Here is a 288358-nt window from a genome sequence, read left to right as displayed (position 1 = left end):
AGAGGGGTCACAAAGACAGAAAACCCAATAATAATGGGGGATTTTAACTATCCCCATATTGACTGGGCACACGTCACCTCAGGATGGGATGCAGAGATAAACTTTAGAGACATCACTAATGACTGTTTGGAGAAGCTAGTCCTGGGACCCACACACGGAGAGGCAATTCTTAATTTAGTCCTAAGTGGCAACACAGGGTTTGGTCTGAGAGATGAATATAGCTGAACCACTCGGTAAAAGCGATGACCGTAATTAATTAAATTTAACATCCTGGAGAGAGGTAGGGTGGGGGGAGGGGGGAGGAATACCAAAAAATACTAAAGAAAGCCACCACAGTAGCGTTTAACTTCAAAAAGGTGAACTACACAAAAAGGAAGAGGCTAATTAAATGGAAATTAAAAGGAACAGTCTCAAGAGGGAAATGCCTGCAAGCTGCATGGAAACTAGTTTAAACCAGCATAAAAGAGGTTCAAACTATATGCATATCCCAAACAAAACAAAAAAAGCAAAAGGACCAATAAAATGTCACCGTGGATAAAAAACAGAGGAAAAGGTATGGTTAGAGACAAAAAGACATCTTTTAAAAATCAGAAGTAAAATCCTACTGAGAACACAAGAACGGCCATACAGGGTCAGAGCAAAGGTCCATCTAGCCCAGTATCCTTTCTTCTGGCAGTGGCCAATGCCAAGTGCCCCAGAGGGAATGAACAGAACAGGTAATCATCAAAGTGATCCATCCCCTGTATCCCATTCCCAGCTTCTGGCAAACAGAGGCTAGGGACACCATCGCTGCTTATCCTGGCTAATAGCCATTGATGGACCTATGCTCCACGAATTTATCTAGTTCTTTTTTGAACCCTGTTATAGTCTTGGCCTTCACAACATCTTTTGGCAAGGAGTACCACAGGATGACTGTGCGTTCTGTGAAAAAATACTTCCTTTTGTTTGTTTTAAACCTGCTGCCTATTAATTATTCATTTGGTGGCCCCTAGCTCTTGTGTTATGAGAAGTAAATAACACTTCCTTATTTACTTTCTCCACACCAGTCATGATTTTATAGACCTCTATCATATCCCCCCCTTAGTCATCTCTTTTCCAAACTGAAAAGTCCCAGTCTTATTAATCTCTCCTCATACAGCAGCTATTCCATACCCCTAATCATTTTTGTTGCCCTTTTCTGAACCCTTTTCCAGTTCCAATACATCTTTTTTGAGATGGGGCAACCACATCTGCATGCAGTATTCAAGATGTGGGCATACCATGGATGTATATAGTGGCAATATATGATATTTTCTGTCTTAGCTATCCTTTTCTTAATGATTCCCTACATTCTGTTCACTTTTTTGACTGCCGCTGCATATTGAGTGGATGTTTTCAGAGAACTATCTACCATGACTCCAATATCTCTTTCTTGAGTGGTAACAGCTAATTTAGACCCCATCATTTTATATGTATAGTTGGGATTATGTTTTCCAATGTGCATCACTTTGCATTTATCAGCATTGCGTTTCATCTGCCATTTTGTTGCCCAATCACCCAGTTTTGAGATCCTTTTGTAGCTCTTCACAGTCTGCCTGGAACTTAACTATCTTGAGTAGTTTTGTATCATCTGCAAATTTTGCCACCTCAATGTTTATCCCTTTTTCCAGATCATTTATGATTATGTTAAATAGGACTGGTCCCAGTACAGACACCTGGGGGACACCACTATTTACCTCTCTCAGTTCTGAAAACTGACCATTTATTCCTACCCTTTGGTTCCTGTGGTTTCAACCGGTTTGACTGGTACTGAAGTTAGGCTTACTGGGCTGTACCACTTAAAAAAGAGATATAGGCGTCATTGTGGATAGTTCTCAGTGTGCAGCAGCTGTCAAAAAACAAACAACAACGCTAGGAAACATGGTGCGCCTACATGTTGAATACTTTGTCCAGGATATACTGGTACTGGAGAAAGTTCTGAGAAAGATAACAAAGATGATCAAGGGTATGGAATGGCTTCCAAATGAGGAAAGACTAAAAATATCAAGGCGGTTCAGCTTAGAAAAGAGATGACTAAGGGGGATATGATAGAGGTCTATAAAACCATGAAAGGTGTGGAGAAAGTGAATAAGGAAGTGTTATGTATCCCTTCACTTAACACAAGAACCCATGAATATCAATTAAATTAATAGGCCACAGGTTTAAAACAAACAAAAGAACATGCATTGTGAAGATGTACTATCAACCTATGGACTGCCAGGAAATGTGAAGGCTAAAAGCATAAGTGGGTTCAAAAAAGAATGAGGTAAATTCATGAAGGATAGGTCCATCAATGGCTATTAGCCAAGATGGTCAGGAATGCAATCCTATGTTCTGGGTGTCCCTAAACCTCTGATTGCCAGAAGCTGGGACTGGATGATAGAGGATGGATCACTTGATAAACGACTCTGTTTTGTTCATTCTCTCTGAAGCATCTCGCAACGGCCTCTGCAGAAGGCAGGATACTGGACTAGACGGATCATTGGTCTGACCCAGCATGGTCCTTCTTATGTTAATTTCTGTTGGTGCAATAAATGTACCTACTGTAGTTGCAGGGCTGCCGGGGGGGGGGGGGGCAAGTGGGGCAATTTTCCCCAGGGGCCCCCACTAGAGTTTTTCAGGGCCCCTGGAGCGGGCTCCTTCACTCGCTCCAGGGGCCCCGGAAAAATCTTGAGGGGCCCGGGCCCCCGGAGCTTCTTCCACTCCAGTTCTTCAGCGGCAATTCGGTGGCGGGGGATCCTTCCGCTCCAGGACCTGCCACCGAAGTGCTGGGTCTTCGGTGGCAATTCAGCGGCGGGGGCCCTGAATCCTCTGGGTGGCCCTGTGTAGTTGCAAACAACGAAGGTGCTTGTAACACTAATGAGCAGTGACACAAAGCACCACTTTACAAATCAAAAGGATAAGGGTCTCTGGCTCTGACACTTTAGAACCATAGATCTTTGCAATCCAATGTTAATTTCTTTGCATTTTATTTCTGGAAAGTACTGTATATTTACACTATTTATATATAAAAATTAAAAGGGCCAATATCTGAACACTCACTGTAATGAATCCTTGTGCTGTAGGCAAGAGATACAACAACAGGAACCTAATACACACCTTATCCAAGACTAGAAACCCGGTCCTTAAGCTCCAAAAATAAAGGTCTGTATCTGTGCTAAAAGAAGAATTTTCCACAGCTAGCAGGGGCAACAGCTGTGAGGCAACCTCACATACAAATCCAGTACATTTTGATGACTCCACAATCAATATCATGGGCCATGTGCAAAGTAATAACAGAAATACCCAGTGCTGTCCCTAGGATTGCTCAAAATGTTGCTGGCACCTTTCATCAAGGTTTGGAATGATAAGAAGCTACCACAATATAAAACTTCGCTTTTTAAATATACCTTAGAATATTGATAGACTTTCTCCATTTTCTTTGGGCTTCTCCAACCCTTCCCTTTCTTAAATCAAAGAAAAACAAAAAAACCCTCCAAACCTGTTGAGGTTTATAATCCATCAGTTAGTGTTATTAATAGCAGACAGACCATCCCAGGGGTTCCATCACAGACTGGTTTGAGGAATTTGCCCCTGCTGAGACTAGAACTAAAAACTCTCAAATCCAAAAGCATCCATGCTACAAAGTCATCTAGAGGAGGATTAGAATGCAGCAGTATATGTTTTCATCCTCTTTCAAGGCATCTGCTCCAGTCACTAGGAGGTGATACAACTAAAAACTGCACTAAAACTCACATATGTTAAACAATAAGGACTAGTGCAGGGAGGTTGTGATCTTAAATTAAGTTATTTTGCAAATTACTAAATGTTACTCCCAAGGGCATTCTGCACCAAAAAATTTAAAATTGTGCAGCAAAGTCTTAAAAAATTTCTACAAGTTTTATTTGTCAAATAAATGTGGAGGCTCTAGCATGGCAATGGGGAGCACATGCCACTGACTGCACAGAGGTGTTCCGATCACTGTGCAGTCCCCTTCCCCCCTGCTCCCGACACAGACTCAGCAACAAGGCAGCACCCAACCTCAACACAGCGCAAGGACCCTGCCTGTTCCAGGAACACCCCAGGGCCCTGCTCCTCTGTGTGGGCAGGTGTGGATAGCAAGGCAGTGTGATGTTGCACTCCATATATGGTTTTATGGAAATATGCTAATGAGTGTGAATATGTAACTGGAATATGCTTTATGCAAAAGGTCTCTTGTAAGGTATCACTACAAAGCTTATAATCTACTGAGTGTGTTCATCCTATTTATACGAATGTATCATTCTTGCATCTAAAACTAGAAATATGAAGTATTCCTCTGGGGTCCTATTGTAATTATGCAAAGTGTGAGTCATTAATGGTGGCTTAGGATGTTGATGGCTCCCATTAACTAGAACAATTGGTTGTAAATGGCTCAGGCAAGAAAGAATGGAGGCATGGGGTCTCACAGGACATGTGACCATATCACCTGGTACTGGAATCCATCTTAAACCTGGTGCTTTTCCATTTAGAAGGAAGGGTGGGAACCCAGAGAGAGACAGGAGTCCCGTCTTGTGCCAAAGATATAAAATGGGGTGGAACAGAACAAAGGGGGCTGCCAGTCATGAGAAATCCCCTAGTTACCACCTGAGATGGAACTAACAAGAACTGTACCAGAGGAAAGGATTGGGTCCCGACTAGGAAGGAGTCTAGTCTGTGAAAGAAGCTTATTGGAACATCTCTGAGGGTGAGATTTACTTTTACTCAGTTTCTGAAGTGTATTAGGCTTAGACTTGCGTGTTTTGTTTTATTTTACTTGGTAACTTACTTTGTTCTGTCTGTTATTACTTAAAACCACTTAAATCCTACTTTTTATACTTGATAAAATCACTTTTGTTTATTAATTAACCCAGACTAAGTGATTCATACCTGGGGGAGCAAACAGCTGTGCATATATCTCTATCTGTTATAGAAGCCGGACAATTTATGAGTTTACCCTGTATAAGCTTTATACAAAGTAAAATGGATTTATTTGGTGTTTGAATCCCATTGGGAGTGCTGGAGATAGGTTACTTGCTGAGCAGTTTTTGGTTAAAGTCTGCAGTTTTGGGGGTGTGGACCAGACCTGGGTCTGTGTTGCAGCAGGCTAGCATGATTGGCTCAACAAGACAGGTTCTGGAATCCCAACCTGGCAGTGGAAAACAGGCTCAGAGGTAATTCCAGCATGTCAGGTAACAGTCCCAAGGGGGTCTCTGTGACTGAACCTGTCACAGGCAGGATCCAAGCGTGGAAGAGTTTAACATGGGGGGATCCAGGTGTGGGTTGAGAGCGTTCTGTATGGGGCAATCTGGGTACGGGCAGCTCAGTGTGTGTCCGGGTGCAGGGGGATCTGGATGCACAGGGGCTTGTTGGAGGTACTGGGTGCAACAGTAATGGGACTCTTCAAGGGAGTCCAGATGATGGTGGTTGGGGCTCAGCAGGAGAGGAGTCATCTAGATGCTGTGGGCATGGGATGGAGATCTAGGTGCAACTGGTTGGGGCTCGGTGGGGTAGTCCAGGGTGCAGGGGAAGTGGGGCTCATGGGAGGAGGGTTCTGCATGTTTGTGAGGGAGTGAGGCTGGGCAGGAGGGTCTGAGAATGAGGGGGTCTGGATGCATGGGGTTTGGGTGGATGGGGGCGCGGCTCCCTGTACAGCAATCCCGCCCCCTGCAGCTGAAGAGTGATGGGTGCAGGAAGGGAGTGGGGGAGAGTTTGCAGAGCTTCCTGCAGCTGGGGGAGAAATCTTGGCATGGATCTGAACATCCCCGGGGATGCCACGCGGGGGAAGAGGAAGTCCCATCCTTTCCAGCCCAGCTGTGAATAGCAGCGGAGCCAGGCAGATGGTAGGAGCCAGGTCTTCTCTTCCCCAGTCCCGCTCCTTGCCCCACAGTGATTTACCTCTCTGCCGGCTGCCCATGGCACCTGAAACATACTTCTGGGAAGAGTCACGTGACCACCCTTGTGGCTTCCCTTTGCTTCTCCGTCAGAAAGTCATTTTTTTTGCAGAGAAGCAAAAAAATTTGTAGAGGGACATAAATTCTGCACATGTGCCGAGTTGCAGAATTCCCCCAGGAGTAATTAAATGTGCATGACTGTTGTGCTAATTAAGTCCACCAGCTATTGGTTAGACAGCCATCATACCAATTCCAATAACAGAATGAAAAACAAACAGTCATGATATGCAGCATGTCATTAAAAAAAAAAATCTCACTTGAAAATCTAAATGTAGACGTAAGACCTCTCTTGGACATTACACTCTTCTACTTGCAGCTTTCCTTTGTAATGGGCCTGCTGAGACCCTGGATCCCCAAACTTTGGCAATTTCAGATTCTAACTTTATAGTTCTAAGTTATTTTTAACAAACATCTTATTCTGCTAAAAGTAAACGGATGACTAGCTGTGTGGGATGGCCAAAGTGAACAACTGGATTATAAGTCTGTACAAAAGCAGGTTGTGTGCATCTAGCCAACCATTTTAACTCACTTTCGGGCCCGCTCTCTTAACATGACACATTAAGTCAGAGACAGGCAGACAGAGAGCTAGCTGCGGTTAATCATTTCCTGCATGATTAATTTCCAAACTAAGAAAGAGGAAGGAACAAACAACAAACTGTTGAAAATAATATGGCACTTAAGGGGGAAAAAAACTAAAGTCGACAGTCAAAACCGTTGATTGTCTCTCTCAAGGCTTTCCTTATTCTGTGAAAAGGAGCCTAACTTCCAAAGTAGCACTGATTTGGGATTGTTAAAATCCCCAACTGCTTTTGCTAATGACAGAGAAAAGAAAATAAAAAGTGCTGCATTAGAGGAAACTGGGTAAGATGAGCCACAACTTTGGTAACATAGCTACCTTCAGGCAGAGCAAGCCTAAGAGTTACAACATCACAGTTAAAAAATAACTCAGAACTAGAATTGATCTGAAAATGGGCTTTCCTCACCCATGGACAATGTCAATGTACATAGAAAAAAAAATCATTTTCATCTCAAATTTCCATGGAAAATTTTGATTTTTTCAGCAAAAATTCAAATACAGAATAGTTGCCAAAGCACCTAGTGAATGCTGTGGTTCAGGTGCTTCATGTCCCCATTCTCCTCTGTCGACCAGAGACTCTGGTCAATCTACATTTCCCACACAATGCATCGGTGGTCCTTCATGGTGAGACAGTTGCATCATAAAAGTGCATCCTAGAAGATGCAATCTGGCCAGGGAGCCTGGCACACAAAGACTTAATTTTAACAAATAGGGAGGAACTCGTTGAGAATTTGAAAGTAGAAGGAAGCTTGGGTGAAAGTGATCATGAAATCATAGAGTTTGCAATTCTAAGGAAGGGTAGAAGGGAGTACAGCAAAATAGAGACAATGGATTTCAGGAAGGCAAGCTGGTAAGCTCAGAGAGCTGATAGGTAAGGTCCCATGGGAATCAAGACTGAGGGGAAAAACAACTGAGAGTTGGCAGTTTTTCAAAGGGACGCTATTAAGGGCCAAAAAGCAAGCTATTCCGATGGGTAGGAAAGATAGAAAATGTGGCAAAAGACCACGTTGGCTTAAGCACGAGATCTTGCATGACCTACAAAATAAAAAGGAGTCATATAAAAAATGGAAACTAGGTCAGATTACAAAGGATGAATATAGGCAAACAACACAGGAATGCAGGGTTAGAAAGGCAAAGGCACAAAATGAGCTCAAACTAGCTATGGAAATAAAGGGAAACAAGAAGACTTTTTATCAATACATTAGAAGCAAGAGGAAGACCAAGGACAGGGTAGGCCCACTGCTCAGTGAGGAGGGAGAAACAGTAACAGGAAACTTGGAAATGGCAGAGATGCTTAATGACTTCTTTGTTCGGTCTTCACTGAGAAGTCTGAAGGAATGTCTAACATAGTGAATGCTTATGGGAAGGGGGTAGGTTTAGAAGATAAAATAAAAAAAGCAAGTTAAAAATCACTTAGAGAAGTTAGATGCCTGCAAGTCACCAGGGCCTGATGAAATGCATCCTAGAATACTCAAGGAGTTAATAGAGGAGATATCTGAGTCTCTAGCTATTATCTTTGGAAAGTCATGGGAGATGGGAGAGATTCCAGAAGACTGGAAAAGGGCAATATAGTGCCCATCTATAAAAAGGGAAATAAAAACAACCCAGGAAACTACAGACCAGTTAGTTTAACTTCTGTGCCAGGGAAGATAATGGAGAAAGTAATTAAAGAAATCATCTGCAAACACTTGGAAGGCGGTAAGGTGATAGGGAATAGCCAGCATGGATTTGTTAAGAACAAATTGTGTCAAACCAATCTGATAGCTTTCTTTGATAGGATAACGAGTCTTGTGGATAAGGGAGAAGCGGTGGATGTGGTATACCTAGACTTTAGTAAGGCATTTGATACTGTCTCGCATGATATCCTTATCGATAAACTAGGCAAATACAATTTAGATGGGGCTACTATAAGGTGGGTGCATAACTGGCTGGATAACCATACTCAGAGAGTAGTTATTAATGGCTCCCAGTCCTGCTGGAAAGGTATAACAAGTGGGGTTCCACAGGGGTCTGTTTTGGGACCGGCTCTGTTCATCAACAACTTAGATGTTGGCATAGAAAGTACGCTTATTAAGTTTGCAGATGACACCAAACTGGGAGGGACTGCAACTGCTTTGGAGGACAGGGTCAAAATTCAAAATGATCTGGATAAATTGGAGAAATGGTCTGAGGTAAACCGGATGAAGTTCAATAAAGACAAATGCAAAGTGCTCCACTTAGGAAGGAACAATCAGTTTCACACATACAGAATGGGAAGAGACTGTCTAGGAAGGAGTATGGCAGAAAGAAATCTAGGGGTCATAGTGGACCACAAGCTAAATATGAGTCAACAGTGTGATACTGTTGCAAAAAAAGCAAATGTGATTCTGGGATGCATTAACAGGTGTGTTGTAAACAAGACACGAGAAGTCATTCTTCCGCTCTACTCTGCGCTGGTTAGGCCTCAACTGGAGTATTGTGTCCAGTTCTGGGCACCGCATTTCAAGAAAGATGTGGAGAAATTGGAGAGGGTCCAGAGAAGAGCAACAAGAATGATTAAAGGTCTTGAGAACATGACCTATGAAGGAAGGCTGAAAGAATTGGGTTTATTTAGTTTGGAAAAGAGAAGACTAGGAGGGGACATGATAGCAGTTTTCAGGTATCTAAAAGGGTGTCATCAGGAGGAGGGAGAAAACTTGTTCACCTTAGCCTCTAATGATAGAACAAGAAGCAATGGGCTTAAACTGCAGCAAGGGAGATTTAGGTTGGACATTAGTAAAAAGTTCCTAACTGTCAGGGTTGTTAAACACTGGAATAAATTGCCTAGGGAGGTTGTGGAATCTCCATCTCTGGAGAGATTTAAGAGTAGTTCAGATAAATGTCTATCAGGGATGGTATAGACTGTTTTTGGTCCTGCCATGAGGGCAGGGGACTGGACTCGATGACCTCTCGAGGTCCCTTCCAGTCCTAGAGTCTATGAGTCTATGAGAATGGGGACACAGCTCCCATGAGGCAGGAGGGCAGCATATCCAAATTGAAATATTTCAGTCTTCAGGAAAAAAAACTATTGGTTTGGGGGCAAAATATAAAATAATCTTCCATGGAAATCATGTAGCTCAGTAAAGGGAAAGTGACAGTTTACCCTCAATAACTTTGTGCCTATTAACAAAGTTTATATGCCTTTAAAAGGAAGCCTGTGGTCTAGCATTACTCTGTCCCACTCCTGCTACAAGGCATACTGGACTCATAATCCAGAAGAACACTGGAGCATTAAAGGCTGTCACAGCAAAATATGCTGGAAAAGAGAGCAGAGTTAAAAAATACTACTATCCTGCACTATGGGGAATGCTGGGGAAGGAACAGGAGATGTCAACATTTTGTCTTTAAAAAGGCCTTGTAAAGAACTGGATAGCTACAGAAAGGGAAATTACCATGGACACAAGAGACATAGGGAAATTCTGGGGAGAAGACAATTCCAAGTGGGGAAGTTCATTTATTTTGGGACTTTTGGGCTTTATTTGATAGCAGAGGCAGTTCCCAAAGAGGGGTGGTATTGGCTGGCTGGAGACCTGATCCCAAACACGCCACCGCCTGTATAAAAACCCAGTATCACTGAAAGGCTAAGGAAGCAGCCTGAGCCAACCAAGTAAGAGAGGGATTTACACTCATACTGAGCATCTGCTTCCATTTCTGGGACGCAGCTCAGAGCTCCCCTTCTCTCACCCCTGTGCAGAGAACCAAACAAGGCCTATACACAAAAGGAGGGCTTAATGCGATTTAAATGGCACAGGGGTCTTGTGTAGCCCTTTTACACGGGAGTGAACTTCACCCTTACAAAACAGAACAATTCAGTACTGACCAGGGTAGACTGTTTCAGACAACACTGGAGCTTTTACAGCCGTCCAAAAGAAGGGAATAGGAAAGAAGGCTACTAGAGATCTTTAACAGCAGTGTGTGGGGAAGTCTTCGGAAATATGCGAATGCAAAACCAATGTCAGAGTAAGTGTTTTTCCAGACCCAGTCAGACTGCAGAGAGAAACGTTTCATTTCTGTCAGAGTCACAGCTTAAATTTTGAACAACATGACATTTTAATTATGTTTTAATCCTTTTCCTCTTGCAAACAGCAACATGAGCTGAGACACACAGAATTTATAGGTAGATGGTTCACGGACAAGCATAAAAAAAACACAATAGAAAATAAAACTCAAAACTTTTGTTCTTGAAAAAAAATGCAAGAAGGGGTAGGATGTGTCTACATTCTTATGTATAGGGCAAGGTAGATTAGCAGTATGGCTACACTTGAAATTTCAAAGCGCTGCCGCGGCAGCGCTGCGGGAGTGCTGCCGCGGCAGCGCTTTGAAGTGTGAGTGTAGTCGGAGTGCCAGCGCTGGGAGAGAGCTCACCCAGCGCTGCACGTAAACCACATCCCTTACGGGTGTAGCTTGCAGCGCTGGGAGCCACGCTCCCAGCGCTGCAGCACTGATTACACTGAGGCTTTACAGCGCTGTATCTTGCAGCGCTCGGGGGGGGGGGGTTCACACCTCTGAGCACGAAAGTTGCAGCGCTGTAAAGTGCCAGTGTAGCCATGGCCTAGATATCCGTTCAAATAATCTAGGCATGCTACAGAGTCAAAACTCACCCTTCCTGGATGTTTATCCTCCAATTCAGGGATCGGCAACCTTTGACTCGTGGCTTGCCAGGGTAAGCCCTCTGGCGGGCTGGGCCAGTTTGTTTACTTGCCATGTGTGCAGGTTCGGCCGATCGCAGCTCTCACTGGTGCTCCCAATGGGGATGGCGGGAAGTGGCAGCCACCACATCCCTCGGCCCACACCGCTTCCTGCCACTCCCATTGGCCTGGGATGGCAAACTGCGGCCAGTGGGAGCCATGATATGCCGAATCTGCGGACACCGCAGGTAAACAAACCGGCCCAGCCCACTAGGGCTTACCTTGGCGAGCAGCATGCCAAAGGTTGCCGATCCCTGCTCTAATTAAAAAAGCCCCAACAATAAGATAAAGTTCAGCTCATACCTGCCCCCGGCTCCTCTCAGATCTTCTCCTAGGGAATTAGACCCATTTCCTTTATAACTGTTGAGCCAGCAGAACCCAGTGAACTCTTTCTGGTAACACTAACCCTAATTATCCTGCTGAAAAATTCCTTACTCTCTCCAAATCTCTCAAAAATTTCAATGTATTTAGTAACAAGTCACGCACAGGACTCCAGAACAGATCCAATGAAACAAAGTACATTAGTTCAGAAGAAAGTAAAGGCTAAACAAAACTGCATGCAAAGAACCAACACGAAAGTGGATATGTGCAAAGAGTGATAGCTGTCACCAGCACAGTAACATTTTATTGGTCCATAACAGTTGTTCCCCACTAGCCTGAGGCAACCAAGAATTCCATTGTGGAAATCCGGCAGAATTGTGTATGTGGAAAATTCCAGCTAAGTAAGATTGGCATGGTGCAGAATATTATAATCCAAGTACTTTACAAATCTGTGATATGGAAGTCCATATCAGTCAATTTTCTGGAGTATGAGGAGACAATGAATTGATATGTAGATAGCTAAAATTACATTTCATATTCTAAATTACAGAGATATATAGAGGACCTGATCCTGCAAAGTGGTTAGCACCCATAACTCCCTGAAATCAGTGATGTAGGGCCTAATCCAACTCTCAGAGGCAATGGATAGACTCCCATTGACTTTAGTGGCAGTTTGCTCAGGCTCATGGCATGTTTAGGATCTTGAAGCTGGGGCTCAAAACGTTTGGGATCAGGTGTGCAAAGATAAGTGTGTTGTGTCACTCAATTGTGATTGTGCACACAGATTGATAAGGCATCGAGTTATACATCTGCATGCACAAACACCACACTAACCTAAGGGAATGTACTAACCAGCAGCCACTGCTACTCCTTATTAGTAAAGGTACGTCTTGTGCCCCCTCAGCACAGATTGTCTTGCTGGTGAGGAAAGGTAATGGCTGGAGGCCACACCCACAATCCGCTCAAATTAGGGTAACCAGATGTCCTGATTTTATAGGGACAGTCCCGATTTTTGCGTCTTTTTCTTAGATAGGCTCCTATTACACCCCACCGCCAGTCCCGATTTTTCACACTTGCTGTCTGGTCAGCCTAGCTCAAATATAACCTCTGTGGCATTCAGCACAGCTGGCACCTCGCCGCTTGGGGTTGGGGAGAGCAACCTGCAACATGTGCTGCCAGTTGCGTGGAAGGGCTGGGGTCAGGTGAAGAACTCCCTGTGACTTTCCCTCTGTGCTCCTGCATACCAGCAGTGATGATTTGGGCTTGTGAACTGATCTCATACTAAGTGAAGACATGTGTTGGGCGTATACCTGCATCCCTCAGGCTCCCAGATAGCCACAGACTTCAAAAGGCAAAATCTACTAAATATAGATAACTGATAGAAACCAAATACAAGTTTATAAACAAAGCAAAATTTCAGTTAAAAATAAACCTTTACCTATTGAAGTGCAAATTAGTCCAAATTACACCATTAATGTTTGCATGCTGAAAGCTTTGTTTTTTAGGGTTTTTTTTTTAAATAGCATTTTATCAAGTACCATCCTCCCAAAAGAGCCTCTAAAAATAAAGTATGCCCTTGGCTAATTCTTTGGCCACATTTATTTTTGTAGAAGGAGTCAGAGGTCTGTATGCCACAGACGCTTGTGCAAATGTGCATGTAGATTGAATAACTGTATGTGCATAGAGACAGGAGACAATGTATCCCTGTGCATGAGCAGTTAAAGTAACTGTGCTTACACATTTTTGCCTACATGAATTAAGTTTCTGCCCTTTAAAGTTTAAATGTAAAATCCAAAAGAGGCTAATTTTACAGCACATTTTAAAATGTGAAGATGCTGCTATAGTTTCAGTAAATATTTTAGAACGTCCTACAATTTCAACAAATTTCCAGAAGTGGTTTTAAACCTAAAATTAAAGGGGGAAGGGCGGGGGAGAAGAGGAAGTTCCCACATAAAAGGCATCTAAAATAAACTGAGGATCTGCTTTAATCTACTAAAGCAGAATTAAGGCTCAGACTGTCCACTGCTGACCCTGCAGTTCTTAGTTACTGTGGTTGGAGAGTCATCGCACATACAGTGTGAACTGCAATACTCAACCAAAAAACAAACAAACAAAAAACCCCAACCCTCACAGGGTGACTCAAGTGCAAGGGTTAAATCTCAACTCTAAATATCTTGACCTAGATTTTTTGTTTGGAAGGGGTTGCTTTTAAAAACTGGACTCTGAACTTTACTAAAAATTAGTTCTCTTCATCACCTAATTCCCTAGCAATATCAGCAAATGAGATATAAATTTTAAGCTGGGGAGGTGGGGGGGAAGGGAGAATCAAGAGTTTACCAGCTATGTTCCTTCACCATCAACTGGCCTCCCTGAAATTTGTCCAGCAGGAACTTCTCCTGCAAGCTTTTCAGAGAAATGGGTGAAGGAAGTAATACGCTGATGCTATTTAAAAAGTCCATCAAACAAAAATACAATTCAAAAATATCTGTAGGTGGTTTAAGCAAAACAAATGGCTCAGCTAACTCCAATTTAAATAGGTCTAGAGTAACAGTTGGTGTTTTTTAAATATTGGTCAAAAATACATATTACATACATCTGATTTATTTTGAAAAGGTCCAAATAGCTTTTCACTATTAAAATGTAGCTTTTATCCCATGTATTACCTGTATTATCTCATAGTCTTAATAAACATCTAGCAAAAAGCTTAATTTAAAAAGGTTTTGATGTCTATAAGAATAAAAATAGAAGACCAGATCCTCAGCTGATTTGACTTGGCATAGCTCCATCGAAGTCAATGGACTTACACAGATTTACGCTACCTGAGGATCTGGTCCAAAGTCTGCATTTACAGAAGCTACAATAAAATTACAAGGACTATCAGTTTAAGCTTCAGGGAGCAAGTAGATTATTAGCTGGAGTCAGGAGAAATTCTCGCTCAATGGTATAACACTGAACAGCTGAATACCTTATAGGTTTTAATGTCTTGTTCTGAATATCTGGCACTTGCCTTGGTCAGAGGTAGGGTTCTGGAGGAGAAAGACTATTCCAGAGTGGCAATAGTTTATAAGGAGTAATTATATAGGGTGCAATCCACAAACATACTTAGGTGCCCAAGCCCTGTTTTTAGGCACCGCTGTGATCCACAAAATTCCAATCTAACCCCGTAGGTGCCTAAAGGTGCTTGGTGCCTACATATTTACACTGACACCTCTTTGGTGCCTATATTTCTGCCCCGAGCATGTGCACCCTGTGTCCCTCTATAACTGAATGCCTGTCTCCTTCCTAATCCCCACAATGATTCATAAACCAGGGAAGATAAGTGTTTGGTCACTGTGGTTGCATGTGGGGGTGTGTCACGGGGTACAACTCCTCTCCCGCTTTCTTCCCCGCAGAAACTGTATGGACTCCAGGAGTTGTGCCTTCACCCTATCTTTTTTATTTTAAGTTCCCTCCACCATGTCCACAACAATCCCTGTCCAATAGTCTATTTACACCACCAACGGCACTTTTTAGCCCTCTCCCCAGGACCTGAGGGAAACAGAGTTCTCCCTCCCTTGAAGCCTCCATGTTACTGAGCTCAACTAGTCCTGTTCCCCTCTCACTCCTCTCTTGGCACTTTCCTCCTGCCTGTTTTTCAGCCTGGGGCTGATGAAATAATTGGCTCCTTAGAGCATCCATCCTGATTGTCTAATTACCCATGTCAGTTTTCTCAAGGGGAACTGATTAACGTCCAAGTGATCAGAGTGCAGGGAGCGAACCAGTGAGCCTGCACTCTGTCACAGGGTCCAATCTGGCATGTGTGCTCAGAGGCTGCCTACGGTATTGGGCCCCCTCAAGTAAATTCACACAAAAATGGCCAGAGGAGGCAGATAAGCTGCTTTAACCTAGAGGATAAGGTGGTCAGCTAGGACATGGGAGACCATTGGTTCAACTCCCCCATCTGAGGGGCAGAAGAGATTTGAATAGGGCTTTGCCATGTCTCAGGTGAGTGCCCTGACCACTGGGCTATTCTAGTGTATCCCCCAGTCTCTCCTTCATTTAGGTAATTAAATATTATTTGGGACAGAGAGAGTTAGAATGACTCTGTAGCCTAGTGCATGAACATCTAGCTTTCCACAGTTCATGGACTGCAAGCAGAGATAGGCATCTTCCTGCAGCCCCCATTTAGGCATCTATCTCTGAGTGGGAGCAGGACTCAGCTCATGCCACCTCTCCCATTGATTAACTTAGGTGGCTCCCCACCTAGCATGCTGGCTTTGTGGCTAGCAGTCTAAAGTGCCTCTCTCCCCCTATTCATTGTATAGGAGCCTAAGCACCTAACTCCAGCTTTGTCAATCACAGTGTTGTTCCATGATTTTCTAGGCACCTGAAAGTTAGGCTCTATAATGCTCAGCATCACAGTGGCTAAGTCCCTTTGTGGATCTAGGCCCCAGTCCATAAGCCCGGGAAGCATGGGTGTGCCCTCCATGTCTACATTTTGTTCTGTGGGCAATGCACTTCAGGTAAAATGAACAGCTTTGTGGAGGGCCTGCAGCAGCCCCAGTGGTAGCCCTGTAAAAGCATGCAGTAGTGCAGGTGGAATGGCTGAATGGGGGTTCCTCCAGACTCTGTGCACTGTGAAGGTTGTGCCACACCAGCCACAAGCCAATGGAACAGATTAGGGATGGGACCACTGGATTTGTGATTACATAGATCCAGTGGCTCTACCCAGAAACTCCTATACAGGACACTCAAAAGGGTAAGTGGAAACCCATGAATTCACCTCTAGTGCACTGAATAGAGGACACTATAGCCCAGGGGTTCTCAACCATTTTCATATAAAAACTCTACAGCCCAGCTATGCCATAAAAACTGGTTTTCTGCATATACAGCCAGGGCTGGCGTTATGGGGTAGCAAACAGGCCAACTGCCTGGGGCCCCACGCCACAGGGCCCCCAACAAAGCTACATTGCTTAGGCTTTGGCTTCAGCCCTGGGTGGCAGGGCTCAAGGCCCTGGACTTCAGCCCTGGGCCCCAGTGTGTCCAATGCTGCCCTTGCTTGGCGGCCTCCCTGAAACCTGTTTGTGGCCCCCCAGGGGACCCTGAACCCCTGGTTGAGAACTACTGCTTTAGCCTTCAGCACTTGCATTTGATATTTTATCCTCATGCAGGCAGTTCAGCCATCAATGCTCATTTGCTGTTCCTATCACCCAATATTTCCTTTCAGGCCATTCTGGAAAAAAAACCCTGAGTAATACAAGACTGAATGTTTTCTATGTAGTATTTCCAGTGCCGCTCTTTGGAAAAAAAGAAGTATCACATCATAAGGCATTTGGAAAAGCAAGGTCAACTTTTTAAACACATTTTTCAGATGTTTTATAAATTGATTCCTACAGTAAAGTCTCATTAACACAAATATACTTTGTTCTTCACTGGCCTAATTTCCACTTAGCTTTTAATGGTGTAAATATGATCAAAATATATTTTATTTCACTCACGGAAGTTCAGGTTCAACAAAACTTCAACTTGGCAAGCCCACAATTATGTATTTTCTGGGTCTTGCTCAAACATTTAAGTGGGCGGAGCACTGTATTTACTAAATCTGGACCCAAGAGAGATGAGAAAAGATTAAAATACAGAGCCCAGTTTTTAAATGTGGGCACCTTAATGGGATGGCTGAACCTGGCATTTGGACAATGAAATTCACATATAGCTACAGAAATGCTCACTTTAAGTTGACAATTACTGTGCATGCATCAACGCCCAAAATTTGGACATCCTATTAAGTCGCCTGCATTTAATCTAACAATTTTACTGTCCTGTTAAAAGTCCCATAATTGAAGTAGGTTTCTAAACACTCCATTTCTGAAATAAAAAGACACCCCAGAAATATGTTCCTTCCCTTATTGCAGCAGCAGATAACCAAGTAGAGTCTCTGTTTTCCATCAGTTTTATGAGTTAATTTTTAATTTTTCATTAAACAAGTAATTCCTCTTCAGTTCATAGCAGTGCTAACATTAGATGGAAGTTAAGTCACACTGTCAACTCGATTTGCCAAATTAAAGCCCTATTCTATGTATGCGGAGGAATCGTATTCTATTCCTGCTGTGTCTGTCTGAAATCTATAGAATTCCATCATTTTCTTCCAGAAACATTTAGCACATTCACCTATAGATCCACACCAAAGTTTTTTTAAAACTTGGGCACCTAACGCCCCCCGAACTCATAGTTTTAAGGCACCACTTTCAAAGGTTTGTCTTTATGGAGGGAGCTTCAGTACAGTTCTCTTCTGTCACATAATACAGCATTGCTGGCACAGTAGGGAGATTTATTACAGAACCCAGAACACTTGCAACATTAGCCAGGCTGACTATCTGAACATTCTGATAGTGGATATAAGGTGGTCGACCAGTTTTTAATTAGATGAGTTGGGTGTCATTGACATATACATAGGCAAGCAGGGGGCCCACATGTCGGGGCATCAAATGTACTACTTAAGGCACAGCAAGAATGTCAAGAGAGACTTTCCCATGCTGAGGTTACAGAAGCGCACACTTACAGCTCCAGTTCATATCACAGTTCATTTCAGAAATGTTTTATGCAGCTGCAGAAAACAAAGTATTTGACTAGTGAATGAAGATTTTTGGAAGCTGCAGAGAATGATGAATTATAGACCTCCATGAATTGGTAGCCCTACAACATGCTGGGAGGGGATGCTCAACACACAGGTTCTGCCAGACCAAAGGAGGAAACAAGATCCAGCATCAAGGAATATGTGAAGATTAAATTATAATGCTCCTATAGCACCACTAATTTTTGCATGGTTGAGGAGGCACTTTCATTACAAATTCACTCTGTAATTTTGCACACTCTGAAGGACACAGATCCCCAGCACACATGAATTCACATGTTCTCAGGCATTCAGAATAGCTGAAGGAAGTCCTCCTTTGAGCTAAAGTATCTCATGCTTGTTCTCTGAGCCCAAAGGGAAACTCAGTAAAACTTCCAGCTGAGAAATTGTGTTTAAAAATAATTGCTAAACATCAGTGAAATTCATAGCAGTGGCTGTACAATGGAGAGGGAGCTCCATCTACTACACAAGTACAATACGCTCTACCCCTAACAACAAGCCAGTTAAAGGTTGATATTAACTTGATTCTTGCACATGGTTGGACTTCTCCTTTTACTTCCTGTCATGAGGTGCACCACTCACCCCCGGACTGGCGCCTCCTCCTGGTACTCTTGGGATTAGCTCGAGGCCAACATCCCCATTCCCTGGTCCATGGTTTGCACACTGTCACTCTGTCCATCTGCAGCTCCTTCTGCAGCCTCAGGAACCACAGCATCCTCTTAATGACACAGCTGGAGGGCCAAGCCATGGTCTGTGTTCCCCCCCCCCCGAGGGAGTTTAGCTCCTCAATAGTCCTACGCAGTCCTCTTCTCCGGGTTCCAGCCCAGGAACCCTCAGCTAAGCAGTGTGGGCCTTCTCTCTCTGGCCTCACTGCTCTATCACTGGGCTTCTTTCTACCACTAGGTCCCTTTTTTTGTTCCCGGGCCTGCCTGTTCCCAAAGCTGCCTCCTTCAGAGTGACTTCACTCTGTAGTCTCCACTCACTGCTCCCTTTCTCCTGGAAGGGTCTGCCTTTTCCCAGCAGCCCCTTCTGCTTTCAGTTCCTGGACTTTATCAGCCCCACCTATTCCTGCCCAGCTGAGCCTCCTTAATCAGCTGCCTAATGGGTTAATTGGCTCATATGGCCTGCATTAAACAGGGCCACCCGGGGGGGGGGGGCAAGAGGGGCAATTTGCTCCAGGCCCCGGGCTCTGCAGGGGCCCCCACGAGAGTTTTTCGGGGGCCCCAGAAAACTCTTGCGGGGCCGGGCCCTGGAGCTTCTTCCGCTCCCGGTCTTCGCTGGCGGGGGAGTCCTTCTGCTCCGGGGCAGAAGGACCCCCCGCCATCGCATTACCGCCGAAGCGGGACCTGCCGCCGAAGTGCAACCCAGTCTTCGGCAGTAATTCGGCATCGGGGGGGCCTTCCGTTCAGGGACCCGCCGCCGAAGTGCCCCAAAGACCTGCGGGCGGGGACCCCCGCCACCGAATTACCGCCGAAGAGCGGGCTGCACTTTGGCAGCGGGTCCTGCTTCAGCGGTAATTCGCCGGCGGGGGGCCCCCGCCGCGGGTCTTCAGGGCACTTCAGCGGCGGTTCCCAGAACAGAAGGGCCCCCCACCGCCGAACAGGGCCGGCTCTAGATATTTCACCGCACGGGGGGCCCTCTGCCGCTTGCTGGTCCCACGGCTCCGGTGGACCTCCCACAGGCATGGCTGCGGAGGGTCCGCTGGTCCTGCGGCTCCGGTGGACCTCCCTCAGGCGTTCCTACGGCTGCTCCACCAGAGCCGCGGGACCAGTGGACCCTCTGCAGGCACGCCTGCGGGAGGTCCACCGGAGCTGCCTGCCGCCGATGGCCCCAGGACCCCAGAATCCTCTGGGCGGCCCTGGCAATAAACGCTGCAGGGTGAGTATGGGATAGTCACCCCATCATATTTCCCCACTTATTTACTCTTTTGGAAGAGGTAACCTCGATTTGTGTGCACTCTGGGGCCTAGAAGGCACTGCCCATGTAAAGAGATTGTGAAATTTGAAACAGACAGCTGAAAGTCACCACTTTCAAAGGTTTGTCTTCACGGAGGGAGCTTCAGTACAGTTCTCTTCCAAATTCATTTACGGTCTCTGACACTTTCGGTGGCATTTCCGGCCACCAGGCACACTGAGGCCGTCTCATGGGGCCACTTTCAACCATCCAATTTATAATTTTGCACACTCTGAAGGACACATGAATTCACATGCAAACACTCACCTATATATACTGTAGTACATGATATTCTCTTAAATGCACATTTTAATACCTGTGCAAAGTACTTACTGTGACATTGCACTCTATATGATTTTCTGAAATGATGCTGATGAGTTTAAATATAATGTAACTGGAATATGCTTCATTCAAAAGGTCTCTTGTAAGGTATCATTACAAAGCTTATAATCTACTGAGTGTGGTCATCCTATTTGTATAAATGTATCACTCTTGTATCTGAAACTAGAAATATGAAATATAACTCATTATAACTCATTAACCAGGACAATTGTCTGCAGATGGCTCTGTTTTACTTGTAAATCTCCCTGTGTGCTGACAAGTGGGTAATGAAGTCTTACAGTGACATGTGATCATGTCACCTGAACTGGAATCCATCTTTAACATGGTGCTTTTCCATTGAGGAGGGGGTGGGAACCAAGAGAGGGACAAAGGATTCCCGCCTTATGCAAAAGATATATGAAGGGGTGGAACAGAACAAAAGGAGCAGCCATCATGAGGAATCCCCTAGCTACCACCTGAGTTGGAACAAGGGCTGTATCAGGGGAAAGGATTGTTCCCAGACTAGGAAGGCATCCAGTCTGTGAAAGAAACATGTCTCAGGGTGAGATTTTATCTGTACTCAGTTGCATTACTGTATTAGGCTTAGATTTGCATGTTTTATTTTATTTCACTTAGTAATTCACTTTGTTTTGTCTGCTACTACTTGGAACCACTTAAATCCTACTTTCTGTATTTAATAAAATCACTTTTTAATTGTTAATTAACTCAGAGTACGTATTAATACCTGGGGGTGCCAACAACTGTCCATACCTCTGTCAGTGTTATAGAGGGTGAACAATTTATGAGTTTACCCTGTATAAGCTTTATACGGGGTAAGACGGATTTATTTGGGGTTTAGATCCCATTGGGACTTGGGCATCTGAGCATTAAAGACAGGAACATTTCTGTAAGCTGCTTTCAGGTTAAATCTGCAGCTTTGGGGCACGTGGTTCAGACCCTGGATCTGTGTTGGAACAGACTGGCATGTCTGGCTCAGCAGAACAGGTGCTGGGGTCCTGAGCTGGCAGGGAAAGCAAGGGCAGTAGTAGTCTTGGCACATCAGTTGGCAGTTCCCAAAGGGGTTTCTGTGATCTAACCCATCACACTTACTATGCTCAAGGAAGAGGTGTTACAAGTAGTGAGGGAAACAATTGCATTTCCTGACCAGTGTTTAACATCTCAATCATGACTAACATATTGAAATTCAACAGCATAAAGAAATATCCCCTCGCAACAAAAGAGACTGAGTTACAGATTGACAGTGGCATGCTTTCTGTTGTAGGCTCTAAACTGCAGGAACTCAAGGAATGGCAACTAGTTTCCCCTTCAATTTCCTCTTTATAAAGGGAATTGCAAGCAGGTGTTGGGTCCCAGATTTGCTTAGCACATTTAAAATATATAGTTTAAAGCCTGTGCAGATTAACTTTGGTTAAACCCTGTTTGGCTGGACAGCATAGACAAAGATAAATTGGTTTTACCGTATATACTTGTTCATTAACCCGTTCGTTTATAAGCCGACCCTCAAAAAAGGTTAGGTAAAAACAGCAAAAAAGTATGACCCTTTCATAAGCGGACCCTATATTTCAGGAGTTAGCAAACTTTGGCTTCTGGCCCGTTAGGGGGCTTGGACGTTTTGTTTACCTGGAGCGTCTGCAGGCATGGAGCCCCTCAGCTCTCTGTGGCCACAATCTGCCATTCCCAGCCAACAGGCGCATCACTTCCCGCAGTTGCCATTGGCTGGGAACGGCAAACTGTGGCCACAGGGAGCTGAGGGGCTCCGTGCCTGCAGATGCTCCAGGCAAACAAAACGACAATGTATTAGATAGTCAATGATTCCATAGAGTTTAAAATCATCAAGTTTTGGTCTAGACTCATTTATAAGCCGACCCTCGCTCTTTGATGCGTCACTTTTTTACCAAAAATATCTGGTTTATGAACGAGTACATACGGTAATTTAAATGGGTTTGGACATGGAGTTTAAAATATGTGGACTGAAGCCCGGTTCTTCAAATCTCTGAATTAGATACAGGTATAGAAAAGAAGAACCACATCAAATCTGAACCCCAAAGTCTTCAAGAGGGACGGAGGACCCCCAGACACCCAAACCCATCTCTAGCTTTGTGTCTAGGTCAACTCCATAGCTAGAAGGGGGCTTGTTTTGTGGTCCTGTGTTCAGTCATGACCCAAGAAAGGATTATTCTCATGAGAGCAAATGTTACCCTAACACTGCAGGCCAGGATGGAGATCTTGCAAGAGACAGTGAGACCTTGCAAGATTTGGACTTCACGGTTATTGAATGTCAAGGTTCTTTTAATTAACCTGAAGCTGTGACTACATTAGCTTTTCTTTCCCCTTCAGATTTCCTGCTATTGCTACCACTAGTGGAGCTTCATTAGTGTAATGTAGGCAAGGTGCTGTTCATCTAATCCTGCTTAGAGCAGCAATAGTAGCAATAGTGAGAAATTATAGAGGGAAAAGGACGACTATGGACATAGCCAGTGGAAGATGAAAAAGATCCCATCCACTTACACCACAGCACTTCATGCCACCTGTGTTCCTCATTAACTCGTTATTCTTCAGGAAGCTCTATTTACAACAAAACAAACTGTTTTTAGACAGCCAGAAATTCAGTGTAGATCTTAATTCTTAGTGTCTGGGTCCTGGCTCAGAGCCTAGAAGTAACTGCTGCCTCTGGCTCCCTAATATCTACACCTGTGAAATTGCTTGCTTTCCTTCTGTGGAAACAGAGTGGCTTGCAATTTCTAGGCCTGCCTTGTTACCTTCCTATGAACATCTGTGTATTGCAGAGACCTACAGTTAACCTTTTGGGTGCTGGATAGTACCTCCATACTCTGTCACAGTGCATAATGTGATGACTTCAAACTAGGAGAGTCAAATCTTCAGGAGGAACCTAGCAATAACATGTCAGTTACACTTCCTGAAATATTTTACCATGGAATATACTATTGTACCATACATTGGAAAGTTCTCATTGCCCTTCTAGTAATATAAACTTTGCTGTTTCTCCACACTTTAAAAATAAATCATCAGCTTCCATTAGTAGCTGGAGAAATGTCAAAGTAAGCTGTCAATACAGAGACTCTGAGATTAGCCATGTACTGTGAAGTTGGAATAGGATCAGTGTTACTCCTCCCTCAATATTGCATTAACTTTCTGTTACAGCACACTGCCACTAATTCGGGAGAAATGCAAGTGTTTGAAAAACATTCAGTGTCCTGAATGCATGAGTTTGGACATACTGACAGTATTAAGCTGGTATTTCACAATAAACAGCTGCAGCCATACAAACTTACAGATGTGCTCTCTTTTCTAGCTCTTTCCAAGAACTTGTTCATCATCTCTGCCCTTGAGACAGTGACTTTCCTGCCAAGGTAAAGCAAAAAGTCTGCTAAAGGCCTGTGTTTGGTGGGTCTTATAAACACAGGCATGCAACATGACCATGGAGAATAAAAATCCCAATCACTGACAAAATCTTAAATCTTTGCCATTGGATGTTTTTCTAAAAGATCTGCTCTAGGAATTATTTTGGGGATGTTCTCTGGCCTATGGTACACAGGAGGTCAGACTTGGTGATCACAATGGTCCCTTCTGGCCTTGGAAACGATGAAGGCATCCCAAATCAAGGAAAAGATGCAGCACTAGAATGCGGCATTGTACTCTTTTGACAGCAGATTGGCTCAACAGGGAATCATACTAAATCCCTGCCACTTTTTCAGCAAAAGGGTGAATTCTGCCACTGACACAAAAGGAGGAAATACATAAAATGTCACATTTGCATGTATTTGTGGATCCCTGGAATAATGCCAAGTAGAGTGACAAGCTGTCCTGATATTTAGCCAATTAGTCCTGATATTTCGCGGTACTCCTTTTTTCCCCCCCTTTTCTCTGCCAGCAGCACTCGGCTATTTTTTTTTTTTTTAACTCCCCCACCCACCATGTGTTCCAATATTTTCTTCCTCTCATCTAATGCCAAGCTCCCACTAACACATACTCAAAATGAAGTTGAAAACAGACACTTACTGATTCTTGTATTTATTGGTACAGACCCATGGAAAGAATGCATCACCTTTACACCAAGCTAAGCTAGCCCACCAGCTGTGAATCTGTATAGAGTTTATAGACACAAGGCACAATTAGATCATCTAGTCGTCTGACCTCCTGCATATCACAGTCCATTAAACTTCACCTCCATCAAGCCTTCTGCCGTGGAAGCAGTAAGCTGGAGAAGGTGGTTTTTCTTTGTTAAATAAAAAGGCCAGTCCAGTCTTAAGATTTAGCTTCACAGTACAGCTATAGTTATGGATCCAAATACGCAAACTCGCAAAATAATTCTTTATACAAATCCAGGAGTTAGGACAAGTAGAAATTCATGATGCTTGGTCAAAGCAAACCCTTCTGTGAGCTCCTGATCTGCTGATACAATCTTACAGCTCTAAGATGCAGTTAACTTTGGAAAAACATACTGTGCATGCCAATTTGCTTGTGGGTCTGGCTCAGGCTCTGATACACTTAACCTAGGAACAGCCAGAATTTAAATCATCCCTGTGGCACCAGGAAAGAAAACTGCCACATCAGAAGGATTTCACACAATCCGCCAACATCATCATTAATTCTTCCCCAGGAAAATCCTTCCAATTTTTGGGGGGAGGCACAATAAGGAACCTTCTAAAAATTAATTACTAGTAAGTCACAAACACTTTGTTGTTTCTGTATCTGAACTCAGTCCATACGCCAGGGTCACCTTCCACCCCTCTACTCTGCCCAGCAAGCTCCCTCTGTGCCACCCTACCACACCCCTCTATTTTTCCAAGGACTCGCTCCAACTCCCCACACTGCCTCAGGCTCTATGTACCCCCATGTCACAGTTCCCTAGCCTCCCACACTTACCAGGGGCTCTGTATGCACCACCATTCATCCTTTTCCCCCATATCAGGGTCTCCTATCCCCCTCATGCCAGAGGTGTATGCATCCCCATTCACCCCTTCTCCTTGTATCAAGGGCCTCCAACTCTCCCTCCCCCCACCAAGGGCTCTATATGCCCCCCCTTCCCTCACCATTCAAACAAACAGAAAAATGCCATCAAGTTGAGTGTAAGGCCCCCCAAGCTCAGCTAAAAATACGTTTACTGAAGTTAAATAGAATGTTGACATTTCCGAAGTTCAGTGCTTTAACAGGACAAAAGCATGGAATTGGGTATCTACAGAGGGTCAAATTATCAGAAGCCCCTGAACTTGTACACACATCTATTTGTGCCACACGGGGGGGGGGGGGGGGGGAATGCCATTTGCTCATGGGAGTGAGAATTTGTACAGGAAAATCTGGCAGTTGTGCCAAGGAGCTGCTGCCCCTTTTCCTTGGGCAAACTGGTGGAGGCACAAAGATGCTATGTGTGCACCCAGTGCCCAGAGGCAATACTGGATTAATAGAGAAAGCTTGATTTTAGTCCCACGTGAATGCAAGTCTGCGGACTTACACCAGTGTAAAAACCAACATAAGCGAAAGCAGAATCAGACCAACAAGAATGCGCAGGTGGGTATGTTCTCAGGACACTGAATGGTGCATCTGCAGTTGCCCCCCCCCCCCCAAGGAACCAAGACTCTAAATAGCTTCATAATAAACAGGCTTTTTTGAAGTTTAATACTATAGAAAAATGCCTGAGAAAGCTGAAACCAACCCCTACACCCTCCAGCCACACTGAAGAGCTGCTTAAACAGAAATGATTTGCAGAACTTGAATTCAAATGGGGGGAAGGGGCCAAGGCATGTGAGGGAAGTACTGCAAATACCACAACAGGCAAAAGATACTGTTGGCCAACTCAGCAGATGGGGCACATTACTATGGGCAATGAAATGGCTTTTTAAAAAGACCTGAAAATAGTCTTTCTAAAAATCCAGTGATTCTGGAATAGTGTAGTGAATGCCCTTCCAGGTAGGATAAGGGGATCATTCAGCAAGTGAACAACTTAGAAAAAATTTACCTATATTTTTTGGTCAAACATCCAGACTGACTCCTGCGCCATATGATGCCCCTGGGTAAACTATACTAATCAAGTGAAATGCACAGTGGAAGCTTGCTCTAGTTTCTGACTCTAGCCTATTGGGTTCAGATACATATTAGTTACAGTGCTATGCATTTTTGTTCACTCATCTGAACCTGTAGGATGGGACAGCTTCATGCCATAGCAATTTATTCTGTGATAGGTGTGAAGTCACCAGCACAATGCAAGCTGGATTCACACACAGCAGGAGCTGGCAAGTGAATAAATGTGCTGAACACTTCTGTTACTCCGTTTTGTGGGGGGAATTCAGCACATTTCTAAATCTGTACTTCTTTTGTACTTCTTCCAATTGTTCTGGTCATGGCCCTCACTCTTGGTGGCAGAATGAAACTTAGGCCTTGACTATATGAGAAAGTTGCAGCCGCTTAACAAAATTTGTATTTAAATCAGTTTAAAAAACTGTTGCAAATTCCAGTGTGGACACACTTATTTTGATTTAAGAGTAGCATATTTTGATTTAGTTTACATTAATTCCTAACTGATTTATGCTAACCCAGAATTAAGCTGAAATAACATCCACCCAGGGGTTTGCCCTGTTTTAACTAAATCATTTTAGAGTCACACCTTTAGTTAAACTGGTGCAGCTCTCCCCCATGTAGACAAAACCTAAACCTCACACTGAGCACAAAAGGAGCAGGCAGTAGGCGGAGTGGGGGGAGAACATTGTGCTGGGAAGAACTCATGATTTAATCACTCTTATATCATATTTAACAAAAAAGCTGCCAGCCACTGATGTGCCCACTATCAAGAATTGCACAGAAATAATGGAGTCAAGCCAATGATCTCTGACTAACAGAACACACAGCATGGAAATGTCACTGTTCCTATGGACTGACAGTTTTATTTTAACATTTTCTAGTACTGCCAAGTCCATGCATTCAAAAATCAAGAAACTGACTTATACACCAGCTTTCTGGGTCTTATTTGCCTCTTGATTTCAAGCCTTTAGCTTCTATCTATTCTCTGTGACAATGATGGGTAGAACCTTACTCTTTTTTCCCCTTCTTCCACTGAAAGCTGAAATTCTCAGTATATATTATGATTCCAGGAGCTGGGATTTTAGCTAAAACAACAGTCTGAAGATGGAAAATTGGATGGCGTCCCTAGCCTCTGTTTGCTAGAAGCTGGGAATGGGCGGCTGGGGATGGTTCACTTTATAATTACATGTTCTGTTCATTCCCTCTGGGGCACCTGGCACTGGCCACTGTCAGAATACTGGGCTAGATGGACCTTTGGTCTGACCCAGTATGGCCAGTGCTTTACTTTTGTTTATTATTTCCCTTCACAATGTAATATCAGAACAATTAAGAATAGGGCAATCCCATGAAACTCATTCATTAGCTATCAAGGAGAGATGGTAACTTCTTTATAGTTTATATTGTGACTAAGTTTCCATTATATGTCCAATTTTTACCTATCCTCTTGCTACACCAATCTGCCATCAATGTCTCTTGTTTAGTCCCATGTCGGAAGTGGTGATTTTTGAAAGTCTAGTCAGTAACACGACAAGGCACTTGAAAAATAACCAAAAATTTGTATTTTTTAAAAGAGAGGTTTCCTATCTTTTTGGGGTATGTTATAATTCAAACAAATGTCATAATTCAGATTATTCTACTGTTCTCAGTGAGGAGTGGTGCCTTTATTTATTTTTGCAAGAGTAGGGGTGCTTATTTTATCGGTGAACCTCTGAGAAGTACCTGGGTTTTAGAAAGTCTACAGAGTCCTGGCAAAGACTACATACTTCATTGGAGCGGAGATTCTCAATGAGTTTGGGAACTTGCAAAACTTGAGTTCTGCAGGATAAGGGAAACTCAGCTAGGGCTAAGTGCCTTTTTAACAAAGCTTAAAAACTCCTCAGACCTGAATCGAATAGCTTTTGCTTGCAGCCTCCTGGGTTTATAAACTCTGCAGAACTTGAGAGTTACCCAAGTAAGGATTGACAGAAGTTGGACTGCAGGAGCTTCTGCCTTGCAGAGTTTCAAAGCTCCATGTGGGACCTATGCAAGGAGCTTCCATGTGCTGCGAGGATGAGGAGGAGCAGCACAGGAACAGCCATTGTGGGAGGACCTTGTGTTGCTATCCAGGGGCAAGTGGGAGGAACAGCCTTGCGTGGCCAGGCAAGGGACAGTGTGGTCCCTGACATGCTGCTCAATGATTTTAACACCTACCTTAGGACTGAGGCGAGGGATAGGGCACACAGCTCATATGGAAATATGATTTTTTTTTTTAAAGGAATGAACAAAAATAGTTTTTTCAATAAAATCACTGCTGAAAAGTGCTGGGGAGAAACAAGTCTTAGAAACACTCAGTTAAAGTTCCAACCTTTACTCTCACACTTCCCCTTCAGCCTCCAACCATCATACCCCACGTCTAATACAAACTCCCATTATCGCGCCCGCCAGGGAAGGATGGAAGACAGACCTTCCATTAGCTTTCCTGAACAGGGCATGGGCTACAACTTCTCCACACAGTCCTGGAGACAGAGCTAGTTTCACTGCACATCAGAAGAGACCACACTTTTGAAATTCATACATGAAGAAGACGACACATTTATTTCATGGCTCATTACCAGAATTGTCCCATTACCAAGTGGAGGATAAATGAGGGTAAGAATGCAGTTACTCAGTTAAGGATATGTCACTATCTTGATTTCCAGGATCTCTGCTTAGATTTTTAGAACATGCTATTTCCTGCCTTTCAGAGGTTTATTTTATTTGTAACTTCTGTGCTGAGTTTTCTGACTTCCAAATTTTTTAGTTTTTTAAACTACAACACTCCAGTAATGTTTAAATTTTTACATGTCTTTTGACCCCTTAAAAGAAAAATTTAGTCTGGAAATTTAAAATGAAGATCTCATTCTGTCTACTTATTTCCCTGTGTATTCCAGGTGGAACATGAAAGACATTGGTTCAGTTTCATTTCAGACAGACACTTACAAATTTCCAGGCATGGGAAACTCAAAGTAGAGGAAAGATTAAGACAGAATCTCCACAGAGTATCTAGCATGGGTGTCGGAAAAGAGCAGAATGGAGAGAAGGGAAAGTAAGAATCCTGTACTAAGTGAATAAACAAGAATTTATGTATGTTAAAAGAAAAGGAATTGTAGATTTTCTTCACTTAATATCAAAATTTCTTACACTAGCTGACAACTTCTACCTATCTTTCAAAAAGCACTTTACTGTATTTATTAGCACCTGAACTTTAGTTTTATAAAACGGATTCCTTTGTTCAATATAAAGAATCTAAAAAGACCCCTCCACAACAACAACAAAACAAAAGCCAGACAGTAGTAGTGTTTCCACAGTGTAAATCTGATTTAATAAATTCATATTTTTAAACAATTCAAGTCTACACCATCCCAATGCAGCACGCCATGCTAAATGCTACTTTTTCATGCTCAGAATAATGCCTCCATATTTGTTCTGTAATAGCTCACGCTTACAAACAGCTACCAACATAAGCGTTCTGCTAAAGCCCTCCTAGTCAACTGTTAAAAGGGATCTTTAAGAATGCATGTAACACATCTTTAGAGAGGTTAGAAATAGCCATTTCAGAAAGACTAACCTGTGTTGTTTAATCCGTTGGAAATCACCAAATACTGAAGTTCCCCTAAATATCTTCTAGCTTGTTTCCTGTAAGAGCTGCATGTGACATCACACTTCCTCACCGCACCTTGTTAAACTTGCCTCACTTACTGGGCAGAAGCATATGAAAAACTACAAACATACTTAACTGCAATGTCAGGATGAACAATTCACACATTTCTGCATAGCCAGAAAGACACCCAGTACATTTGTTTTGGGAGCTGTTCCCAAGGGACTGAATGGATCACTGTATGCTGCTCATTTACGTTAATGCTGCATTTTGATATTGTGATGCTGTTACAATATCATTAGCTGGCTTTTTTTCTTAAAGGGAGCATGAATGGCCTCATCAGGCAGTAATTAGGTAGATTTGCACTGATGCAATAGCACATGGTTATGGGAAATTTCCATCTGAATATATTTGCTCATAGGCTTGTAAGAGTGGTAGTATTTAGGCTTGAAGTATTCATTTTGCACAGAGGCAGTAGGTAGTAGAAATTTGTTTTTTGGGGAAAATAATTGTCTTCAGTACAGATGAAGACATACACATCATTTCATCACCATAATTTACTTATTTCACAGGGCTGCTGTAGGAGTAATTATTTAATGCTTAAAAAGTGCTTTGAAAATATAGGGCCAAACTTTCCTCTCATTTACAGCAGTGTACATCCAAAGTAACTCCAGCTAATGATGGACTTGACAAACAAGCTGGGATAGAACTAGGGTGACCAGATGTCCTGATTTGTTAGGGACAGTCCCGATACATGGGGCTTTGTCTTATATAGGTGCCTATTACCCCCTCCCCCATCCCGATTTTTCACACTTGCTGTCTGGTCACCCTAGAACGAACATACACCGGGTAGGAGAGGGATGGTGTAAGTTCTGGATATGATTACATGGTTACTCAGTAGTTAGTGTTTTTGAAGTGTGTTTTCAGCAGTGATTTGAAGTCAAGAATGGAGACCTGAGAAGTAGATTTTGGAAGAGCATTTCAGTCCTAAGTGGCACCATGGACGGAGACACAGATGTTTTTGAGAGAGAGTATCAAAAGCTGCCATCGCAAATGGAGCAGAGAAGGCATGGAAAGAGGAGAAACAAAATATTGTTATGCTGCAAGGTGTTAAGGGTGGCCATCAATCACAGACCTGGTAAGAACAGAAGGGTGTCCTAAGCATCCTTCATTTAAGCTAACTGAAGGAATAATTAAATGCCTCTTTGTTTTGTGATAACTGAAACAATAGAAGCCACCACTGAAGGCAAGTGCCACCATGGCAAAGCCTGAGTAGAAGCTAAGCCATATGGACTGAGAGGTTTCCCTAGAGCCTCACTGCAAATGCAGGGGCCAGGGCATTGCATGTATCTATGTATGTGAAAAAAAAACAGAAAGAAGGAGAAAAAGTGTGCAAACAGAGAGAGAAGCAATGGGAGCGTGGCCTGGGAGGAAGCCCGGAGAGTGAGCTTTGGGCACAGTACTTGCCGAGATGGAAGACTTGGATTTCTGGATGAAGAAACTGCTTCCTGTTTGTTTCTACCATGTTCAAGAAAACCAGACTTTTGCAAAAAAAAAAAATTAGGGCGTAAATTAACAAGGATGCATCAAGGAAATAGCTGAATCATTGCATTAAATTTCTCCTAACAGAAACAATCTGACAAGGCCCCAAATATTGGCTAACTGCTCAGGCTAAAAGATGCAACAGTGTAGAGTGATTTCTTAATAGATATATTCTGTCTGCCCAAAGTTCTCTGAAATGTGGAAGGAATCATTCATCTAAAAGAGATGATAGACTCCTCCCCCCTTCCTGGAAAAGCCATTTTTACTTCCTGTTTGTATTGTCTATCCTCATGAAGCGGGTGCTGTGTCCACATACTTACATAATAAGCCTTTCATCTGAAGACTTCAAAACATTTTACCTCAAATAGAGAAGTACTAAACCCATTTTACAGATGGAAAAAAATAAAGTACAGAAAACCTGCCTCATGTCGTAAAGTGAGTGACTAGCAAACAGATCTGCCTCCTAGCCCTGTGCTCTTATCACTAGGAAAATTGCCCCAAACTGGTATAAATTGTTGTGGTGTAAAAGGAGTTCAGAAAGAAACAGATCCATTCCAACCGGGAAAGCAACGCCAATTCAAAACTTAAGAAAAATTTGGCTCCTGGATGTTATCTAAACAATCCTTCATGAAAGCACGGAGAATAATATTTTTCCAGGAGAAAGGCACAACTACACCCACAAAAACGTGTGTACTAGTGTCACTGGAAAATAGGCACCTGCCTTCTAAATGAGTACTTGTGCATGAAATTCCCATTTTGGGTCCACAAGTACCTGTTTGTGCATGCACCTGCAAGTTCCTGTGGTTGCACTGTATGCATGCATCCGCAACCCTATGTTTGCAGATACCCTTGCTGCACCCACCATGGAAAATCTGGGCCCAAATGACCAAATAAAGGGCCTAGTATTACTTATATTGGAAGATGATTTAGAGCACTGTGAAATGCCTTCAGTAAGAATAATCTTTCTCTGTGAGCATGCTGAGACATTCTGCTCTGTATGCCTCAGCACTAGAGGAGTAAGGGGAAATTGAAGAGTTCATGAACTTGCTATTTGTTTGTTCACAAAACACTGCTCCATTGTACTCATCTTCAGCTGAAACTGATCCTTTAGAAGTTTTTCAAGAGTAACAGTCACTGCTGACAAGTGGTGATTTTTTTTTTATTACATGAAAAAGGGCTACATTTATAATGGCACATTTAACACGGGAACTGCTAGTTATAGATAGAAAGCTAGATCCTCAGTTGTGCCAGATCTTAGCTTGGTGCAGCTCTGGGGTGGGGGGGCGTTGGGGGGGGCATATGTAGCTCTTTACCCTCAGAGCGGCTTTAAAATTATGCCTGACCACAGTTGTTCCCAAGGAGCCATGCCACAGCCAGAGATCAGAATGCAGCAGCACTCCACATCACTCTCCCTATTCTGAGGTGGAGCTCTAGCTATACCACTCCTGTGCCATCAGGGGAATTTACTATACCTCCCACATAGCTGGATCTGCTGGTTTCTGGGTGCTTTGAGCCACCACTGTAGCCTAAGGATCTAGCCTGTTGTCTGTCAGGTCTGCCCTCACATCTTCAAAATACGGAAGGAAACATGAATCTGAAGGCCATTATGCCCATCTCCCACAGACAAGCTATTTGTTTCTCCTCTCTCATCATACAGATCATCCACATCAGCAATGTGGAAGCTCTACTCCAGCAGATCTGGGAGTACTTCTGTCCCTTGCAGGGGATTCCCTATGGTAACCCAACACATTATGAGGTGAGCCAACCATTTGCAACTAATGTGGTGTGTCCTATACACTGTGAAACAAAGTCATCCCTTCCTCTTTTGAGGGCAGGATATATTTAAGTTTCTCCTGATGTGCACCCATATAACCAATGAAGGGGTGGCATATGCAGTAACACGACAGTAAATTACAGATTTTACAATTGGTCCTGATAATCCCCTCATTGATACTACAAGATGCAACAGTAACTTACAATTGAAAACGAGACCACCCATATTAGGAGTGAATCGTGGATGTAGCAAAGAGGATGGCAATACACACCACTGAGAACTGTTGTTGCAATGTCATATTATGATACTTTGCCACACCAGCACACTTAACAGGCTGATTGAACCTTTGGGCCAAAGGTCACTGTGCAGCTTATTAGCATGTGTACCAGTACTGTGTACCATCCATTATTAACACAAGCAGATATGCTATTGTAAGATGCTAGTACCCGTGACATTTATACCAGTGTTTGTTGTCCCAGATGGGTTGAGAGTGTAGAATGAAAATCATAGGATGTTTGAGGTTTCTGACTTGAAAACAAGTGCACAACTAGTTCAGGAAAATACTTGTGGGTATACTGGATAATGCAATATGCACAAATGGGGAATACTTAGTCCCAGAGTTTACTTGTGGTAAATACGCCAGATCTAGTGCCTGCCTCAGAGAGCTGGACCATGCATAGCTGTTGTGTAGAAATTCACATATACTTAACTAATATGACAGTCTGCATACACACTGATTAGTAAAATATTATGAAAAATATTTTCTATTTCTAATGTTCCCATCACAGTCATAACTGGTCCTGAAAAAGCAAGACATACATGAATACAGGAACACTACAGAATGTGAAACTGCTAACAATTAATAAAGAACCATATAGAGATACCTGACTGGATATTTCTGAGGAACTTCAAAATATAGTAAGTAGTGTTATATCTTATTTCCACATGCTTCATCTCATCCTCTTGTCTGAAGCAATTTGGGATTGACGTCTGAATCACTGACAGAATGTTGTTTAAATGCTTGCAAAGCTATATATATATATCTTAAAAGCTATTTCATTTATAAAAAGACAGCATTTTAACATATAAAAATATTTACAATGACCCTGTGATGAGTTTCTTAAAAGGACAGCATTTTCATATTAAGGGCTAAATAACCTCCTACTTCCATTCTTAATTAAATAGCAACCATAATTACTTAACATACTGCTTTACTTTAACACTCAAAGGCCAACATATACACAGATATTTTAAGGACAGGTTCTCTTAATGTTGAATATTAAAAAACAAAACCAATGATCTTCCAATATCACACAAATTGGGACACTAACAGAGTGGTGTTCAAACTTCAAAGCAGGCGTATGGTAGGCAATATATTCTGAGAGTTATGTTCAGGCATGGAAATTGAGACTACTCAATAGTTTATAATCCCTGCTGTTTCCATTTCCTCTTGTTCATTATCAGCACAGATGGGGGCTGCAGATTAGTAAACAGTGGGAGTCTGGTATTGGGGTGAACTAAAGCATGTGTGATATAGGGCTAGGTCTCCTGTTGGCATCACTGGTTTGTACTGAGATTTGAATATTTAATGGATGCCCAAGAGGCTCCTTCACAAATATCAAATATAAGCACATTTTCCCATTCCTTACATGGTAGAATGATGAGCAAACTGAGTCAAAAAGGACTTGAACTGAACCTATGAGGGCCAAACATTTTCAGGTCACTTCCTTTAGAAAGAAAAGTTTTCATTCATCTCTGCTGACATCATTTGGAAGAACTGAAATACCATAAAAACAAAACACATGGTTCTCGTGCCATTTCTGACTTGTGTGAAACCAGGAGTCTTGCATCAAAACCTAATGTGGAGAGCTCATAAAAGGTTCAGATAAGCGAATTTTGAATGCTTTTCCAATGTACACTTCAAGCTCTTTAGAGGTTTGCACCTAAAGTTATAACAACTAAGAGGTGTATGCAAAAGGGAGACTACATTTTCTAGTTTCCGCCCACTGTTTTAGCTACAGGATGCCCAGTCATATACCTAAATCTTTGCTTGGTACCACAAAGAGATTGAGAAACTTATAAGCTTTCCCACATACTTTAAGTGAGTAATAGTTGCCAAACTGACAAATACTGCTCTGGAAATGCTACTTGTTTGGCTCGGGGAAAAAAAGGAAATAACATGAATATTAGTAAACTCTCAAAGAAGTTCTGTAAATTTTTTTGGTATTATGATCCAGTAATTGCATTAACTACCGCTGCCAAAAGATCTAGATAGCTGTGGAAATTCTATGTTGGATTAGAGGACTCAGAATTTTAGTCTAATCTCAAGAATCAAACAAAGGACTTCTGTTACGATGAACTGAATTGGTGGCTGTTCATATCCACATAGTATTTGATTTCTAAGTCCGCAGCATTTCTAAATATAGTACTCTCCACTTGAGTAGAGAGTAAGATATGATCCATTTTCTCCCTACCCCCCCCCCCCGAAAAATTGGCCATGTTTACTACAGAGAAATATAGAGCCTCACACTTCTCTCATTTATTCCAATGCAAATCAGGGGTCTACCTACATTGACTTCATTGTAGTTACTAGTATAAAACTCTTGGAAGTGAAATCAGAATTTGTCCCATACTCACCTTCCAGGAAGCATTAGAGTGGAATCTCTCCAACATTTTTCTAGAATATTGGGTTGCTAGTGACATGTCTGCTAGCTACTTATCCTTTTGACTACATTGCCTTTAGATTGTGGTGAAGGTGGTGGTAAAAGGAAGAAGTTCAGTGCAGCAGCAGCAATTCCTTATTAGCAGCCATTATGAGTTCTAAAGATTGTTCATACCAGAAATATGATGTGATCTCAAGAGTTTCTGTAGCTTACATATTTGGATACAGCATTCCTTACAAAAATCAGAACTCACATTGACCTCAGATGAGACCCAGCACTCAGCTAGAACAGATTAACATAGTTCTCTTTTCCAAATTCTTGAATCACAAAATATTTTATATTCACTTTAGGCCAGTTTTTTTATTTTAAAAATATGTATTAACAAAGTTACATACATTCTCCCCCATACATGCCCTTAGAATTTGTGAGCTACTGTAACTTTCACAGCGGCAGAGCTTTTAAGGCCAGAAGGGATATTACTGATCATCTAGCACAGTGTTTCCCAAGAAAAAGATTGTGACCCACTGGTGGGGCACAGTAAGGTTCTAGGTGGGTCTCAGGCCTGGGGTGAAGGGAGCAGTAGAGAGCAAGCTTACCCCACGGCAGCAGCTTCTCTGCCACTGGGATGGGCCTAGCTGCCCACTATGGGTGTTGTGACCTGGTTCATGGGTTGCAGTGCCCCTCAAGAGAAGTGAGGAGGTGGCAAGTGGTTGAGGAAGAGAAAGACATTGGCCTATGAGTTTGCTTCCATCTGAACCCTGCCTGAATTTGGACCCTCTCTCACACGCACAAAAATTCCTACCAGTGCTATCACCAGTGGGAACAAGAGAGGACGTTTACACTGTAGACACACCTACACTAGCATGGCTAAAAATTGCAGAGTAGATGCAGCAGTGCAGGCTTCAACAAAATGTGAATAGGCACTCAGCATCCCTGGTATACTTGTACAGCCTGAGCTAAAACCCACACCACCTCTCTCTCCTAATATCTGCAGCTGTGTATATGTCTACCTGAGCTGCAAATCACACCTCAGATTGCAGTGTGTATGTCTCAGTGTGACAGTCTGCTAATAAAATAGTGACTTGCACCTCTGAGGACTTATGGATAGCATCCTCTGCTCCTTTCTTAGGTAAAATTGCCAGCAATTTCACACAAATAGGAGCTTTAACTCAGTGAGGAATGCAAGATCACAGTCTGTTTCCATTAGTTTTTAAAAAAATATTCCTATTAATTAGCCTTGGAGACTGATGTGCTCCATTTTATTCAGAGAGGGCACATACAGAGTGCAGGCTCAAGGCCTATGCATCACTGAAATCCCACTTCAGTCCTAGGCAGGGAGCACAGGCGGCCTGCATGCAAGTTTCCTCAGATCACCATGTCCAGCATGTACCCTGTTCTGAAATGGATGCTTGCTTGGGCTGAGGGAGCAGTTTAGGCTTATGCTGATTCAGTCCTTGACCATCTCATGCCTTTCAACATGAAAGCAAGCTAGCTAGCACCTCTTCTGACGCAGACACCCGTCCCACTAGAAATAGATGTGAGACAACTCATTCTCTCACCAAACAGAAGCTGGTCCAATAAGAGATATGAGCTCACCCACTTTGTGTCTCATTTCATGCAGACCATCCAAAAGCCATTATATGGCAATGATGTTCAGTTAGACCAACCCGGCTGACATTCAAACTGCTAATCTAGATGAGAAAGGCTCTTTGCCTATCATCAGTGCCTGGCTCCAGATCCCCTCTTTCAACCAATGTTTAGTGAATTAAACCTGAAAAATTTTAGGGAACCACCTCTCTATCTTAACAGAAAAGTATGTGGAATTTTATCCATTCTATAAATAGAAGGAAACAGTTCATTGGAAGGAAAACTGTTACCCACAATAGACAGGGGCTGTGGTGGGTTGGATAGACTGGACTCCATACTGAATTTGGCAAGCAGGAGGAGCCCTTGAAAATGCAGCCTAAGAATGAAAGATAAGGCAGCCATCTGGTGTTCTGGCTTCAAGCAATCTGGCACCAGTGTCAAGTCATCAGGACTTCTGTGGAAGAATCCAGCCAAGTGTAAAAGGCAGTGAGCATCTGATTATTCAAAGATGAAAAAATAAACAGTAGAAAGTTAGGTCCTCAGTGGAGATGGGAAATATTGAATTTGTGCTTGAGCAGATGGATATATGCATTAACAATGTTATCTTGGGACAGTGAGGACCCTTATCACTGTAGATTTTGAAGACAGGCTGTCTGAAGAGTTCTGTTAGGTTATTACTTATAGAGTAAAAATATACTACAATCCCATTTCCAAAACTCAGCTTAACTAAGTTAGATTACTTCCCTCAGGGCTGTACTATACGTGTAAACCCAGAGCACAAAGAATAGACTAGCAGCCAAGGGATAGTGCTAAACCTCCCCTCTCCTTTACCAGTTAGGGTGCCCTAGGAGTGGGAAGGGCACTGAGGTGCAAGACTCTCAGTAGTTTTTATAGAGATTCTTCCTGTGCCAACCCTCTCTCCCCCATTGTTTGAGTTTTCTATGGGTCAGAGTCCTTAAGGCATAAGAGGCATGGGTATGGTGTTCTTTGGCCTGACTGGCAGGTACGCTATAGGTAATGTGGGCATGCCTCCAAGCATTACCACATACTACAGGAGATTACAATGTCACTTTATCCATTTCCCTGTTATTACCAGCAGCAGACTGAGCTAAACCAGCTGTTAGACAGTATGTTTATAGCTACAAGGTTACATGTAGGCTTGGGATATTCAATTTAAGTCAGTAGTCGTTGGTCAATGTCATATGAAAACAATATCCATTCACAGCAGTCCTTGAGTGTAGCCCACACCCACAGGGATATAGTATACCAATTCTGGGGCCACGCAGGGAGCCTTTTGCAGCCCTGCTCCCACGGCCTCACTCACTCACAATCTGTCACCTGGCAGGAACTATTCAGCAGCAGAATGACCTCCCCCATGTCCAGGAGTTTGTCCTCCTCCCAGTCCTGGCCAGGGGTCTCTGCTCTGCCCCACCAGGACCACAGTCTCCCCCATACTTTAGTGCCAGGGAAATTAGATCCTTGCAGGCCCAGAGAGTAGTAGGCAGCCCTGACTGGAAAACTGAACAAAAAAAAAATATTAAAATTGTTAAAAATCATCAATATTAACTGCTGAATTCACAAAAAAGAAATAAAACTGAATTCTGCCAAGCTTACTTCTGATATGTTAATAACTTAGATTTATGTTAACTCTTCGATGTGTTTAGTAATTGTCCAAAGTTATTCTCTCAGTTAAGCAAAAGTCACACGTAGAAGCTTTTTAAACTTGGATTCCCATTGTGAATACTAGTTTTGAAGATTCTTGACTGCCTATTTGTGTCTGATGCTCCCAAATCAAATATTACTCCCCGTAAAACTATGCTTTCAACAACAAAAGTCCTCTGATTGTATAGCTGGCATTATGCCATACAGAATCCCTTAGCAACACAAACTTCTGGGAATCAGCACTGATGTGTTTTATATCTAAGGCTACTGTGGCACAAAGGGTCAAGTACCATTTAAGAAATGAAGGATGCAGGACCTGACCCTTCAATCTTTGTGTGCAGGGAGGTCAGAGGGAATTCCATGGGGATTTTACATGCAAAAGGACTAGAGGATTGAGAGCACAGGGGCTACTGCATCATCCAAGGAAAATCAGCTTATCCACCTCACCAGAACAGAACAGCCTTGTCAGAACCACATTCCAAACACTCCACAATAAAGGATGCTTGGTGCACATGAGCTTTAGGGGAAAAAACAAAAAAACTCAAACACTCATCCTGCCCATCTCTTCAGGGAGTGAGTTTTTTAAAAACAAAAACGATTACAAGCTTTTATTCCTTAAGAATTTTCTAGAGGCAGATGGGACCAGATCAGAACCGCTAATGGCAAGGCATACAGGACAGGATTTACTGTGCTTGCCCCATGCATGAAGATGGTCAGGGTAAAGCACAAAGCCTCTTCCCCTTTCACACTGTGCAGCAGCTGCATATAGTCCCTGTCCCTGCATTACCAGGTTCCCCGAAGCGGGTCGGGCCATGGTCCCCCAATACATCAGCCAGCAGTCGGCCAGGCACACAGGGAGTAATATGCTCTTTCCACTGAAGGGGTATAGTAGGCAGGCGCCCCAGATCCCCCGTGGAAGGATGTGTGTGTTGTAGAACAGCCCAAAGGAAAGAGTCTCCAAACCCAAAGGATCTGCAGGGGCAGGGACAGCCTTGCTTGAGCCTACCCTGCTGCCGTTGTCTCTCTGCAGCACCTTTTCCATACTGCCTCTCCATGGGTCGGGGACAGAGTGGAACAGGAGTTAGTGCCACACCTACCAGTGTTCACTCCAGCTGGTGTTGCCATAGGTGCATCTGTCTGTTTCAGAGGAGATTATGCTGCAGTGAATGGCTTCTCCTTGGCCCTGCCAAGCCAGACAGCCAGCACCACCTACAACTGGCATTTGGGGGCATCCACAAATTGTATGCGTGTCTGTGTCGTGGTGGTGGAGAAAACACACCAGGGAAGTGTTTTTTGCTCCCCTCTCCCCATTTTACTTATATTTGCCTCCCTTCATGCCTTACGGTGGAGGGTCTTAAATGGATGCAAAACCAATAAGTTAGTTTTTGTGTAGCACTTTGAAGTTGCAAGGTGCTACATTACAGAAGTATAGAGTATCATTACCATAATTTGTGGTCTCTAATGGCCACGCTCTTGACACTGAAGGGAGTTCTTAAACTGAACCAACTTGGTTTTTTGCTAAGAATAGAGTTGTCTTGCACCACTCCTCCTGTAAGCAATTCAAATCACTATGGTTTTTCCCCAGAGAAAAATTTGTTATCAAGATATTGTGAATTGGCCTACAATATTCTAGTCTGGGCTTCACACTGACATGCAACAGCAGCTTTTTACCCTGCAATGCACTTGGTAAAACATCTGCGTTCTCACATTCAATGCAATTTCTCATTTTAGATTAATAAAAAAGGAACTTTTCCAGTCATCTTGTGCTGTTTGTCAGTCATGGAACACTTCACATTCTAGTTCCCCATAACCGGGGGGTAGTTTGTCTTCCTCTTCACTTTAGTCAGAATACACAGACACTCACATGCAGGACACGCTAATGAAAGAGAGGCAATGTTAAATCTCAGAGGGCCTGATTATGCAGGGTTCTGATTGGGAGTGGTAGGTGGGCTCTACCTATTAACCAGGACACTTCTAGTTATTGCTCTGACCCCATTTTATCTACTTTAGGTGTCTCCAGAGGTACAAAGAAGCATGTGGTCTTATATTCTTCACTTTGAAATGCAGCATGGTGGGGAATTTGAAAGAGAGACAACATTAAAAAACTTACATTCCCTGTTTCAATCAATTTACCTCTTTTAGGGGTTCCTCCAAACCCTTCTTGAAACCTCAAAGACTCCCTTCATTTTCTTCCCTTGAGTTACTTCCATCATATCAGTCCCACTTTTAGCAAAGGACTGAATCAGCTCTCTTCAGAGCCCATCCACGCTGCTTCTGGAGAGCTGACATGCTCTTCCAAATGAAAGTGACTCAGAACTTGGCTCTCCACAAGAGGATATGTTGTGATGCCACTAGAATGCCAGCCCAGCCCATCCAAAAGAACTTCTAAAATAAATTTTGCTATGAAACAAAAATAACTCCTCTGTTTTCCACCCAGAATCACCTGTTTAGAACAAACACAGAGCTTTGATTTGAGAACACAGAAGCAGGGTACTTGGGAGGGCCACTGCAATGTGATTTGTTGCTTCTTCTTAGAGTGGTTTGTTTTCTTTTGAAGCTTTATGGTGTTATGTACAATTTCAACGTTTGGCACAGCTGCATGTTTGTTTTAGCAAATATATTAACATTCTGAGGCCAAACAATAAGGGTCTCAGGTGTTCTGAGCACAGTACTAGAAGCTAGGAGCTACAGAGTGCTAGACCAGGTTCTGATGTGCACTCTCTCTGAGGCCTTGGAGTGCGTCACCTCACCTCTCCCCCTTGATTTCACTATCTGTAAGATCAGAAGAGGAATACTTTTATACCTACCTCACCAGGGTAGTACTATTTGAATTACCATAGCTCCCAATTAGGATCAGAGCAGGGCGCGATGACCAGGGGGCCCACTTTACCCTTGCCTTAAGGGTGTGCAACCGGGGGGGAGTGGGGCAGAGAGAAGCGAGCAGAGTCTTGGGGGCACAGGTGGAACAGGATGGTGATGAGTGCAGGTGGGGCCTCGGGGGGAAGGGGAAGAGCGGGGTGCAGGACCACAGTCCAGGCAGTGGTGGGCCCCCCTGCTTTTATGGAGATTCTTGATCAGAGCCCTATTATACAAACACAGCCTGTCCCACAGACGTCGTATCTTGTCTTAAATTAGATTGTAACAAGTGAGTGTAAGAAACAGAGAGGGAGCATAACGGCAATAAGAACATGGAGTTATAGACTAGCTATTTGCCCGGCTCTGTGGTTCTGGGTCATTTAAAATGTTTTTCAATAAGTAGTACAGGTAATGATGCCCATGGTTAAGGTTGCCTGACACTTCCCATTGTAAGACCCTGTTTTCAGTTGCTTATACCTTGGCCAAACTATTATTTGGGTTGAAATTTTCCATGCTGGGTGAGTGCCTCAGGACAATATTTTTTAAAGAAATAGTTCATCCAAAGTGGTTCAGCCATTTTCTTGACCTAGTTCTGAGAAAAAGACATTGTTTAGCCCATGTTAAAATATTCTTACCCTCATTTCACTGAAAGATTCTAGCGCTTCCATGCTTTGGAACAATGGCTTGAAATTTGGCAGGGAGAAACCACCCTAATGTCAGGGATGTGCTTTTGCTATTCCTGTGCAAATCAGCCCAAATTTGGCCAAATTATGCTCAGGAGAGACTTGATAGAGTTTGGTAGCTGAAGATTTAGTCTGCACTGAACATGCTCCAGCCCAGGACTGCAGGGACTGAGACACACTTTCCCCTGCAATTGCTAGGGGTCACTATGGTGCCAGGCACAGGGACTGAGAGCAGGAAGACTCTTTCCCATGCCTCATAGTTCCCCCTGCTGGTGCCCAAGCAGTGTGGAACAGGAGGAGGCAGCTGGAATACAGAAGGGTGAGAAGGTGGACTGGGAGAAAGGGGGACATGGACCGGAGTCGGGGAGGGTTAGGGGGGACAATAGGGTCTGTGACCACTAGATACACTTCCCTCTCGGAAGCATGAATTGAACCCAGGATTCTTGAGTCCCATCAGACGTCTGCTGTCAGCAACTATCTGTGAAACCCACTGAGAAAAAAAAGTAGCCTGTATCATCTCCCTCTAGTGGCTACCCACTGTTAGGATATAGATATTCAGGCCTGTCTGCAAAGGCCTATACTTTTAAGAATTTAGGTGTATTCTTATCACTTAGCTAGTTATAGAGGTATAAAAGAAAGAATCAAAATCACTGTCTGTAATGGTCTTCTCTTACTGTGACAGGCTAAGGCCTTCAGCTAAGATGTAGTTAGGCAGCCATAAGCTGGGAAGTGTATGGTCAGATCCTCACATTCCAAACTAGTCACATTGAAATAAGGTGCTATTGGGCTATTAGGAATACAGTCCTGCCCTGATATTCCTATCACCTCCAGAGAAACGGAAGAGCCTAGAAGATAGCATCCTGTCTGGCAAGAACTCACTTATCAATAGACACAGCTGGAAAACCCTTATGTCTGTATAGATGTAGTTGTGAAATCCTCACTTCTGTATTGTTTTGTATGTTTATTTGCATGGTCTCTGTCCGGTTCTGTAATTGTTTCTGTCTGCTGTATAATTAATTTTGTTGGGTGTAAACCAATGAAGGTGGTGGAATATAATTGGTTAAATAACCATGTTACAATATGTTAGGATTGGTTAGTTAAATTTCAGTAAAATGATTGGTTAAGGTAAAGCTAAGCAAAACTCAGGTTTTGCTATATAGTCTGCAGTCAATCAGGAAGAGGGGGGAAATGGGAACAGGGACTGGGGATGGGGAAATTAAAATCATGTCTTGCTAAAGGGGAAAATGGGAACAGGGGATGGGAACAGGAACAGGGACACAGGCAAGGCTCTGTGGTGTCAGAGCTGGGAAGGGGGACACTAAGGAAGGAAACTGGAATCATGCTTGCTGGAAGTTCACCCCAATAAACATCGAATTGTTAGTGCCTTTGGGTATTGTTGCTCTTTGTTCATGCGAGAAGGACCAGGGAAGTGAGAGGGTGAAGGAATAAGCCCCCTAACATCTTGATGCTGACCCACAATGAGGATGATAGATAACCTACTAAATCAATTACTCCGTTCACGCAAGTGGCAGAAGTTGGTGGATCTAAAGATAAAGCATGTGAGAATCAATATGTTCCACACAACCTTTTTCCAGGTTTTTGGCTTTTCTTAAGGCAAAAACTGCAGGAAATTAGATCCAAACAAGTATATTAGAAGAACATTCAGGTCATAAAGTCAAGCACTCAGAAAAGTAAGGAAATACCAGCATTAATGATGCTTGTGCAATGTGGCTGTCAGGATGCCAAAATGATAGTGATCACAATGCTCAAGTTGGGAGGATTAGTAAACGTTTGTAAAGTGATTTGAAAATGACAAGAGCTAAATATTTAATTGTTGACCTTGTCCACAGAGTCAAATACTGGTCAGTCCAGTAAATTTGATCAGAAAATACATTTTCACAACAGACTTCTACTGGCCTTTCTAAGCATCTCAGCAGGGGGTTGAGTCTTTTTTAGCAAAAGGAGGAAGAAGAGAGGGTCATTTTCTTTTCCCACCTCTCTCAAGTACACCTCTACCCTGCTATAATGCGACCCGATATAACATGGATTCACATATAGCGTGCTAGCAGCTGGGTTTGGGTGGCGCTTTAAAGGGTCTGGGGCTCCGGTGAGCCCCCCTGCCACAGCCCCAGGGTAGCGGCAACAGGGCTCCAGCGGTGATTTAAAGGGTCTGGGGCTCCCCGCAGCAGCCGGAGTCCCAGACCCTTTAAAACGCCGCCTAAGCCCCGCTGCCGCAGCCCCGCAGGGCTCAAGCAGTGATTTAAAGAGCTTCGGGCTCCAGCCACTGCGGGGAGCCCGGGCCCTTTAAGTCACTGCTGCCCTGCAGCCACTACCTCCATGTAATGGAGTTTCAGCTATAATGCGGTAGGGATTTTTGGCTCCCCACAACCATATTATAGCGTGGTAGAGGTGTATTAAAAAAATCAGATACCAGATATGAAACCTGCTAGATTTCAGGTTGGGTTACCCACAAAAAGGAAGGACCTTCCGGCATGCATGGGAAGTTCTCATTAGAAGCCACACATTTATGGCTTTGAATGAACTGTTCTCTGCTCTAATGGGAGCTGAAAAAGCATCATCTTGAATTCAGCTGATACCAGGTTATAGATGCCAAGGCCCTGGCTCAGATCTTTAGCTCACGCACATTTCACTTGGTACAAGACCAGAAGGGGCAAAAAGCTGTTGTAATTTACATTCAGCTTCCACGGCTCTAAAAGGCCATTCTAGGAGCTGGGGATTGCCAGGGTCTAGGAATGTCCCAGGCATGTCTCCTTGCAGCACACCCTTCATCAGTGAATAGAGGGCAGCAGTGTAGGAGCTGCTAGAAAGGCTCTATGCTACCCAGGGGATTCTCCTAGGCAGGGAAAATCTCAGGTGGCTGGATCTGCTAGCTTTATAGGAATTAACAGGACTAAGGTGATCTGAGGGTATGTCTACATCTACAATTTTGCAGCGCTGGTTGTTACAGCTGTATTAGTACAGCTGTATAGGGCCAGCGCTGCAGAGTGGCCACACTTACAGCAACCAGCGCTGCAAGTGGTGTTAGATGTGGCCACACTGCAGCGCTGTTGGGCGGCTTCAAGGGGGGTTCGGGGAACGCGAGAGCAAACCGGGGAAGGAGACCAGCTTCCCCGCGGTTTGCTCTCGCGTTCCCCGAACCCCCCTGCAAACCGCAGGGAAGGAGACCTGCTTGCACGGGGGTTCGGGGAACGCGAGAGCAAACCGCAGGGAAGGAGACCTGCTTGCACGGGGGTTCGGGGAACGCGAGAGCAAACCGCAGGGAAGGAGACTTGCTTGCACGGGGGTTCGGGGAACGCGAGAGCAAACCGGGGAAGGAGACCGCTTCCCCGCGGTTTGCTCTCGCGTTCCCCGAACCCCCCTGCAAACCGCAGGGAAGAAGACCTGCTTGCTCGGGGAACGCGAGAGCAAACCGGGGAAGGAGACGTGCTTGATTACCAGAGAGGCTTCCTCAGGTATGCTGGGATACCTGCTTATTCCACGGAGGTCAAGAAAAGCGCTGGTAAGTGTCTACACTTGATTACCAGCGCTGGATCACCAGCTCTGGATCCTCTACACCCGAGACAAAACGGGAGTACGGCCAGCGCTGCAAACAGGGAGTTGCAGCACTGGTGATGCCCTGCAGATGTGTACACCTCCTAAGATGCAGCGCTGTAACCCCCTCACCAGGGCTGCAACTTTGTGATGTAGACAAGCCCTAAGTGTGAAGCCAGAGCACAGTTCTAAGCTATTGAGGCAGGACCTCTGGTTTGAAAAGGGACACCTAACTGAAGCCACATTTCTTTGAAAACCTTTCCCCTTCAATTGTTACAATTAACACCTAAGAGGACTGTTACAAAAAACAAAATATTTTTCAGGTTGTTTTGTACGTTTGACTGCACTTTGTATGCAGCCATTTCCATGGTCTCTGTCTGTGTGGGGTTATCCAGCAAAAGGGAAAACCACCACAAAGCTGGAAAATGTGATTGTATGACAAGTCAGCAGGGAGACTGAGAGGACATGATCTACAACTAAATTTTCACTCTTTAGATTTCAAGTTAACTGTGTTCCCTTAGGTATCAGTAATTAGTGGCGGATGTTGGTAAACAGAAGTCTCAGACATATTGAACATTATAAACATTGGGACTTTAAGTTAACTTGGGTCAGTGAGCCCTGGACGATTTCTCACATGGAGGGATATTTCTCTAGTCAACTGTTTCTAGTGTACACGTGTCCCATTTGAGGACTCATTTTCTAAAAGACTGAATATTTCAGCTTGCTCTATCAATGAGTGTGTCTAATCTGTGATACATTTCAGAGCACAAGCCCTTCAGTTTATCACTACCATTGCAGTCTGGTTTATGGGCAAATCAGCTTTATTTATTTGGCAGACTCAGCTGCTACAGAGTAACTCTTGACACACAACTCTGTTTACCACGTAGCACCACAATACATTGTCTGAGCTTTGTAACACTTGTATTTACAATGAAATGACACATTATTATGTCTATTTCTGTGACTTAAAGGATTTCACAGCTTTCAGCTCATACTTCTGCCCTCTTACGATTTTGCTGTCCATTGCAAGTTAGTCACAAAGCCAAGCTCTCATTATGGTGTATAAAATGGACAAATCTGAACAAAGCAAGGTTTTACTGACTTTTTAGCTATGCTTATATAACCTAGAAGAGTTTCACAGATGCTAGCAATTAGCAGATGACCTGCACAAGTTACGTTCTAGACAAATAATTTTGCCAATAAAACAGGAAAGAAAGTAGAATCCTGCTTCATCACTCACAAAGAGCTACTGAAACAAAAGCAATAGATATAAAAATTAAGTTGAAGCTTCTCTCTATGATTCACTTTTTCTCTTCTTGATACAATTCAGCATAACATAACCAAGAGCTGAATGGACCCTTGTTCACAGCATTTGGAATTCGAAACAGAGACACAGTTAACTCTGCAGGCTTAATTCCCAAATGGTGCCCTTGAATATGCTGCTCTGTTTACTTCTAAACAATTTTTAGATTAAAAAAGATTTGAGTTTTTTTAAAATGCAAGTTTTAAACTCTGATTCTGTGGATGATTTTTAAAAACATTAAAAAAAATAGAGCATGACAGATGATTAACCAAAATAAGTTCAATAAAGTAGAATGAGAGGCTATCCTCCTCTCTCCCGATAACCCCTGTTGTTCACTGATTTATAATAGTTGAGCAGTGGGAGGCGATACCCTTATGTTGAGAAGCAGTGTAGTTTAGTGAATAATGCACTAGCCTGGGAGTCTAGAAATCTAGGTTGCATTCCCAGCTTTGTCACAAAACCTACTGTATTACCTTAGGAAAAATCAACTCACCTCTCTGCGTTTCTGTTTCCTCTCCCCCCTCCCCAATAAACAAACAAACAAACAAACAAACAAACAAACAAACAAACAAACAAACAAACAAACAAACAAACAAACAAACAAACAAACAAACAAACAAACAAACATCTCTTTGGAAGTCTTCTCTATTTAGCAGTCTAAACTATTTGGAGGTAGGGATTGTCTTTCTATGAGTCTGTACAGTGTCTGCCATCAGTCCAGTTCCTAGTGGCCATCCTTCCACATGGCAGCCTCAGCAAACAGAGGCCAAATACTGAATGGGCACATAAGTTTTACTCCCCTGTCAAGACTAGAAGTGCTCCCCTCCAGGTCAAGGCTGAAGTATATTAGTGGAAAAGTCTCCTCTGCTGCTCCCACCTTGTACCTATACTGCTGCCAGAGTACTTCGCATTCCAGGGTGATCTCAATCTCACACCTTTAATCACCATTATGTTCACCACAAGTATTTGAAAGGAGAGAGACCCCCAACTCTTCCAGAAAGCATAAGTAGAGTTGCCTGTGCAACAAGACATTAGAAGCCAGAAGAAAAAATGCTAAGAAAGGCACCTAGGTCTAGTATGCAATTGGCTATTTATTTAGCCTCTTTTCTTTTCCACTGTACAGAGAATATCCTGTACTTTCTTTACGGCTAGATGTATGTTAAAGTTGGCACTAAATGAAAATAAAAATATGTAATAAGTGCGTGGGGGTGGGCAGTCTTCAAAGGATACAAGCCCTAAGAGGAGGAGGATAGTGTACACATGCTACAGAAAGATTCAAGAAGGCAAGTATTGTATAAACGGCTTAAATAAACCAAAGGAATCTGCGTTTTTATATCAGGAGGGTAAATTAGCTACAAAATTAGGAGTTTTAAATCTAAATTTTAGTTATCTGTAATTAGAACCAAATGCTGAAATAGATCCTAGGCAGGCACTATAACTTGACAGTGTTAACAATCCACTTTACAAAACAGGCAGGTCAAGCTATTGGATGTGTTTCCAATTTATCTCCTAGTAGGGCTGGGCAAACTTTCCACTCTCAACTTCATTACTCTCTCAGATTTGGTTTAACCTGCTCCCACAGTATCAGCCTCCTCTTACCAGATACAATCTGACACACTCCAAGTCAGTGGCAGGCAGCCTGCAGTGGGAGTTGGATTGGACCCTGAGAGAGCAGCTCTTTCAGGCCTTTGGGTGTCATTCTGTTATAGCCACAGGCCTTTAGTCGACTCATCTTGCAAAACCCCCATGTCGAATGCTCTATAGCATCCTTTAAGGTTCAAATCTTAAGACTCAATGGCAGTTGGTTTTTATTCTCTTAGCTTTAAATGCTGCTGAGACCATCTCTATTATTTAATTATCCAACTCCTAACACTGAAGTACTGTGGTCTGGACACTGATTTCATTGTATGTTTTCTTGGAAAAAAGTATCTAGATGTATAAAACATGCAAGTAGATGTATAAAACATGCAAGAACTACTCATCACTTCCCTAATAATTCCACACACACAAAAATATATTTACTGCTACTTTCTTGCAATAGCTCTGCAAATTTCACATGCTGCATGCTAGTGGCCAAACTGTATCTCATGTTCAGCCTTTATCTATAGTGTCAGTGTTACAGCTCAGAGCATCAAACTGATATTGCAAGAAGAATGGCGGCTGGAAAAATCCATCAATATTTCATTATTTTTGTTCAACAATATGTGCAGTACAAAGCAGCATTCTAGACAACTTCGTTAAATTAGATTTTTTTTATAATGCATTTCCCTGGGCTATTTGGTAACTGGTACAAGTTAGTGACTTGCATGGTTAATTAACTGACAAATGATTCATGATCATATAGAAGACTGTGAACACTTTGCTATGCACTTGATGCAATACATCATATATCTCCAAGTCTTATTATTTAAAGCCATTTTAGTATTTTCCCTTTAATATTGCCAAGTATAAAAACTATCCTGCCCAAAATAGGTGACTTGTTTGCAACGTATAACAGCAATGCTTATTTGAAATTTCTTTCAAATGCACGGAGACTTACTGAGCAGTTGTGAACCAAGACACAATCACACTCCCACCTTACAATACATATTACACCAGATCCAATCCTTAAAAAATTAAAACTACACCACATGCAGGAATGAAGTCACAAAGTAGAAAGTGTCTAAATTAGTCCTGAGGTGTAACGTTATCAAGAAGAATAAGAGAAATCAGTGGGGAGAACACCCACTTTTAATGAGAATGGAAGTTTTACACCATTTCACAGCAGCTCATTGTTAGGCTTTGGATACGTGTGTTACTCATTTCACAAGCTCTTTAGACAGGTTTCCAACCTCCTGCCCTTTTTTCCCCCCAATATCTTTTCTTTGTTTCCAAACAGTAACTCCAAGGTCCACATATGCAAGTTAGTCAAGACTGAAGTGAATTTTTAGTTGAAATGCAATGGCACCACTATGATATATTTGGAGACAGTGTATGCTCCTCTAGGGAAGAGCTCTGTTCCTTGGGGAGATGTCTGGATTATTGTTTCTGGGCTGCTACTATACTAACAGCCAAAGGTACAGCCTTTTCTGCTTCTAAGAAAGCATAGCAATTTTTACAAGCAGAGTAACAACGTGGTAGCTGTAAGAACTTCAGTGAGATATTGGCAAGGGACAATAAAGGAGGGATGTTGCAGTCTTAGTGTCTCCTTCACAAAGAGGCTAGGATAGCTCCCACCTGTCATTGGCCCCTCTAGTATCTTATATCTGGGGTCTTATTCTTGTCTTAGGTGAGGCTGTGGGGAAGGGAAGAGCACACATCTGCCAAAGGTAAAGGCTTGCTTCCAATACAGTTCAGATTTACTTTGCGTCTCCGCTAAGCAAAGAAGCAATTGTGTAAGTAAGAGGGCTAGAGTCCAGATGCAGTTATGGGACCGCGGTGTGCATACTTCAGGGGTGAAAAAGAGAGAATAGTCCCTTGGAGTTTTATTCCTATAGGAGACATAAGGAGATCTGCTGCCATTCAATGAGTTGTGTATTACTGTATAAAGTTACAAGTTACATTTCAGTAGAGGACACTGATCTTGTTGCACTCCAATATAAGTGCTTGTAATTCCCATTTCAAGGCAGATGGGATGGTAAATATTGAAATATTAAGCTGTATCCAGAGCATTAGGAAAAGATTTGCAAAACAAAACAAAAATCTGAAGAACTGTTGCTTCTTGCCACCTTTAGTTTCAAGTTAGCTATACAGAGTGTGTGCATCTGAAAAGGAATAACTGAGGTATGACAATTTATTATGGTAGTGGCTAGTTGCCAACTGAATCCAAGAGTGAGGCCCTCCTCTGCTAGACATTGTATGAAACATAGAATAGAGACCGGTTTCAGAGTAGCAGCCGTGTTAGTCTGTATCCGCAAAAAGAACAGGAGTACTTGTGGCACCTTAGAGACTAACAAATTTATTTCAGCATGAGCTTTCGTGAGCTACAGCTCACTTCTTTGGATGCATAGAATAGAGACCGCAGTCCCTGCCCCAGAGAGCTTCCATTCTGAAGAGAAGACAGCCAAAAGGGTTTCTTTAATGTGTCACATAATATTCCTAGTACATTTGTTTTCACTGATTGTGGATGAGAGATTGGGCAACATAGTGATTTAAGTGGTAACTCAAGGGCCTATGCAAGTGACAGACACACATTAAGGGCCAACATCCCAATCAACTCCATGGGAAGAAGATAACATGGGCAGAAAAGCAGCAGAAGAGAGAATTGGGGAAGAGACAAAAGCCTGGTTTACATCTAAAATGTAGGCCAGGGGTAGGCAACCTGCAGCACGCAAGTTGATTTTCAGTGGCACTCACACTGCCCGGGTCCTGGCCACCAAGCTGGGGGGGGCTCTGCATTTTAATTTGTTTAAGAAGGTTCATTTAAAATTTTTAAAAACCTTATTTACTTTACATACAACAATAGTTTAGTTATATATTATAGACTTCTAGAAAGAGACCTTCTAAAAATGTTAAAATGTATTACTGGCACACGAAACCTAAAATTAGAGTGAATAAATGACGACTCGGCACATCACTTCTGAAAGGTTGCTGACCCCTGATGTAGGCTGATCTGTCCACATGCTGAGGGATGTGAAAAATTCACACCCCTGAGAGATGTAGTTAAGCTAACCTAAGTGCCAGTTTAGGCACTTCAAGGTCGATGGAACAATTCTCTTGTCAACCTAGCTACTGCCTCTCCAGGGGGTGGATTTACTACAGCGACAAACCAACTCCTTCCCTTGCAAGTGTCTACACTACAGGACTATAGCAGCATAGCTGCACCGGTGCTACTGTAGCACTTGTAGTGTAGATATACCTAAAGTACTGTCAGGATAAAAAACAGCAGCAGCTGGAGACAGAAAGAATGGAAGAAGAATAACCACAGAGACTGTCAAAAATAGCCAACCATCCTATAAGGGTACTATGCTACCATCCTACCATGCTTCTGCTGGAGGGTTTTCTGTAAAAAAAGGTTATTTTTCCTATGTAGCTTTCCTCTGACCCTCTCAGTCTTTCTGTTCTTGTTCTCTTCTCATGTGTTCCCACTGGCCAGACATGAGGGAGCACATAAGAACAGCCATGTTTCTCCCACTTTTCAGACTCCTTCCCTATGTGTGTTAAGAGCACAGAGAATCCGCTTTTCTACTATATTCTTTCTACTATAAGCCATGGTATATGCTATGCTTAACAAGGCTGTGGGCTGGGGCAGACCTGCAGGCTGTTGTTTGCCTCAGCTCAGCGATAACCTTCCATTTTCAGAGAAGATGAATCAAAAAAACCTATCTAGGCAACACCTGAAAGGAGTCTGATGGTCACCTTGGCTCCCTGGTCTTATCTCCAAAACCTTCAGACTCTGCGGAGGAGAGGTATGGAAAAGGGGTGGAGGGAAAGAGGTCAGGAGAGAGGCACATTAGCAGAATATCATGGGAGAATCTTGCACATCACTCCTATATGCCTGGCTCTAGCCAGATGTATTTCCCCTTGTCAAGCAATGTTTAAAAATAAAAAAGTGATAACAAGAAGTTCCATGTTTTGGAATTCTGAACAAGTATGTCTCACCTAAAGTCACAGGGCCAAATTCTGCTCCAATATTGGCTCAATTGGTCGTACACAAACAAATGGGTTGCAGAAACAAAAGACAAAAAACACTTCAGATTCTGAAGTGAATGTAGACCGATTTAGTGATTTCTGCTTGAGTCTACAAAAACAAATAAATAAAGCAAGCAAGCCTGAAACAATAGCTCGGAGAGATGTGAACTGCTCCATTCATCTCCATGGGGTGTTAACTCTGAAGCCTAATTACACAATTTAAAATATCAGCATATACCATTTAACTGCTGATCAAAGCACTTCATAAAATGGGCATCCCTCTTTTTTCTTACAAACTGCACAATCTACAGAGGCAACATCTTAGTTTGGTGTCACAAGCAGAAGGAAGGAGCTTAATTTGTCCTGGCCTGACCCCATTCCTCCAGTCTGATCTGGCTGCATGGGATTTACAGGGGCAGAAACAGGCATTCTGATGTTAGCTGGGACACATCTGCTTAGGGTAGGGCAGAATTATGGCTTTTAAGGAAGGGCAGCATTTGGCCCCACATTTTACTAATGGAATGGACAATCCAACCACCATTCATCCAGCCGCCCCTCCAAAAATACCCCAACAACAGAAGTCCAGAAGGCAGAGCACAAGGAAAGGAAAGGAAAATCAGAAAAGGGTGGTAACAAGAGGGCGCACAGTCTATGGAGACGGCTGGGAAGAGCGGGAGCTGCTTCAGAATGCAGGGAGCTTATCCAAGGGTTAGACAGACAGGTCTGGAAAACAGAAAGAGGCAAGAATTCAGCTTCAGTGTCATGGCACAAACACAGGCGCGGTGCCTCTCGCTCGCTCCCTTCCTTCCCAAGGAAGTCCCCGACTCGCAGCCTGGCCAGGCCAGCCCGCTGCTCCGCCAGACCCGGCTCGGCGGCGTGGTGCGGTGACAGGCAGGCGGGGACCTTTCCCCCACTCGCAAACTTTGGACGAGCTGCGCAGGGTGCCCGCCCTGGCCGGCCCGGGAGCGAGGGGCGCTCCGGGTCCCCGGTGCCTGCGGGCGGGGAGGCAGCTCCCGGCCCGGGGAAGGGAGCCGGGGCAAGCGGCGCGAGGCTCTGCCCACCACGCCCGCGCTGGGGGCGGCGGGGGATTGATTGACAGCGATTAGCGCGGCTCTGAGCACCACCAAGCCCCGGCCCCTGCTCCCCAGGGCCTCTTCAGACAAACCCCAGCGCCCTCCGCCGCTGCCAGCCCCACCCAGTGACACCCCTCCCCCTCCCCCACCAGCTGGGGTCAGCCCCAGGAGCGGGGTCCCCCTTCCCCTTACCGCTCTCCGCCTGGGTCCCTCCGGTCTCCCTACGCCCCGGGCGAGGGAGGCAGCGCTCGCCTCTCAGCCAGCCGCTGTAGCGACCGGAGCATTTTGGGATGGGAAACTATTTCTAGAGCCCGGGAGCGGCTGAGCAGCAGCAGCAGCAGGAAAAGCTCCCGGAGCAGCCAGAGCAGAACCTGCCCAATGAGCCCTCTTCGCTTCTGCACATGTCCCGACTCCGGAGCTGGTCCGAATGAGCATGTGCGACGTGTCTGCACATGCCCATTAGGCAAGTGACGCTCCAGCAGGGCCGATGCCCATCTCCTGTCCTTGGCACCGAGCGGCTCCTCGCAAGCGCCGTTGGCCGGGACGCCCAGCCCCGTTGGTGCAAGGGCAGGAGCTGGGAACCAGATCTAAGGGAGCGAGCAGTAGCGTTCGAGCCTCAGCTCCGCTGAAGAAATGTTATTGTCTTAGCACAGCTGCCCCTTCTCTTTCTAAAAAGGCAGAGTTCTGTGTTTTGGATTATAAACAGCGGGAGCTGTATGTCCTTCCCTCCAGCCTTTAGTATCATCAGCAAGGGACGCAAGTTTTCTGTGATTAAAAACAAACTTCTCCCACAAAAACTCCATAAAAATCCACATTCCCCACAATTAAAATGAAACACTGAACTTCAGTTTGTCTAACCACACTTTCTAGAGGTTTCAGTTGAACACACAATGTTTTATTGCTATATTTAAAAAAACAAAACCAAACCTGGCAGCCTAGAGGGGCTGGTAGTTACCCAATTTCTCTTCTCTGGGCTTTAATAGGCTGATGATGTCCAGGAGCTAACACCCAGTTAAACGCAAGCAACTGTCTCTCACTGGAGGCAGGGGCTCTCCCCAGGTGACTCAGCGCCGGAGCCACCCATGCACCATCACAAGATATCCCCCATTGATAATAAATAGATGCAGTTCACTCTTCCTGCCCGTCACTCTTAATCTGCTTGCAGATGACTGGCTGGTCTCATTCCAAAGACTGTCTACAAACTGGACAAAGAAGAAATTAGATGAAAGAGGGTGCCCTTGCTATAGACCAAGGGGAAAAGTGGTTAGTTAATTATTTTCGGAAGAGTATCCATCTTTAGTCAATACATTGTACCTTTCTGGGAAGAAGGGTAAACATCCTCTCCATAAAAAGACAAAAAGCGGGGAATGTAATACCAAGAGAGCCTAAGACATGGGCGGTTAGCTTGAGGTGTGCCATGCCAACTGTCTGCGCAGGGCTGGGGCATCACACACACGCTCTTCTTATATGTTCCATTCTATGCATCCAATGAAGTAGGCTGTAACCCACGAAAGCTTATGCTCAAATAAATTTGTTAGTCTCTAAGGTGCCACAAGTATTCCTGTTCTTCCAACTTATTTCCATCATAATGCCATCATAAATGCATTGGAATTGCCAGACTGGATCAGACCTGTTGTCTCCAGGAGTGGCCCACACCAGATACTTTAGAGGCCGGTACAAAAAACTTTCCAGTAAGTGGTTACAGGGTAGCCTGCTGCCAGAGAAAGTTTATTCCTAACCCCCAATTGTTAGAGGGGGGTTATGGCCTGAAGCATGAGGGCTTATATCCCTTTCAAACCTCTGTTATTTTTTAGATTTCCCCCCTCAAACTCAGGAAGTACTTCTTATCCAAACAAACGAATGATCATTTGTGAATCCTGACTGGTTCTTGGCCTCAATGCTATTATATGGCAATTAGTTCCATTGGCTAAGTGAAAGTGCTACATGCTATCTCAGCCAGTTTAGCATTGCAGGTAGAATAATGGCATATCTGGATCCAAGTTGAAAGATAGTTCCAGCCCTCCAGACAAAACTGTCTTTCAACCCCAGTACAGATATTCTTTCTGTTTGTGTCCACATTGCTCCTGAAACAGGTATTTTCCTAGCTTGCCTCTGATAGCTTTGAGACCAGGCAGCAGGGGGAGAGTAGTGCAGCTCTAGAGACATGATGCTGCAGGCAGAGAGGCAGGCAGCAGAAAACAAACATAATTTAACAGTGGGAAGGAGATATGTGGGGAGGTCAATTACACCTCTCCACATGAGGCCTCTGAGCAGAATTTGTTGTCTTACCTCAATTAACTTGTTCATATAGAAATTGCTTTAATGAGCAAGCAACAGATTCTTCTTCCTTTAACCTTGGCTTCACCCAGTTTTCTACAAAGAAAACTTCTGTTAATGCCCCATAGCCCAGTGCTGTGCTTCTGAATGAAATAGTGCTCCAAATAAAAGTGCTGGTGACATAGTAACTTAGCAGGGAATATCCTGGGCATTGCTTTTTAGCTGCTGTGGGTAGAAGGATGGAAGGGACTCTCCATTCTGTACTACTGTCCATCAGAGCCCAATATAGAGCTGGCTGTATTTCAAAGAAGTCTTATTGAGTTCTCAGGAACAAACCATACTGATGTGCAGAAAGAATAGCAAATATGGCAGGTGACCAGCTTGACCAGTGAAATCTTCAGTGAGCTTAAACACAAAAAGGAAGCTTACAAGAAGTGGAAACTTGGACAGATGACTAGAGGAGGAGTATAAATATATTGCTTGAGCATGCAGGGGTGTAATCAGGAAGACCAAAGCACAACTGGAGTTGTAGCTAGCAAGGGATGTGAAGGGTAACAAGAAGGGTTTCTACAACAAGAAGGTCAGGGAAAGTGTGGGACTTTAACTGACTGGTGGAGGCAATCTAGTGACAAATAAGAACATAAGAACGGCCATACTGGGTCAAACTAAAGGTCCATCCAGCCCAGTATCCTGTCTGCTGACAGCAGCCAATGCCAGGTGACCCAGAGGGTGTAAACCTAACAGGTAATGATCAAGTGATCTCTCTCCTGCCATCCATCTCCACCTTCTGACAAACAGAGGCTAGGGACACCATTCCTTACCCATCCTGTCTAATAGCCATTAATGGACTTAATCTCCATGAATTTATCTAGTTCTTTTTTAAACCCTGTTATAGTCCTAACCTTCACAATCTCCTCAGGCAAGATGATGTGGAAAAAGCTGAAGTACGCCATACTTTTTTTGCTTCAATTTTCACAGATAAGGTCAGCTCCCAGACTGCTGTCTGGGCAGCATAGTATGGGGAGGAGACCAACAGCCCTCACTGGGGAAAGAACAGATTAAGGACTATTTTAAAAAGCTGGACATGCACAAGTCCATGGAGCCGGATCTAGTGCATCCGAGGGTGCTGAGGGAGTTGGCTGATGTGATTGCAACGTCATTGGCTATTATCTTTGAAAACTCATGGCTGTTGGGGGAGGTCCTGGATGACTGGAAAAAGGCAAATATAATGCCCATCTTTTAAAAAAGGAAGAAGGAGAATCCAGGGAACTACAGTCTCTGGAAAAATCATGCAGCAGATTCTCAAGGAATTCATTTTGAAGTACTTGGAGAAGAGGAAGGTGATCAGGAACAGTCAACATGGATTCACCCAGGGCAAGTGATGCCTGACCAATCTGATTACCTTCTCTGATGAGATAACTGGCTCTGTGGATATGGGGAAAGCAGTGGACATGATATATCTTGACTTTAGCAAAGCTTTTGATACAGTCTCCCACAGTATTCTTGACAGCAAGTTAAAAAAGCATGGATTGGATGAATGGACAATAAGGTGGATAGAAAGCTGGCTAGATCGTCGGGCTCAATGGATAGTGATCAACGGCTTGATGTCTAGTTGGCAGCCGGTATCAAGCAGAGCGCCCCAGGGGTCTGTCCTGGGGCTGGATTGTTTCAACATCTTCATTAATGTTCTGGATGATGGGATGGATTGCAACCTCAGCAAGTTTGCAGATGACACTAAGCTGGAGGGAGAGGTAGATACGCTGGAGGGAAGGAATAGGGTCCAGAGTGACCTAGACAAATCAGAGAATTGGGCTAAAAGAATCTGATGAGGTTCAACAAGGACAAGTGCAGAGTCCTGCACTTTGGATGGAAGAATCCCATGCACTGCTACAGGCTGGGGACCAACTGGCTAAGCAGCAGTTCTGTGGACCTGGGGATTACAGTGGATGAGAAACTGGATATGATCCAACAGTGTGCCCTTGTTGCCAAGAAGGCTAACAGCATATTGGGCTGCATTAGCAGAAGCATTGCCAGCAGGGAAATAATTATTCCCCTCTATTCAGCACTGGTGAGGCCACATCTGGAGTACTGTGTCCAGTTTTGGGGCTGGGGGGGGGCCCACTACAGAAAGGATGTGGACAAATTGGAAAGAGTCCAGCCGAGGGCAACAAAAATGATTAGAGGGCTGGGGCACATGACTTATGAGGAGAGGCTGAGGGAACTGGGTTTATTTAGTCTGCAGAAAAGAAGACTGTGGTGGGTGGGGTGGGGGGCGTGATAGCAGTCTTCAACTACCTGAAAGAGGGTTCCAAAGAGGATGGAGCTCGGCTGTTCTCAGTGGTGGCAGATGACAGAACAAGAAGTAATGGTCTCAAGTTGCCGTGGGGGAGGTCTAGGTTGGTGATTAGGAAAAACGATTTCACTAGGAGGGTGATGAAGCACTAGAATGGGCTACCTAGGGAGGTGGTGGAATCTCCACCCTTAGTGGTTTTTTAGGCCCAGCTTGACAAAGCTCTGGCTAGGATGATTTATTTGGAGATTGGTCCTCCTTTGAGCCAGGAGTTGGACTAGATGACCTCCTGAGGTCTCTTTGAACCCTAATCTTCTATGATTCTATGATTGTTCCCACGCACTTTTGCTCCTAGAATGATTTCCCATTTATGCACATTCCATGTATAACAAGCCATATCCTTCCTTGCTTCTAACTGACCTGTCTCATTTGCTCCCTGTACAAACCCTGACCATCTCAGCAACTGCAAGTGATATTATGTGAGGCTGTCACAGGTCTACTCACCACTAGTGACACCTCCTCCCAACCGGTCTGCAGGTTAGCTCCTTCCAGGTGCTATGCCCTTCTCTGGTAGTCTCTCTACCCATCATCCTCTCTCATCCTGCAGCCCCTCTTTCTCCAGGAGCTAAAGCTTCCTCTTCATGATTTAGCCCTCTGGCCAGGTCCTCTCCTTTCAGGCTATCAAAGTCTTTCAGTGCAAACTGTCCCAGGCAGTCTGCTCTCCACTGCCTGGTCTGTGCTGCTTCCCCAGTGGCTATTTGGGGAACTGTCCTTTCCCTTCCCTGGGTTTGTCAGCCCAAATTCTCTCCTCCCAAGAAGTAATTTTAGATGTAGACTAATTCCCTGTGGTCCCCTTTCTGCTCTTAGCTCCTGGGCTTCATACAGGCCACTCCTGTTCCTGATCAGCTGAGCCTCCTCTCTAATTAATCTCTTCTCCCTGGATATTCCTCCAGGTGCAGCCTGGGCAGTTAATTGTCCCCTCTAGCCACCTAAACTCCTTTAGGCCTTGTGTGGTGTGGACACCTCATCACAAAGGCATAGCCATGGTTTCTGCCGAAAGACATACAGGGAAATCAGAAATCTCAATACATTCTGGATTCCTCAGGGCTATGTATGCCCAAAAGTTCACAGTATTACAAGGCCAAAGATTGTGTATTCTGTTTGCTGAACAAACCAGTTATGTCTTACTCTCATGCTTTCACCAAGAGATTAGTAGTTATCCCAAGACAGCACTGAGGGCTGCACTATCATGTGGCATGCTGCATTCCTATCAAACCAAAGCAGTATCACCTCACTGAGTAACATGCTATTGCTATATAATGTTGCAAAGCCCTCAAACATGTTTATAAGCCATTTCTATGCTGTTGTATCATTACACACATAGTGCCCTGCAACATTTAAACAGAGAAAAGACTATTTTCCCCATTTATAGTTGGATTTGTTCACACATGAAGAATATTATCCACATTACAAAGCTCATAGGTAGAAAAAGCAGATATGTGTTTACTGCCATTCTGGGTTCACAGACACAAGGACCTCTAAAGAGGGTCACAAATCCACATGAATCTCCTGAGCACCAGATTTTGCATTTGGGTCACTGTTAGCTAAAAGCAGTTTAAAACTGATGTAGGTAAATTGTTCCCTATGGACTGTTCATGAGAGGGAACTCATGAGATGTTGATTCCACAATGTGTATGGAGTAAATTACATCAAGATACTTTTTTTTCAGATCAACTCATTTGAGACTCTGGTGAAAATCTTGTTCCCAGCACCCAGCCTGAGTACTTGAGCTGGAGGAAATGTGAATCTCCACAGGGAAAGGGAATGAGGAAGAATTCTCCCTCTTATGCAGCTCTGCAGCCACTATCCCAGTTTCACAAGGCTTGAGTAGTCGACATAGACATCCCTTGTGTACTTCCCTGCATGGTCAGTGTCTGGTCAATTCAAAGAGCAGCAAATTTCATTGGCCTGTCCCTGTTTCACTGTATGCCCACCCAGGGCCAGCGCTTCCATTTAGGCGACCTAGGTGGACGCCTAGGGCACCAGGATTTGGGGGAGGTGGCATTTTGCTGCCCTTGGCGGCAATTCGGCGGCTGGGGGTCCTTCCGTGCTCTGGGTCTTTGGCGGCAATTCTGCGGTGGATCCTTCACTCGCTCCGTGACTCACCGCCGAAGTGTCCCAATGACCGGGAACGCGGAAGGACCCCCCCGCCACAGAATTGCCACCAACAACCGGAAGCGTGGAAGAACCCCCTCTTAGGGCACCAAAAACCCTGGCACCGCTCCTATGCCTACCCCTCAGACACACTGCGTGTACCTCTGAAGATAGTCTCACCCACAAACCTGGGCTTTATGGTGTGCCTGCTCTAAGTGGGCTTCACAAATCTTCCTCCTACCATCAGCAGATCTGCACTGATTCTGATGCATGCAGTGCCCTCCATATCTATGAAAGGGAGCAGGAAAGAAGGCTACATGAATAATGGGTGTAAGACTAAAATCTTCTCTATTCAGTCACATGATGTGACAGATTATGTCTGTCCATTTTATATCAAACTACAAACTCCATTTTGTTTTGTGAATGTCCTTTTGAGTGTACTCTGCTCTGTTGCCTTTTTACCTCCATTTTAGACTAGGATTCCAGAAGGCGTTAGCAGGTGACTAACAATGCAGAGCAATCAAGCATCATTAACCTAGAGGGTCTCCCATTCAAATTAAGGCATTCTAGGACAATAAGCTAGCTGCTGCCCAAAGGAACCAGTTCTCCCAGGTAGACTTGTAACCAAGCACTGGAGCAGCCAATGAGGGATTTGAAGCCACTGAGGAGAGTCATCTGGAGTGATGTGGGGGGGACTGAAAATGTATAATAAGGCGGCTCTCTGCCTGGCTGTTTTGAGAGGAGACTAGAACTGCAAGGCAAGAAGCAGCAGCAGGTCCTGGAATCTTGAATGTACTGACCAAAACCCAAAGGGCTCTAGAAGTAGTAAAGACACTAGAAGGCTTTGTGTGCAGGTGTTTGTTATTTTGCCATATATCAGTATCTCTCCTGTGCTTTGTCTGTTGTGATTGGTTTAGAAATTCCTTTGAAGAATCTATGTGTTCCTTGCTTTCACTGTCACATAGTCCCAAAGGGAGAAACAGTAACCTAGAGGGTCCACAGCTTTGGTGGGAAGGCTTGGAAGAGCTGGCTCTAGTTATGGTGTCTGGAGAGTTGGACTGTGGAATCCTTATCTCTCAGAAAGGAGTACTGGCCAGAATATCTGCCTCCCAGGAAGGTATCTAGAGGCCCAGAACCAGAAACTGTTCCTAGACTCTATCCAGCCCCAATCTGCCTAAGAGCACATGGGTCCAGTGACTGAATCCAAGTTCAGCAACCTGGTGAGTGTCCACCATGGGGAGCTCCCCCAGGGTTGTAACACCAGGCACAAATATGGAGGATGGCTAGGTGTCTCAAAGCATATATTTAGGGTGTCAGGATTCCAGTGACTTACCGAGCACTGCTCAGGTTCCTACACAACTCTATGTGTCGATGATGATATGTGTGTGGCTATCTGGTGATCAAAAATTACTCTGGCCTAGGCCTTGCTATCTTAAATTCTGGACCAATATCAAAATCAGTGATAATGTGAGAGACCAGTGACAGCTGTGAAGTCTGTTATTGTAAAGATCACCACATCTGAAAACAATTTCTTTAATGGTGAAATTCCCCCCTCCCGCCCGGCAGAGAACCAGCACAATGCTTATGCACCACATATGTCCCTCTTAAAATCCAATTATCTCCCTCCACTTCCCACCCCCGTCCTTAAACCCAGTATTTTCTCCATTTAATTTCAGTATGCCTCTGTGGCTTCTCTTAAATGTGGAAACAGGAACTGCTTAGTCAGCAGCATCATGAGACTCAGATTGCCTCTCAGGCAACCACAGCAAAGGGACAAATAGAATCTTAAGCTTTGGGGGAATGCTGAGAATGTTTATGATACTAATATTCAAAAACAACATATTGCAATGTGTTCAGATTATCAAGTGACACCTGTCTTTTAATGTCTAATGTTTAATAGTTCATGACCTGACAGAGTCAGAACCACTTTGGCAGGACCTGGACAAATGCTTTCAGGACCAGTAAGCTTTTCCAATCACTGGTCCCGGGTGAGTGATCAGAAGGAAATTCCAACCTGTGGCATATCTGAGCTCATGATCGGGCTTTTAGAGTAGGCTGCTGTCGTTTCTCTGCTCATTCTGCCATATCCACTTCATCTCAGCTGCATGTCACATGGCTGAGGTACAACTGGCTGAGGAAGTTAAATAAGGCCATCAAATTTAGCTTATCTGCACTGCGAATATTAAGAGCAGCAGCCCATTCTGACTGTTGCTTCCAGGCACATGCAGCAGTGGAAAACGGTCCTCTGGAACTCTTTAATGGGTTTTTTAAATGCAGACTTCAAAAACCCCCTCAAGTTAGTGGGTCAGGTCCCTTGGACAGAGTAATTGCTGAAGAAGAAGACAACAGATTCAGGATGGCTGGACATTTCTGAGAGTGAAATATCCAAGCCCCATTAGAACACAATCTAAGTGCATAAGGAAAAGAGTTAGTGGCCAATGTGATTAAAAGAGCCTTTGGCCTTGGCTACACTGGCATTTTACAGTGCTGCAACTTTCTTGCTCAGAGGTGTGAAAAAAACACACCTCTGAGCGCTGCAAGATACAGCGCTGTAAAGCGCCAGTGTAAACAGTGCCGCAGTGCTGGGAGCGCGGCTCCCAGTGCTGCAAGCTAAACCCCATCAGGATGTGGAGTACATGCAGTGCTGGGAGAGCTCTCTCCCAGCGCTGGCGCTGCAACCACACTTGCATTTCAACGTGCTGCCGCAACAGCGCTTTGAAGTTTCAAGTGTAGCCATACCCTTTGAAAGTAGAAAAAGAATAATACCAAAAATAAGTTAGTCTAGAAAAGTGAGAGGGGGCTGCTGAATTAAAGACATGGAAGAGTAACGTCAAAAGCACATGAAGGGGTACAACAAGCAAAGGATTAAAGGGAACAATAACAGTTTAATAAGCAAGAGGATGACAATAAACGTGGACGTCAGTTACTTACAGTACTCCTTACTGTGCAAATGGCATCTTCTTACTCAGCAGATCAGCACACTGTTAGTTTGAAGAGTCAGATAAAACAGTTACCGACTTTTCTTTACCTGTTTGAGATGTGTTACATTGTAGGGGTGTGTGCACCTTGTGCACAGTTGTTGGAGTTTCCCCTCAGCAGTACCCGCTGGGGCAGAATGAGCACCTTCGGGTGCCTCACACTACTACTCTTCCTTTGTATTCAGGATTAGGATTAGAAAGTAACGGGAATAAAATCCCTTCCCTCTGAATGACATGGGAACTTCCTGTATGGACCCCATGAGAAGAGACTGGAGCTCCTGAAACAGCAGCTCCCAAGTGAAGGGTCTCTGTAGAGGGATGGGGAAATGGGGGGATAGAAGTGAATTGAAGGGTATGTCCCAACTCCACTGTGCTTAATACCCACAGATCCACGCTGATGGAGGTCCAAGCACTCAGGAAGCAGGATAGGCAGTTGGCAAAAATTGAAGTGGCACAACTTAAGAGAATTGAGGTGCCCCCTTCTTTGGTTAGTTAGGAGAAAGAATTTAATCTAAAGTGGAAAAAGAATAGATTCCCCCAAGAGGCGTGTATCCAATGACTAGCACTGCTCGCTTCTGAGACAGGTCTAGTTGGCTGTGGCAGCTTTGCATTGCCACACCCTACCCTGGGTTAGTCTGTCACTATGATCTGAGCTCTGTCCTGCATCTGCCAACAGATGCAAACCCTTGGGCAGTGGTACAAGCCACCAAGGGAGGATGTGGAATTACTAATACCAGCTGTGATGATTTGGCACTGCTGGTCATAATTTATGAATATTGTGTGGGGTCCTTGTGATGTTTGCTGCATGCACATATTGTGGTAATTCAGTAACAGGATTGTCAGGAAATGCACCAGGAAGGGGGAGGTGGACCCTGATGTACATTTATCAGCACACATTTGAGAGACAATGCAAAAGCCATTTGTTTTGATGCTCTGGCACAACCTCCTGCTGGTTTGCCAGACAGGTTTCCCCCAGGACTAAATCAGTCTCTGTGAAGGGGTCAAAAGTCTCAGGAGGGTTTAAAGAGACACACACTCCCTCAAAGCTAGAGCCACCCTACAGCCTGCTGTGGGAGAGTCTGGGAGAAGTTAGACATGTCGGGTTCCCATCAAGAGGATGGCTTGATTCAAGGTCAGATAGATGTGTAGACCTTTTGCTATTTTAAAATCCTCCTTTTCTTAGGTTTAATGCTTTGTTCCTACTGCTAAGAAAAAACAATGTTTTAAAAAAGTTGTCGGATCACTGTTTTCACTGCTAGACACAAGCTTGCGAAGGGAAGAATGCTGAGGGTATCCAATCTAGTCAGACCTGCTGGATAAGCACTGGACTGGATAGACTGGCTGCTCGACTACAGTACCTTGTGTACTTTACCTGAGGACAGGTAAAGGCACAAGGCCTGAGGCCTGTGAAGACATAGTCAGAGACCACAGTGAGGTCAGAAATACAGCTAGCCCTATTAGCATGCCACCAGAGACCTCGCCTTGACACTTAACTCTCAGTGGTGGTTTATAGGGCTAAGAGACTCAATGGCACCAGAGAATGGGAGAATGGCAAGATGTGACTTGGGAGTTTTCCTTCTTTCTCAAATAATAGGGGAAAGCAGGTAGTGAAAAAGCTTAGTGGAGTATTGCAAATAGCAGGACTCTAGTCCAGACACCGAACTTATTTAGTTGTGTTTTGGGGCTGTAGCTCACCAAAACAACCGTCTGCCAGAAAACGCTGAGCATATAGTTTGGCACTGGGGCAGCAGAACCAACTGGACAGTGGGGGCTAGTGAAGAAAACATTGTGGGGGGTGATCTGTGTTTCTGCCCACACAATATTTCCTCTGTACTTGAGAGGGCACAAGACAGGGTAGCCTGGGCCCTGCTCTTCCTCTGGCCCAGCCTGCTCACTGCCAGGGAGGGGTAGTCCCTGGAGGTGGGGGTGCAGCTGGGCTGGGCTTGGAAGGGACAGCTAGGGTGAGCTGAGTCATTTTGGGAATGGGGGAAGGCTGCTTCCCCTCCAGGGCAGAAGCCTCTGCCAGTTGTATAAAAGAAGCAGCCAGCATGGGGAGCAGGGAGCTCGATGGGCAGTCACTCTGGGTGCCTGGGACAGGGCATGTGGACACCATTCTGCTGCAGGTGCCCTGAGTGTGCTTCTTCCAAGCCTGCTGTGCATCTCCAAGGTTAAGGTGAGTACTGACCGCTTTCTCTTCCCCCAACACCCCTACAGCCATAGCCCAAGCTCCCTCTGCACACCAGCCTCCTCCGCTCACATCCCCATGCCCAAACCTCGCCCTCCCCATTCAAGTTGAGTTTCCACCATATTAAAACAGGGAAGAATTTAGTCCATAGTATATTGCAAATGTCTATACCATGCAAACACACAATATAATTCTCAAGGAACAATAGTACATTCAAAGTTGTTTTGTTAAAGTTGCAGCAAATTCTTCAGCACCATTAAGACAGCAATACTACTTGCCTGCTATCTTGAATGAGTAGTAATTAATTTCAGTCCTTTCCCCTTCATTTCTATTCACGATTCAGGAAAAATAGGCTGCAAAGGGAGAATTTCAAGCCTAATACTGGAAAACTAATTAACATATATGTGTTACCTACATTAGTTCAATGCTGACTAAAAAAATCCCCCCAATAGCAAATATTTCAGAAATGGCTCACACTCACAAAAGCAGCAGTACTCCATCTTACCACAGGGCGGAGCTGCTGTCTAACTTATCTAAGAAACAGCACATTTGCTCTGCTTTATCATTGTTATTCAAAATGGTGTATTTTTATTTCACCATTTTGTCACGTAATGTTATATTAAAGTCTCCTCTGAGATATATTTTACAAGGAAACATCTTCAGGATGTATATAGAGATATTGAGCAGTCTAATGTGACATGCTCCTCGCTGAATCGAGAGCTTGAGAGCACTGGAGACTGAGTCCTCTGTCTATCCATAGACCAAGTACAGTCAGTATAGTGGCAAAGCAAGTCCCATGCTCCCATGCCAATTTGCCTTATTCCTGACCTAGTAGGAACCAGGGTAGAATGATAATTCAGTCCAAGGTTTTACCCATAGCACAAGCCTTGAACAAATGAACCAAGAATAACAGCATTGGTGATTTTAGTAGTACATCACACACATGCCTTGCTTCTTTAACATTAACTTTGTAAACTGCTGGCTTGCGTGTTTTTACCTTAGAAAACATATTTAATGGAGAATAACATTTCATAAGAATACAATGCTGGCATTAAGCATGAGTTAAAAAAGGAGGCTGCATGGCACCTTGACATCCTGCTGCAGCTCTGCAATTCACTGGCTGGCCCTATCTCCTTTTTTGGCACCAGGATGACAAAGGGAAGCAAAATCATGACCTAATTCCCCTCCCAGGAGCATGCTCACCCCTCAAATTACAAAGCTGGGCCTGTACATAGGCCAAACAACAGCCCCCATATAGTAATGAATAAGTTACTACTCAATTGGTCTAGATTTCAACCAGCGACCTAAAGCTGAGAGGTTCTGTAGCCCAGTGCCCTGGGCTAACCTGCACCCATTCTCTGTGGTGCAGTATTGTTCTGACTTCTGATTTCAGTAACACAGCTGGGTGGAAACATCAAACACATGCTGTGACTATTTGATCAAAAAAAGAAACTGGATTTCCTTCCCCTGTGCCCACGCTCCTTTTGTGTTAGTTTTCAGATAACATCCCAGTTAACGTATTGAAGGCAGGAATGGTACAACATTTTAGGCCAACATAAGAGCATATTCATAAAGAGCAAATGTTGATTTCAGAAAAACGAGTATCCACAATCCGCTTCTAAGAAGGGCTCTCGTTCAGTAAAGGAACAGAAACAATTCCATATTACCTGTGTGTTTGTCAACACAGCTGGCATTTTGAATATGGGGAACAATCTACAGGCCAAGAATTAACTGGAGAAATCACAGACACAAAGAGGCTAAATTCACATAAGTTATCCCTCAACATGACTACATCTTGGAGTACATTGATACTTGCAGCTAGGGGGGTGATTCCCAGCTAGAGGAAATATATGCTAGCGCTGATCGAGATAGTGTGCTAAAAGCAGCACATAGCCATAGCAGTACATTTGGTAGGAGGAGCTACCCACCTTGAGTATGTGCCCGTGGCCTTGGACAGGTACATACTTCTCTCCCACTGCTCCAGCTACACTGTATTTTTAATATATTCGGTCAATCAGTGGTAGTGCGGGTATGTTGCCTTGAGCTGGGAATCACACCCCCAGCTTGCAGTAGAGATACACCCTTAGAAAGAATGCTGAGGTTGGAAGAGGGGAGTGAGCATGCAGGGGGACAGGAGATGTGGGACCAAGGAATAGGTCTTACTGCATCTAATCTCTCAGGAAACTCTGTGGTGGGGCAAATCCCTGACACCTGCCCATGACCAGTCTCACCACACCCATTATTTCAGCCAAAAGTGGCCACAGCCTGCTGCCACCCCATGAGGGGTTTAGAATTACCACTTTAAACACTGATCCGGCTCCTGGCCTGCTTCCAACAGCTTCCCTTTGTACAGGCTATTTAGGACAGGCACAGAGACCTGCTCTATGAACACTTGGTGCACATTCCCTCTGCACAGTTGCTCTACCTGTGAAACTTCCTAAACGTGGCTCCTCGAGGACTTGGCAGCAAGGAGTTCTTGTGTGGATCACCTGTACTGAGCTGGATTCCAGCTACAACACCTGAAAGGAAAGTTGCCCCCTTCTTGCTGAGCCAAGCAGAGTTTCCATGGGCAGAAGCACTTTTCACAGTCACCTGTAGTTGAAAATCACAATGGAATTTTAAAGCCCTCTGCTGGTGGCATGTCTCTTGCTAATGGATGGGTCATTTGTGACATGGCCAATACAGAAACCGCACATCAGAGATTTAAAGCCAGCTTGAAAGCTAAGTTTAGATACTGATCTAAAGCACAGATAAAGCATGAAATGAAGAATCCTATCATCAGTTATACCTTATTGACATGGGCTGCAGCTGGCCCCACAATCTGGCCCATAATATGTTTCAAAGTTAAACCTTCTATTTATACATTAATGTTTTTTAAGATTATTAAAATGGGTCAGAACCTGGTTTACAGCCATTTTCACATGATCAGTGGCACAGATCCTTTTCTTTTGACAAAAGAGACATCACTAGAAGGTGGCTCAGAAATGCTAAGTGTGGAAAACATCATTTTAATTTTTCCTTTATTTGTTCCCCATGGGAAGTGATTCTCAGCTGTGCAACCTTCGGACAGCGGGGAAGAACACAACAGGTAGAACAATGAATTGTATTCAATAAAAGCCAATGAAGTAAATAAAAATGTGCTACCCCTGGCCAGGGGTAGTACACGTTTTAGATTTAATGTTCATCCTTCTTGATTTAATTCAATAAGACGACCAGCAAACACGGCCAATGTTCCAATAATGCAAACAAACATGAAGATACCAAGGAGAAGGTGATCAATTACCATTGCAACAAACTTCCATTCTTCTGCAGCCTGGGCATGAAAGAAAGAGGAGACAGTTAGAACCGCCTGAGAGCTATATTCCTCACAAGGCAGCATATGGAAATGTGTGCAATTACTGATTTGTGCAAAGGAAAGCGTCTCTCTGGCTTCTAATATTATAATGGAAGAATACTCACTTTCTTTGAAGTGACAAATGGTCTGCAATGCCTACGCTACCCGGACCCACAAGTTCAAATTAAGGGATGATTCAACCTTCCTTTTCACGGCAGCCTTAAGAACAGAGATTCTGTGTGTGTTCTACAGTGGTTAAAAGATCATATTGCTCATTTCGTAAGAGCAGAGATTTGCTGTGGTGTTTCCGGCCAAGACTCTTGAACACCCACCCCCTTCCCACACACCACTGTGCAGTGTGCTGACAGCTGCCAAAGTGGGCATTTCAGAGCACTAGAAACATTTGGCCACGTTTTGGGGACTTATAAATATCAACACTAGCCTGGGTTTTAATTTAAATAAAGAAGATTTTCAAAGTGCCTTCCAATTGGCTTTTAATGGAACGTGTGCTCCTAAATCTCTTAGGCTCTTTTGAAACTCAATCTGAGTACCATTTAGACTGCAAAGTGAGCCTTAAAAGTAAGTATATGCCAATCGTGAGTGTTCAAAACCAGTCACCATTTTAACCTAAAGGTTTTAGGTTATTCATGGTCCCTATTTTGTCCACCCAGTAACCTTCAGGACACAACACCCTTTTCTATAGACCCCTGGATTTTTGTGGGGAGCCAAACTCAGTTCAGAGTTTTGGGGGACAATGGTGCATGAGCTGGCTTTGCCTGTACAAGGACCTCCAAGCTAGTTGTTCTGAACTGGCTCTTTTGCTAAGCAATGTCTGTGGGGAGACAAGCAGTGTGAGTGAGCACAGAGTAGTGTGCCAAGCATGGGAGTGGGCACATAGGAATTAGTCTAATCCTGCCTGTGACAATGACTCTCTGTAACCTAAGGCTTTTCCAACCTTTCTGCCTGAGTTTCCCCATCTGTAAAACTGACTATTAGATTTACCTAGTTCTCACTGGGGCTGTGATAATCACTTACTATTTTCAAGTACTTCGTAAGTGCTACATTTTGCCAGAATGGCTACAACTCCCAGCTTAGTTTTGGAATTTGCCTTTGGAAACCTTTTGTAAATGTTAGAAATGATGCACAGATCACACAGATAGCTGAGCTTCACTTCAAGAGGCTGCCAGTGACTCAAAGAGCCTCCTTTACAAATGAGGTGCAAATCTTCAAAAGAGCTGAGGTCAGGCCTCTCTTTTTTCAGATGCAGTTTTCACCCCCAAATGAACTCGGATGCAAACTGGAGTATTTGACTGAACCTCTAACTATGTCATCTGAGCCAGCATTTCCGTTGCAGTCAAACATTCAGGGGAGAAATTTGCACTTTTTTTCATACTGTGGCCCAAAATGAATTAGTTAAATTGGAGGTGCTCAAAATAATTCTCTCACCAACAAGCCCCAAGCTCAAGCTGCTGCTGCCACCCATCCAAAAACATCTGCATCTCAATGGTGCTCTTTGTATATAATTGAGAAGTCTCTGGGAGCCTTCAAAACGATAAGTGCTGTATTAGTTATTAAAGTTAACCACCAAATATTAGAAACAACTCAGGACAGAAGTATATAACCAGGGGTTATAAATAAGGGTTTTAGGACAGAAGAGGAGCAAAGCTAGTTTTTCCTGGGAAATGCCTTCATTTGGGTGGTACAGTAAAAAAGGCCAGAGTGTTCAAAAAGATGCTTATTATGTGCCCCTCCTATAGGAATTATTTGGAGCATTGAATCCACAAAATCAAAGCTTATCAAAATTGGAATTAACATTTGCAGATCACATTTAAGATCTGAAGGGGTGAAATAAAAATGTTTCTGTTAGCATGAAGTTTTGTTAAGGTTTATTTTGCAGCTTTGAATGTACTGCAAACTGCCTATTATATTAGGAAAATGTCCTGCATTAGGAACTGTTTTGGAATATTGTTAATTTCCTTGAAACTATACTAACTACCCATGCTCTCTCCTCTCTGAGTTAATGTACTACACTTGGAAAATCTTAGAGCATAACTTTTTTCAAAGACTCAATTGTCATCTGTAGCTTTTATTTATCATTCTTTACACATTGCATCAAGGGAAGAACAGGGCTCTTTGATACAGCAGAAACTATGTTTGGGGTGTATTTGTGAGAAATGGAAAGATTTATTATTCCCAGAAAATAAAGTGTCTTATTTTAAAAGCGAGGGATGAATCACACATAAAAAATGCCTTACATTACTGGATTCTTGGTCTGATTTCATCGTTTCAGCAATGTATTTGATTCCCTCTATAGCACTTTTCACATCTGGGTTTTTGGTAAGTGGGGAGTGGAAGTTGACGGCAGCAGGACATGGTTTTCCAGAGATTTCTGAAATATCAATGTCTTCTGTAAAAATCCTTTTTTCTTGTTTATCTCTGGATGGTCGTTTCATTGTTGAAAAAAACATAACATTTGGGATTGTGTCAATAAAGATCTGAAAAAATAAATTGTATTAGTTTAGGGAGATTGTCTTACTGATGTGACATTACAACAGACAAAAGCAGGTGCAACATTCGTAACTAGCAAATAATCTCCCGTACAGGATTTGCTAGAAATTCCGTTTGAAAGTATGTCACTGCACAAGCCTTAGTCACACTTTACTTGTCTTGTATAAATCTGATGCCCTGGGGCTTACTGAATCATACACAAGCCTCTCACACATTTTCAGGAAACAATTTCTTGCTGCCATATAAAATGTATACTGATTTAACAGGATCCAAACATAACTGGAGTATAACACCCAGGACCAGAACCTCAGCTGGTGTAACCCAACTGACTTCAATAGAGCTATTCTGAGACACATTAAATGAGGATCTGACCCACAGTGTCTAGAAGTGTTGCAGAGAAATCCCTTTGGCCTGCTTTTGCTGGTCCATTTTTCTTGTCGGCTATCCTGTTGTTTCACTTACACACACACACATTTTCACAACCTTCTTTAAATCAGTGGAGGTTTTTCTTCCTGATCACACAGCATGTACAAACTTGGCCTTTTAAAATTCCCTAACCCTTGCAGGGATTTGATAGAATATTTGTAAAAGTTCCATTAAAAAAAAAAAAGAATTTCCACTGCAAGACAGGAGCAATTTTAAAGGTATACGTCTGTATGTGGTAGGTCTGGCCTACATAGTTTAATGCCAGTTCATGCAAGCTGTGTGATGGAAAGACTAGCAGGAGTGGCCACGGATGGTCTGGGTTCCCCAGGTGGAGACATACCCTCAACTCTGCCATGAGTCTTGGTAAGGTCTGGTGACCATCATTTAAGCTGGAGAGGGAGATTTCCCTTCCTTCCCAATAACTTTGGAGTAATGCTGTTTCACAGGAGAGTAGGGAATGGGCTGAGGAGTTGTCATGGGAGATCCAGTTGAGCTCCACTCTGTGGATCCACAATGAACACTTGGGCTGACAGCTGGCTGATGGAGTTGGCCACTGGCTGGGCCAGGAATCATGCAGCCTGATAATCTGTCGGTTCCCATAAAAAGCTATATAAGCAACCTACCTAATTCCTTCTCTGTGTCCACAGCTGCCACTTGGTTTTGTCTCATCTGCCTCCCAGGTGTTGGGTTTTCCCTCTGGTAGTCTACCCAACAATAGGCAATTTTACTACTTAAAGGAGTGATTTTGCTGCCCAGCCAGGGAGCCCTGAGATTTATCTGGATTGGGAAATTCCCCCCAACACCTTCATATTTTTATTGCATAAACCTCAGAGTGAAATATTTAAGGCCCTGCTCAAGTAGAGAAATTCACAAATAACCTTCCTCACCTTCCTCACCCACTGTGGCATAATATGGGTACTTGGGGAGCGATGGTGGGTGTTGATTACAATGACGGTAATGATGATTGACGTTATGACAAACACCATGGTAAATAACATGTATTTGCCTATCAAAGGCACTGCACTTGAAGTAGAAGGAATCAGCTCCACAATGACCAGAAGGAACACAGTCAAAGACAGCAAAATAGAAATGCTCAAAGTCATCTTCTCACCTGCCACGCAGAACAAAACAACAACACTGCCATTAATGGGATACAGTGCAGAGGGTGTTAATCAGGGAGAGAAACAGAGCGTGATTTCGTGGGTGATTGGTTCCTGGTACATTTTGGATATTTGAATGTATACCTATACATCTGGACTACTTTTATCTCTCTGCATTACAAGAAGCAGCAAACCTGGCTGGTCATTCATGTTCTTGTGCCACTGTGGAGGAACCAAATTAGGATCAACACCATCCAGCATCAAGCTGGAGTTTGCCAGGACACAACTGGGACTGGGGACAGGCTGGAGGCACTGACAACCCACTTGCTATGAGCATGAGTATGTGCTGCAGGAGTTAAGTGAGTAAACCCAGCCTCTAATCAGGGCTTGCTCCTTTGGGTGGCTTTGTTTTTTGCTCTGGATAAATGGCAGCCTCACCGTGGGCTGATTGAATGCACAAGAGAGCACACGGCCGTAGAGCTCAGGCAGTATTTGAGACTTCCTTTAGGACTAAGGTTGGATGTATTCCTGGAGGTTTCATCACATGACATAATCTTTAATTAAAGATTAATCTTTAATTCCTGGAGGCTCCAGGACAATCCTGAAGGGTTGGCAATGCTATTTAGCACTAAGGGTGACAAAACTGAAACACAAAACACATGTTCAGTCCAGTGGCATGCTATTTTTTTTTTTAAAAGCTACTAAGACCTGTCAGAAGAGGAAATTGAAGAAAAAAAAAAAACAGCCAAAGATAAGGGGCAAAATCCTGGCATGGATTAAAAACAAATTAAGCACCAGAAATGATTGCAGTGAACAGGTGCTTTTCTCAGATTAGAGAGCACACAACAGGCCAGAAAGAGACCAGGGTTGCTTAATATATTTATTTGTGCCATCAGAAAGCTAACGAGCGAAACAAACTAACTTTAACTCCCCTAACTCAAACATGCTATATCAGGGTTTCCAGTGTCACCATTTGACTGTTTATTAACATATTAAATATATTAATTTCAAAGACACAAAACCAATCAGCTGAACTTTGCTCCCAGTAAAACTGAATGGATGATTTACCACTGATTTCCAAGGGAGCTGAGTCAGGACTACATAATAGCAGTTTTAGAATTTAAACTGTTCCTCAGCTAGATTTATAGTGTCCATCACTTTAGGGCCTGATCCTGACAGGTCCCATTGACTTAATTGTTAGTTATTCCTCTTTCCTTTGAGAATCAGGCGCTTATGACAGTAACATGATAAACGCACGTACCTGAATCGGTGGGCAGATAAAACACTAACCCAGTTAAAAATGAGAAGAGCAGACAGGGAATGATGACATTGACAATGAAGTAGAGAGGCAAGCGCTGCATGAGGAAGTGGTAGGTAATATCCAGATATGGAGTGTCAGGGCAACAGGCATAGTAAACAAAGTGCTTCCAGCTCCGGTAATCTTTCATCACCCACTCGCCGCTCTCCATAAAGTTGCTCATATCTGGGCGATCACTCTCCTGACAGGATAAATAGTAAATCTCAATATTAGAGCTACTGACCAATAAATTAAAACTTGGCATTGATTCCTAGTGAAACCAACTTCACTATAATCCTGTGCTTCTGGCTTTGTAAGCAAACCAACCAACCAACCAGCTATTCCTTTCTATGTTACTTTTATTTTAATATTGTGCCTTTTACACACATGTCAATTAAATGCTTTACAGAAAGCATCCACTACAATCAAGATAAAGAGAAAAGGGAGTCTTCAGTGAAATATCTAAAGAGAAAGGAAGTGGTTCCAAGTGGGACAGGTAGGAAATCACAGGTAAAAATCAACCTCTAGAAATAAACAAGCAGGGAGACTGAAAAGAATCAAAGAGAAGAAGTGGAGTTAATTGGCTGGAGAGTAGGCAGTTAGGAAGTCAGTGAAGCAAGTTGGCACAGAATTTTAAAAACCAAGAGGGTAGTTATAGAGGGTAGTTATAAAGTGGATCTAGAAATGGCACTTGGCTGCCACAGTGGTAAAGGTTATAGAAAATGAGAGAGGGAGAGAGAGAGACACAATGTATATGACTAAGGGACTCTTTTGTGTGTCCAGGAGTGAGAATGTCAACCCTCTACTGATACATGTGCAATCTAGTGGCTGTATCCTAATACTAAGCCCTAATACTACTACAGCTAACAAAGAGTTGCCATCAGCTGTACTGAAGTCAATGGAGCTGAGCCAATTTGAGGAACTGGCTCTCTAAGTTTTAGCCAAGCTGTTGACGATGAATTCTATGCACTAAATGTATGCAGAATAGCTGTAGGAAACCTGTAGTGCTGAATACTGCTGGTAGTACACTCTATATTTTGGCATCAGTCATTAATAATTTCAGTAATTCAGTACCTGTTTATTTTTCAATCAGAGCAGTTTACAATTGACATTTAAACCAGAGACTTAAAATAAATACATAAATAAATAAAAAAGGCATGGGAATTCAGGTTAAAATAGTCAGTGTCTACTGGTACTCTTATTTGAAAAGTTGTTTCATACCGGATTTATAACAACCACTGTACCATCATACGTCCAAGTGCCCAATTTCATACTGCAGTTCTGCTCGTCAAATGGAAAGTGTGTGACTATAATTTCACAGTAACTTTTAAAAATTGCTGGTGGTGTCCACGTGATCTTGCCTGTATGTTCTAAAAGAACTTTGGTGAATTGATCAATAGCAAATTCACCATCTGCACTGCAAAAGAAAGAGGAAATTAACAGTGACATGGACAGCGTAACTGACATACACATAATACAGTATCTATCTGAAGGAGACTTGGAAAGGGTACATACTTGGTAAAGGGGTTGCTCTGAGGTAACTGGGTGGAGAATTTGGCTCATTGAATATAAAACCTATGGATCAAATTCAGACCTGAAGTACCAGAGTGTAACTCCCCTGTCACTAGGTTATAAGGAGGGTGAGTGCCAAGAATTCGGTCTTGATCTTCTAAGGATAGACAGGTTTTCTGTCCTGAACTGGACTTGCTATAACTGTCTCAGACCCTATTTTAGATGTTCTCTCTCTCACAATCTTTTCCATTTACTAATCCAAATGATGCTCATCTCATCTAGTCATTCAGACACATATGAAGTGTTCAAATAGGTATTGAAAAAACACCAGGTTGATCATTGGTCCCCTTCCTCTACTTCAGACTCTGTAATTTTTAGTTATATGAGGCTCTGTGCAGAGTTTTTGTACTATTAGCACTACTTACTTGTTATAAAGAACAAGATCGGGGCGCCAGATTATCTCAGATGGGATACGAATTTTTTTCAACCCACCATATTCTTCTGGATTCCATTTTAGGTTGACATCTGTCCATTGCTAAAAAAAGAATTTTATCCAGGGGAAACATGTTATCAGTATTGCTGGAACTAAATCTAATATTCCCAAGGTCTACTGATGGTCATGCCATTGATAGATGTAGATACGCACAAAAGTACTGAATGTGTCCTTCTACCAATCCCGCCTTCTTATATATGTTCAAACAATACATGATGATGACCTCAATAATCTAAAATAACCGTAACACAAATCTGCTGTTTGAAACAATATCAGAGAAGGACATCTTGTCAAATGTAAAGTGTCTTTTGTCAGGAGCTCCACGTTGTTCAATGGAACTTCAAGGTTCTAGGACTGTATAAAGAAATCATTAGTCAGCTCTGCCATCTGCCTAAGCTGCTTCAGGAAACCATAATAGAAAATGTTGTGTGTGTAATATTTATGTCTGGAGAGTAGCACATTCGTGATTAGGTGCAGGGCAATAGTTTGCTTTGGAATAGCAAGAGTAATGAGATTCAGAGGTTACCTGTTTCAGGCGTACATTGGTTGTTACAATCTGATTTACTTCATCCTTCAAACAACAAACAGGAAGTTTAGGGAAAAAGTTTATTCAGAAGAAATGTTTGATGAGCTCATATAAACAAACACAGTTAAACATCATCATTCATACTATACCACATTAATAAGCTGAATAAGCTGCAGCCCGACTGTGACTACAACAGCCTCACGATGATCGTCCACCGGGCGCACTACTCTGTTATAGTTCTTGAATAAATCTTCAACTAGCCGAGTTTCATGTTCAGAGCACAGGATCAGCCCAGCTACAGAACAGCAAATACGTCATCAGTAAGACAGTGATAAAATATATTACGATCTTGGTAACGATATCCTGCAAATATTACTGATATAAGGTCATGTGCCATTTTAGTGAGGGAATCTAACCATAACAAAGCTTATTTACTATTTTACTGCTTCTTTCTATTTGCAGACCATGTTTTAGGCTGCTTCATAGTCATCAGGGATGATAACCCATTCTGATTCTGAGTAATACTTGCTTGCAAGAGTAAGTATCATTCAAAACACATACAGTTCCATTCAGGAGATCAACAAACATCAAGAACTCCCACCATCGTAGTTGGAATCAGGCTTCATGGAACTCCTAAATCCTATCTCACCCTGCATTTTGGGTAGTTAAGCAAACTGAAGACTCATTGCCAGGCATTTCTTGCATCTTTTTTCTTGGCTCCACATCCTTGTCCTTGCCCATAACACTGGAGGTTTAAAGAACATGCACAAATAACATTAGTATGTTTAGCTAAAAGTGCCACCTTGTGGCTTCTTGTTGTATTTTATTTATGTAAGCTTATCCTAAGCTTTGCATTCTGGGGGTTGTTGGGAGTGATTCTCAGCATGGCTGTGTGGTTAAGACATTAACGCTATGTTCCTGCAGTCTGCTCACTGTGTACATCTGTTGACTGATCCCGCTTCATCTTATTTTATATCTGAATTTCAAGTGCAACAGCATGCAAGTCAGTCACTTCAAATCCACATGGAAAATGAAAACAGGCTTTCCCTCTTAATTAAAAGACTTGCGTGACTTCAGACAAGACAGACCTAACACTATCTTTATTTAATGTTCATTCCATTTCCTCTTCCCATATCTTGCTCACTCACTCTTTCACTGAGCAGACACATACAGAAAAAAATCTGCTTTAGAAATTAGTTTGATCAGTTGCGTACCCTCATGATGAGTTCCTATGTCATTTTGAGAGAGCCACAAGGGAAGTCATCTTGCAGTCTTATTCCTACATACTTTCATCTTTTCTCCAGAAAGTGATTGTGTACATCTGCTTCAGGTCACAGAGAAAGCTAACAGTTGGTATGTAAAAATGGCCCTTGTACATTTTGCATAATATGGAAACCCAAGCCCTCACCGGTTGGGAAAGGGATAACATACAATGCTAAAGCCCTTTGCTATATTGCATATATTCTAGAAGCTGTGATCAACTTGACATTTTCAGTAACAGCGTATTTTTATGAGTCAGATCATTCTCTTCACACTGGCAGAGAGCACATAATAAAACCACTTGTGAAAATAGGTGGGGTGTGTCATGTAGTTGAGAAAGTATTAAACTAAATTCCATTGCCTACAAGGGACCAAACTGCAGCCTGGCTAATGCAGTGTTAGAAGGGCACAACACGTTTCCTTGTACTCAGTATCACAGAGCTGCCTGTCTTGCTCCCAGTGATCTTTTCATCCAGCAACAGGAATGGAGGCTGGTGGGAGCAGATTTAGGTTAGAGGTTAGCACTTCTGAAAATCCTTTTTCTGAGCTCAGACTCTTGGATAGGTTCTTAGGGCAAAATCTTGGCCCATTGAAGTCCATTGGAGTGTTGCAATTGACTTCAGTGGGGCCAGGATTTCACTTTGAGGGTATGTCTACACTACAGGATTATTCCGATTTTACATAAACCGGTTTTGTAAAACAGATTGTATAAGGTCGAGTGCACGCGGCCACACTAAGCACATTAATTCGGTGGTGTGCATCCATGGTCCGAGGCTAGCGTCGATTTCTGGAGCGTTGCACTGTGGGTAGCTATCCCGTAGCTATCCCATAGTTCCCGCAGTCTCCCCCGCCCATTGGAATTTTGGATTGAGACCCCAATGCATGATGGTGCAAAAACAGTGTCGCGGGTGATTCTGGGTAAATGTCGTCACTCATTCCTTCCTATGTGAAAGCAATGGCAGACAATCATTTCGCGCTCTTTCTCCCTGGATTGCCCTGGCAGACACCATAGCACGGCAACCATGGAGCCCGTTCAGCTTTTTTTTACTGTCACCGTATGTCTACTGGATGTTGCTAACAGACGCGGTACTGCAGCGCTACACAGCAGCATTCATTTGCCTTTGCAAGATAGCAGAGATGGTTATCAGTCATTCTGTACCGTCTGCTGTGCCATTGTAAATTGGCGATGAGATGACGGTTATCAGTCATTCTGTACCGTCTGCTGCTGTCATGGGTGCCCCTGGCTGAGATCGGCCGGGGGTGCAAAGACAAAAATGGGAATGACTCCCCGAGTCAATCCCTCCTTTATGGTATCTAAAAATAGAGTCAGTCCTGCCTAGAATATGGGGCAAGTGTACTAGAAAACCAGTGTACCAGAGAACCAGAGAGCACAGCCACTCCGTGTCAGATCCCGCAGAAATGATGAGCTGCATGCCATTCTAGGGGGTGCCCCTGCAACAACCCCACCTGTTGCTTCCCTGCTCCCCCAACCCTCCTGGGCTACCATTGCAGTATCCCCTCATTTGTGTGATGAAGTAATAAAGAATGCAAGAATAAGAAACACTGACTTGTTAGTGAGATAAAATGAGGGGGAGCAGTATGAATCCAGGCAGGACATTAAATGGTGGGGGGGAGAGGAGCCCAGCATCCCGCTGCTATGATAGTCCAGGCAGTACAGAATCTTTTCTTTACACATGAAAGGGAGGGGGCTGATGGAGCTCAGCCCCCAGTTGCTATGATGAAGACGGTTACCAGCTGTTCTGTACCATCTACTGGGAATGACCGGGAGTCATTCCTATTTTTACCCAGGCGCTCCCAGCCAACCTCACCTGAGGCCAGCCAGGAGCACTCACGGGCTGATGACAAGGACGGTTACCAGTCCTACTGTACTGTACTGTCTGCCACCAGGGAAGAGAGGAGAGAGGATGCTGCTGTTCATTGCCCCAGCACCGTGTCTACCAGCAGCATGCAGTAGACATACGGTGACATTGAAAAAAGTCAACAAACGATTTTTTCCCCTTTTCTTTCACGGGGGGGAAGGAGGAGTAAATTGACGAGCTATTCCCTGAACCACCCCGGACAATGTGTTTGACCCTACAAGCATTGGGAGCTCAGCCAAGAATGCAAATACTGTTCAGAGACTGCTGGGGACTGTGGGATAGCTGGAGTCCTCAGTACTCACTCCCTCCCTCCATGACCGTCCATTTGATTCTTTGGCTTTCCGTTACGCTTGTCATGCAGCACTGTGCTGGGGACTCTGTATCATAGCCTGGAGATTTTTTTCAAATGCTTTGGCATTTCGTCTTCTGTAACGGAGCTCTGATAGAACAGATTTGTCTCCCCATACAGCGGTCAGATCAAGCATCTCCCATATGGTCCATGCTGGAGCTCTTTTTGGATTTGGGACTGCATCGTCCCCGTGCTGATCAGAGCTCCACTCTGGGCAAACAGGAAATTAAATTCAAAAGTTTGCGGGGCTTTTGCTGTTTACCTGGCCACTGCATCTGAGTTCAGATTGCTGTCCAGAGTGGTCACAATGGTGCACTGTGGGATACCGCCCGGAGGCCAATACCATCGATTTGTGGCCACACTAACACTAATCTGATATGGTAATACCAATTTCAGCGCTGCTCCTCTCATTGGGGAGGAGTACAGAAACCGGTTTAAAGAGCCCTTTATAGCGATATAAAGGGCCTCGTAGTGTGGACTGGTGCAGCGTTAAATCAGTTTAAAGCTGCTAAAATCGGTTTAAATGCGTAGTGTAGACCAGGCCTTAGTTTCTAAATGATTTACTTTAAGACAGTTGAGCAGGGAATCTGAGGATCCAGCCTTAATCTGCTCCTGGGTCTCAGCTGCTTTGTACTGTATGAAATACTTTTCTCCAAATGGATCAGATTTACTGAAATGACACAACTCTTGCTATTAAGATGCTTGGATGGCAAAACACGGAAGTTTACATGCAGACAAACAGCTCCTGTTTCCACTGACAGGAAGGGCAGTATTGGGTGTCATGTTTTAGATGGTATGTTATGATCCCAGAGTAATATTTAGGTCAAGAGTTACACTGGTTTCTATTAATCCAATTAACAAAATCCTTCCTACAGTTCTATTCTAATAGGGCTTGGTAGGAATATAGCCATTTTTTTAAATTTGGTGAAAAATATTTAAGATTACAAAATACTTAATCTCTTAGGCGACAGTTTAATTGGAATTATTAATAGGTCCCAGCACAACACATGCAGCTGCCAATCAATTCAGCTTCCTTATCAGTATTCCTCACAAATAAATGAAAATGTTTGTTACAGTATATTGCATTTCAAGCCATATTTGCTAAAAATCCCCATAGATTTCAAAGTCTTTTTTTGTTCTGTGCTAAAACATGGCACATGGCAGAAAAAAGGCAACAAATGTAGAAGGGAGAAAGCAGCTCGACTTTTGAACTCAGTGTATACTGGGATTAAATCATCTGAATATTTCTGCAATTGTTTAATCTTCAAATGTGAATAAGCTGGTCTCATTGCACTTAGAAGCCACTATTTTATTCATTTTGTACGTCATCCTTGCAAGTTCATAAAGCTTTATTAACACAATTCACGTTATATACAAAGAGCAGCGGGCAACATATTAAGCAATGAACCAAACCAAAAACGAACCAGCTGTTGAAATGATCTTACCTGAGCAAAAGAAGAGGAGGTGGGTGTAGTGGATCTTCATTGTGTGGCCTTTTGTCTCAGCTAGACACACAGACTAGCAGGGATTTCAAAGTCTTCACAGTCCCTCACTGAGGAGGGTTCTGCAGCTTCCTGATAGACAGCTTGGAAAATGTGACTGCTGAGCTATTGTTTTCCACCACCTGCTTATGGGAATGACAGCTGAGAGCCACTGCACCAGTGCAGGAACACTAACACACTATATTTGCCCAGTCAAACATCTTCTCTGATTTGCAGTGGGATATTTTTTTCTAAGCGTAACCCATTCCATGGTAAAAGGAAGATTGTTTGTAGAGTAACTTAGCATCCAAGTAAGGCTTAACTAGAATACTCCCAACCCCAAAACACCCTCAGCTGCACATAATCTTCTTTGACCTGAGTGATTAGCTGAATTTGGAGTCTTGTCAGTTTCAGCTGGGAGAAGAAATTGGTGATGCAGTCAGATATTCTTTGATGCAATCCTGTTTATTTACAAAGAAGGTACAAAATCCTGTGTCCTTGAACAAAGTAGGAATCAAACAACAGAAGACAGTTTCCTTGCTCAGTATTTCAAGATTCTTTTTCCAGGCAGCATTCTACCAAAACGTTCTTTCACTTAGCTTTCACCCAGGGTTAGGCTACAAGCGCATCTCTGGCTGTCTCTGGCGCTTACTTTTGCCTTCCTGTTTCTTTCTCACTGCATCTGATCTCACACACAGAGAGCTCCACCAAAACAGTACTCTATGTGTTTGCATTCAGCCTCAGTGAAAGCCCTCTGCCCACATAGCTCAGGTGCTGACTGGCCTTGTGTTCGACCTGTGTTTTGGCTGGTGGCTCCTATTGTTTTAGGTCTCTTACTCCAAAAGAAGCTTAACTGGGGATTTTTCTCCAATGGAAGGGGTTTTTTTATTTCTCTTCTCTGAGCATTGGGGTGGTCATGACCTGAGACGGGACACTGGGCAGGGCAGGCCAGAGCTCTGAGGTAGCACCGAGCATTCTCGCTCTGGAGGTCAGACTAGATGATCAGATTGGTCCCTTCTGACCTATGAGTCTATGAGTCTATGAGTCAGGTGCTTGGCTGGCTGCTGTGGCTCACATGTTCACATGCACATGGCCATAAGTTGGTTCAGGAAGCAATTTCCCCCCAACTCAGATTGGAAGTGTGTGGATGTGGGTCACTTGCCAGGATTATTTGTGTATATCTCACTTAATCATTTCCCTGCCATTGCAAGACCCTCAGATACTCCAGTGCCTCCTATTATCTGCCTGTGGCACACAGTAGTCTAGTCTCCTAGTGGTCTCATTTCCTTTGGTCTCATTTCCATTGCTGGATTTAATGTGTGGATAATGGTGGTATTGGTGGCCTGTGACATACAGGAGGTCAAACCTGATGATCTTGTGGTCCCTTTTGGTCTTAAACTCTATACCTCTATGACTATTAACTGCTTCTCTCAATGAAGGGTGGCTGTTATACCCACCAGCTTCAGCCAGGTTCCACCCAACCCGCAGCGTAACACTGCACAAAGATACAAATTCATGATGATATCACTGGAATGTTAACCATGAAGCTTCAGATGTGCACATTTTGTCTGTCCAAGCATTCCTTGCATATCCAAGCTAGGAATGGCAGGTTCAGTCCCAAACAGAGGCAATCAAAAAGTTACCATTGTCTTATGCCTATTATAGGTCTGGGATAACATAAGGTTCAATCATTCCAACAAGCCTAGCTATACTATTGTGTTCTGTTTGGAATTAGTCAGGCATGGAATTTGTAAGTGGCCCAGAAAATGTGGGCACTCAGCATGGCTTACTTTTCATGCAGCTGTGTAGACCTGAAAACAGAGTCCTTATTTCTGGAGCAAACTGCTGTATGTGGGGTAGCTAGCTGCAATGTACTGGCTGAAAATCAGAGGTCCACATTTGAAGGATGTTGCAAAAGTAGTTTTCTCGAAAAAGACCTATAGTGATCCATAGCCTGAATGGAAGAGGGGTGAGCGGGTGAGGAGGGAGTTTAGCTGGCAGAGAGCCTGGATTCAAAAAATTCCCCTCCTAAAGCTCAGGCCAGCTGAACTCTGAATTTTAAATATGCACTGACAGAAATTAAAGTTGTTAACAATGTAGTATGACTAGTTCATTGTCTTGGTGAAACTAAAGAGACAGGAGTGAAATGAGCAGTAGTGGGAATTTATCTGGATTCACAGAGAGAACAATACAACACCTGGTTTCCATACTTTGCTAAGAAAACTGTTTTCAGCTTCAAAGCCTCAAGATCCTTTACAAAAATCATTTGCTAATAGAAGATATATAAATCCTGCTCTGACTTATTCTAACACCTACTTAACCTCAGCCTTTTGGTCTTTGAGATATTGGTCTCTCAGCACTGCCTCGCCAATCTCAGATGGAGCATGGCCTAGGGTGCTGAAAGTGCCACAGCAACATATGCTTTAACCATGCAAGTGAATAGAATGGAGTGATGGGTCCCAGCCAGGCAGTCTATAAAGAAGAATTTTAACTCAACATTGTCTGAATTTAAGATTTTACATTTTTATCTGAATTTGTTAATAATACCAGGCCCAAGTTCAAAACCCCAACAAGGAACTGATGGTACTGAAGTTAAATATCTGCATACGGGCACCAGCATAATGTAACCAATCAGTTTAAAAGTTAACTGGTTTCAGCCTGATTATTAAATGTTTCTGGTGGAATGCTGGAGAACACAGACTTTGACTTAGAAAACATTAAGAATTCATATACACATACTTGCATCTAGTCACTTCCTGAACTATAGTGGGAGACAGAGGAGAAGAAATGGTGTAGAAAGATGAGGCTATAATGGTAGTAGCTTCATCTATGTCATTGGTTGACATGAGAACCAGAAATGAAATTAAAAAAGGAATAAAGATCATTTCAAACAGGGCAGGGAAAAGGGGTGGGTAGATTTCTTTGTCTCCAAACCACTTCTATTATGTGGTTTAACTCAGGCTATTTAATTCACATGGATCACCAGTGCAATCCATCATTTAAGAGGTGGGGGGGTTGAGTGCGTGTGTTTGTGTATAAAAGCATTAAGCCAGTGTAACGGGCTATACTGTCAGGAAAATGAAGGGGGATAAGAGCTGAGAAATAAATAATAGAAGCTTGTTTACTTCATATATAATTGTAAACCAAGAACACCTTAACAGTGTTTAATTCAGTTTAATATGTGAAAAATGGCATTGTTGGTGACAGTAGATTATGGTGCTATCTGATAACAGAAGGCAGATTGTTTGAAAAGTAATTTGTACATTTGCCATGTGTTTGTTACCAGATTGCCCCTAGTTACATACAGTATGGCATACATTTTCTACTGGAAACCATCACACACTAGTCTGGCAACTCAATACTATCACCAGCAGGTGGCAACAGATGGTTAGAAAAGATGCAGTGGGCACATCAACAGCATTTAAGAGATAACTATCACAAACAATCAAGAGGAAAAGCAAAACAGAGGAAATAAATATTTTCAACAAGAGACGCAGTCAAAGAATTAACTGCCTTGAGATCCCATCGGAATGCACTTTTCACATTTCTTCCAGTGTATTTTTAAGAACAGCACAAGGACTGAACATTAATTCAGTGGTCCCCAAACTTTGGGGCAGGTCCCCTATGGGGCTGCAAAGGAATGTTTAGGGAGGCCTAGCAGGGCCTGGACCAGTCCCCAATGGGGGGCAGGGAGGGAGCACCATCCAGCCCTGCTCTGCCCCAGCTCCACTTGGGCCTCACCTCCTGCACCAGGCCCAGCTTTGGCCCAGCTTCTAGCCATGGCCCCCAGCTCCCAGCCCTGCTCCCAGCGGAGGCCCCAGCTGCAGCACTGGCTCCACTCCTGACCATGGCCCCGCTCCCAGCCCTGACTCCAGAGCATGGTTCCTGGGGGAGTACAGACCAGGTAAGGGGGGAGGTGCAGACAAAAATGTTTGGGGACTGTATTAATTCATGCAAATACCCATTTTAGTGCAATATTATGGGCTAATTCAATTAGCCAACATCAGGAAATTCAAAGTTAAAGTTTTCACATCAGACACGGCTCAGCCCTCTTGTGTAAAACTATGTAGAATCAAAAGTCTGCCCCCTTTCTGGAGTTTTGCTTATTAATAAAGAAACTAACAAAGATGCCAAATTCATCTCAAGCCATCTTCTTAGACTTGGCTGCTTCTAGGGCTCCTATTTCAGGGCTATGGTTTAAACCTGGTGCTAGCTGAGTTGCACCCAGGGTTAGACCCTGGTTGGGTTCGGGGGGAAAGTTGGCAAAACCCTAGTTTGTAAGGGTTGCTCTAGCTTGCACCTACCTCCAGTTTCTGAAGGGAGAATTCTGGAATGGCAGTACTCCAACTGTTTCCTCGGCCATGCGTCCCACTTTGAAGAGTGAAAAGGGATCACAGCTAGCTACAACAGGGCTTTTCCCTCTTGGAAATTCTCCTGCATTGAGGGACTCCTCAGGTAGCCTGCATTGCACTATTGGATCCAGTCTTCTCTCTCAAGGTAGTAGGTCCATCTCCCTTATATATGCACGGACTAAGAAGCCACCTGCATCAGAGAGTTAGTAAAACACACTTAATACTTTCTTGGCAGGTCAATCCATGAAAACAGAGTTTATTGTTTCAGCTGCCAGCTTGACACAGACAGCTACTGATTTTTCTGTGGTAAGAGGTGTACCAGGCAGAGCATTTATGACTGGGAAAGGTAAATCCAATCCTAGCTGGCATTCATGAAGCTCCAGATTTGAAACCAGAAAGCCTTCAGCACTGCACTCATGGGAAGGCTGCCCAATAGATGCTCATTCTAACAGACAAGTGCACCATGCTGGATCACACAGTCCTGGCTAATTCACTGTAAAAGGCATCCAAACTGCTCTGGAATTTTAAGGATACTTTGGCCACTATGATGACCCGGTGCCAGGTCTAGCATGTGTCTAAACATTTCCCCATTGGTTTTGGCTAGATCCACTGCCCAGGCCCTTTCAGCATCAGTAGAATTGCTAGAGCAGCTTGTTTTGGGCTTTTTGTATAATAGGCAGACAATATGTTTCTCTTTACCTAGATGGAAGAGATTTGCAAGGCACAAAAGTATGGCCATAGAAAATTAAATGTCCCACACAGTATGGGCTAAGTGATTAAAGCTGGAAATCTGGCCATGTAGGTTCCACAGCCTTACTGAGTGGACTTGGAAAAGTCATTTCAACCTCTCTGATGCCTCAATGCTATAAAAAAAAATAGCTGCCTCATGGGGATAGCATTATTTTGAATTATTGTATTGTACTGCAATTTGTATGTACTGCTTAAAATCTGCCTTCATAGAAATGTGCAACGTGGCAGAGTGATTGCACCTGTGGGAAGAACTTCGCATTGCCTTACTTTTGGAAATGGTCCAATATGTGTATCTGACTGTAAAGTTGCATGTCTCAATAAACATATGTCTTTTAAAAAGTGGACTGATTTTCTAAGGTGCAGAGCAGCTGCAGAGAACAAGCATTCTCATGGCACAGCTGTAGCTGGCGTCACAAGATATTTATGTGCCAGATGTGCTAAAGATGCATATGTCTCTTCATGCTTCAACCACCATTCCAAGGACATGCGTCCATGCTGATGACAGGTTCTGCTTGATAACAATCCAAAGCAGTACAGACCAAAGCCTGTTCATTTTCATTATCTGAGTCAGATGCCACCAGCAGAAGGTTGATTTTCTTTTTTGGTGGTTCAGGTTCTGTAGTTTCTGCATTGGAGTGTTGCTCTTTTAAGACTTCTGAAAGCATGCTCCATCCCTCTCAGATTTTGGAAGTCACTTCTAAGTCTTAAACCTTTGTGTGGTGGGGCGATGACTCACCGGTGCGGCATCTCCTGCTGGTTGTCCCAGGAATTAGCTCTTTCCAGCCCGGTGTCTTGCTTGCCGCTGGCCCTGTGTCCCTCCCGGACCTGGGGTCCTTTGCTCTGGGGTTCTGCCCTAGCAGTAAACCCCAGTCTGGGTTTCCCCTCCCTAGGAACCCCAACCCTCTAAACCAGTAGTCCCCAACGTTTCAGTGTGGTGGGCACTTGCCGAGGAGCACGGCTGCTGGACAAGCAGCTGCCAAAATGCCACCGAGAAGTGGCAATGCCAAGAAGCCACCGAGAAGCATCATCATCAAGAGGCGTCGCCGCTGAAATGCCGCCGAGAAGCAGTGGCATTTTGGCAGCGATGCTTCTTGGCATTGTCGCTTCTCGATGGCATTTTGGCGGCTGCTTGTCTGGCGGCCGCGCTCCTCGGTGGAGGGGTGCTCCTTTGTCAGTAGGCAGGCACACATAGATGCCACAGCAGGTGCCATGGTGCCCATGGGTACTGCATTGGGGACCACTGCTCTAAACCCACCTTGCCTCAGTGGCTACTGCCAGTCATCATCTAGCCCCCGCTCACTGGGGCAGACTGCAGTCTGTAAACCATTCATCATCGGCAAAGGGGTTAAGACCTGCTGCCTTTGCCTATCTCTGGGCTGCCCCTCTGCAGCCCCACTACCTATTTGGCCCCATTTAAGGCCCGCAACCTGGGATTTTTCTAGGCTGGATCTCCCCAGCTCCCTCTGCCCTTCCCCAGCACTGCTTTACCTCAAGTACCCTTCTCGGCTCCTGGGAAGCTAGGTCCTTCCCCCTCAAGAAGCTAGAGAGCGTGTGTCTGGCCCTCAGCCCTCTTATAGGGCCAGCTGTGACCTAATTGGGGTGTGGCCCCACCTGTGGCTGCTTTCCCCCAGTCAGCCTAGCTTTTCCCCCTCCCCAACCCTCTCCCAAGGCTGTTTTAAGCCCTTCAGGGCATGAGTGGGGTGACCACTCCACTACACTTGAGTTGAGTGCTGTAGCTATCTTTAGAAATCTCACATGGGTACCTTCTTTGTGTTTTGTCAGATCTGCAGTGACAGTGTTCTTAAAACAAACAACATGCGCTGGGTCATCAACAAGACTGCTACAACATGAAATATATGGGGGAATGCAGGTAAAACAGAAAGGATAGAGAAATTAAACAGAGTCCTTAAACAAATTCCTTGAGCAGTGTACTGGTATCTCTCCTGAGAGAAACAAATTAGTAGATTCAGTACTGTAAAAGTAGAACCAGTAATATTGATCTGAGCAATTAATGGATCTCCTGGTATCAAGAAGAGTGAGTTACAGTATGGGTTCTCTGTCAATGTTATCTATATAAAACAAGGGAGGGTTTGAGATGCCACAGGTAGGAAATAAAGCAGACTTTATAAGAGCTCTGGAGAGCAGTCTAATTTGAGTTCTTCCATGATTGGAAGCAAACTGAGACTTGGTTTGTGCTTATTGAGCAGCAGAGTTAACTGCTTAACCGTTAAAATCTTGTTCTAATTCTAACTTTAATCATAAACCAAAGTGAATCTAGTAATTAGAATCTTACATAATGCCAAGAAACATATCCAAGTATGTTATATGTGAGAGTGGTACATAGCAAAACAAGCTCAGTTCCTCCTGTTACAAAGATCTCCAATATTTACAGAAGAGGGACTAGAGATCTTAAATATGCGACATAGCTAGGATCCATGGTGCACAGACTTCCTTGGGTATGAACCTCCCAAATCCTGCCCTCGTTCTGCTGCAGGCTGGGGCTGTTGTGGCCATGGAAGACAAGTCAGGATTTGCCCCACAAGGTGCAGATCGGGTGAGTATGAAGGCGCTAATTTTACATTATCACTTTTCTGACAATAAGCACACGTTAAAGACTTGAGTTTGATTAAACATTAAACAAACAAACCCTGGAGCACTCTGTGTGCGTACAATGGAGATCATTTGGAAGTTTGCTTTCATTACAACAGAAAGCACCGTGAGAAGCTTACTGCTAGCCTGGTCATACACAAATTTTCCTTTTGTGGTGGTGGTTGTACATTCCTGCAACTATAGCATATTACCTAAGCATAATGAACTCCTCCTTATACCTGTTTGCTTAGCAATTGTAATCCGCTACATATTTCCTACCGTCATTCTCTTGAATTACATAAGCTTTCCAGGTCTGATGTGCAGTTGCTAAGCAGTAATTTTGCATGACTTAAAAAAACCCAAATATTGCATGGCTCACTAGATGATTTTTCTTGTTACAATATATCTATAATAAAAACATTTCAGAATGTTCATCAGTGTGCAAAAACTGGGTCAGCACCTCAGAGAATATATGCCTTTTAGGAGCTTTTACTTGGTCTTCTGCCATTTAAAAAGGCAAAAAAACCCCAAAAAATTTGGTATAACACTAAAACGTTAATAATAGGGTTCCTTCCTACCAATGTATTGCAGGGGTAAGCAGAAGTTCACTTTATTGCCTCAGAAGGGTGATTGGCTTTTTTCCCTCTGATTGAACTATCTGTTTGTTGCAGCCTTCAGTTTTTACAATGCACATTTGCACTTAAGATGACTGCCGCTAGCTTGGTTTGACAGCACAACCACCACAACTTCAAGACAACACAAATCATGACTCTCTTGATCTGCAGGCGGGGGAAGATGTGGTGCAATATTGAAGCAATTTTCTTAATCTCTAGGGAAGAGGGGTTTGATTGCATTCCTCTCCAGCACTATTTAACAGCTGATCCACAAGAACTACAGTGGCTTTAGAAGAGTCTGTCTCCACCTTCCCAGATAGCAGATATACTCATCATTCAAATAAATTGATAGAGGAATGATTGTCTTGCGGTGAAGGCACTGGATTAGGATACAGGAGATCTAGGTTGACATCTCAGTTCTATCATAAGTTTCCTACTAGACCTTGGGAAGTAACAATTTTCTTGTGCCTCAGTTCTCCCATCTATAAAATGGAGATAATATCCTTACCACAGAGGTGTTGTGAGGATAAATAGGTTGTACTGAGAAACGCTGGTGATGTGGGCATATCAGTATCTACAGAGCTAAACAGGACTAACTTCATACCAGAATATATATATTTACTAGTATCACTGATATCATTAATGCTGCCAACATACAGAGTCACAAGATCATAGATGATAAAACAGGAAAGGTACTCACATACATGTGTCATAGGAACCTAAATGGAACAGAATATTAGCTCATCCAGGCTATCCGCCTGAAAATTCAGGCACATGGCTCAGGGCCAGCCCACAACATTTTGGCACCTGAGGCAGGGAGCTCAAATGACGTCCCCATGCCCTCTTGCTTGGGCCAAAACTTTGAAAGGTCTCAGTTCTGCCTTCTTCCTCTTCTACTCCTCTCATGGTACTGCTCTGCTACCTACCCCAGTAAGGGAGAACTAATACTTAAAATGCCTTGTTCAAAAATTTTAAGTAACACTTAACTTTCAAATGCCTGAACAGCAATGTAACTTTTCTTGCCTGCATAGTAAACACTGGCATTTTTATCTGTTTGAATAATCGAAGTGGTGCTTTCCGTGCCTTCTTGGTTGCAAAGATTTGAACTGCTTCCTGAAGGTCCATAGTCTGGGCCAGCTCATGCTCTATTGAGATGGTTGCAAGGCCGACCAGCCTTTCCTGTGTCATTGTGGAGAGTAGTTGTGTCTTTATTAACTTCAGCTTGGAGAAGCTACGTTCTCCACAGGCAACCGTTACAGGAAGTGTTAGTTGTATGCGCAGAGCAACAAAAGCATTTGGAAAGAGGGTGGTCATCTTATATGTGCACATATATTCCGGAACAGCCTTTGGAGATGATCCTGCTGAAAAGTATCTTGAAAGAGCTTTCATTTCATCACCTAAATCACTTGCATCAATATCGCACATGCCATCATGTGTCAACACTGTCTCTAGTGCCCTGCATTGCTAGTGTAGGTCTACTTCAGGTATAGTGAGGAATTTTGGAATATCGTACAACATCCCAAATATACTGCGTGTTCCTTGAGCTGCATGAAATGTTCTTCAACTGACTGTATTGCACAATCTAGCACCTGGTTAAAGAAATAACTTTGAACTGTTGTTTGGAGTCTCTTATGGGATTATCCCGTGCCTCGTAATGAAAATGTCGTCTTCTTAGATGACTCTTGTATTCTTGAATGGGTGGGAAAATAGCTTCAGTGTGAAGTTCCTCTGCCAACTTCTGTGCACTCTTCAGAACGTTTTGAAATCCCTCATCTGACCAGTAAGACTGTAGGTAGGACTTTGCTTTGTCCAGTTGTTCCATTGCTCCAGATATATCAAGGTCAACACCTTGGAGTCTCTTGCTTACAGCATTTCTTTCAAACAGTATGTCATGCCACAACACTAAGCCACACAGAAATATGAAGTTATGTATGTTTTCTCGTGATTCCATTCCCTCTGCCGACTGTTCTTGCACAAACAGTTCTTGTCATAGCATTATCCTCCATAATGGCAACTATGGCATCATCTATCTTCTCAATTTGGTGTTTGAAAGGCTTTATCGCCTCCACTCAACTTTCCCATCGTGTGGCACTCAGTGGTTTCAGTGTCAGAGAGGATGTTCCCAGATGTTGCTTCAAAATCTGCCATTGATGAGTTGATGCAGAGAAAATACATAGATGCTTTGAATTACAGTAAAAAATTCAGCAGCCTCACTAAAAGCTGATGCTGCATCACTGATCACCAAGTTCAATGAATTGGAACTGCTTGGGACAATAAAAGTTCGAGGTGTTACTCTTGGATCTGTGTCTGCACTCCTCTGTTCTTTCCTCTCATGTTGGCATCATTATCGTAGCCCAGACCTCTCATGTCAGCAATCCCAATTCCCGTATCTGCTAGCTTTTTAAGAAGCACATTTGTAATACCAGCTCCTGTAGTATCATCAATGGCAATAAATTCTAGAAAATGCTCTCTGCAAGTCACCATTGCAGGGACATTTTCACTAGGTTCTGTTGTTGCTACAAAAGGCACCATTAAAGTCATTTGTTCCGTATGGCTGATGTCAGGTGTGCAGTCCAGAATGACCGAGTAATATCTTGCTGACTTCAGATCTGCCACAATCTTCTGTTTGACTTTTGTTGCCAGTAACTGTATGATCTCATTTTGAATTGTTTCTCCAAGGTAGGGGTGTCTGTACGGTAGTGACTCTTCTTAGATGCTCCTGGAGAGAAGACAGCATCAAACTCAGCCATCAGCTCCACAATTTTAAGGAAGTTTCCATTGTTTGGCACATACAGCTGATCTGAAGTGCCACACAGTGCTAGGTTTTGGGTAGCAAGCATTCGCACAATGGCAATGAGCCTTTTCAGAACATTTTGCCAGTAAAGAGACTTTGATGCAAGCTTCTCTTGATGCTGATCATCTAGGGTGGCCTTTAGCCTTAGTCTCATCTCAAGCCCTTTCCGTCTGTGGAATGCTCTCTGCTGCCTTCTCATAGCGTGCCAGATTTCTAGCCAGATTTTTCCAGTCCTTTGTTCCTGTAGAACTCAATGTGTCTAGAACATTAGACTGGAAGAGTTTGCAACAAAAACAGTATGCAGCATAAGCCATGGCCTCTCCACTTTGTCACCATTAGGGATTTCACGCCAGTAATGTGTTGGATGGAAACTTCTATTTTCATTGTCTTTGGGGAACATGAAGTTTTTCACTTGCTGTGGCCCATGCAGTACAAGGAAGTCCCTCAGGCTACTGCTCAAGTGGATCCACAGTCCTGGATCATCTAGACTTAAGGAACTAAACTCAGCAGCAGCTGTTCCTTGTGCCTCCTCCACCCTCTCTCTGACTACCCTTTTCTTCAGGAATGTGCATGGTTTACACCATTTGAGATGGAGATATGGATGCTGCAGTAGCTGCCAGGTCACCTGCACTCTGACTAACTGGAAGTTAGGCATCTCCACACCACTCACATCCTCACTGGGGCTGGAAGGCTCACCGTGAACATTTGTGTCTGTGTATCTCAGGAGATTCTCTTCCTGCTTAGATAGAAAAGCTTCCTTTGCTTGCTTTCTTTTTCTAATGCTGCCCCATTGACTGCTGTTCTGTGCCAGCTATAGTGGCTCTCACACTCAATTGAAGGCGACAAAAAGCGCAGGTAGCAGGGCCTGAGTGAGGGAAGATATCAGCATCTTAAGGGCCTAACTGGCTGCTACTACTTCAGTTGACTGCCTGTCTCCTCAAGAGGGTTCTGGGAGCAGCAGGAAACAGGAAGCTCCCTGAGAAGCTGGTGTTAATCAGTCCAGGCTCATGGGGTGCTAGAGAGGTATATAAGAGGCTGCTCCTTCTCCCTATTCCCTCTCACCTTTTCTCATGCCTGACTGTTATGTCTCTTGTGTCCTCCTTCCTCCAGCACAGCATGTCCACCATCTCTGTGCATCTAGAGCAGAGAGAATACATATACATCAGCAGCAGACACAATTTTCTACACAGTGGGTCCTACTGGTGCCCCCCAACATAGTTTGGCACCTGAGACGGTCACCTCAGTTTGCCTCATGGTAAGGCCAGTCCTGACATTGCTCTCTGTACATATTCTAGTATTTGGACCAGTCTAGATCTAAATGGCTCAAGCAATCCTTTGAGACATTATTTTGCAGTTTGTTATACCTCACAGCCAAGAAGTTTTTCTGAATAGCATAGAAATGAAAAAAGGAAGGAAATTTTAAGTTTATCACTACTAATTATGCACCCAAATTTCCCCTAAACAATTCCTCCTTAAACTTTTCTATTTTATCTTTATTTTTCCCTGTAAGAGACAAATTTTAAAAAGTCATGCAGTGCCTTAGCTATTTTTGAGTCATTAATTTCGTCCTCTTTCTCTGCCCCTATTAATGGACTTACTTTCCCCTAGTACTATTCCTACATGCCCCTTTGGTTACAATGAACTTATTCGGCTTCTTTTTCCTTATATTTTCCCCACAAATTGGACTGAGCAGTCTTTCTTGGTTTTTCCTTTCCCATCTCCAGAACTGGCTTCTTTTTAAAACTCAGATCTTTAAGCAATCCCTCATTAAGCCCATGTATTTTAAAACCTGACCTGCAGTCCCACACCTTTTTCCAGGATTGTACTTCTCTTAGGCAGGCACAGGCAGTCATGCTGAATTATGTCACGTTAATGTAGTGGTTTTGGGATGTGGACAATCACTTTACTTGCAGGGTTTGAAATCCAAACAGGTCTCCAGGGATTAAAAGTCAATCAAATATTTTAATAGTTGTGCTAGTCCCTCAAAGCCCCTTTCCCTATTACTAATGCAAATTAGGGCCCAACCGTCTGAATGTAAGCTACAGCTTTGTAAATGAAATACTACAAGTATATTTCAAGCACTGAAAAGCAAGTCAGTAACCACCTAATGTACATTTAATACATTGTGACAAAACTTAATGAAAAATAATCACCTTACTGAAATGATTTTAATTAGCTTTATTATTTAAAAGAGGAAAATCATTTCACATTAATGGATGAAGCATGTAAAATTAAATAGAATAAATTCACATATTTTACTGTAGATGACTGTACATTCCAGAATGGGCTTTCCACTCCGGTGTTTGGGTAAGTACATCTTTATCAGAAACAATTCTGACAGTCTTAATTATGCAGACTCCACAGCCCTGAGATTATTTGTTGCTTAACACATTCAGAGGTTTTATCATCAATATTTGGTGTATATTTTCATCTATCTATAGTCACGTTTTGTGATCGAGGGAAAATAGCGTGTGCTTATTACAGGAGAGAACAGACACATGAACCAGAAGTCCATATGTATAGAAGTTGCAGAGAAAAATCTTAATTACTCATTATCTAGCTCTAAAGAGGGATGTGTAAACAAGGAATTAGCAGAGCGCCGAACCCGCCCTCCTCTTAGAAGCTGATGGGAGTTTAGCTTCTTCTGTTCCTGGGCCAGCCTTCCCGAGGTTTGCCCATGACTAGGGTGCCTTCTAAAGTTGGTTTGTGGGCCCTTAGATTGTGGTATGTTGGGCTAATTTTACAGTTGCACGTGGCTTTTGAGGCAATATGCATCAGTTTCTAAAGACTGAACACTTCCCAGGCTAATAATTCCTACCATCCCAAGGAGGGATGGCATTTCCAGCACCAGCAGCAAACGGAATGCGCCCAGGGGCAAGTTCAATAGCAGCTTACATGAACCCCGCCCTGCTCATTGGCTGTTGCTTACTGAGAGTCCAATCAATGTCTGATATTTTGGGTTTTTTTCTCCAACTCAGTTTGGATCCAATCCAGTTTTCCTCTGAGCAACTGACAATGTTGCTCTAGATGTGCCAGTGCTTCTAAAGGCTGTTCTGAAAAGTGAGGCATACAGTCATTACTGTCAACAGCATCAATCTGTTAGCACACTTGGACCGGATGAGTGGTGCACTTCATATTGGAGAAAGCATGGATAGACAAAGGCTGATAAAATTATTTGAATTACTCCTGTTTACCATGCACTTCCTGCAATACGCCTTGAACAGATGGATTTTGCACAGACAGAAATTCAGAACAAAAGTTTTCACTATGTGTCCTTTGGCAATCCATTGAAACCTACTCTGCCAAAGGATATATCTACACTGCACATGAAGTGTGATTGTAGCATGGGTAGGCATATATGTGCTAAGCTTTAGTCTAGCTAATTGTGAGTTACGATAGTAATGATTGTAGACATAGTGGCATGGGCTTCACCACAGGCTAGCCACTCAAGTACAGGTCTATGTAGAACCAGGGTCTCAGATGCTAGTCTGTACCATGTACACTACTTGCGTTGGCTAGATTAAAGCTCGCGAGGGTATACTGATCCATGCTACAGTCACACCTTTATATGCAGTGTCAACATACCCAAAGTGTCATTACAACAGGATTGCCAGCGCACAAGGAAGTCCTGTGATGACCTCTTTCTCTGGCCACACTATGCTGGCTGCTGAGAATTGGTTGTATGGGACTCTATACCAGCTCAAGCACATTGGAGGATGTCCCTACAAAAGGTCAATGCTCACATGGCTATCTATGCTGGCTCTGAGTGTGTTACGCACAGGCAGCATGGTGAAAAGCAATCCAAATGCAGGGAAGCATCTGAGATAACACATCTACAGGTGCAGCAGTTCAAACAAGTCAAGAACTCATAAAAGCCAACAAACATTTTTATAAAAAGATCATGGAGCTAAAGATGATTTAGGAATACAACACTGGGAGGGCATTGCACCAAAGACCTGAGAACTGGGGATGTTAGAGCAATGTGGTATATCAGCAGTGTGTGTATTAGGTCATTCACACAGGGGAGAGAGCCCATGAGACCATTAGAGTAGCACAGTATACATCCAGCAGAGGGCGTATGGAGCTGTTAGAGCAGTGCATTAGCAAAAAGGCAGAGGCGATAAGGGGCCATTAGAGCAGCCGGATATGAACATGGCAGAGGGCACATGAAGCTGTTACGGCAGCGCCGTATAAATCCAGCAGTGAGTGCTGTGACAGATAAGATTGGCAGAGGCATATCTTTGAGCCTTTTGTATTAACTTTAGCAATGTTATCTGCAGTGCTTCAGTCCTAAAAATAAAAGTATTGGATAGCTGTTCTGGCTTCCCAAAAAAGTGCTGGAATGGTGCATACTGTTTATTGCACACCAGTAGTCTGAGCCGTAAGGGAAGGAGACCATGATGAAACTCATGGTGAAGAGCAGCATCCTGGCCAGGCTCTCAGTCCAAAGCAGCAGGTCCCACTGGTAGTGGCACCCAGGCTCAGTTAGGCAAACCACACCACCACCAGGACACACATGCTCAGAAAGCTCTTTGCAACAATAGGTGCCCAACAGGCCGCAACCAGGCCCAGGTCCTGGCCTGGGTATCCCAGGATCCACACTGTCTTGGGCAGCTGGCACAGCAATAGCTCTGAGTGGCAGCAGCCTAATTCTGCACTTGGCATGGCCTAAATGGGAGCCCACCAGTCTCTGCTGGGATGCAGTCTGCTGGTTCTCCCCCTCCCACTACTCTGCCAGTGGATAAGGTCCTGTCTGGCCCACTAAGCAGCGAGTATGTGATTGCCCGGGAGAAGAGCTGGGCCAGTGCCACATCCTGAGCATGCTGGGCCCAGCGGCTCTAACCCAGCAGCACACTCCACTGAGCAGGGAGTGAGCCACCACTAGGGTGACCAGACAGCAAATGTGAAAAAATCAGGACGGGGGTGGGGGGGTAATAGGATCCTATATAAGAAAAGCCCCAAATTGGGGACTGTTCCTATAAAATCGGGACATCTGATCACCCTAGCCACCACACCAGGCCAGTCCCCACTTCCTGAAGCCTCTGGGCAGGGGTGGCTTGCTCATTCCCACTATTGCCATGGCCCAGCTCCCACAGCACAGAGGAGACTGACCAGCTGTGGGGGCAGGGGGAGGCAAGTGGGTCACACTTCTCTACCACGAACACAGGCTCACAGGGCTGGGAGCACTAGCAGTGCTCAAGTCCTTCCTAAAAAAGGAATACTGGAGCAGTGGCCCAGCGCGTTGCTGCATGACTTGAGTGCTGTTTGTTTGTGAGCCAGGGATTGTATGCTGGCTGGCTGGAGAGGGTTGCTCAACCCCATCCGGGAACTAAAATCAGGGAAGGGGTAATTACTGCAGACCCTGGGACAAGAGAAGGCCCCACTCCTGGTGAACTGGATATACTGGTTCAAGAGACTCAGGAGACAAAGACAGAGCTTGTGGCAGAAAGAGCCAAGCTAAAGTGAGTGAGGGCCCTTGTTCTGATCCAGCTGAGATGAATCTTTGCCCATGGGGAGCAAACCCAGCTGAAGGGCTGGAGCCTGCCAGGATCTCCACATGGAGGATGGGGGTGTTCTGGTTAGGCCAGACCCTCTGCATAATCACTGGAGTTAAGCCCCATCCCCTGGGCTAGATGAGGAGGGAGCAGGTCCCTGATGGGGGCCGAATCAGCAATGCAATCACCTGATACTGTGCCGGGCACTTGCAGCCCATCGAGGGGCACATGGTCCAGGAAGCTGGCTGGCTATTCCTCAGACCCCACCGGTGCAGGAGTTCACTTGAGTCTGCCATAAGGCACCCGGCCCTTCTCTCTCCTGCCTAGCCCTGGTGATGGGTGGCTGAGGAGATGCTCTAGATGTTTCTCTGGTTAGGGCCACTCTAGGCTTTATCTCTGTGGTTGGAGGCCGCCAGGTCTCCCTTCCATGACTTGGCTGGGGTCTCTGACCAATGAGATGTAGCTTAGAGCTTGGTTCCCCCAGCTTACCCCAAGGCTTGGAGCCAAGGCTAGGGTCCTGCTACGTGGTGCTCTAGTCCTCATGCCATGCCCTGGACGAGCACCTAGAGCCCCAGGCATCCTGGGAGCAAGGGACATGAGTAGCCACATTAGGCACCCAGCTATGGACCAGCAGTCCAGCCCCACCCTTTTCCCAGAGCAGTCAGCTGCAGGAACAAGTAACTCAACCACAGCCTTCCACCCAATCCAAGATGAGGAGCAAGCAGAGACCTTTCAGCTGTAACAGGTTTGCCGTACTGCCTCTCTTCACTTACAGCTGTGCAAGTCAATGTAAAATCTGCTGTGTAGCTCCAGTAGGCCAAGTGAGTTGCATGCCCCAGGGACTCCTTGCATTCTCCAGCTGCTACCAACAGGCTCCCCATATGGAACCCTCCCATCCCCATGTATTTCAGAGACTCTCTGCAACCATAGGCAATGTGTGCACCACCATTTCAATTCCCCCACCAGCAACCAGCCTTCAGCATGAGCTCTCCTTTCAGGCCAGGGCCTCAGGGTGCCCCCTCTCTTCCCACCTTCTTCCTCATGGCAGGGTCTCTGTGCACCCTCCTTTCCTCCCACTCCAGCTCCATCAACTCCATGGGGCCTACTTCTTCCTCTCCATTTCCATTCCCCCACTCTGGATCTCTGCTTCCACCTGTGCCCACCCAGTTTCCAGCAGTGCCAATTTCAAGACAACAAAAGTCATGACTGACCCCCGCCCCAAAATTGCGATGGGCCTAAAATCCATGATTTTTTAAAAACAGACTATACTGTGGTGTTTGGTCTGTCTTTTGAGATCCCATGTGTGTTCACTCTCCCAGATTCATTGGGTAAGGTGATTTTGGCCCCCACTGCAGGAGCTCTCCACCTCGACATCTGCTTGTTCTCTGCTCAGCAATTAATCCTGCATCCTTATCTCCAAACCACACCTGTCCCCTCATCAACCTGCTGCAATCCACCCTGCCCAACCTTGCCGTCCGTTCAGTGCCCCCAGCCTCACCTCTGCCTCTGCTGGTTCTTTCACACACCCCAGGGCTGCAGTGGGGCCTCCTCTCCCCCTACCAGGCTAGGGAGGCAGCTCCAGGGGTTTTCACCCCTTCCATTCCTCCCCTGGCTGGGTGCTGCAGTGAGGGAGGGGGGAGGAGTGCCCCCTCTATGCTCATGGGCGGAGGGAGAGCATGAGCATGGCTGCCCTAGGCTGCTGGGCTCTTTCTGTCCCCTTGCCCCCCTTGTGAGAAGGGCTTCAGCTTGCTGAGGGGATGGGAGACGAGCGTTTCCTGCTTCCCACAGCACCCGTGGTTGGTTGCTCTGTCCTAGGAGGCGGGCAAGGAGGGTAGGCAGCCAATCAGAAGGCTCACATCTCTTAGCTAACTGGAGCTTCTTGCTGTTGTTGCCAGACTGGCTCCAGCCCCAACTGACGAACATCTGTCACAAGAGAAAAAAATCCCATGAATTGGCACACGGGTTCCGCCACCACACTCCCTGGGTCCCTGCTTCCCTCATCGCCCCACCCGCCATCCACTTTCCCCCACACACTCCCCATTGATCCCCTACTTCCCCCATCACCATCACTTAGACCCCAATCCTCTGAGTTCCTTCTTCCTCCTCCACTCCCCCGGTCCCTGCTTCTTCCACCACCACTGCCCAACCCTTTAGTTCCTAACCCTCCCACCCCCCCTTACCGCTCTTCGTCCCCATTCCCCTCCCCCAAATCCCCTCTTCTCTCGCTATAAATATTCCCTGTAAAGAGCTCTCCTTTTTATTTCTTCTCTTTTTGTTAGATTCCAGGCTACAGATAATGTCTCTAGGCAGCAGATGCAGCTGCTATCCCTGATACATGGAGGCAGGAGCATGGGGCAACACAGAGATTGTTCTGTCTGCAGCACCAGGTAGTTTGGGCCTCCTGCTTTTCCTGTGAATCTGGCTTTTCTGGTGTTCTGGTTTGTACCAAAATAAATAGTATTGTGCCCGCTGATGCCTAGACCATTCCCTGCCATTTCTAAATGGATTGTTGCAGTGTTCCAAAGTGATCTTTTTACAGACTGAGAAATGCCACTGAGTTGAGCATCAGACCTTGCTTAGCTGCTCCATAAATGCAAATCAGAATGGTAACATTTGTCATCCAGTGTGCACTCACTTTGCACTTGTGTAAATGATTACACATATGCAAGGCAATGGAGAATCAGGTCTAATATATTTTAGGAGGTGAAGACCTGATATAGTCACATATTGCACTGGACAAATCTGGTCTGCCATTTTTGGTGATGAGTGAGTCAGAAAGCTTAACATGAAAAAATCTGGTGTGTTTGTTTGGTTTTTAGGGCTGTGATTACAATGGTACAGAAAATTCCAACAATGCCAAACAAAATTCATTGGAGTACCAGTCTTATAGAAATTGTGAAAGCTGAGAAATAGTGCTTGTAGGTTTACTAAAACTTACTGGTATGAACTCTTGGTGTTAACCTGCTTAGAGATATGCAGACAGACTCTAACGCTGTTGGATGGAATAATATTGGCTTTGTCACACTCAGGAGCATTTCTAGAGAATAAATGTGATACATGGAGTGGCTGTATCATGGTACTGCCGAAAGGCTGATAAGGAGCAATTTGTATGCATTGCTCTGCCTTAGATTGATGCATTATTTATCATTTTTGGTCATTAACCTTCATATGGAGGAGATGGGGGGGGATGGGGAGAGGAGGACAGAAGTGTCGGGGTCAGTGTTGAACAATTTAAGCCTGAAGCAAATATAGTTTGGTATATTTGTAAACAAGTAGTGGATTCACCTATTCTGGCCACCTATATTTTGTGGAACTGTAAATTGCAATACTGGCCTATATTACAGGCAAATACTACACGTTTTTGAAAAAATTCATAGAAAGTTAGTTGTTAATAGTACTGGAGGCTTTGCAGTACTTCATTAGTTTTTGGTTTTGTTTTTTAAGAGATGCTGAGGAGCTCTTGAAAAATGTTCTGGATGATGATTAAAGAATTTTGCAAATAAAATAATCATGAGAATTTGCTGGGAACCTTAAGAAGTGTCAGACTCCAAGCTGTTTAGATTGGGAATGTCCTACCAAAAAAATAACAAATATAAATTGTCTCTTTTCAGTCAAAGGCCATTCAATATATTCGAGTGCCAAAATACCACACATCATTCAAACAGCTCAACAAGAAATGAGTCGAGATTTTATTTTGTGAACATAAATGTGAAAAAAAGGCATTGAAAATATTTTCATTAATCAAAAACCAGCACAATGTGAGATTTCTAACAGCAAAATTTAATAAATTAATATATGCATGCCAGATAAAAATACAAAATTACAACTGAAATAACAATAAAGGAAATATTGTACAGTGTTGCAGATTTTACTGCAACCACGATAAATGACATGAAGAATTAAAGTGACAAAGTACACATTTTGTTTCTGTTCAAAACAAATTACTACATGATAAAAGAACTGAGAGAAACCAGGAAGAAATCACCCAAGAAAGTGGGAAAAGAATGATAGGAAATGTCAACATACAGCCAGAAGCCCCATATCACAGAAATCATTCTTTTTTAGTATCAGAAACCAATTACATAGAACATAAAAGCAAATTCACAATAGGTTTACACTGAGAAACATGCTAAATTACAATCACAAACTATCCAGAACAAAGATGCTTATAAAAGATGCTGCACCAGTTCTTGTTTCTTTTGCAGAAAGAGCTTCATCAAAACAGGGAGAACAGGAAGCCAATCATGCAATAGAGCTTTAGATTTTTGTTTTAAACATGATAAACACCCAGGATTACTAGTACTGGAAAATGTGTTAACCTTTTTTCAATATCAGCTGAATGGCACTACAGAAGCGACACAGAGTTCCTTCATTTTTAGCCTGTATACATCAAAAGCTCTAGCAAATATGGAATTCAGCTACAAGAGCCAGTTAAATTACATTAAAATATTCCTTCCTCCACAGAATATTGTTGTTTCCTTTTTTAGAAAGAACAAAACAAAATATTCAAAATAAAATGTCTTCATTTTTTATAAGCATCTCCACCACAAGTCTCTGGTAACGGATATCATTCAGTGCAGCCATTGCATCTAGTTCTGGTGCTCGCATAAGGGTTGGTCCAAAAACAATGCCAAGATTTTCTGCATTCATGAGATTCTCCTTTTCATGAAGGGTTACCCTGTAAAGGAGGACAATGTTAAACACAAGGCACGTCATACCAAATATTGGTTGATGACAGGGTGCACAAAGACCAACTCTAACAAAGATGCTAAGTCAGTGCTTTGGCCGGCTTACCTCACACCCCTCCTTGGCTGCATCACACAGCTCTTGGGTTCCTAATAGCGTAGGGTTATAAACTGCTAGTGCAGCTTTGCCACCACTTGCAGCAACTTCCTACTGCTGGTTATCCACCAGTGCCTGTTCCAAAGCTCACGATCTGCTATTATATTATCGTTGGGTGGACCACAGAGTATAATTTACCATGTATGCACACGGAGCAGAATATATAGAGTCTTCTCAGACAGTATATGGTTAAGAAGTGCGGAGACACAGAATAAACATCTCCCCAAATTCTGGTTACTGGCATAACAAGAGTAAACAAAATGCCGGTCTAGAGACACTAAACTTCTGCTTTGGTTTATGGCAGTTAATTGCCTTTCTCAATAAAACAAATTCAGATTTGTAAATGAGTTTGTTCACAGACTAAACAAAGAACTTAATATACACTGCTGCTTTATCATAAAACAAATCTCCAGAAGGATTCTTGTAGAGGACTAAATATCCATTCATAGGAAGTTTGTGGGTTATAAAAACACTTCAGTTCTTTCACAATGCTGAACTATCTGATCTCCTATGCTGAATAAAAGCCCTTCAGGCATATACAATAGTTGTCAGAATTTAGTGTCCTCTTTTTTTGACATATTATTCTGGTATTTCCAAAACTCTGCTTCCTAGTTTATGATTCCAAATAAAGGACCAATGGCTAATTAGCTAAATTTTGCAACAAGCCAGTGAGCTAGCTGTTCCCTCACTACAACTCTTTTCAGTAAGTATATTAAACAACAGAAACTAAAAATAATTGAAATATTATAAATTGTGTTGTCCCTTCCTCCTCATACTTAGCAAATGCCAGCAGTGTTAAGAATTTATAAATTGACCTGCTAATCAACAGATCAGCAACAACCCTTGAACAATAGGATATGAAAAATCAGCTTTACAAGTAGTCTTTGCTACTGGTCTTCCATTCCTCAGGCTATACTAATACATTCATTTGAAGTTCCATTGAAATAAGTGGACATTGACATATCTGGTCCAGAACATGCAGCAACCCCTGGGGTTGCATTTTGCTGGACATACTCAGCAGACTCAACAAATCCTACAGTGCAACTGTGTTTTCACTAAAAAGACTTAAAATGAATCTATTTATATGGCAAGAAATGATTATTCATGACAATAGGTACATGTTAACAATAGGTACATGTCACAAATTAAAATCGGCACAGTAGCTAATATGCCAATTCTATTTTTTACTTTATGGTTTTGTATATACTTTGACAACAGAAGGGGAATAGTTTCTTCCCATGTAGATATTTATAGTACATACAAACAGAGTAAAAATTGGTTAGGCATATTATTATTATTTGCATCCAAATTGTGGGTTTTTTACTGGCATAAGTCCTTAAGGCCTATGGAGAGTGCAGAAGGTAGGAGAAAACACAAATGTCTGTGTATCTGTTTTAGTGTATTTTAATACTCTGTTCTTTTAAGACACACAGTAACTCCTCGCTTAACATAGTAGTTATGTTCCTGAAAAATGTGACTTTAAGCGAAACGATGTTAAGCGAATCCAATTTTCCCATAAGAATTAGGTTGCAGGGAATTTTTTTCACCAGACAAAAGACTATTACACCTCTACCCCAATATAACGTGACCCGATATAACTCAGGTTCACATACAACGCGCTAAAGCTCTCGGGGGCGGGGCTGCGAACGCCGGTGGATCAGTGCATCAGTCTCCAACACTTCTCTGAGTGGCATGTTAAGGGTGGGAGGCAGGCAGGAGAGCAAGCGGGGTGAGGAGGCAAATGGGGAGGTGAGCGGCAGGCAGGAGTGGGGGTGAGGAGGCAGGCGGGCAGATAGCAAGCAGGAGAGCAGCGATTGGGCGGACAGGGAGAGGCGCACCGGACAGATAGTGAGGAGACTAGTGGGAAGACAAGTGGCGAGTGGCGGCTGGGCGGGCAGGAGCACTGGGCAGACAAGTGGGAAGGCGAGCCGTGGGCAGGTAGGTGGGGTGAGGAGGCGAGTGGCGGCTGCGCGGGCAGGAGCGCTGGGTGGACAGTGAGGAGACTAGCAGGGAGGCTGATTTGTCCTGGGCCCCACACCCATCTAGGGATGGCTCCAACACGCCAAGGGGTTGGATAAGGGGCTGAGGGTCTCGGGGGGTGGTTAGGGGACAAGGAGTGAGGAGGGTGTTTGATGGGTCGAAGTTCTGAGGGGTCAGTCAGGGGGCAGGAAGTAGGTGGGGCTTGGATAGGGGGGAGGCACAGACTTCCCTACCCGATATAATGCGGTTTCACCTATAATGTGGTACGATTTTTTGGCTCCTAAGGACCGCATTATTTTGGGGTAGAGGTGTGTGTATATATATCTATACACCCCCCCCCGAGTTTTAAACAATTTAATACTGTACACAGCGATGATGATTGTGAAGCTTGGTTGAGGTGGTGAAGTCAGAGGGTGGGCTATTTCCCAGGGAATGCCTTACTGCTAAATGATGAACTAGCAATTGGCTGAGCCCTCAAGGGTTAACTCATTGTTGTTAATGTAGCCTCACACTCTACAAGGCAGCACAAATACAGGGAGGGGAGACAGCATAGCAGACAGAGACTCTCACAGAGAGATGCACACTGCCCCTTTAAGTATGCTGACCCCACTCTAAGTACACTGCCTTGTTAAGTAGATCAGCAAGCTCCCTCCATCCTGAGCCCTGTCGTGTGTCCCCCCTGCTCTGTGGAAGATGGGATAAGTGGGTGCAGGAGCAGGAGGGAAGGGGGACACCCTGACAGCCCCCCTCTTCCCTCCACCCCCCCCCCCCCACAGCAAGCAAGAGGCTCCAGGGAGCAGCTCCAAGGCAGAGGGCAGAATCAGCACATGGCAGTGGGAGGAGAGACAGCTGAACTGCCAGCAATTGATGGCCTGCTGGGCAGCTGCCACACAGAGAACTTAGGAGCAGGGAGCTGATAGGGGGGCTGCTGGTCCACCTTGGTTCCAAGCCCCCACCAGCCCTGGTTCTAAGCCCCCACCAGCTAACTGCAATGGGCTGTTCTTCCTGCAAGCAGTGGACAAAGCAGGCAGCTGCCAAAGGACATTGTAAGGGAGCATGTTCTCTAACGGATCAGCAACATAACAATGAAACAAAATTAAATGGGAGGACTTTAAGTGAGGAATTACTGTATTTACGTTTGTTTGTTCATTCTGCTATAACAAATGACACTGGAGAGATTGTAGTGCTGTGTTAAATTTACAAAAACAACTCAGAATTTGCTTTATAAAAGCCTGTACAAGGCCCCAAATACATCTGTGGGGCTTACACAGACTCGTGTAGAGGCTACCGATTGGCCTTTGTTTCAGATGAATTCATCTAATTTCTTTTAAAATAAACCACATACCTCTTTAAGTGTGCCATGAGATACCTTAAGGTTTCACAGTGAGCAGGTGGCAATAGTTTCAATGCTTCATGAAGTGTTTCCAACTGTTCATCAGGATCCATGGTTTCTGAACAGAAACATTTAAATATCAGTGCAGAAAATGCCAGACTTCAAGCAGAGAAGTAGAGACACAGTAGGTTTGGGGAGTGACAGGTCTGAAAGGAGCCCTCATGATTAAATCTAACTGTTCATCTCCAGATTATGTCATTGAGCTTCGGTTTTGCTTTAATCAATGTGCCTCCCTCTTTTTCTGGAAGGTCTCTTCTGGAATGACTCTCTCACAACAGTTTCCATGGCTCCCCAATGCATTGTCAAGAACACTGTTAGAGGAGAAGAGCTGTGATAAGTTGTGACATGTGAATTCCTGTCCACTAGTAACTGGACTGAGTCCACCAAGATATTCCTCATAGGTCCTTGGACTAGTTTTGCACAAGTGACCAAGAGGTGAAATTCTGGGCCTACTCAAGTCTATTCGAGTTTTGTCATTGACTTCAATGGGTCTGAGATTTCATCCCTAGGGGTCCTTTATCTCATTACCAATCACTCTCATTGATTACCTCATTCCCAGTAAAATAAAATTAAGGCTACTTTGAATGATGACATTGTCAGGTAAACAGGATCATTCACTACATGGTGACAGGAAAAGAGGTACTCATCCTGCGCAGTAACTGTGGTTCTTCGAGATACTATGAGTGCTCTCTTGGTGTGTGCGTGCCCCAGGCACCCTCAATCTGAGATTTTTATTAGCATTGTCCATTCAGCCCTCAGATGTGCTGTTGGTATCCTCATGCCCTGTACCCAGGCTATATCAGGCTGCCTGGATGAACTGCCCCCTCGGTTACTTCTGCATTGCCGAGTCTCAGGAGAAACTCTGAAGCAGAGGTGAAGGAGAGTAGGGAATGGAGCACCCATAGGGGGACACATCTCAAAGAACCACACTTACTGCACAAGGTGAGTAACCTCTTCTTCATCTTTGAGTAGTGTCCCTATAGGTGCTCCACTCTTGGTGACTCCTGAGCAGTATCCCCACTAGGAGAAACGGGCTTCAGAATGGAGTCCTGCACAGGAGAGAGAACTGTATTGCCAACTGCAACACCAGACTTGGAGGCATCAACCAAAACATAGTATCTAGGGAAGGTATGTACCGAAGACCATGTACTGGCTTTGCACATTTCTGGAATGGAAACATTTTCAAGGAAAGCCATAGATGTAATGTGATCTAGCTGAGTGTGCTGAAATGCTGATAGGGGGTGGAACGTTGACAGCCTGGTAGCAAGTTATAATATACTCAGAAATCCATTTAGAGAGTCCCTGGATAGAAATGGGGAAACCTTTACATCTGTTTGCAATCAAAAGAAATAGTCTGTTGGATTTACAAAATGATTTAGTTCTTTCCAGATAGAAGGATAACACCCTCCTGATATCTAGAGTGTGGAGAACAATCTCCCACTTGAAGTATGTGGTTTTGGGAAGAAAACTGGCAGGTATATGGTCTGATTTAAGTGAAATTTGGAAGTTACTTGAGGGAGAAACCTGGGGCCACAAGGACACCTTATCCTTGTGAAATGTTGTAAGGGGAAGTCTGCCATTAAAGTCCCAATCTCTCCGACTATAGGCTGAGGTAGCTGCCACTAGGAAGACAGTTTTCCTTGATAAATTCAATAAGGAGCAGGTGGCCATTGGTTCCAACAGGGGGTCTGTGAGGCTTTTGAGAACCAAATTCAGATCCCAAGCAGGCACAGGAACCTTTATCTCTGGGAAGAGATTCCCCAAGCCTTTCATAAATCTTGTGGTTGTGAAATGAGCAATCAGAGAAACCTTCAACGGTAATATGAAAGCTGTTAGGGCCACCAGGTGAACTTTGATGGAACTGAGGAACAATCTCTATTTCTTAAGCTGTAGCAAGTACTCCAGAATGAGAGGATGTGGGGCAGAATCAGGAGCAGCATTGTGGAGTTTCAACAGTGGCTGAATCTTGTTCACTTCTGGAGGTAAGTAGCTCTGGTGGAAACTTTTCTACTATTTAACAACATGTGTTGTGCCTCTGTAGAGCAGCATGATTCCAGCCCCACAAACCATCCTGGAACCATGCCTTAAGGTGAAGAATGCCCAGGCTGGGATGCGTCAGGTGTCCGGTGTCCTGAGAGAGGAGTTGAAGGATAGCTGGAAGATCTTCTGGAGGATAGAGAGTGAGGTGAAATGGGTAAGAGAACCACAGTTGACTCAATCACACTGTGGCTCTGGCCTTTTCCTGCAAGAGGAGGCATCTCCCAGTCAATTGTGACCTAACCCTCCCACCTCCCTGGAGCAAAATAGGTGGCATTTTTTGTTTGTGGTTGTGCCGAAAAGGTCGTCTCCTGGAAACCCCCAAGTCTGAAAGATTCTGTGTAGAACCTCATAATCCAACTCCCATTTGTATTCTTGGGAGAAGCACGTGCTGAGTGTGTCAGCAGTGACATTCTGTACATCAGGCAGATACATTGCTGAAATCCTTATGTGATGCTTTATGCACCAATTCCACAACTTCATGGCTTTGGTGCAGAGGGAAGGGGATCTTGTCCCTCCTAGTTGATTGATATAAAACATGCAGGCTACATTGTCTGTCATGACTTTGATAGTCATGTGTGTGTGTCTGATGAGAGGTAGGAAATGCATACAGGCATTTCTTATTGTTCTGAGCTCCAGGAGGTTGATATGGAGGGTGGTCTCTTGAGGTGACCATTGGCCCTGTGCTGTCAGGGAGCCCAAGTGCACCCCCCAACCCAAGAGAGATGTGTCTGTGGTTAGTCACTTTGGAGGAAGGAGACCCCCTACATAGTGATGAATCTTCAACCAGTCTAGGGAATGCTTCACGCACTGGGATACTGATGCCTGCTTGCCTAGACTCTATCTGTTTGGTGAGTAAACCGTTCTGAGCCACCCCTGAAAACAGCGGAGGTGTAATTTTGCATGCTTTGTCACAAAAGTGCAAGTGGTCACATGACCCAGAAGTTGAAGGCAGTTTCTGACTGAGGTCTGGAGACTGTCAAGAATTGTTTTGACAAGGCTTGATAATATCTGGAACCTGTCCACGGGAAGAGGTGCCCTGGATGCCAGGGAAATACCACTATAGTCTGGTGAAGCAGGTAAGCAGCCACTATTGACAGAACCTTTGAGAATACTCTCGGAGCAGAGAGGCTGAAGGGGAGCACCTGATACTGGAAATGATTCTAGCCTAACACAGATCAGAGGAATCTCTTGTGAAACGGGTGCACCGCTATATAGAAGTACACATCCTGGAGGTTGAGAGCTGAAACCAATCCCCTGAATCTAGACAAGGAATTATGGTTGCTAGGGTCACCACCCTGAATTTCTGGGGACTCATGAATCTGTTTAGGAGTCTTAGATCTAGAATTGGTCTCCACCCTCTGTTCTTCTTTGGTATGAGGAAATAATTGTAATAGAAGCCCTTTCCCTTGTACTGAGGAGGTACCGGTTCTATTGCTCCTAAACGAAGAAAGGTGTTTACTTCGTACCTTATTAGGGGCTCCATGAGAGGGGTCTCTGAAGAGAGGCGGGGAAGAGGAATGAGGAGGGAGGGAAGTACAGTGGATGGCGTAGCCCGATGATGTTACTCCCACGACCCATTTGTCTGAGGTGATACACTCCCCTGCATTCCGGAAGTGGAAGAGCCTGTTGTCAAATGGGAGAAGGTAGGTAAAACACTAAAGCTGGCAGACTAATGAGGATTGGAAATTCAGATCCTTGACTGTCCCATCAAAAACTGGCACTTTGATGATGCCTATTGTGGAGCCACATCAGATGGGTTTAGAGAGGATTGCCTTCTCTGGAACCTGTGTCTCTTCCTGGTGGATTCCATGGGTCTCTAGAATCCAGAGAATTGTATAGGGCAGGATCTCTGAACTGCATTTGCAATCTGCTGAACTTCTATTTATTTGCAGGAGTATAGTGCCCAATGAGTGTAATGTGGCCCTGGAATCTTTAACAGTATGTAACAATTCATCAGCGTTCGCTGCAAACAACTTCCATCCATTAAATGGGAAATCCTTGGCCATATTTTGAAATTGCTGGGGAAGCCAGACAACTGCAGCCAGGAAGCACTATGCATCACCACCACCATAGAGTTGGAATGGGCTGCAGTGTCTGCAGCATCGAGTGCTGCCTGCAAAGATGTTCTTGCCAGCAATTGTCCCTCAGCAATAGTGTTCTCTTTGATTGGGGGGAAGGTACTCAATAAACAACTCAAATTTTGTCAAGTTGTACTTGGCCATCAATGCTTGGTAATTTGCATTACAAAACTGCTGCATAGTCAGAGGTCCAGATGATTTTGGCTTCTGTTTTATGGGGTGGACTTATTTCGGTGTTGTTTGCCCCACTCGTTCACTGCATCAATGACCAGAGAATTGGGAGGTAGGTGGGAGAAGAGGATGTGACAGGGTCAGGCAAGATGGCTACAGGAGAGTGTTAGAGGCAGATATATTAGTCCCAGATTAAATAGATCCCTTTACCCTGGGTAAAGCAACAGGGGCAGTTCCAGAACAAGCAGGAACTTGCTGGAATCAATTAAGGCAGGCAGGCTAATTAGGACACCGGGAGCCAATTAAGAAGAAACTGCTAGAATCAATTAGGACAGGCTGACTAATCAGGGCACCCGAGTTTAAAAAGAACCTCACTTCTGTTTGTAGCGTGCATGCGAGGTGCTGGGAGCAAGAGGCACTAGGAGGTAAGAGTGGGAAGGCATATTGCTGGAGGATTGAAGAGTACAAGCATTATCAGACACCAGGAGAAAGGTCCTGTGGTAAGGATAAAGAAGGTGTTGGGAGGAGGCCATGGGGAAGTAGCCCAGGAAGTTGTAGCTGTCGCCAGCTGTTCCAGGAAGCACTCTAGACAGCTGTAGTCCATAGGGCTCTGGGCTGGAACCTGGAGTAGAGAGCAGGCCCGGGTTCCCCCCAAACCTCCCAACTCTCGATCAGATACAGGAGGAATTGACTTGGACTGTGGGTTCTACCAGAGGTGGTGGTCTCTGGGCTGTTCCCTGACCCACATGGTGAATCTCTGAGGCGAACAAACCCACCAGTAAGTGCCTGAGCCACTAAGATAGATGAGGAATTTTGTCACAAGGAATTCAGAGTCCTTGAAGGGGACATAATATTTTTGTCAGCCCTTTTACAAGTGGGTGTCACTGTAGCTGGCATTTCCTATGTGTTCCAGTAGAGCCTTGATAATGGGGAAGGCAACTCTAGAAGGTGCTGCAGAGTGCAGAATGTCCAATAGCTTGTGCTGGGGTTCCCTGACCTCCTTAGGGTATCTGAAGAAAGTCTGTCACCCACTTAACAAGGTCCTGGAACTGGCAAAAATAATTGGCTGCACATGGGGGGCAGGGGAGAAGTATCAGGGCCTCATCTGGCAAAGAGGCTGAGATGGTGGTCTGACTTGTGGCTTCTTTAGTTGCCCTGGACTCCTGCTCCTCAAATGTTTCTTCCTGCTGCTGGGGTGGGGAAGCTTGGGTCTCCCTATCATTCCGATGGAATAGGGTCAGGGCCCTAGAAAACTGCCAACAATAGGCTTCCCAGGGATCCTAATATTGCCTTTGAGGTGCATACAGGGGAAGGGGTGGCATCCAGGATTATTAAAACCAGGAGTGATGAGCTTCCAGAGCACCTTTCATACCCCTTCAGGAGACAGGGTTAGTGTAAGGGTGTACCAGACAACCCTGCACTGAAATGGAAGAAACGGAGGACGAGTCATCCTCCTCCTCCTCCTCCTCTTCTTCATTGAATGGAGGAGCTCCCAGAGAATGGGGCAGGGAGAAGGCACCAGAGAGATAAAGGGATCTGGAAACTAAGAAGTTCCCAGTACCGGGAGACGCTCAATACCTGCTAACAATGAAGACTCTGGTTCAGCAGTCTTCGCCAGTTCCTTCTGTATCTGAAATCCTGTGGTGTTGAGTGTTTGTCCTTATCCGATGGTACCAGAGCTGTAGAATGCTTTGAGGTTGGCCCTGATGAGGTTGAAGACTTATATTGTACCATGTTGGAAGGACACACAGAGTGGCGTCTGAGATGACGGTAATGATCCTATATGTTTGGTACCGTCCCCAGATGACAATACCAGAGTCTTCATGGATCCTTGTTTAGTTTTAGAGCTGTGGTATTTTCCCGCATCCCCCATAATGGAGAAGCCTTTCCTATCTATGGTACCTAGCCCTGAGGAAGACCTCTCAGAGGCCATAGATCTAGCTGGGGACAGAGGCCTTTATGAGGGGGACTGGCTAGGAGAGGAACTGTATTTCCTTTTTGGAGAGGCTTTGGAGGAGGGTTCTAAGGATTTATCTTCCTAGGAAGAATAGGATTACTTGTGACACCTTAGAGACTAACAAATTTATTTGAGCATAAGCTTTTGTGGGCTACAGCCCACTTCATCAGATGCACAGAATGGAACATATAGTAAGAAATATATATACATACTCTGGTGAACTGGGCATGTCCATCACAAGGAGAATTTCCCCAGAGGGAGTCTCTATAACCAGAAAAGTGTTTTTTTTTTAATTTAATTTTATTTTTTACACAAATGCTAAACAAATACTAAACTAACTACACTAACTAACAAGACGCTCCAAAACTACCGTGGTAGACAAGAAGTGGATACACTAGCTCCGTCTCCAGCTCAGGCGGTTGAGAAGGAACTGAGAGGGTGGTTTGCTTGCGCAGTCTGATATAGCCTTGGTACAGAGCACAAGAACATCAACAGCACATGTGTGGGCTGAACGGACACTGTTAATGAAAATCTCCTATTGAGGGTGCGTGGCATGCATGCACACCAAGAGTAGAGCACTCACCGGGACACTTCTTGAAGAAGAACATATCTTTCCAGTATGTGTAGTGAAAAGGAAACATTTGAGAAAAATGGAGGAGAAACTGAAACAAAGATCACTTAGTACCACATTCTTATAATCTATGACACATACTTAGTCCTGCTTTCATCTCAATTTATAGCACCCATGTGAAGAGCATAAGTAGTACTTAATTTATAACACACGTTAAAAAACAAAACAGAGAGAAAAAGGGGCAGAAAGAAAAACAGGAAAAATGTTATTTTACACTTACTTGCAGAATCTATAAATTTTGGGTAGGCATCATATGTGATAAGCGGAATTGGCAAATCCCTGAAGTACAATTTAAGTGCACCCGTGATAATATTGATATCTTCATACATATTCACAGAAATATCTGCTTTTTCCCCATCTGTGTACAGAAAGCAGCTGACATTAATGTTTTAAAAATATAAACAGATCTAGACTAATATTCAATGAAAAAATCTATACTGTTTAGCAATTATTAAGATCAGCACAGCCACTGATTCTGGAGTATGTAAACTAATCAATAAAAACTGTTACTTGACTGTGAATTTCACTTTTTCAGGATAAAGCCTAATGCCTTTTATACAGAGACCAGTTCTTTTTTCAATCTCAGGTTAACAAAAAAATTTTATGCAGAAACCTGTGTGACTGTTTTAATGGTGACTGGCTGTGTTGTAAAAATGTGTTGCAGATCAACTAATTTGAACATATCACTTTGCCAAAAACACATTTGTCAGCACTGAATGGGAAATGAGGAACGTTTGCAAAAAGGAAAATGTTTTTAGTACTCTGTCGCTAGGACAGGCATGTGCTCACCCTCTCAGAGCAGTGGTGCTATTTATTCTTGAGTTCAGTGGGCACTGGGTAAGGGCCTGAATTTGTTCAGCACCTCAAGCCCAGCTAGGACCATACAGAAGGCAGCTATTATTTGAGCTTTCTTTGTGTAGCCCCAGTAGCCTGGAGAGGCAAAGAGGGATGGAATTTTTGGCTCAGTAAAAAAAACATATGAGGAGGGAGCACACCTCTCCACCACCGACTGCTACCATGGGGTACTGAGGGTGGGAACTCCTTACTTCTCTCATTGCCTTTGGTGGAAGAGGAAGAATGTTTAGCCCAGGGGTTCCTTATTATTTTGGAGCTATCATCCAGGGAGAGGGCTTCGAGTTGCATTGCTCCTTTAAGATTCTTCTCCAGCTGACTCATGGTCCCACTAAAAGAGGAGCTTGGGGGTTCCTTAGTAAATCAGGGCAATAACTGAGAACGTTCAGTACTTTCTGACCCAATGACACCATTGCCAAGAGCCTGACTGTCATAGTCAGGCACTGCGGCGACACAAACTCTGCCGAAGGGAAAAGGGCAGCTTTTAGCAACCCACGCCAAAATGGGATTTGTGTCTTTCCAAGGGGAGAGTACCCCTCCACTCAGCATAATGATCAGCCTCTGCATCTGCAGAGCCCAACAGGCAGATGGAGCCTGCGTTGAGGAATCCCTGGGCTGAACAGAATCCTTCACAATGTGCTGGCATAAAAGTTGCAGCAGATACTAAAGCAGATACCTCTGTCAAATGCCATTTTGACGTCTTCAATTAGGTCACTAAAGCCTGAAACTCTGTATAGTCCTTCAGAATTAAGACCTGTTAGGAGAGAACATTTTAAAAATTAGTATTAACTTTGCATCTCCCTTAAAACTGGCTTGTCCCTGGCCAGGTTCTTCACTTAAGGCAACGAGGCAACAAGGTTAGTTAGGTTTTAAAAGCTTTACCTGGTTTTTCATTTGGAATACAATTTCACCCCCATCCCTTTAAATCTGACCCTTGCATCAACCACATTGTTTGGCTCAGCTCCCAAACATTTTCTGTAATCATGTTTATAATGATGATTCCCGGGGTGAAAAAACAGATTAGACCAATTACAAGCTAATTCTTTTTAACCAGCTAATTGAGATTAACATATTAGATGTACAGTGAATATTTTAGAAGCAAACCATATATTCTAGTAAAGAATATTAAATGTGGGCTGGGAGAACAAGGAAGATGAAATATGTAAATATTGACTAATCTAGTTTTTACTGTGTTAATCTTTCTGATTAAAATACCATGGGAAGTATAAAGAAGAGGAAGATGCACATGTACATCAATAAGATAGGAGATCATCCCAGACTGGAGTTTAGCAAGCATGTATCTATATCAAAACAGTACTATATACTATGCATTATAAAACATGCATCTGTCCACCTCTTGTATATTAATTAGAGAAGTCCTTGTAAGACATTAAGTAATTTCAGCAGAGCTTTTAAAAAAATCACAGATATTTGTGAACCAACACCAAGTATGATACGAACTGTGTAGGATAATTGGCAGTCATAAAATGCCCTGTTTGAAACTGTTTTGAGCAATCATGAATTCAGCGAAAACCCAAATGACCCAGATCAATCTAAAGGGATTATCATTAAAAAAACCAAAGCCCATTAACGATGTCTTACCTCTAGATTCAATTTCTCTAATACACATGTCTACTACCATTGGCCTTTTAGTGATGTGTGCTTTTACTAGCGTTGTAAGGTCACAGCTGTACACTTTTTTGACATGCTTCAGATCTGGCTTGCAGTCATTTGGGACCATCTTGGAACACTGCTTGTGAACATTTAAACCACAATCTGGGAGAAAAAATGAAAAGACAATTAACCCAATGTTGGGTGAAAATGTGCTGTAATGTTAATATAATAAAGTACGTATTACTTCTACAGGGTCTGACCCCGCAGACTTCATTCCTGTAAGGACCGCTTATGTGAGTAAGCTGAAAAGGACTGGTGCAGATTTTAAAGAACACTTACTAGTTGAATACATTCCATTCTAAGATGCAAAACCAGACATTTCCTCTACTACAGGATTTAACAGAAATCAACAATAGAAAATCAAATTGTCAAAGTCTATAATTCTCCATCAAATCGCATAGGTTTTTACAGTAATTTCAACAGAACTCTATTGGTTTAATCCCCATTACATTCTGTAGGACTTTTCCATAGGGGAAGAGATCTATTACTCTGTAATGTTTTTCTCTTCTTATACTTTATATGTGACCATTTCCCTTCCTCTGGTCTTTATATTTATATTAGGCTAAGTTTACACTACAAACCACTTTCGGCGGCATGCAGTATATGTATAGCTACATACTGCAGTCAAAAGCACACTGCATCCACACTGTGGTGCGTAGCTACATGTGGCAGTGAAAGGCTCTGGCAGATGGGAGGCAGCAGGCAAAGGCTTCAGCTGTTTCCCCGCTGCCAGAGCCTTTGCCTGCTATCTCCCCACTTCCAGAGCCTTTCTTTCCCTGCTGCTTACTCCCTTCCAGAGGAAGGGCTTCAGCAGTGGGGGAGCTGGCAGAGCCTTTCACAGCTGCTGGAGCCTTTGCTTGTGGCAGGGAACGGCTCCAGCAGTGGGGAGTTGCTGGAGTCTTCCCCTGCATAGGAGAAAGGCTCCAGCGGTTGGGATCTGGCAGCCTTCCCCCTCCCACCCCTGACCCCCCCATCCACTGTTGGAGTCTTTCCCTGCAAAGGAGAAGGGGACCAGCAGTGAGAGACAACAGGACACTACACAGCTAAAAATAGAGAAGGCATGGATTGGGCCAGTAGAGGAGGTCTAGGTACATACACCTGAAGGATGTGGGTATAAACCCAGAGTATCTTGACTGGCTTAATCCATGTTTCACTGTCTATGCTGCTGTTTATACATGTACTATGAGGGCTATGCATGTATGTACACTACACACTGCCAAAAGAATCCTGCAGCACAGACACACCCTTAGGGTTAGATTGTGACTTTTACTCTTAACCCTGAGCAGGGTAGGGGAGGAGGTATTACTCCCAATGCTGTTTCATAGACTGGGTTTTTGAAAGAGAAAGCCCAGAAAGCTGGCAATTCCAAATAATTCTATTTAAATTAAAATGAATTTGGGAAGAATTTACGTAAAGAACAGTTCCATAGTTTCATTATAAACATTTTACAAATGAAGGTTTGGTTCATTTTAGAGTACAATTCAACTGAAATCAGATATGCAGAAAGAACATTCATTCTGTACAAAAATGGGCCAAGCATATCTATCAACATTAATGCTCCATCCACAGGGAAAAAGTAGGGAAACCAGCAATACTACTACAAGAAAGCATAGTGAAGACAGGCTGAGCAATGCAGTTCCTTCTAGGTTAACGGAATGTTCATATCCATGATTTGAGTCCGTAAGTCTTGTGCGATAATGTATGAGCAGCATTTTGCCTTGTCTAAAGCCCAACCTAGTTCCTTTTGACCTCACTGGGAGTTTTATCAGGTCTCTACTGTCTTGCAGTAGGGGCTCTTGTCTTGCAAGATGCTGAGTATCTTGAACTTTCATTGGTAACTGGCAATGCAAATGTCACCCAGAGCCCAATCCTACAAAGTGACATGCTGAATTGCCATAGCATAACAGCACAGAGCCTACAGTGTTCACTCGCTTAGGCCTTGATACAGCAAAGATTTCCAGTGTACTTAACCTTCCTACCATGAGTAGTCCCATTGATTTCAATTATTCATTGATCTCAAGGGGACTACTCATAGGAATAAAGTTAAACACATGTTAGAGTTTGGAGGTTTGGGGCCTTGGTGAAGATTTACAGTATCCCTTCCCTTCCCTCTGCCCTCCCCCCCCAATATCTAGTGTCTATAGAGGAGTCACCTTCGTATCTGATTATCATTGGTTTTGTTGATATTTTAATTTACAGTAAATAGTTCACAGATGGTGTGGTTCTCCTTTATACAACAGCAAAAGCCAATGTTTGTATCTTAGTTTAATTCCAGCTCAGCCATTCATGTGCTATTACAAAAAGCACTTTGTTTTCTTAATAGGTTTGTAAAGCTAATGAGTTTTGTCACTTAGAATTTATTGTAAAGTGCTCAATCTCTTGGTAACAATAAAAGTTCAACGTGTCACATTCAATAAGTCAAAATTTATAAACCCTGTTCCAGACAAAATCACTGTTTACAATTCTATTTCACTCTTAGTGTAAGAATAGCTCCCTTCCATGAAGAAAAGAAAGTGGTCTTCTGATTCAGGCACAGGATGAGGACCCAGGAATTCTGGGTTCTGCGCCTACTAATGCCACAAACTTCCTGTGTGACCCTAGGCAAATAATGTAGAGGACAGCCTCCTCCTACACAGAAGACCCTGAGCTAGCAGAACTGGCCCAGTGCAAGGAGCATGGCCCTCTGCACACTGCGGAGTTCTGTTCTGTTGGCTTCCCTCCACCCCAACACATGGTGGGGGTTGGAAAAATTATTGGGGGTGAGGACAGATCCACCAGCCACTCTCTTTCCTGGAGGGGAATAGAACCTATACAGAAAGTGTTGTGCTTCTGAGACTTCACAGTGTTTGTGGCACAGCACCACTCTATGGCAGGAGGTTAGGGGCCTACCCCTTCCTCATTCAGGCTGTGAAGAACTCCAGAGCACAGCCTGGTCCCTTGAATGCTTTTAGGATTTGGTCCTTAATCATCCTGTGTTTCAGTTTCTCCCTCTGTAAAATGGAGGGGAAAGAAATTTGGGCAGAGAGGGACAAGAGACTGACTGGACGAGGAGCTGTGAGGGAGGGTAGTGGATTGTCTGGGCAAGAGTATTAGGACTGAGATGAGAAGCTTAAGGAATGGAGATAGGAAATGGCTAGGTGAGGAGAATGGGACTGGGACAAGGAGACGAGGGTGAGGAAAAGACTAGGGCAGCACAAGTTGGAGTGGATAGGGCACAAGGGATCAAGTCTGGATGTACCCTTGTTAATTAGCATTATGACAACAGTCTTCAATTACATGACCACATACTGTTTTTTCCACTATCTCATTCAGTGCACATGATGGATCTGCTCTGAGGCTGAATCATCAGGGTTGTCTAGTGAAGGCTGTTGTCTGTAGGACCTCAGCTTCATTTGTTGCAGAAGATGGAAGGTGCGTAGTGAGGGAGGGAGGGGATTGCAGAAAGAGAAAGGAAAGTCTCCTGGTTACGGCAGTTGAATGCTGCCATGAAGAACTGGATTCTATCCCTGCCTCTGCTACAGAGTTCCTGTGTGGTGGCAGGAAAGTTGCATGCTCCTTATCTGATAGTTGCCCAACTTGAGACTCTGGGCTGATTTCCAGAAGTGCTGCGCTCTCATATGCAACTGAAATCAGTTGCATCTGAGAGAAACTGGGAATTTTGCTTTGAAAATCTCAAGTGCTCTATACTGCTAAATACTCTGAAAAAAATCACCTAGGTGTTTCAAATTGAGTACCCAAATTTAGTGAACACTTTTGACCTTAATCTCTTTGTGCCTTGGCTCCTTATCTGTACAATGGGGATAATACCACTGCCCCATTTCACAGGGGTATTTAAAAATAAATTCATTAAATGTTTGTGAAGCATTCAGATACTATAGTGAAAATCGCAGTGGAAAAGCCCATGAAGAAATTAAAAATTCAGTCTTCAGAGCAGACATGAATAATGTGTAGTAAGTAAGGCCTGGGGCCACAACAATGAGCAACTAGGAGAAAACAAAATATAGAACAGCCGTTTGCTAAGTGAGCACCATCCATTCTATGCCCAGAATGAGGCCTGGGTCTTGGGGAAAAACAGTAGGTGAGTGTGTAATTAAAGACAATGATAATGCAAACACACAAGGGGGCTGAACTAAGAGTGCACAAGCAACCTTAATTCTGGCATTTCCTAACTTTTGAGTGATTTACTTTACACTTCATAAATGTTTTTAATGCTGTTTTTCTATGCGTAATTATCACATGTACTAAAATTGCTGCAAGAGCCACTCAATACAGCCTACTACAAGTCGTTTATCTTTAAAGATTTAAATATTAAACAGGGAGCAAACCATTTTACAGAAACAACGTTTATATTCTTAAAGGTCTGTCTCAACTGATGTGTGAGGAAGCCGAAAGGCTAACCCCCATTTATGGAATTGGGTTGGTCTTGTGAGCACACATCTACCCACGATGATGGGAGAAGAGATATCTTAGAGCTACAGTATTGTGACAACAAGGATAATTCATTTTAAAGTATATAAGAGTGAAAAACATGTATTTACAAATGTCCTATGCTTGAATTAAAACAATATTTACATTTCCCAAGGTCATCCTAAGGATATTTGCATACAGCAAAATGCTATTTTATTAAAATGTTTAGCTTGCAGGGACATTTTCAAGCTGAAATTCATATTTCTAAAAAAACAAATTTAATTACCTGTGTTACTGCTAATCCTTTTGATGCCCACTTCAAAGTCCAATTAAGTCCATGAAAAGATTCCCATTGATTTGAAGGGGCTTTGGATCAGGTCTCATTAACACCAGAAACGTTTTAAAAATCAACATTGCTTTTCCATCTTTATGCTCATTTTTTATACTTCATTGGTTCTCATACACCAAAACACTGCTACAAGGATTATAAACACTCCTGAGGAATATACCATGCTTTAACAGAAGTTTATAAAAGGCAGAGCACATTTCTATTACCATTATTATTATGCTTTGCAGGCTTTTTTTTTTTTAAATTAAAAAAATAACAAAAGCTACGTTTTTGGTCCTTATTTGAGACTGAAGGCCTTTGACAAGTCAAAATTAATATTTTTGTAAGATTTGATTGCATCATTTAAAACAAGAATAATGTTGCTTTTTAAATAAAGACATTGAAACATAGCCATTTTGTTATGCTTTTGTCATAAGGAGGGTCCTTTCTCTGAGTTCACAATACTCAGTGGAAGCAGAATGGTATTGTTTTAGTCAGTAGACTTTCATTTTCAGGACTTGATGAGACTTTAAGTTGGTGATTGTTACACACGAATATAAGAATGACTGTTTGCTTATTCAAGCAAGATAAAAAGTGCATGAGTAACATGACAGGCTGCTTTCCAATAGAGTACTGCAAAATCCCAGAGCAACCCGTTGTTCAAATTTTCTACAGTAGTGATATTCAGCCTAAATTTGGGAGGCTGGAACACAGGATATTGTAAGACAAATTACAAACAATTAAAACAAATTGTCTTTTTTTTTTTAAATCCCAGAGTGCAGCACATCTGCTCTGCAACATCTTAGAGTCCTGCATTTTTAGGAGGGCCAAGAGAACCGAATCCTGAGTTGTATCGAGCACTCACTACTTCCACTGGCTTCAAATGCTCAGCACCTCTAGGGATCAGGCTCTAAAACCCATTTCCATACTCATACAAGTAGTCCCTCTGATTTCAGTTGGGCTACTTGCGTGAATAAGATTAGCAGGCTTTAGACCCAAAAGTTTGTTTTATTTCATGCTTAGGGCCGATTTCTACTTTCACTTACAATGAAGTAAATTCTGAGTAACTCAGTTTACTTCAGTGGATTTAATGCTGATTTACAACAAAGGGTCTCATCCAACTCCTGTGGAGGTCCATCAGTGTCTTTCCATTGACTTCCATGGTAGTTGGGTCAGGCCCTAAAAGAAAAATTTGACCCTTATTTGTTAAAACCACACAAATTACATAAAGTATCATATTGCCCAATAAAGTCCAGAATAAAGGAAAGATTTAAAAGACCATGGGTGAAATCAAGGCCCCACAGAGGTCAATGGCAAAACTCCCATTGACTTCAATAAGGTCATCATACAAGTGGATCATTTCATTGGCTGGATTTGTAGTTGTGTATAGGTTTCTTTTGTATGTTATCATCACGCTGCAGCCATCCTTCACCAAAAAGTACATTCAGAAATTCATGAGCAGATAGACAAGTTTACAAATTTCAGAATAAAACAGCCTTTATCGATGTTTTAGAAAAAGTTTCAGGTAAGCTATACTATTTTTAATAGCATATTGATCTTACTCTAGGAGTTTGGATAGGCTGTGGTATTACTTTTATGAGGGATATTGCCTTTAAAAAAGAGCCAGACATAGCCAATGCTTTTCTAGGAAGCTCAGAAAAAGATTTCACAATTTTTCTGAAGCAACTAATATTGACTTTAGTCCATTGAGCTGAAAGAAGAAATAATGTGATCATATTAATGCATGAGCAGCGCCCAAAAAATATATGCATATTAATACTGCCCTATGAGTATCCATTACAAATATTTGCTGAGAATAAAATACGCATAGCTATACTGTTGATTTGATTTGTCAGTTTTAGATTTCCTTTTGCTTATGATTTACTCGTAAATGTGGCTGCTGAGCATGCTCTATTGAAATTATATCACATGTAATATACTTTGTAATTATATTTATAAATTAAGCTGAAAGACATTTATGTATTTTGTCTTTCTGAGGGGACGGTTTAAGGTACTGAAAGATAGATTTACATTTTCCTCTAAGAGTTCTAAGAGATTCTCCACAAACTTATGATAACAGTGGTCTACAATTTTTGAGAAGTCGTCTGCTTCAGAGATAAAATGTGATATTTATTATGTATTTTGATGTGCTGAATTCAAATATGACAATTAAAACAACTGATTGGCTACTGTTTCTAAGATATTTAAGTTTTTACATTTTATGTCTATGTATATTGTGTAGATAGTAGAGTTTTAATCATAAATTGTAAACCTAGGTCTTTTCATGTGTTTATGGTTGCTTTATATGATAATATTTCACCTGTCCTGTTTACGTAACACTTTAAAAATCAGCAAAAGGGTTATATAACTAAAATTTATTATGAAACAAAAGGCAAAAAACTATTATGTACATAGTTTAGTCCTATTCAGTGTCTACTCGGCGCTTCTTGGCTTGTCTCTTGTATTCATTAAATGGAGCATCTCTTGTCACTGTCCAGCAATAATCTGCAAGCATTGATGGGGTCCATTTGCCCTGATAGCCTGCCAGGAGATTCCACTGCTGTAGTCTGGAGCCCAACAGCTCTGCCTTACTCTTGGGTAGTTCCAAATCCCTGACAAGGTCATTCAGTTCACCTTGTGTTAGGAGGTGTGGTTCAGAGGAGGAGGATGGGAGAAAATGTGGGTCCTGTGACATTGATGGTTCAGGACCAGAAGTTTCATCCTCTTCCTCTTCCTCATCTGACTCAAGTGAGAATGATTCTGGTGCATCAGGAACCGGCAGTTCTTCTCCGTGGGGTACTGGGCGTATAGCTGATGGAATGTTTGGATAACGCACAGTCCACTTTTTCTTCTTTGACACACTTTTCCCAACTGGAGGCACCATGCAGAAGTAACAATTGCTGGTATGATCTGTTGGCTCTCTCCAAATCATTGGCACTGCCAAAGGCATAGATTTCCTTTTCCTGTTTAAGCACGGGCCAAGATTTGTTGCACAAGTGTTGCAGCATATGTGTGGGGCCCACCTCTTGTCCTGATCGCCAATTTTGCAGCCAAAAGAAAGGTGATAGGCTTTCTTAGCCATAGTGGTTATACTGCGCTTTTGTGATGCAAAAGTCACTTCACCACACACACAGCAGAAGTTATCTGCACTGTTCACACAAGTACGAGGCATCTCTGCTCACTTTGGCTAAACAGAAATGTGTCCCTTTGCAAAATCAAACACTGACAAATAAGGGAGCACGACACTGTATGATTTCTAAAGCTGATATAGGGCAATTCGTTCAGCAGAGTGATGTAAGCTTCGTTATGATTGCATCATCCATGACTTCTAGGAATAACATGATGCAATTCATATCACGTATGACGCAATACCAGCTTCAGATTGCATCATTCATTGTTTTGCCTCAAAAGCAAGTACTGTCCAAACCCAGTCATAGATTTATTCATAGATCCAGTCAAAGATGTATTTTAGTCATTTCTGGTTTAAATTGAGATCCTTCCCTTTATAACTCACTCATCCTCCGCCATTCCCAAGTCAAGGGTCATATATACTGACCCAATAGCATATCTTGAAAACTAGAGCCAATCAACAATTTTAAGCATCATTTTCGTTCTCAGTGATCCAGAATTAGTCAAGTTGGACTACATTTATTTCAGAAGCATTTTGGCTGTAGAGCAGTGTAATGGCAGAGTGGCGTGGGAAAGGGGCAGGAGGCCTGGGTTCTATTCTTGGGCCTGGCATTAAATCACTGTGTTACCTTGGGCAAGTCACTTAAGACTTGTTCCTCAGTTTCCCCATTTGACACAAGGGAATAAAACCACTACCCACCTTTGTAAAGCACTTTGAGATCTGCAGGTGATGAATGCTACGTAAGAGCTAACTATTGGTATTGCTTTAATGAGGGTAAACAGATATAAAGGAATTTGCTCCAATAAATCATTCATCAAACAGTAGCTTTCCTTTTATGGTAGTTGAATTCTCTTTTCTTTAACATAAATATTAAAGTTTACTCTCTCTGCAGTGCACGTAATCATTTACTGTTCTTTAGTTTTACGGGCATTGACAACTAGCATTACTTGTAAGTGCCATGATACCCATAACAAACACCATTTGTTGACATACTGTATTGATCTGACAGGAGCCTTAGTGCAACTATGGATCTGGGCTGCTCTTCTAAGTGGCCCCAGGACAAAAAGAGGTCTCAAGCATACATGATATGCTCCCAAACTGCCTTCCCTACTCCATGGTTCTCTGGTAATGAGCAGACTGTCTGTCAGAAAACCACCTCCCACCTGTGATGGCTTCAGACCACAAATGGTATCTGCATGAGTCTGTTTTGCTCACGTTCCTTCCGCATGCTGTCCTTTAATGCTGATAGCCTGTGCTTTTAAATGTTAAGTGTACAGTGCAGGAGCAAAAGCAATGTGCTGCAAGATGAATGTACCCTTGATTTCACATATTATAGGGTTGTGGGAGAGGGGGAAGGTAGAGAGGGAAAAACAAAACAAAGACAGACAGAAGTTGCTTGTGCATCTAGGGGAAAGTAGACGGAGAAAGAAGAGGGGATTGACTGTATCTTTAAGGCACAGTTCTGAGTTGGTGGAGGAATGGAGGCTTAACTGGACATAAAACTGAGTCTTAACTTTGGAAATAAAAAATCATCTTGTTTCAAGAAGTGCAGAGGAGCAACAGATTAATCATGAAACCTTAGCAGTCAAAATGGCAGCCATCTGCTCTTCACAATTCTCTCTCACAGGTTTTTTGGTCTATGTGAGACAAGTTCCTACTGGACTATTGTTCACATCACAAAAACCACCAGCATCACCACCCTCCCCATTTGGCAATCTCAGCAGAGAGGTACTGACACTGTGATTATCCCTGGAGCTCATGCAGGAGGATGCCTACAATCACTCTTCTTTCCCCAGCAATCAACACAAGGGGTAGGAACAAACTGCCTTGGAGAGATAATTATATTGTATTTGGGGCATATAACACAGAAGTTACCCAGGCTCTGTTCTGGCTGGAGATGCTGAGTTGTAATAAAGAATGAATAAGTACAGTTTTAGTTGCTATGACATACGAGTTAGCTGATATGGCATAATATGTGTTGTTGGGACTCTCCTGGTTCTAGTTTATTTTTTTTAAGTATTATTTGTACTCTTATGCCATAAATCAATCTATATGCCAATGGCAACAATCTCCTTAAGTTACTTTTTCTTTCCATTCCTCCTCCTACTTTCTGAAATGGGTGACTTTTATCCTTCTAAAGGGAATCTAAGAATGCTCTGCATTTTTATTCCAATGTATCTTGCTAAGAGCAGGACTCAAAATGATTGAGTGTTCCCTGCAGTATTCATTTACAGTTGTAATAAATAACGCTTTTGTACAGCTAATAGATTCATCTTATGATCTGTAATTGTTTACTTTAAAAAAGAAAACTGAGTAAAAAGTGCAGAATATTATAATCAGCACAGTTTTGTTCCTAAAGCATTTTCAATAAAATTATCACACAGATCACAAGTCAGACTTTCTGGAGTTTCCCAGAGTGATGCAGAGCCCAGTTTGAGTATTAGCAGGCTGCATCCTGCTCAATCCTGTAATTTTTAATGTGGACTTCTACTCGCAAGGCCAGCTCCAAGCATCAGCTTAGCAAGCACGTGCTTTGGGCAGCCACTCCGGAGAGGGGCAGCATGTCCAGCTATTTGGCGGCAATTCGGTAGAGGGTCCCTCACTCCCGCTCGGAGCAAAGGACCTCCTGGTGAATTGCCGCAGATCGGGATTGCAGCTTTTTTTTTTTTTTGACTGCTTGGGGCGGCAAAACTCCTGGAGCTGGCCCTGTCTACTCAGAAAAGTGACGGGAGTCCCAGGGTTCACCATTTATTGACTCTCAATTTCCATATGAAAGGTGTTCAGGTTAGAAGAACAAACAATTTCACAGGGAAAATTAAGCCCCGTTTACACTTGTTGTACCCACACTTTCTTTCGTTTATGCCCTCAGTTACACCAGTGCAGCCTCTCAACTGCACAGTTCTAGCTCACTGGAAGAAGTAAACAAATATTTTGATGATGCACACGAAGCAAGCAAGTAAGCAAGATGCAACTTTGAACACACATGGGGAGCAGATCTTCTGAGTTTAGAAGATGACATTTTTTACATAGCCAATTTTCAGAGGAGAACCACATTTACTGAACTGAATTTTTTCATGGAATGTTAAGTAATCTTTCCCTACCCATCCACCAGACACATTCAACATCACTGCCAGAACCCTTAATGGTTCCCATTCCCTCCACATAACACCTCTGTCCTTTAGGATCCATTTCCTGGCCACCATCCATTTTGCTGAAAATGACAGAACTCATTTCTCCTGGTGAGAGGGTTTGCTGTTTATTAACATGTGGCACTTTCTCTCCTTCATCCACCAGGGGGTGAGTACAAGTGGCTTGCCAGAGGGTTGAGGAAGCAAAGAGAGTTATGTGAAGCCTGTGAGTATCTTACCACCGCACATCCTGTCATTCCTCAGATAAGGTATGACAGCCATCATAAAGATTATGATCACAGGCTAAGTGGCCTTGAGCATTCAAGAAGTGCAGTAATCTCTTAGTGGGCTTTACCCTGTTGTACACTTTATTGGTAGTATGAAATGGATTGAAATTTTTTTAAAAAATTGCTGTATTTATTGGGTGTTATTGACATGGGTATGACAACTTTAGACAAACAGAAAAGTCCAATTATGTCTGAAATTCTAAAGCCATCTAGTTTACATTTTTCCCCTTTTTGTTCCTTTCTTATTACAATCACCTTTGTACAGAGCCAAAGAGAGAAAAAGAGAAAGCACTAGTTATTTCTCACTTCCATAATACAAGCTAAGAAAAGGAAACCATTAGGATCTTTTGGAGAAAAATCTGCATTAAAATATAAAATAAGACAACAATGTTGTCTACAGTAGTTATAAATAAAAATAGTAAAAAGAAAAGTACTGTCAGTTTAATTATAAAACTGATCTTTTTTGCTCATTCTACAAAAGCATGCAACTACTCTGAAAAATGAAACTGTGGACTTTCATATTTATTTATTGAACTTCCAGATCAAAGCTACTTAATGTAAACTAAAAAGCCTGTTATTTTTCCTAACTGTCAGTGTTGCAAATTCAACATGAAATCAGAAACAAAGAGCTGAGTATTTTCTGGCTCATGTGTCATCAACTATAAAGTGTCTACTCTGAAAATTAAGCTGACATCTCTGTTGCTGATGCATGAAGCAGAATAAAATCAAGCTCCCTTTCCCAGAGCTACATTGGCTGTGCAGATTAAACAAGTGCAAAATGTGGTAAAACATTAAATTAATGAATACAGTATGTAGCTAGAACTCTGAATAAACATGGGGTAGGACTACTAAGTAAGGAAGTGCCATTTTCACAGAATATAACTGCACATTAATGTTCTTTCATTTCTTTCAGTTATTTCTAAAACTAATAAGCTAAAACTTTATGGAGACTAGAGACTATGCTGACAAAAAAAATTGCATCAATGACAATAAAAAACATTACATATCAAACATTTCTTGTGGAATATTTTCAAGATTTTTCAGTCATAGATTTTCTATAAACTCATTTGTTTATGTTGAAATTTCTACCATTTTGCATTGATGCTATAAAAATCTTATTATTTGCTTAAGACAATATTTCAGAAAGCTTTAGACAGGGAAAAAATTCTTAAATTAGCTTGAAAATTCAGTTTCCAGGGCAACAAATGCAGTTCTCTGCATCAACATATTCTTTATAAAATTAATTACTGGAAAATCGTAAGGTACATTTTAAATAAAGTAACTTGTTTTTCCAATTACTTTGATATTTTTCTCCTAAACAAAATAATTGGTTTCTCTCTCTTTTCAGAGATTATCAATAATATTGCTGAATTATTTTACCTAAGTTCTTCAGCTACAACAGAGAGACAATTCCCAAATGCATGCAGTGTCTGTCTGTCTAGGCATTTATAACATAGCTTCTGAGTGCTTTTATAAATTTATGTAAACACCCATTTTAATCATCTTTATGTCAGTTCTTCTCAATCCATTAATTTATTTTTTCAAGTTAGAGAGAGAATGTAGCGCAGTGGTTAGAGCACACACACAAATAAGACAGAGTCAAGACTCCTGGGTTCCGTACCCAGCTCCTTTTCTAACTCTGGCACTTTACTGCTCTGACTCAGTTTATTCATCTGTAAAATAAATCTAAATATCTACCTCACACAGGTGTTGTGAGGTCTGATTATTGTCTACAAGCTTCATTAAGATCCCCAATAAGTTTTTCATGCCCACACACAGACTCGTCCATATAAAATAAATAAAACTCATTCAAGCTACGTCTCCCACATACTGAAAGAAAGGAAAGACAGATTATTATTTCCATCTCTGAATGTTTGGAAGGCATTTAGATGTAAGGTTCAACGGTCAATAGAAGCACCTGATACAACTATCACTGAAATTAAAGGGCATCTTTCCAGTGATTTTAACAGGAGGATCAGAGCCTAGGTGCACCATTTATTATGAAATAGACAGTATGTCTAAGGCTTGACAGCATCAGGGTTGTCTTAAGAAGCAAAGAATAAACCAGTTACCTGCACATTTTACTCCCTGAGCAATGAGGCCCCACATGAAGTTGGCACAGTATTCACACCAGTGTGGACCCCTGAATGTGTGAACCTAGAAAACAGTAACAGAAAGGACAGACTAGATTATTTCACAGGCAAAATATTCATGCGCATAAATGGGCCACAGTTCCCTTTTTACTACGGTAATATCTGCATTCATTTCCTTTCATCCTGGTTTGGGGCTTACCACTGAAGGAAAAGATGACACAATCTAAGAGAAAGATTTAACTGCCAAGATTCTTACAGCCTGATGGAAAAAGGTGACCTTGCCATCCTCAACAAAGGAGTCCAGTCCTCAGGAAATGGCTTTGCTTCACACTAACAGATCTGTAGGGTGAAGTGATGGAATTGTCAGCCCCACCTAACCTAGATCCGTGCAGCTGGTCTAGGCTCAGTAAGCCAGGATATGTAAACTAGCAGACAACCACAGTTTGCTATGCCTCTCCTCCCTTGACCACCACCAGGGATGGGATTTCAGCACTGTGCATTAGTGCTGTAAATGGAACTAAACGGCAACTGCTTTCCAACACAGAGAAGAGTATGTAAGGGAACTAGGGTCCCCATATTTGGGATTTATGCTGCCTGTCCCCTACAAATGGTCTTGCATGATATATGTAGTGACGCTGCAGGGCTTGTGCCTAAATCAGAAAGAGCCCTGCTAGGCAAATGTATTGGTACAATATATACTCCTGGGGGAATTCTGCAACAAAAGATTAAAAATTCTGTGCACAACATTTTAAAATTCTGCAAATTTTATTTGTCAAAACACCACAATATAATCACACTAGTTTTAATTATTTTTGGTCATTTATTTCAAAATACTTGTCAGCAAGTATGTCTGTAACAATACAGACAACAAAAATTCAGCAATTTTTTTTTGCTAAATAGAGTTCTGTATTAATATGCCTAGTAAGGAATTTGAGTAATTCATTTAAACTACAATATGTAACCATATTTCCCGCACCCATCAGAAGCAGTGCAAAGCCTTGGAGGAAAGCAGGGGTAATGGAGATGCTGAAGGAGAGGGAAGTAGATTGCTGGGAAGGAACCTGGGCGTGAACTTGGAGGGTTGTTGGATATGGATGGGAAAAGTATGGAATAGGTTTTTTTGGGAAGTGGGGCGGGGTTGTTAGGGTGCTTCCCCCATGCAGATCCTAGCTGACTTTTAGCCTCTCCCATTCAGTCAGGCACATCTGCCCTCTCCCCATGTGTCCTTGCACCCTCTGTCCACATGTCATTTCACCCCACTCAGACACCCACTCCGCCCCATCCCCATGTGGCCCTGCACCCCTCCCTCTGTCTCCATGTGGCTCTGTACCCACTCTCTTGTCCCCATGTCTCTATTCCCACACTCAGCCACTCCGCTTTCCTTATGTAGCTCTGCACTCCCTCCCCCATCACCATGTGGCCCTGCACCTCTCTCCCCTCTATGGCCCTGTGCCCTCCACTCCCATTCAGCCCGTGCCCCAATCTGTCCTCTCCCAGTAGCCCTTTTGAGCTAGTCTGAACCCCCAGCAACCCAACACTGTCTGTCTCCCCATAGCCCCTGTCTTCTGACCTGGCCTGACAGGTGCTGCAAAGAAGGCAGGCTCTTTCTCTCCCCTAGCTGCCTTGGAGCAGCTGCTGTGTTCTATCACAGCACCCTCTGGTGGGCAACATGCGGAACTGCAGCAAGATTTCAGCAGAAGCTTTTTTTCTGAGCAAAAAATATGTGAAGCTCATTAATTATGTGCATGTGCAGTAGCACAGAATTCCCCCAGGAGTTTACATAGCAATGCTGAATACACACAGAGGTTCCTTGGTTTACTATAAAGGATTAGCCTTTTTTTCAGAACAATGTTACATATTGAAAACCTATATGCATGAATTTAGTAAGCGGAAAATGAATAGGAATCCAATTAAGCAAGAACAAATTCAAAGCTAAGGAAGAAGCCAATGCTAGTCTCAGTTCAGTCTTGCCTGCCTGTTCCAGTCTTTTAGTCACAATGAGCCGCCTCTGATTTGTTTTAGTAGGTTTCCTGCTTAGAAAACCACAAGATTCTTGGCAGAAAAAATCATTATTTTGTTAACCAATGTAAAGGACTTTGAGTAGTTACTTGTAATAGATGATGAACTAAAATGAAATCAGTAACTGATGCTCATAAAGTAATGAAATTCATAGTTAAGAATATTTTCGCCTTAACTCATTCAGTTCTGGTTAGATATTGACAGAGGGTCATCTTGCACATATATATGCAATACCTAATCGTAAGTGGGTGTAGCAAAGAGAAAGGTGAACCTTTTAAAAATTGGGTGCCTTAAGTTAAGAATCTAAATTCATACAGTATTTAGTGGATATAAATAATGGATCTGAAGTGGCCTGATTTTCAGAGATGTCGAGCATCCACAGCACCATTGACTCCAGTGGGGCAGGAATAGGTCAAAATGACACTTATCTCATACAAAATGAGTATTCAGAGCAGTTCATGGAAATTTTGGTAAACATTTGGGTATCATTAAGTCCCCTAGAAATTGGTACCAATAAAGAAAAAGATGTAACTGCTATATGACAGGTATTTAGGTAAATCTAAGAGTCAGTATGGAAACTTACTCCTGAATGTCATTGTGATTTTTAAACAGAGTCAGGCTTTTAATGCTATGACAATCAGGTTTTCGTGGTACCTTCTTTGGTATTTTTAACTATAGAGTATTTGTAACTATATTAGGTTTAGACTGTGATACCAGTACTCACATTTAGCAATACCCTGCACCTTGAGTAGTTCCACTGAAGTCAATGGGCTGCTTGTGAAGTATCACTGTCCAACCTTGATATGTAACTAAAAAATATTGTTGACACTGTGTAATCCATCCCACTAACCTCTTGCCTGGCTGACCCTCAGCATCTGCTTCCTCTATTCCTGCCCCTTTGCTGTCAAACACCTCTGAAGGAAGTCCTTTGGATTTTCTCCACTACTGGCACAAATGCACTCTCTTTTCCTTCAGCTCTACTATGTAATTTGCCAGGGAACCGTACTTTGCCACCCTCGCTGAATTATACTCCATGGCCTCCCTATAGGATCTGGCTGACTTCTGCAGAGCCAAGCATGACATGATCAGTAGCTGTAATCACCTATTCCCCATGACCACCATCACCGAGATTTTTCATATGGTCTCCTCCTCTAATCCATCATGACCTCTGATTTCTTCCTGAGCATCTATTTTTCCTTAAAATATACGCATGCTCTGGTATCGCCCATCCAAAATGTCATACCTTGATGCCACACAGAGCTAACTGAATTTTTTTGCATGAAAAAAATTTCTACCAGAAAATATGATTTTGTTGACATCAAAATTTTCCAGGGAAAAATGTTGATTTTGATTAATGTTTTTGATTTTCTGGTTTTGAAAAATGAAACAAAAATGGTATTTTGAAATTCTGATCCTTTTCCTTTTGCTCAAAAATTCATTTTAGCATTAGCAGTTATAAACTTTTCAGAATTTTTTGTTCCCTGAAATGGTTTCATATTTTGACTTTTCATTCCAATTCAGAATGGAAACCAAATTCCACACAGGATGAAAATTTTGTTTTCCAAACGATCTAATGCCACGTTCCCCTCCAGTTAGTGGTCTCTCTCTCACTTCATCTGCAAAATCATTGAATGGGCCACGTACAACCCTTCCTATAACTCTGTTCTGTTTTTTCCTCTCCATTGAAACTGCCCTTACCAATATCTCTAGTAACCTCATGCTAGCCAAATGCCTGGGCTTCTCCTCCATTCTAATCCCTCTTGATCTGTCTGCTGCTTCTGCCAATCATATCCTACTTCTTGACATCTTGCTTTCATGACTGCATTTTACTCTGGTTCTCCTTCAACATCTTTTTTGGTGGGCCCTCCTCTTTTCCTCTCTCACTCCATGTGGGAATGGAACAAAACCCAGCCTCGTCACCTCCCTTTCTACCTTTACACAATATCCATCCTTCTATTGATGACTCACAAATCTACCTGTCTACTGCAGCCTCTCTCCTGCCACACAGTCCAGGCTGAGGGCTGTCTTTCTGACATCTCCTGCATTACTCATTGTCAAATCAAACATACATGGCTAAAAGTGAACTTCTGAGGATACATCCTCTCAACCCCTTCCTACTTCCCCTAATTCTTGGTCACTGTTGACAATAACAAAATCTACTTTGCTACCCAGGCCCAATACCTTGGGATTGTCTTAGACTCCTCACACTCTCTTATCCCACACATCCAGGCTGTATCCAAATCCTGTCACCACTTTTTGTATAACAACTCTAAAAAATGAGCTCTTTCTATCTACAAAGTTGAATGTGAATGTTGAATACTGTGATCTATTAACCTTTACCTTCCCTGACCCGCTGAAAAACAGTAGTATACCAGAAGTCCTAATTTAAGTTATACCTTTTTTCCCCCGTATAAAAAGCAACTGCCATATGCAAATTTTACTTCCTTATAAGATGTGAAAGCGGAATTGCCAATTTGTAGCTTCACACTCCAAAAAAATTCTTATTTTTGTCATACTTTTTCCATGATCTTTCATCCAGGAAGTTCTTGGAAGAGAGGGAACAACCAATTTATCAAGATCTATTTTTAATTTATAAAATTTGACTTAACTGACCAGTTTTAAAAGAACAAACCTGCCTCAAAAACACACTAAGTTCGACCACAGCTCCCTCCCCAAAGCCTGAGAAAATAGGAGAGTCTCATATTGTGGCTTAAAGTACAACAGACTCTCTCTGTCAGATCGAACAGGAAAACAAGTTTCAGAGTTGAGTGTCCTCCATTTGTATTTAAATGTTTAACTCTAGGCACCTTTATTCTGAATTCTCCACAGTATAAATGGGGTACATTAGATCGAAAGAACTACTGGGATGGGACATGGAAAGACAGCTTGTCTCTGAGGTTTGCAGAATTCTTAATTCTTTTACTGAAAGCCATTTTTCTATACACAGAAAAAACTGCTACACTCCAGTGATTTATAATCACCTCTCTTTTTGTACTGTATTTAATTAGTTTAATTAGAGCATTAGGTAGTGCTTATATGTCCAAGGTCAGACACTTAAAAAGTCCCAATAAATAATTTCACTGAGGGCTCTGATGACAGCATATACCACAAGCATGACATACTCAAGCAGGTCTCACTCGCAGTGATATTTGAGGCCTTGGTAAAATAGGTCAGTGACATACCAGCCATAAGAGTTAGCTATCTAGATCTTTCTGGGGTCCATCTTTCTGCATATTATCTTTGGCTTTTTGAAATTATTAGGCTGCTCTTAGGATAGCTTGACTGTAATATGAGAGACAAGAATGACCCAGCAAATAAATAAAATTCATAATCATTAATAGAATAAAACAGGTAGACTTATGTTACACTCAAAATTAAACAAATTTAGAAACTCTAGTTTTCTTATTTTACCTAGCAGTTATTCTAACGAACATTTAGAAAAAACAAGAGTTTATGAAGGAATGCAATAAAAATGCTTCAGAAATGTGATGTGATAGAAAAAGACTAATTTGGAAAGCCTCATCAAAGCCAGCAATGAAAAGTATGGAAGGTTGGATGTGACATGTGAGGTATGTATAGTTTACCACTGAAGCATACAAATCATAGTCCTAATGACTGTGCCTTGAGACAAAAAAAAAGTCTTCACAATTTATAAACTAAAGCCAGTATCCACTATGCTAGTCCCTGAGGGCATCAGCTTTTTTCTTCATCTGTCTCAGATGACACCCATACTTTTTATATTGCCATGTAGCTTATTTTATGCACATCTCATTTAGGTGTCAGTCAGAATAACAGTTTCTGACAAATCCATACATTTAGCAAATATGTCATGTATTAATTTAAAAAATAACAGAACAACACTGCAAGGGTACCTCCTGGGGTTCATAAGCTAAGTAGACTGAGGCCTGGCCAGTGGTTGGAGGGGAGACCTGCAAGGGAAGAGTGTTGCAGGAAATAGTGTTGGAGGCTGAATAAGTGACACTTTTTGTGTCAAGACTGAATTGATAATGTAATGTGGTATTCAGGAGATGCTGACGGAGATGCTGTCTTTCAGGCAAGGCATAAAACTGAGTTTCTAATAACTTGTAGTCTGATGCCACTTTTATGAAGACAAGACTAAGGGCTTGTCTACACAGGGCTTTAGTTTGCATCTGCAAATTTTAGTCCACACTAGTGTGTTGTGCACTAACTGGCCTGTGAGAACCCTGCTGATATGCACTAAAAGTTCCCTAGTGTGATTAATACAATTAAGTCCTATTACATTAACATGCACTAGGGAATGTTTAGTATGTGCCAGAAGGGATACCACAACCAGTTAATGTGCGACATGCTAGTGCAGGCTAAAATCTACACTCCTGTGGTGCTGACTAAAGCCCTGCTGCAAAGGCAAACCCTAGGGTGTTATTAGCTCATAGGACCTAGCTGAATTCCACTGTCAGCAACTAAATTCTGCCTGTTTAAATTCCCCATGCAGTTAATAGTGAATACAACATTCTTTTATTTTTTTATATGTAAATTTATTCTATGGCATTTTAAAGTATGTCAGCTTGAATGATTAACTCAGTCTGTAGTATGCTCACTGCCACCATGGATTTTACCAAGCACTGGAATAAACGTGCCACTCAAGCAGCCATAATTTCTATAAGAAAAGTACTCTATATCCATATCTGGTCTGACAATGAAGTCACACAGATGCAAAGGGTGAAGGAAACAGATGCCAACAAGAAATGAATCAACTCAAATATCAATTTGGCCAAAATTCCTATACAATCTTTAAAATAAATGCTTTGTTGTTAAAAGCAAAGAGAAGTTAAAAGGCCACACAGCAAATCAATGGAAGAACTGTGATTAATATACCGTACAGTTGCTTTTATTTGAAGATATAATAGAAATGAAGGCTATGGTACACTCTCTCTTGAAAGTGCGCTGACTGTATTTGTATCAACAATGGTGTCAACTTCCCAGAGCTAGTCTTGAATTGTGTCAACAACTTTGTTCAGCACTTCTTGAGAGGAAGGGCCATGCTGCACGGAGTGCACCATCATTCAGAGAATCGAGTATAAATAGGACCTTTATCAGGAAAGAGCTCATTGTCTTGAATGTTGAGCAGGCAAACATTCCTCCAGGTCCTCACTCATACCAAGCCAGGAGCGCTGTCAAGTCTTTTTACTTCCTGCTTTGTGCTGATCATGTCAGCAGGAATGTGAACAACTGGGAATTATACTGAAGTAGTATGCTATAGCAGGACCAATGCAGGAAGCAGAAGAAAAGAGAGAGAGAGAGAGAGAATAATTTTTTGCCAATTTAATAAAAATGATGACATTTCTTTGAGCAATGGAATAATGGATTTTTCTTTAAATTGATATTTAGAATCTGAATCACATGCCCCATTTTAACAGAGAGTCTACATCACTTGATACCATGTCCATGTAAAATACAACAGTTAGAAACTGGAGTTGAAAACTAAACAGAGTTCTTAGATTTAAAGCTATTGAGCAAAAGAAATGTAAAATATTCCTCTGAAAGGGCAGATGATAAAGGGACTTCACTTTGCTATGTGCTGCCGCTAATTTGGAGAAAAGCAACTGATAAGAAGCTATGACACACTATGTAAGCTCCTTGAGGCAAATGCCTTGACTGCCTCATTACAGCCTTTCTAAACTTCACCATGTAAGTGAGCTAGTCAGCTGTCAGGGCCATGCACGTGCACGGGCATGAGACCTAGAAATAGAGATGTGTAAAGCTCCTTGTGTCTGTACACAGTAGTTTGAGTAAAACAAGGATTTGAAGAAAATGCTATTTTATTTTTTAAACAAAGGAGGAAAGCTTGAAATTGAGGACTGGCACGTAAAAAGAAGTGGTAAACTAGTTTTGTGCTGCATAAAGACATTGCCTTGGAACAGCTAGGGCAAATGTAACAGTAATTGAATACTTCTGTTGGAGAGAATGCACCAAAGCCTAAACCTTCATGGTATGAAGTTATCTTATGGTCTATTATTAGTTTCAAAAGCAGAGATACAGAATCTCTGAAAGCTTCCTTGAAGCCTTGAGGAACTTTTAAAAAGTTTTCTTCACTCTGGATTTATGTGAAGAAGAGCTTTTTTCACCTTTGAATGATTTTTAAAGTTCTAAATGTCTAAAAGAAACCTCAAATTTCTCAGGGTTCTCTTATCTCTGAGAACGTGTAAAGAGACAGGCTATGTTTTTTAAAAACTAGAGAGAAACTCAGTTATCGGAATGTTAATTTGTGTGTAGTGACTCCTTTAAAGATATTCTGAAATAATTTAAGAAGCGTAGATCCGGATCCAAAGTTGTTGTAAATTAGTATAGCTCTATTTACTTCAATGGAACCAGGCCAAATTACACCAACTCAGGATCTGGCCCATAGTTTCCAAACAATCAGATATGAAACCATATAGATTAGTATGAAAAGCTATGAAAAAAATGCATCCAATGAACATTTGAAGGGTTTGCCACATGGTGGTTTTTTTCTCTGTAACATACGCACTATATTTCATCTTTCAACTGTAATAAGTCTTACACCAAGTCTACACTGGAAATTTTTGCCAGGATGATAATGTCAGGACAGCGATTTTTCACTACATTCTTATACCAACAGAAAGCCTGAGCGTGGATACAGTTATACTGGCAAACAAGTGCTTTTGCTGGTGTAGCTTATTTTGCTCAGGGAACGGATATAAACTATCCTGGCAAAAGCTCTCTTTTGCTGGTATAAGCTGTCTCTTCACTAGAAGGGGTCTGTTGGTATAGCTATATGACAAAATCCTTTCTAACACAGAACTGCCCTCACTTCAATCTCCACTTGTGTAAGGCTATATTCTGCCTTCAGTGACATGGTGCAAGCCCTTTGCCTTCAGTGTAATAGAGAACAGTATTTTGCCCTTTTGTTGAGTCCTGTGTTATGATGACACATAAATATTAGATACATGCTAGGGAACCAAAAAAGAAGGGTTTATCAGCATCTCTGCTGACAAATTAAATGGAAAAATGCGTCTCAATGGAACCAAGTTTTGGTTTTAAAGAGATTAAGTTAGCATGTGCATCAGTAATTTACCATAGTAGTCTTGCAACCAGTAATACAAGCATGTTAAATTAACCAGTCATGTTCTGACAGACACTAAGTAGCATAGCAACAAAGACAACAGCATGGCAATTGCAAATACTGCACAAAAAGGTTAGATAAATGTTCTTCTGGAAACATATTTCCTTTTTATCCATCACAAAGTAAGTAAGATGACATCCTAGGGAAAAAACACAGGAAAATGTATATATTGTAACATACGATTCCAACCCTGCTTCGACAGATGTGAATATCTCCTTGCTTCAGTGAAGCAGTACAGGACTAATCTAGGTAGAAAAGTATTTTTGCACCTTGAAATACGGACATTTATGAAATATCTGCAGAGTTCTTCTCCTAGCAAGATTCACATTCCGCAAGAATCAAGATACTGGTGGTATACCCACAAACAAGTCAAGGGAGATCAAAATGATCAGTTCCCCAAGACCCGTGAATCATACAATCCAGAGAAGGAAAAGACCTCCTAGATTATCTAGCCCAACTCCCTAACACCGTAAAATTGTTCCCTACAGTATATTTGCTACTGTTTTGTCCAGTCTTGTTTTAAATATGCCGAGTGATGGGCCTTCCACTACATCCCCATAGAGAGATTATTCCACAGGCTTAATATATCTCCCTGACAGGAAGGTTTTCCTGACATTCATCTTAAAATTTTTCTTCTCTTTCTTTCCTCCCATACCTCCTGATTATATTCCCTTTCTATGACCCTAAATAATCTCTTCTTCCTCTGCCTTGGTGTTTATGTCCTTCAACAATTATTATAAATTATCATTCTTCCCCAACCTCAATAGAAACAGCATGTTCGGCCTCAGCAGCAGGGAGACGGTGGGATAGGGCAGAGGGATACAAATAATACCATGACAAGATATGGGGTGGGGAGAAGAAAGAGAAGGAAAACTCTGTATCACTGTAGCATTTTAGGAATGGGGGTGGTTCAACTGAGGAAAATGTGGAGGGATTCTCAGGGCTGTGGAATCAAGCAGACATTCCCATGGAAAGAAGTTGCATATTCCCCCAAACTTAATACATTCAGTTTGAAAAAGAATGTTTCCCATTTCTTTATTGTGCATGCTCAGGGACCCAAGACTAGCCTCAAGTCCCTCACTGTGGGCATGGCTCTATAGATCACTTGTCTGATCTGGTCTTCAAAATTTGTTTGGAATAAGTATGCGGCTGCGAGATCATATTGTCCAGGAGCATAATCCAATTTCTACTGCCCCTGTCCCAATACTGGTTGGTAGTCTGATTTTGCAGATAGTTCAGATCCTTGGTCTTAATCTTAACATTATTTAATTGATAAGGTCTCAGCTACATTAGAAACGTCATCTCCAGCTACAAACTACCAAAACAATTGAGCTCTCCTGAGACAACATAGTTTACAGAAACTAGAAGAGAACACGTAACAGGTAGAGACAAAGAAATAGCAGTTGAGGTACCCAACTGTGGAATGAACCTCAGGAGGAGATTAGACAAATCCAGTCTGATCACTTTAGGAAATGCTGCAAAACCTTCCTATTTGGCAAAGCTTTCCCCCCATAACCAGACCATCATCTGCAGCTTCAACTATTCCTCTCTTCCCTGATTCAAAAACCAAAGAAAAAAACGAACACTCAGACCAGGCCTGTCTTTAGCCCCCAAAGAGAAGACACTCACTCTATAGTATTGGGTTGCAGCACAAAACTGATAGCAAGATTTCAGTACCTGTTGAGTCATGTCCATAATGGGAAATAAATCTAAATATAGGGAGGCCTTGATATGGTTGATGGCAGGTTGGAATCATAAAGATGATTCAACAGATGGCCCTGGTTTGTTTGACAATTGAAATATTATACAGTACGCTGGACTACACAAGCAGGATAAGTGAACTGAAAGTAAAATACACCAAAATAATCAGTATGGCCAGATCTACTTTAAGCCACATTTATCATCTCAGTTCACTCTCAAGTCTCACTGTTTAATTACTGTTAAATAAAGTGTCATTTTAAGCAAATTCCTTGTAATTGCTATGTTTGGAATTACTTATTTTGCTTTTAATAATAAAGTTTATGTAAAAAAACAGAAAAGTAGATGTGCTTATATTTTATCAATATAAATATATTCAACAGTTACCTCTTACCTTGAGGTTATATATTAAAAACTCACTCTGGCTTGCCATTTATAAGTTGTCATCCCTCTTTTTTACTTATGGAGAGAAATTAAACAGAATTCAGCCACAATGAATTTGCATTTGAGAAATGTAAACATCACATCATAACTGCACAATCTAGAAAATACTATAGTATTTGCAAATGGTGATCATTAACTGTGCGAACATGGTCCTACTTACAGAGCTCAGAATCATCCACAGTGGGCAGAATCAGGCTGCACTTAGGGCAGAAAATAGCTTTGGGATGACAACTGGACTTTCAGGTGACTTAAACAACACTGTGCGTCTAAAAACAATTATGTCAACACAGAGTTTAACCCCTTTTTCTAATTCCACATCAAACAAAATCAGAGTTAGCAGATTTATTGGTGATTTGAAGGGGACAGCTGTTGTGTTTGTGATATAGTCCCATCACCACTGGTATTTACAATTTCTTCACCTCATTATTCAACAAAAGATTACTTAGAAATATTGTAATGCAGTAGCAGAAATATTTTAAAGTTTGCTAGAGGCAGCAGCCAAGTCTTCTGCCATTTTGCATGCACCCAGGAGCCAGCAGAAGAATGCAACAAGCCTCCACATTGTTTTCCAAGATGATGGCATGGTTGTAATAGCACATGCAACAAAAATAATTCTTCATTTCCTCTCCCCCAACTGTGCTAGTGAGGCACTTACTTCAAGTGCTTGGTGAGACAGTCTAATTAATAAAATAAATTAACTCCACCTCATATATGTATACCTGCCTTTTACCCCAAAGGAATCAAAAGCATGTTATTGAATGTACATACACAACGCTATGCAGCAGTTCAGACAGGAAGTAAAGAAGCCTCCCATTTTCAAGTGCAAGATGCAGAAGGAATCTAGGGAAAAAATAGGACATTCCCAGGTTGAAAGTCTCCCAGGCCACCTCTCTCCTTGCAAAAAGTGATGGGGTAAGGTAGAGCATCAGCCTGGAAAGAGCTAAGAGATTCCTGCCTATCACATAGCTGGCAAGGAAGAGGAAGCTGAACCGTGTATCCTCTCTTCCTCTGGTTGATGGATGCAAAGCAAAAGGCCAGTGGGGACTACATCCAGGTTGGTCCATCGAGTTGCTTTATTTTGTGTTCAAACAATAAATGGTGTCCTGAGGCAAGGAGCTTCACAATGACTTGGACAGGGTGTTTGCTTCCTTTACTGAGCTGGTAAAACAGTCCAGCACCCTGCTAGTGACCTGAGATATTTAGTTAGGTGATTTAAAATGAGTATAGCTATACTTTTAGGATGACAATCTGACTGTCATACTGAGCAACAATGCAGGGAGCCACATAATCTGCTGCTTGCTGTTGGTTTCAGATCTATGGCACAATAAATTTGGAGGGTTTATAGTTTAAAAAAAAAGAAACAAAAATAAGGATTTTTAAAGCCATTGTAAACGGAGGTGACGGCCAGACTTTATCATTCAGGACAACATCCCTTTAACAGGTAAATTTACTGTCATATGCCCACTGGCACACAAGTTTCTGTTATTGTGAAGAATTAGCAGATTTTAAAAAAATAATTTAACAAAAGGAATCTGTTTACACTGACTTCATTTTAATGGCTTCGTGAAAGAAACGGTGTACTTTTAATAGGTGTATTTTTCTAACAGGAATACATTTAAGGGAAGAGCAGTACAACAGTGATAATAATAATAATAATATTGTTTGTGCAGTATTTACTTCTTAAGATCAGGCAGTATGTTTAAGCAGCTAGCATAACAAATTCAAATGTACAAGGACAGTGCTATAGAAAATCTATTTCAGAAAAGAAGCAGACTAACAAGAATCAGACCATCAGAGTATTTCCAGAACAGAACAGAAATATATGCTATTTCATACAGCAGCTAAGAAAGAACGCGGTATACAAAATGAAACATAAAAAGTATTTTATATATATGGGCGTTCATGGGAAATCAATATCTATTAGCACTTATGATTATCCTCAAAATCTAAGGCAAAGGCCTCAGTTGCAAGGCAACATTTTAAATCACCTGTACAACCCAGGTTCTTGTAAAAATATACTGTGGATTTAATTAACAGCCAGCAGGATTATTCTGTGCCAGATGTTCATATTAAATGCTAATTTTCTATTTTTATATAATTTTGTATACATTTTTCAAATTTATACTTATTGCAGGAGTCCTGTCCAGAAAAACATTGTGATGATAAAGGTTTCCAATTCTAGTGATGTTATGAACTTGAGAGCTAGAAGCCATATTTAAAAAAAAAAAAAAATCAAATGAGTGTTGACTACTGGAACTGTAAGAAAAAGTAAAATATCAGATGGAAATTGAAACAGAAAATAAGTGAATGTTATCAGATTTCTTGCTAAAATATTCAGGATTTCCCCCCCACTCTAACATTTTAAAAAAATCTGTAAGGGAAAAAACCACCACCAACAAAAATCTGTTCTAGGCACTCAGTGTAAAGTTGATATAATCACTCAGTTCACTTATACAGTTTTGCATATACAGCTTACCTAGTATATGATAAATTTGGTTGCAAAAAGCTGAATTTCTAAGACTTTACATGATAGTTACAACAATCATGTACATAGAGCAGATATACTGTCATGCGTATCTCTTAATGGATAAAAGAGGAATATATTTATAAAAACACATTAGAATAATTAGAAGCTACATAAAAGTAAAAGCAAATTATATTAAAATGAAGAGTAGGTGCTAGTGTCAGCAGCTTCAATAGTCCCCTGGTAAACCATACTCCTTTCATCAGAGTCAATTCATTAACACAGGAGAAAAGCCAGAAACTAAGGGAAATTCAGACCATCTGCTCAATCCAGATGCAATAGAACATGCTTCTTATATTCAATGCTATTTACCAGCAACAAACAGAGATAAGATCTGTTTAATCCTCTAATCAAAGATTGAACAAAGGTCTTTTGACATCTCTGTTTCACAAATAAAAATTAAACTAAAATAATTATAATTAAAAGATAACTTTCTCACTGTATTTCACTGTTAACTTTTTTCTCTCTATATATAGAAACAATTTTAATTAACATAGATACCCCAGGTACAGTAAGTAGGATCACAACAATTAAATGTATTTAAGCATTCACTATATTTTTGCTGCTAATTTATATTTTTAAATGTCTAATTGCTTTAACTAGCAAGAATATTTTAGCTGAAGTGTTTAAGTTTTTAAAAAGCCACATTGCATGTATTTACTTGCAGTCTTGAAGCTATTCTAGAACTAAAAAACATTTTCTGTAGTTATAAGTTGAAAAAAGTAGGGTAATTCTTACCTTGAAATTGTGAACCTTTTCATATTTTGGAATATGTTCATTTTCTTTCAGAGTTGCTCTTCTGACAAGTGATGTCAACTGTGAATAAGCAAAGAGTTTAAGAGGTTGCCAAATTGTCACAGATGACTTCTGAGAACCCAGTTTCATTCCCAAGGCTGCTATCAATAAATCTTGTTGACGGCTCTCTTGTTTTGAGTTGTGAACTGCAGATCTATTAGCTTTTTGCCCTGACCAAGACTCTTTGGATGGCATTTTAGAATTGACAGGAAATAAAAATAAAAAGCTGTATTGATCTGTGCTCTCTGTAGCTCAATCTGAATTCAAAAAAACAGAAACAAACATTTCAGAAACCTAAACTGATCTGGAGAAAGACATATTCATAGTGATGATAGTGATGCACTTCTTATAAAAAGGCTGATGTAACTAGGCAGATTCTTCTTGCTTCTGTTTTTAAAGGGCTCTAATATGAGCTTGAAAAACTTAAAGGTCTAGATACCAATAAAATTAGAGTTACTATTAATGTAAGAAAGCCCAGCGTCTCTTCATCCATTTAAAAAAACATGTTATTTAGTCAAATAATGCATTTCTAAAAGCTCTCATTCCTACTCAATACACTGATGCCCATTTTGAATGAAAGATGCTCACATACTGCATATAATCAGTTTCTAGCAACAGACACTCTGCTAACCTCAGTCTAGCAAGGAGGGGGTTTAGCAGTGAGGGATGGATTAGACTGGTCACATTACAAAGGCAGATAGCCAATGAAAAAACAGCAATAGTATTTAAGTACTGTATTCCTTAACTCACTCACTCTCCCTCCTCCCATGTAAGACTTACTTGCTGGCTCAAGGAAAAATATCAGCAGGAAGATAATGAGCAATGAATGAGTCATGCATCATTACAAAATGGCATCTTTTGCCATTTAAAAGCTGAGGAGATGGTAATATATTTTCATGCTTAAAAATACTGTGAAAAGATAATCCAGGAGAGACTAAGGAAACAGCCCCATTTTTTTTGCTAACTACGAAGTGATGCTGGCAACTGGAACCAAACTGTATTAATGCTGAGCATAGCAGTCAGTGCAGATTGTTTTTCATTTATAATGACACTATCCTTGTGTTTGTAATATGTGTTTCAAAACCTGTGTAATAAACTAATTCTACTGAGTGGAAGTGTCAGCTTTTTCTTCTCTCCAGTGGAGATCTCAGCACTTAAAATGTATCCCACCAAGACCTCACCTCTTTAAACCACCTTTTCCACCCAAAGATCTGGGATTAGATTCGCTGTGGCCTTGCACATTGCGTAGTTGTGCACATCAGCACAAAATGAGTGCAAAGTGGGTGTAAAATGCTACCAGGTCAGAAGGGTAGGGTTTCACACCCATTTAGCACTGGTGTAAACAATTATAGAATGCTAAGGGCACTGGAGGAGCTGGTTGCTACAGCTGTGGCCTTGCATGCACAGACTTGACCAACTAGCCAGGGTGCAATCCCCATCTACTCTTCATCCTCCATCTAAACTCCAACACCACAAGCACTCACCCCCTGCAGTAGGGGAGAGAGATGACCAGTTTTTATACCCACCAGTCTATGTGTGATGCCTAAGACAAACAGGGATGTGAAGGCTGAAGGGCAGAAGCTGTGTGGAGCCAAATGATGTGAGCTTTGAGAATCAAGGTGCTTGAGCAGGATTTGCTGATTTTCCTTCTTGGCCAATATCTTTCGTCAGGTTTGCAAAATATTCTGAACCTCAAATCCAGGTTGGTTTAGATGCAATACAGATGCTTTGCCCAATGCTACTGCTAGGATATTGCTACTGAATAGCCACGAGGCAGCATGTTGGCTACAGGCTGCAGCTGAAATGCAGTGGTGGTTCCTAGACTGGCCACATAAGCAGTTCAATTCAACTCAGAAAGGGGACTGGTTAGCCAAACTCTGAATACTGTTGCCCAGATTTCTTTTTGGGAATCTGTTCCCGCCATCACTCTATTGAAAAATAACTGTCCAACTGCTGCCAGGATCAATCGGTTTTAACCACTTCTCTCCGCAAAAGTATCTGGCCTTAGTTTTGACATATCTAATATGAATCAGTGTCCATTTATTGTGCTCTCCTATCTCTGTCCTCGTTTGTTGAGCCACACATAGTGGAATGGATGTGGTGGGGAGGGAATGGTCCCAGGCAGGTAGCAGTGGTTGGGAAAGGCTACCATAGCATCTATGTGGAAGCAGGTGGGGAAGGAGATGCTCACACAGGTGAGGTGGAAGCTGGATGGGCCATTCAACTCATACACTTCTTCAGGGTGCTGAAATTCTAGGGCTTATCCCACCCACAAATTTCTGGCTAAGATGACACATCAAAATTTCACCCCTAGCCTACCATACCTGGCAGCATTCACTATTAAATAATGTACAGGTAAATCCACAACCATGGAATACCTCTGTTCCAAAAGGCTCCCAGTGACAGCCAGCTCAGCAAAGAAGAGACTGGTCCTGGGAACCAAAGATCCGTCTCAGATGACATTGTGGAATACTAATGCCAATAGGCCAGCCAACTAGCCCCCAACTTCCTCTTCACTTCACTCACCCCTTTAAAAAAAATAAAATCACTGACACTGCTCTGAAGATGCACTGAACTAGCAAGAAAATAGTATATTTTCCAGTTCCATTACTAGAAGAAACAAGCCAGCCATTCTTTAATGGTAAATTTGCACTCAATTATCAGAACACAAGAACACTGTTAGTTCTTACAACACTATAAATAAATTATATTACTTAAGAAGTAATATAAATCATTCTGATTTTTCCTTTTCATCCTCTGGCAAAGTCTGACATACTTTTTTCTTAGTTGTCAATTTCCTTTTTTCTATTTCTAAAAGACTGATTTATTTTCAATTACTCTTTAGAATCACATTAGTAGAAAATGATTTCTGGGTCCTAGAAAATTAAATCTAGAGAACACCAATAAAAAGGTAAACAAAGCTACCTAACAGGGAAAGGTCACGCTCTCACTGCTGTAATTATGAAAAAGGTTTGTAATCTAAAAAGTAGCTTTAAGATAAAGTAGTGTTAGAATTAAAATGCATTGTTAGAAAAATCTACCTACAACTGGTTATTAGTCTTGCATAAAGTAGCTTCACACTGTTTATTACAAGGTATTTTCTGATGATTACACACATATATATACACACTATATATAGATACAAATACTGCACACACCTTATACAGGTATTTTTATATTGTATATGGTGTAATCCAATCAAACTATGTTAAACAAAGTTGCAAAATCAGGCATTAAAAAATTAGGAAAAATAGTGTGATCATGCAATTAAAGACTCCTATGTATACGCATAAGAGGTCAAAATTAAGATTGCACAGGAAACCTTCATTCTGGCAGTTCCTAACTGAGTACTTGGATTTGCAACCTTAATGTTCTTTTATTGCAGTTTTTTGTATGTTATTTCCTACTTTTAAGAAAACTGAAAAAACAAAAATTCTATTATGCGAAGCCATATTGACCTACAGCTTAGGTCATTAGCAGGATTCAGACCTACAGATCTCAACTATATGAGTTAAAAGACTGAGTAACTATCAGTAGGCTTGTCATAAACAGATGGTTAAGGGTTAATGTCTCTTTTACCTGTAAAGGGTTAAGAAGCTCAGTGAACCTGGCTGACACCTGACCAGAGGACCAATAGGGGGACAAGATACTTTCAAATCTTGGTGGAGGGAAGTCTTTGTTTGTGCTTTTTGGTTGGTTCGTTGTTCGCTCTCGGGACTGAGAGGAATGGGACATCATTCCAGGTTCTCCAATCTTTCTGAATCAGTCTTTCATGTTTCCAAAGAGTAATTAATAGCAGGCAAGATGGATTAGTCTTATGTTTGTTTTCTCAACTGGAAAATGTGTCTTTTTGCTGGAAGGATTTTTACCTCGGTTTGCTGTAACTTTGAATCTCAGGCTGGGGGGGAGGGTGGGGAGTCCCTCTAGTCTATATGAATCTGAGTACCCTGTAAAGCATTTTCCATCCTGATTTTAAAGAGATAATTTTTACCTTTTCTTTCTCTAATTAAAAGCTTTCTTTTTAAGAACCTGATTGATTTTTCCTTGTTTTAGAATCCAAGGGATTAAGTCTAAATTCACCAGGGATTGGTGGGGGGAAAAGGAGGGGGATGGTTAAATTCTCCTTGTTTTAAGACCCAAGGGGTTTGGGTCTTGGGTTCCCCAGGGAAGGTTTTGGGGGAACAAAAGTGTGCCAGACACAGACTTCTGGCTGGTGGCAGCATACCAAATTTAAGCTAGTAATTAAGCCTAAAAGTGATCATGCAGGTCACCACTTCTTGAACCCTAAAGTTCAAAGTGGGGAAAAAACCTTGACAAGGCTGTTATCCTCTCTGTGGACCATCCACTAGAGTGACTAGATGAGATATACTCTTTGCCAGTGGGTTTCACAGGTATTTGCTGTATGGAAATGTGGTTTAGTGGTTACAAATCCTACTGCTCCTGTCCCCTTGGCCTGTTTGTCCCCTCGGCTCCTAGCCACCCCACCCCAGCTCCTGCTCTGTCTTCCCTTCTGTTCCTACTCTACCCCCTGCCCCCGGCACCCTGCCTCCCTCTCCTCCTTTCTGCCCCTCCACCCATTGGCCCTTGCCTCCCTCTCCTCCCATAGCTCCTGCACCCCTCTGCAACAGCTCCTGCCATGCTCCGCTGTGCTCCTACCCTAACTCCCATCCTCTGGTTCTTGGCTCCGTTCACCAGTGTGGCCCCTTCTTTGCTCCTGCAACCATGACCTCTTATTACAGTGCATCACTTAGCAACATACAAGCATCTATAACCACTACCTAATAAAAAGGACCATTGTGGTCTTTTTTCTTTTATTTGTGAAGTCCTTTGTACTGTTGCAGAATTTGCTACTCTGGTTTTTCTTGTGACCTGGTTTTTCTCAATAAGATTTAATTAGGATATACACTTATTTTTGCCAGTCTCAGAACCAATGAGATCTTATTTTACTATGTATCATCTCCAGAAATGTTTTGTACAGTGTTCCATGGCTTACGATGCACTCTAATGTGCCACTTTCTGAGCAGCTAGCAACAGTCATGTTATAAAGCTTAACTCAGTCACCACATAATAAAATAGGTATCATACATGATATTTTTCTAAAATTGTAAGCCAACATATTCGGTATGTGTTAAATAATAAAACAAAACTACTCAGTGGGGAAATGATGATAATAGACCGTTCCAGATGCATAGATAAGCTCTCTAAAATCAGAAAATGCCAAAGTTAAGCTTGTGTGGGCAACCTTTCCTCTCACTCCTTGTGCTTGTTCATTATAATAGAGTGTTCAGTATTAGGACCACCTGGGTCCTTTTTCAAATACAATATCATACTATTTCTTTCAACCTTAGATACACATTTGTAATATCTTGCAGTTTTTGTCATTCTCATAGGCATTTTTACTCTTGTAATAATTCAATATATTTTTCTTGATTTAGACTTTGTATATAATAAATTCTCTGTACTCTAAGGAATGTACTTTAATAATAGCAGCTATATTATATACATTTTCTTTACAATCAGCAGGGACAGTGTGTCAGGGAATGAGATTTTAAAAGAAACCTGATTTGCTATGCACTTAGCCACCTTCTAGTGTTCTCACTAAATAGCTAAGTTAGACATGCACATATGTGCAGAAAATCTTTCCTTGCCTGCACACTTTATGAGTGTATTTTATGGCTCAGTACACAATTTTCAAAGGGTAATAAATCGGTCAAATTGCTAAACCAAGCCCCAATTTTTTCTAGTACAATACTAGGCATTTCTCCTTACTGAAAGCTATCTCCATTCCAAATCTCATTTTCCTAGGCATTGCAGCTATAGGCTTGTTCCAAAAAGGTCACACAGTTTCGAGTGTTTGGAATCTGTGACCAGTTTTTTTTTTCCACCATCCTTGAACATGATTTCTTTTTTTTTTTTTTAAACTCAGGATTTCCAGACACAATTTACCTACAGATAGAGATGATGCATAGAAAATTTCAGCCTGGAAGGCAAAATATTTCGAAACTTATAAGCAACTGAAAACAGGAGATTAGAATGGAAAGCATCATGCAATCTCAACAACTAAGATTGTGGTTGCCGTTTATCCTGCTATAATATCACATCTGAACACAGCTCCAACACAGAATTTTGCTTTATAAAAATAAACGGAGTCCCAACCTCTCATATAAATAAGGAATACATCTCTAAATACAATGTATTTCTGCAGAAAGATATCTTCAAGAAAAATAAAATATTTCCAGTTATACTGTGCAACTGATGCAGTCATACTCTGAAGATACTGAAATATATTTATTCTGTGTGTAACTCAGTTTGAGTTAACAGCTATCCAGAGATGAATTTGCTTTTACAGCTGGCTGAAAAATGAAAACCTATCAGTGAGACAAATTTTGGAATGCCTGGTATTTTCATTCTGAAATGATCAAAATGGACCCAATGTTAGTTTTTAAAAGATTTATTGTGAAATTTGTTTTCAATTTTTTTGTAAAACTTCTATCAAAAAAGTTATTGAAATGGTTAACATTTTTCATGTCATAAATGTAGATAAATCATTTACATTTTGATGTTTTCCATAAAAATTCTGACAAAATCCAAAAAACATGCAACTTTTCATGAAAGTTTTGACAATGTCAATATTTTTCCACAAAAAACTTTTTTTTTAAAAAATAGGCCATTTAAAATAAAAAAAAGTTGTTAACATTCATCCGGCTCTATTTGTGCTGTAAAATTCAACCTTAATTATATCTTTCACATGTAATCCTTTAATTGAAAATTAATAAACAAACCCGAAATTAAGATAAAAATAGGAGATAAGCTATTAACATTTGTTGTGTAGTCCCTGTGCATAAAGCATGAATTGTGTTTTGTGTTTCTATTTTATGCATTGCAGCTGGAGAATATTAATATTATACTTTTGTAAGAATTTTAGATTCATGCTAGTATAAAAGATGGTAAGATTAGAAATATGAAATATAATGCTATAAGTTTTACTTAAACACAGTTCTCATACACAAATAAACACACTTCTAAAATCAAAAAGATCTTCACACAGTCAACTTAAAGTTGTTATTCTGCAAACAAACTAACTCTCCAATCACTATCGCTGATTTCAGTCTTGGGAAAGTCTGGTTTATTTTGTTACTACAGACATGGTTTGTTTTAAGTTTACTTAGATGCAGTTACCAAAACTGGCCTTTTGGAAATGACAAGTGGAAAATGCAGACTATCAAAACAGTCCACCGTGACTGTTTATCTCTATTACTAACTCTAAGCTAAAAACAGCTAATATTTTCTGTGTTGGAGAACAACAGAATCATAGAAATGAAGGGCTGGAAGGGATGTCAAGAAGTCATCAAGTCCAGCCCCCTACACTGAGGCAGGACCAAATACACCTTATACTATACCGAACAGTAAATGATACTGAGAAGTATTCCCCTATGCATAATACTGCAAACAATTTCATTCATGCATCATTAGATTACATGATACATTAGAAGCAAATACTACAAATACATTAGAAGCAAGAAGATGACTAAATACAGAATAGGCCCTTTATTCAATGAAGGGGGAAAGATAACAACAGAAAATGTGGAAATGGCAGAAGTGCTAAATGACGTTTTTGTTTCAGTTTTCACCAAAAAATTTAGTAGTGATTGGACGTCTAACATAGTGAATCTCAGTGAAAATGAGGTAGGATCTGAGGCTAAAATAGGGAAATAATGAGTTAAAAATTACTTAGACAAGTTAGATGTCTTCAAGTTGGCAGGACCTGATGAAATGCATCCTAGAATACACAAGAAGCTGACTGAGGAGATATCTGAGCCATTAGTGATTATCTTCAAAAATTCATGGAAGATAGGAGAGATTCCAAAGGACTGGAAGAGGACAAACATAGTGCCAACCCATAAAAAGGGGAATAAAGACAACTGGGGAATTACAGACCACTCAGCTTAACTTCAGTTTCCAGAAAGACAATGGAACAAATAATCAAGCAATCAATTTGCAAACACCTAGAAGATAAAATGACAAGTAACAGTCGGCATGGATTTGTCATGAACTCATGTCAAACCAACCAAATAGCTTTCTTTGACAGAGTGACAAGCCTAGTGAATGGGGGGAAAGCAGATGCGATATATCTTTACTTTAGTAAGACTTTTGATACTGTCTCGCATGACCTTCTCATGAACAAACTAGGGAAATATAGCCTAGATGGAACTAGGTGCATAACTGGTTGAAAAATCGTTCCCAGAAAGTAGTTATCAGTGATTCACAGACAAGCTGGAAGGGCCTATCGAGTGGAGTCCCTCAGAGACCGGTCCTCGATCCAGTTCTGTTCAATAACTTCATCAATGATTTCGATAATGACATACAGAGTACACTTATAAAGTCTGCAGACAATACCAAGCTGAGAAGGATTGCAAGTGCTTTGGAAGATAAGATTAAAATTTAAAATGATCTGGACAAACTCGAGAAATGGTCTGAAGTAAAAAGGATAAAATTCAATAAGGACAAATGCAAAGTACTCCACATAGGAAGGAACAATCAGTGACACACATACAAAATGGGAAATGACTGCCTAGGAAGGAGTACTGCGGAAAGAGATTTGGGGGTTATAGTGGACCACAAACTAAATATGAGTCAACAGTATACTGCTGTTGAAAAAAAAATGAACATCATTCTGAGATATATTAGCAGGAATGTTGTAAGCAAGACACGAGAAGTAATTTTTTCATTCTACTCTGTGCTGATAAGGCCTCAACTGGAGTATGGTACTGTGTCCAGTTCTGGGCACCACATTTCAGGGAAGATGTGGACAAATTGGAGAAAGTCCAGAGGAGAACAACAAAAATGATTTAAGATCTAGAACTGGGTTTGTTTAGTCTGCAGAAGAGAAGATGGAGGGGGCACATGATAACAGTTGTCAAGTACATAAAAGGTTGTTACAAGGAGGAGGGAGAAAACTGTTCTTGCTAACGTCTGAGATTAGGAGAATAAGCAATGGGCTTAAATTGTAGCAAAGGAGATTTGGGCTGGACCTTAGGAAAACCTTCTAACTGTCAGGGTAGTTAAGCACTGGAACAAATTGCCTAGGGAGGTTATGGAATCTCCATCATTGTCTAACCTGTTCTTAAAAACCTCCAAACATCTTTCAGGAATGGTCTAGTTAGTACTACTCCTGCCTTGAGTGCAGGGGACTGGACTAGGATGACCTCTCAAGGTCCCTTTTAGTCCTACATTCCTGTGACTCTATTATTTTCAATTTAGAAGAAATTCAGCTTTATTTTTAAGTACAAATACATGACTGATCAAAGCAAGATACTTTTTCAACTGCCAAACAAAAAAACCCATACATTTGCTCTTTTTTTTTTTTTAAATTATGTTGATATAGATGCCTGGTTCCAACAATGGTGTAAATCCAGAGTACTTCCAATAAAGCCAATGGTTCTGGACCTGCACGACCCCATTAACTTCAATGGAGATACTCAGCATTTAGTGAAGTCAGAAACTGCCCCACTGAATCTTTAGAAACAGAGGGAGGGGGAATTCTAGGGATTTCCCTAAAGTTTTTTTTCCAAGTGTAAGTATTTCCAAAGAACTTTTCCATAAAGTTTTAGAATGAACGTAGCTGACATTTCAGTGGTAAATCCCATGCTGCAATAGGGTGACCAGATGTCCTGATTATATGGGGGCAGTCCCGATATTCAGGGCTTTCTCTTATATAGGCACCTATTACTTCCCACCCGCGTCCCGATTTTTCACATTTGCTACCTGGTCACCTTATGCACCAGTGGCTTCATTTTGAAAGTAATCACCACAACTTTATTCATACTGAATAACCAAGACACTAGGCATGCAACACTAGACACTATCCTGTCAATAAATCTTCTGCAGAACCCCAACACAGAATACTCCTATGCCCTTGAGTGGAGCAGCACTGTGGGCCCATTCCCCTATTGAGAACCCAAGGCCTGGTGTTCTCAAACACCATGTTCCATGCACCAGGAGACTGGCACCTCCACTGTGTGACTGACCCTCTTTGTCTTGTATGAAACTGGTCTAACCCACTGATGTCCCTTGTGTCCCTGGAAAACAGCCTTAACTTACAGGTTACTCCTGTAATGGGAAGCCTCCCCCACTATGGGTGTATTTAATTAGTTAAATCATCTACTCCAATCCTTTCCTTATAGGCAACGACTACCAATCAAGAGGCACAAAGCAAGCTGTGACAGCAGAACAAATGCAGAGTTGTTACCAAGCTGTATGTGAGTAAGACAAGATAAATCACAAACACTCACCATATTAAAAGGATAGTCAGGAAGGTCAGAATTAAGACTGTCACCTCACTCTTAACTCATACTGCTGTGAGGAGAGAAGTGCAGCACTGAGAGTTAAAACTAAAACATCAGCCTGTACACTTAGTTTCCTCACTCCTGACAGCTCATATAATCACTATCACTTACTCAGGGGCACAGAGGGAGAGCAAATGGGGGCAAATACCAGCCAAACATGGCAAATAACTGCAGGCGGGAGGGGCAGAGGAAAATGGAGCATGACAGACATACTCTCTTCCTTCCCTTCAGATAGCAAAAACCACTCTGTGTGAAAGACATGTAGCCAGGGCTCAGTGGATTTTTTTTTGAGGGACACGCTGTTGCCAGCTGTTGGGGAAGCACATTTGGGGTGCATCAAGGGGATGCAGTCCTCTGCAAAATGGTGGGATTTTCCAGAGGAAACCCCTCCAGAATTAATGCTGCCTCTTGCAACATTCATTTTCTATCAATAACTTCTACAGCGCCTCCATCAAGAGCTTGATCCTGGAAGATGCTGAGCACAAGATGAATATTAAGGCAATATGGGGCCTGAAGCACATCACAACACAGCACCTATGGCCTTCTTCCCGCACTAGAGTGACAGGGACCGTATGCTTCAGTGGGGCTACTCACATACTTCAAAAATTAAGCACATGCTAATGTGCTTTGCTGGATCAGGGCTAAGGTACTCAGCACCTTGCAGGACAGAGCCCTAGAAGAGGATATTGTGCAACCACCAATTAGTTCAGACAGAGCCAGCATGGCCAGCAGTCAAGCCAGAGACTGACAGAGTACATGGGGGTCTTTGGTTCACACAGATACTCTTTGGCACTATGGATGAAAAAAGAATGGGACAGGCTCTCTCCAAACATAACGACTCTGCCTGGGCCTCTCGGCCACCAGGCCAACATCAGGGTTGCAGTGCCAGGGCAGAGGGTGGTGCTATGGGTGGTCAGTGCCCCCCCTACAGAGCAAGGCAGCAGCAGTGCTGGTCTATGATTTTGGGCTCCTCCCAAGAATTTGGGCTTTAGCTATGTGACCGGTTTGTCTATGTGTTAATCCAGCTCCGGCCACATCTCCGGATTTTTTTTAAAATGAGTTCCAGGATATGATAGCAATACTCAATACAGCACAGACTACTTTTCCTTAATACAGTCATGATTTTATGAAGATAATACAAAATCAATATTGTTGTTGCATAGTTACAGTATTTAAAAAATAGTAAATAGTAGTTTCTCTACACACATACACACACACAGTATATGTAATAGTGGGTCTAAAAAACAAAACCCAAAAGACAAAATGCAGTTGGTGGGTCGCTGCAGTAAAAAGTTTGGGAATCACACTATAAGGCATCTTTTCCAATCCTTCAGTCATTCTCATGGCTCTTCTTTGATCCTTCTCCAATTTAACAACATCCTTCTTGAATGGGGACACCAGAACTGGACACAGTATTCCAGTAGCAGTTGCACAAATGCCAAACACAGAGGTGATATAATCTCCTTACTCCTACTCAGTAGTCTCGTTTACACATCCAATGATTGCAGTAGCCTATTTGACCACAGTGTTGCACTAGGATCACATGTATCCAGTATAACCCCCAAATTTTTTGCAGAGTGACTACTTCACAGATGACATTGTGATATCCTTTAAGTATGGCCTCCATTGTTTGCCCATGGATGTCTGATCTTACATTTGGCTGTATTGAAACACATTGTTTGCCTGAACCCAGTTTACCAAGCGACAGTGAATTTACAACCATTTGCACCCAAATCACGACACTTTTCACTACTCCACAAATCTAGTGATCTGAGACACCAGTCACTTGAATAACTAAGTAATTAAAAGCAGCAACGAGTCCTGTGGCACCATATAGACTAATAGACGTTCTGGAGAATGAGCTTTTGTGGGTGAATACCCACTTCGTCGGAGGCATGAGGAAGTGGGTATTCACCCACGAAAGCTCATGCTCCAAAACGTCTGTTAGTCTATAAGGTGCCACAGGACGCTTTGCTGCTTTTACAGATCCAGACTTACACGGCTACCCCTCTGATAAGTAATTAAACAGTCTTTATAAATAGGTACACAAGCATTCCCTTAAACACCACTCAAATAAAAATATACAGCCTGCAAAATGGAGCAATTTTTATTGGGTGAATAACCAAGGGTCCTATATAGATTCTTCATAATCTGGAATGGCTGCTATAGGGAGGAAGCACATATTTTAATGCTCGCCAGAGCCCAAGGCTATTATACAGATTCTTACACTGTGGTGACCACCATATTACCTGAGCACCTTCCAGTAAGTAGTGCATTAAGCAATGTTTGTTCTCTCATTCTCTTCCTCTTGCACGTTTAATGCTAGCAAAGGCAAGGTCAAGGAACTGCACCTTGCACTTGGAGCAGAAGGTGGTGATGTTTGTGATGGCCTTAGCTTGGGGGGAGGGTGCACAGGGTTCATTTCAGTCTTGGAATGGTCTGTAAGAAAGCTCTGTCTCCAGCACAGATGAGTATTACTGAGTTGATTTCACCCATAGTAGAACATGACTAGCAGGCACTGAGCTAGGACTGTTGCTTACTGCACACATTTGCTTGTTTCACTATTACCTTATCCTCCCATTCCCACACGTGTCATTCACCTTATCACAAACCAGGACTATGAGATGTCTGGGTCAGGGACTGTCTTTTTACTTCATGCCTGTATAGTTCCTAGCACAATGGGCTCCTGACTGAGGCTTACAGGTGCTAGTATTATACAAACAGTAAATACCTACCACCTACAGATACTATTCTGGAAAGTTCTTGCCTGGGCAACAGCATCCTGAAGAGAGTCATGGTAGCCACGTGACCCTAATTAACTGCCTTGACTGAGCATATTGGCAGCTCCTCTACCCTCACTTTCCATTTTGTCAACTTATTCTCTTTTTTTCAGCTAATGGCATTACATTTATCTATCATTTTCTTTTATTTCCTTCTCTTAACCCCCTGCCTCCTCCTGTCTGTGGGGATCTGCATTACTGTGACCAACAGACAACTGACATTCATTTCAGTGAGGTATTACCCCTCACATAAAAATTTCTTGAGCTGTGATTCCTCATGGCAAATTTTATCCCAGAATGTACTTTTAAGCCATTTACAACCCCCACAACAAAACATGCTCTAGCATACGGATAACAGTCATAACATAATAAAAAGCAGAAACTGGATTAACCGTAATCTCATCAAATGTCCATTATCAGTTATATACCACATTCGATAATGAAAGAAAATAAAGGCTATAAAACAAATATTCAAATTCCACCTTAATTATATTTAGTTCTAAAAACCTTAGAGGAAAATTATGATTTATTTCTGGAGTGTCCCACAATATGCTGAACACTTTCCAAATATAAAAGAAGTCACAATTCCTGCACCTTAGAAGAGTTTACACAGTTCCTTTTGTCAAGAACTCCAATAATTCTCAACTATTTACAGGAAGTAAAATTTCTGATAGTGACGAATTTTTATGGAAAAATTAATTTATAACACAGTTCTTTATCTGATCTACTCCAGAGCCATGTGCTCATAAGCAGTTTTTGCATGAAAACCCTACTTTTTTTTAATTAAAGAAATTACATTTGAGGATAATAATTGTTTGGTCCACAAAGCTCTCTTTGATTCGAGTTAATCTGCAGTATTCAAGGAATAGGAGGCTCAGAGTTGGATATAATGTATACAGGCATTATGCACGTTTCTTTTTATCTCTTGTTAATATTTTCTTACCTCATGCATAATATTTCACATCCACATCAGTCTTCTCATGGCAATCTGCACTCTGCCCCTTATATTAGCCTTTTTTTGTTCTGTGTAATAATTCAATCTAGAATGATTCAATACACTTTGTAATTGAAAACTGCAGCTCATTAATTTCTAAACATTCTTTGTATTTCATACTACACCTGTTCTTTTGGCACAGCCAGTATTCTGAATTCATCCATATCCTTCAGAATAAGCTATGTTGCTAAGATACATGTGTTGTCACAGTTTTCCCCTCCAACATACTTTCAGTTCGTGATCATACTTGTTTAGCATAATTAAGACTGAAAAGTGCTAAAACCGCTAATCCTTGCTAAAATAATCCTGGATATAACCCCAGTAATCAAGATGAGTTGGTAATTTTAAAATATTTTATTACAATTTTTTTTTGAGTTGTAACATTTGCAGGTAACATTCCTGCAGATCATAATGTGATTTCATCATCATTCTGAAGTCCCTTGTTGATCATCCAACACTGAAAAGAGCTCAGAACTGTGGTGGTCCAAAGTGTCTACTAGCACTTCCCCAGGCCCTGATCCTGCATTTCCTGAGTGCAGGATTCTGCAAGGGTGCAGCTGCACCTACATTCAGTGAACTGCTAGATTAGGCTCAAGATTGACTTTCAGACAAGGCTACAGTGCAGAATTAAAAAAATGGATTAGATTCCGCTCAAGCATCAAATCTTATTTGCCTTACATATGCTCTCGGTTACACTCATGTAACTCAGGAATAACAACTGACTGTAACCATGTTACTTCTAATTTAAATCTAGAGTAAATGAAATCAGAGCTTGATTCCAAGATCTCCAGCAGTGGAACTACATTCTAAAAAAGTCTCAGAAATAAAGCCCTTAGGTTATTATCACCAGTAAAGTCTTGTAATCTCTAATTCACCAAGAGGTATAAACATGTGCCCAAACTGAGCTCAGAGAAGGCATGTCTACACAGGACTGGTGCTTCCATTTAGGTGACCTAGGCGGTTGCCTAGGGTGCCAGAATTGGGGGGCGGGGGCAGCAATTCGGTGGCGGGGGGTCCTTCCGTGCTCCTGGTCTTCGGCGGCAATTTGGAGGTGGGTCCTTCACTCGCTCCGGGACCCGCCGCTGAAGTGCCCCGAAGACCGGAAGTGCGGAAGGACCTCCCCGCCGCTGAATTGCTGCCGACTGGGAGCGCGGAAGGACCCCCGCCTAGGGTGCCAAAAACCCGGCGCCGCTCCTGTGTCTACACTTACTGTGGATTGACACTGCAGCGATCGATCCACAGGGGGTCGACTTAGTGGGTCTAGTGAAGACCCACTAAATCGACCACTTATTGCTCTCCCATCAACTCCCGTACTCCACCGGAATGAGAAGCATAAGGTAAGTCGACAAGAGAGTTTCTCCCATCGACCCAGCACAGCATAGAAACCACAATAAGTCAACCTAAGCTAAGTTGATTCCAGCTACATTATTCACATAGCTAGAGTTGCGTAACTTAGGTTGATTTAACCACACAGTGTAGACCTGCCCAGAGATTATTCAGGTATTGAACATTAGGCAGATACTTAGGTCTCTTGTTAAATTTAGGCCCTATCTGAGATACAAGAAGAAAATGGTAAGATAAAAGAGGAGGAGGAATGAAGAGAATTACTAATTGCAGGGAGCTTCTACAACACCACAGTGAAATACAATATTTATCATATTGTTAAAATTGTAAAGTATGGAAAATAAAGCAAAGACAAAACAAAAAATTTCTCCCATACAAAGAAAATTAGAAAATAAATGAAAAGATGGAAAAACCTTCTCATGCCTGTAACTTCTAACGGGAGTCAGGTTTTATAACGCTGTTCAGATGCTTTTTGTTCTCTTCTAGTTGCTGCTCCCATAAAACAATCTTGCTGGCTTTGGTAACTTGGACAACTGGGTGCTTTTGGACATTACTTTGTGGTTTCTTGGTTTCAAACTAGATTAGCAGGCACTAGTGAGTCTAAAAGTAGAGCAACTAATATCCTAGACTAGAAACCAGTCAGTCTATATCCTATCTGAATGGTTCAAGTCCTCCTCATCCCTGTATATATTAGTCTTCTTTCCCATTTACTACCTCTATCTCCTGTGTTACTCTATTAAATTTTCCTGCCCTGTGAGTGTTTATGTGAGAGGGCAGCAAACTCACCTATGTTGCTGGTTGAAGTGATTGCCACGAGGAATTCTCACTCTGAGAGTCAGCAATTCCAGGGATGAAGAAACTATCATCTCAAAAGGGGAAAAACAACAGTTCTGAAACAAATTTAAATAGCTTCTTCATTTTAAAATGGTATCATTTTGAAAACGGGCTGCCACCAACCCATTTCTCCATCAAAGGTTTTTGTTATATTACCTATTTGGCTTAGGAAAAAAAGTCAGTGTGCAGCCAGAGTAGATCGTTTCAATCCCAATGATGTTTTTTATTTTTATTTTTTAATTAATTGGCACAAGTCTTTCTTAAAACATGACTTTCAGATGAAGCCCAGGAAATTACCACTCCTAAGCCCCTATTGCCAGTACAAATATCTGGCATTTCATTTGGAATTTGAGGTAAAACATCTTTGGAAAGAATATTTTGTTCTTCTGAACACCAAGAAACATTGATGTTAAAAATCCATGCTTAAAGTATCATTTTATTTTTACAACTCATCCATTAGGATTAAACTAAATACTGAACCAACAGATGTGTTTTCTTCTGCTTATTCAGCCAAGTTATTTCCCCTTTTTAGCTTATCCAGGCTCTTTTTAAAGACTAGCTGAAAAAACAAAAAAAACCCCACAAAGCCCCACTCTTCTCTTGTTTTCATACTACTACTATCAATCAACATTTTAAGTGGTTGAAATCATATAAAATAGATAAGCTTATTATTGTTTTGATTCTCAGCTATAAAAATAGCTTAAGAGAATTAACCCATAGCCCCAACATAAGTTATTCAGTAGCTGCTAGCATATCAACTTGCTGAGCAATGCATCTGTCTTAAAACCTTTTGTTTATTGCAAAGGTGGTTGTCAGTTCAGAGGTCTTTTGTCAGTTTCAAAGCACCAAGCTGCAGGTTTGAATGCTAACAGCATTTGGAATTTGAACTGAATGAAAAGTTGTCATTTGGGATTTGAAAAATTTCAGCTCTATGAAAAATACAAATATACATGATGTTACTTTCAATTTTCATGCATTTGTATTAAACATATTGCTACTTTAAGCTGACTGTGAGTCACAGCAATGTTTGAATGCAAATGTACCTCACTTCCATATAGGCTTTGGTAACTGCTTCATGATAACTTTTTCTGCACTGTAAAATCACCCAAAAACGTTGGAGACGTTATATAATGCATAATACTTATTAAACACCTCTCAACCATGTTTAGTATAGAAACAGACAATATAACCTTTCATCTCCATATTCATTTACTCCTGCCTAGGAAAGGGCAAAGCTGCTTGCTCTTTAAATGCTACTACCCGATTCACACACTGAAAACTAAGGACATACACCCAGTAATAAGGTTTAAATGTTGGACATTATACTTGGCAATAAACACCCAAATCCTGTAGAGACACCAGTTTCTTATTTTTACTTTGACACAATATTCATCTAATAATTGATATAACTATCATGAACTGAATGCAGTATACAAGTATATCCAGGGCTGGCCTTACCATGAGGCAAACTGAGGCGGCTGCCTCAGGTGCCAGACTAGGGAGCGAGAGTGGGGGCGCCACTAGAACCCAGAGGATAGAAAATTGTGTCTGCTGCTGGGGCATATGTATTCTCTCTGCTCTAGATGCACAGAGATGGTGGAGTGCTGTGCTGGAGGAAGGAGGACACAAGAGACATAACAGGCAGGCAGGAGAAAAGGGGAGAGGGAATAACAGAAAGCAGCAGAAGCTGCAGGGAGAGAGAAGAGGAGGAGGAGCCTCTTATATACCTCTCTAGCACCCCCAGGAGCCTGGACTGATTAACACCAGCTTCTCAGGGAGCTTCCTGTTTCCTGCTGCTTCCCTGAACCCACTTGAGGAGAACAGGCAGTCAACTGAAGTAGTAGGAGCCAGTTAGGCCCTTCAAATGCCGATATCTTCCCTCACTCAGGCCCTGCTACCAGCCTCCTTATTTGTTCCCTTCAACTGAGTGTTGAGAGCCACTATAGCTTGCACAGAACAGCAGTCATGGCTGAAAGAAGAAAACGCCCTCTGGGGCAGAATTAAAAAAAAAGAAAGCAAGCAAAGGAAGCTTTTCTATCTAAGCAGGAAGGAGCTCTCCTGAGATACATAGACACAAATGTTCACGGTGAGTCTTCCAGCCCCCGTGAGGATGTGAGTGGTGAGGAGATGCCTGAACTTCCAGTTAGAGTGCAGGTGACCTGGCAGCTACTGCAGCATCCATATCTCCATCTCAAATGGTGTAACCACGCACATTCCTGAAGAAAAGTGTAGATCACAGAAGTGTGTGGTGGAGGGGCAAGAAACAGCTGCTGCTGAGTTTAGTTCCTTGAGTCTAGATGATCCAGGACTGTGGATCCACTTGAGCAGTAGCCTGAGGGACTTCCTTGTACTGCATGGGCCACAGCAAGTGAAAAACTTCATTTTCCCTCAAACAAAATGAAAATAGAAGTTTCCATCCAACACATTACTGGTGTGAAATCCCCAATGGTAACAAAGTGAAGAGGCCATGGCTTATGTACTCAAAAATCCAGAATGCTGCATACTGTTTTTGTTGCAAACTCTTCCAGTCTAATGTTCCAGATACATTGGGTTCTACAGAAACAAAGGACTGGAAAAATCTGGCTAGAAATCTGGCATGCCATGAGAAGGCAGCAAATCACCAGAGAGCATTTCATAGGTGGAAAGCTTGAAATGAGACTAAGGTTAAAGGCCACCATAGATGATCAACATCAAGAGAAGATTGTACCAGAGTTTCTTTACTGGCAAAATGTTCTGAAAAGGCTCACTGCCATTGTGAGAATGCTTGCTACCCAAAAACCTAGCACTGCGTGGCACTTCAGATCAGCTGTATGTGCCAAACAATGGAAACTTCCTTAAAATTGTGGAGCTGATGGCTGAGTCTGATGCTGTACTCCAGGAGCATCTAAGAAGAGTCACCACCCAAGAAATGTACATACACCACTACCTTGGGAAAACAACTCAAAATGAGATCATACAGTTACTGGCAACAAAAGTCAAACAGAAGATTGTGGCAGATCTAAAGTCAGCAAGCTATTACTTGGTTATTCTGGACTGCACACCTGACATCAGCAATACAGAACAAATGACTTTAATGACGCATTTTGTAACAACAACAGAACCTAGTGAAAATGTCCCTGCAATGGTGACTGTCAAAGAGCATTTTCTAGAATTTATTGACATTGATGATACTATAGGAGCTGGTATGACAAATATGCTTTTTAAAAAGCTGGAAGATATGGTAACTGCGATAGCTGACATGAGAGGTCAGGGCTATGATAATGGTGCCAACGTGAGAGGAAAGAACAGAGGAGTGCAGACACGGATCCAAAAGTTAAGCTCTTGAGCTTTTTTTGTCCTATGCAGTTCTCATTCATTGAACTTGGTGATTAGTGATGCAGCATCAGCTTCTAGTGAGGCTGCTGAATTTTTTAATGTAATTCAATGCATCTATTTATTTTTCTCTACATCAACTCATCAATGGCAGATTTTGAAGCAACATCTGGGAACTTCTCTCTGACACTGAAACCACTGAGTGCCACACGATAGGAAAGTTGAGTGGAGGCGATAAAGCCTATTAAACACCAAATTGGGAAGACAGATGATGCCATAGTTGCCATTATGGAGGATAATGCTATGACAGGAACTGTTCATGGGAGAACAGTTGCAGAGAGAAATGGAATCTCTAGAAATATACATAACTTCAAATTTCTGTGTGGCTTATGTTGTGGCATGACATACTGTTTGAAAGAAATGTTGTAAGCAAGAGACTCCAAGGTGTTGACCTTGATACATTTGGAGCAATGGAACAACTGGACAAATCAAAGTCATACCTACAGTTTTACTGGTCAGATGAGGGATTTCAAAATATTCTGCAGAGTGCACAGAAGTTGGCAGAGGAATTTCACACTGAAGCTATTTTCCCACCGATTCAAAAATAGAAGTCACTGAAGAAGACGACATTTTGATTACAAGGCATGGGATAATCCCATAAGAGACCCCAAGGAACACAGCAGTATTTTAGGGATGTTGTATAGTGAGGAATTTTGGAATATCATACCTGAAGAAGACCTACATCAGCAATGCAGGGCACTAGAGACAGTATTGACACATGATGGCATGTGCGCTATTGATGCAAGTGATTTAGGTGATGAACTGAAAGCCCTCTCAAGATACATTTTAGCAGGATCAACTCCAAAGGCTGTTCTGGAATATATGTGCACAAATAAGATGACCACCCTCTTTTCAAATCCTTTTGTTGCTCTGTGCATACTTCTAACACTTCCTCTAACAGTTGCCAGTGGAGAACATAGCTTCTCCAAGCTGAAGTTAATAAAGACACATCTACACTCCACAATAACACAGAGGAGGCAGGCTGGCCTTGCAACCATCTCAATAGAGCATGAACTGGCCCAGACTGTGGACCTTCATCCAGAAGCAGTTCAAATCTTTGCAACCAAGAAGCCAAGGAAAGCACCACTTTGATTATTCGAACAGATAAAAATGCCAGCGTTTACTATGCAGACAAGAAAAGTTACATTTGCTGTTCAGGCATTTGAAAGTTAAATGTTACTTAAAATTTTTGAACAAGGCATTTTAAATTGTTAGTTCTCCTTTATTGGGGTAGGTAGCAGGGCCGGCGCTTCCATTTAGGCGACTGCCTAGGGCACCAGGATTTGGGAGGGCGGCAGACTGCTCCGGTGGACCTCCCGCAGGCATGCCTGTGGACGGTCCGCTGGTCCCGCGGCTCCGGTGGAGCATCCGCAGGCATGCCTGTGGCAGGTCCACCGGAGCCGCGGGACCGGGGAGCCGGCCCTGCGCCTAGGGCGCCAAAAATCCTCACGCCGCTCCTGGGTAGCAGAGCAGTATCATGAGAGGAGTAGAAGATGAAGAAGGCAGAATTGAGACCTTTCAAAGTTTTGGCCCAAGTGAGGGGGCATGGGGGTGACATTTGAGCTCCCCGCCTCAGGTGCCAAAATGTTGTGGCCCGGCCCTGAGTATATCTAGTATAATTTGATCATCTGGGCCTGAAAATGTAAGCTTGTGGTTAACTTTATGCACATGACTAGCCCCACTAAAAGCCAAGAATACTGATGCTGAGGGGTCAATGCTAAAATAAGCCAGCCAGCAAGTGTCAGATTTGTGAATCTGATGGTTCCTACAGGGCTCACAAACATTAGGAGATGCACATTGCAGAACATTAAAAGTTGCACAGCTCTAAATAATTGGTGCTAATATTTTTTAAAAGAAGCTAGGTTTGTAAGAGTTTATAACTTTCTAATTCTAACTCAAATTTTTGAAAAGTCTGGTATCCCTGCAGTTGCTGAGGACTAAGTGTGACAAGTGGGCAATAATAAAAGCAAGCATTTCTGTCTACCTAGGTAACTAAATTGCTCTCTTGACTTTATTCAAACTCAAAAGAAAATTTTCAACTATGAGCTTATACCAAGCATTGAGAATTTAATTTAAAAAGGACCAGTTGTGACAGTTCAAAAAGAATAAAAATAGGGGTCAGAACAGGATGGCCATTACAGCTTTAACTATGGGGTATATCATAGCTCCAGTTTTCTTTTACACCCCAATACAGCTAAAAAATTCATTTAACCATTTCCGTCCAGATCTCTAACAAATGTGATAGCTTTGTTTGCTTTCTTCTGTCACTTCTACCCAAGTATTTTACTCTCCATAGGTCTGCAAGGTTGGGGTAACCACTTATTAATGGACCATGATAATTGCACTGGATGTACCTGCCTATCATGGATTGAAAGGTGTAGGATGACCAACCGATTTGAGCTCTACATAAAAGCCTGATGATGTGGATTCCTATGCAGGATGATCTAGAGATAACTGGTATAAAATTGGTTATTCATTAAATGGGAAAAGATTTCCTTACTTTAAGCAGAAAGGAGAAAATGGCTGAGAGCTTTGTGTATAAAAAGGGATAGCCTATTAAGGTGGTAAAATATATGTATGAGGTATCTCTCACTATACAGCTGAAGAAGGGTCTGATGTTAATCCTTAAAACACAAAGCATTAGAATTTTGGGCTTTGGTTCACAACTGTTTCAGAGTGAAAAGAGCCATGAACACCATCACTTCCTGCCGTCCATGGCTTTTCCTTTGGAGTCTCATATATAAGTACTGACCCAACCTGACTCTGCTTAGTTTATGAGATTAGACACAGTCATAACTCCAGGTGATTATCACCAGCTATATAATGTTACATTATAAAATCAAAGCAAGATAAGAAAAACTTGTAAATAACAAAATTATCCCTTTACAATTCTCCTAATTCAAAAAGTCCAGCCTGTTTCCTGTAGAAGTGATTAGTAATAGAAAATAATTAGAACAAGGCAGATGGAAGAAGGAGGGCAAAATGAAAACAACATATACAGCCCAGGAAACAACCTGACAAGTGATGGAATTGACAGTCAGCAAACCAGCTACAGAGCACCACAGTTTGAGAGTATTTTATGTAAGCAGGCCTATTGCACAAGTAAAAATTACCATTAAATGCCACCTTTAGAAACAATGACCAAGAGTCACACTTTATCCTAGGTATGACTATTGGAAGCATAGTGTTAGAAATCACAATATACTTCTCTTAAAATCCCCTCACCCTCCTCAAATAACCAAGGAGAGCCTGCTGAAATGATTTTCCCTGAAGATCCCTCTTTGTAACCAGTGATTAAAATGGAAGATGAGCTCCTGTGCACAGTTTATAAAGATAACACAACATTGCATTATGGAGTGATGAGCCTCCTGAAGGACCTTCTCTCCTTCACATCTCAGGAGATCCACAGGAGTGATCTGATCTCTTTACCCACCAGCACAGTTCTCACTCAGATTCTGATATCTCTGTGCCCTCCTCCACTTCTCTGCGTTTTTGCAGTGATAAAAATTTCCTTCATGGACTACAATAGGTTTGTCCTTTGGTGGAGATGTCAGGGTGAACTATGCTTGGAAGAGAGATCTGATCCCTTTTTTGGGCATGCTTGGGTCTGCAGGATGGGAGATTTCTTCGTGGGTATCAGGAAGCCCATCTCTCCAGAGCAGACTGCTATATTATCCTATAAACTGTACACTGGAGCTGATTCTCCACATCAGCTATTATATGGGGTAATTAATCCTTCTCCTTGCCTTCTCTTGCTGCACCATGAGCTTATCTTAAGCATCGTTCTCTGTACCCCTCTGTTCCAGGCAGCCTCTTCATATCTCTGAGCAAGACACAGGATAGGGCTGTTCTCCTGATCCCTCGTTCTCTTTCCACAGACCCAATGATTTGGGAGGGCCTCAAGAGCAGCTCTCTGGTAAAGCAGGACAAGACAGGAGAAAAAAGCAACACTTCCTTCCCTGCTCCACCTGACAGTTAACTTTCTCCTCTGTGATGAAGGACAATTAGGCTAGTGTGAGCCACATGAATTTGGTCTGCTGAAGAAGGCAGGAAAGTGCTAATGCCTCCCTCCTTGCCTTTTTCTGCAGTGAATACCTGTTCCTCAGCTCTCCCACCAAACCCTCTTTGCTTTGAGCAGCTCCTTGGGGCCTCCACCAAAAGTTTACTCTAATGTACCCACCCTATAGCTGCAAGGGCTTGTTATGGCCCACACCTACCCCAAGACCCACAAGGGAAGAGAAGCAACAAGTTCCTACAGCTTGTCAGGATTGTGGTGCCACAACAACCCTCCTAATGCTCATTAGGGGTTGATGCACTTACCTTGGTGGAGCCCTACTTCTGTGCACTGCCTGAAATCCACAGGGGATATGCACCTCTGCGAAGGTCTTAGCAGACGTGCGTTAGTGAGGCGATCCTCTTCTGGTATCAGAAAACAAGAGGGAAGCCCCCCACCACCAACCTTCCTTCATTTCCCATCCTATGCTATGACTACTTAAAAAATGAAGGAAATTTCAAAGGTCAAGTTTAGGTTGCAATGGTCTGAATGCTTAAGTTTAAGAAACAAAAACAAACAACCCTCCATCCCAAACCTACAGTATTAGGAACTCTAGAAATGGCTGTACTTTACAAATAAGGCACTCCATCTACCTTAGATCTGTGTCCATACCAATTATCTGACAAGCATAAAAAGGAATGATATCTTATTTCATCTAACAGATTCATTTGATTAGTGACCACAGAAACAGAATTCTCCAATCTTAATTTTATATCAGTGGGGCTGCTTTACAGTCTTACCAGTCATTCACAGTACTCATACAGAACTTTTCCAAATTCCTGAACCAAAAAGAAAAAGGGTATATTGAAAGCAACCATTCTCCAATCTTTGGTGAGGGTCTGATTCTGTGAACCAAGGAGAACATTCAGGGCCTGACAGGTTGGGCCCTGTGATTCCAAATGGCAGTCAATTATCCAAGTATAATTAGAGAGCTAAAGAGCCTCTGTAGATTAACCTAATTTGCCCTGCAGTATTAGAGCACTTATGTGATAAGAGCAAGTTTGTGTGGTGAGAAATCATTTCCTTAAGTGTCAGAGACATATATTTAGGAGACAAATAATTAAATTACTGCTCTGTTGTTCACATTCTTAATAGTATACCTACAAGGAAGGGAAGATGGTAGACTGGCTTCTCTACAGGGGCACAGTATTATGAAGCAAAGGTGCCTTGTGTTAGAAATACAACTGTAACTGGGCATTTCCTAGATTTTTAATATCTTGTGTAATGTATGTATGTATTTTAACTCATGTTCTTGATAGGCAATAATGCAGGTGAACCCCTGAGAGGTGCCACCAACTTTTACTTCACCTTAATGACATTATTGTGTGAGCATTATATTAACATTCGTTGGACATGCAAACTCTTTCATAGGACCTGAAGGGTTAATTGGCATCAGCTGGGTGACGGTCTTTTAGTACATATCCTCTTAAATAAAGTACAGGAATAAACAGTGGCCATCTGAGCACTCACTTTGAGTTATCAAGGATAAAAGTATTTCAAACAACCTGCAACAGCTATTACTTTGCCACCTCCTGAGGGACATTCTGCCCTTGATTGTTAAAATGATGTGCTGTCTCAGCCCCTACTGGGTGCATCACTGCTTCTGGACACCCAAAAAACAAGTGCCCCAGAATGTCTTCATCCATCTATGCTTTCACAATCTCCAGGGCAAATGACTGCAATACAGTCTAACTGGGATCAACTTGAAGGCCACATGGAAACTACAACTAGTCCAACATGCTTTGTCTGCTAAGCAAGACTGAACAACAAGGATACATCATGCTCTTCACTGATTCCAATTCAGATTCCAGATCAGAATCAAGTTTTTGGTCCTCAGCTTTAAAGCTCTCAATGATAAAAAGTTAAATGTTGTCAGGGTCCATCTCTTCCCCCCATACTATGTCACAGAAATTTTGACCAAAGGGTGAAATAGTCAGAGGCAGAATGTTCTTCCTGTAGAGGACTATTACATAAAACACTACCACTGCAGATCTGCCTGAGCCTGATCTTTGTCATTTAAGGCCCACTGGAAGCTCTTTAAGCAGACTTTTCCTCAACACCGGGCGGGCATAAAGACTCGGGTATGTTTCTCAATATCGTCACTTGAGATGGCAGCCTAAATTAGGGAGGGAAGCTAGGTCTACCTTTGGACATATATAACTGTGACTTTAACCTTGTTTATGGCTCCTGGATACAATGGTGATGGGTGTATTAGAAATGCATATAGAGATTTACACTACCTCTAGGCTCTTAGTACTAACTAGACTCAGGAGCTGGTATGAAGAGCTTGTTTTCAATAAAGGCATATTGGGAACATTATAAAGATTTACTGTTCTAGATCTCTTTGATCAGCATTGTATGCAGAATCCAATTTATCATGGAAAGGTAAGAATGGCTGTCACTATTATCAATATTAAAAAAATATAACAAAAATATTGTTGTTGGAGGATTGCTTCTCCAAGACTTTACTTAACTCTTTCCACCTCAGGCAATATGTTGGCACAAGGCACTAGAAGGTCCTTGTTCACAGCCAGTGTAATTGCTTTTATTGTAACTTTTCTTGCAGAAGTGTCAGTCATTTCTTATGTAAATAATAATGACTATTAAATGTAACTTGCATTGATCTTAACATACAATTAATCTGCAACTGTTTAAACTAGGTACTTCATTCTTAGAGACAGAGGATATGTAGCAGCACAGCTAAACCTTGGATAGACTTCACTTTTGTAATATTTTAAAATGCCAATATCTTAGTGAAGTAAAAAAATTATGGTAATTTAAATCAGTGCCAGATAATTGATAATGACCTTGGCAAAGAGGTAAGTAAGTATCTATATATTTATTTATTCAATAGAGCTATCATCTTATATGAAGTATTTAACTGAATCAACTGATCTGCTTGCGGGCCACTAACTCTACTGTGATAATTACCTTCTGAAGGAGGTGAAGTTGAAATAATTTGTCAACTATTCAAGGAGTGAAATGCAGAAGCAGCTCTGGCTCTGGGGTACTAGGAACTATCACCATTTCTGCATTAGGCCACTTCAAGTGGAATACACTTTCAATTGAGTCTTTAGACTTGTCTCCCTAGCTTAAAGGACCATAATGGCAGCATAACTTTGCTTTCTGAACAGCCCACAGATTATTTGAGGAACTATCATTACATTTTTAGCTGCTGTGCTGAATTATATGTTCATAAGAACGGCTGTACCGGGTCAGACCAAAGGTCCCTCTAGCCCAGTACCTGTCTACCGACAGTAGCCAATGCCAGGTGCCCCAGAGGGAGTGAAGCTAACACGCAATGATCGAGTGATCTCTCTCCTGCCATCCATCTCTATCCTCTGATGAACAGAGGCTAGGGACACCATTTCTACTCTTCCTGGCTAATAGCCATTTATGGACATAGCCACTATGAATTTATCCAGTTCCCTTTTAAATATTGTTATAGTCCCAATGTTCATGGCATTCAGTCATGTCAAATCCACTCCCTTTTTCAATTCTCAAACCCACCAGTTCTCGCTCTAACTATTTTAATTCTGTCAGAGGTCATGAAAGTCAGAAATCAGTAAACTAAAATATTTTTGATTTTCTATTTACATTGTATTGTATATGACAAGCAGTCAAAAGCCTTCAGGCAATCATATGGTAATCAAAGGCCTTCAGGTAATCACATAACAAGTGGTCAATTAGAGTCTCATATTTTTTCCATTAAAAACTATCTTAAGTCACACAACAATATATTGGTACACCCCTTACAGGACTCAATGCTTCTGCTCATCATGACGGTTTGTGTTTTGCAATCCTCATCCAAATATTGCATAGTTTGTCAATTTTGCATCTTTCATGGTCTTTAAATCTTTCTCCTTTGCTAAAGCCAGCTAGTAAGGCTCTCCCATCAACCACAATAATTTTTTTAAATTCACCCAAAATATTTCTACTGCTTTAAATTAAAGTTAATTTCCATAAAGAGACATCTCATGTACCCTTGGATTCCCAGACACTGGCACTTGTCAAATTTACTACTAGGCCTAGGACTCTAATATTTTATTTTGATGTTTGAAGTGTGCTTTGTGGTTGCCCTATTTCCTCTGTGCTTTGATGACAGAATGTGAAATTACAACCCCAGCGGCTATTCCCCAATCAAGCCCTGTGTGTCCTTGTGCTCTGTTTGTTATTCTCCAGAAATTATTTTTACACATCACCATTTATCTCACTCATGACGACAGGCAGGCAGGCCTGTATCACAATGCTTGTATTATACCCTGATCACAACGTCCACAGGTCTGCAGGTGTGCAGCATGTGGTTTGGGTACAAGCTCATCCCGACTTTAGACAGAGAAGCTTTTTCCTCCCTTGTGCCTTGGAGAAAACATAAGACTTTATACCTAGGAGTTGCTATGAAGCTGCAGGATAAGGCTTATGAAGAGGCACATTCATAAAATACAGAGCCCCGCGAAATTATTTTCTTCTCCATCTACTGGAACAATTCCCTTTAGTGAATATTATTACGAGTACCATTCATATAATAAAACAGCATCTTCTGTCATGTTTAACTTTCTACAATTTTCTTTGCATTTGCTGTTAGACTTGTCCAATTCCAGTTTGCTTATATATTTCAATCTGAGCAACAGGGATTTAATACTCCCCTTTTCATCATTGAAGACAAAGAAAAACCTCTCAATCTATGTATAAACACACTATAGAATGTGTATAGGGCTGCTTTATATGGAGGTTAAATCATTCTAGTTATTTATATTAATGTAAACAATGGAGAAATATCAGTTTTTTATTAGGGCTGTTTATTAATCAGTTTTAATCGCACGGTTAAGCAATAGAATACCAATTGAAATTTATTAAATATTTTGGATGTTTTTCTACATTTTCAAATATATTGATTTCTATTACAACACAGAATATAAAGTTATAGTGCTCACTTTATATTATTATTTTTATTACAAATCTTTCCACTGTAAAAATTATAAACAAAAGAAATAGTATTTTTCAATTCCCCTCATACAAGTACTGTAGTGCAATCTCTATCATGAAAATTAAAGTTACAAATGTAGAATTATGTATAAAAAATAACTGCATTCAAAAACAAAACAATGCAAAGAGCCTACAAGTCCACTCAGTTCTACTTCTTGTTCAGCCAATTGCCAAGACAAACAAGTTTATTTACATTTACGGGACATAATACTGCCCGCTTCTTATTTACAATGTCATCTGAAAGTGAAAACAGGTGTTCACATGGGACTTTTGTAGCTGGCATTGCAAGGTATTTACATGCCAGATATGCTAAAGATTTGTATACCCTTCATGCTTTGGCCACCATTCCAGAGGACGTGCTTCCATGCTGATGATGCTCATTAAAAAAATTATACGTTAATTAAATTTGAGAGGACTGTATGTCTCCAGCTCTGTTTTACCTGCATTCTGCCATATATTTCATGTTATAGTAGTCTTGCATGATGACTCAGCACGTTGTTCATTTTAAGAACACTTTCGCTGCAGATTTGACAAAACGCAAAGAAGGTACCAATGTGAGATTTCTAAAGATAGCTACAGCATTCGACCCACAGTTTAAGAATCTGAAGTGCCTTCCAAAATCTGAGAGGGACGAGGTGTTGAACATGCTTTCAGAAATCTTTAAAGAGCAGCACTCTGATGCAGAAACTACAGAACCCAAACCATAAAAAAGAAAATCAACCTTCTGCTAGTGGCATCTGACTCAGATGATGAAAATGAACATGCCTCAGTCTGCACTGCTTTAGATTGTTATGGAGCAGAACCCGTACTCAGCATGGACACATGTCCTCAGGAATGGTGGTTGAAGCATGAAGTGACATATAAATCTTTAGTGCATCTGACATGTAAATATCTTGCAACGCCAGCTACAACAGTGCCATGTGAACGCCTGTTCTCACTTTCAGGTGACACAGGTAGCATTATCTTCTGGAAATGTAAACAAACTTGTTTGTCCGAGCAATTGGCTGAAGTAGGACTGAGTGGACTTGTAGGCTCTCAAGTTTTACAGTGTTTCATTTTTGAATGCAGTTATTTTTTGTACATAGTTCTACATTTCTAAGCTCAACTTTCATGATAAAGAGATTGCACTACAGTACTTATATTAGGTGAACGGAAAAATAGTATTTCTTTTGTTTTTTACAGCACTAGTATTTTTAATCAGAAATAAATAAGTAAGTGTAAGTGAGCACTGTACACTTTGTATTCTGTGTTGTAACTGAAATCAATATATTTGAAAATATAGGAAACAGCCAAAATATTTAAATAAATGGTGTTCTATTATTGTTTAATCATGCAATTAATCACAATTAATTTTTTTAGTCACTTGACATCCCTATTTTTTTTTATAAATATAGCCTTTAAACAAACAGTGACGAGTATCAGTATACCATAAAAATACAATAGTGTATTCACTTTTGTACAGCACATATTTTTAAGGGGCTCTGGAAGTTTCTATTGCAGACAATAAATGTATAGTTTGCTGGAGAAGGCTACGGTCTGCAGCTTAACAGCAGATACAGGTGTGATGAACTGGGAATGTTCTTAATGTTGCTCTGAATACTCAGTGTCCCCTATGCAGTTCTTAATATCTAGGTGGTGGGATAAGGGTGTGTGATTGCTGCAGAGCAAAGGGCCAGTGCACCTAAATGCCTGGCACTCTGTCTCCTAGCAAATGATGGCCTGGGCCCCTCCTCTGCAAAGGTACCAATTGAAGGTGTTGGAGATAAAGGGATCAGGTGACCTCCTGGCCCGGGAGAGGAGCTGAGCAGAGAGGAGGGGCTGGAGGGGGTTGTTAGGCTGGAGCTGTCTGAGGGCAGACATGGGGGTCTGGCTCACTGCCCCCAGAATGGACCCGGCCGAGGGGTCCGGCTCGCTGTATCTACAAGCTCTGTTTTAAACCCTGTTCCTGTCATCGAATAAACCTCTGTTTTACTGGCTGGCTGAGAGTCACGTCTGACTGCAAAGTGGGGGTGTCATAGTATAATTCCCAATTCTGAACCTTAGCGTCCAAAATATGGGTACTAGTATGAATTCCTCTAAGCTTAATTACCAGCTTAGATCCTGTAGTGCTGCCACCAATCAGGACTTAGAGTAGAGTGCCTGATAAACTCTGCTCTCCCCCAAAACCTTCCCTGGGGACCCCCAAGACCCAAATTCCTTGAGTCTCACAACAAAGGGGAATAAACCATTTTCCTTCCCCCTCCTCCCTTCCAGGTGTTCCCTCCCTGGGCTCCTGGAGAGATATACAGATTCAAGCTCCCTGAATCTAAACAAAGGGATTTCCCCTTCTCCTTTCTTCCTCCCAGCTCTTTCCCACCCTGGGTACACTAGGAGATCACCGTGATTCAAACTCCTTGAATCACAACACAGAGAAATCAGGTGGGTTCCCCCCCTTTCTCTCCCCCTCCCTTCTCCTTCCCTGTTAAGTACAGACTCAATTCTCTTGAGCCTCAACAAGCGGAAAAATCAGACAGGTCTTAAAAGCAAAACTTTTAATAAAAGAAAAAAAGAATAAAGAAAATCACTGTAAATTCAAGATGGAATATTACAGGGTCTGTAAGCTTCTAGAAACTGGAGAAAAAGCCTCCTCCAACAGAAATACAATTTAAAATACTTCCAGCAAACTACACATTTGCAAATACAGAAACAAAAGACTATAACCACCTTTCTTACTAAAATACTCACTATAAAAGACTGTAGCAGGGAGATTGGCAAGAAAACTGGTTGCCCGTCTAGTCCCTTCCAGGACTCAGAGAGAACAAAGCAAAACCCAAAAAACACAAACAAAGGTTTCCCTCCACCGAGATTTGAAAGTATCTTGTCACTGATTGGTCCCCTGGTCAGCTGTTTGGTTCCCGGTTTGTTAACCCTTTACAGGTAAAAGAGACATGAACCCTTAACTATCTGTTTGTGACAGGGAGTGCAGGACCCTGTGGCTTCCCCAGGACCCCGCCTGGGTGGGCTCGCTGTGGGAAACGCACAGAGGGGCAGAGGATGCTGAATGCTCCAAGGAGAGACCCAGGAGATGAAGACGTGTGAGCTTCTTGCCCTGAACAAGTCTGCTCCAAGGGAGAGGAGGCTCCCCAAAGTCCTGACTGGCTTTGTGGGGAGCTGTTCCAGAGCATAGCCCGGGGACTCCGTGACAACAGGTACTTTGTCTTGTGTGCTATCACTATCCATAAAATATCTTTATATAGCAGAGACAAGGTGGGTGAGGCATTATCTTTTATTGGACCAACTTCTGTTGGTGAAAGAGACAAGCTTTTGAGCTACACAAGCTCTTCTTCAGATCGGGAAAAGGTACTATCTGCTTAATCTTGTATTTAGCTGTACCACTCTCACTACCTTTCCCATACTGAAGTTGGTCCAATAAAAGCGATTACCTCACCAACCTTGTCTCTCTCATATCCTGGGACCAACAGGGCTATAACAACACTGCATACGTTATATAGCAGGCAGTTTTTTAAAAGGGCAAGGAAATATTTCCTATTATCTAGTGTTTTGGGTCACTCTCCACTAAGCATTTCTGAAACACACATTATATTTTACACAAGTGACACAGCATTTATATAAAAATGCATATTGTGTATCACACAATTTTAATGTTCTTTATAAAACTTAGCTGAAAGTGGTAAATACTCATAATGCGTTGCATGAAGCCACTAGTGTGGTCTATATTGACCACATGAATCACAAACCGTTCAAATGCTCAACTTGTTAGCTGAGGTGTGACTCTGATGGGGCTGGGAGTACTGTAGATATCTGGGTGCGGGGGAGAAGGATCTCAACCAGGAGCAGCTAGGGCAGTGCTCCGTGTCCTTTTTTGGCTTCCCTCTCTCACTTGCCTTCAGCATGTGTATGTGCAGGGCGGGGAGAGAGGGTTGATTCTTTCTTTCCCCTTCCCTCACTTCCTTGTGCTGCCATGAAGGAAAGAAGGAAGGAAGAGTATTGCATGCTACATCTGGGCACTGAAGTCTGTCCCTCCCACAGCTGCTGCCAGAGGGTGCTGGGGGTGGCTGGTTGGCTCATCTCTGGAGGAAGTGGATGGGGAGGAAGGCAGGATATGCTGTGTTGCCCCTTTCTGACCCAAGCAGCTAGTCAGAGTTTGGGGAGATGGGCGTGTTCCAACTGGGGGTAGTAATTGAAGGAATCCAGTATTTTCCTTGATCTAATCTTGCTTATTTAGAAGAGCTGTACAAGGTGCTGCTTCCCCAAACACAGGAGAAATCAGAAACAAAGTAAAAGACGGTTACTCACCTTTGTAACTGTTGTTCTTCGAGATGTGTTGCTCATATCCATTCCAGTTAGGTGTGCACGCACTGCGTGCACGTTCGTCGGAAGATTTTTACCCTACCAACACTCGGTAGTGTCTTTTCTTCTTCGAGTGCTTGCTCATATCCATTCCAGTTAGGTGATTCCCAAGCCTTACCTAGGCGGTGGGGTCGGACTGAGATGTGGCAGAATGCAAAACTGCTGAGCCAAAGGCTTCATCATCTCTTGACTGTTGAACCAGAGCATAATGTGAAGCAAAGGTGTGGATGGAGGACCAGGTAGCTGCGCGACATATCTCCTGGATAGGTACACGAGCCAGGAAGGCAGCAGATGAAGCCTGAGCCCTGGTAGAATGCGCGGTGATGTGGCTTGGGGAAATACAAGCCAAATCATAACAAGTGCGGATGCACGCCATCACCCAAGATGAGGTCGTCTTAGAGGAAACAGGTAGGTCTTTCCTTCGGTCTGCTACCATGACAAAGAGTTGGGGCGTTTTACGAAACGGTTTTGTCCGCTCAATATAAAATGCGAGCGCTCTATGGACGTCCAGGGAATGCAATTGTTGCTCCTGTCGCATTGAGTGTGGCTTCGGGAATAAGACCGGGAGAAAGATGTCCTGGTTAACATGAAAGGCCGAAACCACCTTAGGGAGGAAAGCCGGGTGTGGTCGTAACTGCATCTTGTCTTTGTGGAACACAGTGTACGGCGGATCCACCGTAAGAGCCCTAAGCTCGGAGACTCGTCTGGCTGATGTAATGGCTATGAGGAAAGCTGTCTTCCAAGATAGGTATAGCAGCGAGCAGGTTGCTAACAGCTGGAATGGGGGAGACATAAGTCTGGTTAAAACCAGGCTGAGGTCCCAGGTCGGGGCTGGGCGGCGTACTTGAGGGTATAAGCGCTCCAAGCACTTGAGGAACCTCGAAACCATAGGGTGTGAGAACACGGAACGACCACCTTCGCCTGGGTGGAAGATAGAGATGGCAGCCAAGTGTACCCTCAGTGATGATACTCTAGGCCCTGCTGTTTGAGAGACCAGAGGTACTCCAGAATACAGGGGACTGAGACCTCAGTGGGAGTAAGATTAAGCGTTTCGCACCGGCAGGAGAAACGCTTCCACTTGGCAAGGTACATTGACCAGGTGGAAGGCTTCCTGCTACCCAGGAGAACTTGTCGTACTGATTCAGAGCAACATAACTCTGACTGGTTTTGCCACGCAGCAGCCATGCTGTGAGGTGAAGAGCCTGCAGGTCTGGGTAGCGAAGCCTGCCGTGGTCCTGAGTTATGAGGTCTGGGTGGAGCGGCAGGGTAATTGGGTTGGCTATCGACAGGTCGAGCAATGTGGTGTACCAGTGCTGCCTGGGCCACGCTGGAGCATGATCATGACGATGCGCGCTCTGTCCCTGTGGAGTTTCAGCAGGACCTTGTGAACCAGCAGGAACGGTGGGAAGGCATAAAGGAGCTGGCTCTTCCACGGCATCAGGAAAGCATTCAAGATCGATCCCGGGGAGAGACCTTGGAAGGAGCAGAACATCTGGCATTTCCTGTTCTCGCTGGAAGCGAACAGGTCTATGTGAGGAAATCCCCACTTCTGGAAAACAGAATGCATAACGTCCAGGCGGACTGACCACTCGTGAGACAGGAAAGACCTGCTGAGTCGATCCGCCAGGGTGTTCCGAACGCCTGTGAGAAAGGACACTACCAGATCTATCGAGTGGGCTATGCAAAAGTCCCAGAGTTGGATGGCCTCCTGAAAAAGGGGGGATGACTGTGTCCCTCCCTGTTTATGTAGTACATGGCCGTTGTGTTGTCTGTAAACACTGACACACAACGTGCAGGCAGCCATGTGACCCAGGAGACCGAGACAAGTGCGAGCCGAGGTCGTCAGGAAATTCTGTAGACCTTGGATGATTGTTGCCATCGCCTGAAACCACGGCTGTGCTAAGCAGGCTCTGGCTAGACTGGAGTCCAAGATAGCTCCTATGAAGCCTAACCTCTGCGTGGGAACCAGAGTGGATTTTTCTATATTGATCATCAGGCCTAGACATGTGAATAGGTCCTTGACGATGCCCACATGCTGAGTGACTTGTCTCTCAGAGGCCCCTTGGATGAGCCAATTGTCCAGATACGGAAAAACGTGTATCCAACGTTGGCAGAGGTAGGCGGTGACTACGGCCATACACTTTGTAAATACCCTTGGGGCTGTAGAAAGGCCTAACGGCAGGACCGTAAACTGGAAGTGCTGACGGTTGGCTACAAAGCGGAGGTATCTCCTGTGCAGAGGAAGGATGGCGATGTGAAAGTACACGTCCTTCATATCGAGGGCGGCATACCAGTCTCCAGGATCCAAGGACGAGATAATGGTCCCCAGGGATACCATGCGGAACTTCAACTTTGTCATAAACTGGTTGAGTCCTCGTAGGTCTAGGATAGGTCTGAGACCTCCCTTCGACTTGGAGATTAGGAAATAACGAAAGTAAAACCCCTTGCCTCTATTGTCCATCGGTATCTCCTCTACAGCTCCTATGGCGAGGAGTGTCTGCACCTCTTGTAAGAGGAATTGCTCGTGAGAGGGGTCCCTGAAGAGGGACAGGGTTGGAGGGTGGGAGGGCGGGGTTGAAATAAATTGGAGGTGGTACCCATACTCCACCGTGCATAGGACCCAGCAATCTGAAGTTAACTGGGACCACGCCGGGAGGAAGTGGGAGAGACAGCTGGAGAAGGGAGGAGAGGGGTCCTGGCCTGTAACTGGTACGCCACCCTCGTGCGCACCTTCAAAAGTTCATCTTTGGTCCCAGTGGTGGTTGTGAGGGACCTTGATTTTGGCCCCCTTGGGGTCCTGACGGTCTGCGACCACTTCGGCCGCACTGCCCTCCAAAGTCCTGTCTTTGTCTAGGCACAGAGTATGGGCAGTGAGGCTGGGGACGGAAAGGCCTGCGTTGGGTCACCGGCGTATGCATGCCGAGAGAGCGCATTATGACCCTGTTGTCCTTCAGGTTTTGCAGCCTGGGGTCAGTCTTTTCCGAGAAGAGGCCTTTACCATCAAATGGTAAGTCCTGAATGGTATACTGCAGCTCCGGTGGGAGGTTTGAAACCTGAAGTCATTGAGATGCGCCTCATGGCAACACCCGAGGTCAGAGTCCTGGCTGCTGAGTCTGTTGCATCCAACGAGGCCTGGAGGGAAGTTCTGGCCACCTTCTTCCCTTCCTCCAAGAGGGCAGCGAACTCTTGGTGGGAGTCTTGAGGGAGAAGCTCTGTAAACTTACCCACCACCACCCAGGTGTTATAATTATAGTGGCTAAGCAAGGCTTGTTGATTTGTCACCCCGAGCTGTAGGGCCCCTGCCGTGTACATCTTGCGGCTGAGTAGGTCCATTCGCCTAGCCTCCTTCGATTTTGGGGCTGGCCTCTGCTGGCCATGGCATTCCCTCTCATTAACGGACTGGATGACTACTGAGCAGGGAGGAGGATGGACATACAAGTACTCGTACCCTTTAGAGGGCACCATATATTTACGCTCGACTCCCCTGGCGGCAGAAGGAATAGAGGCTGGGGACTGCCATATAGTATTGGCATTCACCTGGATGGTCCAAATAAACGGTAGGGGCACTCTAGTGGGGGCATCCGCTGATAGAATGTCCGCTAGCAGGTCCTCTACCTCCTGGACTTCCTCTACCTGGAGGTTCATATTGAGTGCTACCCTCCTTAGGAGGTCCTGATGGGCTCTCAGGTCGATTGGAGGAGGGCCCGAGGAGGATGTTCCTGCCACCGCCTCATCTGGAGAAGAGGAAGAGGAGATGCTGGCGATGAGCGGGTCCTGGGTGGCCTCTTGCTCTTCGGCGATGTCCTGCTCCAGAGGAACCTGGGAGTCCGGTGGGTGAACTGGGGCTTCCTCCTCAGCAGTTGGAGGGGACGGCTAACGGTCGCCTCTGGCACTCGGTGCTCTGATGAGACAGAGCAGGACGGAACTACTGGTATGCATTGGGCCTGGTGGTATGCTCAAGGTGTCCAGAAAGACCACTGATGGGGTCTTTGGTCCTGGTCCTGGGTCTCTTGGAAGACTCTGGTGGGCCCATCAAAATCGCGGTCCTGAGCGTAAGAGCTGTACGCGTGGGACGACACTGATGCGTGTCTGGATGGCCATGGAGGTGCTGAAAAGCCCTGGGCAGAGTCTCTGTCTCTAGCGGACCTTGCCCTACTCGGCACCGGTACCGGTACCGGGAGGCATACTGGTACTGGGAACGAGATCGGGACCTGCGACCAGAGCGGTACCGGGAGGTCAACCGAGATTTTGAGGCTTGACGTCGGGAGTGGCTACGGGAGTCACGGTGCCTGGAGCGGTGCCGAGAGCTGGAACAGTGCCGAGAGTAGTGGGCCGGCGAACGGGATACCGACCAGTGCCGCGAGTGCGACCGGAACCGAGGAGGAGAACGGTACCAGGACTGTGAGCGGCGTCAGGAGCAGGAGCGCTGACAGGACCTGGAACGTTTGTGGGACCGTGATCGTGAACGGTGCCGCTCTGCTGTGCCGACAGAGGATGGTCTTATCAAGGCAGGCTTGCCGATAGACTGTATTACCCGTACCGGCGGTGCCGGGGGTTGAGGCAGTGTCGACTCTGTCATGGCAATCAGATCCCTCGCCTTTGAGAATGTCTCCGGGGTGGATGGAATAGTAAGCTCAACCGCGGCTCGCGCCGGGGAGCTGACAGGCACTGGACTCGATGGCCCTCGTGGGACCAGAATCGATGGTGCTGACGTCGTTGGTGCCGCGACAGGTGTTGGTGCCGGGCAATCTGACTTAGATGAGCTCTCTGGCTGTGGTGCCGGTGGCAGGGAAACAGCAGGAGTCTTAGGCTTTCTCGACCTCAGGGAGAGGGAGCGGTGCCGAGTTGACTTCGGTGCTGGCGACAGCTGGTGCTGAGAGGCCTGGGCAGTACCGGCGCGGTCCAGAGCCAAGGAGGTGCTTCTGCCCACCGACAGACCAGCGCTCAGTGCCGAAGACGGAGGGGTAAGAGCTGCCTCCATGAGGAGCTGCTTTAGCCGAAAGTCCCGCTCCTTTTTTGTTCTCGGCTTAAAAGCCTTGCAAATGTGACACTTATCTGTCAGGTGAGATTCCCCGAGGCACTTAAGGCAGGAGTCGTGTGGATCTCCTGTTGGCATCAGCTTATGACAGGCCGAGCACGGTTTGAAACCCAGTGAACCGGGCATGGGCCCCAGCACCGGGTGCAGGGAAGGGGCTAATCCCTGAACCCCTCGACTATACACTAACTATGAACAATAAAAATTAACTACAACTATATAACTTTGAACTATATACACAAAAAAATAACTAGAGAACTACGAGTAGCTAGGCAGGTGGAGGTCAGTAAAACCGCACTCCACTGTTCCAACGACCGACACGGGTGGTAAGAAGGAATGGAAGGGCGGTTGGGTCTGCAGGGGTATATATCCGGCGCCATGCCGGTGCCACTCCAGGGTGTGCCCAGCTGACCCGCTGAGTGTTGCTAGGGTAAAAATCTTCTGACGAACATGCATGCGGCACGCGCACACCTAACTGGAATGGATATGAGCAAGCACTCGAAGAAGAATAGTTTCTTATCTTACAGCCATGAGCCTCTTTAGCCAACATCAGACCCCCCAAACTCTCTTTCTGGCTTTGTCCAGGGTCATACACCATACTCACAAGCTGCTACTTGGCTTTCTCGTTTTTTGCTGCTCTCTGTGTCTCTCGCTCTTCTCTTTTCCCTCACATACACACAAACACACGTATTTACCTAAAATAATACTCAGCAAAAGTCCCTCCACCCATCCTATATAGAACTCCTGGGTGAGTTCACCCAGATCTTAGCCCTTCTGTCTTAGGTGGGGGGTTGTGAGTAATTTAGCCATACATCTATGCTAATTGAAGGGTGTGTTCACACCTAGCAACCTCATAGGACGAGTTAAAAAACCTTATAACAAGGTTTCAGCCAACTCAGAACAACTGCATAGGTGAACAGCCATTTTGGGTTTCCTGGTTCAGTTTCCAGTGAGGGTCCTGGAGCAGGCCTAAGGATATAGAGAGGACATGGCCTACACACCCACCCTCAGGTTTGTAGTACCTGGGGCCAAGGGTGCCAGTTGAAGTCCACACTAGAATAACCCTGCTGGGTAATTTGGGGCATTACTCCAGTTTGGTAATAGTTTTAAATGAAGTTGCAGCCTCTGCAATTATCCATGCTATGGTGTGTATGTCTCACTAGTTACATCTACATTGCAAAATTCACCTCCATGGCAGAGTGTCTCAGAGCCCAGGTCAACTGACTAGGGCTCACACCAGTGACGAGGAAGGATATCAGGGTATATCTACCTACAATAAAACACCCACAGATGACCTGTGTTGGCCGACTCATGCTTGTGGGGCTCAGGCTGCAGGGCTATAATGCTGTAGTGTAGATGTCAGGGTCGAGCTGGAGCCCAGGCTCTGGAACGCTTCCCACAAATGGGATGCTGGACTCTAGGACCCCTCTCCCTCACAGGGTCCCAGAACCCAGGCTCCAGCCAGCTGACATGGGCCAGCCATTGATATTTTATTGCAGTGTAGACATGCACTGGAGTCTGGGCTCTGAGGGTAAGTGGGAACATCTACACTGTTATTTTTAGTCTTGTAGCGCAAGCCCAAGTCAGTTGACCCTGGCTCTGAGTCTTGCTGATGTGATCTTTTTTTTTTTTTTGGCAGTTTAGACTGATTCATTGTTTCTGTGCCCACATCAATATGGTTCCAAACCAAATAATGAGACCAGACTCATAAAAACTGGGCTTCGGGCCAATCCAGACTGTTATACATTTTGTAGACAAAGCAAGTTTGGCTGCTTATAACTTCCAAACAAAGGGTGTGGGATGTGGCAATTACATGACTAATGTCTCTAAGGCTTTTCATCTAAAATTTCAATTTGGGAGAACTACTCAATAGTTCTATCAATAAAAATGTACATATCTTTTCTCATGGAATAGATCAAGAAATCTGACTTGACAGCATCCATCTAAGAAAACAACAACAATTGTGTCCTTCCATAATAACCTTCTTTGCAATCTTTACACTGTACAAACTTTTCCAGCAGTGCAGAAAATGTTATGACACTGAAACACAAAATTCTATTATCTCTTCACAGAATGACTCCAACGATAGCACTCTCTTTGAATAGTGGTGAGTATGTGAAGTATGATAAATGCGATAAGAGTGGAATTTACCAAAAAACCACACAATCACCACCACCCACATGATCTGGTGATTTCCAGAACTTCTGTTCAAGGTTTTGCCTTAAATCGAACCCTTGTAGAATGAAAGAAACCCCAAGCAGAAAGCCCACTCAAGACCCTCCAACAGGATGTAAACCCTTATTAGGTGGTGTAAGTGGTGTGGAGGACCTTGTGTCAGCCTTCTGCACTGGACTGAACTTTACCTGTAATTAACAGGTGACATTTTCTACTAATATTTTACATCCCTCATTGTTAGGATCTATAGAATTCAGTACCAACCAATTTGTGAGGTTCTGAGTCCCCTTGAGTCCCTCTGAGTTCATTGGGAGTGGAGAAAGCCTCTTAAGTACTGAAGAAAAAGCATATAAGGCCATCTGGACAACCTGTGCCAGTGATTCTCAAACTTTTTTTTCGCAGACCACTTGAAAATTGCTGAGGGTCTTGGCGGACCACTTAATGATCTTTCCAAATGTTGTTTGTACTGTTAGCTAACTATTGTAAAGTGCTTTGGAAAAAAGCACTATATAAAAGAAAAAGTTTTTTGTTCTACAAATAAAAGCACACAACTCATATTTTAATATCACCAGTCTTACCTTTCTAGTGCAATGGATGTGCCCTCTGTCCCCTGCCACGGCAGCCCTCGACCTGGGGCTGGGAAGGAGGGGGGTATCTCCCTCTCCAGAGCAGCCACAGAACTGAGACTCGGAAGGAGGGCCATCTCTTCCCCAGTAGCTGCAGCCCTGGAGCTGGGGAAAGTTGTCTCTTTCCCTGGTCGCTGCAGCCCTGCACGCCCCAAATTCCCACCACTCTGTCTTCTCACCCCACTGCCCCCTCCCCACAAGGCCACCACCTAACCTTACATGTGCATCTTTTCCAGGGTCCAAGAACCTAATTAGTGGACTCACACCTGTGCGGTTCCACTAATTAGGTGGTTGACCCTTCATTCTCTTGTGCGTGGCTGCCCAGGCACGCACCTTAGCAGGAACTATCTGCGGACCACCTGAATGGAGCTTGCGGACCACAGTTTGAGAACCTCTGGTCTATGCTATTTAAAAAAGATATTTTACTTACAGCTGTCATTTATAGGGGCAAACTGATATTTCAGAATGTTGATCCAACCTATTGATTTGAAATAGTTTTCTTGTTCCCAATAAATGAAGTCTGTAAATGAGATAAACCTATTTTTAATGGAATAGGCTTCATTTGGCACTAGAGATAGATTCGGGAGACATGTTCTAATGCATATTGTTTCTCTTTCACATTGGTGAGTGAACTTTGGCAGTCAGAGGTAGTCACACAGTACTACTTTCAGAGTTCTTTTCAACTGTAGGTCATGCCAAGCACTTTACAAAAGCAGATAAGAATTAGTATCAATTTTACAAATGGGGAAACGGAGGCATAGAATGGTTAAGTGATTTGCTCAACATCACACAGCCAGTCAATGGCACCAGGGAACAGAACCCAGGTAAATCAGACCTATACCACTGCTAGTTTCAGGCAAGAAATCAGGTGATTAAAATGGACAGCTAGAATCAATATATATTTTCCAATATATTGAGGGCAACGAAAATGATCAGGGGCCTGGGACACCTGACTTATGAGGACAGGCTGAGGAACTGGGCTTGTTCAGTCTGAAGAAGAGAAGAGTGAAGGGGGATTTGATAGCAGCTTTTGAGCTAACCTGAAGGGGGAGTTCCAAAGAGGATGGAGCTCAGCTGTTCTCAGTGATGGCAGATGACAGAACAAGGAGCAATGGTCTCAAGTTGCAAAGTGAGAGGTCTAGGCTGGATATTAGGAAACACTATTTCACTAGGAGAGTGGTGAAGCACTGGAATGAGTGACCTAGGGAGGAGGTGGAATCTCCATCCTTAGAGATTTTTAAGGCCTGGCTTGACAGAGCCCTGGCTGGGATGATTTAGTTGAGGTTGGTCCCGTTTTGAGCAGGGATGTGGACTTGATGGCCTCCTGAGGTCTCTTCCAACCCTAATGTTCTATGATTTTCTACATTAAAAAAGGTTCAGTCACTGCAGCGTAGGCACAGAATGTCAATACATGTAAGGATTACACCAAATGTGTTCCTGATCTCTGACTGGGAAGATGAATGTGTAATCAAACCTAAATGTAGTATTTTCTTTTGTGATTTACAGTAATTTGCAAAAACCTCTTAATTACATTGTAACAGGAGAGCCTACAGCACATATTATGTGTGTGTGAATATACAGATATTTTAAGTAATATTTTTAAACACACACTTAAAAAGATTGCCATTTATGGGCTTTTTAATAAACAGATGCAATCAATTTTTCCTCTAGTTATTTTAACACCTATCATTATTTAAAAAATGTATTAATGTGACTTTTAAAACATGTTTTATATCTGTCATGTTAACAAAGCTACAAGGCAACTGTTTTGGGGGTCTTCTACATTACATTAAAGATGTTCTGCAAGAGTACAAAGTCTGAAATGTATCCTGCATTGGTTCTAATTTATTTATTTTAAAACCTCCACTATCCATCCAGTTAGTTCTCAGTTGATAATGCAGCTCTCTGAAGAGAGATATCCTTCTTCATAAGCCTGGCTGAGGCCAAAAATAGTTCTGACAGTTTCTGACAGGCTGAACCTAGTCATGTGAAATGTTAAAACATTTTATCTTGTTAATGAACAGACATTTATAAAGTGGACAACTTTATTATCATTGTATGGGGAATGCTGAATAGATTATGGAATACATTTCTGTATTAAAGGGCAATTGTCTTTTTGCACAGTAAATTACTAAGTTTAAATATCTTTAGCCTACCTGGAATATCAGAGGATTGACATTTGTAATAACAATAATTTCTTTAAAAAAAAAGATCCTTATGATAAAAGTTTATGAATCAGAGGTACTTGCAATATGCAAAAATTTCCATTTAAAAACTTGGAAAGATTATTAAAACATCTTAACATATAACTTACTATTCATCAAAAATATCTGATGTAATCATTTAGATGAAACACCTATAAACATATTTAATATTCTTCAGTGGAGTAGAGTTAAGAGTATAAAATAAAAGTCTAATAAAAAAAGCATGTTTTAACAGTTGCTTACCCTTTTCTCTGCTACCTCATCTTCTCCTGTAGACTCTTTGCCATCATATGTATCTCTCAGGGTTGGCATATGTTTTTTGTGTGCTGGCTCTCTGTTTAAGGTTGTATATCCTATGTGTTCATAAATTGGATTTATTGTCATCTTGGCAATATATTCTGCTGCCTTGGTTTCAATATAAAGAGTAATCAATCCATCTGTCACCAGGTCATGGATGGACTCAAAACGTTTCTCCCCAACAAAGTGTTTTCCATCGTAGTAGAGTCTGAAGTTTCTGGTTTGATTTCCAAATCTGCCTCAATGAAATGGGAAAGTATACATACATACATATATATATATATATTTTTTTAAAAGAGAGATTAAGCAAGTGAAGCCTTGCAAACAATAAAAATACCCCATCATTTAAATCTGAGACTATGCTTGTGTATGGTCTGAATGAGGAATATAAAATTAAACTACTGTACACAATTAGAAGAGTAGAACAACAACAACTGTGGATAGAGAGCCAAACTAAAGCCTGTCCTAGAACGAGCTATGTTCTCTTATTCTGTCTGGACACTTCATTATCCTGTGGAAAAAATGAAAAATATTTCACACTCTGCTTAAGGGATTTCTGCTCTATAGTCTATTGCTTGCCTCTCTGATATGAAAAGTTCTCATAACAGAATTCTCTATTACAGTAGACCAATACACAGATTTCATGCAGTGTTAGACCTCTGTACTCCTGTCTTTTTGTAGGAAGAGGCCATTCAGGGTACAGTTTAGCTTTAGTGCCAACAATTACACTGTAGTCAAACTGCTGCCAGAATCTGAGCAGCAGAGGACAGAATGGCACAGGGGGAAGCTTTCTTTATTGCTGGCCAAATGCCAAGGACTAACTCTTCAAGCTTTTTACAGAAGGCCTCTATGCTGTGCTTCAAGCAAATCTTCGTAATATATAGGATATTTAAGCCATAGGCTATCTGATGCTAGTAATTCTGCAGCCTGGTTTGAATAGCATTTTGATGTAACCTTTTAATAACCATAAATGAGTGTACTGACTCCACCTGACTTCCAGCAACTTTTCAAAAATCTTACTGAAAGCCCGTAACAATTTGCTCTCTGAATCCATCTGCACATGCGTGAGCAGATATCAGTGTGTGCACCCGGGAACTACCAATGCTTGTCCTGCAGAGAGGATGGAAGCAAGAAGCTGCTTTCACCTCTGACTCCAATGTCACTCCTTGGCCAGACAGCAGTAAGTGCTGCTGTTTGGGGTATTAGACTGCTTTATGCTATCTAACTGGCCAAATCAATCCTAAAACCAAAACACCTCCTCCTTCCGATTTAATTTCTGAAATGAAAGCTGCATATTGGTGTTTAAAAAACAAACACACACACAAAACAGAGGTGCTCTTCCATAAGTATGTCTTTTGAATGGAGCCTATCTAAACAGATGAAAGCACAAAATTGTATGATTAATATTAGGTTGAAACATACATATTTTTCAAAAGAAGTAATTAAGGTTCTTGAAAAGGTCTGTATTTTAATAACAGAACACAGGTAAAATAATTGATTCTCAGTTAAAATCAAGCATTCTGGTTTTCAATTTAAACTGGAAAAAAAGATAAACCAACACAAACTGTAAATTCAAGAACTGCTTTAAAAATAAAAGTTCAGGTTCTTTTCAAGTAGCTTTCAGGGGCGTTCACATCCTGTTTACTAATAAGATGGGATATGAAACATGTATACAAATTAGTGGGTGACGTGTACACAAGATGAGTCTATTTACATTTTTGTATAATAAAGGAAGAAGAGTTCACAGAGCGAAACTGAAAGGCAACAAATTAAAAAATGATAAAGGGAAACATTTTTAGACAACACAAGATTATCCTGCAGAACTTATTGCTACAAGGCATTACTGAGGGCAAGTGCTTAGCCATTTATACAGATAATGAGAACAGCCACAGTTACATTAAATTGGATATAAAAATGTTTAGGTATATAGAGCATCAGGCTTCATGGCATATGCCAACCAATATCTGACAGGTTCTAGGAAGAAACTTCTTCTGTGGGAAGATTATTCCATTACTGAGTTTCTTCCTTCTTTCTCTAGTGCACTGAGAGTATTCACTGTCAGAGGCAGGATACTGTTCTACAGCATCCATTGGACTTATCTGGAAATTCCAATGTTCAATTGTTTATCATTATTTGTTTTACAACAGAGTACAGGGGCACCATTCTACAATCAGAGCTCCAGTGTACTAAGAACTGTGCAAACTCAGCGTAAAAAACAATTCCTAACTCAGAGAGCTCACAATCTAGGGTGTGACAAAATGCAGCAGGTGAATGATTCAAACTGGATACAATGAGATAACAGGCAAGTTAAAGTACAGTAAGCAATAGCAGCATCTCACCACATTTTGGCAAGTGATGTGGTCAGTTTTTCCATTATACATGTATATATTTAGGGCAACACACTAGCTTTTTCATAAACTTGTTTTTACTGTGTGAATGAAGAGTTTTGAAAGATTTTATGAAAACCAAAATAACAGAGACACAGCCAGATTCCTGCACTGAAAACAAGCTCTGCGCCTTATTTGTTAAATTACTGCTGAGCACAGTGGTAGTAACCTACACCTGATCATGAGATTAATTCCATAAGTGAAATCCTGAATACCATCACTTCCCAGCGACGTGAACAGGGGGTAAGGACGCTTAGGACATTGGAGCCCATGTGTGTAACCATCACACACTCCCACTAAAGTCAATGGAAATAACACACACAGCATATCCTTTATGGCTTCAGGATTTTCCAGGAAAGGATGTCAGAACAAGTAAATTTCAGATATACTCAGGACCCTGAGAATAAAGGGCCTTAGAGGCTAATAAACAATTCCAGGTTTTGCTTCCCTGTGCCCTTTTTAAATCTCTTTATTACTCTATAATTATAATTACTATCCTGATGAATTACAACATGTATCTTATTGGTGCAGCTGCAAGCTCTCTGTTAAAAAAAAAATTGTGTTTCAATCCTTTCGATCTTGTTTTACCTGCATCGATATGTTGGTTTCAATTTTTCCATCAGGACTTGTTTTTTGGTATTTTTACCGTATCTATAACATTACTACACCTTGTTCATTTCTACATGGCTATTGAACTAAGTAGGTTACAGATTTTATGCTTGAACTTCCTAACATTTTCCTTCAGCAACAGCTGTTTTTTGTTTAATAAACAGAAAACAAGATATATACAATGTACTCTCTCTTTCAGTTAACAGTGGAATACCAGAAGCTTTGCCAAGAACTATGACATGTCATCAAAACATTCTTAGTGTATCTATTGCACATTTGTTTGTAAGTAGCTGACCTAAAGATAAAGGGTTTTTTTTATTCAAAGTTGTTTGAAAGGCGATTGCTCTATCTAGCCCATTTGGCTGCCAGTGGGGCAGAGAGGATAACACAATCTGGCAAAGTGGATTGAAGTGTAGGGGCAATAGTGGCCAGAAATAAAGGAGTGGAGAGACCAATTAGGTCCCTTAGTCCTAAAAAGATGTAATGCAGACTCTCAGCTATCTGCACTTTATGCAGCAGTCATTGATGAAACATAGGGAGGATGTTTAATAACTGCAAAACCATCCAGATTTGAGAATATTCTATGAATATGGATTTTAAAAGTACAAATGCAACAGTGTGAAATCAATTGTATAACATATCACCAGTCATCCACCTCTGTAGTATGCTTCACTGCCCCTACTTAATATATTTTGCTGTTTAAAATATGTACCTATGCACTGCTCCAGGCACATGCACTTGTGTGTTTACAAAATATATACAATGACAACCCTGCGTCCGGAATTAGGGCCACCACCAACTGCCACCCATCCCTCTCACCGTCTCTAACCCTCCTCATTCACAGCGTCTGGGAAAACATATAGGATTTGTAGCGTGCCCTGAAGGTTAGCAAACTTGGACTCAGTCTCATAAGGATGGGCAACAGAGTCTGCAAGTGATGACCATTCACTGAAAATGAAGGGACCATTCACTGCCTCCCGGCAGCCCCTCCCAGTTGAATCTGAAGACTGTACACGCCAGCGTGTCAGCAACTGATCTCAATTGCTGTAGCAAGACTCAAGAGCAGAGGCGGTACCTAGCTGATACTACATATGATGAGTGCTTTACAAATACATGTAATAAAATAACAAACAATGGAGTACCTTATGTTTTGTTTTATCTTTAACTGAATTTCTTTTTTTTTTCTCACTTGTCATCTTATACAAATGTTAGAGACAATTTATTAGGCAAAAATTGTGTTATTAATGTGTAGTAGTATTTTCCCTAACATTGTTCCTGTTTGCTAATAGATACCATGAAAATAATATAACTAGCTTTTATTTAGCTTAGTATTTTATGGACATGAAAAGTTCACTGGCTCTAATTTCACTATGTTACTCCTGTTTTATGTCCATATCACTTCATTGATTTCATTGGCTTTACACTAACAGGAGTAACAGTGGTGAATCAGAGACAATAACATGAAAGTCCCAGTGTCCTTTTTATATATCAGAGAGATTTGTTAAGGTGAAATTAAAGTAGTAGGTGCAGATCAACGAGCTGAGTAAATTACCCTTCAGGAGATGCAGACTTTAAAAATCTCTCAAATGTTAAAACACAGAAAACCAAGCGTTAAGATTGCAATTCTCAAGCAAATCTTAGCAAAGTTATTTGGGTTGAACTTCCTCAGTTTTTAATATATAGTCATTGAGGGATGCTTACTCCTATGCCCCCTCAGGAAAGTCCCACCAGAAACCTAATGCTAGGGTAGGAGCTGCCAGGAGCAGAGGGTCTAGGTGAACGGTTAGCTCTGACTCAGGAGCAGTCAGGGAATACACTAACTAGTCACCACTTTCTCTATTTGCTGACCTTCATGTGGCTGATTGGGTGGTGAAGGTAAAGGAGCACTAGTTCCCCTCTCCTCAATATATCCCATGGAAAGGAAGGGCTAATGCCTCACATGGACCTGGCAGCTCCCGGGTGGTCATGTTACACTCTGAGGTCTATTGCCGCTGGGGAAAGGGCTAGAAGCCTTACTTTTTTCTTAAAGGAAAGCTCAGGTCTCCAGCAGGCCTCTGATGTCCTATAGTAACATACCTGGAGCAGAAATTTTCTAGAAATGTTACTACATACAATATCAATAATTTTTGAAAATTCAAATTAATCAACAAAATGTTGGGTCTGAGAAAAACATCTCAGCTGCGGATATCTAGTAAAACTTGTTTTACCTTCTGATTTTTTGCTAAGGGTCAAAAAGTTGGAATTATGTTTTAACACTGCTATAGTGAGAGTGTCATAATTTAGGAACCTAGTGTCCACCAAATTTCAATATTTGCATAAAGAGTCAACCTTAGGGTACGTCTTCACTACCCGCCGTATTGGCAGGTAGCAATCAATTGCTCGGGGATCGATATATCGCGTCTCATCTAGACGCGATATATTGATCCCCGAACGCACTTATATCGATTCCGTAACTCCACCAACCCGAACGGAGTTGCAGAATCGACAGGGGGAGCCGCGGACATCGATCCCGCGCCGTGAGGACGGTGAGTAATTTGATCTTAGATACTTCGACTTCAGCTACGTTATTCACGTAGCTGAAGTTGCGTATCTAAGATTGATTTTCCCCTGTAGTGTAGACCAGCCCTCAATCTCAGATCTAGACTTCTAATTTTGAGTCCTCTATGAACTGATTTTTTCCTGGTAAACTGTAGAAGTGTGGGGCCAAAATCAGGCTTGAAATGGAAACGTCATAGCAATCGTTACCATTGAGAGATGATCACCATTCTATAACATTCTATAAGAACAATGGTCCACATTGCACCTTCGTTTATACTAGTGTGATTCCCACTGGTTTCATTTAAGCAGTTTTCATACCATGTTTATAATCCATATCTTTGCGTACATAGTTTTCTCATATTAAAAACAACTTGTTCTTAAATTAGTTCTCTATACCCACATAAATATTTAAATTGTGAATGTAAGAAAAAATATGGCTTGATGGTCAGTATTAAGTTACAAAAGTCAAGAAATTTCCTCACCTAATACCCTTTGTATAATTTAAAACTGAAAGAATTTTAACAGTGCAATTTGCTTTTCACTATTAAATGTTATTCGCTTATTCTTTTCCTACCAGGATAATACAAATTGTTTAAGTAGGTTTTTATTGAATAGGCTATTTCATTTTCAGGTTCTCAGCATTTTGGTTGCAAACATTGCAGTCAAATACTTGGTTAAAAGCTCCCATTGGATTAAAAATCATCATGGACAGATTTCCATGAGTCTTAAATTTTGTTAAAGTTGTTTTTACCAAACTCAACTGTTAAGACAAAATTGAGTTTGCAGCTTCGCTAAAGACCAATTACAGGCTGTGATTGCATTTTACAGTTACTTTTTCCAATACAAGTTTGACCTCTGAAATTCCTGCAGCCTGAACTCATTTCTTTGGTAAACAGTATACCACACAATACAATTTACTGATCATGCTGTCTTGATTTTGTTCTCCATAAAGTTTCATTGCTTGACAACCGTAACATTTAATAAACAATAGCAATACACATTTGTTAAAACTGATTACCAATTTTTTAAAAAAGGGAATTAATAGCAAGTAAAGACTTCTTATTGCAACAAATAATGGAATTAACAAAATATTAGTATTTATATTAACCAGGGGAGGCTGGGGATATCTAAGGCAAATTACTGTTACATATAGATGAACAGCGAGTCAAGTAGCGTGGCAGGTAAAAGACAAACAAACAAACAAACAAACATTTTAAGACTCAAAACCTGCCCGAGGTGCTTTTACTGATATTTGCTTTAGTACTGATGGTGCACAAAGACCAAAATCTTTGTGAATAAGACTTATAATGCTTGGCTAGAGGATAAAATTCAAAAGGGTTTAGGCTACGTCTGAGTAATAGAGTAATAATAATGATAGAGTAGTACTTACATAGCACTTTTCATTCGGAGATCTCAAAGTGCTTTGCTTCCATTTTACAGATGAAGAAAATGAATTGTTAAGTGATTTGTCCAGGGTTACACTGCAGGCCAGTTTCAGAGCAGGGAGTAGCAATCAACTCCCAGTCCAATGTCCCATGAGCTGTAGTACGCTGCCCCCATTATACCACTAGCATCTGCTGCTATTCTTGTAGTTACTTTTGAATAAAGGTGGTAAAATGCTTCTGGTTCTGTAGTCTTGACGAAATTTAAAACAAAGGATCTAATTATCTGTAATCATTAAAGCTCCTATGATGATACTTATGAGAGATGAGGTGTTTGCCCTCATGTTCTAGCTAAATTCTAATTCTAAATTCCGAAGCCATCCTGTAGTTTTAACTGAAAGAGGAATTCTTATTTTTCTGTCTTGAACTGTTGTTTAATATTGCTGTGTGCTGTTTGAAAGCTGCTGCTTTCCTTACAAGACATGGCCACATTTCAGTGATTTATGAGGTGAAAGCTACACATAGTAGTTTGTTTATACTGGTGAGCACTTTGGATGAAAGGTGCCATGTTTTATATACATCTGTCAACTGTTATTTAGCAAAATATTACTGTTTGAAAGAGTCTAGAGTCTTTCCCACTGTTCCCTTGGCAAAACCTACTAGGAGTTAGCAAAGAAAAAGCTCTGTACTATGAAGTCTTTTTGAATAAATTTTGCTTTAAATTACTAACTAAATGTAATCATTATAATATTCAGGGAAACGTATCTGAGTAGGTCAAAATGGGTTCTATGCTCATAATCAAAACAGACAAACTACTGTTTTTATGTATCTCCACCTTAAGTTCTCTTGATCATGGTTACATAAATAAATTGTGGAGGAATAGTTTAATTGCTGTTCTGTGGTGCTCCATCATCTATAAAAATTTAATTCTCTTAGTGTGATGCCTGATCTGCCATTAAAATGCTTGCTGCATTAACAAATGGGAGAGAACAGATGATAAACACTCATTATAAAGTAATACGCCCATTAAAATGACCTATCCTATGAGTGATTTTCATTTTAGTAGGACTCAGTGAAACAGAATAAATTTAAAACATTTCATCCAACTGGCACCCTAAACGTGTGTACTGTATATGTGGCACATATACACATACAAATATTTGTTACCAAATGTATTAAACTCCATTTGGTAGTTTATGACTGTTAAAAGAAATGGCCCTGATTCTCCTCTCACTAGCACTGGCATAAAGCAGGAGTACTGCCATTTAACTCAATCGAATTACCTTAAGTATAAAACAAGTATAACTGAGGGAGAAATTTGGCACTAATACATTTACTATTTACAGTGCTTTATGTACTTGAATAATTAAAAAAGTGTGTTTGATAAAAACAATGACATAAAACAACATTATGGAACTTGCTCTTTTCTGGGGGGGGAAGCTTTAAAAGGCCAAGGTATTTATCGCTGAAGGATTTCTTTTTTTTATGCATAAGCAATAAGCTTTAAAAATGGTTCCTCAAATGCATATTTATAAAGCAGCCCATTTGCTAAGGCAGACAATAGAAGAAGGGCAACTAAAGGACTGGCTGGAAGATATGTGTTTAAATTGCAGCCCTCAAGATGCGAGGTGGAGGGGGGAGCAACATTACTGGTGAGAGCCAGAAAGGAATTAGAGTCGTGGCCTTCTTCAAGAAGAGAACACAACATAGAATATGAGTAACACTTCTTCTGACACTTGAGCTCCTGGATTTTTATTTTTATTTATTATTTTAATTACAATAGTGCCTAGAAGCCTCCACCAAGATCGGGGCCCCATTGTGCAAGGCACTGTATAAACACAGTGAAATACAGATCCTGCCCCAAAGAGATTCGGATGGGATTTTGAAAGAGACTTAAGAAAGTTAGGTGACCAACTCCCACTGACTCTTTTAGGTCTCTTTTCCAAAATTCCAGTCTTCCATATGAAATAGACAAGACAGACAAATAGTGCGAGAAAGGAACTGGGTGACCAGACAGCAAGTGTGAAAAATCGGGATGTGGGTTGCGGGGTAATAGGAGCCTATATAAGAAAAAGACCCAAAAATCATGACTGTCCCTATAAAATCAGGATATCTGGTCATCCTAGGAAGGAAATATTGTTACTCTATGTCACAGCTGCAGAACTGAGGCACAGAGAGATTAATTGACTTGCCCAACGTAAGACAGGAAGTGTGTCAGAGCCAGAAAATGAAGGAAGATCTCGAGTTCCTGTCCAGTGCCTTGATCACAAGACCATCCTCCCCTGCTGTGGAATGAGTAGATAATAGTATAGTAGTGACTGTAGTGAAACATGAACTATGTGCTCAGCAAGAAGCTTTGACAAACGCTAGACACACTGAACCCAGTCTTGGACATTGGTTATCTGGAAAACAAAACCTACTAAAGCAATGAACACATCTCCAGAAAGTGCTGAAGTTATAGTAGTAGGAAAAAGTCTGCAATTTACAGAACAGCCAAGGATAACTTTGAAGTTCTAGCCAAAAGAAAACAGAACTGACAACAACAACAGATGGGAAGAGGAGGGAAGGAGAACAGGAACACAGCAAGAAGACATGAACCATAAGGAAAAAAAGCATTCCAGCCTGTGGGAGGCCACAAGTAGCCAGTTAATTACTCATTAAGGTTAGGAAAGGATTATCATCATTCCATACATTTATAATGAGTCCGTCTCAGTAGTCCCCAGATGCATTTACATAAGATAGATCAAGTACAAAACAACCATTTCCCCCAAATCTTGAACATACAGGCCAAAACCCTCAAATAATCCCAAATTTACTTCCATAACAGTGCCAGAAATGGGGGTTCAACAACAGAATATAATGGAAACCTGGAACAAAGAGATAAGTTGTACAAAGCATTCTTTTATGGGCCAGGTTTAAGCTCAGAAATATTTCTAGTGGGAGCAAATTCCAGAGGACACAACCTACCCCAGACAACAGCCAGCTCCTATGAGCTCATCCTTGGGATAGTCATCCAAAGCATTCCTGCCAACCAATACAAGTAGTGGGTGGAAAATAGGTAGTGGGGAGAGGAGAGAGAGAGGAGGACATTTTCTGAGATAACTGGAACCCAGGCAAAGAACTGTTCTGAAGACAGTAATCATATTGCATTTCATCTGGCAGAAAATTGGCAATATATTCGAAGAGCAAAGCGGAGGTGTAACCTACTCTCAGCAATCTAAAATGGCAGAGAGCTGCAATTTGCATCAGTTGGAGATTCCAAGTAGCATTCAAGACTGCAAGCAGAGTGCACTAAATTAGTATCTCATGGAGATAACAAAGGAGTGTGGCGATATTGCCATCTGAGAGGTAATGATGCAGTCATGCAGCCAGCAGAAGGTGGAAAGCAGGTTTCTGGTCACTGCAAGTGTCAGTGAATCCAGGATCTGTCAGAAGTCTGCATTTATTTTAGGGCTATCAAGCGATTAAAAAAAATTAATCGTGATTAATCGCACTATTAAAGAATAATAGAATACCATTTATTTTAATACTTTTGGATGTTTTCTACATTTTCAAATATATTAATTTCAATTACAACACAGAATACAAAATGTACAGTGCTCACGTTTTTTACATTATTACATATATTTGAACAGTAAAAAACAAAAGAAATAGTATTTTTCAATTCACCTACTACAGTAATGTAATGCAATCTCTTTATCATGAAAGTTGAACTTACAAATGTAGAGTTACGTACAAAAAAGAATAACTGCACTCAAAAATAAAACCATGTTAAAACTTTAGAGCCTATAAGTCCACTCAGTCCTACTTCTTGTTCAGCCAATCACTCAAACAAATACATTTGTTTACATGTGCAGGAGACAATGCTGCCCGCTTCCTGTTTACAATGTCACCTGAAAGTAAGAACAGACATTCGCATGGCACTTTTGTAGCCAGCACTGCAAGATATTTATGTGCCAGATACACTAAAGAGTCATATGTCCCTTCACTTTTCAACCACCATTCCAGAGGACATGTGTCCATGTCGATGATGGGTTCTGCTTGATAGCAATCCAAAGCAGTGTGGACTGACATATTTATTTTCATCACCTGAGTCAGATGAGACCAGCAGAAGGCTGGTTTTCTTTTTTGGTGGTTCAGTTCTGTAGTTTCTGCATCAGAGTGTTGCTCTTTTCTGACTTCTGAAAGCATGTTCCATAACTCATCCTGCTCAGATTTTTGAAGGCACTTCAGATTCTTAAACCTTGGGTTGAGTGCTGTAGCTATCTTTAGAAATCTCACATTGGTACCTTCTTTATGTTTTGTCAAAACTGCAGTGAGAGTTCTTAAAATAAACATGTGCTGGGTCATCATCCGAGATTGCTGTAACATGAAATAAATGGCAGAATGGAGGTAAAACAGAACAGGAGACATACAATTCTCCCCCAAAGAGTTCAGTCACAAATTTAAATAGCATATATTTTTTTAACGAGTGCTATCAGCATGGAAGCACTTCCTCTGGAATGGTGGCCGAAGCACGAAGGGGCATACAAATGTTTAGCATATCTGGTACGTAAACATCCTGCAATGTAGGCTACAAAAGTGCCATGGGAACGCCTGTTTTCACTTTCAGATGAGATTATAAATAAGAAGTGAGCGGCATTATGTCCTGTAAATGTAAACAATCTTGTTTTTCCTAGCAATTGGCTGAACAAGAAGTAGGACTGAGTGGACTTGTAGACAAGACAGTTTTTACATTGTTCTCATTTTTGAGTGCAGTTATAGAACGAAAAAAATCTACATTTGTAAGTTACACTTTCATGATGAAGAGATTGCACTTCAGTACTTGTATGAGGCGAACTGAAAAATACTATTTCTTTATCATTTTTACAGTGCAAATATTTGTAATAAAAATAATATAAAGTGAGCACTGTACATTTTGTATTCTGTGATGTAATTGAAATCAATATATTTGAAAAAGTAGTAAAACATCCAAAAATATTTAGTAAATTTCAATTGATATTCTATTGTTTAACAGTGCAATACAAAGTGTGATTAATTTTTGTAATTAATCGCACGAGTTAGCTGCGATTAATTGACAGGCCTAAATTTATTTATATTTATGCAAATATAACAGCAAGCATCTAGCTCTGGATTTATGCACCCTGGACGAATACATAAAATAAAACCCTAATTTTAGTCCTCCAGTAATTTTAACTCACCCATATCACAACCAAGGAAATACAGGAGTGACTAGAGATTTCTAGGCCAGTTTCTCTGAAAAATGTAAAAATGTAAAATGCATTGTAGCAAGAGCCTTTTAGGGAACAGGAGAATACCATAGGAGTAAGAGGAGGGTGATGCAAACCGGATGACGTCCCCACAAAGTTAGTGTTTATAAAACCATAGAGAAAACAAGCACCACAGTTAGGTAATAAAGCACTCAGATAGGCATGGACCAGGAACAGAGAGAACTCTTTATTCAGAGGGCCCTACCATGCCACAGACCGCCAAAAGGAGGCTGAACACAGCAACACATAGATTGGCTTGGCACAGCTGAGTGCAGATGAGTCACTAAACAGAGAGAAACATGAAGCCATCCCGTCCTTCAAACCCCTCCTCAATCACACATACGAGAAATGAACAATCAATCATGGCCTAGCAGAAGAGAATAGGCCATGAAGAAAAAATAGAGATGCTTGAAATCACATGCGTATCTATCTAAGGCAATTTCTAGATATCCATGGATTAGGCCAGAGATATTCTGCCTCAGGGTGGGCAAACTATGGCCTGTGAGCCACACCTAGCCCATCAGATCTTTTAAACTGGCCTCGAGTTCCACTGGGGAGTGGGGTTGGAGGCTTACCTGGCTCTGCATGGCTCCCGGAAGCAGCGGCATGTCCCCTCTCCAGCTCCTACGCTGAGGGGCAGCCATGGGGCTTCACACGCTGCCCCCACCCCAAGCACCAGCCCTGCAGCTCCCATTGTCCGGGAACCACAGCCAATGGGCGCTGCAGAGGCAGCGTCTGCAGATTGGGCAGTGTGCAGAGCCATCTGGCCGGCACCACGTCACACCTCCATGAAGGAGCCGGAGGAGGAACATGCTGTTTCTTTCAGGAGCTGCTTGAGATAAATGCCGCCTGGAGCCTGAACCCCTGATTACGTATCTTTAAAGTAAAAATTAATTCTATAATTAATATTAATATTAGTGGCAAATTTCTTTACATATACCTCAAAATGTCAGTGTTTTTTTACTGCGCAGTCTATTAAAATATACTTCTAATTACTGCACAGTACATAAAATTGGCAAAATAAACTAAGAATCAGTAAGTTTTTGGACATTTAACTTCTCTCAAGAATTATATCCCAATGCCACCTCCATTGAATATACCCATTTGTACACAAAACTTGCGATTAATAATCACAAATAAGAGAATTACCTTTTTTAAATCAGACTGCAGAACCTATTTCCATTTATTCACAATATTGAAACAATAGGATTTGCAGGAAAGGAAACCATGGTAACCAACTAAACCTGCTGCAGCAGATAGTGCAAAAGAACATACAGTGTGATCGCACTTCAACGCCTACCACAAGTACATTCTCTCCCCATTTCTTTTATCCTCATCCTAATTATTAAACAAGCTTTCAATCACAAAAACCTACATTGTGAGTGATGTCTTATTGTTACCATCGTTTGCTCTAGGTCTTGGCATTAAGCATGGACCTACTGGTTTGCTGACATTTAAAAGCAAATCTAAAGCCTCTAGGAATTAATTAGGAATTTCCAGGTCTTTTCATCCATTAGGAATATCTTATTTCCATTACAATGTCTGTTATAAACACTTTTATTCTTGCATACAGACTCCAATATACAGGAACGATTTGCTCCTGCTAGTAATATTTGTAAAACGTGGGTAAAAACGCATTTACTTAATCATTTTCTTCTATCCTGTGAATTCATTTCTACCCTTGAGACAAACTATGACATATTTGTTTTCCTTAGTAAAGGTTTTAAACAGACGTGCATTTTCGTCATGTATGGATGTAAAAGGTACTTGAGCTGGAACAAAAATAGTAAAGATGCAAACTAACTAATAACAAAGAAGGAAAGTAACCATCAAGACTAATCAAAACACAGCTCCCCATGAAAATGGAAAGCATATTTCAGTACAGCCTATAGATAACCTAGCTAACTAAGAAACTTCATGGGTAAAGGTTATTTGGGAGAAAACTGTTGGTCCACTCTCTTATTAGAACAGGAAATAAATATCTGTTAGAAAACCTAAAACCCCATATTTCATCTTGTCTTGTTTTATTTATCTCACAGGAATTGTGAGATTTAATTAATTATGATGGGCTCTGTGGTTCTTGGCTGAAAGACACTACTGGGATCACTAGAGGCTGGTTCCTTGATCTTTTTCACTCCGGCTGAAACTGAAAAACTGACTAAACAAAGGAAACTTTCTTTTTCCTTTTGAAACATCTTGTTCTTCCATTGGTTTCTCTGGTCAGGTGTCAGCTAGGCTAGGTGAACTTCTTAACCCTCTACAGGTAAAAGAGGCATTAACCCTTAACTATCTATTTATGACAGGCTCACACAGGGTACTTGTGCACAACAAACTACAAAACCCTGCAGCAGTGAGTATCAGAGACCAGGTCTACAGACTTGGTCTTGCGCTATGGTGCTAAAAAGCATCATGCAGACATTCCAGCTAGGGCTGGAACTAAGGCTCTGAAGCTCAGGGAAGGTATGGGTCTCAGAGCCTGAACTCCAGCCTGACTGGAATGTCTACACGGGGCTCATAAACCAAACACCCACTCTGCTGCTGGCATACAAGAGAAAAAGGGGACATACCAGGATGCGCCTATGCAAAACTGATCGTTGTCTAATATTTTTAGCCCACACTGTTACAGGCCAGACTAAGTTAGAGTACTCCTCAGACTATACTGAGAGCTCAAAAGGAATAACAAGAAGAAAGCAACATTGGAATTAGGACAGTGCAAAGAAGAGCCTTTGCGTACCACCCAGTTGGCATTCTATGCATTTTGGTCGTACACAAGGCTATTATTGTTCACTCTGTTCCCAAAGAAACACCTTTGCTACACTGTGAATCTGGCATGGATTTATTTGGGCTACATGGGGGTAAACTGATTCCTGGTGTAACTCAACTGCTTTGATAAATGTATGCATGGGGTTATATAAGGATGTTGCCTGCAATAGTAGTGGACTGGGACTCGAGGACACAGTCCCGTGTCTTAAGTCTACTTATCTAGTGATTTGGAAGGTTGCTCTAGATTTGTAATGCTTACAGTATACTCCATCTCTTTACACTGGGTTCCATGAATAAAAATCTTTAGTGTGAAGTGAAGTGAATCTGAACATCTCATGTCATGAGAGTCTGACAAGGTGTGAATAAGCAGAGGAGTTAGAAACAGAATGAGAAGGGATGTGGGTGGTCTCTTGTTCCTACACACTCTCTCTTTCTCTCTCTAGGGGAATCTTGCTTCACAAATTTAGAAGGAAGGCAATGACTCAGATTAACACAGGTGGTCAAGTGTCCACCAGTCAGGCTAAAAGAAACTGGAAGAATTTCTACATACAAGGAGCGAGATTCTTTGGTTCACCTGAGTGACACTTGCTGCAGGATCCTGGAAAGGATGCGGCCAATGTGGTGTTGAGCCATCTCCACATTCCTCCAACCCTGGAGTGAGCCAGGGAATGTTACACCAAATTTTACACTAATGTGATTGAGGCCCCTCAAGCTGCTCTGATTTATATCCAGTTGCTCTACTGACAATTGTGAATCACCAATGTCCACTTTCTCCATAGGAACACCCCTTGAATTTGACTTATGCTGGGCCTATGTCACCAGGGGACATCTTGGGATTTTCCATACACAAGAATAATTTTCTGACTGGCTAGATTCTATGGTGCTTTAGCAGCTTTGCAGCATGGGAGAGGTACAAAGCAGCCATGAGAGGGCCAAGGCCATGGCTTTTATTTTGGTTAACATTTTGATTCTGATTAAAAATATTTCCCCAGAAAACTTTTTAAAAAATAAAAATGTGTTTTGAATCCTGTGAAACAGAAACAACTTTGAATTTTCAATTTTTATCATGATTTTTAAAAATTTTAGACCAACTCTACAAGAGTAATTATGTATTAAACGTCCCAATGGTGTTTTATGCCCTTCCAGAATGCGGAGAATAGCTAATTTTAAACCTCTGAAAACCAGAAAGAAAGCGTGAAGATAAACGCAAAACCTGCAACACATGACCATAACACATGTATTAAGACTCTACCCTCACAGATGCTACAGCAGGGGTTCTCAATGTTTTTCTTGCTGAGGCCTCCCTCAACATGCTATAAAAACTCCAGGGCCCAAGGAGATTAGGAGGGGGGAACTCGGGGTTCTGGGCTGGGGAGGGGACCCTTGGGCACAGGCATAATTTTACTTCCATTGGGGGGTGAGGGAAGAACTGGTGGGACTTGAGCCAACTCTGGACAGCAGGGTCCGGAGAGAGAGCATCACCTCCATCCCATCCCTGACCAGGGCCGGCTCTAGCTTTTTTGCTGCCCCAAGCAAAAAAGAAAGAAAAAAAAACAACACCTCCTTCTGCCTGCAGGATTGCCGAAGGGGGGAAAAAAAAAAAACGCAGGGAGCGCGTGTAGGGCAGTCAAGGTGGCTCGCAAGGGGGTAAAGGGCGGCGCTGCAGGCCACTTGCAGCCAGGTGAGAGGGGCTCCCTTCTCCAACCTTGGGGTACTTCTCCTGGCCGGGCAGGCAGAGCCCCCGGGGGCTGCAGGAGGTGCTGGCTCAGCCGCTCCTTTAAAGGCAGCTTGGCCGGGCTGGGCTCAGAGCAGCATGGGAGGAGGAGGCTGGTGCAGGTGGCGGGGAGTGGCGCATCCCGGGGAGCCCGGCGGCACGGTGAGCGGTGGGGATTGTTAGTTCCTGCCCCCAGCAGAGAGACCAGAATGTGTTGTCCCAAGATTGGCCGGAATGCCACCCCTTACAATCTGCCGCCCCAGGTATGTGCTTTCTCGTCTGGTGCCTGGAGCCGGCCCTGTTCCCGACTCACTCAGGAGGCCACCCAGCCTGTGGGGGGATGCAACCAAACATATAAGTCAAGGGGGGACTCAGTTCAAAAAGTCTGAAAGCTGCTCAGGGTGCAGGAAGTGGGTAGCTAGGGGCTGTTTGCAGGCAGAGAGTAACTCAAGGTGCAGGCAGGGGGGTAGCTAGGGTGAAGGGGGATTCTCAGTGCAGCTCCCAGCTTTGGGGGGGGCCCTGGGACTCCAGGCTTGGAGAGGGGAGGTTTGCTAGCTTCAGTTCCACACTGCTCCTGGCTTCGGGGCTTGAGGTGGTGTTGGTATCAGGGTCACACTGCTCATGGCTTCGGGGCAGGGGCACTGACTTTAGCCCCACGCTGCTCTCAGCTTCGGGGCGAGGGTGCCAGCCTCAGCCCTGCACTGCTCCTGGCTGAGCTGGGGGGTGAGGGGGGGAATGACGGCTTTAGCGCTGTGCCGCTCCCAGCTTCAGCACTGGGGTTTGGGGCACCAGGTTTCAGCCGTGGGGCTCCATGCCCCCCCCTCCCCCAAGGGCTTATGGACCCCTGGTTGAGAACCACTGTGCCACAGAACACATTGGGAATAGAGCACATGAGCACTACAGGATAAAGTCTAACATTGTCTCTTTTCCAAGGCAAACCACAGGTTCAGATCAAGTATAGCAAACAGGAGCTACCTACACCTCACCTACACTCAAACACTGAGCTTACTCCACACCTTCACTCTTGTCCTGAGCACTCCTTCTGAGACACTGTCTTCACTCACCCTGCCACCACATGGCTGACAATCCTCATAGCAAGACGACAGCCTTGTTGTACCTCTACTGCCACAAGCTACAAAATTCAGTGCAAAAATGAGACATATTTGATCCTTCAAAGCGCACATGCACTTCTCTTCACATCACAGTCACAGCTCTGCCAAGCTGCTCCTGCTAATCCCTCCTCCATTCAGTGCGGGTACAGTTAACACAGCTGGAGTGGACACAGATAAATGCTGGAATTCTTATCTGTGGAATACAAGACAAATAATGGCATGTTCTCTTACTCCGTCTTCATATGTTCTTATTGTAGATTCACAGATTTTAGGTCTATAAGAAACCAGATCATACAGTCTGACCTATATAACACAGGCTATAGAATTTACCCCAGACACTGATGTATTGAGCTTAATAAGTCTTGACTTGAAGCCTTCAAGAGATGGAGGATCTACCACTTCCCTTGGTAGTTTGTTAACCTTTCCATTATCCTTACTGAACCATTCCCAGTGACTATTGCTGGCTCCAAAGAGGACAGTGTTAATGTTGCATTGTGGGGGTGGCATGCACCTTAATTTTGTATTGCCTGTTTTTCAGCAGTTTAAAGCAGTGTTACCTTAATGAATTTCCTGGTTTTCAGAGGTTTGAGTTTAACCACACCCTGCATTGTAGAAGAGCATGAGGCATGACTGGGCAACCTTCATGCTGCCTTAAAATTTTGAAGCATTTATTTAAAAAAAACAGGGAAAAACAAACAAACAAAACCCAATTTCTTAGCACCTCCACGTACTACAGCCCAGCTCTCCCCCTCCATTGCCTTGGGCTCCTTAGGTAGGATTACACCAGTCACAAAATGTACTGCCTGAATGTTAGTCTCTTCACTACCTTTGCATCATCCCCTTGTTAACATCCATTGATGTAGTTAGATTTTCAGAAAGCCTTTGATAAGGTCCCTCATCAAAGGCTCTTAAGCAAAGTCAGCTACCAGGGGATAAGAGGGAAGGTCCTGGATTGGTAACTGGTTAAAAGATAGGAAACAAAAGGGGTATGGAATGGCTGCCATATGAGGAGAGATTAATAAGACTGGGACTTTTCAATTTGGAAAAGAGACGACTAAGGTGGGGGGGATATGATAGAGGTCTATAAAATCATGACTGATATGGAAAAAGTAAATAAGGAAGTGTTATTTACTCCTCATAACACAAGAACTAGTGGTCACCAAATGAAATTAATAGGAGCAGCTTTAAAACAAACAAAAGGAAGTATTTTTTTTTCACACAACGCACAGTCAACCTGTGGAACTCCTTGCCAGAGGATGTTGTGAAGACCAAGACTACAACCAGGTTCAAAAAAGAACTAGATAAATTCATGGAGGCTCCCATGGGTTCCCTGGACAATAACAATGCTGAAAAACTGATTGCGACAACATTGGATAACACTGTAGCAAGCTCTGGTAGGCAAAAGACTTTGTGAGAACATGGTATAAAGCTTTATGAAGCCTGGTTGGGGCAGAGAACATTCTGTATCTAATAACTCTGTCATAGAAAATAAAATGGCAAAGTTGGGAAGAAAGGGAAGAAAGCATTGTACACTGCTTGGGAAAGGAATGGGCCAGCAGCCGGGAGGAGGTGCTCAGGAGACAACCCCGTAACATTACTCAAATGTAACAGATTTGATTTCAGGATTGTTTCTATATGATTCTTGTTTTCTTTCATTCACTTTTATTCTTATCTTTAGAATTTGTGGGAGGAAAGAACACTCTGAGTGCCAGCAGCAAGTCATAATTATCTTTTTCCCATATTTAAGGGTCACCTAAATTAATAGAGCAATTCACACATCTCAGAGCTATTGTTTCATGCTGAATCTAACCCCACGGATTGTTCTGGTTTGGCTGAGAACATTTTATTGAGATCACTGTGTCACTTCACACCTTTCTGTGCCTCCTATGCTACAGATAGATGTGAAGAGCCTCCATACACTAGGCCCAGATTTGGACTAGGGACTATGCATCTCCACACTCCTCACCGTCTCTGCACCCAGCTGGTACATGCATGCCTTACAGACCCACCACCTCCCCACTACTCCTCCATGCATTCCCGTGGCAAGGAGGAGAGCTCCAAGCAGCAGAGGATGTGGGTGTGGGGCTCGGAGCAATAGGAATCTGAATGTTGCAGGAGTCTCAAAGCATTGGGGATGATGGAAGGAATTTTGGAGGAGATGGAGCATGGTCAGAACAGTAGTAAGGGAGTCTAAGCAGTTGGAGGGAATGTGTGAGTTGGAACAGTATAGAAAAGAGTGGGGTGAAAAGGGAGTGAGAGCTGTGCAGTGAGGGATGTTGGAGGCTTCAGGTCTGTCCCCCCCAAAAAACCCCACATCCATGAATAAAAAAAAATGGTTCCCCACCATCATAGTATCTGAGCATCTCACAATTTTTAACATGTTTATCCTTACAACATCCTGGTGAGGTAGGAAAGTGCTGTGATCCCCATTTTACAGATGGAACTGAGGCAGAGATACTAAGTGACTTCCTCAAGGTCACAAAGAAACTTGTGAATTGAAACAGGGAATTGAATTCAGGTCTCCTGAGTTCCATATCCTAAACCACATACTATCTTTCCTCTCATGCCGACCCCCCCACATTGTCCCTCCCTTCAAACAAGGTCCCCATTGACTCCATGTTAGTTTCTGCACTATTGCTGCATCTCTTCCCAGTTCCTTAAACTCTGGGTCTTAATGCTGACATCTGCCTCTCTAAGAGCTTGCTACGGTGTTACCCAACGTTATCTGAATCAGTTTTTCAGCATTGTTCTTGTCCAGGGAACCCATGGAAGCCTTCACTCTCCTTCCAAGGCCGTCTGCCCAGCCATCCTGGGTTCCTTTCAGAGCCTTTCTGGACTCTTGAGCAGCTTTCCCTCACTTGTTCATTGATCTTTATAGGAGCCAGCTATCGCTCATCGGCAGGGACCTAGCTTTTTGTGATTAAAAAACCAAAATTCTCTGATAAAAAACAAACTGTTTTTCCACGTTTAAAATGAAACACTGAACTTAAGTTTCCCTAGCCACAATATATATAGGTATTAGTTGAACATAATGTTTTATTGGTATATTTACTATTTTTAAGCAAGTTCGAAGCCTACCAGTGCCGTCAATCATTATAATAAAATTAATAGAATTGCAATTTGTATTTCTTACTTCTGTTTGTTTTCTAGATTTTCAGAAAAAAAAATTTTTTTAATGCACTGGAATGATCCAGTGCACAGTGCACTGTTTCTTTATTATTGTCGATGGCCCTGCTGATTCAGCCTCTTGTTTTCATGTCTTTTCATTCAGTTTATGTTCAGCGCTTTCCATGTGTTCTACAACTGTCTGCCTTCGAACATAATCTAAAGCCGCTCTGCATACAGTACAAAACAGCACATTGCCATCAACACGGAATTTTTTCCTTGCCAAACACAGTGACACCATCTTTAGGGAAGTTTTCACTGTCTTTTCATAACTTTAATTACTCACATCTGGAGGCTGAAGTGAAATTTGAGCTCCATTAAAACCCAAGCACTATACGCCTTTGAGTAACCTCTATACGCTGGAAGCAGTTTACTTGAGTATGTTTAGCTATGTAAATTTTAAGCGCATTCAAAAATCAACCACAAGAGGGGAAGGTTGCATGCATTGAATACATGACACTGGCACTTTCAGTAAAATGTATTTAATAGTTAATATATGTTTTCATTTTTTCACAAAATGTAAAAACTAAAGATTCTCTATAAAAATGCAAATTTCATGTTTTTCCACATTTTTTCATTGCAAACGGATTTCAAGGATCCATGCTCATGAGGCTCAAGAGAACACTGCCTAATTAATTACAGGTGGGCTGGACAACTGTCCCTTAAAGGGATTAGGTCCACCTGTGATACTAGTAGGAAAAGATCAAACTGAATCATGGAGTTAGACATAGAAGGCGAAATCCTAGCTCACTGAAATCAATGGGAGTCTTGTCAAAGGGGGCAGGATTTTGTGCAAAGACATGTCACTGGCATTCCTCATTTCTGGTCTGGGAAATAATATTGATAATACAGATCAACAGCTATCAAAGTCACCTCCAGGCTGCAGATGAAGCTGACCATTCATGCTCACATTGTGGCAATGGCCAAAAAATTAAGTGGTCCCATAAAAAAATCTGACAGTTTACAGGCAAAATTATCTTTACCTACCATGGTATGCACAGCAAAATTCCCAAAGCTGAAATAAGAGTAGAATACAGTAGTAACAGTAATAGTAACCACAGTGATAGGGTAAGGACTGGGTTAAACACTAGTAAGCAAAGCCAACACCACACTTAGTGGAGACATGGGTATACTCTGAATATCTTCTAACAGAGACAGAAAAAAACGGAAACAATGAACAAAACTCTTGCATGCAGCTGATGGAAAGAATATGCCTGCTGCTTCCTTCCTTCTAGGAAGGAAAATAAATGTTGGCAGTGTTAGGAACTCCAGGGGCAGGAAACACAGTGCTGCCAAAAAGGTCTGAAGCACTCATATTCAGCTATGGCATATGAGACAGCAGAGTGTGCGCATTCACTTTCACACATTTTAAAGTGAGAGCAACGAACAGGATAATATGGTATCACTTGCTTCTCTAATGGAAAGCAACATCACAGGCCATTTTCCTTGGTAAAACCAGGACGGTCAAGCTAATGCTTAATCACAGTAAAATGACATCTGCATGTACAATGTTTAGATTTCAATGCATAATTCCAAATCCTAATTTCTTTAAATTAAACTAAGGTTAACTGCACAAACACTGCATTTAAAGAGGTCTAAGAGCATTTTCCTGCCATGTTATATCCAACTGACATTACCTCTTACATAAATATAGCCGGGCCATAATTTGAAAACATTCTTTATAACTGGTATATTAAACGTTTTCTGAATACAGCAGAAAAATGAAATTTCAGAGGGAGAGCTGCCTTATGCTCTTTTCTGTAGAAAAATCCATCACTATGTATACTTTACTGTCCGCAAAAGCTGTTTTCAATGGGATTTTCTACTTTGAAAAAGATGATGTCGAAGTTTGAAGACACTAACCTTTCCCCTAGAGTCAGAGAGTTTAAGGACAGAAGGTACCATTAGATCATCTAGTCTGGCCTCCTCTGTATCATAAGTCACCTACACCACCAAGCACCCACACACTAAATCCATCAGCCAAAATGAGATCAAAGTATTACAGCCCATAGGAGTCTAGATTATTGTGCGCAACTGGCAGAGAACAGCAGGGACTGAGGTGCACCAGAACCTGATGCTCCAATAATGGCAGGGAAGGATAGTTCAGTGGTTTGAGCATTGGCCTGCTAAACCCGGAGTTGTGAGTTCAATCCTTGAGGGGCTCATTTTGGGATTGGTCCTGCTTTGAGCAGGGGGTTGGACTAGATGACCTCCTGAGGTCCCTTCCAACCCTGATATTCTATGATTCTATATCCAAATGATTAAGTGAGATATACTCAGATAATTCTGGCAAGTGACCTGCATCCACATGCTGCAGAGAAATGCAAAAAACTACGAAGGTCACTGCCAATCTGTCCTGGGGGAAAATTCATTTTCAACCCCCACATGGCATGCAGTTAGATCCTGAGAATGTGAGCCAGAACCAGCCAGTCAAGCACCTGAGACAGAATGCTCACAGCCCTGCCACCGCCCCCAACATCCCATCTCCAGCCATGGCCATCCCTGATGCCTCAAAGGAAGGAAATTGAAAAAACTTCACCAAATACATTCAGGGGGGAACCCTCCTAACCCCTGATAGTGACCAGCTGAAATCTTGTGGCATGAGCTTTAGGAATATAAGACAGAAACTGGAAGTGAGCCCCCAGACTGTTGAGTACTATCCCTTACCATCACAAGCAATCTTGTCATACAATCATACCCATAACTCTGTCCAGCTCTTTCTTAAAACCAGTTAAGTAGTTCGCTCCACAACTGGGAGGCTGTTCCAGAACCTCACCTCTGTGATGGTTAGAAACCTTCTCATTTCCACCTTGAATTTGTTCATGGTTAGTTTACATCCATTTGTTCTTATGCCAACATTATCCGTTAGCTTAAATAGCTCTTCACGCTCCCTGATATTTACTTCCCATAAGTTATTTACAGACAGCAATCATAATCTTGGTCAGCCTTCTTTTTCCTAGATTAAGCAAGCTAAGCTCTTCCATCTTCACTCATAAAACAGACACTCCATTCCCCTCATCATCCTAGTCGCTCTTCTTTGCACTTGTTACAATTTAAATTAAATCTTTCTTGAACACAGGTGACCAGAATCGTACACAGTATTCCAGACGAGGTCTTCCCAGTGTCTTGTACAATGGAATTAATTCTTTATCTTTACTGGAAATGCCTTGCCTGATACCTCCCAAGATCACTTTTGCCTTTTTTCACAGTCGCATCACATTGGTGGCTCATAGTCATCCTGTGAGCGAGACACACACCCAGGTTTCTCTCCTCCTCTGACCCTTCCAACTGATGATCCCCCAGTTTGTAGCAGAAATTCTTATTGTTACCCCTAAGAGCAAGACTTTGCATTTGGTACTACTGAATTTCATCTCATTCCTATTACTCCATTCTTCAACGTCATCCAATCCTCCTCTGCATCGATGATGCCTCGCAACTTGGTATCATCAAGAAACTTCTTTAGCACACTCCTACTTTTTGTCCCAAGGTCATTAACAAAAATGTTGACAAAGATTGGTTCAGAGACCAATCCTTGAGGAACTCCACTAGTAACCTCCCCAAGTCTGATAATTCAGCTTTCCAGTCCAACCCATTGCCTTCTCCACTTCAGCCAATTCCTTATCCACATCTTCCCTAATTTAACCAATAATTTCCCATGTGGTTCCATAGCAGATGCTTTACTGAAGTTCAAGTGTACTAGATCTACTGTACTTCCCTTATCTCAAAAATCAGTTATTTTCTCAAAGAACAACAACATGTTAGGCTGTTATGATCTACCTTTGGTAAATCCATATTACATTACATCCCCTTTACCTCTATGAATTTAATTATTCTTTCCTTCACAATTTGTGCTAAAGCCTTGCATACTACTGAGGTTAGACTAACAGATCTGTAATTACCCGGATCATGTTTTTCCCTCATTCTAAAATATAGGTACAACCTGTTACCCTGGGAAAAAATTACTCATTTTCAAATAAAAGAAGCCACACCAGGAATCATCATGTAAGGTGCCCAGCAACCTCAAGCACATCATAGACTCATAGACTCATAGGTCAGAAGGGACCAATCTGATCATCTAGTCTGACCTCCTGCACAAGGCAGGCCACAGAACCCCACCCATCCAATTTTATAACAACCCCTAACCCAGGACAGAGTTATTGAAATCCTCAAAATTGGTTTGAAGACCTCAAGCTGCAGAGAAACCACCAGCAAGCGACCCGTGCCCCACGCTGCAGGGGAAGGCGAAAAACCTCCAGGGCCCCTGCCAATCCGCCCTGGAGGAAAATTCCTTCCCGACCCCAAATATGGCGATCAGCTAAACCCTGAGCATGTGGGCAAGACTCACCAGCCAGCACCCAAGAAGGAATTCTCTGCAGTAACTCAGTTCCCATTCCATCCAACATCTCCCCGCAGACCATTGAGCAGACCTATCTGGTGGTAATCCAAGATCAATTGCCCAAATTAACAATCCTATCATAACATCCCCTCCATATACTTATCAAGCTTTGTCTTAAAGCCAGGAAAGTCTTTTGCCCCCACTACTTCCCTCGGAAGGCTGTTCCAGAACTTCACTCCCCTAATGGTTAGAAACCTTCGTCTAAACCTGCTGGTCAAAGGCACTGTACGTTTTGCAGAAGCAGGAACAAAATTCAGTGACAGAATATCTCTCTCTCTCTTTAGATCAGCCATTCAAACAAGGCCTGCATCAGTTTGTTCCGTTTTGAATTTATTTTTATTACAGGGCAGTGGCTGGAAGGAGTCATTAGACCATGAAAAATAATAATACCGCTGTATTCACACGTGAATCAATATAAATGTCAATTCATGTTCCTGTTAGAATATTACTGCAAAGACAAGTATCTTACTGCAGTCTATTTTTTTAAATGTAAATACAGTAATTTTTTCTAAGAAAATGCATTCACCCCAGTGTATTATTCCAAGATATCAATATTTCAGCCATATTTCTATTTTTTGTTGTACAATACGTTCATTAATTGCTATTGTTCTTCCAGATGTCCAGCACATCCTAAAGATAAATATTTGCTGGATAAGTTTCTTTGTGAAACCTGCGGGTATTTACTGATATTTCATCATATTTTTTTCAGTTTGGTATCCTATATTTGCTCCAGAGGAACTGCAATTCATCAGTTTAACTTTTGTAGAGAACAACAGTAGGTTACAAATTTTGGAAGCAAAGTGTCTCTCTGTTTCTTGCTAGAATATTTAGAAATCTGGTATGAGAAGATGGAATGCCTGGAGAACAGTTTTTGTGTGTGTTTGTTTTAAATACCCACTAGTTAACGTGTCCAAATAACTCTTAAAATTCCTCCTTTTTGGAGGGGTACAATGCAAGAATGACTAACCAAAGAGACAGAGTTTTTTGGGTCAGGAGTTTGTTTGTGATGTGATAACTCATACATCATACTGTTTTCCACTGTGTGTATTATTTTATTCTTATGAGCTCATAAGAACATGGCTAGGCAGAGATTGCAATTCAAAAGTATCCTGTTCTTTAGAGAGCAGGAGTCTCAACAACTTGAATCTATTATCAGTTTGTTTGCAAGAACAAACATGACAAGGACAGGGAAGGATGGAGCAACCTGTATATTGTATGCTTGTGCTGTATGCGTGCTTATGCACAGCAGCAAACAGCATTATTTGTTGGCTTGTCTCACTGAAGAGCCGAGATTATGAAATGGTTGCAGTTCTTGTTATAGAATGGTGATGCTAAAAAAACATCCACAACAGGAAGTGGGACAGAGTAAAAAAACAACAGAGGATCAAATTTTAGGACTCTCGCAATCTCTCAGTGTCCCTTTAAATATGTACAGTACTTGGAAGATCTGCATGTCAGGTGTATCATCAGATATACAGGTCAGAATTAAGGGGAAGTCTTGTCTCCTCCTTTGTGGGTTTGGAGGGCTCTTTTTCAATAGAAATAGTTACATTTGGCTCCATGGAGTGACAGGAGTCAGGTTTGGAAAGACCATGCGGGCAATGCATAACCTAGCTTTGTCGAGGCTTCCTATACACTGTGTCTGTTTAGAGTGGTTCGAAGTAATGCAAGGGCAGAAACAGAGGCTCCATTGCTAAAAATATTCAGGTCTGGCTGGTGGGTCTCACTGACATGCTTCTTATCTGACTGCCATATTTGGGGTCAGGACAGCATTTTCCTCCAGGTCAGACTGGCAGACCATTTACCATCAATACAGCTAGTATCCTGGAAAATGTAAGCCCATAATCCATGTTGCTCTCTATTCCCCTCTGTGAAACATGGGATGCAGGAATCAACATAACTAAGGACCTAATTCTGCAACCCCTCCTCACACTGCATAGCGCTTGCTCACATGACCAGTTCCATTGAGTAGTGCTTACTATCGGCCTCAATGTGAGTACAGTTTACAGTACTGGATCCAAAACTACTAAAGAAGTAAAAGGAAAACACTTTACAGTACCTCAGAGTGAAATTAATTAAAACTCAGATTTGCAAGATTTGCTCTCTCTTATCCAATTCAGAATCTTTTCAGCTGTACAGTCATAATGAGAAAAACCATGTGTGACCACTGATATGGAAAAGCTGGTGCTGATCTGGGAACGCATAGGCCTGCTTTTAATATGAGCAGTCTTACTGAAGGATTACTCGTGTGCTTAAAGTTAAGCATATGCTTAAATGTTTTCCTGGATCTGGGCCAAACTCAGTTAAACTACGTAGAACTGAAGAGTCAATTCATTTCACATACTATCTCTGAGAACAATAAAATGACAAAGTTAAAAAATTGTAAAAGATACTATAAAGTCAATCTGTAACTATTTCAGTTAGGAAACAATCCGATTGAGTTTTCATAGCTGTATAGAGGCGGAAGCATGCATTCACACCCAGTTGGCACATAACTGTTCAAGGACAGACACTAGTTCACAGGCCAGATTAGGCTGGCACACAGGCGGTATGAGTAGTATCATGAGTCACCGGCCATGAGTCATGTATAGTAGTATCATGAGTCACAGCCAGTTACTCTCCTACAGCAGGTCACCAACCTTGATACAAGGTTGGGTTTAGTCACATGAGATCACAGAGGAACGTTCAAATTCTTCTCCATCTCCATTTTCAATATCCAGATGTGGCATCTATGAACACAACTGAAGGGTGGTGGGAAAAGACCGGAGGAGGGAAAATCTATAGTAAAATAAAACCAATCATCCATAGACAGTTATCTCAGTATTTCAAATCCAAGACATTAATCTCTCACTGAAAGATTTAGAGTACTGTACTCTGAAGATACTGAACAGTAACCAGGCCACAAAAATACAGTGTCATTAAATGGTCACTGTTACAAAAAATTCTATAAAGGAATTAAATAAGAGTTCATCTTAACACCATAACGAGATATTAACAAATATTCTATAACTTTTTAAATAAAATAGTAATTACCAACCTTAATGCCAATGTGTAGGTTCCTGGTTGCCGTTGGCTCTCACGAATGAGATAACTTCCCTCTGCAACACTTAATAACTGGTCAGCTTCTTCTCTTGAGATCATACCATGGAATCTAACAAACAAAACTCATTTTTATTAGCAATCAAAGCTGTTTCAAAACACACTGTTTTTCAATCTTAGACCACATCTTTGTTTGTTTTTAAGGAAAAAGAAAAAGAAAAACAAAAAAGTGGCTTTTAAAAAGAAGTTTCCATAAGAACTACAGTAATTAGCAGGAACCTATTTATTATGTTAATTTCTCTCTCTGCTTGGAATTTGGCCAGCATGATTATTTGCGGCTGGTAGGCTTTAGCTGTCAAAATCACTTAACAGACAGCATGGGAAGAACACTCATTACAGAACAAGAGCATTCCTTTCATAACATGGGTATCTTACATTAGTTTAATAGACAAGTGCCCATGTTACCCATTAGCTTAATATTCTATGCTAAGGGTAATCACACTTGCCAATACTGAGGGACAGTCTGCTAGTTTGCCAGGGGCTCAAGGGATCCATTTAATCTAACTATTAATCTGCATAACAAAGTGCAAATTTACAGACACTGATACCAAAATAAACACAAACATAAAATTTGCTTTCATTCTCCGTGCTAAACAGAACAATCTTTGCTTAATTCAATGAAATGGAGGACAAGTAAATACAAATGATAATGTGCATTTTTATAGCATGTGACATTTCATATGGCTCCAAAGAGATTTTTACACACACATATACTCATTGCAGCACCTTCACCTTTGGGGTGAACCAACCAACCACATGAAGCACAGCAGCACTATATTTTCCTAGATAATGCAGAACTGAAGAATACTGTATCCATCTGAAACTGCAGGGGTGATGTGAGGTGGGTAAAATGCCATACCCAAATTAGAGTTTGCAGGGAAGTAGTGTGATTAAGTGGAGGAAAGTTCTTTGCTGTACATGCCCAATAAGCAGACTGGCAGAAACAGGGCAGAGCACAATTTCACAGTGATCACTCAAGATGTACCCATCAAAATGTAATGTATGACCTTTACAAGTCCCACACACAGCATGCTGAACAGCCAAGAGGGCAGGCAACTGCAGTGTCCTCACTTTGCAAATTAAAAGTGTTAGCACAGCCAGCCCCACATTCTGTGGTTAAACACACAGAGGCGATGAAAAGGCCATGAGGTGCACTTGCAGCACCTTTACTCAACATTGAACTTGAACTGAACCCACTCACATTAGACTCAGTGATTCACAGCAGCACATTACTTACTCTCTTCCATAATATTTGGGTCTGTTCTCTACCTATTGAAAAAACAAACATTTTAAATATTTTACTTTCAGAAAAGATGGCACATAATAAACATCTTGTATATAACAACTTTTTAAAAAATAGGAGAGAACATACAGCATATCTGATGGGAAAGGACAAGAATCACTCAGCACTACAGTACTTTTCCAGTGGGTATAGTGTAAGAAGACACACTGAAAGGTCCAACAATCTAAACACAAGCTGAGGAAGCAGCCTATTTAAATGCTGAAATGGAGAGTGTCTCTTGAAATCACGTGCATGTTGGTGCTTTTCTAAGCCACATTAGTAACGTTGTCCAACTACTATAGGCCCAAACTGGATTTTTTTTTAAATGATACATGACATTTTTTTCTTGGTACAAATAATCTAGAAACACAATTTTTAAAAAATCTTCAATTTACAAGTCATCTTCCTCTTCTAAAGTTGTTAGAAGTGTTGCTGTGTACTGTTAAACCACTGCCATATTTCATCTGAGAGGTGGCTACATTTCAGTGGTAAATGAAATGTTATTATACAAGTCTTGCATTTCTTGTGTACCCAAAACTTTCATATTTGTGTATTAAAATAGCACCTAGAGACCCCACTAGTATCAAGACCCTTTTGTACTAGTTGCAAATAGTACGAAACAGTCCCTGCCCCAAACAGCTGACAATCTAAATGTGCACACAGACAAAGGGTGGCAGAAAAGGAGTATCATTAGCCCCATTTTACAGATAAGGCACTGAGAAAAGCAATTTACCCGCGATGCCTATTGCAGAGTTGGGAAATTGAATCCAGCTCTCTCCCATCCCAATGCAGTGCCTTAACTTCCATCATTTCTCTGACTATGGAACTGGGAAATCTTTTGCGCTTTGAATTCAACAGTTATGCAACCTTAACCATTGCAGTCATTGATGATCCAGCTATAATCAAGCGCAAAACATTCACAGTTTATTTCTGCTTCAGTTTCATCCTCACATCTTTTCAGGAAAACGTCAAGCAAACTAAAATAAATATTTCACCCTTGTTGTTGAGATGGCATTTAAATGGGATCTTTAAAAGTCCGAGATGTCAAAAATTAAATATGATACAGAGTCTAGCAACAACAATCCTTCCATAGTCACAAGAAATAAAGAGCTAGTCTGATGGTTGATCAGTTTAGAAAATCAGTATCCATTATTGAAGTGATCAATAATGTTTTAAAGTGTGCATTTTCCTTTACAATCATTGGTGTATATATTATTAATTTAGATGTAGAATACAACTTATAATAGAAGAAACAAGAGTTGACTTATGTAACCACAGCCTTGCAACTTGCTTTATACTTCTGACTAGATTACAACAGAAAGCCTATATTACCAGAGAAGCAAAATTAAGCCCCTACTCTGCAAAGACATGCTTGACTTTAATCATGCAAGTAGTCCCATTGTTCTGAGTTGGACTACTCACATGCCTAAAGGCAAACACATGCATAAAACTTTGTAGGTTTCGGGTCCTAATTTCCGTCCTCCTGCTAAGCAAACCACTTCATTTTATAAATTAGAAACAATATGAAAGTAGAGAAGATGAAAGCATTAAACACACAGACTGCAATACTGTGCATAAAAACTGTGTATAAGTAACTTCAAAAAACTTAGATGCCTGTCATGGTATTAATGGCCAGCATTGCACTCCAAGAAAATGTCCAAATCACAATAAAATCTGAGTGTGCAAACAAGATGAGAATGTGAAGTGGCAGAAGATTAGAGCAAACTGTCAAAGAAAAACTCAGCTGGAGAGTAACTACAGGCACTCACAATGGGTGTGGGACTTAACTTTTCTGGATGATAAATTAAAAGGAGAAATTACCATTTCTCTGAACCTGGCAGTCCTCACTCCTTCAGACTGTTACATCCACTTTTCTTCAATTAGACTGTAAGCTCTTCAGACAGGGGCTACCTTTCACTGTGTGTTTGTACAGCATCTAGCACAATGAGAACCTATTTAGGATTGGAGATAAACTGAGCCCACCTAATTTACATGCCTGTCTCTTTATAACCTCCCATGTTATCTCATTACCCCATTCTATTGTATTTTTGTTGTTGTTTATTTTGAATGTATTTCCATAGGGCCTGACCCAGCTCCCACTGAAATCAAAGGGAGTCTTTCCATTGATTTTAGCAGCACCTGGATTGTGCCTTTAGAATAGAGTTAATTTGTATGCATTACTGTAGGCCAAGTATATAACATAGGTCAGGATATTATATGCCTCTTATTTTCTGCAATGTTTTCTATGAGTATTATCATAAAGGTTTCCCCATAGGCATCTCTCTTTAGTCAGCACCTAGCATTTTTCATAATTTAGTTGTTTTTATTGCCATTAAGTGCATCAGAACTAGGAGCACTGTTTGACCTTGCCATGATCTTTTGATACCACAAAGTTCCTGTAACACTATTTTCTCTGAGTCACCACATAAGTCATCCTGGTCAATACAGATCCAGAGAGAGCTAAAATTAGCTGTCAAAATAACTATACAGATTTGGTAAGTTTAACCCTCCTTTTTGCTTTCCATGATGGAGTTTCATAAGGCTTATTCTCACTCTTCTCAACCCTCATGTAAAGGAGCAAAATCATGCCTTCCAAGATTGGAGCCGCTTACTGTCTGAGATGAAATATGGATATTGCCATAATAAAATGAAGCAGCTGAGGGAGAATTATCATTTTAATTAAATCTATTCTTGCTGGAAAGGTCAGTTCAGCTGTGCCCCATCTCCACATAATGTCTTTTGCTTTTTGCAGTATTTGGGGGCCACTAAAATCGAAAATTTTATTTAACATGAGGCATAAGATGTGTCCCCAACTGCTTCATTTTTTCTTGCATTCAAGTAAATGTCAGTAAATTTCCTTGAGTTTCAGAAATTTTTGAGAGTAGTCTGTAAATTGCCTTATTATTTCAATAATCATAGTGATGGTCTGTACAGGGGTCATAAAAGTTGATTCTTGTATTAGCAAAGACTTATGTCCATTCTATATCTATGCAAAAATTTCCAGCCAATTTTTTTGTCCTCCGAAAAATGCAGCTTTCGGAAGACAAACATTCTGCGAATACATGTCCATTTTGACAATTTGTTTTAGTCAAAAAATGAAAAAAAAAAAGAGAAAACTTCAGAAATGTTTAAATGCATCATATAATCAAAAAGAAACATTTCAGTGTCTTAGGCTATATTACCAAGAGGATTTCAGCATGATGCACAAGAATGAAGTGAGATGGGGATGCTCTGGAGCAGAGACTTGAACCAAGGTCTCCTGCATCTGAGATGAATGACCTGGGTGATGGGGTATGCCAGGGTTGGGGGTTTCTCAATGTCTTCTGTTGAAGGTGTCCCACTTTGTATAACTAATTAAATATTCACTGAAGCAGGGACTGGAATCTAGGTGTCCCCCACCAAGGTGAGTGGCCTAACCACTAGGCTACAGGGAATTCTGGGATAGATCTCTCCCAGTCTCTCCTACTGAAGCTGTTCCACTTTCTATAAAATACTCAAATAGTCACTGGGCCAGAAAGAGAATGTGAGAATGACATGATAGGTTCTATGCCTGAAATGAAATGCCTTTTTCAATGTGCTGGAAATTCTGGACTTTTTTTTTTCCTTGTTTGACCCAAACAGAATGTATTTTATTTTATTTTTTAGAACTGCCAGTGATCTGGAAAATCAGTTATTCACACAGTTCTAATTAGTACCTTAAAAAAAAAGTTAGCATATACCCACAGTTACTACTCTGTGGTATGAGAGATAGCTCACTTTCCCCTGTACTTACAATGGAAAATAACAGTGGTACCCATGTGATATTTGTCATCAGTTACTATTGTTTGTACTGTAGCAGTGCCCAGAGAGCCCAGGAAGGATCCAGACCCCATTGTGCTAGGCACTGAACACAGAAGTCACTATAGTCCTGCTCTGGTTTTGTTTCTATTTTCTCACCTAAACTTTGGTTTATGGCTAATAAAACTGAAGTGGGTGAATGGATAAATGGTGTAGACTTGGCATGCGCCTCACACTTGACTGTGTCATTCTGAAATGTCCTCGGTGCCTTGGGAAGTCACCCAGGATGAATCTCGTTCATATGAACTCGTCTTTGAGATCAAATTTAACAAGTTACATTAAATACCCCCATTGAGCGTGATCAAATACTCCGTAGCTATCCACAGAGGCTGCTTTGACAAGGGTATTTAGAGATGCTGCTCAATCAGGCTTGTTAGTAATTAGCACAAGATTAGGATGGAGTCTTGTTATGAGGCAAAAAAGGGCAGTAATTTTAATTAATTCAATCATTTGGTTGGCCTGATATCCTTTCACATATGATTATTTTAAATTCATTGTGAGGTGCCCTGCTGTGACAGCAAGGGGTGCCCTGAAGACAGATTCTAACTATACATATATATTCATGCACAAACACATGCATGCACACACAGCCCAGAGAGGCAAACACAATATGCTTTGGACAATGCACCCACATTTCTTATTATGATCACGGTATGAATCTGATGTAGAATTCAAAGATCCTTAAGTATTTACAGCACTAACCCACAATGCTATTTTTCACTCAAAATACCTCAGCTGTGCTGCACCATCACGTGACCAAAACACAAGGGCTGATTCTCCAGTTCTTTATGCTGGCATTACCCCAGTGTAACCCCATTGACCTCAGCAGAGTTAGAATGGACAGTCAAAGTATTTTAGAACCATTTTCAAGGTACTGAGTTATTTGCTGGTAATGTCTCTCCACATTATCTCTTGTAGCAGCATGTGCCTTCGCACCTTGAACAAACATTATTTATGGTGTGATTTCCAATTACTCTTTGCCAAGTACTTTTTTCTTTAATTGTCCTGCTTATTTCAATACGAGGAACAACATAATTAATACCGTACCAAATTACGTATTACTCCCTCCCCCTAACCTCTGATATTCTTTGGACTGGGATTCTCTTCCTAATACTTATAAAATTACGTATACAGCAGAACTATTCAATTACTTAGAAGATTCTGCTCCTCACTGCCTCACTCATGGCTGCTAACAGAAACCCAGCTGAGAAAGAGCAGATCAAAGCTCAGCACTAGCAGGAAGAGCTTAGAACACAGAGAAAGGTTAAACACGTTTCTACTCACTGAATATATTTTCACTTCAACTTTGTTTCAGCTGCACAGTATGTTCAGTACTTGTAATGAAAAACATTGTTATGGGCAAGACATTGAAATCAACTCCCCCGCCTCCAAAAAAGGCAAATAATACACATTGATGCTACATTATAATTATTTCAATTTTACTTTTATGATGTAAAAATATCCTTCAAAATGGTCATAGTTTTGACCTTGAGAAATAGGATTTTTAAAATGGAAAATTTCCATTTTTAAAAAATACCTAAGCCCTTTCAATTTCAGTTTAAACCAATTTTTACTGAAAAATTCCCAGGTTTTACAAAGAGTATTATTCCTTTTTTCTCCCCAATTCACCCCCTACTTTTGTATCATTCAAATATATAAAAATAACTTGTTTTATTAGGAAAATACAATCATTGCATGAGAAATAGGTATTACGATAATACATTATTGTCTCTGTGTATATGCAAAGTTGCCTGCTGAAATAAGGCTGTGTTAGTCTAGAAGATACACAATAAACAAAAGGCACACAGGCAAGCTCTGAAGTGCGTTGCACCTCGGAACATACTGATGAATCTCACGCCCACCATGCACGCATTTCAAACTGTTAGCAGATGATGGATTAAAGATTTGACACACTAAAATTGGAAGAAAATGAAAATCTGCATCAGAATACGTTTCAGATCATAAGAAAGTATTCGAAAGTTTAAAAAAACGAACAGGAGAAAAGGATAGACTTGAGTGTATGTGCTGCAAATGGTGTGGCTCAATTATTAAACAAATGCTTATGGGCTAATAGTTTTAAGTGCACAACAGTGAATGTTTTTTTCAAATGAAAAGTTTTATTTGGGGATTAGAGATGTATTGTTTTCTTAAACTCAGAGCTGGCACTGTGCTTTGAGTTCTGCTTTCGTTCTACACCAAACCACATTGAGTAACGGAATTCAGAGCATTAATCTACTGAATATTTCCATCTTTCCAGCCACCAAAATAAACCCCGATATTCACCCAGAAAAATTATTAAATAGTTTTTTGCACTGATTTTCACCTGTTTTTGTTGTGGTAATAAATACTGATTAATTTTTCCTGGGAATTTAATAAAATAAAAACTAAAAATGAAGGGCCCTAAAAATACCTTAAACTTTACACTCAGCAGCTATCTATGTGCAACAAATTGTATGCTGCACAAATCTGCTTTGTTCAACTCTCAATTTTCACGATACCTAAAAATTGCAGATATGCATTTCTTATCCCATATTAAAATCAAGACCATGTTCTACTCTACAGTTTACATTTTGGGACAAAACCATTCTAGAGTTACACTAGCTTCTTTGTCCCTCCTGAGTGAAGTACTTAGTCAAGTTTGGTGTTATGAATGTTCACAAGTGAAGGTACAAACACACGTCTCTGTTGAGCCTGACAGGATTAAACCTGGAGACCTTTCTAGGTACTATGTAGTAAACCTACATACCCTCTAGAGCTTGGATCACTAATTCAGGGTGAGCACTGCTCAGCTCCAGCCTATTTCTTCCTAAAATAATCACGAATTGCAATTTGCCATCTGTACAAAAGCTTACAAAAATTTAAAACTAATGTGTAAACTCAATGATACTGCGGCGATACACATACATCTTCGGATGACAAAATTAAGTAAAGGTAAATTGTAATTGAAGTGGCAGCATCTGGATGCCTGAAGATCTCCCCAGTATGAATTGGCTTGATCTTGTCTAATTTTTAAAATAATGCAAGTGTGGATCTGATTTGAATTTGAATGAATGACCAGTTGGTGTTGTAGGCTTGTTCCATTACTGCAATTGAAACAGATGTTCAAAATGTTTATCTATAGTATATGACTTTACATCTTTTATGTCTTGCCTTGGCAGTCCAGTGGTATTGCTAATATTATAAAGGAGGAGATCTTTGCATGACTCCTGCTCATGATTTCTCATTTCCCAGGACATTAATGATTAACACAAACACCAGCCTGCAGATAAATTGGCATGGGCTGTGCTCCTGACAGATCTATTAAGCTAAACAAGCCTAGGACTCCTCTGTATTATTATAGGTAACTCTCCACTGTGGGGGGAAAAAGTCCATGAAGCATACATGTTGTGCACCAAACTGCAGTCATTATTTTATTTACTATAAGGCCTCTCCATGCAGTTCTGGTTGCACTATTCCTGCATACTTTGTATTTCTCTGTTTATTTGAGAAGGAAAGCTTATCCTGAAAGCTATACATATCAATAGTAAAGTTGAGACTCTGAATTCACAAAAATTAGGACATGTATAGATCAGGTTCCCATACTGTCAAGGTACCTGAGTGGCACCCATTACCACAGTATCTATATGCATTACGATATGGTCTTTTGTTACATCAACAGACAATGCCAGGAAAGGTAAGATACAGCTCATCAAAAAAATAAATGTTAACAGTCTAGGCTACTAGCCTGCCAAGAGTGCGTTACAGTCTTAAAATGTATATACATTGGATGCATTTCACCCACCACTGAAACTCAGAAACTTTTTGGGGCGGAAAGCAGCAGTTATTTCTTGACACCTAGCAACAGTACACAACAGTTTAGGGCAGTGTAGCAGTGCAGACCCACCACCGCGGCACCTCCTGCTGGTTGTGCTGGGAATTTGCTCTCTCGGACCACCAAGGCACCTTTTACTAGCAGTGCTTCACGCACTATCCCTTCCACTTCCTCCTCCATCACCACCATGTGGACCCGTGTCACTCCCTGACCGCACTGTCCTCTTCAGGACAGTCCTCCAGCTGTGCCCCAGCCCGCTGTCTCCCCTCTTTTGGGGGACAGGCAGTCCTTGGTCCTTCCACTAGCCTCAATGGCCAAGTGAAGTTTCTAGTCTAATCCCTGGCTTCAGGGGCAAACTGAAGTCTGTATTTAGGCCACTCTCCTCATTGACAAGTAGGAGTAAACAGTGGGAGAGACCCCGGCCCACCCACTACTCTAGGTCCCGGCCAGCCACATAGCTGGCAGCCACTTACTGTCCCTCCTCCTATTCCTGCTGACTACATTCCCTGGGCCTCTTCCCCTGTAGCCCTAGCATCTTCCCTTCCCCTCGCTTTAGGGCCTCAGTCTGGCCATGGTCAGCCAAGAGCTCCTCTATTGCTCCGCTACCCTGCCCAGCACTGCAATATCTCCGGTGCTCCTCAGCAGACAGTTCTTCCCCTTTGTCTTCCAGGAAGAGACCGTCTTTCCTCTGTTGAGCAGCCCTTTATATATGGGCTGCTCCAGCAAGCCTTCTCTTGATTGGCTCTCCCCATGAGCCTTTTCCTGATTGGCTGGGTTCTGCAAAGCCTCTCCAAGGCTGCCTTAACCCTTCTCCTGCCTGTGTGGGGCAGCTGTCCCCCCCACCCCACAGGCAGGGAGTAAAAAAGCACTATACCCAAATGAATGTGTGACATTTTGAGTGATATCACAAAAAATCCTATTATGCTGAATACATGGAAAGGAAAAATAGAAAGGTTGAAGTGGAAACAAAAACTGTCAATGGAAATAATTACATGTGATTAAAATCCTAACTTCAATATTAATGTGTAAGGTTTTTGCACAGAAACAATAACAGCTTAGATGTTGTTTCCTTATTAGCAAACTCATTAACAACACAAAACATTTAAAAACTATTTTTTCTTGCTGAGACATGTTCCATAAAAAATTAGTCTGTCATGCTTGATCAAGATATAGCTACATGAAAGACCAATCAACTATAGCTACTCACCTACCTATTGCAAAAATGCAAACCTGCCAAGTTAATCATGAAAGATCAGGGTGTTTCCATTAAAATGAAGTGTTTGACTCCCATTAAATCTCTATATTTTATTCGAGAAGTTGATAGACTATTTGGAAGAACTGCAATTGGGCATTTGAAAGAGAGGATAGAGAAATCCCTGTTTAAGTCAGTAAAGTAATCTTCTTTGTGATCTAAGCTATAAGCTATTAATGCTCCTGACAGTACTATGCTCCACTATATTTAATGCTATGTCAACATGGACAAACACATTCCAGAGATTAATTTCTTCTCTCTTGTTGCATGATAAAAATGTTGCAATAAAATTTGAACAATTCAATAACTTGCAATGGTGTAGTATGAGCAGTGTTTTGTAATATTTAATGAGTCAAACTCAACATTTCAGCATTCTTAAAATTGACACTGATGTTTTCCAAGTTCCTAGAGGTAGTGATGGGATAGAGAGTTATTCATAAAAACTTACTGACACGGATGTTTAATATCAATTAAAACACAACAATATTTTAATCTACAATTTCAAAATAGATATGAAAGAGTGCTAGTCCTGTCAAATAGCATTAAAAAAAGACAGTATCACTTTAGGTCCTGATCCTACAATCCGAGTCATATGAACTGACCCTCTGCATACATGGGTATTCCCTATGCTTCAACAGGATTTCACAACTGAAGCATCAGGGCCCACACTTTCTGTCTATAACTGAAAGATTGGGATGGGCGGAAGAATTCACTGTTCTTTCATTGCATTTATTGTGTGCATTTAATAACGTAGGGACAGTCTTGGTATTTGCCCTGTACAGTCAGTTTCCCCTGTTTGTGTGGATCTTTCACACAAAAGAGAGGACAGAGAAATATAACAAAAAAGTAAGTGTAAAGAAAAAAATACTGCTAAAGTTACCAGGTGATTGCAGGGGACAGATGTAGTACCTGAAAGTCTTTTTAACTCTTATTTTAAATTAACCAGATTTCCACTTGATGGTGCCCCTTTAACATCAGAAAATGCAATGTATTCAAGTTGCCCTCTCCATAATACTTCCATGTCTCCCATGTAGCAGTTGTTGAATGTACGGTGTGTGGATGGAACTGGAGTTTGTGGAGAATGTAAAGCTTTGGATCATCACGATACCCACCTCAAAAGTGCAGGTAATCCTTCTAGGATGGGGAGCTTCCTGTTGCAACTGATACACTGAGAGAAGGCAGAAGTTAAATATATTTCAGTTTTCTGCTTAACACAGCATTGTTTTTGTTAAATTAGGAATCTGAAAACATTAAATTTTGATTTAAAAAAATACTTGCTGCAAGATTTTGTGCAGAGGGATACACAGGCCAAGATATAATTGATTCACAACTAATCAGAAACCACTCGCTATTAGAATTCATATATCTAATTAATTACTGTGTGATACCTGGGCAAGGTGGGAAAACAAGCTAGACACAGGCAGAAAAAAACAGATGTTATGATCAATGCAAACTTCACTTTACAATACATCAAAAACATGTTGGTTCTACAACTCTGTTCTTCAGCAACAGGATTCACAGTCAGTGCTGTAAGGCACTGACCACGTCCTGCAAGGCACTGCTCACCTTCAACTCCCATTGATTTCACTAGGGACTGAAGCTATTCAGGACCTTGCAGAAGAAATTCAGAGCATTGTAGAATCAGGCCCTCAGTCTTTATGATTGTTCACTAACCTTTCTGAGCAAACAAAATGTCATTTATGGCTGTGCACCTATGGTCATTCAGTGGGCAGTTTTCCATAGCTAAGGCCTAAAATGTAACCTATTTTAAAATGGGTACAAATACCAAAATATCTATTTTTGTTATCTTTTAAAAATTGAGCCTCACTGAGATCAAGGTATCTTCAAAAGTAAGTTGTAAATTTATGATAGTAACAATCTACTTTGCTATAAAGGAGGGACATTCAGCTCCTCCTAAAGTAGTTTGATTTGGCAAATCATCTTAAAAATGAAGCTGTCAATACTTTTTTTTTATCTTTACAAAAATTTGGTTCTGATTAGATTTCTTTCTGAAATAGACACAGAGATGTAATCCCTTAAAATTAAATTATCTTTCCAACAATATTACTAGCAAACAACTCTGATAACATGTGCTGTCACTTCTTTAATGTAACAAGAACATAAATTAGTTTATTCAATGAGATTTTATTTCATTATCTTTGGCATTTGATCATAACTATTTTTTGACACTCATGCTGCATTAAGATGCTAAGAATATAAGAATCACAATGGAGAAAATGGCAGTGTTAGATGACAAGTAAATATTCACACTAGATAGAAATCCTTGTTCCAAAGGGGATGGGGAAAGCAACATTTTTATCTTTATCTTAATTTTATTTAAAACCTACTTCACCACTTTTAAAAATTGTTTTGCACAGATATGAAAAGGGTGATTTTGAAAGTAATGAAAAATAGGAAAATAATGTAAAATTTGCAACTTTTCATTGGAAGTACAGCATGAACATTTATTTTCCCCAGTTTCCACTATAAAAATATTTTTTCTGCCATAAATGAAGAAATTATTCCCTGATCCAAATCTGATACTTGTGGAGAACTAGCTCAGGTTATATAAGAAAAAATTCAGAGAAAATGGATAATTTTAGATCTGAAAATGTGATGATGGATAGTTGCAAGTGACACGCTTTGTAGAGCACTAAAAAAATTTAAGCTAATCATTTCTTGCCTTACAGCAACATTAGAAAGCTTTTCTGAAGATGACTTTCTGCTCAAAGACTGTGCCTTTTATTCTTTAGTCAGGAATACACTGTGTGGTCTGTGAAATGTGCTCTCTATCCTTTTCCTATTACTGCTGCATGAGAACCAAGCTATCAGCTGCTGTTTCCTTGCTGCTACTATTGCTAGTGAACTGGAATAAGACATTCCTATTCATTTATCAAGAGAGACAGCAACACAAGCAAATAATATGACTGTGTGCACTTACTTCTAATTTTGGAAAATTATGAAAAACATAAGTTACATCTACAAATGATGTGTGTTGCTTTAGCTACTGGGCCAGCTGCCAGTGAGGCTTGGCATGGTAAAGGTTGGACACCTCATTATAGATCACGGTGTGAAATAAAATGAACGAAAAGGCAGAGTTCACTGAGTTCACAGAAGGTAGAGTGTTGTGATTTATTATTATTTGCAACTGAAAGCAAAACACACAGAACTTGGTGACAAACACTGGATGAACGGCTGTTATGATTAATGATGTTTAATAATAAAGTTACAATGTGCTCCAGTTTTATTCTTTAACCATCATCTACAAGGCAAAAGCCTGCTTTAAGTCACTTCATGTGTAAGTGCCTTTATTTTAAGTGACTGGTTTGACATAGGGCAAGCCCCTGATGTAATAAGTTATGATTCAAAACCACACAGAGATTGCTTCTACGTTCACATGCAGACTGAGGTTCCAACCACCGCAGTTATGCAACAGCAGTTGAATGGATTGGAGACTGTTACGCGCATTCAGTTCCTTTACATTCAACCATCTGAAGAGAACACCAAAGACAGCTGGAGGAAAATCTTTAGCATTTTCCCCCATCCTCGCTGCTTATTCTTCATTCATTTCAATTAATTTAAAATAAGTTTTAAAAGGTTCTGGAGTTGCTAAAATTTTAAGGCCTATGCAGTGTTGCCAACTCTCTTGAATTTATCATGAGTCTCACAGTATTAAGTGTTTTAGTTAGAGGCCCAGTGCCTGGAAACTGGAGATTATATGAGAATCTCAGCTTTTGGGATTGTTTCTAGTCTTTGTGGCGGCAGAGAAAAGTTTGAAGCTATTACCTGAGTTCATCTTAAATGCTCAGACACCAGATGGCAAATAAAAAAAGCCCCAACGCTAATGTTTTGGGTTTTTTGAGGCATGACTCATGATTTTTGAATGTTTGGGGTTGGGAATGCTGTGTACAAAGTGCCTGTTGGAACAGAAACATCCAATCTCTGCAGGACTCATGGAAACTGAAAGTGAATGTTTCAGAAGAGTTGGAAGTTCTGTGCATTTAGACCTAGAATATATACTGTAGAGCAGTGGTTCTCAAACTATTGTACTGGTGACCCCTTTCACATAGCAAGCCTCTGAGTGCGACCCCCCCCCATATACATATATAAACAAGTGTTTTTAATTTAACACCATTATAAATGTTGGAGGCAAAGCAGGGTTTGGGGTGGAGGCTGACAGCTCGTGCCCCCCTATGTAATAACCCCGAGAAGTCCCGACCCCCAGTTTGAGAACCCCTGCTGTAGAAAATAATCCTGCATTAGCAAAGGCATGAACTAAATGATTCAAAAGGTCTTTTTCCCCTCTCATTTCTATTATATATTTTCAGTTGATAAAAATTATTTTAATCCATTCTCTAGAAACTTTAGCAAAATCTTACACTTCAAAAAAACGCTTATACGTTTTTTGTCAAAGGTTTAACAAACTTAAAACCTTGAACTCAGTAGAACAGATTCCATGATGTGCTGTCATTTGGAAATAAATCCATTTTTTGGGACGCTGGATCATAGGCCCCAACTTACACAGATGATTTCTTTCATTATGTTAAGTGCTGCTTTCATGTGTCTTTGGCAGTGCTGTTACTAGCCCATTCGGGGCCCAAAGCAGGAATATTTTCGGGGGGGGGGGAGGGGGAGCTACAAATACAATAATTAATAGGGGGCTCCCTGCGCTGCTTGGGGCCCTAAGCAATTGCTTAATCTGCTTATGCCTAGCGCTGGCTCTAGTCCAGGGGTTGGCAACCTTTCAGAAGTGGTGTGCCGAGTCTTCATTTATTCCCTCTAATTTAAGGTTTTGCGTTCCAGTAATAGACTCATAGACTCATAGACTCCAGGACTGGAAGGGACCTCGAGAGGTCATTGAGTCCAGTCCCCTGCCCTCATGGCAGGACCAAATATTGTCTAGACCATCCCTAATAGACATTTATCTAACCTAATCTTAAATGTCTCCAGAGATGGAGATTCCACAACTTCCCTAGGCAATATATTCCAGTGTTTAACTACCCTGACAGTTAGAAACTTTTTCCTAATGTCCAACCTAAATCTCCCTTGCTGCAGTTTAAGCCCATTGCTTCTTGTTCTATCATTGGAGGCTAAGGTGAACAAGTTTTCTCCCTCCTCCTGATGACACCCTTTTAGATACCTGAAAACTGCTATCATGCCCCCTCTCAGTCTTCTCTTTTCCAAACTAAACAAACGCAATTCCTTCAGCCTTCCTTCATAGGTCATGTTCTCAAGACCTTTAATCATTCTTGTTGCTCTTCTTTGGACCCTCTCCAATTTCTCCACATCTTTCTTGAAATGCGGTGCCCAGAACTGGACACAATACTCCAGCTGAGGCCTGACCAGCGCAGAGTAAAGCGGAAGAATGACTTCTCGTGTCTTGTTTACAACACACCTGTTAATGCATCCCAGAATCACGTTTGCTTTTTTTGCAACAATATCACACTGTTGACTCATATTAAGCTTGTGGTCTACTATGACCCCTAGATCTCTTTCTGCCATACTCCTTCCTAGACAGTCTCTTCCCATTCTGTATGTGTGAAACTGATTGTTCCTTCCTAAGTGGAGCACTTTGCATTTATCTTTATTGAACTTCATCCTGTTTACCTCAGACCATTTCTCCAATTTGTCCAGATCATTTTGAATTTTGACCCTGTTCTCCAAAGCAGTTGCAATCCCTCCCAGTTTGGTATCGTTCGCAAACTTAATAAGCGTACTTTCTATGCCAACATCTAAATCGTTGATGAAGATATTGAACAGAACTGGTCCCAAAACAGACCCCTGCGGAACCCCACTTGTTATACCTTTCCAGCAGGATTGGGAGCCATTAACAACTACTCTCTGAGTACGGTTACCCAGCCAGTTATGCACCCACCTTATAGTAGCCCCATCTAAATTGTACTTTCCTAGTTTATCTATAAGAATATCATGCGAGACCATATCAAATGCCTTACTAAAGTCTAGGTATATCACATCCACCACTTCTCCCTTATCCACAAGGCTCGTTATCCTATCAAAGAACACTATCAGATTAGTTTGACACGATTTGTTCTTTACAAATCCATGCCGGCTATTCCCTATCACCTTACCACCTTCCAAGTGTTTGCAGATGATTTCTTTGATTACCTGCTCCATTATCTTCCCTGGCACAGAAGTTAAACTAACTGGTCTGTAGTTTCCTGGGTTGTTTTTATTTCCCTTTTTATAGATGGGCACTATATTTGCCCCCTTCCAGTCTTCTGGAATCTCCCCCGTCTCCCATGATTTCCCAAAGATAACAGCTAGAGGCTCAGATACCTCTTCTATTAACTCCTTGAGTATTCTAGGATGCATTTCATCAGGCCCTGGTGACTTGCAGGCATCTAACTTTTCTAAGTGATTTTTAGAGTTTAACGTTTTTAGAAGGTCTCTTTCTATAAGTCTATAACATATAACTAAACTATTGTTGCATGTAAAGTAAATAAGGTTTTTAAAATGTTCAAGAAGCTACATTTAAAATTAAATTAAAATGCAGAGCCCCCCGGACCGGTGGCCAGGACCTGGGCAGTGCGAGTGTCACTGAAAATCAGCTTATGTGCCACCTTCAGCATGTGTGCCATAGGTTGCCTACCCCTGCTCTAGTCTCTGGACATGGTCTCAAAACAGAGGTGGGAAAACTACAGCCCGCGGGACCCTCCTGCCTGGCTCCTGAGCTCCTGCCCCAGGAGCCTCGCCCCTGGCCCCTTCCTTGCTGTTCCCCCTACTCTGCAGCCTCAGCTCGCCCCGCCGCCGGAGCAATGCTCTGGGCAGTGGGGCTGCGAGCTCCTGGGACAGCGCAGCTGCAGAGCTGGGGCCTGACCTGGTGCTCTGTGTTGCGCGGTGGCGTGACTGGCTCCAGCCAGGTGGCATGGCTGCCTTTCCTGGTGATCTGGGCGGCGCAGCTGTAGCACTGCCAGCCACTGGTGCTCCAGGCAGCGTGGTAAGGGGGCAGAGAGCAGGGGAGGGGTTGGATAGAGGGCAGGGGAGCTCAGGTGGTGATCGGGTGTGGGGGTGTGGATAGGGGTCTGGGTGGTCAAAGGGTGGGGAACAATGGGGTTGAATGGGGGCAGGGATCCCCAGGGAGCAGTTAGAAAGGAGAGGGAAGGTTAGATGGCACAGTGGGAGGAAGTCAAGGGCAGGAGTTCTCAGGGGACAGGGAGAAAGGGTGTTTGGATGGGGCAGAGGTCACACGGGCTGAGGGGCAGACCGTCAGGAATGAGGTGGGGTTGGATGGGGCGGCAGGGAGCAATCAGAGGCAGAGGTTCCGGGGGTGGTCGGATGAGGCAGTCAGAAATGAGAGGAGGAGTTAGATGGGGCTGGCGGGGAGTAATCAGGGGCAGGGGTTCCAGGGGCTGTCAGGGAACAGGAGGGGTTGGATGGTGCAGGAGTCCCAGGGGGTGAGAAGCAGGACAGGTCGGATAGCGGGGGGGGGGGGGGGGGGGGGCAGCCCTGCCTGGCTGCTTCGGGAGACACAGCCTCCCGTAACCGGCCCTCCAAATAACTTCAGAAACCCAATGCAGCCCTCAGATCAAAAAGTTTGCCTGCCCCTGTCTCAGAAGGGCATCTAGCCTCAAAAATATGTCAGAACATGTAGAGTTAGAGGCATTTTACAGTAGTTGTGTGGCCAAATACACACACACACTGAAAATCTGCTGTTAAATAAAGGCTGAATCTTTCTCCCTTGCAAGAATCCGGTCACTAACGCCCTTAGGCACTATGCCAGCAGGCCATACCTGTGCAAGTAGTCTCATTGACATTAATGAGAACACTCATGTGAACAAGGTTTACAGAATCCAACTCCAGGGACTGTACAGATGCACTTGGCCTTTGGCATCAAGGAGGGCAAGTGTCTCCAAATGACAACATTTCCTACTACTCTTCATATTAATGCACAATGTTTCTTGAACTCACATCTTGATAAAAATGGTATTTCAATTGTTTTAAAAGCACTGGAAATGAAAGTCTTTTGTTCCAATATTTTTTAAAAATCTGTTTGAATACTCACAGTAAGATTTCCAAACAGGTGGTTGGTATTCATCAGGATCTGAAAGAATAATGACACTTATCTAAATACACTATTAAAAACAAGGTAAACGCATTCCTGCAGAAGCATTGTTAAATTTAGCAAGATAACTGTACAAAAATCTAGCTGGAGTATATGCTAATATTATCGGCATTTTAAAAGCTACAAAAAGGGAGTTGTAAAAAATGAACACAAGAGTTTTCTCTTCTTTACTTGGAAGTTTGTAAAGTTATTTTTCAAAACAAGGTGGAAGAAGAGCAATAGAATACCAAGATTGGCAAGATGGCCAATTTACACGGAACTCTAATGCTTCTATAAATAGACGTGCAAAACTGGGAAGAAAAAGAATAATGCTTTCTTTAAATATGCCTTTTTAAAAAAGTTTGTATTAGAAAATAATGTTTCCTTAAAGATATTTAACTTAAGGTCAAATCAATCAACTTTCATTTCACCTATTAATGACCCAGTCCTTCTCTAAAGTGTTTTGGAATTGAGTGTATCCCTTTACATAGTTTGTGAGCTCCCTAGTGGAGTTCACTGTATTCTGGGTTTGTTTTAGAAGACAGTGTCACAAGAGGGCTCACAAACTATGTAAAGGGACACTACATTCTTCCACTAAAATCAGAGGCCAAACTCCTATAGACTTCAATGCTTGCAGGATCAGGCCCTAAATTTGTGAACGCAAGAGAACTGGAAGATATCAATCTGTATAAGAAGCAATGTTGCAACTTTATTCCACTGAGATCTCTCTCCTTTTTCAAATCTTCTATTTACACTGATCCAGCTAATCCTTGATTTGCAATCTGATACACTTCACAGCATATAAATAATACTGAAGAAGTTTCAAGAAACTTGCATTCCTTTTATACTGAGTACAAGCTCCACATAGTAAAAACTACCAGATGCCGTAAGAATACCATGAGCGTCTCTCCAAATCTTGCAAACCTCAAACTTTAATTATTGTCATGTACTTTGGAGTTTGTCATAAAAATAAATTGGTTTTCTAGGTTCTGTCTGTCTTGTGACTTGCTGACAATTTACCAGTTGGGCTAGATTCTGGCCCTCATTGCAGCTGCTTTGTGTCAGTTCACTGGTTCCTCTACTCCTATCAGGTACCCCCTAACTTTGGTTTTGATCCCATGAGCTACTGATCCTACAAGATGATGAGCTCTCTCACCTCCCATTGCAGTTGATGGGAGTCAGTGGCACTCTACATGTTGCAGGATCTATGAAACATTCACATTTGAGAGCAGATGACAGTGTCTTCTGCTACACCATAGCTTTTGGTAGGTAAATATCTGCTGGCACTGACGCTGTCGGATGGAGCTGCAGGGGCGGTGCCTGCAGATGGGGCAGCGTGCAGAGGCGCCTGGCCGTGTCTCCGCATAGGAGCTGGAGAAGGAACATGCTACTGCTTCTGGGAGCCACTTGAGGTAAGCGCCGCTCAGAGCCTGCACCTCTCCCCATGCCCCAACTCCCTGCCCCAGCCCTGATCCCCCTCCTGCTCTCCAAACCCCTTGATCCCAGCCCAGAGCACCCTTGTGCACCCCAAACCCCTCATTCCCAGCTCCACCCCCTCCCACCTGCCAACTCCAATTTTGTGAGCATTCATAGCTCGCCATACAATTTCTATTCCCCAATGTGGCCCTCGGGCCAAAAAGTTTGCCCACCCCTGCCTTAGGGTAAGGAACTTACTTCCTGTGGATATTTACCTTAACCCACCGCCTCCCCATTCAGAAACATTTGTAAACACTTCTAATTCAGGAATGTTTTTTATCTGAATTGCTATCAGCTATGGATAGTAACTCCTTCACCTTGCACTTTCCACCATATTTGTATAGCTGTCATTTTGTCTAGCTTTTTATCATCTGTCTTGTGTGACACATTTTAGCTACTATATATGATTATCATATATTAATTGCTTATAGAGTGCCTCAAGTGCCTTGGTATTAGGCCCTTTTATAAATATTATATTGTTATTAATAAGTGAACAGCTGGGTCAGATAATGGAATTTTGGGAATCCATTTATCTAAATCCCCAAGAGATCATGCAGACATGCTACCATCTCATGGTTGCCTGCCAAGTGTCTCACAACAGCATGGAGGTTTTCAGCTTTCCACCCTATGCTCTGTCGTTGAAAGATCATCATCAGTAGACACATTAAGGACTATCCATTTCTAATTTTTATTTTATTTCAAGTTAAAGCAGTTCTAGGAAGTGCATGGTAGGAGCACTGGAACATGAGATTCCTCAGCACTGTACTGTATATCATGTGGAAAAAGGCAAAACCTATGTGTAAGGATGTGGACTCACTCCTGCGGTGCCTCCTGCTGGTCATCCGTGGGAATTAGCTCTTCCAGCATCTGGGAGCACCCCCTGCAGGCTGGTGATCCGCCTTACCGCTGGCCTCTGTGGCCCTCCCAGGACCCCGGTGCCCCTTTCTCCGGGTTGCTGCCCCCCTGGCATTACCCCCACACTCTGGGTCTCCCCACTCAGGGGAACCCCCACCCACTAACCCCACCTCGCCTCAGTGTAAGGCTACTGCCAGTCACTATCTAGCCCCACTCCCTGGGGCAGACTGCAGTATACACCACTCATCACAGGCAAGGTTGGGTTGGACCTGCTGCCTCTCTCTCTAGCTGGGCTGCCCCTCTGCAGCCCCAGTACTGTTCTTAGGCCCTCAGCTAGTCCCACAGCCTGGTGGTTTTCCAGGCTAGAGCTCTCAGCCCTTCTAGCCTTCCCCTAGCCCTGCTCCACTCCCAGTACCCTGCTCAGTTCCCTAGCAGCCAGGCCCTTCTCTCTCCACAAGCAGAGAGAGAGACTGTTGAGCTTCTGGCTGCCCTAGCCTTCTTACAAGGCCCAGTTGGTCTGTTTGGGCTGTGGCCCCAGCTGCAGCCACTTCCCCCAATCAGCTGGGGTTTTGCTCTCTTCCCCAGCCCCAGCTTCAGGGCTGGAGCAGTGCTCACCCTGCTTCACTGTGTCTAAAAATAATGGGCCCTTATTCCCAGGAGAATATGACTACACTATTACTGGCTTTTGGTCTACTGTTGCTATTTTATAAACAACATTTGCATCCATTTGATTTACAAATAAATGATAGGTAAAGGACATCATCTCCAAATTTTGTACAATGTGAGCTGACTATTATGAAAACCCAAATATCTTGGCAGTTTAAACCATTTTTGAAGGAACTACAGCTATGTCATTACAACTAAGGGCATTATATTTGCAAAACTGAGAAGCAACAATATTTCTGCCTGAACAAAAAAAATCTCGTTAAAGTCAAACAAGAACAGAGGTAACTTTCATGTAACAATTTATAAAATTCAGAACTGGAAGGAATGATTTATGTTCTGCAGCTATGCACAAGTATTTTGTTTAGAAATCTGTCAGCATACTTTACTACCTTAACACTGTTAAGAGTTCCCAGAGAACATTCCACATTCGGGAATGAAAACAAAAGGTCACTTCTATTGTAATTTTTAAAAATGTTCTCCGATATACAATATGTAGCAGCAAGCACAGCACGACAATAATGAAGGAGAGGCTTTACAGTGTTCACTTCTGTCTGTAACAGAGTGCTGTTGCTGTTAGCAATCGATAAACATTACTCTGCTACCCACTGATAAAAAACAAAGTCTAAACACCACATGGAACTATTAAAATCTGTTTTAAAAAAAATTATCAACATGGACCAAATTTTCAAAAATGAACAGTATTTTTGGGAGCACACTTTGTGAAAAGGCCTGATTTCCAGAGGGTAGATGCTTTTTCTTTAAGGTGTCCAGTTGGGCATCCAAAAATTAAGATACCCAGATCACTAGCCTGTTTCCTTAAGTCACAATTCAGAGATAGACAGATACAATGTGCTGCAAAACTGAACCAAAATATGAAGTTCCCACCAACACAACAGTGTTTAATTAATGATATAAACTCTACTCTGTCAATCTCTCTCAGGTTTTTCTGTAGCACCTGTCAGTGCAATGACTGAGCTCTGCTCTGAAATTCTCATAATAAGATCAAACCATTTTCTGCAAGTTGTGCATCATGTTTTTCCTCTACAGTATTTTTTAGTTAATTTATATTTAATTAACCTGAATATTGAACCTGGTGCTGCAAACGCTTACTACTGGATGTAGTCCTACAGATGACAATTTGAGTACTCAAAGTGCTACACTCATTAGTAAGAGTTTTTAGGATCATGCTCATAGCCCATTTTAGTAAATTTGCCACTTCAACCAGAGCTAGGATAACTTTACAGGCACAGTTACTGTAACATAAGGAGCAAGAAGTCTTTTTTTTTAAATAGCAATGCATCAGGAAAAAAAGGATAAATTTCCCTCCTTCAGGCAATTTTTGAAGTCTACAAAAATCTTGCTCTGATAAGGAAGGAAGAAAAAGAAAAGGGGATGTATGAAGGAAAGGCTATTGAAATACAATCCTGGGATCTGTGAAAGCATCCTAGCCTAAAGCAGGGGTTCACACAACAAAATTTTTGGTGGCCTCAGACTGCGGCCACTAACTCTTGCTGGTGGCCACGCTGACACTTTTTCCTAAAGTACTTAATTAACTTTAAGAAAAACAAAATAGATATGCATATACATGTATACCAATCACTGTAATTTATTTGGGTAGGGTTTTTTTTCAAACTAAGTAATAAAAATAATTTAGAACAGTACAGTAAGAAACAGCTGTTTTTTCAAAACCTGCACTAACTTCTTAGCTCCTAAAGATCCCTGTCACACATATTAATAAGGTAAAATGATCAACATCATTTTATGTTGATATAGCACTTTTCCTCCCACTGAGACTCAAAGACATTTATAAAGTAAGGGGAAAACAGTTCAGGATATTTCCACATATTAAAAGCATGGACAGCATGAGGAGGCCACTGTCCACAGTTGTCATATCCTGCAGCGGATTTCTGCTATGTTGGACCAAGAGCAGAATCAGATCTGTCCCTGAGAGGAGTGTTTTGGCACAGACCAGCAGAAGTGTATGTGCCATGAGAGAGGGGAGTGGTCCTGGCTCCACACACTAGTTCAAAAGTGAGTGCAATTTCTACCCACAACTCAAGTCAGAACTGGAGGAGCATAGTGGCCTGAAGAGCAGCAGCACAGGCTCCACCTCACACATCATGAAGTCACAACACTGTGACAGACCATACCTTAGCCTTCTCAGTGGCAGGGGCAAAGCCACCAGCATTTGCCTACTCATCTCCCTTTGCTGGGCATGGAAACGTTAGGCCCTCCAGACAATTCCCAATCCTTCCTTAGCACTCACTTGTTTCCTCACAAACAACAGTCTGTACTCTTCTTCTCCAGCTTCTGGCTTTCTTCTGAGCAAAACAGTTTCCACTGTCAAAGCAGAAGCCCACCCTCACCCCATGATAACTGCTGGTTCTGCTCCCCATTTTAGCCCATCCCAGCTCCACTGCAATCTGCCTACCTCCATACCCAACATGTTCAGCATGTAAATCCCACCTTCTCATCTCTCCTCAACCATCCCTCATTACCTAGCTGAACTCATTCTCAAGTCTCTCAGAGGTCCAGCTGTCCTCTTTTTACTCTTTGACTTGGAGATATGGGTGGAAGATTTGGCAGTCTATGGTAGGCTGATAGGCACATAATTGGCAAGGGCAGAATATTCACACCGGGAAAGGGGTATGTGAAGAAAACTTGATGCATTCTCTCCAGGGCCAGAGGACAATTTTGCCCTCCTTAATAAGGAAGAATTCATTTCATAATGTGATAGAGCTGAGGAAGGCATCGAACAAAAATATCACAGGTCATTAGAAGTCAAATAGTAGCCAAGAAATGATAGGCTGACAGTGAAATCTGAAAAACATGCTAGCACTGAGAGAATGGACTTCAGTTAGAGGCAGCTATTTTATGAGAAATTCATATATAGATCACAAAACGGCACAAGAACATTTCAGGTTCTTGGGCACATAAATGGCTAATTTTGACATTTAAGCGTAGAATTTCCTTTGTTCTTTTCCTTCTTTCTTCCTTTAGTTGCATGTTCTTTTTATCTCTTTAGATAAAGCTGGTCTAATTTATTCACCCATGTAATGGTTATCATGGAACTCGATGTGCCTTCAGAAAAATATTAGGTTTACAAGCAGAAAAGGGCAAAGGATTTTCCTTGCCTATTATTTGTATACACACTATTGTCTAGAGCCAGGGACAGCCATGCAACAGGCTAACGGGGCACTTCTACGTTAATGCTGATAACCTCTGCATGAACAAGTACTCCCTTGAGAAGAGAAAGACCTTGCATTTGAGGCATCACTAACTATTATTTCAGAAGGCATATGGAAGAGGCACATTAACTAGAAGAGCACATTTGTTTCAAGGTGGGCTTCAGAAATTCAACAGCATTGACATTTCAGGTTACAGATTGGCTTTACTCTGGCAACATTCCTATTAGCACATCAATGATTGGGTATTTAGACCTAAATTTTCAAAACTGACTAGTAAGTTTGGGTGCCTCAATTTTTGGTTGATGAGCTTGACACACCTTAAAGGGGCATAATTTTTCAGAGGGGGAGCACCCCCATCATTGAAGTACACAGTCTCTAGTCTCTTTTCAAAAGTAGAACAGAACAGATCTTCATTAGAGAGTAGTGGCTAGAAGGATTATGACAAAGCACCATGGCCAGTTTAGGTGTATGCCATTTCTTCAGAAACAATCTCTAAAACACTCCTCTTCAGCCTTGAGGGTCTGTTGGTTAGCATTTCCAAGATGTTCATGGGATATTCTCAAGAAATTACCTGATCTATTGTTACAGAGCAAGCAATTATTTAATGATGACATTCTCAAACCAAGACAGCCAAGTCAGACAGGATATGTTATTTCTTCTCTGTTTTTAAAGTAAGAGTGCCAACAGCATCTCAAAGATGAAACTCAATCCACCATAAAATATTTTCAATTGCAGCCAGGCAGAGATAAGCAGCCAGGGCCTCTAAATTCCCAGACAAAAAAAAGTAAGTTAATTAAAGACTGTACACAGGAAACATTAATAAAGCAAAGAGGTCTATGACCTCTACTTTCCAGACAGACATGAAAAAGTTTATCTCTGGCTTGTGTGAATAGTATGTGATCTCTTAGCAATTCTGGGAGAACCGATAAGTTAAAATAAGGTATCCTGTCTGTAGGAGGTGATAGATGGAGACAGGGTCTTGACACAAAGGGTAATAAGCCTAGCATGAAGACCCACCTAAACCAAGAAAGATCATTGGCTCTCCAGGAGTCTGCTGATCATACTCCAGCTAATTCTGGAACCAAGAGTTTTAAGAAGTTCATTTCAGTGTAGCTTATGCTTGGCTAACAAAAGTGAAAATATTTTTCAATTTTCCTGACATCAATTTTTTCCAAGGAGCAAGGATCTCTCTGGCATTAGGTCTCTCTACCATCATTGCTCTTCACAGGAGCACATGAAATGAAGAGGGAAATGGTCCTTTGACTCAGTAATACCAGATCTTTGCCTTCCAATAGCACAGATATGGCAAATTAATTCTGTGAGAAACACAGGGTAAGAACCTTAAGATTATTCGTTGTATATTCCCATTTATCTCTGAAGTTACTATATGGCTTTGTTAATTATGGCATTTCCATTTTATTTAGAATCTGAAATACATTAAACACATTCTTAATATGAAATTAGCATTGGTATTTTAATTCATGAAAGCAAGGATATTAAGCATTGGGGTCCCTGTTGGCACATGCAGTAATTGTTATCACTACAATGACTGCGGTACCATGGTATCTCCTTTTCTATAGGAAGGTATCTTGGGTTCTGCAGATATGTAGGGCAGTGAATGTTGAGTTTATAATGGCATCCACGAGTCTAACCAGTACGTATAATGTCACAGTGCTGTAGTTGCTCAGGAGTCATAGCTAATTTTTCTGGATTTCCTTCAATTAGTAGCTAACTCTTAACATTCCTTTAACATAGTTCTTTGAACATAATTTCCTTGTGTTAAAAAAAAAATAGGCACAAAGGCAGAGGGATCACACATTTAAAAGGCTTGCTGAAGCATCAACACAACTCCTCAAGTATCCCAGTCCCCTAGATAAACCAAGAAGAGCCTCAAAGCAACATGCTTCTCAGTGCATCTCCAAACAGAAGCAAATATTTGTTTGAACATCCCACATATGTATGAACAGGGCCAGCGCTTGCATTGAGGCGAACTAGGCAATCGCCTAGGGCGCCAGGATTTTCGGGGGGTGGCATTTTGCTGGGGGGGGTGGGGGGCGGCAGGTGGCTCCGGTGGACCTGCCGCAGTCGTGCCTGTGGAGGGTCCGTTGGTCTGCGGCTCTGGTGGAGCTGCCGCAGTTGTGCCTGTGGACGGTCCGCTCGTCCCACACGGCTCAGGTGGACCTCCAGCAGGCACAGCTGCAGCAGCTCCACCGGAGCCACGGACCAACGGACCCTCTGCAGAAATGGCTGCGGCAGCTCCACCGGAGACGCAGGATCGGCGAAATGGCCGTGCGCCTAGGGTGCGAAAAACTCTAGTGCCGGTCCTGCGTATGAAACCAGTCATGCAATCATTTTAATGTCTAAATATCGAAGAGCAAGAGTAAGTATGTGAATACAATCTTAGACATGCATGGAAGGCTAAATTGTTCTGCTCCAGTAAAAGAGCAGGGAGAGGCAGGATGCAGAGAGGCTACAACCAAGGCCTCTCACTCCTGTGCCTGCAAAACACACCACTACAGCAGATCGTGGAGGTGAGGAGGGCATTTCTGGTATAAGCTGGGAAATGATACGGTATAGCCAGTAAGCATATGACTGTGCTGATCGACCAACCATACTGCTACATACACATGCATATTGTAGGGGAGAGGACAAGCTCTCGTCAGTCACTAGCAGTCTGCATGGTTCGTTTCCCTAAAGCCTTGGCTGAAGCGTGTCAATCTACCGAGCTCAAGTCTTTCCAGAAAGTCCAATAGCAGGCACCTCGTCTCAGCAGTGATGGGAGGAGGAGAAGGAGAAGGAGGGAGAGGAAGGAAAGATTCGTGCCCTCATCTCCAGTTCTGTAGTTTTGCATCTCTTATACATTTGAGTGCCTGCTCATAGCTGCAGGGGGAGGATATGGTCACCTATGACTCTCCACATTCAAAACGTTTTTGCCTCCAGTCTTGGCCCTAGTTAGCAACACTTTGCGCTTGTACAGCATCTTTTATAAATACTGTACCTGTACATCTATGCCAGACATGAACTTTTACAATTAAACCATGTTGCAGTTATCTGAGCAACAAACTAAAACCAGCTGAATGGATTCTTGTCAAATGTCTCAGAGAAATTCACATATGCGATGAGCATAAGGATATAATGCAATTTTGGGGAAAGTTATGAGCCAGTAAAAACAGGATCTTAGATTAAAAGTGGACTTCCAGCTGTACCATGGCACTAAATCATATATACTGCACCTTAACATGTTTTTAGAAGGATCAAACCTCACTTATTTTTCTTCAGTGGCATAGTTTACAGCTTCACAAGTGTACCCTAGTTATTACTTATCTGAACAAATGTTGTTAGCTTTCTCTGATGGAATACTGCAGTAAAAATGAGTAACAGAAAGCAACGGTGAGCTAAAGGCATGAAGGCTAAAAGGGCTAGTTCCATTTCCCCACTAATCTGCACAAGAGGTTGCACTGATTGAAAGAGAAGAGAAACAGCTTTTACATACACAGGACAGAAATGAGGTGGCTTAAGGAAGGCTGTGCATTACGTAATTGAATCAAGCTTTAGGGGAAAAATCAAAAACAAAACGTTACTCCAATCTCAGCTTCTATATAGGCCTGATCCAAGACCAGTGATTGCAATGGAAAGCCTTCCACTGGGTTTAAGGTGGATCCTGATCCTACGGGCTGTTGAATGTGCTCAACTCCCACCAAAGAAAACTGGAGAGGCGGCATACAGCTCCTCCTAGGGTCAGGCCACATTACTATTTGTCCAGTGAATAACGGAGAGAGGAAATCCCAAATACTTTCTGACTTACCCAATCAGCACTGCAGGAAATGAATTCACCTTGTACATTAATAGACCAGATTCCTGTCGTTTATTTCCAGATTTTCATTTCTTGATTTCAGCCAGACAAAGGGAACAGAGAATCAAGCTATGACCAACTATTTTGTAGATAATGATGCTTTCCCTTCACAACACTAGATATATGACAGCTGATTACTGGAGTATTTGATATGTGGGAAAAAAAGGTTGAAATATTTATTATATTGACAGTCTCAGTACCACAAAAATTAGAATTAATTTTATTTCCAGTCTAGTACGAACTGGATTTTATGGAGATTAGGGTCCTCTCTCCCCCCTGCTATGCAGCTGCAACGAAAACACTGCACATAAAAACACAGCTGTCCAACTATTTTTGAATATCATGTTTTCTAAATCTCTAAAAATCATTTTTAAAAATGGCTGCTGCAAGTGTAAAAGTACATTTGAAACACAAAGGTAAAAAGATGACAAGTGCCATCTTGTGGGCATTTGATGTACACAGAATTTAATCTTGCTCAGTTTACAGCACTGCAGGATTTGCAATGGTTGTACAGCAGAAGAGCAATTTAAAAATTTATCCAATTTGTGCTTTACTGCTAATGCATCTACAGAGCATTCAGCAATGGCTAGGTCATAAGCAGCAGTCTCAGCATACCTAATATATCAAACACAGCTGTGCCTGTTACAGTGCCCTGCCTTCTTCCCCCACATGTTTTCATATGCTTAGACTGTAAGCTCTTTGGGGCAGGGAGAATCTTTACTACAATGTTCAGCACAAAGGGGTCCCAAACTCATACCTGAGGCCTCTGAATGTTACCTCAATACAAATGAAATTCAGGCTTAATACCCTCAACCAAAAGCAGATTGTATTATATATTATATGTATTACATTACTGCCGGAGCCTCTGATCAGAGTTAGGGTTCCACTGTGATAGGGTCTGTACAACTACAACTAGCAAAAGGATGGTCTCCGCTTCAAAGAGTTTACAATCTAAGTAAAATATAAGAGACAACAGATGGTGCAGGGAGGAGGAGCACAAAGTAACAATCACAGCAGGTCAGAAACCAGAATTTTTGTCTGAGGGAAATTCTGAATTTTTTAAAAAAAGTTTGATTGGAACAAAAAGCCAAAATTCCTCAATTTCCACTATGAAAAAAAATTTGAAAAAACTGATCTGATATCATCCCTGTTCAGAGACCTCGCTTATTTCTTGTTTCATTTCTTCCTTTCCTCCTGGGCTTGGGGTGGAAGAAGCAGGCAGTTTGTCACAAATACCATCTCATTCAAATCCATCATCACTCAGGTGCACTGTCTACAGTGGCCTGTGCTTATCTGACTTACTGTCCACTTCACCAGCAACTTCATCAAGTGGTCAGCGTCTGAAAAGATTTACAAGAAGACAAGATACTTTTTTTTTAAATTAATACAATCAACTGGGAAGTTGAAACAGGTCCTGAAAATTCAGACACATTCTGGACACATAGTCTGAAGTAGAACTGAAGAAGAAATACAAATATGTTATAATTTTTTTTTAGACTACTAAAAAAATAAAAACTTTCAAACATTCCCCAAACGTAATCCCACCAACCACAGCTAACCACGAGTGTGGCTATAGTATTGTCCTCACTTGCAGAGGAAGATTTTCCCCAATGGGCACTGGTGGCAGCTTGGTTTCTCCTGTTCTCCACCAGCACCATGCGGCTCGGCCCCACTCTGGAGCACCACGTGGCTCCTGGAAGCCATGGCATGGCCTCACTCTGGGTCCTAAGCACTCCAATGGGAGCTGCAGGGGCAGTTCCTGCAGCTGGGGCAGCGTGCAGAGCCGGAGAAAGGACATACCATTGCTTCTGGGAGCTGCTTGAGGTAAGTGCTGCTTGGAGCCTGCACCCCTGAATCTCTTCCCATGCCCCAGCCCCAACCCTCCGCCCACTCCCCAAACCCCTTGATCTCAGCTCGGAGCACCCTCCTGCACCCCAAAGCTCTCATCTCAGCCCCACTCCAGAGCCCACACCCCCAGCCGGAACCAGCACCCCTTCCCGCACCCCTACCCCAGCCCCGATGATTCCCCTCCTGCCCTGCCCCGCTCGGTCCCAGTCCAGAGCCCCCTCCTACAGCCCAAACTCCTCATCCCCAGCCCCACCGCAGAGCCTATACCCCCTTCTGCACCCCAACCCCAATTTTGTGAGCATTCATGGCCCACCATACAACTTCTAGTCCCCAATGTGGCCCTTGGGCCAGAAAGTTTGCCCACCCCTGGACTAGATGATCTAGTGGTCTCTTCTGGCCTTACACGCTATAGCTACCTAGCAGTTAAAACTAAAGGGAGCTTGTCTCTACTAGGATTTTGCAGCAAGATAGCTATTGTGTATTAGTTATCACACTCTAAACTCCTCACTTGATTAGCAGTGAAGCACTTTATTAGCCTAAATTGCCAGGAGATTATTAAGGGCATATCTGATTTCTGCCTCCTACTACAGATGCACCACAGAGTTTTGTGGCAATTCCGGTTCTACTAACTAAATAAAAAGGGAAGCAATATATTAATTCCTTTCACCAGACTGAGGGCTAGTCTACACCTTCATGAGGGCGTAGCTACCAGCGCTGGTAGCTCTCTTAGGCCTTGGCTACACTGGAGAGTTGCAGCGCTGGTGGTGGATTTACAGCGCTGCAACTTACTCACCGTCCACACTTGCAAGACACATACAGCGCTGCATGTCCCTGGCTGCAGCGCTGGCTGTACTCCTGCTCTGCCTTGGGTATAAGGATTGCAGCGCTGGTGATGCAGCGCTGCTCCGCAAATGTGGCCACCAAAAGTGCTGTAATTGGCCTCCGGGGTATTAGGAGGTATCCCAGAATGCCTGTTCAGCCACTCTGCTGTTTTGTTGTGAACTCCGGGCTCCGGGAGCTGCTTATCTAAAAAACAAACACAGCTCGTTTGCTCGACCAGAGGCAGGCTGGGGAATTTCTTTGGAATGTTCACAGCTTGATAGTGTTTGCTTGAGGAGAGAAGCAACACAGCGGGGAGGGGGAGGGGGGAGTCAGTTTTGGAGCAGCTGCTTATCTAGTCTGAAGACTATTTGCATTTAGTGAATAAGAGAGGGGTGGGGGAAGGGGTCGAAACTTTTAAAATGATTGAAGGTTGGTGCTGTGTATCTTCCAGTGCTTAGAACTTGCAAGGCAGGGAGCTGACGCAGTGTCACCTCCAAAAATCCACTCCCTCTGTCTCCCGCATGCTCCCTGTCACACTCCACCCCACCCCCCTCTTTTGAAAAGCACGTTGCAGCCACTTGAACGCTGGGATAGCTGCCCATAATGCACCACCCCCAATGCCGCTGCAGATGCTGCAAATGTGGCCATACTGCAGCGCTGGTAACTGTCAGTGTGGCCACACTGCAGCGATTTCCTTGCACAGCTGAACGAAGACAGCTGTAACTCCCTGCGCTGCACAGCTGTAAGTGTAGCCATGGCCTCATTCAAATCCATCACACTCAGGGGCACTGTCTACACTGGTGCTTTACAGTGCTGAAACTTGCTGAACTCAGGTAGTGTTTTTTCACACCCGAGTGAGAAAATTGCAGTGCTGTAAATTGCCAGTGTAGACAAGCCCTGAGCGATGATGGATTTGGATGAGCTGGTGTTTTACAGGTCACCTTAACAATGGCTACTCCAGGTTCACAATTTTCTAAATCTCTTTCCCCACAACTAGTTTCTCTGTTGCACTAGCAAAAAGCTGTTCTACTTGCAAAAACTACACACAGAGAGAAGGAGCTGTCAGAGGCACTCTGGTTAGTGTAAAAACCCTGCTCTGGGGCCTCTCGCATCACAGACGCTTGAAGTCAGACTAATGCAATAGACAAATGATTGTCTGCAAGCCAGTGTACCAGCTCTGAAGAGCTTTGGAGAGTGAGGGTTTCTCCTCTCTCCAGCTGTCTGTGGTTCTTTCTGTACATTGGTGAACAAGAAGACTGCTCTGGCTGGGGAACACTAGGAACAGCACTTAGGAGAAAAAGTGGGAGACAAAGGTCTGGCCCTGCACAGAGGGAAAGGCAGAGCTAGGGGAAAGACTCAGCATGATTGGTGCTTGAATACAACCTGCAAGTCTCCCTCCTAAGTAACTTCCACTTTTGGGGGGGCGGGGGGCGCGGAGTTGAAATCACCTTGTTTCTTTTCCTCTCCATTTTCAAGTAATTTCTCCTATTGTCATTTGAAAGACAGACTGGTCCGAGTAATGAGAACTTAGATTTATTTCCTTTTTTACAATAAGGAAGCATGGCACTAGAATTGTGGTAGAGTTTTGAACAGAAAATTTTATATGATCATTATTACATTCCAGTAGCACCTGCACACATTACATGAGGCTGGGACCCACTGTACTAGGCACTATACAAACCCAGTGAGATGCAGTCCTTGCCCTGAAAAGCTTCAATCTAAAGAGAAAAGACGAACACCCCCAGCTCCAACACAGCACTTTTCATCAATTGATCTCAAAGCACTTTAAAAGGAGGTCAGACTCATTAGCTTCGTTTTACAGGAAACTGAAATACAGAAAGGGGAAATGACTTGGCAAAGGTCACTCAGCAGGCTAGGGCCGTTCTCCTGACTCCCAGTCCTAGGCAGTCTAATAATTCATTAGAAATATCACCTCTCCATACAAAAAAATTTATTCTGCATTTTAAACTCCGTCTTTGATCCTTATAAATAACTCCATCATAACTGCAGTCAGCAGCATGGGCTGTGCTTCAGAAACACATACAAAATATTCCTGCAACAATGACGTGGACAAAAGTCAGGGAAAAGAAGTAGCCATGCTTTGCATCAGTGTTCCCTGCAGAGCCACCAGATTGCTACGCAGAAACAGGGTTCAAAGTTAATACAGCTCCAAACAGTATTATCGCCTGTCAGCCACCTCTGCAGTTGCTGCTGCACACTCCTGGGGGAAGGGAGGAACAAGACAATAGAAGCATAGTGTACTTTACATCCAACAATTAAAGTATCAACAGACCAAGTCTGACACCAAAAAGGTCAAAAAACCCTTAGAAAAATGCTCTTTAGGCTTCTCTATGGAACCCTATGGTTCCGAGAGAGAGAGAGAGAAAGACCAGTGCCTACGGCACTGGAGTAGGACTCAAGAGACCTGGATTCTATTCCCAGCTCTGCCCCAGCTTTCTCGGCAATGTTAAACAAGTCATTTTTCCTCTCTGTGACCCAGCTTATCCATCTGTAAAATGGGTATAATGAGATCTGTGATGAAAAGCTCTATAAGCTAGCTGTTATTATGCTCAGCTTTTTCAAATACCTGAGTGCAGAATTGAGGGTTCTGCAAAGGGTTTTCTCCAGTGTTTTCACCCTACTTTATATAAAATTCTATATATGGGAAAATAGTGGTAAGTTAGTCTCTGACTTTTTCTGTTTAATGTAGTTTCCAAATTTGATTTGGGGGCTTTTTATAACCTGTGAATTAGTAAATATTACAAATAGAGGTGCTCTGATGCATTATTGGTTAGCTTGCCACAGCCACACTGGAGACGCATAACTCTTAACAATTCTGCTTTACAGATTGGTTAGGACTGGACCACTGTGTTGGCAACTTTCTTAGTTATACTTAGGATATAAGTGTACAGACTGAAATGCTTTCAACATCCCACTGGCAGTCATATTAAAGCAATGTTACAAGTAAATTCATATGCTGGTGTTACCAGAAAGGGAAGTAGAGACCCTCTGGAATACAGACCCTTTGGAATTCTGTGCCTATAAAAGCTAACAGACAAGAAGGTTTATTTTACCTGGTGCCAACAAAAATACCAGCACTTAAAATAAAGCCTTTTTTTCCCCCTCACTGCTGTTAAGGACTCCTGGTAGTACTTGTAAGGGTTCCAGAATGAAATCTACTAAAGCAATCTCAAAGTATCTCTGACTCTCCATATTAGAAACTTATAGTTTATTAGCATTTTTCATTTCCTTATTTTTTTCAGTAGTAATTTTCTTTGGACAGTTACCTCTCTCTAATAGTTGTCGCACCAGCAAGGGTCTTCTTCATTAAGTAAACAACTAACATAATTCCTTTACATATCATTTAGGCTGAAACTGAACTGTATTTTTCCTCTATATTTTTATTAATTTATTTAAATAACACTTATTGCAACATTTTAGTCCCCCTAAAATCAGATTCTTTCAAAATATAAATGTTGCTTCTAATTAGGAAAAAAATGCACAATTTTACTTCAAAGATAGATGACCGGTGCTATTAAAAAGGACACTCAAAGGGTTATTGTCATAAACTTAAAAAGATGTAACTAATCCCTGGTAACCTGAAAGTGAAATCAGTTAAATGAGATTCCTTGCTCAGGTTATACTCCCTCCATTGCCTGGACACTTGTTCATTACTGTAGACAGGGGCGGCTCTAGGTATTTTGATGCCCCAAGCATGGCAGGCAGGCTGCCTTCAGCAGCTTGCTTGCGGGAGGTCAGCCGAAGCTGTGGGAACAGCAGACCCTCCGCAGGCATGCCGCCGAAGGCAACCTGCCTTCTGCCCTCGCAGCAACCAGCTTGGCATGCTGGTGCCTGGAGCCGCCCTTGGCTGTAGAGTTGCGTATGAGCTGCAAACTCTAATTGTTTTCCTCTCAAGAAGAAAGATTGATTTTTTGCACTAAACCATTAAATAGTGAGTTAGGTATATGGATTCTATAAACATTGAAGAAAAATCTGGAAGACCAAATTTTGGGCCTAGTAAATAATGCCTGTTGACTTTTTACAAAGATTCTTGGCTGCACTCTCATCAGATAATAGTCTGACATCGAGGAGACCTGCTTATACCGTGCCAGGTGAGAATCAGAGACTTAAACCTTAGATTATGCTGCAGTAAGAATCCTATGCTTATTGTTACTCCCTATTCTGGATCTCTCCATGCTCCCTGCGCCATAGGAATTATCCTGGTAACCCTCTTCCATTGCTCCAGCACTGGGCAGAGGGTTCTTCCGCTATATTTTCAAACTAGTGATCCATTTGGGTGATGGGGTACTCCTGTGTCCAAATGCTGAATGGGCTATGTATGTTTAATTGACCCTCATTGCCTGATGTACCAATAGTAAGAAGTGGGAATCCAATACAGGCAACCAGGGTATTTAGCAGGAGAAGTTATTTGCCTTCACTTTTGAAGTTGGAAATTCCCATTAATAAGTTACCCTGGGGAAGCCACTTCCTAATAAAAGGCCCCGTTTTTTAAAACGTTTTGCTGGGGAAGGTCACCTAGCAGAGTCACTCTGACAAGGAAGGAAGCACGAAGGAGGGAGCAAGGTAAGGAAAAGACTGTTAGTAAGAAGGATGCCATGGGCTTCTTTGGCTTGCAAGGCAATAAAAGAGAATTGATAAAGGGAAGAGAAGAGAAGAAAATGGACAGGAAAATAAAGGGAAAGGACAAAAGCAAACAAAAGATTGAAAGAAAAATGACACAGTTGCCACCCCTTTAGCATCAGTGATTTAATTTATACATCATCTTATATTTTATTGGTTACCTGCACAATGTCCTCCAGCTTGAACTAATTTGAGGCAGAGGTGAAAAGGCATCCTGCACGGTGACATTCAATGCTGCCGGGCACTGAGGGTATGGCTACACTTGAAATTTCAAAGCGCTGCTGCGGCAGCGCTGCCGCAGCAGCGCTTTGAAGTGTGAGTGTGGTCGGAGCGCCAGCGCTGGGAGAGAGCTCTCCCAGCGCTGCGTGTAGCTTGCAGCGCTGATTACACTGAGGCTTTACAGCGCTGTATCTTGCAGCGCTCAGGGGGGTGTTTTTTCACACCCTGAGCGCAAAAGTTGCAGTGCTGTAAAGTGCCAGTGTAGCCAAGCCCTGAGGCATTTTCATCATTTGTATTAATCACCAAACGAAGGTGCTCATCCTACAAAGTGCTCTACACAAACAGACCCATGAATCTTTACAGAACCTCATTCTTGGTGATAGGTGTCATGCTGGTGCCCAGAACTGCTTGTGGGATCAAGGCTGAGCCTGCCGCTACTAGGGCAATCTGCTACAGGGACACAGAGTTGCTATGGGCTGAGGCCAGAGGATGCAGTGTTCCAATTCCTTGCCCCTAGTCCGCAGAATGTGGATTTGCTTACATGAAAGATCAGACTATGTCATCTCATGTCATATCAGTGTTTGCTTGTAGTGAAATAAAATCCTAACTAAAGGTTCTCACCAATCCAAGCTGTCACCTCAGCTCCAGAGCTCTCAGACACTATGCAGATCTCCCTGACTGACTCTCTACTATACTTTCACTCTGATGTGGACAGCCCCCACCCAGGACTGGAATCTGCAACGCTGCCCCACTATACTGCCATATATAGAAACTGAGCTCTTGGGGATGACACTGAGATGAATTATTGTTAACTTGGCGGAACATAAAATACAAGCTGCCATATCACTCTCTTTTATCAGTCATCTTGTAACTGCCAGGGTGAGTGAGGCCCGGAGGAGCTACAGCCACCAAGCCCCCAGGGGGTTTTAATTTTGAATGTTTTAACACACCAAAGCTAACCTCATCTTTAGTTTATTTTTTCAGTGAGTTTACAGCTCTCTTCCTTGCAAAGGTAGCCTTGAAAAATGCAAACTCTCAAGAGGATTAAACTTTGTTAGTTGTTTTTTCTAAAAATCACAAGGTATGTACAGCCCTTCCTGCAACTAGCTCTTAAAACCTGAGAAATCCACAGCTGTGGATCCCTTGATTTTTGAGTAGACACCAGACCAGTTTCTCACTACATGTGGGAATTCCTTCTGCTCTTCCAGTAGCTGCACAACTGCATTCCTGGCTAGCAGTTGGCTTGCGGCAGCTAACTTAGCTGAGCAGTTAATATGGTCTATGGCCACAAGGTGGTGCAGCTAAGACTAACCTGACACCGAGAGCAAGGAAAACTGTAACGAGGCCTTTTTGGAAAAAATTGTGTCTATGAACTTATTTTGGGGCTAATGAGTGTCATAAATTATACTTGTATATGTCAATATATACTCTTCAAAAAGGGTTGTGCTGGGTTTATATTTGAGCTTATTACTGAAGGCTGTTTATTTTAAGTCAGAGTTAAAGCCATTGGTGTTGTGATGAAAGTAGTATTCTTTGTGCTTGATTAGAATGTACATCTGCATATCATCATACAGGCAGTGGAAACTTTTAGGTTTGTAACAAGACATTTTCTTGCTTTTAAATGTTTTGTTTTTGTAGGTTGAATGGAATTTCTCACGTTTCTATTTTATGTATTTTTTATTTCATGTAAGAGGGTTTTTTTTTAATGTAAAAAAGATACAACTGAGTCGCTAGATTATTGAATAAGAGGACTAAATAGTGCTGGTCAAGCTCCCTTTGCTCGTTTTCCTTTGCTTTGCTCTGGTCCTGCAGAACCGGCTTCATTCAGTGTGCACCTGACAAGATATACATGTTCACTGTGGCTGGGATTTTCAGAAGCATTTAGCATAGGCTTAACTCTGCTCTCACTGAATTCAATGGGAGCTTTGTTATTGATTTCAGGGGCAGAGCACTTAGGCCAGCACTGAGGGCTTGTCTACATTGGCAATTTACAGCGCTGCTACGTTCTTGCTCAGGGGTGTGAAAAAAAATCCCCCTGAGCGCAGCATGTTTCAGCACTGTAAAGTGCCAGTGTGAACAGTGCCCCAGCGCTGGGAGCCATGCCCCTCGTGGAGGTGGTTTTTTTAGAGCACTGGGAGAGCTTTCTCCCAGTGCTCTTCTGCAACTACACAAGCCACGTTAAAGCGCTGCCACGGCAGTGCTTTAGTGTTGCCAGTGTAGACTCAGGGCTTGTCTACATCACAAAGTTGCAGCGCTGGTGAGGGGGTTACAGCGCTGCAACTTAGGAGGTGTACACATCTGCAGGGCATCACCAGCGCTGCAACTCCCTGTTTGCAGCGCTGGCCGTACTCCCGTTTTGTCTTGGGTGTAGAGGATCCAGCGCTGGTGATCCAGCGCTGGTAATCAAGTGTAGACACTTACCAGCGCTTTTCTTGACCTCCGTGGAATAAGCAGGTATCCCAGCATACCTGAGGAAGCCTCTCTGGTAATCAAGCAGGTCTCCTTCCCCGCGGTTTGCTCCGGTGTTCTCCGACTCCCCCCCCCAAGCGGGTCTCCTTCCCCGCTGTTTGAGGGGGGTTCGGGGAACGCGAGAGCAAACCGCGGGGAAGCAGGTCTCCTTCCCCGGTTTGCTCTCGCGTTCCCCGAACCCCCGTGCAAGCAGGTCTCCTTCCCCGGTTTGCTCTCGCGTTCCCCGAACCCCCGTGCAAGCAGGTCTCCTTCCCTGGTTTGCTCTCGCGTTCCCCGACCCCCCCTGCAAACCGCGGGGAAGGAGACCTGCTTGCTTGGGGGTTCGGGGAACGCGAGAGCAAACCGGGGAAGGAGACCTGCTTCCCCACGGTTTGCTCTCGCGTTCCCCGAACTCCCGTGCAAGCAGGTCTCCTTCCCCGGTTTGCTCTCGCGTTCCCCGAACCCCCGAGCAAGCAGGTCTCCTTCCCCGCGGTTTGCAGGGGGGTTCGGGGAACGCGAGAGCAAACCGCGGGGAAGGAGACCTGCTTGCTCGGGGGTTCGGGGAACGCGAGAGCAAACCGTGGGGAAGCAGGTCTCCTTCCCCGGTTTGCTCTCGCGTTCTCCGAACCCCCCTTGAAGCCGCCCAACAGCGCTGCAGTGTGGCCACATCTAACACCACTTGCAGCGCTGGTTGCTGTAAGTGTGGCCACTCTGCAGCACTGGACCTACACAACTGTACCAACCAGCGCTGCAAAATTGTAGATGTAGACATACCCTAGCTCTTGAGTGTTTTTGAAAATTCCACCTCACGTAGCTAAGCTAGCCATACATGCATGTGCAGCACAGCCTGCTTCCAGGCCAGAAGGGACCATCGTGATCATCTAGTCTGAACTCCTGACCATGGAAACTAAACCCACCCACTCCTGTTTTAGACCCATAACTTTTGGTTTAGGTACTAAAGTCCTCATATCATGATCAACGACTTCAATCCACTCTAGTTTAAATCAGCAAATGACATACACCCTATGCTGCAGAAGAAGGCTAAAAATCCCCAAGGTCTTAGCCAATCTGACCAGGGGAAAATTTATTCCTAACACCGAATATGGCAATCAGTTGGGCCCTGAGCGTGTCAGCAAGAACCACAAGCCAGACAGCTGTGGAAAAATTGACTGTAGTAACAGTAATGGAAGGGGAAGGTGATTACTGGATTTGGATTAATCACTTCTTGCTCCACCCTCTGGTACATCTTCAGGCATTTCACTTGCTACCTGGTAGGACCAACAATGGTCCCCTGCAGCCCTGAGCACAAACTGAACTCAACAAATAATGTTACTAAGTCTCTCCACAGTGACCTCCATCACTGAATTCAGTTCTAAAACCTCTTTTTATTAGCTACCTGTACACATTATTGACCCAATCTCATCAAGCTTCATCAGGTAATCCTGAACTCTGACTACCCCTCTAAAGATTCTTTTCCAATATTTAAAGTAAAGTCTGAGTTATCTTTAGCCACTGTATTCAACCAAAATTTTAAGAATGGTAAATTGAGAAGCTATGACCAAATTTTTTAAACCCTCATTTATAAAGTGTTCAGTGCTCCAAATTTATGATCAATTGATACCACTATATCAGTTAAGAGATCTGTTTTATTTTCCAAGTTCCTAAAGCAGGTGTTTCCCTCTTGATTTTTTTCAGAGATTGCACTGGCAGCAAAACCCCTTCAAGGTTACTATCCTTATTTGCTTCATTAGATTCTATGAATTAGAGAATGGTAGCACAGCATCTGAGAGAAAAGAACCTTCTGATTCTCAGTATTAGGACTCATTTTCCATCCCAAGACCCAGCTACTGAGGCTGTAGAGACGAATACTCCCAAGATTTCCTTTCATAACACTCTTTATTTGTGTTTTAGGAAGCATTTTCATTATTAGCTGTTTTAAAAAATTCAATATCAGCCTTGTCTATCCTAGAAACATTGCCCTGATGTAATTCAATAGGTTATAAATCGATTTAGTTAAACCAGTGAAAACCATCATGCAGATGGCCTTTAACCATTCAAACATTGTTTAAATCAGTTTCGCTTGTGTCAGAAACCTAAGCTATTTTAAGCAAGGGTTAAATAGGGTTTAAGTGCATCTACTTTATAGATTTGTGCCAGTTTAATTACATTGCTTTAAAATCTATCTACACTGGTGCAATACTTCTAGCATAGACAAGGCCTTAGTGCAATGAGGATAATGGTATTTAACACTTTGCAAAGTGCTTTGAGATTCTTGGACAAGTATTATTACAAAAGAGATCAACTTTGAATTGCAACATACTCTTGCTTTCCTCCTTCATGCATCCCTGCATGAAGCCCTTCTTCATCTTTTCTTCCAGTGATCTTTCATGGGGAAGACACACTATTTAGACTATATCTACATTGGCAACTGAACGACAAATCTTTTGTCTTTCAGAGGTGTTAAGCCCCCACCCTTGAAAGACAAAAGTTTTGCCACAAGACGTGCCAGTGTGAACAGCACTGCTCACTGGGGGTAGAATTTTTTTGTCAGCAGGAAAGCTGACAAACAGTGGCTATATTACACAACGTTTAACAGCATAGCTGTAAAATTCAGTCTATTGGGCCAGAGTTGGCAAGTAGTATAATATTTGGATTTCAATGGTCTTTGGACACCCTAGTCAAAGGACAAATATTACATTTGATTTTGTTCCTGCCTCACTCTTTCTCCTTATACTGGCACCATTAATTCCATTTCATCTGATATCTTTCCCAATTCTCTATAATCTATCCTTGTCCAGCCTCATTTTAAATAACCTTTCTGGGCACTTTAACCACGGCTTGATCTCTCACATCATTTATTGGTAGGCACGCTTGTGATGCTCATGACCACAGAATGTGAGCATTTCACAAGATAAAAGGTGCATCACTTGATCCCTTTTATTTCTTAATCACTCAAGAGATTTTATCCACCACATTTTTCATGACCAGTGTGACGATTTATGCCTTTAGGGTCCAGGCAGCATGGCCTAGTGGCCAGAGTCTATGGAGCAGCCCTTAGGTGTAGGGCAGCATGACCTAGCAGCCAGAGTCTATAGCGTCACCTTTAGGTGCAGGACAGCGTGGCCTGACGGCCAGAGTCTACAGTGTGGGGGGCCTGGTTGGGGGGCCTGGGCCCTCCCTGCTCCATTGGGCCCTGACCCAGGGCCCTAACAGTGGTGTAGCAACTTGCCACTGACTCAGCAGCAGGGTCCTACCGAAACATGCTGAGGTTTCCCGGGTGGGAGGTATCACTCCGTCACCCTCCCTGGGTCACTTCCTACCACAGTCTGCGTTGGGGTCTCCCATGAGACTTTGGATTCTCCGTGGTCATCTGGGCCAGTTGTCTCCTGTGGCTCCTTCAGTCACTGGAGTTCATGCGGGCCCAGGGAAGCTCCGATTCCTGGCGCCGTCAGAGGCTGTGGCTGGCCCATTGCAGAGCTTCCCAGACACGTCCTTCCCCTGCGGCATCCACTCAGAATGAGCTGTGCTTCCTCCCTTTATACTGCTAGAGCATCTGGAGCATGCCCATTCCTGCCAGGGAGGTGGGACTTCTGCTGTCAATACATGGGCTTAACCCTGTTTCGGCTAGTGCAGGGTAAGCTGATCCAGTCACAAACAGTAAAAACATGAGTACAAGTATGAATCATATTTGCAAATATTTTCATGCTAGAAGAGCTCTCATGGCCAATTAAAATCATTTTCTTTTATTCGCACAAGAGAACTGATGAGCCATTATGAAAAGTAAACAAATTCTTAAAAAAAATCAAAGGAAATTTGCAATCACTGAAATAGACAGAATATAAAAGTATATTATTTTCAAAGTCCTTTAAACGAAGCTTAGGTCATCCAATCAGAGAACTGAAACCATACTATGGGCACTGGGTGTCTAGTCACATGCAGTAAACAGCAGATCATGAATAGCAAATACGTATACTAATCAGTTCATGAAAGTTTGCGGTTTGTTGACAGGGCCGGCAGTCGTCTAGGGTGCCAGGATTTGGGGGGTCGGTATTTTGCCGCCCTTGGCGGTAATTCGGCGGTGGGGGGTCCTTCTGCGCTCCTGGTCTTCAGCGGCATTTGGTGGCGGGGGGTCCTTCCGCGCTCCGGGTCTTCGGCCGCAATTCTGCGACGGGTCCTTCACTCACTCCGCTCCGGGACCCGCCGCTGAAGTGCCCTGAAGACCGGGAGCGCGGAAGGCCCCCTCCCTGCTGCCAAATTGCCACCGACTGGGAGCGCGGAAGGACCCCTGCTTAGGGCGCCAAAAACCCTGGCACCACTCCTGTTTGTTGAACAGTAGAACAAACAGCTAACAAATTCCTAAAACTCACCAACTGCTGGGAGCTAATTAACACATAAAAGTAATGAATTAATCAGATCTATTATTTTGAACAAATAATTCAGGAAGATCTCTATTTTTCACCCAACAAACATTGTTACAGACTTTCAATCCTCTTTCGCTGTGGCCGTAGCACAGTGACTGCTCTCTCCAGTAGTCAACAACCTATACGGTCTCTCTGACCTGAGCGCAGCCTCTCTGCTGGCAGCCCCTCCCCATCTGGAAAAGCCATCCTGTATCCCTTCCACTTAATACACTCCACAGTTTATCAAACCTCCCACCTTCCCCAGGAAGGCCTGGGGAAATGGACAGGCCCTTGCAGCATTCAAACTAGGCAACTGTGACTTGAGCACCTCAGATGATCATGACTGCCATTGTATGGGCATAAGGAGAGAAGGTAACCAGCATCCAAATAATTAAGGTTTTAAAGGCCAAAAGCAACACAGTAAACTGCAATGGGAAACAAAGAGGAAGCCAAGCAGATCATGGAGCAGAGGGTTAACACTGCTTAATATGCAGGCAGACACGTTCTGCTCCAGCTGAACTTTCCAAGTGGTCTTCAGGTGCAGCTCCCATCAAGCACATTATAGTAATTACATTACATTACAATGTGGTGACAAAGGCACGGAGGGAGGAAGATACATGTCAGGGCACCATCTCACTTGGCAAGTGAGAATGGGGACAAAGCTTGGTCACCACTCCTATCTACCCCTACCTCTAGAAGCTACATACCTTTCTTAACCTTCAACACACTTGAGAGAAATGAAGGGTGGGGGGGAGGGAGGGTAGCTCCATTTTATGGGAGCCCAGCCAGCCAGTAACTATAAAATCCCTCTTAGTAGCTGTTCTCTAATTGCTCTACCTGTAAAGGGTTAATAAGTCTCACTGCTATGCATAGGTAAAAGGAAGTGAGTGGGCACCTGGGCAAAAGAGCCAGTGGGAAGGCTAGAACTTTTAAAAATTGAAAAACAACTCCCCTTTTGTTTGTCTGTCTGTTGTTGTTCTCCCGGGGAGAGGTGGACAGGGCAGAGCTATGCTGTAAGAAGATGGGCCAGGTATGAAAAAATCATCAGTATCATACCTAGAAACTACTCATGTAAAACCTCAGATATGTAAGAAGATCAAGAAATGTCTAGGAAGATGCGATTAGGTTTATCCCTTTTATTTCTTTATGGCTTGTGGATTCCTCTGTGCTAACCCCAGGTGCTTTTGTTTTGCTTGTAACCTTTAAGCTTGACCTCAAGAAAGGTATTCTGGGTGCTTAATCCTTGTAGTTCCTCTTTTAAAATCCAGCAATAGCCTGAGTTCTCAGATGTATTTTTTCTCTTTTTTAATTAAAAAAATTTACCTTTTTAAAGAACAGAATTGGATTTTTGTATCTTCAGAGGTTTGTGCACATGTTGTTTAATTAGCTGGTAGCAACAGCTGATTTCCTCCCCCAAACTCTGTTTTCTCAGCTCTTCCCCGGAGAGGGGGTGATAAGACTTGAGGGTACCCCCACAAGAAGGAATTCCCAAATGCATCTTCCTGGGCTCTCAAAGGGGTTCTGCACTTGGGTAGTGGCAGCATCTACCAACCCAAGGTCAGAGAAAAGCTGTAACCTTGGGAGTTTAATACAAGCCTGGAGTGGCAAGTATTAATTTTTAGAAATAAAAGTTATGTTTGACATTTACATGAACAAATTCACAGTTCTGTGTCTCACAACAACTATACTGCAGCCTCACTGCACATATTTTGTGCATTTATCTACATTTTCACTCACATACCTGCATTAACAATTGCCAGCGATGAAGAAGAACTTTACTTGTTTTCCATTTCTCAAAGGAATCATTTGTATTTATTACCATCTATTGGGCTGATTCGTAATTTTATTGTGATTTTTTTATTCCCTATTTTGTGCTTTTTAAAGGGGTGAAGTCAATGAAGATATGACAAGATACACCAGCTGCAAGAATCTTCAACAGATGCAAGATATTATTAAAAACTAGACACAACAGAGTGAACTGAGGACAGAGTAGAAGTCCTCACATTACATTTCTTCACTCTTGTTAGTCTAAATGGCACTGGTCCATCCAAAATACTCGTGATGTCTATTTATTTTGTAATTTTCATTGTTTTACAAAAAAGAACAGCAGCATCACATCTACTACATAAAATACATATATGAAATAAAACAAGAAGAAACAGAAAAAATCAACTTGTAGATAACTAAGAAGTGCTTTTTTGTTATTGTTAACTTCAGTGTTTGTTTTGGTTATTTGTAATTAATTATACAGTCAGATTATGACTATGATGGAACTACCTATGTAACTTCTCACCAATGTAAGTAAAAGGTTCATAATGTAGCTCTATTTTCTACACAGTATAAAAGTTGTTTGATTTTATTAATGTTTATGAATAACTGTGACATTTATCTAGTACTGTTAACCTCCTACACCTGCCATCTCTTTCTCTATTAGGTAAATTACACTGATTTTTAATATATACAATAATATTAGCATATAAACATCAAATTGCTATTTGGTCTCTATATCCTGCATTGGCAAAAGGAATGGACTTCAGCCCCAAACATGCAACTAGCACCAAGACCCCTGTGCCCACACTGAGGCCCCTTGAAAAGTCAGAGGGACTCTGCATAGGCACAGGGATCCACCAGAAGGCCTCAGCGGCAAGATCAGGGCCTACTGTTCGTTCCATTTTCAACTGTTTTAGGATGCCCAAGATTGTAAACCAAAAGACTGAAACAGAAAATATAAATTTAAATGACAGCACTGTAGCTAAATACAACACCAGCTAGACTTCAACTGAAGAGAACTGTTCAGTGCGCATGCTGCATTTGGTCTTCAGGGAGTACAATATACTACAACAATTATGATCAGAAAGAGTGAAGAATCATGTCTGATACTTATAAGACTTTGCACTAACCTCAGAGTCATAAAATAAATTGAAACAAATTATTTACACAAGGAGTAAAAAAAATTAGAAACACACTTCAGATAAATGGTAATTATGTAAAAATACTTACTGGAAAGCACTTCTGAATTAAGAGGCATCCATGAGTTGTTTATAAGAGCAATGAAATTGGTTCCAATTAATATTATGTTAATATTAATCATGTTAATTTTTGCTTCCTTTGTATTGCTAGCTTTAGCATAATTAGGTAAATGGACTTCGTGCCGCCCAATACCTTTTTAAATTGCAAAATAAGTAACATGCACAATAATGCTGAATAATCTTATTTAAGAGAAATCACATGTTCAACTGTTAAAATTGTAGTCTTTACATTTTGTTTTCCAACACATTGTTTAATGTTACAAAAAGACTCAAAGCCAACATTCATAACCTTTAGATACTGTGTTCTTTCATGAATTTGTATTATTAAATATAATTATAAAAACACATCTAATTGTTATGGTCAATTAAGCACTATACAGAGATATTCCCAGAGGAACAGGGGTTGTCTCATTAGCTAATTTATCATTTTGCTGTACAATTCCTCTTGCCATCAGAGCACTTTTTAAAGCAGCATAACTTTTATTTACATTACCATTCAAATATACTTGCACTGCAATGTCCATGGCATTGAGCTATATCAGTAAATGCTAGTCTTGTGCACTGCACAGCAACAGTAGTAATAGCTTTGGGGCTATAAAGAACTAACGGGGGGGGCGGGTATTTTTCGTTTGCAAAACCATCAACTTTATAGTAATAATCAGGTGATGTGTAACTAGGGGGCTCACGCCTGAGAATATCTGTAGCCTAATAGTGCAGTGCCCAATAACTGTAGCTAGCTATTACTTTACAAACCTGAAATTAACAGAAGGAGCACACGCCCATAGGCTCTGCCTTTGGAAACAATGGGAGAAACTAGCTTTATCTTGCTAGCCATCATCCGTGTACAAGGAACGTCAGACAGCCCAGAATTATTGAATAGCCACAGACATACCCCCACCCACTAGGCTTTCTCCTGGGAGCAGGATGAGCCAGCCGGAGCCCTACTGTAAAGCCGGGTTTTACTTACCAAACAAGGTTAGGGCCATTGTAAAGATGCGGCAAGTCGCGGGATCACGTCAAGGCAGGTCAGACAGCGCGGAATGGGCATCGGCCCAGCAGCTCGCTCATCAGCTGGGCGCAGAGGGGCAGGCAGAAATCCCTGTAATAGAAGTTGGACACAGGGTTGTCAGAAGCCCAGCAGGGAAAGCCACTTGCGGCTGCGATGCGCACAGGAGCCTGGGGGAGTTACAACCCAAGGGGGGCTGCGGAGCTAGTTCTCCCTGGCTCAGAAGCCAGGAGCGCAGCGCAGAGAACGGGGCAGCGAGCAGCAGCAGCAGCATGGCTGTGATAGACAGTGCCAGCCCGTACTCACTCTCCGCCCTCCCACCCGCTCACACTGCAGCCTTCAGGCTCCGGGAGCCATCTTGCTTCACCACATGACCGGCTTCTCCTTCTCCTGCCTCCCAGGCCAGTCTGCGGATGACTGCGTGCGTTCCCATAGCAACAGGGAATTCATGTGCCACCCCATCCCCAGCCTCCAAGCAGGCCCTGCTAGCCTGAGCTCAGGGAAGGGTGCGTACAGCACCGACCCAGCTGGGGCTGGGGAGGGAGATAGGCAGGCACTGATTGATTTGGGGGGCAGGAAACAAACCTGGAAAATCTCCCCCCTCCCAAACTCTGCCCTTCGGCTCCGAGCATGCAGCAGCTGCAGGCAGGGAATACGTCTCTCGCCTCCCCCGGCTGTGCATCGCTCAGCTCCCTGTGGCCCCAAAGCTTGTCTCTCTCGCCAATGGAAGTTGGTCCAATAAAAGGGGTTACACCTCACCCACCTTTTCTCTCTCAACTTTGCAGTGTCAAACAGAGCTGGGTACAGCGAGGGCAACTAAACTGCCAGTGTGAAAACGGGACAACTGAGGCACCAGCAGGGGCAGGGAGCAGCAGAGGATGGTTACGGTGTTACGCATGTGTGCACAGGGTGTGAGCAGCTGCGGGTGAAGAGGAAGACTCAGGCTAGGGGCCTGGGAAGGGCAGGGTGGCAACAAGTCCCAAGTCTGGTTCAGAATGGTTCTTAAGGTGCATATATATTCAGCCAGCCTGTTTCAGTTTTACTGGCTCAAGCAGACAGAGGCTGCAGGTTTCTAGAAACACTGGGAGAAAACACCTGTTTGGGTAATATTGAAAGACACACTAGTTCAGGTCTCAAAACCTGGGATATTCCTAGCTCTCAGGGGCAGCCCTAATATAATGCAATATACCTCAGCCCCTTTTGCTTCACAAAATTTTGACAACAAAATCTGTGACGAAGGAAAACAATTAGATAATAGCCATATTCCATTTTAACTTGGTTTTATTTTAAGGAGGAGAAAAAACCAGCTTGTGGAATAACAATGAGTTTGCCTCTCAAAGTATTGGCACAAAAGTCATCAAGTGTAAATAAGTGACCTAGGCAGGGGCGGCACCAGGCCCCAGCACGCCAAGCGCGTGCTTGGGGCGGCAAGCCGCGGGGGGCGCTCTGCCGGCGCTGCGAGGGCAGCAGGCAAGCTGCCTTCGGCAGGCGCCTATGGGAGTTCCGCCGAAGCCGCGGGACCAGCGGACCCTCCGCAGGCAAGCTGCCAAAGGCGGCCTGCCTGCCGTGCTTGGGGCGGCAAAATGTCTAGAGCTGCCCCTGGACCTAGGTCCAGCTAGAAAGACTGGTAAGAGAATACAGGGTGTAGGCCTATGGGAGTTTGCGGAGAAGATGCTGCTCTGGTCATTTTGGATTGCTGTTCTCGTTAAGTATGGGAGTCCCTTGTGAACTACAGAAGCATTAGATCCACAGGGATAGCTCAGTGGTTTGAGCATTAGCTGACTAAACCCAGGGTTGTGAGTTCAATCCTTAAGGGGGCCATTTAGGGAACTGGGGTAAAAATCTGGGGATTGGTCCTGCTTTGAGTAGGGGGTTGAACTAGATGACCTCCTGAGGTCCCTTCCAAACCTGATATTCCAGCATTATGCCTGATCCTGCAGGAAGTTACAACTGAATCATTCACTTCTTTCAGCAGGAGTTACACACACTTCAGAGTCATACACCTGTGCATAACATTTTACAGAACTGGAGTCTGGGAACAGGGAACATGTAAAAGGAACTGCAGCAATACATTTACCCTATAATTAAATTTTACCTCTTACTTTTACATTTCATTCATTCTTTCTTGATATAGTCACAATAATATATCAACAGCATATTACTATAACATACATTAGTGTTCTGAAAGAGCAGCTTTGCACTGGAGTAATTCTTAGGGAAAAAACTACATTTCTTTGGGTATAAATTATTTGTTATTTACTACTTCATGTATCCTCCTTACAGTTACTTTAAATAGTTATATTTTCATTTACATCACAGATTCATGCTCAGAGGCCTTGGGTAACTTCTCAGTCTCCATCTGTAAAATGGGGTTAATCCTTCCTTGCCTCATAGTGATATGGTATGAGGATTAGTTAATTAATGTTGGTACAATGTTCTGAGACTGTAAAGAACTATGGGCAAAATTTTCTATATGATTTAGGAGCCTAAATCCCATTTTCAACAGTGAGGTATTAATGAGTCTAAATCTCACTGAAAGTCATAATTCACTGGCACATAGTTCTTCAACCCTCACAGTGCCACATAAAGCTGGTGGAAGAAACAGGGAGCACGTGAGATAAAAAAAATTACTTAAAAATTGAAATTTATCATTAAAATTTCAACCAGCCTTATAGCTGAGTGAAAAATGAAGGGAAAATGGATTTTTAATCAAAATTTAAAAATATGAAATGTTAGAAATATATGGCCCTACTGCCACGTTTAGACATTCCAGGGCCACACCTGTTAAAAGTGAAACCAAGGCTATATATAAGGCACCGAATGGCTGACATTTCGGAAGTATAATATATTCTGCTTACATATAGAAACAAGAAAATCTGAAATGCACTATTACCCTGAAAAGCAGGTACATAAAAATGGCAACTTCTTATTAAGTAGATTTGTCCCCCACCCCGTGCATTGAGACTGATTCGCTTATTCGTTGCTTTTTATTTTTGTTAGCCCCCCTGAGCTAACTCAGCTGAAATTGAATGAGCGGAGAATTCCAATCCATCCTGAATCTCAACCCAATTGTTTATAATTATAATAGGTTACACCTTTGCAAAAGCACTGAAGGCAATGGGGGCTGCAGAGGCACCACTGAAGACAATGAAATTGCACAGGTGTCACTGTGGACCTAATGTAGCCTGCAAAACCTTTATTTGTAACAATATATAAGATGAAAAGAACCCAAGCTCGACTCTCAGACTTTCCAGGACTGGCAGTTAGGAAAAAAAAACTTTCACTTTTACCTGTGAATTGAGCACATTTGATATAGATATCACTGAAACTACAACTAGAGGCCCACAATGCCATTTTTCAGCCTAGAACTGCACTTTAAGGGTTGTGAAGCTCAAAGAAGGTGTATAGGCATTGTGATGGTGTTACGGGTTCAGTCACAGAGACTCCCCTCGATACTGTCACTCGATGAGCTGGGATACCACTGAGAACAACCCTCCTGCCAGAACAGGCACCCCTCCACGCCTGTCTTGCTGAGTTAGACACTCCAGTCAGCTCCAGCACAGACTCAGAGGTTGGGCCACACCTTTTTGCAGTTCACTGAAACAGATTCATTCAGCCCAGGGGCTTCTCAGTTAATAGGGACTTTCCCAGCGCCCAGTGTTTAGCCTTTCTGGGATCCTGAACCCCAAATAAATCCGTTTTACTCTGTATTAAACTTATACAGGGTAAATTCACAAATTGTCCGCCCTCTGTAACATTGAGAGAGAGAGATACACAGCTGTTTGCTCCCCCAAGTATTAATCACTTCCTTTGGATTTATTGATAAACAGAAGTGATTTTATTAAGTATAAAAAGTAGGACTGAAGTGGTTTCAAGTAATAACAAAGTAAGTCACCAAGCACAATAAAGCAAAAACACACAAGTCTAAGTCTAATACATTAAGAAACCGATTACAGGTAATATCTCACCCTCAGAGATTTTCCAATAAGCTTCTTTCACAGACTAGATTCCTTCCGAGTTTGGGCCCAATCCTTTCCCCGGTACAGTCCTTGTTAGTTCCAACAGACATCTCAGGTGGTAAGCAGGGGTTCTCCCATTACTGGCATCCTCCTTTGTCCTGCTCCATCCCCTTTTATAGCTTTGGCACAAGGCAGGAATCTTTTGTCTCTCTGGGTCCCCACCCTTCCTTCTAAATGGAAAAGTAACAGATTTAAGACGGATTTCATCACCAGGAGACATGGTCACATGTCACTGTAAGACCCCTAGGGTATGGCTACACTCGAAACTTCTGAGCGCTGCTGTGGGAGCGCTGCCGCGGCAGCGCTTTGAAGTGTGAGTGTAGTCGCAGCGCCAGCGCTGGGAAAGAGCTCTCCCAGCGCTGTACGTACTCCACCTCCTCATGGGGTTTAGCTTGCAGCGCTGGGAGCTGTGCTCCCAGTGCTGCGGCACTGTTTACACTGAGGCTTTACAGCGCTGTATCTTGCAGCGCTCAGGAGGGTGGTTTTTTTGCAGTTGCAGTGCTGTAAAGCAACAGTGCAGCCATGGCCCTAGTCTACCATTCCCCATGGGCTGGCCCACACATATGCAGGAAAGCTTTCAGGTAAATAAGGCCATTTACAACTGGTTGTTTCTGGAGCACCCTTAATGGCCCCCACTTCATATCTTTACATCAGTGATACAAGTTTATATCTTATTCTCTTAACTCCGGATATAGAAGTAATATATGCAAACAAATATGATGAACACACTTAGTAGATTACAAGCTTTCTAATGACATTATACAAGGGGTATTTAGCGTAAAGCATAAACCAGATAGTCATATTCATAAGCATATTTCCATAAAGCATAAGGACTGCAACATCACAGATGGTTTTTTCCCCCTCCTGTTTATCAACTAGAGCTGTCCAGAGAACAACAATTCTGTTTTGAAACAACTTTCAAAATTTGGGTTTGTTACAAAAACAGAACTGCGGCTGAAGGTTTTTTTTTGGGTCAAGGGCTCTCTGCGGTGGAACAGGAAAGAAAGAAAGATAGCAAAGTGTGGTGGCTAGGGCACTATCTTGTGATGCGTATCCCTGTTCTGCCTGATTCAGAGCAGAGTTTTTTCATTCCAAATCACTATAAATTAATTGGAGCAGGGACTTGAATCTGTGTCTACAACTAATCCCACTGCAATGAATGGAGCCAACTTTTGTGCGTAAAGACTGTTCACATGGCCAAAGGTTGCAGGATTAGGCCCAATAGGTGTATAAAAGTAGTGCAATCTTTCAGCAAAGCAGTTACAAACATGTCCGCAGCATTCCCTTCCTTCACTAAAATTTGAACTTTTTTACCCAGTGAATTCACTTGCTTGCACATAACAGTTCAGACTATCATATTATTTAGCTAACTTCTGCTCCTTAAAATATGCCACACACATGCAACTTTGCAGTCAGTTTTCAAACCAGTGTGCCTACTCCAACACGCTAATGAGCAGAGCTGTGCAGAGGATGGAAGTTCAATTTTGTGAAAGATTTTGAGATTTCAAAATCTGGTTTTGTTCAGAATAGGAACAAAAACTGATTTTTTTGAAGGAAAATTGAAAAAAATATTTGTTGTGGATCAAAACATTTTGTTTAGACAAAAATGAAATACTTCAATTTTGACTTTTTATTTTGTATTATATTATACAATACAAAATTTAAAAAATTGAAATGAAAAGTCCTTTCAAAACAAAAAAGTCAAAACATTTCATTCTAGAACTATTGAAATGGGTTGTTTTGACATTATCAGAACTTTTTCTTTCCTATTTTTTTCTGAAATGAAAATCTAGCAAAACTGATCCAATTTTGCAAAGCATTTCTATATCAATGGAATATGGTTCCATCGTAGCTTCCCTGACCAGTTCTGCTAGTGAGAAATGATACTTTCTTTAGAGAAGAAAAAAGGGATAGAAAACAAAGATTTGTGAAAACGTAGAACACAAAACTGCCTTTTCCACTCTGCTTAAAGACTGCATAAATTTTTTCCCCAACATTTTTTTTAAAGGTATTGGATCTTTAAACTGTTTTTCTTATATTTCCTGGAATTAAATAGCCAGCTTTTACTTTTCTGCTATACAAAAGTGTTTCCTGTGATTTAATGATGTCTTGTTTACACCAGAAATATGCTTCCTATTCAGAGAAAGTAACACTTTTGTTATAAGTATTATCAATGATAGAATTGTTAGGATCAGTGAGATTAATCTGGTCACTTCTTTTCACTCAGTCTGATATTATCTCTACTGCTATTACTATTACAGCTTAAGTCTAAGGAAGTGTAACGGTCATTTCACAGTTACTTATTATGGTGATGTCTTTGCCAAAAAGTATTCTGAGACTGACCTGAGTTTTCAAATCAATATGACATGCTTAAACAATATCTCAAATGACTTATTGGCGCAGACCATTATTCTGGCTCCTATCCTAGCAGCCTGCAGAAAACAAAGGAACCACAACAGCTCCTGGAAAAATTTGCTCAGTATAGGACTAACATTCACAGCCTGGTGCTGCCCATCTCCCCTGCATGCCCTGGCAGAGTGACTTGCTGGGGATGCAAGGGAGAGTGGCCATAGTCATGTCGGGAGCGGCAGCCTTAAGTCAGTGCTTTGCCCAGAGGCTGCTCTAATTTACCCAAAGGGCATAGCAGCCCCTGGAGCAGGCAAAAGGTGTGAAGTTGATGTAAATCTATCTCAACCCCCTGTCCTCTTGGGGGAGGTGCAGCTCAGAAAGACTCTAACCCAAAGTTAACAAAACAAACATTGTTCCTTCCCAGTGGTTTGAATGAAACTGAAATTAACATGGCTGTTTAACAATAACATTATCTTAAAATTACATAACACCTTATCATGCTGACACATCTTAGTACACCAACAATAACAATGATTTAAGTACAACTCGGTGAAGTATGCTCACAGCTAACTCCTAAAAATTCCCAGTGGACACAGAGGGAACCTAAGATCCTCAGCAGCGATCGGGATCAGGCCCTTTTGGGATCAGACCAGGTTGTAAATTTGCTCTTTACAACAGAGAACACTAAACCTGGGGCCCAATCTAAGGCAGTGGGAATTTTGATTTAAATTTGGACCCCTATCCTCTTTTTAAAGTTTTACAAAATGATTTGCTCTTTTATACATTTATTATAAAAACAAAACCAAACCCGGTGCTAAATATTTATAATCTTGAGAATTTTATTCCACTGGTAACAAGTTGAAGAAAAGGAACATTGAGTCCAAAACATACCTTGAAATATTTGTTTGTGACTAATATTTAACACTTTATTTGCTACTGAGAGCAACTAGTAAAGGTTAATGATTAATATACTCTGTGTGGGGGATCAATCTGCTTTGGAAGGGGAATGGATTACAATAGTGGTTCTCAAACTTTTTTTTTCCCCGCGGACCATTTGAAAATTACTGAGGGTCTCGGCGGACCACTTAATGATCTTTCCAAATGTTGTTTTTACCATTAGTAAACTATTGCAAAGTGCTTTGGATAAAAGCGCTATATAAAAAAAAACCCTTAATAATAATTAACTTTTTTTGTTCTACAAACAAAAGCACATAACTCATATTTTAATGTCAGTAGTCTTACCTTTCTAATGTGATGGATGTGCCCTCTCTCCCCCATCACAGCAGTCCCCGAGCTGGGGCTGGAAGGAGGGGGGGGGTCTCTCCCCCTCCATAGCAGCAACAGAGCTGAGACTGGGAAGCAGGGCTCTCTCTCCAGGGCAGCTGCAGCCCTGGAGCTGGGGAAAGTCGCCTCTTTCTCTGGCTGCACAGCCCTGCACATCCCAAATTCCCTCTCCCCCTCTTCTCACCCCATTTCCCCCAAGGCCACCACCTCACCTTACACGTGCATCTTCTCCAGGCACCTCATTAGTGGAGCCATGCCTGCACAAGTAAATAACACCACTGAAACCAGCAGATTGGCAAGATCAGACACTTACCTTCCAGTTTCTGATACACTGCAAATAATTCACACAGCTTCTTTGTCTCCCTCTTATCCCATCAACTGCAGTCAGGTTGTCATACAAGCATCTGCTATCTTCGTCTATCTGAGGCAACCCAATCCAATTTTGGCTTAATCTATAGTTGCTTCCTTGACTATGCTCGCGATCTCTTTCCTACTACCCTCTCCTGCTATTCTGTCTTTCCAGGCGCCCTTCATCCATTCTTCATGTCCAAACCAGTGAAGCTGTGTTTCCTGGAATGGAATTTGTCTGTCATATCCCGGACATTGACTTCCATCCAAGTATCTGTCTTTGCGCAGCTTCTCTTAGGGAGCAAAGTCATCACAAACACCTGTAGGCATTGAAGGTCTCTATCACCCATGCTTTACACCATATAGCACCGAGGGGTGCACCAGCATTCTACACGTTAGCGCTTTTAGTCTGAGTGGCATATAATTGTCATAAACAACCCCTGAGATGTTATGCCACACTCTTCCGGCACTCCCCATTTTGGACTGTATCTCTCTGTGACAAAGTTCCTCCTCTGCCTTGGTGGATCCTGCACTTTCTGGCAGATTTGCTCGCCTCAGAAGTCCATGGCAGCCCTCAGTTTGGCTGCTTTTGCTAGAGGCTCTAATCTGACATTCACTCAGCTAACCTCATCACTGGCCAGCATGGGGAAGCAGAGAACAATCTCCGCAGTCTCTATTGTCCCACCTAGTGGGTTGGGGACGGGCCAGATCCCTTCCTAAATTAGACCTTTGCCTCTGGTGTGTCTCACAGACCAGGTCAACTCCTCCTGTGTCAGACAGGGAGAACCCGAGTCCGCCCTCTACACCAGGTTCCAGCCCAGAGCCCTGTGGATTGCAGCTGTCTACAACGTCTCCTGTATCATCTACATGATAGCTACAACTCCCTGGGCTACTTCCCCAGGGCATCCCCCCAGCACCTTCTTTATCCTCACCACAGGCCCTTCCTCCTGAAGCTTAATAACGCTTGTACTCCTCAGTCCTCCAGCAGCACACCCTCTCATTCCTGCTCCTTGCGCGCCCCGCATTAACCAATTGGAAAAAAAAAAGCTCCCTTTTGGTTACACTTTTGAAGAAAGTTCTTCCTTTCTTAGTAATTTGTCATTTATGCTCACTAGGAGACTTATATTGTCTCTATCCATGGTGGGATTCCATGGAGTCCATTGAGAATTGAATCAGGAATTTCTATTATAGAGGGAAGGCAATATATGACCCCCAATTCGGGGGAATAATATATGAACACAGTGGAGACTCCCATGGATTGAAGGAGACACATGGGCCTGAATTCCTTCCATAGCCCCCTTTTTTGTCTCCACAGAACAGAGTTAAAACTACCTCAGCATTTTCCAAAACCACTTTTGGCCATCTTTCAACTGTCCCATCACAAAGATGGAGAATGTATCTGGAGATCTGCACTTTTGAGGATGGCAGAACAATGACCAATTGAAACTGGAGTACTATAATAATTCCCTCATTGTGTGCATGCAGCTGCTGTTGCCATGTGTGGAAGCTACATCTATGGATTCAAGGCAAGATGTAGCCCTTAGCATGGAGGCTGTTATCTCTTCACACAGATTCAGAGGTCAGCTACGATGACAGAAAGGAGACTTAAGAGGGAGAACAAGGAGACAGGAAGTACACTCGCTTATACAGTCTCTGCTTAACAACATATTTATGCAGTTGTATTTGGGTGTCCTCTTTAAATGTAAGGGCTTCATCCTAGAAACCCTTACTTATACCAATAAAGCTTGTTGGAGATGGTTAAACTGTTTCGAACTCAACGCAGTGCACAAAGGAGAGCAGTGGAAAGGGGATGTTTGAAAAATGGCCTCCTCCACAAAATGAATTGTTTCACATTTTTTGACTTTTTAATCAACATTTTTTATTGCAAACATTCTCAAAATGGTTACCAGAAATTTTCCATTTACTGGAAACTGGGCTTTCTGGTGCACAAAAACTTATTGATAAACATTTTAGGGGGGAAAATGTGAAAAATGGGCTCATCTAGAACCCTGGGAAATGGAAACTTCACAAATTTTCACAATTTTTTTTTCTAGTTTTCACCCAACTCTAATCCTTATACATAGGAAGCCCCATCCATTCGATAGGAGTGCTCATGAGAACGAAGACAATTACCCTAAGAGTTTATAAAATTGGCCTGTAAGATTTCAGAAATAATATGTTAGACCTAGTTACTTGACACACATGGTTTAATCTAAAATCCTATAATTTACTGAAACAAGTTCTAAAGTCCCTTCAATCACACCAGGCACAAAAGAAAAGCATCATTCTTTTCCCCGATTCTCTTGCTCCTATTGTTTAAGGATGGAAGCTGGAAAAGGATAACCACCTGACAGAATGAAACTGGGTGCTAGACTTAAAAATTCTCAAGCCATTCACTTTCATTATAATCATTAACATGCAGCTAGTCATAGGAGACCAAAGAATCGAGTGAGAAAGGTATCAAATGAAAAGCAGTCACCACCATTACATGGTGGCAGCCCTACAGAGCACTATGGGCTTGATCCTTCAAAGTGATAATCACCCTCAATAATCACTGATATCCATCTGAGTTGAGGGTGCTCAGCTCTTCATTGGTTTGAGTCCTGAATCAGCAACATTTTGTTAGTGTTACTTTCTCAGAAAAACGGGTTCCAGGTTTTACCCAATGCAAGCGACATCAAATGGGTTCTTCACAGCAAATGATAGGAGGACATGCAATATAGTATGATTAAGGAGTATGTTACTAGATTAATTATAGCTGCAGAACAGGGGTTTTATTTGTGACTGGGCTGTGCACTTAACAAGATGGACTACCACGAGCATGTCAGACCTGTCATCAGCTCACTAAACTGGTTTCCATAGAATACGGAGTCAAGTTCAAGATCTGGATGTCCTGATCTTCAAAGCACTCCATGACCTGGGCCCCATATACCTAAAAAGATCTAAAACTCCAGGATGAGGACTGTAGTCGACAGCTGTGCTCCTCAGGCACAGTGGAACATACATTGTAAGTAGTCAACTGTGCACATGCCTGAGCAATATACAGACGTTGGCAGTTATATGCCAACAACTTGCATCTACCAATGCTTGTAGTGTAGACATGACCTAAGTGGGTCTAAAAACAGATGTCATTACGTTGATGCAAGCTGGATTTAGTGTCTAGACAAGACTTTAGAAAGTATCATTTTTCCAATTGTGTTGCAACTCATCTGTAAATTATATTATTAACAAACCATTTAAATAAGTTTCCTTTGTCTTTAAGTAGTGCCTTTGATAGGGAAGTTTCTCAGTAAAATAAAAGAAAACATGAGTTACTGTAAAACATGGTAGAATATCTGAAATATATATAACTTCATGAAACTTAGTAGAGAAATGTTGTAAATATTTTTCATTTACCACTAGATGGCATTTTTTTCCATGGAAATCAATGGTAGAAATCCTTGGTTTGGATTTACATGTAATAATAGGGAGCAGGAAATAATGGGAAACGAAAATATTTAGCTGATTCAGTTAGTAATTTAGTCTTGATTTTCTTTTGCAGGTAAGAGGCCATTAATGAAAGCTCAATTGAACGATCAAATTTATGAGCTCTTCCATTCCATTCCATTCTGTTTCTCTTTGGATTGTGAGCTCTCTCATGGGAAAGACCATCTTCATTTTATGCCACGTACAGGCTGAGCACATTGTTAAGGGGGGGAAGCTCCTTATTTTTAAATGAAAGACAATTCTAAGCCCTTTCCTGGCTACTGAATATACTCAGACTATTTGGCAAACATGCACTGCTCCAGAGATTGTGTTAAATGCAGCATTTCCTGGTGTTACCTTCATGTCAGTTAAACATTCAGTGCAAAGAGCTGCATAGAAGAGGCATTTCTATCCAGCAAAAAAGGAGTTAAAAAGTTCTGCTTGTAATTTATTATACCTTTTATTGGAACATTTTAAATTTTAACTTTCACAGATTTGTGAAATGGTGACATGAAAATTATTCACACGTGGAGCCAGATTCTGAACAGAAGTGGAGCTGGAGGGTGCCCCTGGTGATAAGTCATTCGTGGTGGCACCTTCAGTTACACTTATTGGCTTGAAAAGGCCCCACTCGTATACTTAAAACAAGGTGATGCCTGAAAGGGGCAAGAAGGGTCACATGCCCCTCCCCAGATGCCTCTGCGGGGGCACTTTCAGCAGGGAACCACAGCGGCAACAGGAGCAGAATGTGGGGCCCACACTGGCAGCTCCTCTGGCACGGCGCTACCACCCCCAGCCCTTCCACGCACCTGCGTCTCTGGGGTCTGTACAGCCCTGATGGAGGATGGGGCTGGGGACAGTACAGCCGCACTGGACGTGCTGCCAGTGTGGGGCCGCCCGGCAGCCCAATGTTCTGTTCCTTTCGCCACTGCAGTTCCCAGGAGAATCCTGAGGTTCAGAGCTCTCAGGGCAGCTCTGAAAGAAGCAGAACGTGGGGCTGCTGCCCCCAGGCGTTAGCACCCCACGCCGGCAGCTTCTCCGGCGCAGCTGTACTGGTACTGCCCCCAGCCCTCCTCCAGTGGGGCTGTACAGACCCCACCCCAGACAGGAGAGAGAGCTGTGTGGAAGGGCTGGGAGCGGTGCAGCCACACCACCCTTTGTGTTCCTCCCATGAGTTCTAACAGAGCCCCATGTTGGGGGCAGGGAGTATTACAGGTCTCCTTTGCACACCTCAAAATCATGTGCATTTCAACCACCTTGCCAGCAGGAAGCTCGCCCTTGCCTGGAAACCCCAAATGGCCAGTAACCAATGCTTCAGTGCCTCTTGATATGATCAAATATTAATCAAAACAAGAATTTCCCCAACTCTGAGGGGAACGGGGAGAAGGAGGAGTGAACTATAAGGAGAAGGAGAATTACATGCAGGTAGTTTTAGTCACTAAAAGCCTCCAGGGATGCATCTGCACACAATTTTATAGCAATGTGGATAAATTAAATTGTTAAATAAGAACCAGCCAAAGCAAAATTCACCAAGTAATTAGAGCATCAATACACCATCCAAGGAAACAGTAACAAGAAAGTGTGTAATAAGCAATCACTTACTACAGACAAGTGTGCATTAACACATTTCCTACCACTGCCCTTTGTAAATAGGATTGCATGGCAGGAGAGACAGGACTTCCACACTATTGCTGAGATGTGCACAAGCATGTTTGCAAGGAGGATCAGGGCCTATGCTACTTGTTCCTCAAAACACTACAAACTATGGGCTTGTCTACATTGGAAAGCTTTGCTAATACAAGTTTTTCTTCTATAATTATACAAGTACAACCGTAAGTCCCGGGCAGACTGCGAAGAGCTACAAAAGGATCTTTCAAAACTGGGTGACTGGGCAACAAAATGGCAGTTGAAATTCAATGCTGATAAATGCAAATTAATGCACATTGGAAAACATAATCCCAACTATACATATAAAATGATGGGGTGAGATCCCCCACCTCTTTCTCTCTCTCTGTTTTCCTTTCTATCTTAGGTATTAACCTTTAATAATGTATGTTATGTTGGGTTAGCCCTCCTTGTGTAGTTATCACTATTATTCAATAAATTACTTTTATGGTTAAGCTGGTTGCTTCTCTGTCTCTTGCTGAACTTTACTCTTTTGTGTTTTTAGTTTCCCCCATTTACTCTGCAGCAACGGTTCTTTTACCTAAGCTAAAGATCCCTGCAGCACCCAAAATACTGTGGGGTTTGCTCATCAAGTAGGTGATGCCAGTACAATTGTATTGTGAGAGTGGTGATAGGGACGTGCTAAATCTGGGACGCACAAGGGTAACAGCTTAAAAGTGCTGCGTGACCCAGTCCATGGAGCTCAGGGGCTTATAAGGAGAGTCAGCTTGAAAGTACTTCTTCCTCCAGCCCAGTGAGTCCAGAGACATAAGGAGTCAGCTTGACAGTGCTGATTGACCCGGTCCGCTCAGACTTGCTCTGTTAATGTATATGTGGGTGTTTGTGTGGTCATCCGGTTGTGGGGCTGGAGAAACCCAGCCCTGGGGAACCTAGGTCCTGCAGGATAGCTCCATTGGGAGGGGACTTGCAGAAGGAAGAAGTAGAGCTCCATATGAGAACACAAGTGACACGAGCAGTACATTGATAGAATTACAGAATCCCCTTCCCCAGAAGAGTAACCCGAATAAATGAGCATACCCCAAAGTAATGGGCAAATCTGGTAACACCGGTCAGCTAGAAGGGGGAAGCATCCACTACATAAAACATGTTTCCCTCTCAGTGCACTGTAATCTATGCTGCAGTATGCAGGATAGAACAAAACTACATGGGTGCAGCCAGGGGGACACCACAGCAATAGAACTAGCAACTGTGATGACTGGCCTGGGGAATGGTAACAGTTTTGCAGACCCATGGATGTGTCTTGCTTACTGTTTATGCTGTATCCAAGAAGAAATAAAAAAACAAGGTCCCTGACTCCTGTCTAATGGCCAGAGATTGGAAATGTTTGGATTCATTGTTAGCAACATTATAAGGAAATATTTTATATACTCACACATATGAGTATATAAAATATAGAAGTTGTAAATCCGCCAGTTTAAAAATTCATGTCATAAGCAACAAAATGATCAACAGAATTAACAAATGTTTCTATCACACAATGACAGATATACAGCATCTGTTCTTAATTTATCCGGATTATCTATTTTTTCAGCAAAAATCATTAGTCCTTTAATGCAATTCTGCTGAAAGGCATTATTTGTCTGGATGCAGAAGACAAAAGCTAGTACAAGAAAATCAAAATATTAGTCTCTTTTCTTATGAAATCATAAACATTTAGAATATAAAGTTTGTACTTCATAAATATAAGCTTTATACTTTATACTTGTATTTTACAGAGTAGGAAATGTAGAAGGACTAAAGCCTGGTTTACACTACAGTTAGGTCAATGCAAGGCAGTTTATGTCCACCTAACTCCATAAGTGTCTACACTAAAACGTTGTTCCTGCCAATGTAACTTGCTCGCTACGCCGACTTAACTCTACCTCTGCAAGAGGCGTAGTGTTAGTCAATGTAGTTAGGGCAACATACGTCGACTTTAGTGGTCTCCAATAGGTGTCCCACAATGCCCCATCATGACTGCTCTGGTCACTGTTTTGAACGCCACTGCCCAGCAGCTAGGTACACAGCTACATGCCCCTCCCCTTTTAAAGCTCTCTGAATTTTTGAAATTTCATTTCCTGTTTGCTCAGTGTGGAGAGCTCACCTAGCAATTCTCGAGCATGTCTAGCAACTGCCCAGCTGACAATGCTAGCTCCACGATGCAGACATGCTCCCACCTGAAGTATACAGAAGGTGGTGCATCTCCTGGGTCTGTGAGGAGATGAGGCTGTGCAGGCATAACTCCAATGACATCTATGAGCAGACCGCTCGTGGCATGGAAGAGAAGGGCTACAAGAGGGAAACACAGCAGTGCCACTTGAAAGTTAAGGAGCTGCAGCAGGCACACCAGAAGGCAACAGAAGCTAACAGTCACTCTGGTACGGAGCCGCAGACATGTTGCTTTTATAAAGAGCTGCATGCTATCCTTGGCGGAGACCCCATGACCACTGCCAACAGTCGCATGGATGCTTTGGGGGAACTGGAGTAACAGGCCCCCAAAGTGAACAATGAGGAGATGTTGTTGAATGAGGAAGAGGGACAGGCAACTGGGGAATCCAGTGGCAAAGAGAGCCAGGATCTGTTCTTGACTCCAGAGTAGTTGAACCAATTCCTACTCTCCAGCACGGGCAAGCCTGAGGCAGGGGAAGGAACCTCTGGTAGGTGTGCAGGTTACTTTGATATTGCAGAGACACATTTGTTCATTTACTCGTTTTTAATCATTTCGTCTTTTTAATCGTGACGAGGTAGTAAAATAACCAAGCGAGGTAGAGTCACTATCTGTTTCTCATTCTCATGTACAGTTAGGCAGAGGGGGCCCTGTGGAAGAGAGTTTGTTTATGTGCACCAGTACGTCCTGTGAATCCTCCACAGAGATCTCAAGGAAAGTTTCATGAAGATAGTCCGCAATCCTCTCCTGAAGGTTTCTGGGGAAGACTGCCTTAAGACACTTTCCCACACCACTGAGCAATGACTTCAGCAAGCACTATTGCAGCACACAAGCTAGCAGGATATGGACCTGGTCTGCAGCTGTACGAATGTAGGAGCTGTTCCCTTTCAGCCTGTTATCCTCAGAAGTGAGATATCACCTAAAATCACCACTGCCTGTGGAGAATGATACCAGTATTCAGTTCAATGGCTCTATCCACATGTACTTATGCCCACGAGCTATCCCTCCCCGTTATTGTCCCAACTTGCCACCTCCCCCTGGTCATACTCCTGCTGTGCTCACTCAAGGAATCTCAAGGAGAAGTGAGAATGTAGTGCTTGCAACTTGTGTGGATCAAGGAGAGTGAGTTCAGTATACCAAGTTTCCAATTATCCTGTGAAGACACTCACAATACTACCTCTGTTCATTGTATCTTTTGTAGCTGAAAATGTGGCCTTGAGGGTCTCCATCCACACCAGCAGAGCAGCTCAGCCAAATGAGTAGAAGGAAGAAAATGGAAGATGACATGTTCCAAGAGACCCTGCAAGTCTCTGGCTCTTCAGATACCAAACACAGGGCTTGGAGGATCACCATCTTGGATGCAACGGACAGATCGGAGAGGAGAAAAGCCCAGGACAAGGAGCGAAACAGGCAGCAGGACATGCTAGTGCTTCTCAAGAGGCAAACAAATGCTGGAGACTCTTGTTGACCTTCAGGTTCAACAGACCCATGCTCAACTCCCTCTGCGGCCCATAGAGAACTGTACCTCTCTACGCTCCCCACTCCCATTCCACGTGGTGTCCAGGACTGCCACACTACCCCTACCACTTTACCCTGGAGAACAGTACAGATAATCACTTCTGCACATACAGTAACCATGTCTCTCTCAGATTAGTGTATGTGTTGGTGAAATGAAATGACTGTTCTTTCCCTTTCAAGGTTATTTTCCTTGTATTTGTAACATTTCATTCAGTTATAAATGTGTGTGTTTGCATGGGTTTAATAGCAATAGATGCCTGTGCAATTTTATATTACTACACACACAGAGCATTCAAAGAAACCCACACTGAACCAAAAAAAGGCCAGGCAGAGCACAGGATGGCAATACACATTATTGTGGCTATTAAAATAGTCTTTCAAAGCCCCCCCCCCGGAGCCATTTAGCTCCCTACTGAGCTCTTCTTATAGCCTTGGTATCTATCTGCTCAAAATCAGCAGACAGCTATTCCACCTCTGCCCTCCACGCCAGAAGAAACTTTCTCCCAGCTGCTTCATGGATATTATGAAGCACATAGCAGACAGCTATAACCACTGGAATATTTTTTTCACTGAAGTCTAATCTCATGAGTAGACCGCAGTAGTGGCTTTTGAAAGGGCCAAAGGCACATTCAACTGTCATTCTGCACCGGCTTAGCTTGTAGTTGAAATGCTCCTTGCTGCTGTTGAGGTGCCTGGTGTACGGCTTCATGAGCCATAGGGATAGGCTAGGTCTCTCAGGATCACTACTGGCATTTTAACATCCTCAATGATGATCCTCTGGTCTAGAAGAAAGTCTCTGCTTGCAGCTTTCTGAGCAAGCCTGTTCTTAAACATGCCTGATGTGTGCGTCTTTTTGTCGGTAAAATGTCCCCAGTGACCCACCAGCACTTGCAATACCATAGAAAAGCAGTCCTTTTCTTTTGATGTACTCTGTGGCAAGGTGGACTGGTGCCAAAATGGGGATATGCATGCCCTCTATTGCCCCTCTGCAGTTTAGTAACTTCATTGCTGCAAAACCATCCGCTATGTCCCGCACATTGCCCAGAGTCAGTCTTTTGTAGCAGAACGTGATTAATGGCCCTGCACACTTGCATCACAGCAACCTCCACAGTGAATTTCCCAGCTCTAAATTGATTCCCAATCGACGGTAGCGATCTGGCATTGCAAGCTTCCACACAGTGATTGCCACTGGCAGTGCAGCTCTCATGTTGGTGTCGCTGCGCCAGGAGGCGAGGGTGAGCTCCGCACACACTTCCAGGAATGTGGCCTTCCATATCTGAAAGTTCTGCTCACATTGTCATGCAGCCTTTGGATGGTGATTCCACCAGTCAATGCTTGTTTCTCTGGCCCAGAACCAGTGCTCCACCATTTGCAGCTTCTCTGTGAAAGCCAACAACCATGAATTGTTTCTTTCTATGCCCAACAGCAAGCTAGCCTCCAAGGAATCATCATTTTCCCCACGGCGCCTCTGGTGGTTCTGCAAATACTTCAGGATCAGGTGCGTTGCACTATTGTGATGAGCACTGCAAGTACATGGATCCTGCACAGCTCTGCTTCTCACAGAGATGGCAGATGCATGGGTTTGCAGGGCTTTTGAAAAGAGGCACAAAACATTATGGGATGCAGATAAAATTATGGGATGGAGAAAACTGCGTCATAGGATGTTTACACCATGCTCCCTGTCACCCCTCCAGTCACTGCAAGCCCTTCCCAAAACACCCTGCACTACATGGTGATGAGTTGCACTGTGGGATAGCCATCCATGGTGCACTGCTCTCTCCATCAATGCAAGTGTTGATAGTGAGGACACACGCCGCAGACACAAGGAGTGTAGTGTGGACATAGAAAAGCGATTTAATTACTGAGGGAGCAGTATGTTGCGTAAAGTAGGTTGACTTAATTTTGTAGTGCTGACTTGCCCTAACATGCATTTAAAATTCTTTAAGCAAATCCTTCACAATACAAAATATGTCTCCAGAGCTATTTTATAATACTTACCTGAAGTGTGAGCAAAACCATTTTATAACTTTTGATTATAAATACTATATACACTGAAGAAATTTAAATTTGTTACAATTCAATTTTCAGACCAGTTTATCTAGGGTAGTATTTTGTCTCCAGTAATGACCTAATACTAGTGATTCAGAAAGAGTCAGACAGAAATGTCTATTAGGCTCCTAGCCAATATAGCTGCTGGAAACAGGTAGAATTCCTTCCTGACTATTGAGAGACCAGTTTATTCTGTAAAATTTAAGATTTAAATTCTGTCATTCAAATTTGTTCAACAAGCCTATCAGACATTCTCACACTCTTATGTTCACTCTGCTTGGGGGCAGGCTATTGTAAGCAGAACTAAAATAGTTTTGGTTGTACTTTGATTTATCAAGATGGCCCCAGACAAGATTTAGGGTTCCATTTCCTGACAACTTATGTGCATATAAGGGAACATTTACCTGCAATTCTGCTTTCCTGAAGATCTCTTTCTGACAGGATTCTCCCTCTTGGATCTCATCTTCCAGGGTGAGACTGACAGAACTCCCAAAGCTGTAACACACTGACCCTAAAGGACAACAGTGGTCAGATTGAATGTCACCCGCATTTTTTAGGCCACCACTTGCCACCCCCTGTAGATTACAAATACCATTGCACCTCTCCACCTGCAGCCACTTTCCTCTTGTTCACAACTGGTGAAGGCATTCTCGAAATCATGACTTTCTTTCATTGCGTCATGCTTTTCTGTGCCCTTTGTATATATTACCCCATTTTCAGTCAGCCTGTATGTTTCCTAACTTACTGGCACTTTGTTTGCTCTTGCATACTCATTTCACTGCATTTTTCCGATTAAATCTTCATTCTGAGATAAAAATTAACTATGTAGCTTTATTAACTGAAGAATGTATAGACCTCTCCTTCCCCTACCCCACCCGCTCCCCAAAAAAAGTTAACAGAAAAGAATTATGTGCAGGTACAGCAAATAAAATATGGAATACCATTACAAAAAATGGCAAAAGATGATGGGGAGATGTTTTACAGCAAATGAAATAAAAAACTATCAAGTTGTTAATATCTAAACTGTAATTCTATTAAGTGATCGACTTATACCAGCCATACACTTGGGAGATTAAAAAACCTCTCTTAAAGGCACAGTCATGCTTTATTTTTTTATAACTTGGAGGCAAGGCCCTGTGTGGTGTACAGAAGCTAAATTCAGTTGCAAAGGCTCCTGATTTCTGCACACTGCTAAATTTTATGCCACGCTGAAAATTCTGTAATAGTGTGATGTATTTGCAAAGTCATTCCAGACCATATTTTAATTAAATCTAAAAATGCAGTATGTAATCCATACATGACAAGTTTGTTCTAGGGAGATAAAAAACTGATACTTTCATAAACTTTTTGGTTTGCACTGTGATGTGGAGTATCTTGCAGTGTATATAGGCTTCAAAAAGCTGACATGTCAAATCAGACTCCAGGTATATAGGCTGCAGAAAAAGCTCCCTTTGCCTATTCATTGCTGTAATATGGGGAGTGATGGCAGGTTATTACAGCCTGTATGCTAGGGGCAAGCAAAGATGAGGAAAAAGCATGAAAAAATCCAGTGTATCCCATTGAAAATAAACAAATTACAGAGGCAACCCACATGGAGAAAGAAACTGGGGGAAAACAAGGAAAAGGTAATATTTTAAAACCCAGGAAAAGCATTCAGGAAAAAAAATACAGAAAAGAACCCATAGCAAAATACAAAACAAGAAAAGCTAGTAGGCAAGGAACTGTACAGCTAAAAGGACCATCTTGCACAGAAATGTGTGTGTGTGTGGAGGGGAGGTGGGGGGGCAGAGAGAGAAAAAAGGAGACACTTCAGGAAAATATAAAGCAAAGTCAAAGTAAAAAATCCAGATACACCTCTACCCTGATACAACGCAACTCGATATAACACGAATTTGGATATAACACAGTAAAGCAGAGCTCTGGGGGGGCGGGGCTGCGCACTCTGGAGGATCAAAGCAAGTTTGATATAACGCCGTTTCACCTATAACACCGTGTAGCAGGGTGGTCATCCCACTCAGGTCCAGAGGGATTAAAAACAGACCTGGGAGGGAGTTGTAGCTGGAGAAAGCAGCTTTTAGGCTGGGCTGATTGGGGGAAGTAGCTGCAGCTGGGGCCACACCCCAAACGGACTCAACTGGCCCTATAAAGGCAGAGAAGCCAGGGCAGACAGGCAGTTTCTCTCCGCCTGTAGAGGGAGAAGGGCCTGGCTGCAGGGAGCTAGAGACAGGGTACCTGAGTGGACCAGGACTGGGGAAAGGCTGGGGAGCTCCAGCCTGGAAAGCGTCAGGCTGTGGCCTAGCATAAGGCCAACGGATACTGGGGGTTGCAGAGGGCAGCCCAGGGGTAGGCTAAGGCAGCAGGTCCAGTCCCAACCTTGCCAGTGATCAGTAGGCTGATACTGCAGTCTGCCCCAGGGCATCGGGCTAGATGATGACTGGCAGTAGCCTTGTACTGAAGTGAGGTGGGGGTTCCCCAAGGAGGAGAGACCTTAAGACTAAAGGGATTACTGCTAGGGAGCAGTACCCCAGGTACAAGGGCATCGAGTCTGGAAGGGACACAGGGGTCAGAGGACAGGCAGATCACCACCCTGCAGAGGGCGCTCTGGGGCTGGAATGAGCTAATTCCTGGAAGCCACCAGCAGGAAGCACTGCGGCAGTGAGTCTGCACATCTACACGCAGTAAGATTTTTTTTTGGCTCCCTAGGACAGTGTTATATTGGAGTAGAGGTGTATATAAAAGAAATACATCTACAGGTGGAACTTAAAGGAAATAAATCAGTTTGGGAGAGATGGGGGGAAGCAAGGCCAACATATTGTTTCTGCATGGCTGTTATCTATGGTGTCTAAACTCTTCCTGATGGACTGTTTTTTTTCTCTGTCTTGTACAGATCTAAGCGCAGAGTCACCATTTTAATTTAAAAAAAAAAATCAACAAATGGGACAATGCCTCTGAAGTGAGATGCTTCCTGCATTCCTGCCCTCAAGTGCAGCAGTTGCCAGGACTCAAAAAGTCAAGGAAGACAACTGAATCCTTTTGTTTTATGTTGCATTTTTCTTAAACATTTCCCATCATACTAGTGAAGATAAGATTCCTGTGACCATCAGCAGTGCTATCTAGGTCTGTTCTGTGCGGTTACAATACTAACTGCCCAGTATATACTAGTGCATTACTGCCTGTGTCAGCAATTGTGAATACAACACAGTAAGAATTTTTACAGATATAGACAAGTAACAATACTACAAAACAAATCTCTTTACTGCTAATCATTTTACTAGTGAGAGAGACAGGCAGATAGCATATTATAACAGATACAGTTATTTACTGACAAACTCTAGTTTCCCAAAATAGGTCTATTTCCTCTAGTGTATGTAAAATATCAGAGTTATCTCATCTAAGATCTTGTTCAGCCTAATTTAACATCACATTTTATTGGTGTGTTTATATATGGAGGACTCACTGTATTTAAATGTAATGTTATCTATATGAACCAATTAAATAAACCAAGCATATTTTCTCCTTGTCACACTATAGCACCGGGGTAGGCAACCTATGGCACGCGTGCTGAACGTGGCACACAAGCTGATTTTCAGTGGCAGTCACACTGCCCGGGTCCTGGCCACCTGTCGGGGGGGGGGGCTCTGCATTTTAATTTAAATTTTTAAATGAAGCTTCTTAAACATTTTAAAAACCTTATTACTTACAACAACAATAGTTTAGTTACATATTATAGACTTATAGAAAGATCTTCTAAAAACATTGACATGTATTACTGTCACTTGAAGCCTTAAATTAGAGTGAATAAATGAAGATTTGGCACACCACTTCTGAAAGGTTGCCAACTCCTGCTGCAGCAAGTTCTGTTGCCAGCGTACTTTTGTCTGTCTATAGCAAATCAATTCTAGAGTTTGGATCTAACCTGGATATGTAAAATGCCATTTTCATCATTTTTCTGTAGGCAGTAAATGTGTGATACCATGAAAATAGCTCAGTAGAAAAGTTTGGTTTTAGTTTAAAAGTGACTGCTATGTGCAAATGAACTGAGAAGTGGGATCAGGAAAGGAGCCAAAAACTATTTACCTCTGATGTGACAGTCCTATTACCAAGCTATTAGCTTCAAAGGGCAGCAACAAGAGAGAAAACGGCAAGGGGCATTAAGAGGCAAGATGACAAAAAGATTAGAAATCAGAGTACAATTTGTCTGAGATATTCTGCAATGGGCCAACAAGTATTCACTAGATCTGAACTAATCATTTACTCCACATATGGTTATGACAAGTTTGTAGCCAGATCATTTTGTTAAAAAAAATTGACACTTTTTTTGACTCTTTCTTTTATTACCCTACAGATTGACTAGAAACAGTTTTGCTGTGAACAGTAGGCCATGTCTTCACTGCAAAAGAGGTTTGTTTTTTTTACACAGATATGTAAAATCATAGTGGACACAAGATACAGGCAGTTGAAATCAACCCTATACCTCTCACTTGTTTACAACAACTCACTACATCAAGGTAAAAGCTATCCGTCTCTCACGTCCATTTGGATTCTACATTGCAACAACTAACCAGAGACAGTTATTTCAGTGAAGACAGATTCTGACTGGCAATTTTTGGGGGGCAAATAGTAAATTTGCCAATAAATTGGGGGGGAACTATTCACAGACTCAGATCAAATTCAGTGAATAGCTTAATAGGTTTATAGATTCCAAGGCTAGAAGGGACCATTGTGATCATCTAGTCTCCTGTGCAACACAGCCCAAAGAATTTCCCCCATGTAATTCCGAAAGTATCTTTTTTAGAAAATATCCCATCTTGATTAAAAAATGCTAGTGATAGTGAATTCACCATGAACCTTGGTAAACTGTTCCAATGGTTAATTATTCTCAGTTAAAAATTTACACCTATTTCCAGTCTGAATTTTTCTAGCTTTTAACTTCCAGCCATTGGATTGTGTTTACACCTTTCTCTGCTAGATTTCAGAGGACATTATTAATATTGGTTCCCCACTGTAAGTACTTACAGACTGTACTCAAATACTCATCTTCTCCCTGTCAAACAGAATCAGAGAGTTCAATCTATTCAATCACTGTAAGGCAGGTTTTCTAATCCTTTAATCATTCTTGTGGCTCTTCTCTGAACTCTCTCTAATTGATTAACACCCTTCTTGAATTGTGGGACACAAACTGGACACAGTATTCAGCAGCAGTTGCACCAGTGCAAAATAGAGATAAAAATTACCTCTCCACTCCTTAGATTAACATTATGCATCCAGCGACTGCATTAGCCCTTTGGGCCACAGCATTGCACTGGAAGGAAATGTTCAGCTCATTATTGATTATGACCCCCCAAATCTTTTTCAGAATCACTGCTTCTCAGGATAGTCTCCTGTCCTGTAAGTATGGCCTATGTTTTTTGTTCCTAAAGTATAATTTATAGTTAGCCGGATATCCAGCGATCCAGATCTCTCTGTGTATCAGTGACTTGTCCTCTTCAATTATTTACCACTCCTAAATGCAAACTTACTTGTTTTCTTCCAGACCATTGATAATGTTCAATAGCATAGAAACCACAACTGATCCCTGTGAGACCTCACTGGAAACAACCATTTGACGATTCTCCATTTACAATTGCATTTCAAAACCTATCAGTTAGCCAACTTCTAATCTATTTAATGTGTGCCATGTTAATTTTATATTGTTCTCATCAATGCCTTACAGAAGTCTAAGTATATTACATCAACACTATTCCCTTATCAGCCAAACTTGTAATCTCATTAAAAAAAAGATATCAAGTTAGTTTGACATTAAACCTATGCTTATTGGCATTAATTATATTACCATTCTTTATCAATCAAGTCTTGTATCAGCCGCTCCATCATCTTGCATGGGATTGATGTCAGGCTGACAGGCCTATAATTCCCTGGGTTCATTCTGTTCACCCTTTTTAAATATTGGCACATTAACTTTCTTCCTGTCTTCTAGAGCTTCCTTGGGGTACCAACACTTACTGAAAATCAACTGCTGAAAAAGAAATGGAAATAATTTTCAAAATGTCTAAACTCTTTCAGACATTTTGACACAATGTTAAGAACTGTGTTTGAACCATTTTGAAATGAAATATTTTAAAATCCATTTTGTGAAGAAATGTAGCTAATTATGAAACAATTTTGGGTTGAATGTAATGTTTTCAAGTTTTTTGTTCCTGCAAGAAAAAAACAAACCCATTTTCAGTTCAAACCAAACTGGTTTTTTCCCCTCTCCCCAGAACCAAAAAAAAACCTCAATTATTTACTTAGGTC

At 42.4% G+C, this 288358-nt stretch overlaps 3 protein-coding genes across 10 annotated transcripts in view; all 3 read right to left on the bottom strand.

The window, feature by feature from the left end:
• WIPF1 (WAS/WASL interacting protein family member 1) overlaps positions 1-54845 on the bottom strand; it is a 76586-nt gene extending 21741 nt beyond the window's left edge. Inside the window, exon 1 of one of the 3 annotated variants that reach the window (XM_030580464.1) lies at positions 54628-54845. The gene's annotated coding sequence lies outside the window, so the exon portion shown is untranslated. Of the gene's footprint in view, positions 1-23771; positions 23794-30100; positions 30175-54627 lie in introns of those variants that run through there. The other 2 variants (XM_030580465.1, XM_030580466.1) reach the window with 2 other exon arrangements.
• Positions 54846-69322: 14477 nt separating this feature from the next.
• CHRNA1 (cholinergic receptor nicotinic alpha 1 subunit) lies at positions 69323-82605 on the bottom strand. 3 transcript variants are annotated; one of them, XM_030580748.1, is made up of 10 exons: positions 82450-82605; positions 78117-78260; positions 77665-77810; positions 77516-77560; positions 76922-77031; positions 76206-76401; positions 74949-75186; positions 73475-73698; positions 71909-72148; positions 69323-69632 (listed from the first exon to the last, which is right to left on the bottom strand). In XM_030580748.1, exons 2-10 carry the CDS (start codon positions 78169-78171, stop codon positions 69501-69503), a joined length of 1386 nt encoding a protein of 461 aa, XP_030436608.1. In that variant the 5' UTR covers positions 78172-78260; positions 82450-82605; the 3' UTR covers positions 69323-69500. The 3 variants fall into 3 exon arrangements, with proteins under 3 accessions (XP_030436608.1, XP_030436610.1, XP_030436609.1); XM_030580750.1 differs by having other exon boundaries at positions 78165-78260; XM_030580749.1 differs by lacking the exon at positions 78117-78260.
• Positions 82606-102838: 20233 nt separating this feature from the next.
• CHN1 (chimerin 1) lies at positions 102839-263598 on the bottom strand. Of its 4 annotated transcripts, XM_030580865.1 has the most exons (15): positions 263507-263598; positions 263162-263293; positions 262166-262177; positions 234711-234749; positions 227800-227855; positions 217743-217774; positions 216444-216557; positions 188017-188305; positions 144617-144694; positions 130050-130134; positions 116626-116799; positions 115700-115777; positions 114392-114529; positions 107247-107352; positions 102839-103757 (listed from the first exon to the last, which is right to left on the bottom strand). In XM_030580865.1, the coding sequence occupies exons 2-15, from the start codon at positions 263178-263180 to the stop codon at positions 103586-103588; spliced, it is 1392 nt and encodes a 463-aa protein (XP_030436725.1). In that variant the 5' UTR covers positions 263181-263293; positions 263507-263598; the 3' UTR covers positions 102839-103585. The 4 variants fall into 4 exon arrangements, with proteins under 4 accessions (XP_030436725.1, XP_030436726.1, XP_030436727.1 ...); XM_030580866.1 differs by lacking the exons at positions 262166-262177; positions 263507-263598; XM_030580867.1 differs by lacking the exons at positions 227800-227855; positions 262166-262177; positions 263507-263598.
• Positions 263599-288358: the final 24760 nt, after the last annotated feature.

This window comes from Gopherus evgoodei, chromosome 11, assembly GCF_007399415.2.
Source record: "Gopherus evgoodei ecotype Sinaloan lineage chromosome 11, rGopEvg1_v1.p, whole genome shotgun sequence".
In the NCBI taxonomy this organism is placed as follows: Eukaryota; Metazoa; Chordata; order Testudines; family Testudinidae; genus Gopherus; species Gopherus evgoodei.
This window is presented reverse-complemented; position numbering and strand designations above follow the sequence as displayed.

Bases quoted from the DNA above. Each gene is read 5' to 3' on its own strand.
- CHRNA1 (XM_030580748.1), bottom strand. From the start codon at position 78,171: ATGCAGGGTGAGATAGGATTTAGGAGTTCCATGAAGCCTGATTCCAAC. The intron at 77,561-77,664 runs GTATAGTATGAA...TGTTGTTTGAAG, and splicing joins TTATTCAGCTTATTAATGTG to GATGAAGTAAATCAGATTGT. The intron at 77,032-77,515 runs GTAACCTCTGAA...TTCTTTTTTTAG, and splicing joins CCAATGTACGCCTGAAACAG to CAATGGACAGATGTCAACCT.
- CHN1 (XM_030580865.1), bottom strand. The intron at 116,800-130,049 runs GTAACTGGTTTA...TTTTTCTCCCAG, and splicing joins TCAGGGAGTAAAATGTGCAG to ATTGTGGTTTAAATGTTCAC. The intron at 114,530-115,699 runs GTATCTGCTTTA...TTCTGTACACAG, and splicing joins CAAAATGGCATTTGACAGAG to ATGGGGAAAAAGCAGATATT.